This window comes from Hypomesus nipponensis, chromosome 18 (assembly GCF_054491055.1).
Source record: "Hypomesus nipponensis isolate SF chromosome 18, ASM5449105v1, whole genome shotgun sequence".
NCBI classification, from domain to species: Eukaryota; Metazoa; Chordata; class Actinopteri; order Osmeriformes; family Osmeridae; genus Hypomesus; species Hypomesus nipponensis.
In genome coordinates this window covers 5,652,819-5,917,500 of record NC_140378.1, presented here as the reverse complement: position 1 = coordinate 5,917,500, position 264,682 = coordinate 5,652,819, and the positions used below count along the sequence as shown (strand labels likewise).

General features: G+C 46.1%; 19 protein-coding genes and 2 long non-coding RNA genes across 40 annotated transcripts in view; 14 read left to right on the top strand and 7 right to left on the bottom strand.

The window, feature by feature from the left end:
• The window catches only part of cacnb3b (calcium channel, voltage-dependent, beta 3b), a 12,748-nt gene extending 8,995 nt beyond the window's left edge, over nt 1-3,753 (top strand). Inside the window, exon 15 of the mRNA XM_084681368.1 lies at nt 534-3,753. The gene's annotated coding sequence lies outside the window, so the exon portion shown is untranslated. The remainder of the gene's footprint in view (nt 1-533) is intronic.
• Nucleotides 3,754-8,529: 4,776 nt separating this feature from the next.
• rnd1b (Rho family GTPase 1b) lies at nt 8,530-16,630 on the top strand. The gene is made up of 5 exons (XM_084679134.1): nt 8,530-8,736; nt 9,187-9,274; nt 15,701-15,810; nt 16,061-16,195; nt 16,385-16,630. The coding sequence occupies exons 1-5, from the start codon at nt 8,617-8,619 to the stop codon at nt 16,628-16,630; spliced, it is 699 nt and encodes a 232-aa protein (XP_084535260.1). The 5' UTR covers nt 8,530-8,616.
• Nucleotides 16,631-32,990: 16,360 nt separating this feature from the next.
• On the bottom strand, nt 32,991-38,863 carry dtx3 (deltex E3 ubiquitin ligase 3). 6 transcript variants are annotated; one of them, XM_084679420.1, is made up of 8 exons: nt 38,228-38,863; nt 37,837-37,897; nt 37,605-37,715; nt 37,431-37,474; nt 37,214-37,254; nt 35,605-36,410; nt 35,156-35,373; nt 32,991-34,912 (listed from the first exon to the last, which is right to left on the bottom strand). In XM_084679420.1, exons 5-8 carry the CDS (start codon nt 37,224-37,226, stop codon nt 34,837-34,839), a joined length of 1,113 nt encoding a protein of 370 aa, XP_084535546.1. In that variant the 5' UTR covers nt 37,227-37,254; nt 37,431-37,474; nt 37,605-37,715; nt 37,837-37,897; nt 38,228-38,863; the 3' UTR covers nt 32,991-34,836. The 6 variants fall into 6 exon arrangements, with proteins under 6 accessions (XP_084535546.1, XP_084535544.1, XP_084535542.1 ...); XM_084679418.1 differs by having other exon boundaries at nt 37,605-37,897; XM_084679416.1 differs by having other exon boundaries at nt 37,431-37,715.
• Nucleotides 38,010-45,220, top strand: LOC146251705 (nascent polypeptide-associated complex subunit alpha). 4 transcript variants are annotated; one of them, XM_084679412.1, is made up of 9 exons: nt 38,010-38,111; nt 39,538-39,609; nt 42,373-43,029; nt 44,004-44,089; nt 44,188-44,265; nt 44,355-44,501; nt 44,637-44,765; nt 44,899-45,021; nt 45,116-45,220. In XM_084679412.1, the coding sequence occupies exons 2-9, from the start codon at nt 39,540-39,542 to the stop codon at nt 45,128-45,130; spliced, it is 1,305 nt and encodes a 434-aa protein (XP_084535538.1). In that variant the 5' UTR covers nt 38,010-38,111; nt 39,538-39,539; the 3' UTR covers nt 45,131-45,220. The 4 variants fall into 4 exon arrangements, with proteins under 4 accessions (XP_084535538.1, XP_084535539.1, XP_084535537.1 ...); XM_084679411.1 differs by lacking the exon at nt 38,010-38,111 and adding an exon at nt 38,389-38,530; XM_084679413.1 differs by lacking the exon at nt 42,373-43,029 and having other exon boundaries at nt 38,095-38,111.
• A 3,763-nt stretch (nt 45,221-48,983) lies between these two features.
• LOC146251704 (adhesion G-protein coupled receptor G7-like) lies at nt 48,984-59,592 on the top strand. The gene is made up of 23 exons (XM_084681359.1): nt 48,984-49,077; nt 49,290-49,399; nt 51,487-51,633; nt 51,818-51,900; nt 52,001-52,134; nt 52,241-52,351; nt 52,548-52,726; nt 53,298-53,450; nt 53,941-54,148; nt 54,352-54,456; nt 54,671-54,780; nt 54,899-55,045; nt 55,223-55,305; nt 55,448-55,581; nt 55,688-55,798; nt 55,992-56,170; nt 56,467-56,619; nt 56,710-56,822; nt 56,929-57,260; nt 57,368-57,449; nt 57,929-58,087; nt 58,221-58,380; nt 59,265-59,592. Exons 1-23 carry the CDS (start codon nt 48,984-48,986, stop codon nt 59,415-59,417), a joined length of 3,240 nt encoding a protein of 1,079 aa, XP_084537485.1. The 3' UTR covers nt 59,418-59,592.
• A 12,479-nt stretch (nt 59,593-72,071) lies between these two features.
• On the top strand, nt 72,072-115,576 carry l1cama (L1 cell adhesion molecule, paralog a). Its single transcript, XM_084679133.1, is given in 29 exon segments — nt 72,072-72,213; nt 93,195-93,622; nt 95,166-95,180; nt 97,242-97,344; nt 99,689-99,885; nt 101,096-101,221; nt 101,449-101,619; nt 102,478-102,592; nt 102,692-102,876; nt 103,107-103,238; nt 103,430-103,573; nt 103,942-104,053; nt 105,293-105,453; nt 105,666-105,825; nt 106,147-106,271; nt 106,400-106,471; nt 106,474-106,506; nt 106,673-106,870; nt 107,040-107,110; nt 107,331-107,556; nt 107,973-108,088; nt 108,703-108,919; nt 109,450-109,572; nt 109,994-110,170; nt 110,443-110,556; nt 110,714-110,863; nt 111,587-111,718; nt 111,963-112,035; nt 112,568-115,576. Coding segments are annotated over 28 exon segments (3,861 nt in total). The 5' UTR covers nt 72,072-72,213; nt 93,195-93,486; the 3' UTR covers nt 112,845-115,576.
• A 369-nt stretch (nt 115,577-115,945) lies between these two features.
• ribc1 (RIB43A domain with coiled-coils 1) lies at nt 115,946-120,285 on the bottom strand. Its single transcript, XM_084680204.1, has 8 exons — nt 120,116-120,285; nt 119,046-119,264; nt 118,744-118,955; nt 118,452-118,566; nt 117,921-118,039; nt 116,891-117,127; nt 116,479-116,645; nt 115,946-116,195 (listed from the first exon to the last, which is right to left on the bottom strand). The coding sequence occupies exons 2-8, from the start codon at nt 119,242-119,244 to the stop codon at nt 116,114-116,116; spliced, it is 1,131 nt and encodes a 376-aa protein (XP_084536330.1). The 5' UTR covers nt 119,245-119,264; nt 120,116-120,285; the 3' UTR covers nt 115,946-116,113.
• A 166-nt stretch (nt 120,286-120,451) lies between these two features.
• On the top strand, nt 120,452-131,290 carry LOC146251701 (structural maintenance of chromosomes protein 1A-like). The gene is given in 27 exon segments (XM_084680203.1): nt 120,452-120,817; nt 121,297-121,485; nt 121,618-121,730; nt 121,941-122,030; nt 122,032-122,145; nt 122,337-122,575; nt 122,705-122,963; nt 123,311-123,451; nt 123,568-123,650; nt 123,790-123,889; nt 124,157-124,264; nt 124,362-124,547; nt 124,709-124,888; nt 125,661-125,807; nt 126,183-126,320; nt 126,436-126,552; nt 126,669-126,775; nt 126,883-127,024; nt 128,100-128,245; nt 128,363-128,516; nt 128,608-128,715; nt 128,829-128,985; nt 129,303-129,457; nt 129,617-129,768; nt 129,939-130,008; nt 130,110-130,220; nt 130,366-131,290. Coding segments are annotated over 27 exon segments (3,696 nt in total). The 5' UTR covers nt 120,452-120,708; the 3' UTR covers nt 130,447-131,290.
• Nucleotides 131,291-132,346: 1,056 nt separating this feature from the next.
• On the top strand, nt 132,347-159,914 carry LOC146251700 (adenylate cyclase type 6-like). The gene is made up of 24 exons (XM_084679916.1): nt 132,347-132,542; nt 134,770-134,924; nt 135,158-136,076; nt 148,507-148,656; nt 149,360-149,481; nt 150,530-150,641; nt 150,822-150,949; nt 151,154-151,312; nt 151,774-151,915; nt 152,204-152,332; nt 152,880-152,905; nt 153,062-153,209; nt 153,530-153,627; nt 153,758-153,845; nt 153,974-154,090; nt 154,326-154,484; nt 154,920-155,095; nt 155,242-155,274; nt 155,389-155,418; nt 155,513-155,645; nt 156,228-156,491; nt 156,648-156,852; nt 157,164-157,288; nt 157,836-159,914. Exons 3-24 carry the CDS (start codon nt 135,162-135,164, stop codon nt 157,962-157,964), a joined length of 3,588 nt encoding a protein of 1,195 aa, XP_084536042.1. The 5' UTR covers nt 132,347-132,542; nt 134,770-134,924; nt 135,158-135,161; the 3' UTR covers nt 157,965-159,914.
• A 2,022-nt stretch (nt 159,915-161,936) lies between these two features.
• Nucleotides 161,937-170,366, top strand: galnt6 (UDP-N-acetyl-alpha-D-galactosamine:polypeptide N-acetylgalactosaminyltransferase 6 (GalNAc-T6)). Its single transcript, XM_084680140.1, has 11 exons — nt 161,937-161,969; nt 163,631-164,114; nt 164,491-164,663; nt 166,792-166,941; nt 167,196-167,430; nt 167,567-167,684; nt 168,045-168,245; nt 168,786-168,917; nt 169,038-169,142; nt 169,321-169,479; nt 169,577-170,366. Exons 2-11 carry the CDS (start codon nt 163,633-163,635, stop codon nt 169,688-169,690), a joined length of 1,869 nt encoding a protein of 622 aa, XP_084536266.1. The 5' UTR covers nt 161,937-161,969; nt 163,631-163,632; the 3' UTR covers nt 169,691-170,366.
• A 678-nt stretch (nt 170,367-171,044) lies between these two features.
• On the top strand, nt 171,045-177,350 carry LOC146251698 (glucose-6-phosphate 1-dehydrogenase-like). Of its 3 annotated transcripts, none has more exons than XM_084679907.1 (13): nt 171,045-171,194; nt 171,983-172,020; nt 172,176-172,284; nt 172,912-173,129; nt 173,319-173,477; nt 173,576-173,701; nt 173,790-173,883; nt 174,183-174,369; nt 174,592-174,824; nt 175,331-175,407; nt 175,659-175,751; nt 175,999-176,064; nt 177,003-177,350. In XM_084679907.1, the coding sequence occupies exons 1-13, from the start codon at nt 171,078-171,080 to the stop codon at nt 177,019-177,021; spliced, it is 1,536 nt and encodes a 511-aa protein (XP_084536033.1). In that variant the 5' UTR covers nt 171,045-171,077; the 3' UTR covers nt 177,022-177,350. The 3 variants fall into 3 exon arrangements, with proteins under 3 accessions (XP_084536033.1, XP_084536035.1, XP_084536032.1); XM_084679909.1 differs by lacking the exon at nt 177,003-177,350 and adding an exon at nt 176,489-176,996; XM_084679906.1 differs by lacking the exon at nt 177,003-177,350 and having other exon boundaries at nt 175,999-176,324.
• A 9-nt stretch (nt 177,351-177,359) lies between these two features.
• LOC146251697 (ceramide kinase) lies at nt 177,360-183,593 on the bottom strand. The gene is made up of 13 exons (XM_084679910.1): nt 183,293-183,593; nt 182,361-182,456; nt 182,060-182,197; nt 181,765-181,893; nt 181,519-181,582; nt 181,148-181,293; nt 180,953-181,027; nt 180,625-180,777; nt 180,239-180,344; nt 179,323-179,420; nt 178,888-179,084; nt 178,200-178,519; nt 177,360-177,931 (listed from the first exon to the last, which is right to left on the bottom strand). The coding sequence occupies exons 1-13, from the start codon at nt 183,417-183,419 to the stop codon at nt 177,817-177,819; spliced, it is 1,764 nt and encodes a 587-aa protein (XP_084536036.1). The 5' UTR covers nt 183,420-183,593; the 3' UTR covers nt 177,360-177,816.
• Nucleotides 183,594-184,100: 507 nt separating this feature from the next.
• Nucleotides 184,101-186,582, top strand: naa10 (N-alpha-acetyltransferase 10, NatA catalytic subuni). Of its 2 annotated transcripts, none has more exons than XM_084680035.1 (8): nt 184,101-184,281; nt 184,496-184,594; nt 184,858-184,916; nt 185,006-185,051; nt 185,128-185,243; nt 185,489-185,533; nt 185,747-185,831; nt 186,036-186,582. In XM_084680035.1, the coding sequence occupies exons 1-8, from the start codon at nt 184,261-184,263 to the stop codon at nt 186,210-186,212; spliced, it is 648 nt and encodes a 215-aa protein (XP_084536161.1). In that variant the 5' UTR covers nt 184,101-184,260; the 3' UTR covers nt 186,213-186,582. The 2 variants fall into 2 exon arrangements, with proteins under 2 accessions (XP_084536161.1, XP_084536159.1); XM_084680033.1 differs by having other exon boundaries at nt 184,102-184,281; nt 185,747-185,833; nt 186,029-186,582.
• Nucleotides 186,583-188,733: 2,151 nt separating this feature from the next.
• LOC146251694 (SLIT-ROBO Rho GTPase-activating protein 3-like) lies at nt 188,734-196,832 on the top strand. Of its 4 annotated transcripts, none has more exons than XM_084679361.1 (21): nt 188,734-188,896; nt 189,152-189,229; nt 189,447-189,618; nt 189,773-189,935; nt 190,288-190,350; nt 190,472-190,597; nt 190,709-190,837; nt 191,144-191,365; nt 191,505-191,606; nt 191,705-191,908; nt 192,135-192,219; nt 192,471-192,498; nt 192,633-192,729; nt 193,043-193,103; nt 193,207-193,284; nt 193,383-193,511; nt 194,667-194,772; nt 195,101-195,328; nt 195,410-195,640; nt 195,861-195,909; nt 196,093-196,832. In XM_084679361.1, the coding sequence occupies exons 1-21, from the start codon at nt 188,749-188,751 to the stop codon at nt 196,240-196,242; spliced, it is 2,649 nt and encodes an 882-aa protein (XP_084535487.1). In that variant the 5' UTR covers nt 188,734-188,748; the 3' UTR covers nt 196,243-196,832. The 4 variants fall into 4 exon arrangements, with proteins under 4 accessions (XP_084535487.1, XP_084535486.1, XP_084535484.1 ...); XM_084679360.1 differs by having other exon boundaries at nt 188,887-189,024; nt 192,474-192,498; XM_084679358.1 differs by having other exon boundaries at nt 188,887-189,024.
• LOC146251695 (uncharacterized) lies at nt 189,245-190,074 on the bottom strand. Its single transcript, XR_014732013.1, has 2 exons — nt 189,739-190,074; nt 189,245-189,603 (listed from the first exon to the last, which is right to left on the bottom strand). It is a non-coding gene; the product is annotated as an uncharacterized LOC146251695 (long non-coding RNA).
• Nucleotides 196,833-200,768: 3,936 nt separating the features above from the next.
• Nucleotides 200,769-202,410, bottom strand: LOC146251693 (uncharacterized). The gene is made up of 5 exons (XR_014732012.1): nt 202,396-202,410; nt 201,970-202,290; nt 201,748-201,841; nt 201,517-201,604; nt 200,769-201,339 (listed from the first exon to the last, which is right to left on the bottom strand). It is a non-coding gene; the product is annotated as an uncharacterized LOC146251693 (long non-coding RNA).
• A 340-nt stretch (nt 202,411-202,750) lies between these two features.
• ssr4 (signal sequence receptor, delta) lies at nt 202,751-205,336 on the top strand. Its single transcript, XM_084679362.1, has 6 exons — nt 202,751-202,916; nt 203,376-203,494; nt 203,805-203,879; nt 203,974-204,063; nt 204,174-204,239; nt 204,515-205,336. Exons 1-6 carry the CDS (start codon nt 202,865-202,867, stop codon nt 204,617-204,619), a joined length of 507 nt encoding a protein of 168 aa, XP_084535488.1. The 5' UTR covers nt 202,751-202,864; the 3' UTR covers nt 204,620-205,336.
• A 4,307-nt stretch (nt 205,337-209,643) lies between these two features.
• Nucleotides 209,644-224,441, bottom strand: avpr2aa (arginine vasopressin receptor 2a, duplicate a). Of its 3 annotated transcripts, XM_084679829.1 has the most exons (8): nt 224,284-224,441; nt 223,507-223,563; nt 218,756-218,852; nt 216,999-217,384; nt 216,017-216,262; nt 215,645-215,791; nt 214,381-214,963; nt 209,644-213,360 (listed from the first exon to the last, which is right to left on the bottom strand). In XM_084679829.1, the coding sequence occupies exons 3-8, from the start codon at nt 218,805-218,807 to the stop codon at nt 213,164-213,166; spliced, it is 1,611 nt and encodes a 536-aa protein (XP_084535955.1). In that variant the 5' UTR covers nt 218,808-218,852; nt 223,507-223,563; nt 224,284-224,441; the 3' UTR covers nt 209,644-213,163. The 3 variants fall into 3 exon arrangements, with proteins under 3 accessions (XP_084535955.1, XP_084535957.1, XP_084535956.1); XM_084679831.1 differs by lacking the exon at nt 218,756-218,852 and having other exon boundaries at nt 216,999-217,505; XM_084679830.1 differs by lacking the exon at nt 218,756-218,852.
• A 13,616-nt stretch (nt 224,442-238,057) lies between these two features.
• Nucleotides 238,058-242,990, bottom strand: idh3g (isocitrate dehydrogenase (NAD(+)) 3 non-catalytic subunit gamma). The gene is made up of 13 exons (XM_084680165.1): nt 242,871-242,990; nt 242,388-242,435; nt 241,731-241,745; nt 241,522-241,619; nt 241,246-241,361; nt 241,080-241,140; nt 240,843-240,975; nt 240,529-240,662; nt 240,288-240,390; nt 240,043-240,189; nt 239,751-239,845; nt 239,470-239,530; nt 238,058-239,120 (listed from the first exon to the last, which is right to left on the bottom strand). Exons 1-13 carry the CDS (start codon nt 242,949-242,951, stop codon nt 239,019-239,021), a joined length of 1,194 nt encoding a protein of 397 aa, XP_084536291.1. The 5' UTR covers nt 242,952-242,990; the 3' UTR covers nt 238,058-239,018.
• Nucleotides 242,991-244,650: 1,660 nt separating this feature from the next.
• On the top strand, nt 244,651-249,132 carry fam3a (FAM3 metabolism regulating signaling molecule A). Its single transcript, XM_084680164.1, has 10 exons — nt 244,651-244,950; nt 245,156-245,211; nt 245,331-245,438; nt 245,538-245,561; nt 246,149-246,272; nt 246,583-246,641; nt 246,742-246,792; nt 246,927-247,011; nt 247,717-247,843; nt 248,202-249,132. Exons 2-10 carry the CDS (start codon nt 245,199-245,201, stop codon nt 248,298-248,300), a joined length of 690 nt encoding a protein of 229 aa, XP_084536290.1. The 5' UTR covers nt 244,651-244,950; nt 245,156-245,198; the 3' UTR covers nt 248,301-249,132.
• Nucleotides 249,133-249,671: 539 nt separating this feature from the next.
• Nucleotides 249,672-264,682, top strand: part of wnk3 (WNK lysine deficient protein kinase 3) — a 39,273-nt gene continuing 24,262 nt past the window's right edge. For all 4 annotated transcript variants that reach the window (XM_084679296.1, XM_084679298.1, XM_084679297.1 and 1 more), the window contains exons 1-2: nt 249,672-250,197; nt 256,239-257,437. In XM_084679296.1, coding sequence (XP_084535422.1) covers nt 256,712-257,437 — 726 coding nt within the window. In that variant the 5' untranslated portion in view covers nt 249,672-250,197; nt 256,239-256,711. The remainder of the gene's footprint in view (nt 250,198-256,238; nt 257,438-264,682) is intronic.

Genomic DNA, 264,682 nt, shown 5'->3' with positions numbered 1-264,682 from the left:
GTTTGCTCTTTTTTCTTTTCTTTCCCAAGTAGCTCATACTTACTTTTACACCAAACAAATAAAATAAAGGTTCTAAAAATATCTGACTGGACTCGAATTGTCGAGTATAGGCCTATTGGGTTTGAATTGTTCTGTACTTATAGGAAAGAGCAAGGAGAATGTGATTACGCTGCAGAATCCCTTTCAAAAATGATCAGTCTTTGTGTGTTTATCCAATGTTATCCAAGGTATTGAACCATAAGGTTCTGTGAGCAAAATTGTAAGTTAACAAACAGTGATAGGCAGTAGTGCGTTATGGGTAGCTAATTCTGCAAACACTGCACCTGGATTAGGATTGCTCGTGGACAACCGCCAAATTACAACCTATAGGTAGCAGAGGAGAGGTCTGGCTTTGAAATGCCCACAAGGCATTGTAAATGGAAAGTTGCATCTCTTGACAATCAAACCCTAATCCCTGTCCTCCCCCTTTCTCTCACCACTTTCCTTGGTGTTACCTTAAAACATGTCCCCCACCCCCTCCCTTCTCCCTGCAGGATCAGCGCCCTTGCTATTGGCCGGGGGTCAGTGCACAGGGGACCATGGGTCAACAGGGGTCACCAGAGGTCACTAGGCCCTCATCTCAGTGGGCCTTGCCACCATCTCCACACAGGCCACACCCTGTCTGTTCCCCAGGAGGCCGAGGGGCGAAGGGTGGGAGAGAGGGAGAGAATACCCACAGCCTGGGAGAGAGAAAGACGGGAGGTGGGGGGAACAGAATGCGGTTGAGTTGGAGGACGAAGACGGCTGAAAAGAACAAAGATCCACCATCACCAGTAAAGAGATCCCAGCCCGTCTTACCCTGCCAGCGGTCCCTCTGCTCCCGCTCCACACCACGTCTCAGGGCTGCTTCCTGCTGCAGCGCGCCTTCTGGTTAGAACTAGTGACCACCAGCCTGCCCCCTCTTACCACCATCATCCCCCACTTCCTCTGTCAGTAACAAGACCCCCTGCCCCCTAACTCTGACCAATACTGTTGCACCATTCCATGTGTGTCCGTTAAGGGCTGGCCTCCCCTGACCACAGATGGACTGTTCCAGCACTACGGTGAGACCCGCCCCACCCTGCCAGAAACCCAGTGTTTCACAAAGCTCTGACTGTAGCGCGGCAGCCTTTGCCACCCAAACGACGACAACAAAACACTCTCAAATCAGAACACGAATGTGTAGCTTCCTGCCCATCATTTCCTGATCCCCAAATTGAAAGCGGAAAGAAAATAACACACGTCCTTAAGTATTGGTACCAAGTCTTCCTTCACCGCAATTCTCTGTGAGATCAGATCCTACAAGCAACCAAACGTTTGCTGAATGGTCCACTGGGAGGTAGCAGAGTGGTCAGCACTATTTATATGGGTGTCCAGACCCCAGAAGAACACTATGATCTTCTCATCTTCTACAGCTTGTTATTTTTATTGCTTGCTCAATGTTTTGGGGACTTTGTTTTTGTCCCTAAACATTTTTGTTTGTTTGTATTTTAGCACAGTTATCTACCAAGTTCGATTTGATCCATCTTCTGAAGACTCAAAAACGCATGAAAGCACAAACTTTCTTTGTTAGTTATTGTAATCATGTCCTTGAATGTATCAGCAAGCACTCCAAATGCCACAGGCAGGATGGCAGTGTAGTGACAGCACAACCCTTAACAGCACAAAGTTGAAATGCACCAAACGGAGTGGCTAGAAACACAGGAAGTGTCTGTTTTGGTTCCTGGTTTTCACTGGAGATACGGCTAACTTGCACATCTCGCACATGCAATTAAAAAACTCCAAATGTTGACCCAAGCAATTATCTTCCTTACAGATACTTTAATGATGGTTTGTTAGCCCTGATTATCTGACAATGTGAGAGAGACTCGGTGGTGTGTGAACTGAATAGACAGGGTCGAAAAGCATGCTCCACACACAAGCACACAGACTCCAAAATCAAAATCCACATAATCGAGAATGTATTTGTTGCATGCCTTACATTACTAAACAGCCTCCTGTCTCTGGTCATGAATACATTCCATGATATAACTGTCAAACCCTTACTTCCACTATTGTTCTGTCGAACAAAGGTCCAACAAAGTCAGGTGACCATACACCCACAGACACACACATACACAAACACATACACGCATACTCCAACTCACACAAGCACAAATAGACACACACAAACTGTGTTTTAACTGACAATCTTAAAGACAGCTACATAGTTTTATTTTTGCATCACTTGTTTAATGACTGAAACAGCGCTCTTGGAATAAGTGATTCAATACTGCACTCTTTAAAAATGAGCTTTTCGCGGACACAGTTCTTGTTGGTGGGGAGAGGGACATCTAGTGGTGATATATGTGCATTACATACCTGCCTGTTAGATCTTTTCTTATTAGAACCTGTTTTATCATGCATACAATAAATGGAACTGATAGAAGTAGGAGTACAATAATATAAGTAAATAGACCATATGAGCTTCCATCTTCAATGTAGATCAGCCTTATATGTTGGTCATTTGTAGACAGTGTTATGCAAACATTAGAAAAATGGACTTCCAATTGCTGGAAATTATTCTGCCTGTTTTAAATATTCTTGATATGTCAAAGACCACTGCTTGACATTGAGTGAGCCCCCCTCCCCTGCCACACACACACACACACACACACACACACACACACACACACACACACACTAGTGACTGTCAACAATGCAAATCATTCTCTGGTGTAATTCCACACTGCGTGAAACTATACATGAATTCAACCATTATGTCACAGTTAATCATTCAAAGTATGTGTGCATGACATCTTTTCTCTGCCATTAGAAAGGCTTTCCACACCATATTTCAGTTCATATCCGAAAAGTTTTTATTTTATTATTTTTTTATATTGTGTAATAATCCTGTGTATTATTATGATTTATTTGTATATACTGTATATGTAATGCTCTACTCTTCCTTAGTAGTATCAAGCTGCATAAAATCAACAAACACTGGCAGAAGGTCTGAAAGACGTTCTACCAGATAGGAAGTGTTGAAGCCTCAGACCGCATGTGTTCCCTTACAAATGTGTATTTTCTCTCTCTCTTCTTAATATGCAGCACTTATGAGTTGGGACTATTTTACTTACTGCATACATGGACAATCCTTAGCGGTTCCGAGTGCCTGTGCAAGGCTTAAGAAGTCTGTGTAACAGTACCACAGGATGTGACACATCGAAGCTGCAACTCCTCCATCCAGTCAACAGCAGCCCCCTCGTGCAGAACACTCTTTCTCACAGGTCATTCCTACAACTAAAACTACAAGATCAAATCAGGATCAAATCTTTAGAAAATTCCAAAGCACACTTCTATTTCAAACAGCTATCGTTTTGTTTTGATTATTTATTTATTTTTCTGACGTAACCTAAATTCTGTATGCAATACAAAGTTGAGCATTGGCTAACAGTAGCTGAGACTATCAACAACCCACTTCTGTCAAGGACTGGGTCAAATTGCACTACTATGATTTCTATGTTTGCTTTACAATGCAATAAATGCACTTAATCTAATGCTGTGCCCACCTCCAATGCAGAACAGGGTGTTCAGTATGATTATGATGTCCACGTGTCCCATGGCTCTAGAATAATGTGCAAACAGCCAACCCTACTGTACCAAGAGTGTGTGGCCAGAATCAGTCTGTTCTCTGTAGCACACAATGGAAAATAAAAAGGTGAATCAATAAACAAAGCATTTTAGCTGTGTTTATATCTGTCTGGCTTTTTGTTACGCCTGAAAAGGTTTGTTATGTCTCAGTACAGGGCGAGCCCTGTATTCAGCCCACTAAATGACCCACACCTTGTGTACCGAACACTGCGTCCTCTATGTTCAGCTATGAGAGAATGTGCTTGAGGGATGATTCTGTGCTGTTGCAGCATGCCCCCACCAGAGGGCAGAGATGACACAGTTAGGACTTGGCTGAGGATTTTGTCCCATTATTTATACACAATTGTGTATTACACTGTGAGAAGGATAGAGATATTTTAATGGATCCTCCTTCTATTCCTATCTATTTTTTTCTTGTATTTCTTTCTCTCCCTTTTTTGTCTCCCTTCTCCTTTTGGGATGAACTCAAACTAACCTTGAGATCAAAACACCACTAACGGACGAACTGCTGATTGATCTGAAGCAGTTGCACTGGTGACAAGGAATGGAGCCAATCGCAAACACACACCTGAATGTAGCAATGAAAGTGAGGGGAGAAACAGAAGGGAAGACCAAACCCTCCGCGAACGCAGACAGAAATGTAAACATATGTAACCGCGTGGCTGTAACAAAGTATGAACCTAAATGATTTAGTATTCAGATCCCAAATAAATAAATAAACATAAAAAATCCCTGAAAGAGATCGTCATAATAGTTAGCATCTCTATTTAATTCCCACAACGTAATCCCTCATGTTCATCAGCCCTGAGATAACACTGCCAACCACTCTCCACAGCTGGGCCGCAGTGCTGGCTGGTGTGTGCCAGAGCCAGGACCCACCATCCCTGGCATGGGCGCCACACACCAGGCTGGTCTGGGCCAGCTGGCCTCCCCTGGCCTCTTCACTGACCTCCCTGACACAGACCTCATCAGTAAACACACCTCCATAGAGGATGGAATCCCATTGAGTTTAATACAAAGAATGCAACGCCCCTAGATGCATACGTTTTTGCAGTGGAAATACTTTTGACTGAGCTGTTTAGCCACCACTCAGCCCTAGGCAACTGCCTAGTCTTTCAATAGTGACACTTTGGGCAGCAAAAAAAGAGACTGGAGGTACAGGATGTACTGTACTGAGGGCAAAAGATGTTCTTGAACTGTACAAGAGGGAGCAACTGAGGAACTGAAACTACGCTCTTGCTTTTTTGTCTGTTGTCGATAATTATTCCAAATGAACATCACTGTTTCCATATGCCGCACTCGCTCACACAGTTTCTGCTCCATTTCCTCTCAGTAGCTGATTTCTACTTTTTCTATGTGTCCATTTCCTCATGATGATGGACCATCTGTCATGTAGTTGAGGATAGAACTCCGGCTTTCTCTGACAGCCGACATCACTCGTTCGCTTTATGGCTCTTGCTCTCTCTCATGCTCTGTCTATCTCTCTCTCTCTCTCTCTCTCTCTCTCTCTGTCTCTGTCTCTCTCTCTCTCTCTCTCTGAAAAACACACATGCTCCTACTGCGACGAAAAATGTCCTAAATAGATTTAGATGACCTAACATAGGTTCTTTGCACAAACTGTAAATAGATTCAGTGTGAACACACACAGACACACATACAGGCATTATGCATCACAGATACTGTACATGCACAACACCATCTGGTTCTGCCTTCATTCTGCTTCTGAAATGATCAGATGTACAGTATGCAAGCTTTTGCACTTTATGCTACGTCCTAACAGCTGTGACCCCCATTCTGTACTAAGACATGATGGCACAACTTTTGATTTATTTTACGGTTGCAATGAAACACAGTGCTACTAGTGTTTTGCCATTACTCAAAGACTCCCTTTGTACAGATGCTGATTTCAGTTTACAAATATTGCAGTAACGTTCTGGGGTGAGTCAGGGTTGACACGTGTTACTGCTCCTTCCTGACGGTGTCTCACACACACACGCACACACACATATACACATTACATACACACACACACACACATACACCATATTGGGAGGTGTCACTTTAGTGCTTATGATTATTTACAACCACCTGTCCCTCTACCCTGTAGTCTGCATCAGGAAGAGCCTCGCACGTCCTGTTCAATATCTAATTTACCCAAGGTGAGAGGAAGTTCAGCCTGTATCCTGTCTATATGATCTCTACTTTAATCTTGCCTATTGATTTAATATTTTTAGGGGTCATTGTACTGTATCACAGCACACCTTGTATTAGGAAACAATCTCAACCTTAGATGAATCATATGAACAAGCATTTACCTAATAATAGCATATTAGAATGTTGTGACGCTCATTTTTTTAAATACTAATCCTTCAAAGTGTGATGTGTGTCCATAGGAATGTTGCTGTGCACTAGGTGACTTGCAGACTGGCCTCAAAGCTTTACCTTTGCTAAGCTTTGTGGTAGGCACCGATGACAGTTGATGTGAATAAATAAATCCGTTTTCAATAAAAATTCAATAACAAAATTGGTTAGTAGAAGATACCAAAGTGATCCACATATCCATAGCAGGGACATGACCGTTTGATGCCAGTTTGCTACCTCTGACCTTGATTACTTGCAGCATTTTAGTCAACTATTCTATTATTCTCTATTGTTCTCTAATGTACAGTTGATTATATATAGTCCCACATGTAGGAGCAGAGTCTGGGCCCCAGGTAGATTCTCATAGAGACACCTTGAAAAGGACACTGAAGAGTCTGTAGTATCAACAGACCAGTTGGGTGACGCTGACACAGACTTCAGGTAAGGAAGATTACTTTTGTAAATTGTAGATGTACTCTCTACAATACTATAATTGTCTAGGTACTCTACAATACAGTACTGACTTTTAAAAAGGAAACTACTATGACACGTAGAGATCATCTTCATTGAACATTATCCAAGAGTGTATTAGTGTAGCTGTTGTTAAACCAGGGAATTTAGTCATAAACACATCAACAAAGTGTGGTGTGCCATGATTCAGGAGGGAGGACATTACTGGACAGAATTAGTTGAAGAGGACGCAGCAAGAAATACGCAGTATTTCACTAGGCAAAGATTATTGATATTTCTTGTAGGTGTTTGCCATTCCGTGGGGGTGCTTAAGCACGAGCGAGCACCTCCCACCTACGACACACACACGCATACACACGCACAGACATGCACACACACACACACCCTCCAAGCGCCGCCTCTGCTTTGTCAATATGGGGTGTTGTTTGTTGGAAAGAAAATCTATTTAATTCATTTTCAATTCAGTAAAAACAAAGTCAATTATTTGAAAGGGTCTTGAAATGATGAAACTTTGGATATCCACATATACGATATACAGAGTTATAGATATGCTGACGCTATACAAACCCATACTGTATGTATATTCCCACATGTGATTCTCTCCCAGTAGGGGTGTGTCTTTCCTTCATATTTGCTGATAGAACAAAGTGGGATTGAGGGAAGATGCATTGGGTTGTGAACTGTTGACAAATGTCAGTATGAAGGATGAATTCCACTGCCTGGCAAAATTGCTTTGACCCAAAGGCCAATAACCCACTGTGAGCAATGACTCAGCAGGAGTAAGAGAATTAGCTGGGAGGTAGCTAGGCACTAGATGATCCAGCTAATTTACTTAGCCTTTTAATTTCCCATTGTGTTGTCTTTGGAGAGGTGATTTCCATACAGTGCTAACCTTGGAGGTGTGAAAGGCAGCACGTCTGATTGGAGATGTCCCCTGACCTGATCCTCCAGGCAGACGGTAGACTTGGAGGTGTCCCCTCCCCTGACCTGATCCTCCAGGCAGACGGTGGACACCCGCAGAGGGCTCTAGACTCCTGGGGGATCAAACCACTTCCAGGAATCATAGTCATGTGCAATACCCCTGGATGACAACATTACACGGACTGGGGAAAGGTGCTCAACCTAGTCTTTGGAAGGCCTTTACAAAGTAGGTTTGTTGAGGGATACCCAATTCATTTTAACCGTGTTGTTATTTGTTCTCGCTTTTCGTGTAATTAGATCTGACCCGTAAAGTTAATCATGCTTGTGTGCTAATACAGTAGATCACGAGCGCAAATAGCACACCAGGGGAAAGTGATCAGATTACGATCAAATAAGGCAGGCTTTCCCTAATACTGTAGATAGGTCCTATGCAGAATTAAATGAGATATTTTTTAATTCAATTCACGTGTGAAAATCCATTGGCTGCTAAATTTGAATGATAAAAGAAAACGTTTCTCTATTAATGCTCTTTACTTCATCCAGTAGTTCAGTTGAACGAACATCCATACAGCGGTGGTGATGTCAGTTCCTCGTCCCTGGCATTATTGATCTTGAGGAGTTAAGTCAATCTAATGATTTAATTTGTAGCAAGCAAAGCAACAAGCTGAAAGGGGTCGACTAGTAGAAAGACCTACTCGGTCAACTGGAAAACTGACATAGGCTTGGCTACTAAGGTAGAATGATAATTACACGTAAACAGGGTGCAAGTTACTGAGACAATATCAGCACACACGTTTGGCAAAAAACATTGATTTCGCTCAAAAGTTTTATCTATGGAAACTGGGATTTTTTTCAATAAAAACCAGATGATTAAAGTAGCACAACAAACCAAGTCGTGTGTCTAATAACGCATTATTGTGTATTTGCACAGGTAAACGTCAACCGTGTGTCGCTTCTCTGGATGTAATCGAAGAGAGAATAGGCCTTTTTCAGACCACTGAAAAATCCGAGTTAGTGAAGGAAACCTCGCGCGCCTATTGGCTACTGAGGCCGTGTATAAATCGCCGCAGTGGTAAATTCAATCATATCAACTGCGGACATCCTTCGTGGCTTACAAGACGGAGCGGCACACCGAACCTAGGAAATTTACTTGTGTTTCTCAACGTTTTTACGCTTTCTTTTAAGCCTTTCTTTTTGCCTTTTGGTATTACAATGAAGGAAAGAAGAAATACACAACCGTCGGTGGTTAGATGTAAATTGGTTCTCGTAGGAGATGTTCAATGCGGAAAAACGGCAATGTTGCAAGTCCTGGCAAAAGACTGTTATCCAGAGGTATGTGTACTGACCCTTATGTATCTGTAATATTATACAAATTTACTTGTTAATGAGAATGACAGATTTTCAGCAAAGTTAGAAATGGGCTTATTCTATCCATCTGTCTCCGCCTTAGACTGGCTGCATGATGCGCATTTCCTAGAATTCCGTTTTTATTGGAATCTCTATTGTAATTTTTAACGTCTTGTCACTGAATATAAACTGTTCGGGTAGCCTTAAAGCATTTATGAAGAATTTATAAAACATGTATATATTTTCGCCTTCATTTGGATTCTATAAAAGGCAATCTAATGATCACGTTTCACAATCGTTGAATTATTTTATGTAAATTAGATCTTGCTGTAATTAGTAAGATATCATAAATTCCATTACACCGGCGGGGCAATGTTGACGGTGTCTGATTGACACCTCACTACTAATGACACAATGTTGCTAATTGCTCCTCAGACCTACGTGCCGACGGTGTTTGAGAACTACACAGCCTGTCTGGAGCTTGAGGAGCACCGCGTGGAGCTCAGCCTGTGGGACACGTCAGGTAAATGATGATGATTTCCTCTGGCTATGGCCCCCCTGCACCACTGGAGCCTCACGTTCACTTTGATGTCAGAAGAGCAACATGGGGGCCGCTGTGACATATTGTGTCTGGAGGCTGTGGGTTCCTCTGTCTTTGATGTTGTGTTTGAATCTCAGTATGGATTCTGTTGTGTCCGAATGCGTTGAAATTACTGGGTTCACGATTGTCTGAAACATTCCAGTGGTTTACTTGTGTTTCATAAAGACCCTTTTGGAGTCCTAGATTAAATCTAAAATGGCTTGTGATTAGTTGAGGCCTTTTTACATGTAATTTACTACAATTTGCACCATTTCTGCATAATCTAATGACGATAAGCAGTTTCGGGTCCCCGTCATTACAGCTTTTATGGTGATATTAGATTAAAATCATTGAATATGCCTGTAGGATGGTTGTGTTTTGCAGAGCCCTTTTCAGATCTAAACTGTATGATGTGGCAGGTGGAGCTTAAAAGAGTTGGAAGCTTTTCATTCAGTAAACACTCATTTTATGATGAGCACAGTGGTAGAAACAACTTTGGAGCACGTCAGTTCTCGTTCTTGTTGACTCGTGTGGAGGACTTGTGTGTAATTGTGGGATGTGTGCGTGTGCTCCACAGACTATACCTCTCACCATCGTCTGTGCATGTTATTCTAACCCAGAGTGCAGGTGGTCACGGTGTCAGGGCAAATATCTCCCTAAGGCTGTCTTAATGAGAGCTTACTGACCTGGATACATGGAAGCTGGATCTGCCCTTGTGGTGTACAGAAGCACCTGGTCCAACCCCGTCACGACCCTCCACTGTGGATGTGTGTCAGACCCACGAGGTCAGGCTGGCCCCACGTGCACCCGTGTGGCTCCGCCTGCATGCTGCGAAGCCCCTTATGCAACAGATCCACTCGTGTGTGCGGTGGGGTAGGGCTGTCTCTACGGCCGTCCTCGTTTCACTTCAATCAGGAGCTGAATGGTGACACGAATGTATGAGACACAGACTGGTTATAGCTGTAAATCCGGTCTTTTGAAATCCCTGACCCCTGTCCTTTGATCGGATTGGTTTGGCACGGTAAGGTGCCTGTCGACATGCACAGGAAGCTTGCAGAAGGGGGGAAAGTTGGTGGGGGTTTATCTGGCGCAGAGCAGAGAATCAGGGGGGTGTCTTTGGGATCTGCGGTTGACTCTACATGTTGTTAGGCTCTGCCACTCCACATCCAGAGAGGTATGGGCCAGGCTGTCTTCTCTCCCTCCCTCTCTCTTGCTCTTTATATGTAGTTGTTTTGTCTGCCTGTTTCTTGCCTCCCCCCCCCCTCTTTCCAATCATTCCCACCACATTTATCTCTTTCACTCTTTCTTTCCTGCTTTATCTACCCCCCCCATGTGCTATGTTTTCAGGCGTTCTTCCCAACCTCTGTCATAGTGTGTTGACTGTAGTGACCATATGGAAACTATCACATATATTACTATCTGAAACATGTATTGTTTGAATACATGAGTTGAATACTTATTTGAAAGAGGCCCACCTAAACCTAACACACAGCAGCCTCCACAGACAGACAGACAGACAGACAGACAGACAGACAGACAGACAGACAGACATAGAGACAGACAGACACCCCCCCCTCCCCTCCCCCCCACACTGTAATCTGCTCTAATTGCATGAGCCGGGGCCCCCGTGATGCGCCATTGAACAGTCTTCCTCATTACAGTCTCCTCTCCACTGATTGGACTGACCTCATCATCAGGTTTTGTACCAGCTCTCACTGAGACCCAGCTAGGATTTACAGCCCCAAAATCAATCCAGCGGTCTTAATCAGGTCAGCCAATCGGATGGACGTCGGGGTTTGGTTGGCAGGGCCCTCCCCCCCGGGTTAGGAAAAAAGCCCTCTCCTTCATCCTGCACTTAACACCATCCCAGGACAGTAGCTCATGTGCAGTGAATTATTAACCTTGTTAGAGTGTAATTTATACCCCTTTAAAACAGAGTTGCTGATACAAGCTTTGTTTCCGGACACAATGATTAGTTGTGTAATATGTAAATGAAATGGATCCGATATGAGTCGCCGCAATATGCAAAATGGCTGATGAAGCAATATATCGGGGTTGTAAAACGTATTGGCGTAGTTAAGACATGGAATTATGCTCCCATTTCACAAAGGCGGTTATTGTCTTTGAGGGTAACCGTTTTTAACAAGAGTTTATAGTTCTTTCTCAGACATGGTGGGAAAATAGTTTACAAATGATCCACATGAATCACTTTCACTGTGTGGAGAAGTACAGAACAAAAAAGATAAACTAATTAATTTTGATGTTGTTTGTTGTGCTGTCTAGGGGTATCCTATCCATCATGCATACATACCAGAACAGCCCCCATCAGGGCCGGCAGTGTGTGGAACTAGTCTCATCTGAATAAACAACATTACCAAACCTTCTCAGCTGGTCCTGTTACCCTTTCAGCCACCTTTGACCTGACCAGCATCTTGGACACGTTTAGATAAGACAAGCAGAACACTATGTCATTAAGAGCTATCTGAGATCTACTGTATGAGGCAATTTGTTGATCAGTGTGAGACACTGTCTCTAATGATGTGCCTCCTGACTGAAGTGAGGGTAGTTCAGCTATGGTTGTCAGGAACAAAGCCTTTCTGTCTCCCATCTGAGGGTGCAGAGCTCTCCATGTCTGGAATGTTTGGATGGCCTATCCGCTTCATCGTTGGCAACGGCACACAATCCATGAAGGTATCTTTGACCAAGTGTGTGTTCTGTGTTGTGTGTGTGTCTGTGGGAGTCATCTCGTCAGTCTTTCATAAATCTAACTGACCTCAAGACTGTCTTCCCTAGAAATTCCCTCTGCATATCGAAGGTTGCATCATTGATGATGCATATTTCATCAATTGCCCTCTCACCTCAAGAGAGCATTAAAAACCCTCCCCCACTTGATGGCAGCAATAACACAAGGCCTGTCCCCTCGTCACTCCTGAACCTCCACCCACGCCACCACCACCACTCCAGACACACACACACACACACACACACACACAGTCATCACTGGCCCATTTTCCCCTTCCACCACCACTCTCAATCCTTCCTCCAGGCATTGTATCATTGAGATTGTGATGGAGGAGAAAAGGACGCTCTGGGAAAACTCTCCTGAAAAGTGGAGCCATTGGAATTAGGTGTTACGTTTTCTCTTCTCTACCCACCCCCCCCCCCCCCCACACACACACACACGCAAAATTCCTCGTTTCATGCCTCAGAAAACTCTCCATGCGTTGTTGCCAGGCAGAAGGAGGGAGCAGTCTGCTGAAGAGAGAGAACATGTCGATGAAGTGCAGACAAGAGCAAGGGACTAGTCTGGTTATCTCTGTTTCGGTCTGTAGGGCACAGCGGCTTGGAACTGTAATACTGTAGTAGGCTCGTATTGTAAAAGTGTAATGGTGTGTCTTTGCACTATACAGTGGCTATTGGCTAGGAATTGTAATCGTGTAATCATGTAATCATGTAATCGTGTAATAGTGTAAAAGTGTGTCTCTGTCTGTAGGGTAAGCAGTTGATAACAGTGGGATGGTATGGTTTGTCTTCAGCATGGATGCTGTCAAACCTGTCTGTAGCGTACTGCTCCTCTGTGATGTTAGACGTTTGAGGTGGGGTGGTGGGGAGGGGGGCGTAGTGATGGCACCGGGGGTCTCACTGTGATCTGTCTCTGTGGGGGAAGGCTGAGAGAGAGGGGTAGGGCACACCCCTTCTTCCTACGCCCCCCTGGGACTCCTATGCTCCCCAGCAACTGGAGACAGACAGGAGGAACGTCTGTTTCCAGAATTAGAAACGGGCGCCCGGGAGAGGGTTGTTACCGCCACCGCGGCGCATGCAGCCGCCGGATCTCCACTCCTCCAAGGCCTTTCACAGTCAGGGTTGGAATACCTCCCCTCAACCCTTTCTGCTCATGCCTTGATCTCCGGCCCAGACCTACTCCTTCTGACTGCTCTCTTCTTTCTTCTGGTGTAATTTACCCTGGGGGTGTCAAACAGTGTCTGGCTGTCTGTCTTCCTTTTTAAAACCTAATATAGAAGAACCGGAATGTTCCATTTGGAGCAACCTTTGACAAAAAGTCAAAGATGTATCCCAGCTCCACCCAGCCCAACTCTCTCTCTCTCCCGTCCCCCTACCCCCACCACTTTCACCCCTCCCCCACCCCACCCCACCCCCACCCTCCTGCCTGCTCTCTGGGACTCATTACTTCCTCCCACCTTCATTCTCCTAGGTGGGGGGTGACAAATTGGTCACTTTAATTGAAATGGCTCCTCGGCCAGCCTGTCCATCGATCGCTGTGTTTAGATCAGTGGCTGTTTAATGCAGGCTCACGCTCGGACACTGGGCCCTGTGAAGTCACACTGCCACCTCTGCGTGGGAGTGCCAAGATGCAGAGAATTCTCTTCAGACAGGCGGACAGACAGACAGACTGACAGACATAAAGGCAGACAGACCGACAGACCGACAGACAGACATAAAGGCAGACAGACCGACAGACAGAAAGACAGACAGACAGGCAGACAGACAGGCAGACAGGCAGACAGACATCTCAAAGTAGACAAAGACTCGTGACCCCTCCCTACCTCCCACCAAAGTCTTTCAGCTGCATTCATTGTTCTGACGTCTAAATGGCACATCCTTTACCACCAGGTCGAGCGTTGCTCTTAGGGCCCTTTTGAGCAGAATCTCCGTATTTAAGCTTTTTGTAGCTAGACGATTGTATTCGGTTGGGCCGCTCTACAAATGATGATGTACTGCAATTAGCCTACCTGGGTCAAATGTATTCTTAGGGCATGTATACTGATGTACTATATATTGTGCAGGTAACCTGTGCAGAAAGCCAATTAGGACATCAAACAATCCAGCCTTAATAATAGAGGTACTTTATCAAAGGAGTACATCCAGATGTTGGAAGCAACAGGCTGCTCATATTGTCACCAGGAGCTGCAGTGTTGACATTTCTTTGGTCGTCAAACCCCATCGAATCCTGGCGCAGCTTGTCATCATTCTACGCACGCCTCTTGGCAGCTGGCAAACTCAATTTTACCCTTTGATAATGTGGAGAATCATTAACTATTCATGACCGAAAGGGATCCATGCTTGCTCCAACACGGCATTGTTTCTGCGTCCTTTGCTTGGGCTCGGGTGGTACAGCTTTCTTGTTGTCTGTCACGCTTTACATTGTGAATCCATTAGCTGGGTTGTGTGAGATTTAATGAGATATTAGGTTGTCTGTTGGTGGAAGTATGACTGTGGAGCCTGGTGAGGAATCTGAAACGGTGCGCTAAACCTTCTGGGCCTCCTCTGCTCCCTTTGATGGAATGTGATGTGGGACGCACGGCCAACAATCGTGTGTGTGTGAGTGAGCAAGCGGGCAAGAAAAAAAATAATTTCCAAAGTGCATGTGTACATGTTCTGTGTGTGTGTGTGTGTGACAGTGTAGAAGAGTGTATTTGTAAATGCTAGCTCTGTGGACCCAGACTGTGTGTGTGTGTGCTTGCGTGTGTGTGTGTGTGGCCGAGGGAGCATCCACCCTGTGGCACAGCGTAGGTGGGCAGAGCTGCGTCGTGTCAGATGATTGATTGGCAGTCGGGATGGGCCTTTATGGAGGGGTGGGAGGATCGGCTGATGCAGATGGTGGTTTCCAAGGCTGTTGCTGTGGTAACGGAGGGACTGGAGGTATTGCTCAGCGCACGCAGGCGGAGGACTTTGGGGGGGGGGGGGGGTCTTACTTAAGGATTCTGAGAGCATGAGTGGGAGCGTCTGCCTCCCTGTCCGCCCCCCCCGCACCCCCTTCCACTTGCGTAATCCACTGCTCAAAAAGATCAATGAAGATTTAGGGCTCGATTGTCATCTTCTTCCCATCTGTAAACATCAATAGAGATAGGGAGAGGCGAGGGCGAGGGCCTGTTTCAGGGACAGTAAAGTCAGACTGAAGAGGACAAGTGATGCTCATTACTGATCATTCCCTCTCCTCTCCTTTGCCTGCTTGTCTGTCTCTGTCTTCCTCCACTGAGCCCGGCGACACATTGTTTCCTTTCCCAGGAGGACAACACCTTAGCATGCAACCTTCAGCCTTCATTATGATATGATGCCATTTCAAAGTGCTTTAAGACATGTGACAAAAAAACTTTCTTTTAAATGGCGGTCAAATTAAAAGAAAAAGAAGTTCCTTGAAATGTGTTTTTGTACCACTCTGTCTGCAAATGTCCAATGCAGTCTTTCAAAACAAAGCAATGATCTGATGCAATGAGGGAAATCAATTGAACACGCACCAGATACGAGTGTTCACTTTCCTGCAATTATACGTTGTGGCATAATCATATTGGCAGAGGCTGGCATTGGGTTTGTGTTAAATGTTCTCTTTCTCTCCTCCCCCTCCCCCAGGTTCACCGTACTACGACAACGTCAGACCCCTGTGCTACAGCGACTCAGATGCTGTCCTGCTCTGTTTCGACATCAGTCGCCCAGACATCGTCGACAGCGGCCTGAAGAAGGTAATGCTGTCTGTTCCAACTTGTGAGGAGTTCATCACTCCTTCCCCTCTCTGCAGACCTCAACCCAGTTCAGGGTTGTAGGCTATCACTACTGTAGACTCCATGTTTGTAGTTTTCTCTGTATCTTTAAGATGAAATCAGTCCACTGCAACCCATCCTTTATTAGTATCAATTAGCATACAAGCTATTAAAGTCAGTCCATAAAGACCGAATGATCAACAATATCTCTGAATGAATCCTATCTCTGCAGTGGAAGGCTGAGATTCTGGACTTCTGCCCCAGCACACGCATCCTCCTCATTGGCTGTAAGACCGACCTGCGCACGGACGTGTGCACACTCATGGAGCTGTCCAATCAGAAACAGACGCCCATCAGCCATGAGCAGGTAGGCGAAGCTAAAACACCCCTTTGTGACAGCCGTGGCTGATTCCGAGGTGACACGTTTAAACAAGTGTATTTGGCTGAACATCGTTGAGGTAGAATTTGGGATGCGGGCGATCAAGATGAGAACCCAAAACCAACACTGCTGAAGATGTGTGCTCACTGCTTGTCCCTCCCCTCCACCCCACCCCAGGGCTCAGCCATGGCCAAGCAGCTGGGAGCTGAGGCCTACCTGGAGTGTTCGGCCTTCACCTCCGAGAAGAGCATCCACAGCGTGTTCCGCACTGCCGCCCTGGCGTGCATCAACAAGCTGCAGCCGCTGGCCAAGCCCAGCCCCACCCGCCGCCTGTCCAAGAGACTCCTCCACCTGCCCAGCCGCTCCGAGCTGCTGTCCTCCACCTTCAAGAAGGAGAAGGCAAAGAGCTGCTCCGTCATGTGAGTGGAGGCCCCCCCCCGCCCCCCCCTGTCGGGACAGAGGCTTCCTTCACTCTCCTCCCGGTTCCCCTCCGTTCCCCCCCTCGCTCGATGCCTCTTTGGTTTCGGGGGAAGGGGCCCGGGGTGGGGGGTGGTGGTGTGGTGCGGGGAGCATAAAATGGCTTATATCAGTGAAGGATTCCCCCTGCTGAATCCTTCTCCACGCCCCCCGCCCCGCCCGCCCCCTCACTCCCACCCCACGACCAAACAAAAACCCCAGTGTCCACTCCCCCCTGGACTGTTCAGCAAGTCATTGTCCATGACTTTTTATCATGACTGTATCTCATGCTTTTTCCAACAAAATAATAATAATCCAATAATCCATGGTTTGACCATCAGCTAACATTATTTTGATCACCTGTAAACAGTATGCTGCTGTTGTGGGGTGACACTGACCAGACCTTCTATATTAGGCACATGTTGATTTGTCCAAATTGGAAAGTGTGCAATGTTAAATCTTGTGATGTAACTGCCTCTTAAGACAACTCAATGCCTATTTTTGTAAAGCAAAAAAAAAACGAAAAGCGAAAAAAAAACTTGCATGCAATGATCAAACACAACTGTTCTTTTTCCCCTCTTTGCTCGAGAGGAGCTGAGTGGCCGGTGCCTCCTGCTCAGGCTCGTTCACAGGCAGAGAGAGAGAGGGGAGAGAGAGAGAGAGAGAGAGAGAGAGAGAGAGAGAGAGAGAGAGAGAGAGAGAGAGAGAGAGCTGTGGGGAGAAGAGTGTGTCTGACCCCTGCCAACATGGAAAGCTGTTACACGTTCCCAGTGTCTCTGCAGCCATGACTGCTGGATGGAGGGATAAGTGGCGATGGCGTGGGCTGCTGTGTTACACTCTGTGTTACACTCCAGTCATCACTGTCTAGACAGTGTGAACCTGTCTGCAGTGGGCTTCTAGGTAGTGTAGTTCTACAGAGCCCTGCTCCTGTAGACTCTCAGTTGACATGAGATCCAGACTCTCTACAGACAGATTAGAGCTTTGTGATGAGCTTAAAAATAGTTTTTTTTTAAGGATACAAACAAGTAAATGCGCCGAGCGGAGCTTATGGGGGGAGTAGGGAACGTACCGATCCCTCCCTTTTTATCAGGCTGTCCTCAGATGTTTACAGATGTGTGCTTTGAATGACGTACCATAGCTTCCTGGGGTGAGGTATGGGACGTGTCTGATTCTTCTTTTTTTTTGAGACGCCATTTCTTCAAGGGCCTCCCTGCAACATAGAAAATAGCCTAACTGTCTGGTGGGGGGGACACCGGGATATCCGGGATTTAAATTGAAGTCAGATCTAATGTTGTAGCATCATGTTGTTGGGCCCCAGACAACAACAAGGTTCTGATGGTATGCAGTTGAATATGCCATTCATATCATGTTCCCCAAGAGTTCATTCAGATTTTTGAAAATATGCCTGTTGATTTATTTGGTTTTCAACAATCTAATGTAGCACTCCCATCTCTTTCTTCTCTTCCAAAATGTTTTTCTTGTTAATCTGTTTAAACTCCAATGAGCAGCACTTAAACTATGTTTAAACAACAAGGGGGACTGTCCAATGTATGGCAAAAAAACGTAAATATTTGGCTTCATGGTTATGTGTGTGCGCGTAGCATCAATCTATGCTTTTAACCATAAAGCAATAAGGATTTAAGCGCTTGTGACGCAAAGTTAATTGTGTGGCAATAAAGATACAGCTTTGTGATCAGTCGTCATCACGCTAATGTTCCATCTGTGGCCAACAAACTGAAACCATTACTGCTGGAAAAAATGTACAAAAAAATGTAACTACAGAAAGAGCAGCCCCACCAATGCCCCCCTGCCCTGCCCCTGCCCCCACCCCTACCCAATCAGCCATTTACAAGCAGTGACACTGTTGAGCTGTCCTACAGTATACCATTTTAAACACAGATAAAGGTGGGTTGAGGATAGCTGTTTTGAAAAAGTTACGCTACTCTGTATCGATACAGGTATATGTTACATTTTGCTAACCCTTTCATTAGGAGGGTGGCTAAAGAAGGGAGGTTAATCCACACTTGTCCAGGACAAAAACCTTCAGCATACAGGTGGCAGTGTTTGCATCGGTCCAGCTTTTCAACATGTGACAGAACTGGTAATGCACATGGAGGCCTTCAAATACCTAACAATCGACTTGTGCAAAGGGCTAAGGGGGGTGAAAGTAAATGTAGAACACAAAATCCTAAACGGCACAGGCTGGCCCTGTCCAAAGAAAGCTATTTTTCCATTCTTCGTTTTTTTTCTCAATTGTGATTTTTAATATTCATAAAGCTTGAAGCAAATTGTTGTGTTGTTGTCTTTAGTAGTTTCCCCAAGATGGTTATCAGAATCTGCGGAGGCCACCCCTGGAAGTCAGTCAGGAGGACTCGAGGTGGTGATTTGCACAAAAGGCTCTCCTCTCTTGGTCACACACTGAATTCCTCAGCATTGCCTAGCAACAACAGTTCAGCATAGGAACCCCAGAGCTTGCTCTCTGGTTGGCAGCAGAGTGAGACAGGGAGGGGTTACAGGGGGACAGAACCACATCCATATCATTGATCCAGATTTGCTTCTATCCCCACATTTCTTTTGGTCTTTCGTTTCAGAGGTTATGCGGGGTTCAAGGCTTCCTGGATGAGACTTAGGTTGAATATATGAGGTATATATATATATATATATATATATATATATATATATATATATATATGTGTGTGTAAATATATATGTATACACAATATATATTGAATCTAGGATGGGGATAGGAGCAGTTCTCAGATCTTATCAGTAAATATGCAGCCATTGTGTGGTAATCGTCAGTGTGTGGTACATTGGTGCAGTCAAACTCCTAGCATGTCTTATTAAAGTTGTATGATTGTAAATACGGTTTCTCGTTTTATAACCTTAGGAAGACATCTTGAATATGTCGCGGGAAAATGTTGGTTCCAGCATCAGGACAAAAATATGTTGTTGATGTGAATATTTGTTTGATAGCTGTTGCTATTTTTTTGCTTCTTTTTTGTTTGTTTGACTTGTAAATTTGTTTGAAATCTATTTTGAAACATTGGACTTTCTCTCTTGTTCTTTTGCGGTGATAATAAAGCTTGCCTCGTCTGGCACCCATGAATGACATTGCAATGTTATTTATCAAAGGACCCTTGGAAGCAGAGTCCGAACCTTGATGCTCCAAATCTAAGAACCTGTCTGCTTCTCGGTTGTTTTCAGGTTTTAAAATGCAACCAACCAACCAAAACACATGCTTTCATCTGTCAACACCTCTCCATCTTCTACCCTGTTCAGCTCACAGATCAAAGAGAAAACACATGACACGCATCGTGAGTCAGTTGCATCACTCTGACAGGATGCTTATTTCAACCGACCGTTTTGTGTGTAAATGGATGATCCATAGCCTTGAGGACGAGGGTATGAATGGAACTATTGGATTGACCCAGTCAGAACATCACAGAGAATCCTCCCAGTAGGCCTCAGTCACTGTAGTTCATTGACAGTGACACCTGTCTAGTCCAGTGAGACGACTTCATGGGCTGCCTTCAGTTCTACAGTCCTGCAGCGGCCGTGTGCATACAGATTAGCTCTCATTAGCGAGGAGACACAGTGGTCCAAGCGGACAGTTCAGCACTGCCCCGTCTCGTTAAATTCAAGCCAGCCGGAAGGTCGCTGCCCAAGACCAGGCAATGAGGTCAGGGTACGAGCCGAGACGGGGGGGGGGGTACATTTCAGACATGCTGTGTTGTGGGAGGGCTGTTCAGAGAGCACTCTGGACTGAGCCGGCGCTTGTAGAGACGGTGTGAGAAGAACGTCCGGGAAGAACGCAAGGCGTCTCCCCCCAAGGGAGCCAACGCTCCCCTGCCAGCAGGCCCCCAGACCTGGCTCACCTTCACCTCAGCTGGCTGTTTGAAATCTTGCGTCTTCGTTGTCATCTCGAGGACATTTGCCACTGCCCCTCACATCTGCTTCCCCAGCCCCCCCCCACCTCCCCACTCCCAACACACATGCACACACACACACACACACACACACTGCACATCTGGGGAAGAGTGAGTGCAGGCAGATGCTGCTGGTGCCTAAGATAGGCCTGAAGCCAGGAGACATGTAGCCTGGGTGACGACCCACCAACAAACACTTGTGCCCGCATGTAGCCTCCTGCCTTAAGCCCAGAACTCCGCTAATTACTCCCACAGACAGGAGCTCAGGGTCACATCTGTACGGCAAAGCCGCCTTAATGACGCAGGAACAACAGCGCTTTAATCTGGCAGCCATTTTTTCCAGTCAGGGAAAACTGGATCAGGGACAACTTGTTTGTTGTTGACGAAAGAACGAGGTGCATTCTCTCTTCGCACCATCTGTGGAACTGTGTATTTCCACTCAGCGACTTCTGTTTAAATCCCACTCCCCGCACGAGAGAAAAAGGGAGGGAAAGAGTCTGCATTCTGTCAGTTTAATCTCCTAAACAAGCCCAAATAGTCCGAAAATCCCCCTGTTGGATTCAGAAAGCTATAGTTTACAAACTGAGCATATCCTGCAGAATTCACTTTTACTAAAACACAACCCCAAACTGGAGCATAGACTTTCAAAGCAAAAACTGATTTCACAAAATCAGCTGCCTTGACAAAAAATACAACGTGACATCTAATTACAAGGTTTTTCAATCAATCATTACACAATTACCCAGGAAATACAGTTTACCCATAACCCTTTATTATGTGTTTGTGCCATTTTCTGACACTTTATTTACAGTATAATCCATGAAAAGTACACATTACACACTGAGCTTTCTGTCTTAAAATTATTCAACAATTTGTTTTGAACAGAAAGAAAGTTACTTAAGAGCATGAATGTTTACCTTTTTTCATTTTGTCCTTGTATCAATTACATGAGTTTCACTATTGTTGAGGGCTGATATTTCTTGCTTAACACAGCTTTTTTATTCCTGGTTCTAGCCAAACTTCAAACCTGAACTTCAATTCATATACTAAGAATACAAAGAACGTCAACAAGGAAAAACAAACAATGTCAAAAAGTCGCACTCAGTCAGAAGAGGTTCACAGTTATGGGAGTGATTTGTATCAGTGGAGACTAAATATTTGAATTCAGTTTGACATTGTGTTTAGCATTTCATGAATTTGTGAAAGCAATGTGAAAATGACTCACTATTTTGCAAAAAAAGATGACTGTTGTGCTTGTCAGGTTCAGATGGAGATCAAGTGGTCAGTGTCCATTTCACTCATCTCAGCAATTTAGAAAAAATGTATACTAGTGTGAGGTGACTGTGCTCACAAATGCAGACGTCAACAAATTAGCATGAGCATCTTTCATAGGCTCTCTCCCCAGGAAGTCACTTCTGCCACACTGGATGGATCCTGTGTCACCTGATGTGGAATCTGCCGACGTCAACAAGCCCAGCGCGAGGCGTCCACTCACACTCAACACCGGGGTATGCAAATAGAGTCCGTACGCCGCCCGTCTGAGTAAATTAGGCCAACATCTGGATGGGCACAGGGAGTTCAATTGCTTACTCGGCCATGGCTTATACCTCGAGGGTGCAGTGAAAGGAGAGGGGGGGGGGGGGTTTGTGTGGGGGTTGAAGGCAGGGTTTGGGTGGGGATTTGAGTTGGGGGTGGGGGTTTGGGTGGGAGTTTGGGTGGGGGTTGGGGTGAGGGGTTGTTGTGTGGGGGTGGGGTTGGGGCGGGGGGATGGTACCCTGGCATCAATGTGGCATCGTGCCACAATCCAGCGAGCTCTCAGAACAGAGCTCTCTGTTTGGTGTGATGTCCTTTTGTGGCCTAAGTCCTTTGTTTGCAAACTCAAGTGTTATTGCGCCAGTCCGTCAACAGCATGACACGCTTACAATATTTTAAAAAACACACCATTTTACGTAACTTTCTGACAAATCATAAATGATCTGACAGTAATTAATTTGAAAGTAAATAATAATAATAAAGACTTTATTTATACAGGCTAGCACATTTCATACAAGAATTGCAGGTGCAGCATTACATAAAATATATTATATTTTCTGAAACCTAACTGAGCGACTTCCAAGATGTTATTGTCTTCAAGAAAATAATTAAATTGGACTAATACTATATTTCCCAATATAAAAAAAAAAAAATAGAATATTTGATATTGGTCTGTAATTAGCAAGTATAATGTTATCCAATTTAAGAGGGGCTTTGCAACAGTTGTGTTGAAGGCATCTGGGAAGACGCCAGTTCTAAGGGATGTGTTTATAATCTCTAGCACCGAACCTGAGACACCATCAATTTTGCTTAAAGAATGTTGTGGGTATAGGATCAATATCTAAGGTTGTAGAATGGCATGCATATAGATTCGTTTAAGAAGCAAGTGAGTTCAATTGTCAGTTGAGGCAGTGATGAGAGAAGAAAAGCGAAAGGCTCTCCCGCTGTTGGATGGGGTATTTGGACAATGGGAGTTCAAAGGGGAATAGCAGAAACACCAAACAGCCTTCTGTTGTGCTGTGTGATGTCAAGTCTCTGTTCTGGGTTTTAAGATAATCCAAGGCCAGACACAGAAGAACACAGTGACAGAGTACCGACCAGATGAGAAGAAAACACGGGTGTGTGTTTGACTGATAAACACACGTTTGTTGGGATCACCCATCGTAAACGAAAAAGATTCATTTAGCAGACGCTTTCATCCAAAGCGTCACACAGGGTGGATTCGAATCCGGATTCTCTTGGTCTGCAGTCGAACGCCCCACCACTGAGCCACGCCCCACCATTTAGCCACGCCCACTAATGTGTTCATACAGTCACGTCTGTACAGAAGGAGTCAGGGTGCTCTCTGATTACTGATGAGCTGTCTGGTACTGGGTGTGCTCTCTCTCTCTCTCTATCTCTGTGTCTCTCTCTCACACACACACACACACCACACATGGAAGAGCACACAAACACACACTACACTGCCTCTGCCGCAGTGCAGGGCCAAGCCAGCGCATCCAAACCCATCAATTTCCAATTCAGTCACTTTCGTTTATAAAAGGATACTATGAAGGGGTTTAGCAGAGCATGATGGCGGAAGTTCGGCCATGCCCTGCCCCTTCTACAGTCTCAATCTCCTCCTGAAAATATTGCATTTTATTTTCCCTTTCTTTTGTTGTCTATTGCTTTTCTTCTTTTGCAAGGTTTGAGTGCAGGATCGTAAAGGTAAACCAATGTTTTGCCCGAAGTGCTGGCTAGCCTTGCTTTTTCATTGTCGCCAAGATCACTGTAGGTTTCTCCAGCAGACTTCTGTTGTGAGAGTGACAGTGTGCTTTGGTGGTCTTGTTCGTTGGCAGCATGGATATTTTGCTCTGCAGAGGGACTAATACCACCACCCATCCTCTTCAACTGACCCCTAACACCTCCCTACCTCACCCAGAACAGCACCCCTGCCCTGCTCCCACCCAGCCCTGAGGGTCCCTCTAACCCCCAAGACCCACTCCAACCCGCCCTACCCCACAGAGCACCGCCAACGAGTCAGATGAGAATGACCCCCCCCCCCCCCCATGCTGGTTTGTGTTCACTGAAATAACTCAAACTCCTCACCGCCATGCTGACGTGTCATTTAGGATGGGTGAGAAACGTGCTCCGTTCTCTGTGTGGGCGAGCGAGTCAAGCACAAGGCCACCTGGGTGAAGAACGGACCGGCATTTATTTGGATCTTCTGTGTTTGGCACGAAGACTCTTTACCCATTGTCGGAGGAGAGGCAAATTCCCTTCTCGCCGAAAACAACTGCGTCTGCAGTGGGCAATGAGAATCCTCGTCGCCCCATCCCAACACACAGATCTATGTACACAGACACACACACACACACAGACTTGAGCACACATTGCAGTTCCTACATGGAGACACTAATAGAACACACACGCTCTCAGTCGCTCTGCCGTGATCACCAGGCAACAGCACAAAGGCTGAGGCGTGCTCTGGTCTGTGTGTGTGTGCGTGTGTGTGTGCGTGTGTGCGTGTGTGTGTGACGTGACAGTGTCTGCACACCGTGCACTCGCCCCCTGGATCGGGCTGCCTTCGACGTCGTGCACGTGTGTGTATCCGTACAGTCGTTAGGTGTGGTTGGTGTGCTCATTCCCTCTGTGTGCTTTTGGTCTGAGAGTGCATGCTTGCATGATGTGCCTGTGTGCATTTGTGTGTGTGTATGTGTGTGTGTGTGTGTGTGCCTGTGTGTATTTGTGTGTGTGTGTATGTGTGTGTGTGTGTGCAAGCCAACAACATGAGGGGGCTCCAGGACAGAGCCCACAGCCAGGCCATGCTCCCTGCTCAATAAGCGGCAGCAGAAGCACTCACACAGAAAAGCCCAGCAGAGCCCTGTTTTGTCCTTCACGTTCATAAGTGCTGATTAAAATGCTGGATGAGGTCAGCTGAGCGCTCACCAGCGCTGATTGCTCCGAGTCGTCTCGCGCTCCCCTCCTTTTAGTGAATTGTCGTGCGCAGACCGTCGCAGACTGTTGCGTACTGTTTTGATGGCACTCACTGAAGCCTTGTCAGAATCTGATATTACTGTTTGTTGACATCCTTTTTGTTTGATCTACCATTGATACCTACAAACTGATTTCTGAGTGTTGCTTTTTTGAACGACAGGCTAAGTAAACCACGGCAAAAAAAGTAACAATAACCTCATAGGGAAAGCTAGAGCGTTGCTGTTACCTGTGGAAATTAGAGGTCCATTAGTGATCAATTGTGTCTGTTCTTGCTGCGTGAATGTTGTGCGTAAATGTGTGCGCACGTTAGTGAGTTTCTGTGCCAGTTGGAGAGGGTGTGTGTCTTGTGTGCGTATCCGAGTGTCCAGGTGTACTGTCAGTTTGAGTCGTGTGTCTGCGCACAATGAGATGCATCCCCTCCCTCAACCCCCCCCCCCCCTCCTAACCAGACTGAGCCAAGAGGAGAAGAGAAGCTGGGGGAAGAGAGGAAGAGAGGAGGATGGGTGGAGGAGATGAGGCTAAGAGGAGAGGAGGGGTGGTGGGGTGGAAGGGAGGAGGGGTGGTAGGGTGGGGGGGAGGGTAGGAGGGGGGAGGGTAGGAGGGGGGGGGGGGTAGGGTGGGGAGGGGGAGAGGGGGGGGATAGGGTGGGGGGGAGGAGAGGGGGGTAGGGTGGGGGGAGGAGAGGTAGGGCAACAAAGGGAGATACGGGTCACTGCTTTCCGCCTATCTTTGTCCTCATCACCACTGCTATAGGGAACCATGGCTACACACTGGAGCATGTGTCTTTTGTGGAGTGGGGGAGTATGAGATGTGTGTTTAGCCCCCCCCCCCCCCCCCCTTCTGCCTCCACCAGCCCCCACTCACACACGGTCAGACCTGCACACGGTCACCACAAAGTGAGCACCGCTCACAAGGCAAGTGCTTTGGACTCGCTAGGGTCAGGGGGGCTGGGGGATTAGAGTTAGGGCTGGGTCAGTGTCTCTGTGAATCACACACGCACACAAACACAGAAGCATCCCCTGCCTCTGTCTGGACAGGGCCAGATCGTACTGAGGTTGCAGGGAAAATGCAAAACATTCCGGTGCACAGCACATTCCAGTGGATCCCAGCTGTGTTGCTATGGTGGTGGAGTGGTCACTACGGTTGTCACGGTGATGCTCAGGAGGAGGGAGGGTGTGTGTGTGTGTGTAGGGGCGGGGGCTGGGGCTGGGGCTGGGGGGCAGGTTTGGCGGCTGAGCTGCTGCAGGAGACCCCGCGCAGGGCTGAGTTAGAGGCTAAGCCTAAGTGACAAGGGAGCTGTGAAGGAACAGCACTCTGGAACACCACACTGGATGGATGTTCTTGAATGTTCTCAAAGGGGGAACTGAAGTATTGCGTGAACTGAGGGTTATGTAAGAGAACTGCGGGGATTGGCTGCGGTCTTGGGGTCTACATCTTGCTTCTCACAGGATGTGGGAGGGATGTAGCACTGTGGAGATGTTTCCATCAAACATGTCTGGCTAGCTCAGTGTTCTTCATCAAAAGAGGCTCGAATTGTGGCTGGCGGAATTTCTGTAATGGTTTATTAGTGGCCACTGCCTTGATAGTGGTCTCAGGTTTTTTTTTGTGAGGAGTTTGTTGTCATGACAACATCAGGTATGAGTTTCTGTGATAATTCCGTGTCCTTGCCTTTCCTCTCAGGAAGAAGGAGGTAAATAAACCAGGGAGAACCAGACACCCATGTGAAAAAATACACAGTTTCTAGAATGGACGCATGGTTTAAGTTTTCTTTTTCAGTTCTAACGGTAAATGTGTTTGAGACATCATTCTAATGAAAACATCCCTGAACTTGGCCTGTTCCTTGATGTCCGATCTTTGTCATGGCCAGGTAGGTGACACAGCCTCACAGGCCAAGAAGCCTGAGGTCGTCAACAGCACAAGTAGAGAGGAGTCGATGACCACAACGTTCTGGAGTGTTCCTTACCCCCGTTTGTTGCTCTCCTTCTCTTGCAGGGAGCGAAAGTTCCACAGTTTCTCCCTCTGTTCTTCCTCCTCCTCTTGCTCCCGTCTTCCTCATGAGGGCTGAAGACTCCTGGCCCGTTGGTGCCACAATGGTCGTCATAAATAAGAGCACCTCGTCTAGCTTCGCATCGCCACACAACACAAAAGGAGCAGGCCGTGAGATAAAAGAGAACTTTTTAATCAGTGCCCAGGTCCAGGTACTGGAATGCTACCCCATGTGTCCATGCAACACAATGGCTCTGAAGGAATCCCTGGGTAAGATAGTCTCATCTATGTCTACCCACCCTCCCTCTCTCTCTCTCTCTCTCTCTCTCTCTCTCTCTCTCTCTCTCTCTCTCTCTCTCTCTCTCTCTCTCTCTCTCTCTCTCTCTCTCTCTCTCTCTCTCTCTCTCTCTCTCTCTCTCTCTCTCTCTCTCTCTCTCTCTGGCCTGGTCTTTGATTCACAACTCCTTGGGGTGTGAGCAAGGCTTTGGTGAACAGGGTTTTCGCTGTGCTTTCAAGTCAATTGAAAGATAGCCTACACTGGTGTTTTGTAGATTCATGGAAATACTGTGTATCTGTTAATGTACTGAAATGTTACCTTCTGATAATTACTACTTACTAATGTTGTTTGAAGATCTGTTCAAAGGTTTGAACAGTACAGACAATTAGGATGCCTTAATCAGAAGACAACACTGCAACCATTTCATGTAGAAACTCAAACACACGCTAGTGAGAACAATGTGGACACATGTGGCTGATTTGTCTGGTCACTGAATCTCAAGTGTTAACACAACGTCACCCTCTCTGGACCACTCCTTACCAGGTCCTGGGAAGGCTTGGGTGTAGTGTGCTCTCACTGAGAGCTCAACCCAAATATGACCCTTTTGCATTGAAAACACAGGAGAGGAATGTGTGAGCTGAGGAAAGGACTTGGAGGGGTTGTGGTGCTCCGTGGAATCTGAAATCAGGTGTTGCATTTTCCCTGTGGTGTAAATTATTGAAAAAAATCTGTTTCCATGACAACAGAAGTTGATTAGTGATGTGACGTGATGCTGAGCTGCTGTCAAAGGCAAAGGGTAGACAGACAGACAGACAGACGGACAGACGGCAACCACATTTAAATGTTTTCTGCTACTGTTCAACAGCTAACCATTTCTTCCTTCCTTTCTTTCTGCATGCTCGTCTCGTCACTTCGCAAGAAAATTATCTCTGACATGATCCCTGTGTCATTGTACCATCTCCAATGATTAGGGTTATCCACATTCATCTATTGACAAAAAGCCAATCGATGTAGTGTATACAGTGGTAAAAACAACAACAAATCATGAACACAAGCCTGTTTCAGTGTAGTACTCCTGTGCACTGTTCAATGTTTTGGTTCTAAACCAGTCATCTGTGGTCATCTCTCCTGTCTCACATTTTTCATACTTCTTCATAGCCCTCACAGGTTTTCGGACTGGGCCTACCAATGGTCCACTGCCCATTGGTCTTCCACATTAGGGTGAGGGAACACTAACGACAGCACATTTGCCCCCTGTTGTCTGTGATGTAAGACTGGTTCGGAGAGGTAATTACCGGCCACCATTTTAATCTCCCTCGCACCGAGGAGGGATGACATCGCCTCTATTCTTCTCAAGGCGGTGACGCTGGCTGCCGTTAAGGAGGAACAGCTTGAGCGGAGCTTCCAATCTGTGTTGCAGCCAAAGCCCAATGGCTGCCAGCCTCGCTCCTGTGCCCCAGTGCTGAAGTAAGTCGGTAAATCTGTCACCATTGCTAAGAAAAGCAGAGGGGTCTGTTCTGCTAAATCAAGCGGACAAAAAGCCATGTAGCGGAGGCTATGAATCAGAGAACAGAATGTGATAAACCCTAGACACACGCACACACAAACACACACATACACAAACACACACACACAGACACACACACGCACACAAACAAGAACACGCCTACATGCACATAAGGTTGTTGTTGTGCCCATGTATGCAGGAGCACAGACCCAGTAAACGACACGCACAAACACACAAGAACACACCTTCACAGCTCTAAGGCAAGCAGCCTTGGGCTCAGAGAATGAGCTCGTCAATGCTGTGGGCTCACATTCACAATGAAAGTGTGTGGAGCAGGGAGCGAGGGAAACAGAGAGGCAGGAACTGACTGCACCGCATCTTGTTAACCTCTACCACCGACTACAGTAGGATGATTCCAAAGTGATTCAGTGATCGTATCACGGAATCAATAGTCATTGTAGTGTATGATGGTTAGAGTGGATGTGATGTTAGTGTGTACAGTGTTTCTATGGTTACTAGTGTGCGTGTGAGTGTACCTGCACAAAAGGACTCTGCAATGAAATGTGTTCAAGTCTACATACAATCATATTTGGTTCACGTTATTCTTGATCAACAAGAACAGCAAAGATCAAAGCCTGATAGAGGTGTTGACACCGGTGTTCCTGTGTCTACCATTGTTGCCATTTGCCGAACACCATCAATGCACTGTGGTCAGTCTGGTCTCAAGGTCATGGGAGAGGAGGAGAAGGAAGAGAGTGTGCATGTTTATCATGACCAGATGGTTATCAGGTGTGTGATTACAGTGGCTACTAGCTAAAGGTATCAGGTGTGTGATACTAAAGCCAATTCAAGGATCTGACTAGGTCCATCTCGGTCTAGAACTGGCTCCATTCTTTGAAAAGTTCTCAGTTGTCAAGACAATGTGTACAGTGCTAACGTGTTGCAGGGCAGAAACATTGACGTGCTCAAAATCCACCCATAGCACTGCGATGCATGATCTTTTATACATAGTTCTACTGTGTATTTGCTTTATTTGAACTAGTCCTGCCCCTCGTCCCCAGAAACACATGAAGAGAGAGGAGGAGCTCGCCTGGGGAGGGAGGACAACAGAGGTGAACAGATTGCAGCTGCACACACACGCACACACACACACACACACACATACATACACACACGCACACACATATGCGTAAACATACACGCATACACACACTAAACACATACACAAAAAACATATTTTGTGGCTACTCAGCTTATAATTTGATTCCTCAAAGTGCTACATAAGCCGTCACATGTAATTTATAAAATAGAGGGATTTGGGTGGCACTCTTGTAGATGTTGGTTGCATGAACTGGAGTATTGTCGTTGGTAATGCATTTCAGCCTGTCAAATATTATCTTTTATTTTAGGCATAATGACGGGTTTTTTCAATGTTGTGAAAGTTCATTTGATGTATCCCTGTTTACAGTGTTTCTATGGTTACTAGTGTGTGTGTGTGTGAGTGTGTGTGTGTGTGTGTGTGTGTGTGTGTGTGTGTGTACATGGAACAAATGTACTCTACGCTGAAATGCTTTCGAAGGCTAAAGTAGAACCAATCATATTCGGTCTATGTTAAGGCCAGGGAAGTCAGGCGGGGATGGCAGGATGGGGGGGGTGGGGGCAGGAATGGATGCTTATATATTGTAGAACAGATAGAGGAAGGGAGGGAGTGGGAGGGTGGGAGGGAGGGTGGGAGGGAGGGAGGGAGGGAGGGAGGGAGGGAGGGAGGGAGGGAGGGAGGGAGGGAGGGAGGGAGGGAGGGAGGGAGGGAGGGAGGGAGGAAGGGAGGGAGGGAGGGAGGGAGGGAGGGAGGGAGGGAGGGAGGGAGGGAGGGAGGGAGGGAGGGAGGGAGGGAGGGAGGGAGGGAGGGAGGGAGGGAGGGAGGGAGGGAGGGAGGGAGGGAGGGAGGGAGGGAGGGGGACCAGATGGACTTGGCCCCAGCGCTCTGAGAACAGCAGATGCCACAGAAATGCCCTCAGTCCCTGAGTGCCAGGACACTAAAGAGGCCAACTCTGCCCTGTCCCACACATACACACACACACACACACACACACTAACACCCTCTCACTCATCAATTATCATGGGATGAGCCCACCTGATCCCTTATGAACTTCATATAATTACTGCCAAAGAACATCAATGGAGGATCGTGCCCGTATTCATCTGGGGTGGGTAGTTGGGTCGTCCACTGGTTGGGGTCAGTGGACGTAGCAGAGGGCCACAGCTGAGCACATGGCCGCCATGACAAGTGAACTGGGAAAAACCCAGGATGAATACGAGGGGTGGTGTTCATACTTATTATTACTCAGACAAACCTCTTTGGAATGCAAATGAGAGGCTGCTTGGTCGGTGAAGCTAAACATTTGATGTTTAGCACATTGTTACCATGCTAGACACCAATTACTTGTTGGACAGACATATTGGATCACAGACCAGAATATGGGGAACTTGAAACTGATTCTGTCCACATCCCTGTATAATAAACATAAACAGGTAAATGGTGTGACATCTCACAGTTAGTATCCAGATGAGGATATCAAGTTTCAAGTTTCTTCACCATTACAAGTGTGGTTACATTGGAATTCATGCTCATGCTCGTCTCGATAGCTTCCAACGTCCGAGTCCTGTCATGGTTTAAAATGTTCATGTCCACAAAACAAAATCCAATTTCTAAGAAGCCAGTGTGAAACATGGTGTGCATTCTGTGTCCGACAGAACGAGTCGTCTGAGAGTGAAACGGTTAAAAGGTGTCTATGTCTGCGCCAGACACACAGATGCAGATGCCACTGTTGCCAAAGCTGCCCTGAGCCCCATAGAAACACATGAGTCATCCTCTGGAGCAGATGCTGTGCTGCCTGTCCTGACTTTGGGCTGTGAAACCTCGAAGACGTTGTGTGGAGAGCAGAGCTGAGTCTTCAGTCCTCTCCTCCTCTCCTTGCTTTGGTCTGCTCGTTGTTCAGTAGTGATCAATGAGGGAGCCTTTGATAGCCAAAGTGAAATTAGAAGATGCAATGACAGGGAATGTATGAAAGGAGCTGTCGTTTATGATGACTCACGTTGCTCTGGAGAGGTTGCATGACTCAGATCTTCCGTGGAGGGTTCACTGATTTGATGTGAATATTCTGTTGTTGTAAGATGACAATACCGTCATAGCTGTGACATTCAGAGGCTCATGACTGACAAAGCATGTTGCATTTGTGTTTTCTGATGACAATGCAGCACATCCATTGCTAGGGCTATATTCATAACTCCTTCTAAAGGGCTTAGATGCTCAACGTGGCAGCCAGTTGTAGATTTTGGGGTCACTAGGGCAACCAAGAATGAGTAAAGAACAGATATTCAGACTATTGTAAAACAGCATGTGTTTTAAATAGGACTAGAAACATTCAAGGCACTTCTTTACCAGAGGAGAGCATTGCCCTCTATGGGTGAAGAGGAGAAATTACAATGACAAACCAGATCATGCCATGTTTTCTTGACAAATGTATTCAATAGAGTATTGATTGGCAGCTATTTCTTTGTAGAATTAATTTTTGTGATAAATTCTTCTTCAAAGTGCTTCAGGGTCAGACAATTATTTTAGATAAATCTCCTGAACTCTGTAAAGATAAGCAGGATAACTAAAATTAAGATTGCTCAGTGTGCAGGTTAGGCAACTACTCAATATCTTAGTGGATTATTGTGAACAACTGGATTAATTTTATGGTTAACGATGCATTACAAACTAAAAACAAAAACTAAACCTACCATCCATAATTGGTACCAAAATCTGAACTGGGTTGTAAGATTAGGTTGTAACTCTCTCTCTATTTAACTATCTGTTTTGGAGGGGCTCTCGAAATCATATTTGTTGGAGATTGGAGGCAAAAACAGATTTAAAAAATGTGGCCAGTATTTTTCATTCCTTCTTTGTAAACATGGGCTGGGGTTATTTTGTCAGGAATAGTCTGGAAGGCTGGGCTGCACACAGCCCGGCCCTAATGTCTATGCACAGATACAGATTCAAATTCAGGTGTGTATAAAAAAAGTAAATGTAATGTCCTCTTCCAGAAAACTGTACCAACACCACGAACAACAAGGAACAGAACATAACCTTTTATTCAAGTATTAAAATGTAAAGCACATTATTCTGAATATCAACAGACTCATAAAATACCAATCAACGCAATTAGAAAAGCAAAACTTGAACTTTTCAATTTGCAATGTGCAATCCCTTCATTCTGGCCCCATCTAACATGTACTGCATAGATTTTTTGACAATCCTTTCCCAAAGATATTGTCCTAAGTTGGTCCCCTTAACAGCAAAATATTTATATAGATGTTGACAGAAAAAAGTATAATTAATACAATACTTGGGCCTAATGCATATCTTCTGAAGTGGTGTTTGAAAATGATCAAGCATGTGCATATGAAAAATCTACCCTTTGAAATGATGTGCACAGCATGAATTTTGAGAGGCTTTGCTTTTGAACCACCAGAACAACAAAAACAAATATTGTGTGTACACTGTATTCTCATACATTGTAGTATTTATATCACTCAAAGCAAATGAGCATACAAACACAATGCAACCCCAAAAAACACTTAACTTCCTATTAGAGCTGCTTAGTTCTAAACATGGACATGCTCAATGTTGTTGAATAGAAGGAAGGCACAAGAAAGACAAATTGATTTCAAACAAAACCATGTCCCTATGAGGGACTGGAATCTGAACATGGTTATCATTCCTTAGATACAACTTGAACTTACATGACTTATTTAGCTTTCCAAAGAGCACAAAGATATTTTTAATTCCTAATGTAACAAGCCTCAGAGTGTAACAGGGACAAGGGGCATAGATTGATAGCTGTTGTGCCTTTAATTTGGTATGAGTGGCTATGTGCCTTTGTAGTCTGACATCATCATATAAATCTGCTAAGTAGAACAGAGTACATTGTTGCCTGACTGAAGTGGCATCTTGGGGGGGATCGTAAGGTGAATGCCAAAGAACTTGGCTGAGGACATTCCTGTGACATCAGCTCCAGCACTGCAGCAGAGACGTGGATAAACATTCCTCCTGTTTCAGGTGAAAGGGGGGGGGCGGAAGATGAGGAAGACGAAGAGGGAGGGATGAAGACGAGCTCCAAGCAACTGACATCAGCTTGTAGCTACCGAGCTAACGCAAAAGCTCTTGGCAGCAAACACCTGCATTTGCTAGGAGCACTCTTCCGTTTCGGGGAAGAAGGACAAATCGACCAGCCTCCTTGACTGAACAACTTGACAAAGTGCTTGTGAGTGCTTTCGATTGCAATACCTGTACAGAATGATTTCTTTAGAAGATTCTAGTGAAGCAGTGCTATTCTGCCACCTATCTTTACCACAGCCCAGATAACATATCAATAACATAATTAAATAGAAAAAATACTTATTCTATAAACATTACTGGAGCGGGAAGAAAAAAAAACTATATGTGCTTGCAACATGGGAATGAAGAGTTTCCTTTGCAAGGAAATCAACAGTACCAAACTAATTATTATGTCAACTTCAGCAAACAAACGTGTTAATTCAAAACAATATTTAAGTACCTACAACTTAAGTACACAACGATCCCGTTTGAAAGAGTGCATTTTTAAACTGTACTATTGCCAGAAAATATTCAGGGTTGTTAACACGAGAATGCCCTGCACACGTATTTGTCTTTTTCTCTCACACAAAGCGCTGGGTTTAGCAGAACTCAAAGAAATGCCAATGAACACAGGAACAATCAGTCAAGGTGACACTAAGACTCCACGGCAGGACATCCTTGAGGCTGCTGAGAGAACTCCTCAGCTGGCCCCCTGGGTCTGGTGGGCAATCACACTGGCTGGAACCTGCAGCTTAGTCGTGACCAGCAGCAGGAAAAGGCAGAGGTTCCTAGAATGTCCCAGAATGCCTCGTTTCCTTGCTGTCAGTCCACTGTTATACCTTTCTCCCGCAGCTCCTCTGTCACTCTCACAAGGTAAGTAGGATCCGGGTAGCCAAAGCTGTCAAGGGGAAGAAACATGGTCAGTGAAGAATATAAGGACAAGGATACTGACATTAGTCAAGGACAGCAGAATATCATCTGCCCTTGACAAAAGCTAAAATTGTACCTCTCATTGCATAGTGAAATATCACTTTTCAAATCAATCCTTTATAACATTAAAACCTTTTTTGCCACGGGGAACATTCTCTGCCCTTTTCAAACCACAGTAAATTAGAACTGGCCCACAGCCAGAGTCTCCTACCAGCGTGCCCCCCCCCATATCGAGGTCTTGTGGTGGATGTCGTTCCAGGTAATGACGTTATGCATGCCCGTTGTCATGGAGGTACCAATGGTGAAGATAAGGCGCTGTTCAAAGGCCCGGCGCAGCAGGCCCAGGACGCGGTTCCCCTCGGGGCTGTCTGGGAGATAGGCCACGCGGTCCGTTCCCGGGTACCGCACCCCTGGGTTAGGATGCTCCGGCTACCGGGCAGAATGACACCAGAACATCCCTTTCATTAGGTTAGAGACATGAGCGGAGCCTTGAGGTCCAGAACACAAATCACCACCGGGCATCATAACTCATCCCTTGACTATTCACGAGTTATCTACAGTATCTACAGTGCCAGTCCAAAGTTTGGACACTATATTGTACGTGTGTGAATGTTGTGTTTGGATGGCTTGACTAATGTCGCGTGTCCACTGCGTGCTCACCGCCTGCAGACCAGGGGGGAAGCTGTAGATGACGCAGATGCAGCCGTATCCCTCGTGGCCGGGCAGCTCCAGACCCGGGTCTCTCTCCACCATCATGCTGCCGTTGGCCGGCTGGTTCCCGATGAGCTGCCCGTACACCAAGCGGCACACGGGGCAGGCTCTCTTCACCTTGAAGGCCTGGTCCAAGCACGAGCGACAGAAGGCGTGGCCGCACCTCTCCAGGGTGGTCTTTTCCACCATGTCGCCCATGCAGATGGAGCAGCACGAGGCGTCCTCGGCCTCGCCGGGCGAGCCCATGCCCGCCTCCGTTTCCTTCCTCGGCGGGCCTTCGTGGGGCAGGGAGAGGACCACGCAGGCCTCGTCCTCGGCCGGCTTCTTGTACCTCTGCTGCTGCCTCTGGGAGCGGCGGGGCTGCGGAGGAGGGGGTGGCAGCAGGCTCCCCTCCCCGTCAGCTTCCAGAACTCCCACGCAGGGGAGCAGGGAGCGCTTCCTCTTAGGACCGCCATCCTGTTTGCTCATCTCTTTCCGGGCACAGCGGCACAAGTCTATGAAGGCTTTGCGGGTCTCGTTGGATATGGGTCCCTCTAGGAGCCCGGCCCTCCTGAAGCCCTCCACTGGCTGCAGCCGCACAGCGCAGCAGCCCCCCCGCTCCCCCCGCCTGACGATGCCAGCGCTCATCCCTTGCTTGTCCTGGAAGTCAATGAGCCAGGGTCGACCGGCGGCAGCCAGGTAGTCCCAGACCGCCTGCGACACCAGCACCTCGTCACTGCCCTGGCCCGCACGCACACTCATCTCATCAGATGAAACTGCAAGACAGAGAATATTCTGTTTTGTTACACCCCCCCAGGCCTTGGTCAACAGTTGTCTGTAGTTGTACTTCATCACAAAAACACATTATCTGGCAGAATATAATGCACAACATAAATCTAGGGTCTACGAATAACCTAAGTTGAATACTGCATCATTTTGGAGATCATTTTTCTATTTGAACCCATGAAAGTCTCAATTCTGTTTCAATAAACTAAATTATGAAATATATCAAACTTTCTCACTAGCCTTCTTTGCCACTTCTGTCTGATTTAATAGGGATATCTCTTTCGTGTCACATCTTCAAAACTTCCTAATGTGACTAAATTCTTGATAATCTCTAAAACATAACATGTTATTATGCTACAATGTTATATTATTGTGTATTATGAGCACATTATGTCCTCCTGAAAAAAAGCTTTTGCTGGTGTGTATTCTATAGCCTACTCTGAATGAAAAGAAAGTTGTCCCAATAAATCGACTGAACGATGCAGTGTGAGACCTGTCTGATAAATATGATACAGTTGAAACGTTAAATAACGTTGATTGTTTGAATATTTAACGAGTGTTTTCCTTTCTCTTAAGCGCGAATGTATAAGTTGTAATGGTCGCAAAACGTGTCTAAACCTGCATTGCATGGACGCATCAGCTGTTCTAAAATGCAGACTGTAAACAAAGGAAACTGCGCCTCAATTCCTCGATCAAACACGTTTCACTGTGAAAAAATAAAAAATAAAAAACGTCTATTGACACTCATGTGAAACAAAGAAATGTATTTGCATGAACTCATTAATTAGCCTACCTTGTGATCCCATAAATTCCCTTAATCGATCAATTATCGTCCTGTTGAAGAGAGAAAAATAATTTAAAAAAAGGAAGTATGATACTGTAGTGATAGGACAGTTCCGCATATAGGATTCGCATAAAGCTACCAGCTAGCATATCAGATTATTTTAGCTCCATAGAAGTGCGGAATTTCCATTTTCGGATAACGGTATGCGGAGTGGAATGGGTCTCACCTATTGCCGTTGCTCGCTGGGTGAGGTTATAGAAAGCTAGCCAGCTAGATTAGAGGATGAAACACAACGACGAGTATCTTCCATCGAATTATATCTTACTCACAGACAGTAGTGTATGTATTAATGAGAAGGCGGATGTAATCAAGATGTATATGATACATATTCGTTGCAGACCTCCATTTCGATTTTGTTTTCATTTTAGCAGTGCCGAATCCATTGAATCCTTGCTGCTGCGCCTAGCCTACTTTTCACTTGCTCGCGAGTAGCGACGAGTTTGCCCACGTCCTTCGACACACAGAAAACACCCGTCCCGTACACTTGTCTTCCTCGTGCAACAGTAGCTCAATTTCTAATATTAATGGCTGTTGTATAGCATACTTGGCTAAGAGACTAATGCTGTACTTGCCTGCACTTTAATGTCACGTCTCCTTGCCTCTTCCTTTGAGTCCATGTCCAACAGCTGATAACTGAGACAAATGTAAGCAGGAAGTTCGTCACTAGAACTGAACTGTGGTTCTGAATCACATTGTTGAATAATGAAAAAAAAAAAAACACATTGTTGAGCAATTTAAAAAACTCAAGCACCCACGAATGTTTTCGTTCTTGAAATGATAGTGTTAGTAGATTGTTAGTCTGATTGACAGGCAGGACAACCCTAACCCATTAATGCTTGCGAATCAGGTACGTGTTTTGATTCAGCATATTACAATTAACAATGTGAGCTATGTTAAATGTTGGCGTATGAAATGTCAATCGCTTGTCTTCACTGTATGATATTTTGCGTCAAATTCCCTCACCTTCAGCCGCTCGTGTCATAGTCACTGTATACAGTTAACATTTTGGTGATACGTGTACGTAGGCCACCTCGGCTCCGACAGAGAAAAAAAACTATTAAGGTTTTCATATGAGAACCGTTATATATATTTTTCTCACATAGACGTTGATTGTCCTTTCCGAAATCCCGTGTCCACTGAGTTTGTTTACAACTACAACGCGGTAAATTAAGGGTTAATGAATTAATAATCCGGAAGCCTGTCGTTTTAAGGCATTCTGGTAAGTGTAGTTAATTGCCAACCATCTTGGATCTGAATCCCTGCACAGTAAGTTTTTCCAGTGCCAATCTAACGACATCTAACACCAAATAGTTAGTTGTATTTCTTTGTTATTACATATGTATCTCTTTACTTTTATATCACAAAGATGGATTGAAAATGTTTGGATTTAATGCATTACACACTTGATGGCCAAGTAGCCTAACGTAGCTAGCTAGCCTAACACGGTTCATTACAAGCGGCAGTGCTGCACCACCACTGCACTGGTGGAAGCTACGTTCCAATAGCAATAATAACGGCAATGCTTCGACAGCTAGGTAGCTTGCTAGCACGTTTATCGTTAGCTTGTCGGCTAACTATGTTGCAATACCATCTTTGCTAACCTTTGAAAAAGAGGCATACCTAGCCTAACTAGCTACCCCCACCCTCCTCAAAGTTTCTCATTTCCCGCTTGCTAGCACGAGTATAAACAACACATGAGTAGCTACTAGCTAGCTAGTTATAGTAGCATGCAGTCCAGAAGCTAGACAAGTGTACTTTCAAGTTGAGGTAGGTGTGGATGTCACAACTAAGAAGTTAAGTTCCGGTCCTTACATATGCCAGCATGGGCAAATATACGGTCAGGCCTACATGTTATGTATTGTAAATATGTCATTTATAGTGCATAGACAGCATCTGGCATTAGCCACAGGTCGAAGTGTGTAACTAGCATGTAAAGAGCAATAAGCTAGAAAGTTGGTGCCAGTGGACTTTCTTTGTGCAGCATACTGTAATTTAAAATACAATTTAGCTTGACTCAACTTGCTGTTGTGCTTCACAACATCATCATACTGAACCTGGTTCAGTGCCTCTACAAATCAATAAGGACACTAGACTCTGACTTTCTACCAAGAGCCCAAACATGATAGCTCTATGCACTTAGTCACTAGATCAGAGCTTTACAGCCCGTTATTCAAAATAAGTTCCCAAACTGCTATAGCCATGTATCTCCCTCCTACATTTGGTTTAGCAAATAAAAACCATTGTGTTACTGAAGCTTTTCATTTTGTCCACAGCCATGCCAGGAGAATCCACAGAGACCGTTTCCATTATGGAACAGGACCTGCAACAGCCTCAGGCAGAGACAGGTTTGTAATACTCATCTTAAACGTGCTAAATTGAAGGCATTTAAGGCCTTGGAACTCATTCATAACAAGGCTGTAATGACACAGACAGGTTTGATCATTTGTTATTCAAACAATAATCCTGGTGGTGCGCTTGTGCTTTCTACAGAAAGTCACAATTAAAACATTCTCAAGATATCTTCCAAAAATGTGGGTTGTACTGAAAGTTTTAAGCCTAAACCTTCCTAGACAATCTGACAGTACTAGTAGTATGTATTTTGTGTTTCATTTTGTAATAAATTGGTCAAATTTGTCTTGGGTGGATATTAATAGTTTTTTTGTTTACAAATATGTTTCAACAAATATGTTTGGAAAATAAGTAAACATCAAGTGAAGTCATTTTACTGCTGTTATTATTTACTTCTGCTGTCATCAATCTGACCCTGTCGTTGGAGCTCATTTGCTACCGTCAGTCTTTTGCTTTTAAGTTTGTAACCTAGGCACTGTTTGTCACAAGTTAGACAGACACAGTTGTGGATGTGAATGTTTCTGTGACGACTCTCCCTACTCCTCCTTGTACCTTCTTCTGGACTGTTCTGACCACAGCCATATCACCATTTGAGATCAAGAAATAACCTCTTCAAAGCCCTGCTGAGGATGGCGTAGCTTGCCAAGATCAAGGCTAGGGTCTGATGGTTTTTTCGATTGCCACTGCAACAAGGATGGGAGTGGAAGATTGTAATGCCTATGGCAGGTATGCTGACTCTGCACAGTCATCTGCTTTCCACTGACCAAGCTGCAACTGAACCCCCCAAAAAGTTATCAAGAAATGTGTTAGTGTTTCCTAAACACAGTACATTTCAAGCTGAAGGACATAGTCTCACCAAGTCAAAATATATCAGAGTTGCCGTTGATACACCTGGGGTTGATTTTGAAGATCACACCGTTCAAGCTGCATTTGGAGCAAGGCATTGCAATGGATTTGACCGGGGGAGATGCACTGGAGTGTGCTGTAATCATGGCTTTACCGCAACACCATGTGGTGAAAGACCAGGATGAAGTTCCAGACAGAGGTGGACACTAACCACCAATATTTTCAAGTTATTTGTCACCCAGAATCACTCTGGGCTGTGTTTCCCGATAACGATGGATCGTAGCTTTCTATGAACAAAATGACGAAATCATTGTTATTTCTTGCGTGCGTTTTTCCGAACATGCTCTTAAGGAGTAGGCTAATCATTTCAAGTGCCACTTTAGCTAACATGGCTTTGGGAAACAGCCGGTAAAACTAAGATCCATTGTACAATGGATTCTACGATCAATTTAGGCTTCTGACGCTTTCGGGAAACGCAGACATTTGGATTTTAGATGTACATTTTTATGGTTGCCTCACAGGGACTTGTGAATTATGACCTGACTCTGGGTTGAAAAGCTTGTGTTTTTATTGAGATCAACATACAAAAGTGCAAATACTAAGTAGATGTTGGAGCAGATCATCAGAGCCTAGAAATGCACTGCACACAAGCCTACATGACTACAGTGTATCAAACCATTACAGTCAGGTCTGGTGTTGTGACTCTCTTTCAAGCAACTTAATTAACTTCTTTGTTCAACGAAGAGAACTGTGTTTTCATTAGTGAATCATGTTTGGAAAATGGAGACACTAGTCACTGTTTTGCAGAGATGGTGTGTGCTTGTCCGTTTGCCAGTAGCAGAATTCACTTTCATTGGAGTGTGTTGGTGACTCAAGTATTTCAGTGCCTTTGTGGGGGAACAATCTGTGTTATTTGGTGAGCTGTTTGCCAAGTAACATGTATATTGAGTCACACTACAGCAAGTTTGTAGTGTAGTCTCAGTCTGGTTTGCAAATGGTAAACATGCAAACAAATGTATCAGTTAGCTGTAAGGTTTATGTTCAATTCTAGTGTTTTGCAAGAAAGGGAAAAACAATAGTATGTATATTTGACCTCCACGGCCTATGAACAAATCCGAAGTGAAATTCTTTAGGCTCTTTAACCCCCCCCCCCCCTCCACACACACACAGAAGAACCACTAGTTCCCCTTTTTGTCCTAGAACTAATGACACTAAAAGTGGAACCCAGCAAGTGTACGTACCTCTATACTCCTCACAAATACCTGTCTTTACCAAGTGCCCTTCTCCATTCGCTTTATCCTCAGCATCGCCCTCTTCCTTCCCTTGCTCCACCCCTCCCTGCTTGCCCCTAGCCTTCCTCCCTGTGGGTTCCACTCCTGCTGGTGGAGACGGGGATAGCCAGCAACCCAAGGTAATCCGAGACGCCAAGGAAACCGATGGTGCTTTCAGAGACGGACCGCTGGTTGCCACTAACATACTACAGCCTACTAAACCCACGTCTGCTGTAGGCATGGCTGCTGCCCTTCCAGCCCCGTCTGAATCTAACGCTGCTGCACCTGCTCTAGCCAGACCCCCGCCTCCCTCTCTGTCTGAGAGGGGACCAAACATCAGCTGCGTTGCGCCACATGTCCACAAGCCACCTGCCATTCCTCTTCTCTCCTCTCTACCCACTGCCTTGTTATCTCCCCCCCAACTGGATGTCAGTGCTGCGCCGCCCACAAAGGACATGCCATCCAAAGCTTTCCTCTCTTCCCCAGCATCAGCTGTAGTCACCCCCGCCCTAGGCATCGCCACCAAGGCAGAGACCCCTTCTCCGGAGGATTCGCCATCCGAAGCGGCGTCTCCGGCCGAGGCGTCGCACAAAGAGGCTCCTAAAGCGGCGGTGCTCAAAGCTTCCCCGTTTGCGTTCACAGTGACCTGCCAGCCTGCTGCCCCTGCACCCATGTCGTTTTGGACGGCTCTCCCCCCTAGCGTCCCCAAGAGAGCTGCCATCGATCAAGTACAGGAGCAGGAGGCACACATGGCCGTCGCCGCACCTGCGGAGGCCTCTGCTGAAAAAGCTCAACTGTCCTATGGGTCTGGGGCTACCAAGGAGTGGGTAGACACGTGTCCCAAAGGGCGGGCTGGGGAGGAAGAAGGTTTAACCGCTGCTGCCTTTGTCGCTGCGCCATTACCAGCTTCTGCCACTACCTCTGTGCCCGCTGCCATTGAAAAGCCACTCCATTTTGAAACGCCAACAAGCTTTGTCCATCGGTCTTCTGCACCTTCTCCATGCGATGCAGAGGAGACCTCGGGGGCCACCTCTGCCCCTGCTGGTTTCGTCGCTCCGAAAGCGGTTCCCCCAGCAGCTGCCCTCGTTCAGTCCCCTGAAGAGTTTGACGATCTTCCCCCACTGATTTCACCAAAGGAGTACTTACTCCTAGACCCCTCATCTCCACCAACCAAGTCCCCTCCAGTACCCCCTCCGTCCCTTGTCTCTGCACCTTCTGTAAACCCCATCTTCATCACTGGTCCCCCACCAGACCTCCAAGACCCCACCACAGCCCAGCCTGTGGTCAAGAACAACAAGGGTATTTCTCTTCATATTGTGCCTGTCTTGCATGGCAACGGAAGTGGCATTAACAACTTAACATCGTCACCTATAGGAAAATCCTTGGCAACTGTCATAAAATGTAGATGCATATTAATTGAGATATGTGTTGGGTGAATCGTTGTGTGTTGAGACACTAACAATTAGCTAATTTGCCTGAACCGTGATACAAAACTATTGAAGTTAGCTTGAATGAAGAACATTCCATTTTATTGCACGCATCCTTGATATTAAATGTATAAGTATTTTATATTGTTTGATACATGATGTTGAATATAAAAAGAATAACACTGTAAACATGCCAAAGCATGCATCCTCCAGGTTAGCTAACACTTGTGTGAGAGCATTATACTTGTTGATGGTTTTACAGTATAAAACATTTATCTTCCCTCCTTTTCCTTAGGTGTGGCATTTGAAATCTCATAAATGTGTATTAAACTATTACTAAACTATTTACATTTTAATGTTAACAATTACAGATGGTTTCCACTTTTGATTAGTAACTTGGATGAGAGAATATTTACTGCACTCTGAGAAAATGATTACCAATTAAGTGCTAAATCACTTTTGGGTGTACAGGGTTTCCTGCAGAAAATGTGTTAGTTAAGGTGGTAGGGTGGTGTTTACTGTCAGACCGGGGGGGATAGACTAATGCGGGGAACGGGGGACGAAGACGTAGTTAAGGCAGCAGGCGTGTGTTGCTTAACCGAAAACTGCTGCGAGAAAACCCTGGGTTTAGGCCGTTTTTCGTTATCTAGTTCTGAAAGTTATCGACATGGTTATTCATGGTAATTGGTAAAGCTTCATATCACACATGTCACAATTTTACATGTTTGTTTCTCTCAAGGCTAAATAATCGGAGCTTTTAAGAAACCAGTTTGTTATACCAGTAAATATGACTGTTGAATCTGGTTGCGATGCAGTTCTAATTGAACATTTTGGGGTTACATGTAGGGTCTGCAACAGATTCAGACAGTGACGAGTCTGTCCCAGAGTTGGAGGAGCAGGATTCAGCCCAGGCACAAACACATCAAGCTCAGGTAAGACGACACACCTTTCGGTGAGCCTTTCAAGGCTGAGACTTGAGACTTTTGTACTCGGAATATAAGTAACTTCTACATTCTCCTTCTTTCCCCAGCTTGCTGCCGCTGCTGAGATCGACGAGGAGCCAGTCAGCAAAGCAAAACAGAGCAGAAGTGAAAAGAAAGCAAGAAAGGCCAGTTACTTCCTGTGGCATTTCTAGTTCAGTTTGAAGGAATCTACCCAAGTTCCCCTTTGACAAGTTTATTTTCAATCCTTCACCAGGCTATGTCCAAGCTGGGTCTGCGTCAGGTAGCAGGAGTGACGAGGGTCACCATCAGGAAGTCTAAGAACATCCTGTTTGTCATCCCTAAGCCAGACGTCTACAAGAGCCCAGCATCTGACACGTACATTGTATTTGGTGAAGCCAAGGTATATAGTTGCTATTGCTGTGATGACTCCTCGTCATCGTTTTAATCAAATCCGTGTTCATTCAAGGTGTGTTGTGTTCATTGTAAAAGGAGGTCGACCTACAATTGTCTAAAGGTCCATTCTTCTTCAACCCAGATTGAGGACCTTTCACAACAAGCTCAGTTAGCAGCTGCAGAGAAGTTTAAGGTCCAGGGAGAGGCAGTGTCCAGTATCCAGGAGAACACACAAACACCAACAGTGCAGGAGGAGAGTGAAGAAGAGGAGGTGAGTGTCAACACGTTCAGTTCCCTGTGTTGTTGTCCTACTCATGTACATGGCATAATATTTTTATTTTTTTTACAAAAAAGCCATAGTTACTTGATTGTTTCCTAAATGTGCTGCATTCTGTGGCCTGTAGGTGGATGAGACTGGCGTGGAGGTCAAGGACATTGAACTGGTGATGTCACAAGCCAATGTGTCCCGAGTGAAGGCGATCCGCGCATTAAAGAACAACAACAATGACATTGTCAATGCCATCATGGTACAGAGCCACGTTTATTCTGCCTGTAGTTTAATACATTCTGCCATGTTTTACTGCCAGTGCAGCTGACACTGACACTTTATTATTGTTGCAGGAGTTGACCATGTAGACACCAAAGAGCTTGGAGGAAGCATCAGAACGACGTTCAACATTATTAGCCTAAATTATTTGAAGGAAATAAAGTGGTGCATTACATAAATGGTTTCTAATTACTTTGTATATTTAGGATTAACGCTAAAAGTAATAAATGTGTTTTCCTTGTTTATCTGTAACTCTTGTAAGGTTGTGCAAGAAATGACAGTGTGCTGTGCATGCACAAACACACCTGTCTATAAGGTCTAATCCATAGAAAACACCTGTCTATAAAGTCTAATCCATAGAAAACACCTGTCTATACAGTCTAATCCATAGACAACACATGTCTATAAAGTCTAATCCATAGAAAACACCTGTCTATACATTCTAATCCATAGAAAACGCCTGTCTATACAGTCTAATCCATAGAAAACACCTGTCTATACAGTCTAATCCATAGAAAACACCTGTCTATACAGTCTAATCCATAGACAACACATGTCTATAAAGTCTAATCCATAGAAAACACCTGTCTATACATTCTAATCCATAGAAAACACCTGTCTATACAGTCTAATCCATAGAAAACACCTGTCTATACAGTCTGATCCATAGAAAACACCTGTCTATACAGTCTGATCCATAGAAAAAGGACCTGTTGAGAGTACTGCTGGTACAATTGTCAAACATATCTGGCATTAGAATATAGAGAATTTAGTGCTTTCTTCTAGACTGTTTTGACCACAGCCATATCACCATTTGAGATCAAGAAATACCCTGCCCTTGACCTTACATGTAAAAAGCGGGAACTAAAAATCAGGTTACATTTGTCATATAATGCCTATAAAAAAAAAGTGTTCTAGAAACAGTAACTGATACCCACACTTGGAAAAAGTTTGTTTGTTAAAGCAAATGTGTTGAAAGTGAATTGGCCAGAATGGGAAATTGAGAGAATGGTCCACAAAAGGCAAGGCCCTAGTTATTGTGTGGAATGGATATAAGGTTACTATAAATAAATTCTGGTCATGCATTAGACATTTCCTGTCTACTCTATCAAATATTGAAAATAAATGCTGCAGAAGTGAGTGAACATACACAAGTCATAAGTAACTTAACACAATAACTCCTAACAATGTAAGGTGATGTGGGTTAGCTGCTCTTCCCAGCAGCACCTAACTTTGTATTCGATTTTTTTATCTGGAACTTGTAAAGTTAACGTATACTGTCACCAAGAACTGAGCCCATGTTCGGCGTGTTTCCATGATGCTGTCTGATCCATCACTCTGAGAGGCTTCAAGTAGTTGAACACAATGTTCCAGATTCAGAGGTGCTGTGGTTTAGCTGGTTGAAAGCACCTGTCTTGTAAACAAGAGATCCTAGGTTCAGCTCCCAGCAGCACCTCTTTGTGTTTAATGTATACTGCAGGGGTTTAATATTGGCCAAACAACCAAAACTAAGTCCCCTGTGTTTGAAGGAAGATGGGAAACTGAACACGGTATTAACATATACAAAATAATACCATATAATAATGGAATTACAGTAATTTGACTCAGGGTTAATAAATGACTGGTGTTCTAAACATGACCTGGTATCAGGGGCAATTCCAGGATCAGACCTTTATGCCTCAATTAGAATGTGACATGGATACAGTGCCTTGCAAAAGTGTAAACCCCCTTTACTAATAAATTACTAATTTCACTGGATAACATTGTATACATTTATTTGTTATTCAAAATATTAAATAAATTAAAAAAACAAAGAAAGTCCCTTTCCCTTTAATATACTTCTTTTTTGTAAGGGCGGCCGTCCACAAAGTAGGCTTTTGTCTGGCTCTGAAACGTGGCGAATTCTAACTGAAAACTGCCCAAACTCACCAAACATTACAAAATGAAGTTTCTGTTACTGGAGATGCGAATTTGTAGGTGGAAGCACGGTACAGCGATGCTAACATTGCACATGTTCAGGGCCGGCGCGAGTACCTTCGCCGCCCTTGGAAGGATGTTTCAACAGCAGCCCCCCCCCCCCCCCCCCCCCCCCCCCCCCCCACCCCACACACACACACACACCCCAGAAGCGCAAATCGGAGAGACGCCCCTCCTCCACTCTGTCTCGGCGCCCTCTGCTGGTGGTGCGCGACGGTTAATAAATGGACGCCCTTCGGTATTTGGCGCCCCCCTCTTCATAGCGCCCGAGGCCGTCTCTGCACATGTTTGTGTGTATTTCAAACAGATAGCCTATTGCAGCGATTGCACTGTGCTCATTTCCGACTTTGGATAAACTCTGTTAATCCAACATAATGGATGTGCTCATGTCGTTGTCATATGTTAATGTGTCAAATGTCGCATGTATAGGCCCTAGATTGTCACCACTCCTTATGAATATTCTATTCTTGCATCCCTTACCAACTAGATGGCGCGATTACTTTAAGTAACGTGTGATCGAGCTTGACCACAAAATATTTGACCGACACTTATGTATTACACTGATTACCAGTTCCTGGTTTAAGTTAAACATGAACTGGCAGTTCATGTTTTGGTGTTTTAGTTTTACCTCAAGAGTAGAAGTGCTACTATAAACTTCAGGACTCCTTCACCTTAGGACTGAAGGCTGTTTGGAAGGTTGTTTTGAGATGAGGGACATGCGGTTTTCATTCATTTTCATCATAGGTAAGTCTATGTTATAGCCTACTTCACACAGATTGAACTAAAGAGCATGGCACTATTTTTGGTTTTGCTAAAGGCATGGGATTTTTAATGACATTAAAGGATTTAAACATTTCTCAGAAATTGTTGAAATACGTGAGAAATAGGCTACAAGGTGTTGCGTGAGAAATGGCTGAAATGCACGAGTCTCACGGCAAATGCGTGAAACTCATTTGTTGGTGGGGGGGTTGTGGTCCATGAAATTGTTGACATGACAATGTCCATGATGACATTGTTGACCACGTTTCTGATGGCTCATGGTCATTTATCTTGCCTTCTTTTTACAGTGTTTTTTCAACACAGCGTCCCTGTCAGATTTCTGTCAATTGTAGGCCTACATAATGAAACCACTGTGGACACTGTGGCTACTAACAATATGACTACTGATTATGTAACCACACCTGGTTTTCTAAATTCTACTAATCCTGTAACCAGCACTGACAGTGTGACTACTGACTATCTAACCACACCTAATCTTGTGACTCATGAACACCTAATTCATCCTACAGCTGAGGATATAACTACTAACAATATGACTACTAACAGTACTGATAATGTAACCACACATCATCCTACAAATACTTCACCAGATACAACCACACCGTTTGGTGACCCTCTAATTACCCCACCCACCACCTCCATCCCTACAAGTAGGCCTACTTTCATTCCCAGCTCAGCCCAGATCAATGCTACATCCACATCCAACACTGCCCCCACCAACAGCACTCTCTCCCCCACTGCCCCCACCAACAGCACTCTCTCCACCACTGCCCCCACCAACAGCACTCTTTCCCCCACTGCCCCCACCAACAGCACTCTTTCCACCACTGCCCCCACCAACAGCACTCTCTCCCCCACTGCCCCCACCAACAGCACTCTTTCCACCACTGCCCCCACCAACAGCACTCTTTCCACCACTGCCATCCACACAACCCAGTCAAACCACCCTCCTCTGAGCTGTGCCAATGGAGGTTTGCTACAGAATGGATTCTGTGTCTGTCCCATTGAATGGACTGGAAGAAACTGCTCTATAGGTGGGTCTAAACAGCCACGGCTGTCATGGCACCTTCGCCTGGCTCTGCTGTTCTAAACATGTTCTTAATTATCTTGTTATCACAGGTATGTTCTGTTCTGAATTTGATATAAACCGATGTACCACATTTAAATCTCTCAGAAAATTTCTGCATGGAAGAAACCATTCAAGGGTTTAATTTCCCAAGAACTACCATCGGTTGGTTTGGTTATTCTAAGCAGAAGTGTGGACCTAATACATCTAGTGGTAAGCTAAAAGATTTGTTTGTTTTCCTGGTACAGCAGTGTCCCATTTTTGTCTACAGCGTATTGCAGCCCTGATTGTGTGGACTCTCTTGGCACTGTGGCAGCTGGCTTGGGATGGGATACCATCAATGGAGATATTTTAAATTAACATCAATATCGTCTACATGACATTCTTGATAATAAATTCACTGTTTCCTGTTTTATCACCAACAGTGAATGTGCCAAGAGCTTCAGCAAGGTGTACCGGTCAATATGGGACTCAAAAGTTTGATACCCCAAATGTCTTACAGTGTGACATAACTTTCAGCAACATTCAAGGAAATGTAAGTACAATTTAAATTTAAATGTATTCATTTAGCAGACGCTTTTATCGAAAGCGATTACCAAGAGAGAGCTTTTACAAAATTGCATAGGTCAAACACTGAGATATCCCCTACATTGCGGGTAGCCAAACATGAAGCATACATTGTGAAAAAACTAAAACAAGTGCCAAAGGGAAGAACCATTAGAACATGCAGTTAAACAAGTTACAGTTAAACAACATGAACCCTAAAAAAGCGAGTATAGAGTCTTTAAGTAAGAGTCATTGTGATCCTAGAGGAAACTAACATCAGGTCCAGCAAATCATTCCTAGGTGCTGTTGTATTCCCGGAACAAGTGTGTCTTGAGCCTTTTCTTGAAGGTGGGGAGACAGTCAATGTCTCTGATGGAGGTGGGGAGTTGATTCCACCACTGGGGGACCAGACAGCAGAAGAGCTTGTGTTGGGACCGGACGGTCTTAAGCGGAGGACCACCAGACGGTTGTCAGAAGAAAACTGTAGGTGGCGGGTGGGGGTGTAGGGCAGGAGGAGAGACTTAGATGTAGTCGGGTGCAGTCCTGTTCACCGCTCGGAAGGTCAGTACCAGGGTCTTGAATCTGATACGGGCCGTGATGAGTAGCCAGTAAAGGGAGATGAGGAGGGGGGTGACATGGGGTCTGGGTAGGTTAAAGACCAGTCGGGCCGCTGCGTTCTGAATCCTCCGGAAAGGGTGGGTTGCACATGCTGGGAGACCGGCGAGCAGCGAGTTGCAGTAGTCCAACTTGGAGAGGACAAGCGCTTGGACTTGCAGCTGGGTGGGGTGCTCAGACAGGTATCTCCTGATCTTCTGGATGTTGTAGAGGGTGAACCTACACGACCGGGAGACTGCAGCAATGTGGGCCGTGAGGGAGAGCTCGTCATCCATGGTCACCCCAAGGTTCCTGGCAGAGGATGAGGGGGTCACTGTCGTGGATCCCAGGGTGATTGAGAGATCGTGGGAGATGGAGGGTTTGGCCGGGATGATGAGAAGTTCTGTTTTGGCGAGGTTCAGCTAGAGGTGGTGCTTGGTCATCCAGGCGGAGATGTCTGTGAGGCAGGCCTCAATCCTAGCTGAGATCCCCGTATCAGTCGGGGGGAACGACAGGTACAGCTGTGTGTCGTCAGCGTAGCAGTGGTAGGAGAAGCCGTGGGAGGTGATGATCGGTCCAAGTGAGGTGGTGTACAGGGAGAAGAGGAGGGGTCCAAGGACGGAGCCCTGTGTAGTGGATACCTGGCGGGGTCCTGACACTTTGCCTGCCCAGGAGATTTGGTAGGATCTTCCGGACAGGTAGGATGAGATCCACTAAAGTGCAGTGCCGGTGATGCCCATCTCAGAGAGTTTGGCGAGCAGGATCTGATGGTTAACCGTATCAAATACTGCAGAAATGTCCAGCAGAATGATGACGGATGACCTTGAAGCCGCTCTGGCAGACTGGAGGGCAGTGGTGACTGACAGGAGGGCAGTTTCTGTGGAGTTGCCGGTCTTGAAGCCCAATTGGTTGGGGTCAAGCAGGTTGTTCTGAGAGAGGAAGTTTGACAATTGGTTAGATACAGCAAGTTCAATTGTTTTTTAAAAGAAAGGTAGCAGTAATACTGGTCTGTAGTTCTGGAGGACAGCTGGGTTAAGGGAGGGATGAAGTCTGCCTTGTTCACAGCAGACTGGCAGATCCAGAGCCCTATAGAAAGAGAGAGGGCAGGTGGAGAAGATCTGGATAGGTAGCTAATGTTAGAAGTGGACCGTATATACTTTGTGACATATCTACGTCTACGAGTGTTGTAACGAACGGGAATGCTGAAGAAACACATGCTAGCTAAGAATATGTTCTCGGTGGATTCGAATACAAATTGAGTGATACTTACAATTAGGAGACAGTCATGATGTACACTCAGTAGGACACTATTCGCTCTGATCCAAATACAGATGTCAGAGGCTATTTAAGCAGAAACCTACAACAACCCTAATTATGTAAATACAACGATTCCCAATAGAAACCCTCTTTTTAACCTAAAGGGACAATCTAAGTGCTTGTACAGTATATAACTACATGCATTATTTGTTTTGATCCCCTTAGCTATCCAGCAACACATCTGATTTGCTGGAGTTAGCGAGCAGTACTCAGATTCTGACGTCAAATCCTGAGACTCTAACAGCTGATAATGTTACCAAGGCGATTGACATCACCAACACCCTCCTTGAAAGGTCTTCAAATATCTCGGAGGTGCAGTGTTTTAAAACCTCAACACACCGTTAATTCTAACAATGAGGTTATAGATATTGTTAAATTTATGTATTGTAATTGTAACAAATAGTGTATAACAGAGAAAGAGACATACTGTGTGAAAAAAAGAAATATTCTACTATTCTATTATTAAGCTAACTGTGGTTGTCTGGTACTATTGCAGGCAGTTGCCGTGGCAGCATTGACCACTGTTAGTCAGCTGCTGGAGGCCTCTGTACCGGACAGTGTGGCAGAGACGTTTTTAAAGTCAGTTTTAAAGTAAAAATATATTTTTTTTAAGTCACAATGCAGTTTTTAAAGTCTTGTGAGGTGATTTTGTATCTCTACCTCTCTGATTTCCCCACAGCCTAAGTAGAAGTTTAGAGAATATCTCACAGGGGTCACACAACACATATCTAGTGGCCCAGCCCAACCTCGCTGTCCAGTCTGTCGTACTAACCAGTAACGACATAGTCGGCGTCCAGTTCTCTGCACAAACAGGTTGATGGGAGAAAGCATTGTTCATCCACGTTTGTAGATAGATTTGCAGTGAACACTTTTTAGATTCTAATTAAATGATTAACACAATTATTCTCCCCTTCTCCAGGATTATCTGGTAGTTTTGCTGCTGATAGAATTAGACTGAATACCAATGAGTCTGAACTGTCTGACGATGGAGAGGTCTCTGATGTCCAGATATACATTAGATTATCACCAGGTGAGTTAACAGTGAACCTAATGCCAAACAGTAGATTTACTATCAACCCCCTTTAAGTTTCCTTGAGCTTATCACACACATCCTATGAGACATAGTAAACAAAATCTACGACAATACACAATCAAGAAGATAGAAATACATCTCTAATTTCTCCCTCCTTTTCTTTTTCTCCACAAACTGTGACTCGTCCCCTCAGGAGTGCAGCGTCCAAGTTCTGGCGTCTCTGTTGGATTTGTGCTCTACCAGAACGACAGGTTCTTCAGGTCAAGGGATTTCAGAGCCCTCTTCCCCGGTCGTAGCAGGATCATCTCCGGAAATGTGAAAGGAGCTGGAAGGATGGATGTTGACCATGTGGAAATGGTCTTCAGACCAGTTGTAAGATCCCTTGCATACCTGTGGTTTAGATTAGCTGTGTTTGATACAGCAGAGTCATGGCACTTGTTTATAATTCATGGAGGCTGGATGAAACGGCACTGCTGTGTAAATACAAAACATTCCCCAAATGACAACGGGATAAGTTACCTATTAACTCCTCTTAACAGTGGAACAAGGAAGTTCAAGTATACCAACTGTCCAACAGCATTCAGTCTATTTGTGTCACGGCCCCAGCCTAGCCCCCCTATTGTTTTTGGTTTTGTCCTGTCCTAGTGTTTCCCTGTCATTGTCTTCACCTGTCTGGTTCTCGTTAGTGTCATTGTCTTCACCTGTGTCGTTTGGTTCTGTGTATTTTGGTTTCTGTTTTGTGTCCAGTCTTTGTCTTGTCATACTGCTACTACCCCTGGGTGCGTGTACCCTGTCTGTTTCCCGTTTCAAGTATTAAACCCTTTGTTTTCGACCATGCCTGCTGACTCCACTGCATTTGGGTCCAACCCCACCTCACGTCGTGACAATTTGTGTTTGGTTCCCCGGCTACAGTGATGACAAAGCAACTTGTTTCTTTTCTCAGAATGTCCCCTACACAACCCTTTATGACTTTGCATGCGTGTCCTGGGACTACACCGAAAGTGAATGGAGCACAGAAGGGTGCTACAACTTCAACATTTCCCCTGAGGCCCTGCATTGTTTTTGCAATCATACCACCAACTTTGCTGCTCTAATGGCAAGTGTCCTCTCTCAACTCTGTTTTTACTGCCCTCAGCTGGGAACTTCAGTTTACCACATGCTTGGGGTGTAACGATAGACTCAGCTCACAATTCAATACATATCACGATACTGGGTGTACAATACGTATCACAATATTTTTTACAACATTAAACTGTTGTAAACTGAAATTCACTTAACAGATTAATTTCCCAAACAGTAAACATTTTCAATAATTCTTTGTTGTACATACAATTTAGTTAACTCCGTTCAAGCGATTTCTGTGAATGCATGCATGACACAGGTGCAGAGTAGGTCGCGTCCTGGTAGCTCAACCAAAGGATCAAATGGACGTCGTATTGTAAAAATATTGCCTATGATACATATTGTAAAAGTGTTGTATATTGTTCCACGATATATTGTTACACCCCTACCACATACAAATATAACAACCCTATTATCTATAAGTACTTTGAAATGTCAGTTGTTTTGTTTTTTTTCTCCTCTAGCTTTACACGGTCCCTACCTCCATCCCCACAAGTACTAACATTCCCAGCTCCTCCATCAGCGCTACATCCACATCCAACACTGCCCCCACCGACAGCACTCTTTCCAACAGCACTCTTTCCCCCACTGCCCCCACCAACAGCACTCTTTCCACCACTGCCATCCACACAACCCAGTCAAACCACCCTCCTCTGAGCTGTGCCAATGGAGGTTTGCTACAGAATGGATTCTGTGTCTGTCCCATTGAATGGACTGGAAGAAACTGCTCTATAGGTGGGTCTAAACAGCCACGGCTGTCATGGCACCTTCGCCTGGCTCTGCTGTTCTAAACATGTTCTTAATAATCTTGTTATCACAGGTATGTTCTGTTCTGAATTTGATATAAACCGATGTACCACATTTAAATCTCTCAGAAAATTTCTGCATGGAAGAAACCATTCAAGGGTTTAATTTCCCAAGAACTACCATTGGTTGGTTTGGTTATTCTGAGCAGAAGTGTGGACCTAATACATCTAGTGGTAAGCTAAAGGATTTGTTTGTTTTCCTGGTACAGCAGTGTCCCATTTTTGTCTACAGCATATTGCAGCCCTGAGTGTGTGGACTCTCTTGGCACTGTGGCAGCTGATGGCTTGGGATGGAATACCATCACTGGAGATCTTTTAAATTAATATCAATATCTCTACATGACATTCTTGATAATAAATTCACTGTTTCCTGTTTTATCACCAACAGTGAATGTGCCGAGAGCTTCAGCAAGGTGTACCGGTCAATATGGGACTCCAAAGTTTGATACCCCAAATGTCTTACAGTGTGACATAACTTTCAGCAACGTTCAAGGAAATGTAAGTACAATTTAAATACAATGATTCCTAATAGAAACCCTGTTTTTGAACCTAATGGGACAATCTAAGTGCTTGTACAGTAAATAACTACATGCATTATTTGTTTTGATCCCCTTAGCTATCCAGCAACACATCTGATTTGCTGCAGTTAGCGAGCAGCACTCAGATTCTGACGTCAAATCCAGAGACTCTAACAGCTGATAATGTTACCAAGGCGATTGACATCACCAACACCCTCCTTGAAAGGTCTTCAAATATCTCGGAGGTGCAGTGTTTTGAAACCTCAACACACCGTTAATTCTAACAATGAGGTTATAGATATTGTTTTATTTATATATTGTAATTGTAACAAATAGTGTATAACAGAGAAAGAGACATACTTTGCGAAAAAAAATATTCAACTTTTCTATTATTAACTGTGGTGTTCTGGTACCTTTTGCAGGCAGTTGCCGTGGCAGCATTGACCACTGTTAGTCAGTTGCTGGAGGCCTCTGTACCGGACAGTGTGGCAGAGGCGTCTTTAAAGTCAGTTTAATATGTAAACTGTAAATATTAATAAGTAAATATATATATTTTTTAAGTCACAATACAGTTTTTAAAGTCAAAATACAGTTTTTAAAGTCTTGTGAGGTGATTTTGTCTCTCTACCTCTCTGATTGCCCCACAGCCTAACTAGAAGTTTAGAGAATATCTCACAGGAGTCAGATAACACATATCTAGTGGTCCAGCCCAACCTCGCTGTCCAGTCTGTTGTACCAACCAGTAACAACATAGTCGGCGTCCAGTTCTCTGCACAAACAGGTTGATGGGAGAAAGCATTGTTCATCCAAGTTTGTAGGTACATTTGCAGTGAACACTTTTTAGATTCTTATTTAATGATCAGCACAATCATTTCCCCCTTCTCCAGGGTTATATGGTAGTTTTGCTGCTGATAGAATTAGACTGAATACCAATGCGTCTAAACTGTCTGACGATGGAGAGGCCACTGATGTGCAGATATTCATTAGATTATCACCAGGTGAGTTGACAGTGAACCTAATGCCAAACAGTAGATTTACTATCAACCCCCTTTAAGTTTCCTTGTGCTTATCACACACATCCTATGAGAAGGAAACAAAATCGATGTCAATACACAATCAAGAAGATAGAAATACAACTCTAATATCTCCCTCCTTTTCTTTTACTCTACAAACTGGGCCTCGTCCCCTCAGGAGTGCAGCGTCGAAGTTCTGGCATCTCTGTTGGATTTGTGCTCTACCAGAACGACAGGTTCTTCAGGTCAAGGGATTTCAGAGCCCTCTTGGGCAGTCATAGGAGTGTCATCTCTGGAAATGTGAAAGGAGCTGGAAGGATGGGTGTTGACCATGTGGAAATGGTCTTCAAACCAGTTGTAAGATCCCTTGCATACCTGTGGTTTAGATTAGCTGTGCTTGATACAGCCGAGTCATGGCACTTGTTTATAATTCATGGAGGCTGGATGAAACGACACTGCTGTGTAAATTCAAAACTTTCCCCAAATGACAACGGGATAAGTTACCCATGAACTCTTTTCAACAGTGGAACTAGGAAGTTCAAGTATACCAACTGTACAACAGCATTCATCCATTTCACCCACAAATCTAAATGTCTATTTGTGTTTGGTTCTCCGGATACGGTAATTACAAAGCGACTTGTTTGTTTTGTCAGAAGGTCCCCAACACAACACTTTACAACTTTGCATGCGTGTTCTGGAACTACACCAAAAGTGAATGGAGCACGGAAGGGTGCTACAAAGTCAACGTTTCCTCTGAGGCCCTGCATTGTTTTTGCAATCATACCACCAACTTTGCTGTGCTAATGGCAAGTGTCCTCTCTCAACTCTGTCTTTACTGCCCTCAGCTGGGAACTTCGGTTTACCACATAAAAATCAAACATCCCTATTACCTCTAGTCCTACAGGGTGGATTATGTCTACGCTGAAGCCCTGGACTGGATCACCTATCTGGGGTGTTCCATGTCTGTTTTGGGCTTGGTTATCGCAATCATTTTTCACGTCATTACCAGGTGAGATCTTTGCTGTACCAAGATCTGGCAACCCTCACAAAAGCAACCTACGTAGAGACCGCAAATTGGTACGTTTACTTTTTTTTTTTATTGGTCCGTTCCTCAGGAAATCCGGTAACAGCAGCCCAGCACTCCTGATGGTGAGCCTCTGTGTCAGCCTCCTCATCTTCACCCTCCTCTTCCTGCTGGGGATCAACAACACCGACCCACAGTCCCACGAACCTGGAGACAAGGACGCCAACGTCATGCCTTCCTCTGACACGCACGTCGACCCAGACCACGGACCCTGCACTGCCGTGGCAGTCTTGCTGCAGTTCTTCTTGACGGCCACCTTTGTCTGGAACTCTCTCTATGCCTCTCACATGTTCCTACTGCTCTGGAACCCTCTGCGGAGACCCCCATCCTACCTTCCGACTGTCACTGTGGTCACTGGATGGGGTGCGTAGGTAGCAGCGTAAAGTAACAAAGTAGAAAGTAATATTTGTCAATGTAGCAATGCAGGGTTGCTGCAGCTACTTGTGCATCTACACTGTCTTCTCTCCCAGGAGTTCCTGCTCTTCTCGTTTCCATCACGTTGGGAGTCACCTACAGAGTGGACGATCCATTAAACTACCGACAGGAAGAATTGTAAATCGAAACTTTTGTTGTTGTTGTTTCATTATTACTTAATACACTAAACTACCAACATTTATTACACAATCTGTTATAGCTTTTACTGTATCTTTTACTTCTAACCTTAGACTACACTACCAGGACAAAGAAAGCATACTCTGGAAGCAAATCAGTGACTGAATGTTTTGGGTTCGAATTGTGTGGAATCTGAATTTCTGAACCTTTATTTTTGGATTTTTACATAATTTTTTTTTTTTTACATTGAAATAAATGTACATTTCAATCTGAAGAAGTGAATTCAAAACCAACAAATTTGGTGGTATTTAAGTGTGTATATTATCCAATTCCTTTTAAAATTCAAAACATGATGTCACTGATTTGCTTCCATAGCATAACCTAGTATATCTTATACTACAGTAGAAAACACAGAGGTACATTTTTACCACAGTACATTACATCAACCACAAACTAACTACTTCCTTTTGACCCTCCAGTTGCTGGCTTGCTGCTGTAAACCGAGAGGGACAGTTTGACTTTGCAAAGCCAATGTTTTGGGGGTTCCTCATCCCGGTGGCTCTAATGCTGATCTTTAACACAGCTATCCTATGCTATTTTAGCTACACAACATGCAAGACAAACCCCAATTTAACCAGGTACCGATGATGTAGCTAACTGCAATCATACGTAAACAAATCCTAATAGTCAAAGGGCTTGTAATAACGTTTTTATTGCTTCTATGTTGTGAGTGCTCTACCATCTGCTTTAAGCTTTTTATTTTCTCCACAGCACCAGAGGGTCCTCCAACAAAAAACATTTTCTGAGTAGTTTCTCATTGGCAGTGGTGTTGGGTCTGTCCTGGATAATAGGCTACCTGATGCTCGTCATACCAAACAAGAACGTGCACTTCATCCTGAACATCGTCTTCTGCCTGTGTACCACAACACAGGTAACTACCTGTGTTGTGTTACCTGTGTTCTCATTGAGTCAGACCGGGAGTACTGTTCTCATTGAGTCAGACCGGCAGTAGTGTTCAGCAGTAGTGTTCTCATTGAGTCAGACCGGCAGTAGTGTTCTCATTGAGTCAGACCGGCAGTAGTGTTCTCATTGAGTCAGACCGGCAGTAGTGTTCTCATTGAGTCAGACCGGCAGTAGTGTTCTCATTGAGTCAGACCGGCATGAGTGTTCTCATTGAGTCAGACCGGCAGTAGTGTTCAGCAGTAGTGTTCTCATTGAGTCAGACAGGCAGTACTGTTCTCATTGAGTCAGACCAGCAGTACTGTTCTCATTGAGTCAGACCAGCAGTAGTGTTCTCATTGAGTCAGACCAGCAGTAGTGTTCTCATTGAGTCAGACCGGCAGTACTGTTCTCATTGAGTCAGACCAGCAGTAGTGTTCTCATTGAGTCAGACCGGCAGTACTGTTCTCATTGAGTCAGACCGGCAGTAGTGTTCTCATTGAGTCAGACCAGCAGTAGTGTTCTCATTGAGTCAGACCGGCAGTACTGTTCTCATTGAGTCAGACCAGCAGTAGTGTTCTCATTGAGTCAGACCGGCAGTACATTGGGGACAAGCTTGTTAAATGTGTGATGAAAACACAATTTCCAGGATGCCTATGTACAGTATGCACACGCTTGTTAGCGCCTGTTTCCGCCCCCACAGACAATTGTGAGATAAGTGACATGGGAAACACTAACCACGTTGTGGCAACTCCCTAACAATCCTGTCTGAACAAACAATAGAACAGTTACAGCTCATAAAATGAAGACCTATACATAACATAGACCTTTAAATAATTCAGAACCATTTGCCATCTCTATTTTTGTCTTTCACAGGGACTGCAGATCTTCATACTATTTGTAGCAAGAAAGTCCATCTTCAGGCAAAAGATGTTGGATCTTCCAATCGGCCGCCATGTCAAAAGTTTCACTCTATGGAAACACAAAGACCAAAATACCATTGATTCATACAAAGAACTGGATACATAAAGCTCTAGCCAGTCAAAACTGTCTGTTTCAGCAGAGACAGTATTAGACCGCCAATGATAAGAAATACCGCTATACTTTCCAGTGAACTATGAGTTCACGAAATCATTCTCTCTTTCCTCCATCACAACTGTTCCCCTGTTCTGCACCCAGACATGTACTTTCTGGTGCCATTTGTTCACTCACTCACATACTACGCGTATGTGACTCACATACTACGCGTATGTGACTCACATACTACGCGTATGTGACTCACATACTACGCGTATGTGACTCACATACTACGCGTATGTGACTCACATCCTACGCGTATGTGACTCACATCCTACGCGTATGTGACTCACATCCTACGCGTATGTGACTCACATCCTACGCGTATGTGACTCACATCCTACGCGTATGTGACTCACATCCTACGCGTATGTGACTCACATACTACGTGTATGTGAGTAAATAATATTAATAAGCAAGCAAATAATTGCCTGTGCAGTATTGCTATCTGTTTTGTTAGGGTATATGTTTCAAACCAATTGTATCAATGTTTTATTTTTTTTGATAGGGAACAAACTGGAACTGTTGCCTAAATCAGGAGTTAATGTGCAATGCACATAACGACAGTTGCAGACTCTAAACTTCAATGCATTGATTGAGCAATGACGACGCACATCTGAATACCCATTCATTATTATCCGTCTGCTGTGACTGACACCTGTGTTTATTCCTGTATCATTCCATACTTTCCCAGCGCTACCCAGTAGTACGCCATACATTCCTCTCATTCTGTCACCTCCTCCAACCCCCACCAACCTGTTTTTGTTTCCTGTTGTCTAACTGAAAGCTGATATGGAATTAATAAGGATCTGTGTCTTATTAAAAGGTTTTTATTTACGACGCGGTGTGAAAGGGAATCGTTCTTTTAGATTCAAATTGGCGGGCGTTTCTTGCATTTCTGTTTTATTTACTTATACTCTAGGCCAGGGGTGGGCAATTCATGAGAAACATGAAATGTGTTGGAAGGCCCCACCAACGATAACTTAAAATTAATTCTGCTCACTATTAATTTTCTCCCATTGTAAAAAGCAGTAATTCGCTGCTACTGGTTATCAGAACAGAAGAATAAGGATATTCTGTCAACAAATATGAAATTGTGGTGTATGTCAAATAGGAAAATACTACAAGTAACAATCAGTAAAAACGAAAACAATCATTACAGTATATTTAACTAGGCTAGTTAATCTTCACAAATGCTGAAAAGGTGTTTTGCAGTATGTTACAGATATGCAATTGATCTTCACTTTATACAAAAAGCAATACATGTTTTTTCAGTTCATTTTACTTGTTCAGTGAGAGAAATCCAGTCTGGCTTGGAATTGAACCAGCGCATTGAAGTCTGGTTGAATGTCTGAGGTAGATATGCAAAGGACTAGCCTGGTCCTAACCAGACTCTCGTACATTCAATTTGTACAGAGAGTCTGGCCTCACTCCATTCAAAAGTGTTAACTTCCTTGTAGGCAGGTACTCTGTTGAAGTTTCAAACTATTGGATCTGCCTAGAGCCACTCTGATCTGCCATAACCAATAGCTAGCGTTCGCCTTAGCCAATTCCTTCACCAATACTGTAACAGAGCTAGCTGCCATAGCTGGAAAATCAAATTGTTCCCGAACCCCGTGGGGAGGAGGGCCACAACATCATGGCCACAAACAAAACTCAGCTAAACTTGTTCTTGCTCTGGCATTAGCTTATGGATATTCGGCAGCGTTGCCACAACAGACCGAATGGCTTCGCTCGCATCTTTCTCCGCCGACTTACGGAACTACAATACAAACTAGCGCAAAACATAAACGTCATTGTTCTCAGCCACTCCCTCTGTTCGCTGATTGGCCGGTAGAAAATTCACCGGAGACATCTGACTTACGTACCTCATGGCCAGACCTAGTACAGAAGCAAAATAAAAATTTAGCGGAAGTACGTAGGAGGGCAGAGCCAGGCTAGCGAAGGACAGCTGAGAGGTAGCAAACCATCAGCGGCCCTCGCCCACTCAGTCAAGTTCTTGTTTTTGCCTGCGTGTTTAGTCCTGTAGTGCCTATTCAAATTGTAATCCTTCAACACAGCGACCTGTTCTCTACACAGTAAGCACACAGCTTTGCCTTTGACTCCAGTAAACAGATACTTAAAAGTCCATATCTTGTTTAAAACTCACATAACAAAATAGATTTTTTAGTAACAGAAGTTCTCCTATGAATTTACGTAACCCATCATTTTGGTGACACTTCCTCTCTCTATCTCTCAAGACAGTCTCATCCACATAAAATCTTTTCTATGTTAATACATCTGGTATGGCTGCCTCTTTTGCTGCCACATCTGCTTTAGCATTCCCCAGAAAAAAGAAATCAATGTTATCAGTGTGAACTCCACATTTACAGATGATAACCTTTTCAGGAATGTGGACTAGTAGAGCAAACACAAGTTCTTCAGAATTCTTATCTTTCCAGGTGAGCATTGCCTTATTTATCCATTGTTGAGCAAACACACATTTGATATTCAACTCCTACATTAGTCATGCCTAGAAATTGCAATCTGTTTCTTTGTTTCCTTATTTAAACAAAATCAACGTTAGTCTCATTACTTTCACTCCCCCAAAAAACGTGTATTTCTTTAAAAAGTTTTTAGACCTATATCATTTTAAATTCTCTATTTTACCAAATCACACCTCTTTTTGTCAAAGCTATAATAAAAACTATTGTCATTATCTCAAACCAGAATTTAATCTGTATGCTTCTCAAATGAAATAAAGACCAAATAGTGTTCTTAATGTAGTAATTAACCAAACATGTTTCCCAAATATATTTTCTATAAAGGCTAGATAGGTAGAACTTCATTACTTGCTTTGGCTGCAGTCCAAAACAAGCTAATTAGCTCCACAATTTATCAGACTTATTGATTCTTCCCAAATTATTTCAGAACAAAGGTTATAATAACCCTCTTTAAGCGCTAATACCATTGATAATACAACCTCATCACAGCCTAACTTTTTATCCCCAAACATTATGCCAGGCTCTGATAAAACTCAGACAAAACTTAAAACCAAATTCCAATCAAAAACCCAAATAAATGTAAATTTTAGTTCATTTCTGTTTCTTATAAAAACTCTTAAACCCTCAGTAAGTAGAGCATGAGACTCTTAATCTCAGGGTTGTGGGTTCGAGCCCCACGTTGGGCGAGCTTCCATTATGCAGTCCGATCCATCACATCCCTGCTTGAAAGCACCTGTCTCGTAAACAGGTGATCTCAGGTTCAACTCCCAGCAGCGCTTGAAAAAAATCTTGATCTGGAATTTGCAGTGAATAGATGTAAACGAACACCATCACAATGGTCGCCAACGACAATACCTCTGGATCCATCACGGTCTGCCGTAAATGAGAGCATTCAAGAAGTTTAATCGAATGTGATAGTATAATTTATGCTGTGGCTTAGCTGGTTGAACACATTTATCACTTTCAGTTTCACCAAAACAAGTCAGTGAAAGCAACACCAGGACTCTGTCACAGAGAGACGTGTCATCAGGTTTGGGCCAATAGGTGGCAGTAAAACATTGATTTAGGTGACTAGCTACTGTTGGCTGAATGCCAAGCTAATATGAACTAGTATACATTTTTATGTATGCATGCATGCATGTCAATGTACATATTCTAATTGGTTATTTTTAACCAACAGCTGTGCTGTCATTGAGATGGCAGATGTTCAAGATAAATACCAAGGCTTGGTGACTGTACACTGTTGCTGTTTGTCAATGGAGTGAACAGGAAGCTTGACAGATTGTGAACAGAGATATTCTCTGACTGAGCATGAGGCACTTGCCTTGGCGTTGGCGTGCGATAGGAAGCATTGGAAGGGATTTCAAACGGTCACTGACCGTCCTCTGAAGTGCTCAGAGAACAATTCATGCTCAAAGCCTTGTGTACGCATTCAAAGGTTGGTTGAGGGAAGTGGGCGAGGTTTCAGTTATGGATGAGAGACTCAGAGAAGAGACATTCAAGCTGGTTCTTTTTGCAAATGTCCAATATGGTATATGACGAGCCAGGGCTCTGGCATTGGCTCCATAAAGGGCACTTAGGGGTGAGGTACTAAAGTGCATTTGAGGAGTGTGGTGGCCAGGAATGGACAAGGCAGCTGAGTGATGGCTCCGGTTGTTGGATGATCAGGATGTCAGCTGGTGGCCAGGATGCATCTGAGCCAATCAATCCTACAGTGGTCGCTTTCCAAACAGACATTTAAAACAGACAATCAATTGCCGGTTGTTACAGCAGGAATTATGAGTATGATGTCCTCTCTAACAGCGGAGAAGGTGATTGTCTGGAGACCACATGGTCTGCCATTGACCTCCAGATCAGACTGTGAACCACAGTTCCACAATGCATGTCCATTCAGTTTCGGAACCTACTGTTGGGAGAGCTTGATCCAACACTACAGGACAAGCCTGGACAAGTAAGTGATAGTCTATATATCAAGCAACAATGGGCAGGAGCCTGGCAGATGATTGGGAAAGTTACTAGATTGAGCCGTACACCACAGAACACCCTGGAGATACCGGATAGGGAGCTGAAAGGAAAATCTGAGCTCTTAGCAGGCAAACGTCAGGGTGCCAAGATGTCTGGAGAGAGGTGGGACACCAGGTTCTCCTCAGACAGGAAAAGGCTGAGAAGTTCACAACCGCATTCAGCAAAGTACCTCACACAGGGAGGAGCGAGAAGGAAGACAGGGTTGCTGTTAGACAGTGAGAGTGAGCTACAGGCACTCAAGTACTCAAGAAACACAACATTTGAGAAGCGATATGACACACCAGCTTCAAAGGAAGTTGGCGCCACACAGCTGAAAGTGGCCAAGGGTCGTTCCACTCTGGGACACGAGGCGGGGGCAGCCACTCCAGAGACACTCTGAGTCGAAAGTCAAGTCAACACAGCCGCAAAGACAAGTCACGTCATGAACCCCCTGTAAGAACCGACATTTTGAATTACAGCCAATCGTGTTTCATGTTCTCTTTTTCATTTTTTCATTGGAAAAAAATGACAAACGCATCATCGTTCAGAATTACATGCAATATGGCCAAAGTATTTGCTGTCTTCTGTGTAGGACTTCTGTGTGTAATCAAAGCTGACGAAGTTGAACATTATTTAACGTAACTTGGCTATGTGGAAAGCAACTGATCCCACAGTGTATAACATCTTACTCAGTGGTGGACTCAAATAGGGAACAGTCACATTCAGACCACCGTAAGGGCACTGCATCCAATTTTCTGTACTGAAAGGGCACTCATTAAGACGTGTTATCATTGTCTTGCTCTGCAGGGCACATCCTCATCATTTATTGCATGAAGGGGCATCCAAGATGGCACTCAAGCATTATTTCCCCAAGTAAAAGCAGCCAACAGGGCACTTGCTCTAGTTCTTGCCACTCCAGAGGGCACTTAAGCGATGCCTTTTCCAACCCCGTGCCCCTCCCCTCTGAATCCACCAGTGGTTCTGTCAGATTGTTACCAGGTTTTGAGTGTTTCTCATTCAAATATATTGAATGAGAAACTCCCTCCCTCCCTCCCTCCCTCCCTCCCTCCCTCCCTCCCTCCCTCCCTCCCTCCCTCCCTCCCTCCCTCCCTCCCTCCCTCCCTCCCTGTCTCTTCCCCTAACCTGCTCTTGCGTGCCAAATTTGTTGCACCAAAGAACCTGCCACAACAGAGGATTTATCTGCCCCTACTTTGCTGGCCCATACACACACACACATAAACACACATACACATACACACACATACAAACACACAAAAACTCACACAATACGCTGCCCTCCTTCCTCAAGACAGACCGTGTGCAATTCGATGTGTGCTCACGCGTGATAAATGAAATTACCGTGCCTTCATGCAAGGATTCAAGGCCCCAACTGTAAACCCCACGGTTTTAGATTAGCCAGCGAGCATGTTTTGGCCCCCTCCTGGGCCAGCAGCAGATGCAATTTAGCACCAGGGTATTGGCCACACATGATTTACACACACAGTCAAGAAGATATTTGCTCATGGTGTGTCGGTAGTGGATTTAGATTTAGTTACCCAATTAAAGTAAAAAAAATAATTAGCAGTCCACCGAGAGACTTCCAACTGGCAGGGCTTGAGTGAGAATACGTTCCTTGCTGTGCTCTACGGCTACTAGGCAATGTTTGCTTATTTTGTAACAATTATGCTGAAACACATTGCACATGCATATTTATTTATTCATTATTGAGCAATGGCGACATGTGTATGGATTTTTGTTGAATTTAGCTGCATTGTGTTAGTTCTGCCAGCAGGCGGCGATCTGTGGATTGAAGCATTGCCAGAAATGACAATCAGTAGCCTATGCATCCTATCAAGAGATTGATTCTCCATTTCAGTGTGGAGGGGGGGTAAGTGTAAGTGAAAAACTCGCCCGGGGCGTCAAATGTGCTAGGACCTCCACTGCCTGGCATGTATTCAATTTCATGTTGCAGGCATGTTTCATGGTTGACCAGTGGATGTGTGTGTGCATCTTGTCAGTTGTGGCTCGCGTCTGAACATTTCATTGCTCTTTGAGACATTGTAACAGTAGTTTTGCACAGACCAAAAAACACAGTTCTGAAAACTCAACCGCTTCAAGAGAAGGTTTTATTGCTACCAATGACTTTGAATGGAGGATAGCAGAGAGAATGGGGGAAGGGAATGGGAGACTGTGGAGCAGTTCATTAATAAGAAGTACTTTGGGTGTGTGTGAGCCAAAATGTCGTCAGCCTAAAACAGGCAGACTGCTGCTCTGGGTATAAATCACAGTATTATTGCCCTCTCAGATGGAGAAATGATATAAGCTTACTTCTCTACCCTTCCCCATATGAGAGAGGGATGTAGAGTGAGTTCATTAGTATAATCGGTTTAATGTCCCTAATTGGGTGAATGGAGATATTTTGTTCTGGGGGGATTGATGACAGCGATTAACCATTTCCAAGGCAGAGTGCGGCAAGCACTTGCGCCATTCATTCTTTGTGAACTGTTTGAGAATCTGATCCAATGGCACGGGGGGGGGGGGAAAGAGAGCTTTGGAATTTGTTACTGTTTTTATCAGTAAGGAATTGGTTTGAACAGCTATATCTGATATTTGACATTGTAATCGTCTTTAGTGAAGAAACTACAGTACTACTATGGGGTTGTCACATTTCCCACCAAATGATTGAAAACGGGTGTGTTTGAGAAGTCGTAATGGGAGTTTCGGACCCTGACACAGTAAACCAATCTCAGAACAATACTGCAGGACAGAGCTTTGAATTCTACCAGTCATGTATGACGGCTCAAGAAGTGGATCTTGTCATTCTCCTCACCCCCCTCCAAACTTCAAGGACGACTGGTTTTCCCCTCATTTATTTCCAGTGTCCTCACGTCTCTGACGTCTCACATACACAACACTTAACAGAGGCTGATGGAAAGAGGCCCTCGGCGACGAGCGGCCCGCGCCGCACACGGTGTTATGTGTTTGTCAGAGGATGTCTGGCTTGTCATCACCCTGAGATCAGGGAGCTATTTCTGCCCTGCCTGTGAGGAGCGTGTCTGAGGAGGAGAGGAACCCAACATCCACAGCTGGTGAAGCCTACCCCAGACGAACAACCTCAACCACTGTGGAGATGCTGCTTCTGGGGGAGAGGGGGGGGGGGGGATAAGTGTTTTATGGTGTTTCTTCTATGTGCTCACAGGTTGAGGGTTTTTGTCAGTGATCTGATATGAGGAGGACGGCGTGTGAATGGAATTGGTGGGATCGTCCTCAGGGAGATAAATGTTCTTCTGGGCCACTACTGGGCTCAGCTGGTCAATAAGCCCAGGTAAGAGACGGCCCCATAAGTTATACACGCACACGACCTCTCTCTCTCTCTCTCTCTCTCTCTCTCTCTCTCTCTCTCTCTCTCTCTCTCTCTCTCTCTCTCTCTCTCTCTCTCTCTCTCTCTCTCTCGCACACTCCCCATAGAGAGAGGCATCACAATGCAAATGCAGAGTGACAGTCTGTCTACTCGAAAGGTTAGACTGGGTTTACCTACGAACAAGCCCTCTATCTTTCATCCCCAGGCCTCCCTCACCTCCCCACAGGGACATAAACCCATCCCCTACACCCCCATCCTTGCCTGGCCCAGCAGTGGGCATAGTGTGGGCATAGTGTGGGCATAGTGGGCATCTGGGACCTCACAGTGATACATAGGTATACAGCTCTGGATCCAGGCAGGAAGAAAGGATTATAGATCGTTACTTGTTTCCTTCTTTAGGCCGGATGTTTAATGTTGCACTGATTTGGTCGTGTTGCTAACAGACTTCCGATATCGTCCTGGATGTCTGGACCCTCTAGGTTTTAAGCCTGGGAAGGAGTTAGCAACCATGTGGCTATCCTCTAAGGGCAGCCAGGCAAAGTCATTTGCAGAAGTCGACAAATGCTGATGCAAAACCCCTTCCTTTTTGCATGTCAACCATTTGCAACCATCGGCACCCCTGATATCTTATAACTCCTTTCAGTAACGTCACTTTTGTCAATCCCTCTCCTCCCTCCAAGCCTCTCTTTTTTCAGAACGGAATGTCAGGCAGCGATTGAGATTGAGCTCAGATATGTGCTCGCCTGTAACCCCGGCTGATCGGATGCCTCGGCGAGGGTCTGGTCATGTCTGTCAGATGGACGTGCGCCCGCCACAGCACTCGGACCATGAGGTTGAAACTCAATCAGAGTCATTTCCCATCAATTAGCGAGTGATTAACGCCAGGTCAGAGTCGGCTGGGCGACCTTACAGACCATAATGAGTTTAACTGGATCAATGGACCAATGAGGCGCAGCAGCAAAAAGCTGCCCTGCTCAGACCAGACCAGACCTGCTTCAGCTGGAGAGATAATATTCAGACCAAGCTCTCGGAGACACCAGCCTGACTGGGGAAGGCCGCTCCCCTCCCCATCTCTTTGTCTTCCTCTCTTTTTTTCTCTTTTTCTTTGCCTTTTTCTTTAGCTCCTCTCTCTCAGTCTCTGTCTCTCTTTCTCTCACTCTCTTTTTCTCAGTCTCTTTCTCTCGCTTTCTCTCTCTGTCTGTCTCTGTTTCTCTCTGTCTGTCTTTCTTTCTGCGCCCAACTATTGATCTTTCCGTCTCCGTGTCTCTATCAGCCAATATGGGATAAAAGAGATGAAATGGGGCAGAAGTGATCTTAGCTGTCGTTCTGTTTTTTTATCTTTATTTACCGGAAGATGTCTTGTTTTTCACAATCTGTGGTGAACACACGCAAGCACACAAACTCTTCCTTTCTGTATAAGGTTCTCTATGGTACAGAGCTTCCAGAATAGTCCTCTCCCTTTCAGTCTACCAGTCCATCCAGCTCATTATTCCTTCTCTCCTCTTCCTGTCTTTCTGAGCCACCAGTCTGCTTCCTATGTACTCGTTTGTCTTAGTTGCTTTTTAGACTAATGGTGTTGTCTCTCTCTCTCTGTCTCTCTCTCTCTCTCTCTCTCTCTCTCTCACTCTCTCTCTCTCTCTCTCTCTCTCTCTCTCTCTCTCTCTCTCTCTCTCTCTCTCTCTCTCTCTCTCTCTCTCTCTCTCTCTCTCTCTGTCACACACACACTCTCCTCTCTCTGCTGTCTCTCTCCTTCATATATTCTGCTGACAGCATCCTCTTTTTCTTGCATCCCCAGTGTTCAAGTTGTTCACTCCTACCCTCTCCCTTTCTCAATCCCTCCATACCCCCCTCGCTCTCATATATCATCTACCCCTCCACTTGCCAGTAACTCACTTACAGTAAACTCAGAAGGAGAGAGTAGGTGAGGTAAGAGAACAGGAGAAGAGAACAAAAGACGTCATACACACTTGCTCTGTCGAAAGAGGGATGGTCAAAGATGGATAGGCGAATTGAGCAACAGAGAATGGATTAAAAACAAGTACGGATAAAATAATTTCAACCGTGCCCCTATTTAATGTGTTTCACCCCATCCTTATTGAGCAAATGACTAGGCGCGGAAATGGTGTGTGATTGGACAATCCAGTTTGAGTGGTAGTTGAAGAGTATGTTCCCTGTGTATCAGTGGAAGGAAGCAGAGAGAGAGAGAGATAGAGAGACATCCGAGGGACACATTAACACTATTGATCCCTCTAAACAGTGCCTCGTACAAGCTTCGCACACATTCTTTGGTCCACTCTGTCCCCTTAAGCTGCTAAATATTGCATGTTAGATTTGACTGAGGTTTAACAGCAAGGTCTTAATAAGGAGCTAAGTTGTGTCTTAGGTTCAGCCCTTCCTCTGGCTGCTGTTGCACTTCCAATCAGCTGTGGACTTCAGCTTACCAAACTCTAACCTCACTCTAACGTTATTCTTGTCCGTCGTAGCACGTCCAGGACTATGTAGAACCTTACGTTTCCTGGTTCTGCTGTGAACTTGACGTGTTAGAACCTTTCTCTCAGCCTCCCAGTCTGCTCCCAGAGTCACATGGCTGGCGTCCAGATGTTTCACCTGGCCCTTTGTGTGCGTGTCTGTCATCAATCATCCGTCCTGCTTGGCTCCGCTGGCCTCGTCCAGTCTTTGTCTGGAGTGTTCTGGTGGCAGTGTTGGCAGAGGGGCACGCTGCCACCCTCACATTGAGCTGTGCTGAGCTGTGCTGTGCTGGGGTGGCACAGCCAACAACTGGCCAGTTGATTTATTTATTTATTTCGAGACGAGATTTAACCTTTATTTCACCAGGTGAGCCGATTGAGAACATATTCTCATTTGGGGTGACCTGGCCAAAATAAAGCACAAATGTGCAAGACAGCATATACTTACACAAAAATACAAGGCACAAAATACAAAATGAGGTAGGGATTGAATAAAATAAAAACAGGACATAATCTATATACAGATAAGGCAAAAATTATGCCAAGATTACAGATGTGCGAGAAAGACACGCTAAAATTGTAAAATGCAGTACAGGGCATTATACTGTAAAGTAAAAGGAGCAGTGCAGATTAAAAATGCAAGTCTGCCATGGCATTACAGAAATAAGTAGGCACGGCTATGTGCAGGGACAAATGTGGGCATAATGGAGGAGAACTAACACGTACTATGAAAGGCCAGTGGCTCTGACAGACGTTGTTTTTAAGCATGAAGAGGAATAAGGCTCTCCAATTTCAGGGGTTTTGTCATTTGTTCCAGTCATTGGCAGCTGAGAACTGGAAGCATGGCGGCCACAGGAGGTGAGGGCTTTTGGGGTGGCCAGAGAGAGATGTACCTGCTTGAGTGCAGGATAAGTGTTGGTAAAGCGGAAGTGACCAGGGAGCATAGATACAGAGGTGCTTTGCCTAACAATCCAGTTCAATGAGACAGGACTGGATTGCTCAATCCCACGGCAGGTTTTGAGGAATGTGGGTCGATGTGGGTACATTTATGCTGTTGTATTTTATTCCTTCACTTTTTTGCAACTTTCTTTATTTCATGCTCTTGCACATATTTTAACGGGTTCTGATCGGATAGGGTTGATTTGAATGTCCAGTTTGGTGGTGTTGTCATCAAACTCTTTCTCCAGGACTAAAGAGAGAGCAGTGTGTTCAGTGGCAGCTCATGGCGTCAGCCCTCCAGACGGTCTGCGAGCAGCGCTCCAGGTGTCCGTCATGGTGCCGCTATCACCATCACTATCGCCCCGCCATCTCTGTTATCATGTCACAGACACACAGCCAGCCTCCTACTCAAGATGATGCCACATTTCCTTATTATCAGTGTTTTTCTGCATTTTCCTGTTCCTGACACCCCCCCCCCCCACCACCACCACCACCACCACCCCTCCCCCCACCCCCCGCCCCAGCACACATGAAAGACGTCAGGGATCATTTTCACATGCGCCATGTTACGTAACGTGTGTGAACGCCAGCGATTCTTATGATTACACACCAGTTATTAATGGAAGCCCCATAGATACCGTGTCCTAGTGACAGTCTCCATTGAATATGTGAGATCATGTGGGCTCGTTAATCCATATAGATCATTACCACTATCATAAAGACTCATTCACATTACCTGTACAAGCTATGAGCTTCAACACTCAGTGATTTGGGGACAGGTTAAGACAGCTATGGCTATAAACTATATGTGCTAATGAGTGTGTTGTACTGGCACTGTACGGCAGCATATAGGAAGAAGCTAAACTGAGCTATGCTAACTGCTCTGTCTGGCTGCTGCAACTGCTGGAACCTGGCCCTGCTAATCCCAGCCAGCTAGAGAGAGAAAGAGAGAGAGACAGAGAGACAGAGGTTGTATACTGCATGAAGAAGAGAAGGGAGGGATGGATGGAGGGGAGGGGGGGTGCACCGGGGGAATGAAGAGAGAGGAAGGAGGGGGCAAGACAATAAAGGAATGGTCAGATTCCTCAGAGAGAGAGAGAGACAGAGAGAGAGACAGAGAGAGAGAGAGAGAGAGAGAGAGAGAGAGAGAGAGAGAGAGAGAGAGAGAGAGAGGGAGGGAGGGAGGGAACAGGATGGGGAGCGGCAAAGGCAGAGAAAAAGGGTGATGTCACCTCCAGCAGCCAGCCAATCAGAGCCTGGCAAGGAGGGGTTGGAGGGAGGGAATGGGAGGGGGAGAAAGAGCGCGGCCGTGAAGAGGGTGTGTTTTTCTATCACTGCAGCATCAGCAGAGAGGAGAGGGCACAATCAATTTGATAGAGAGGAGGAAGAAAAGGGAGGAAGAACTGAAGATAAGAGGAAAGAAAGGTGGACGCGGGGAGTCGCCCAGAGGAAAAGAATAATCCCAGAGGCCATCTTTAAAAACCTGTGGAGAGGTGAGGAAGAAAGAATGAGGGATGACAGAGTTTGTCGTTAACAAGAAAGCTTGCTAATAAGGAGCATTAATTGTGTGTGTGCGTGTGTGCATGTGTGTGTGTGGGTTGGGGGGCAGAGATGTTGGGGATTGTGGAGGACTGTGGCAACACACCTTTGGTCACATCTGCAGCTTAACTCAAGCAGCACAAGATGGTAGCCTGTAAAAGTAGGCTCCATGGATGTATGCATTTACTGTTCATGTCATGCTTGTTTGTGTTTTCTGGCATGTGTGTGTAGTTTATGAGTGGTTTTGAAAATGAACTTAATTGTCCAAGCAGTGTAACTTAGTCCTGGTCCGTTGACATTATTTTTAAAATAGAAAATGGAGCAACTCACTCTTTTTGGTTAATTTGGTCTTCTGGCCTTTCTATGCTGTTTTACTGATATACATGTTGAGCTCTTTAGCTCTAATTAGACCAAATACATCCAAAAGTCAGGATGACTTGGTTTAGTTGTTAGTGTATTTGTGAAATTCTCTTTTTTCACGTCTGTGTTCACTCTGCTGAGAGCACAGTCTTGGCAAGGCATGCAACAGGGTCTTGCTTGGTATTAATATTGAATGTAATCTCTACTTTTTAAGGATTCTTGGCAAGACATAACATTTAATTGGTTTGTCTTTTCTCGTTTTTTTGTTTTGTGGTGGTCAATTTTTATAATTGTTTTCCTTGTTAGTTAGATTTTATTGATCTTTATTGATCTGGTTTTATTAAATTAATAGCTCTCTATAATGAGAAAACATGTTTTTAATGCTAATATGTTTTCTCTGGTTGATTTGTGAATAGCGCCAATTTCAACATTTCCTCGCACACGTACTGAATGGTTATTTTGACCTCTTTCCCTCTTTCTTGCTACATTAATACATTTACATTTTTTTCTTTCTCTTTCAACGTCCTTTCCTCCCCCACCGCGGAGCTCAGTGCTATAATGTTGTTAACTCTGGCTGTTGATTGCATTGTGTGGTATCAAGTGTTATGGGGGTTAGGTTGAGTCTACGGCAAAGAGAGAGAGAGCTGCTTCTGTTCTGTTCTCTCCTGGACTGTCTGGTTTAGCCTGGTCGAACCTGGCAATAACCTGGTCTAACCTGGCATAACCTGGTCGAACCTGGCAATAACCTGGTCTAACCTGGCATAACCTGGTCGAACTTGGCAATAACCTGGTCTGACTTCGCTTGGCTCGACTCAACTTGATCTGGTCTGGTCTAATCCAGCCTGGTACAGTTAGTTTCTGTTCTGCCTGGTCTGGTTTGGGCTAACCAGGTCTGGTCCAATCTGGTCTGGTCCAGTGTGGTCTTGTGTGTGGTCCAGTTGTGCTGCAGGCTCTGAGGGAGACAGGGACAGATCTGGGACAGGTCTCTGCAGACAACCTCCAGCTTCCTCTGGTCCGCAGGGACCCAAGGAGAGAGGTATCAAGAGACAGGGAGAGAGGGAGGGGAAGAGAGAGGTATCAACAGGAGACAGGAGGGAGAGAGGGGGAAGGAGACAGGGAGAGAGGGGGAGGGAGAGAAAGAAAAGACAGCCATAGAAGATGGAAAATATGGGTGGGGCGGCGATCCACACCGACCGCGTAGTCGCAGATGGAGGTGGGGGGCACACCTGGCCTGGTGCCAGCACAGTATCCACCACCTCCCACCACACATCTGGCTCCCTGTATGGAGCAAATCAATTACTTCGGGAACTGAAACATTGTCATAGATAGAATTGTCAGTGCAGTTGACAAACGCCCTGCATGTCCGCTGGTGTTGTTTGTGTGTGTGTGTGTGTGTGTGTGTCGACAGCCAGTGGTGGGAGAGAATACCCTCCTCTCCTCCTCTCTGTGGTCCAGTAGCCTGCAGCCTGTCCCAGCAGAGCCGGGCCACAGACACGCCTGACAATGACTGGTTACCATCTGTACGACATCCATAAACATACTGCACTTCACACACACCACGCACACACACACACTCAATAGATCAAGATCAATCTTCCTTCCTGTCACTGGAGTGTGTGCAAGCATTAGTGTGTAAAGGCATGCGTGCGCGTGCTCCTGCGTGTGAGCGAGCGGGGGGGGGGAGCAGGATCCTCATGAGACTGCTGCAACATTATCATGCTGTTTAATGCAACAGCAAAGTGGACTGCTGTTTGCTGCCGAGAACCGGAGCTTGCTTCGGGGAGACCGAGGACGTGTTACAGAAGCTGGTCCCAGAGTTGTTCTTGGGGAAATTGCAGGAGGAAAATGATTACCTTGGCTATGGCACAAAATGTAATCTCCCTGTGCCCCTCCCCCTCTCTCTCTCTCTCTCTCTCTCTCTCTCTCTCTCTCTCTCTCTCTCTCTCTCTCTCTCTCTCTCTCTCTCTCTCTCTCTCTCTCTCTCTCTCTCTCTCTCTCTCTCTCTCTGATGCTTCCAGTTTAATTGAGCTGCTCTAACAGAAGGATGGATGGCCCAGGTGATTTATAAGAGGGATGGGGGATAAAGAGAATTAGAAAGTGAGAGTGAGAAGGAGAGAGAAGAGAGAGGAGGAGAGAGAAGGGGGTTAGGAGAGAGCGAGTACTGTACAAGACAGAGAGTCATTTCTATGGCAAAGCCCCCAGATGTACAGTTCTATATGTGCTGCTCGATGGATTGTGTGTGACTGTAGACTCTATCTAGAGAGAGGGAGAGGAACAGAAGGGGGAGAGGGCAAGGTCACAGGGAGGATGGGCTGTGAAGATCGCAGCCGGGAAAAAAAGGAAAAAAGAGAATCAGGATAAGGAGAGGAGAGGAAGAAGAAGAGTATGAGTTTGTTACATGATATGTAATCACACATATTCCAATTAATAATTGTGTTCAACCAATCAAAGAGTCATACGCTTACAATTCATAGGCAATGTTTTTGCACAATGACTGTATTTTGTACGAGATTATTGTGGCTTGGCTTTGGCTCCTTTCCTTCCATCTAGTTGCGTTCTGTGTGAACAAGAAGTGTGTGTGTGTTTTGTCAAAGAAGCCCTACCTGCTCTCAATCTGACAGTTAGTACCAACTCCAGGGAACAACAGAGTTACACCAGACACTCTCTACCACCTGTTATGGCCTTAGGCCCTCAGTGCCAGTCAAAGCTAGTCTTCAAAAACACACACACACATATACTTCACTGTACTAACACACACATTCTTTTAGGATAATAAACACAGGTCTACAGATACCCTCAGTGTCTTGTTTTCAAGCCTTATCTCCAGATCAAAGCTTTCCACCTATGGGTCACTTGGGGAAAACTTCCTTTAAAGGTAGAGGAGCAAGTTTAGAATTGACATAAAGAGCAGGATCTTCAATAGAAATGTTCATGAAGGCTGTTTTTCAATGTTTTGAGCTTTTCCTGCACTCGCTTCATTCCTCCTTTAGCACAGGCGTCGCCCTTCCCCGGGTGAAAACTAACATTGGGAAGCATACAGGTCATCAACGTGTCTAAGCACTCTGCAGAATGTGTGTGTGTGTGTGTGTGTGAGAGGGAGAGAGAGAGAGAGAGAGAGAGAGAGAGAGAGAGAGAGAGAGAGAGAGTGTGTCTCTGTATGTGAGTGAATATAAATGTGTGTGTCCTTCTCGTGTTGCAGCAGCCATCATATGATTTAGATTCTGCAGATGGGGCCAGCGGAGGTGTAAAGTGGGCGGGGTGGGGGTGGGGGGCACGCTGACATGTGTCGGGGTGGGGTGGAGAATACGTTAGAGTGATTTAGGGACAGAAGGGGTCAGATGGATCGACAAGCCAGCCAGGAAGACATGATTAGAGGCACACAGAGGGAGAGGGATAAAAGGGGAGGAGGAGGAGGAGGAGGAGGAGGAGGAGGAGGAGGAAGAGGAGGAGGAGGAGGAGGAGGAGGAGGAAGAGGAGGAGGAAGAGGAGGAGGAAGAGGAGGAGGAGGAGGAGGAGGAGGAGGAGGAGGAGGAGGAGGAGGAGGAGGAGGGGGAGGAGGAGGAGGAGGAGGAAGAGGAGGAGGAGGAGGAGGAGGAAAATGGAGGAGGAGGAGGAGGATGAGGGGAAAGGGTGTGTCAAATGGGGCTCTGACTGACATGATGTACATGGAGAGGGACAGAAACATCAATATAAACGGATTTAAAGAACAAATGAAGAAGAACAGAATGGAGAGGACGAGGTGTGATAGGCCAGGTTGTAAAGGCAGTTGGGTGTTTTTTGGGATTGTGATCAAAGAGAAAGCAGGGGTTTCAATCAGGAGTATGATGGAGGGAGACAATATAGATGGTATGTATTGTATGTTTAGAGCCTTCTTTCTGCTTTGAAGTCACCAGACATCGCTAACAGAAAATGATCCCTCCCCTCAGATCTGGAGCACACTTCAAAACTCCTCTCATCATTTCTTCTCACTTTCTCTCTGTCCTGGTCTTTCTCAGCCTCCATCTCTTCATCTTTCCACCGCCTCCGTGTACCTGAAAAATTGGGTTTCAGTCGTCGCATTCTGTTCCTGCAGCAAACCAAAACAAACCTCCAGACTCCTAATCAGAATAATGGATGCTTGAATTTTTTTATAGGACTTCCCAGAAACCTCCCTTTTGAGACAACAACCAATCAAGAGAAGTCATTTATATAATTGACCCTGGTGATGGAGGAGCGGGGGTACAAATAATGATTCAATTAATTTGATATGCTTGAATTTTCTTATTAGAGTGAATTTCATTAGGGAGCCTTGGGAGGCTATGAGATTGTCTCAAAAAAGTGATGAAAGTGCAACCTCGTAAAACGTATGATTCTTAATCTATATCATTGCATTATCTGAGCATGGAGTCCATTCATTTGACTTGTTGGACCCTGCAGCTGCGGTCACACAAAGAACCAGTTGGAAATATGCAGAAAAAAAGCTTTTGGTGTGAAACGTAATAAAAGGGGAAATGACCATTCATTAGTATATTTTCGCTTTGTGAACAAAACGGTTTCAGTGGGACTCGATGAAAGGAGGCGTGGACCACTGGAGCCAGGGATAAGTCAGAAGACAGGCCTGTGTAGATGAGAGGATAACGACGGAGTGGAGTGAAACGGAGAGAGACTCTGTGTCCGCCTTTCAGAGACACTGACCACTTCCCCCCTCTCGCCCTGTCACCCCTGCCACAATTATATCTGTCTACGAGTTACAAAGAATTCCCCCTCTTCCCATCCTCCTCGGGTCAAGCCTTATGAAAGACGCTTTATTGACCAAATCAATGACCAAAAATATCTCTCAATCACTCCTCTGTGTGGTACAGTTCACAAAGACCTCACAAATTTGTGTGTGTGTGGCGTGTTTGTGTGTTGACTGTCAAGAAAGTGACTGTCTTCTGTAGGCAGTCTACGTGTGTGCGTCACTGTCAAGTGACGGTGAAAAGAAGTCATGACTGTTTTACAATTAGTGATGTTGACTAATTCTTGGCATTTACAGCTATCCCTACTGAAATTCTCCATCCAGGTTTACTGTGTACACATTAGCATGGGATGTCTGACAGTGACTTCGCCATGCAAACATCAAGTATGTCTTCACTGTCATGGTGATTCGTCTCTACGGGGTAAGAAATGTGTGAAGTGAGGTCAAATGTCAAGTGTGTCTTCCAGTTTTTTTTTTCTTGCAAAAAGAGAAAGAGAAACAGCGGAAAAAAAGGAGAGAATGTCTTTAAAAATCATGCAGCCCCTTCGCCTCACGTTATTCATAGAAATATAGAATGACATATCATATGATTGCTTTTCTGAATAGCGGACACCAATTATTTCGCACTCCACACCATCTAGTAGTCCTCTGTCTCTCTAGCTCTCCCAGCGAACCAGCCTCTGCGGTAGAAGTGACTGGAAAGTGAACGAGAGGACAATTTATCTTATTCTGTCGCTGCGCGTCAAATTGATATTGGCATTTCCATGGGTGCAGTTATGTTCCAGCTTCCTCCTTGTTCTGCCACGTCAGATTAGAGGCAGTAGAGGCAGATAAGAGGTAGTAGAAACGCCGCTGCTTCCTGAGTCTTTGCTAGAATACAAACCTAGCTGTCAACGTTTCATCTCTCTATCGTGTGACAGTGTTTTTTTTTCTCCCTCCCACCAGTCGTCATAAACGCTGTGTCAACCATGATATATTCATTAGTGTTGGATTACTGCGCGTGTGGGAGGGGATCTATTCTGTAGTGGATGTAATCCCCATACACTGGCCTAATTTAATCTCACCTACTGTGCCATTCCCATTTTTCACACACGCACGCACTCACACAAAGAATCTCAGCATCATCACTACCATCGCAGGGGGGTAGCGAGGCTTAGGGAAAGGCACAGTAGGAATTTCCCAAATCCAGATGCTGCAGTTTTTAGCAGCTTCTCACATTTAGCCTATACTGGCCTATAACTGTTCATACATACTACACTATTAGGTAATCAGTCTCACTTGGATGCATACAAGTTTTCTGCAAAATATTTGTCATGTCTGACTATTGTGGGTTGAGTGTAGGAGGTTCAAATGATATACTATACTAAACTATACTTTACCATACCATAGGACAGTGTACTTCTCTAGACACAACTACAGCCTACATGTGTGGATAATACCATCCTACAGTCTTCCTCTATGTTACATACTCCTCCTCTTTGGAAAAGCCACAATATATTTATCTGAGAAGGACTTTGAACCTGATGTACTGTAGCCGGGAAAATGCATGACATTTATATAATGCACTTCAGCATGCTGTGTTGTCTGCCTCTCTCTCTCTCTCTCTCTCTGTCTCTCTCTCTCTCTCTCTCTCTCTCTCTCTCTCTCTCTCTCTCTCTCTCTCTCTCTCTCTCTCTGTCTCTCTCTGTCTCTATGTCTCTCTGTCGCTCTCTGTCTCTGTCCTCATCATACTGTAAATACCAAAGGTAAGGAGGTCGCCCACCTTACGTAGACACACACTGCACAACCACCCACCTGAGCTTGGATCATCATTTTCATCTTCATCATTGTGTTTTGCGTTCAGCTCCTTCACTTGTATGTTAGTTGATTGTTGAACAGTATTTGTGGGTGGCCCCCTAGAATTCCAATGTGTGTGGGTATGTGTGTGTAGTTGGAGCAAGTGCAATAGGGTGTGTGTGTAAGGGGGTTGTTGTAGAAATAATGAGGCGATGTATCCACCTATAAAACTGTCTGTTTGCATCAGTCCTGATCTCTTGAGCAGGCAAACTCAGCAGAACGGAAAGAGGGAAGGAAAACTGGACCCTCCTGTGTGTGTGTATGTGTGTGTGTGTGTGCCATGTGTGCGTGTGTGTTTGTGTGTGTATGTGTGTGTGTGTGTGTGTGCGTGTTTGTGTGTGTGTGTGTGTGTGTGTGTGCATGCCTGGGCACGTGTGGAGATGTTTATTTGTGTATGTCTTTGTCTGTATAAGTGCACACTTGTAGTGAGGGTCAAAGAGTGGACGGGGAGGAGAAGGAGAGAGGAGAGAAGCTCCCAGAGGAGAGAGGACACATGGTGGGAGAGGAGAGGGGAGGACGGAGGGAGGGAGGGAGGGAGGGAGGGAGGGAGGGAGGGAGGGAGGGAGGGAGGGAGGGAGGGAGGGAGGGAGGGAGGGAGGGAGGGAGGGAGGGAGGGAGGGAGGGAGGGAGGGAGGGAGGGAGGGAGGGAGGGAGGGAGGGAGGGAGGGAGGGACACTGGAGTGCAGCTGGGGGAGGAGGGCATGGTAGGAGGAAGAAGGGTAAAAAAAAAAGAGGGAAATCTAGAGCTAGAATGTATGTAAGTGAGGGGGGGAGACTGGCCTGAATGAAAGGAGACTAGACAGACGGTCATGACATCACTAACACGCTTAATGAGGTAATTATACTGTTAGGCCCCCCCCCACTTCCCCACTCCCCTCAGGCTAATGGGTGGGGTTGGGTGCCATGGCTGAGAGGGGTGTGTGTGTGTGTGAGTGTGTGTGTGTGTGTGTGTGTGTGTGTGTGTGTGTGTGTGTGTGTGTGTGTGTGTGTGTTTGTGTGTGGGTGCGCGTGCGTGCGTGTGTCATTCAACTATAGAATGGGGGTCTATTATGACTAACCTTTTAGCGATGACTGCATTATTAGGAACTGAGGCTGCTCTTGGAAAAAGACAGAGAGATAGAGATGATAGAAGTGTCTGAGAGTGTGTGAGAGAGAGAACATGGGGGATCCCTGGAGCTACTGAAATGTCACAGCACACAGACAAACCCCGCATGCACACCTGCCATATAACACACATACACACACACACACACACACTGTTGTACATCCTCCAACAGTATACTGCTTACTTTGTAACTGTAATGATACAACAGGGACATCTTGTCTTCCAGCAGACAGATACTGTATCTTTAACAAGGCACTGCACTGCAGGCAATCAAGTGTTCTGATGTTGAATACTCATAGCTAAATTATCTGGTGTTACTCTATACCTGATATCAGTCTTTCCTCTCTCTCTCTCTCTCTCTCTCTCTCTCTCTCTCTCTCTCTCTCTCTCTCTCTCTCTCTCTCTCTCTGTTTATCTCCCACTCTCTCACTAAACAACTGTAACCAGACTAGGTCTTTCTGTTAATTCCATGGCTCGGGTTCGTCCCAGTGGCTTTGACCCGGGCTTGGGAAGTGCTCTTAGCACTGTGTTATTAGCTTGTCGCTAATGCTATTACCTATATAGGTTCCGTGGATCACTTGGCATGCGCCAGCTGTTGCCTAGCAGTGCAGTGCCGTAGGTTGCTGACCTGCTCTTTGTGTGGTCAATGCATGACTAGCAGGATCAGCATGGTTCGAGGCAATTATGACATGATGATCAGGTTATAAACCATCATGCCACGGGCTTATGACATCGTAAACACGCACGCACACTCTCTCACCCCTCGTCACCCATGGCTGTGTGTTTGAATGAGATGCTCTCTGTGACCGGGTGAATGCTTGCATGTGTGTGCACTGCTGGATGGCCTCCCATGCGTGTGTGTGCAGAGTGTGTGTGTCTGTGGTGTGTGTGTGGTGAGTGCCAGACCTTGTCAGCCCAGTTCTCTGTCTCAGGCTCATCAACTGGTCCACCAGCCTCGGGGAAAGGTCAGAGATTCCTCTAAACCCCCCCCCCCCCCCCCCCCCATCCAACTCAATCTCGCTCGCTCTTCTCTCGCTCTCTCTCCTTCTGTTCCCCTCTCGGCCTCCTTTCCTCCATCTGCTCCCTCTGCCTTCAGTCTCTTCCCTTGTTTCCCCGAGCCTCTCTCCTGCAGCTCCTCCTCAGCCTCTCCTGTCGTGAGAAAAGCCAAGCAGAAGAGAGGAGGAGGAGGAGGAGGAGGAGGAGGAGGAGGAGGAGGAGGAGGAGGGGGAGGGGGGGGGGAGGGGGGGAGGAGGAGGAGGAGGAGGAGGAGGAGGAGGAGGAGGGGGGGGGGAGGGGGAGGAGGGGGGGCAGTAGTGGAAAGCGGTGAATGGACTCCATACTCTGAAGAGTATGGAGGAAGAGAAAGAGGAAGAAGGGATCAGGAAGAGAGAAGGGGCGGGGATGTGAGGGGCAGACCGGACCAGACACACGGTGAAAACGATGGAGGCAGTCGATATTATAGAGAGCAATACACGGGGCGCTTAATCGCCGCATCCCACTTGGGATGGTTGCAGAAAGGACTCAATGCCCACTGTGTCTGACTGACATTCGAAGACAGAGAGACAGACGGGCTGACAGACAGACAGGGAGGCAGATAGGCGTAGAGGCTGGAAGATTGGTAGCGACGTATGAAGGAAGACAGACAGGCCGACAGAAAGACTACACACACACACACACACACACATGACAGAAACGTCTCCACTCTGTCTCAGCTTGGTCACCCTTCCATTAGGATCCGTATTGAAATGAAAGGCGGACTAGTTGTGCCAAATGTCACGTCCTTGATCTCGCCACAACAGCGAAAGGCGTTCTCTGTAGCTAAATGTCGCCTGCGAAGCGGGATGTGCCCGGACCAAGGCGGTCAGGCCGGGCTGCGAGCTGTAGATAACGTGGGCGCTTTGATGGAGGACCGCCCCCTCCCTGGGGGGGGATGACGGCGTGCCACGCCTCAAATGGACTGGAGCCACGCCACCCCTACAGCCAGCGATCACATGTGGTTCCCCGTTCGGAGCGGTGATAATGACAGCAGATGAGATCAGAGTAGTGAGTACTGAGCATGGTACTCAGGCATCTGCCCGCAGGTCCAGATTCTGCCACAGGCACTTTTTTAACTGGAGGAAGTGTTTTTTACTGACTAGAGCGTCTTGAAACGACGTAATGAGGTTTGATGGACACTGATACCTCACCTGACTGTGTGATTATTATAAAAATGTAATCAAATGGATTGTGGTGGAATATATATATGTATATATATATATATATATATATATATATATATATATATATATATATCTGAGGAAAATCCATATGCTGCACTTCACGATAGAAAGGTGATGGAGGGTGAAGGGAGAGGGGAGGGGCTATACCATAGGGGCGGACATGAGGAGCAAGAGGCTTTGCAGTAGGGGGTTGAAAAAGAGAGAGAGCGGGAGTGATAAAGAGAGAGTGAGAGGTAGGTGGGAAACAGCAGAGACGTTCAGACGGACACGGAACGAGAGAGAAGCCCTTCCTCTTCAGAGAGAACGGAGAGGATGAAAAAAAGAGAGAGATGGGAACTAAGAGGAGAGGTGAAGGTACACAATGCAGGTAGACAGAGAGGGAGAGAAGGAAAGAGAGAGAGAGACGGAGACAGAGAGAGAGAAAGAGAGAGAGAAAGAGAGAGAGAGAGATACAAGACAGGGTGGGGGATGGGAGAAAGATGGAAGGATGGATGGAAGGAGGGGGGAGGGGAGCAATATTGCTGCAAGCTGCTAGGCTGGAGTCAGGGGTTGTCATGGTGATTGTCGGGTGAGGACAGGAAGGGGAGGGTGTTATTGACACCTAGAGCGGGTACACAGTGCAGTAATCCACATGCACACACACATGCACACACATGCACACACACACACCACACAAAATAAACAAAATGACTCATACATTGTGATAGGGATCTTACACCCTCTGAGTAAACCAACACACACATACACACACATTATCTGTGTGTTGCTTATGAATGAGCTAACCAGCAGCTTTTGGGCTCTGTTAGTTTCACATGCAAAGTCTGGTGTCTTTCCGGATTTTTCTATCCTCAGCTCAACTCTATTTGAATGTCAGGCAAATCCTTTTAAACTGACATAAGCTGTCAGACAATTACTCCAACCATATGATCTAACGCCAGCCTAGTGCCCCATTTATGTGTGCGTGTGTCTGTGTGTCTGTGTGTGTGTGTGTCTGTGTGTGTGTGTGTGTGTGTCTGTGTGTGTGTGTGTGTGTCTGTGTGTGTGTGTGTCTCACACAATGTAAGTGGCAGAGAGGCAAACCCCACGCAGAGTGGTTTTAGTTTCACATGAGGGCAGAAGATAGACGTTAACCCCCTCCACAAACATCACGCCCTCCCCTGTGACACTAAACACCAACAGCCAGACTGGCAGCGCAGAGGTCCACTTCTCCTCACCTCTTTTCATCCTCCTCCCCCCCCCCCGCCCATCCCTCCTTCCCTGCCTGCCGTCTCTCTGATACAATCAGGAGCCGCGCTAGCGGAGGATAAGTGCTGTTTCTGCAACTTTGGGCCCAAACTTAATGGGGCCAGAGAGAAGGAGTGTCTGACCTGGTTAATCACTATTTGACGATGATGGGGGAAGGAGAATGAGTTTCCAGAAAAGTGGATGATGAAAAAAAGCTTCTATTCCTCGTGGGTCTCTGAGCTTACGAGCCTGTCTGGTCCTGGCACGTCTCCCATCCAGAAGGGATTGGATTTGTGGTCATTTGTGTCTTTTCCGTACTTGTTAAACTGGTCTGATTGTGAAATTGAGTTGTAGAGAGTGAAATAGGGTAATGTCTGATTTGTGCTTTTTTACGTCGTTATATCATTGTCAGGGTGAGCATGTCTGTGCATGCCCAACCCACAGGGTGAACACACACACACCCACACACACACACACATTTTCTCACAGTCGTTTAACCACCAGGGCTTCCAATGCAAATTCAGTAGGAAAGCTCATGTCTGACCTTGTCCTGCCAACCACTAATTATCATGAGTTGAGGATGGAGAGAGGGAGGGAGACCGGAAGGGAGGGAGAGAGGCAGGGATAGAGAGAGGGAGAGAGAGAGAGGGAGAAAGAGGGAAATTGACAGGGAATACTGGGTCTAACCTAGGGAGACTTTGCCAATGTTTGGACTTGCGCTCTGGCACCAAGCTGAAGGAGAAGATTGTGTTTGAAAAGGAAACTCCTTGAAATATTGGATGAATATAAGGAGGGTGGGAGTGAGACCAAAACACATCAATCCTGTCGATAAATATTCCTGGACAGCACAAAGGCACACTGGCTTGTACAGCAAGTGTGATTTTTTCATGCTGTGACACTGACAGCAGGATTCATCTCTCTTTCTCTCCTTCTCTCTATCTCTCTCTCCTTCTGTGTGAGTGATCGGCTCATTTCTCCCGCCCTGCAACCCGCCGGGTTGTGTGCGCGTGTGCGCGGTGTGCACGTGAGCGACCTGTGGTTATGACTTGGAGGTCATTGGTCACGCTCCGACGGGCACTGTTTGTCACACCGCCTCCCCCTCGCCTCCAGCCCCTCCCCCCAGGGCGTGGCGTGCCGGCGGTCCCTCCGGAGGCCCACAAGGCCTTGCGTGTCACACGAGCCAGTGGCAGCTGAGAGCTGGGGGGCGTCACAGGCCACTTATCACCTGACCCCTGGGGACCCATCCCTCACTGCCTGCCACTGCCTGTCTGACGGACGGCCTCTATGCACACATGCCCCTCACTCACAGCACCCATACATACACCTCTCTCTCGCCGGCACTTATACATATGCCCCTCACTCACAGCACCTACACACACCACACATTGTACGCAAACACATACCACACAAACACAGCAGCTGTGCATTAACAGTACCGGACACACACATTCCACCTATACACACACCTCTTACACACCTTTTGACCTACACCTACACACAGACACAAACATCTCCATCCTCCTTCACAGCTCTCCTCCCCCCTCCACTTCCCTGCACCATAATACTTCCTCTCTTACTCCCAGTTGAACACTACCTGAGTACCTGATACTGCATACGTTAACTAAACAGAACCTGCTGAGGGTTTAGCGCTCCTGTAATTGTGCTGACTGATTTGCTGCGCTGCTCTGGGCCTGTGTTCGGACCCAGTGTGCCTTTTTTGTTTGTTTGTTTGTTTGTTTGTTTGTTTTTGTGCATCCCTGATTCGGTTGTTGTCAACAGCAGAACTGTGTTTGTGTGGTCCTGCATCCCTGGTGTGTGTCTACTGTTACTCCCACAGTACAGGACTCCCTTGTCATCTTGATGGTGTGTGTGTATATGTGCGTGTGTGTGTGTGTTTATGTGAATGTGTTCTGTAGGATAGGGTACTGATGTCAGCTGTTTTCCCCTCTCTCTGTACAGTAGACCTCTCTTCCTCTCTCCATCTCCTCTTCTCTCTCACTGGTGTAATTTCTCTTGAATCTCACACTGACGGTTGTACATATGAAGACACGCTCAGCTGAAAAACGCACACACACACACACATCCACACAGCACACACACCAACAGGATACACACAGCACACATACTTTACACCTGGATTCACACACCCACACACACACACACACACACATTGCAAGCCATAAATTCATCTTTCGAAACAGGAGTGAAGGTCACACACCGTCTGAAAGAAACAAACCAGAATAGGAGTCTGTTCATCGTCCGGAGGAGGAGGAGGAGGAGGAGAGCGAGAGATAACAAGAACAGAGAACAACAGGCCTGGAAAGGGAGGGAGGAAAGAGGGATGGGCTGAGGGGGGAGAGAGGGAGAAGGTCACTCATAATGGGTTTTCCGCTTAATTTCATAATGTCGTGATTGTTCCTATTTGCTGAGGCTAATGTTGCCACGGCCGACTCTTTGGTAGTGTTCACATGTCATTGCCCTGACACGATCTGTGTGTGTGTATGTGTGTGTTGTACTTATCATTAACCACAGCTGTACAAGGCATGTCTCATTGTAATCATACTAAACTGGAGCTGTGGCTACTGTGACATTAACAGCACCCATTCAATGTAAGATGTTTACAATGTTATGTGTGTGTGTGCGCGTGTTGCATCATCTCCAAGGCACCTCGGGTGTGTCTGCAATTAGTAAGATCCTGCCACAGGCTTCTTGTCCTCATGTTGAAGCTGCTGCTGAAACTAACGAGACCCAGAGGCAAGGAAGTGTCTGTGTGTGTGTCTGTGTGTGTGTGTGTGTGTGTGTGTGTGTCTGTGTGTCTGTGTGTGTGTGTGTGTCTGTGTTTGTGTGTGTCTGTGTGTGTGTGTGTGTGTGTCTGTGTGTGTGTGTGTGTGTGTGTGTCTGTGTCTGTGTGTGTGTGTGTGTTGGAAATGACTGTGTACTTCATTCTGGCTCCTCGTCGTCTCATATGTTCCACACAGTGTTTGCGCCACACACACAGTGTTTAGTCCAAAAAATTTAAAAAACACACATACAAACACATTGTATCCGATTTCCCGGACTAGGACAGGGTAACTGACAGTGGAGCCTATATAACCAATGATCTTATCAATAGTGCTGGAGTGAGCAGCTAGCTACACACACACACACACTCCTGGCACTGACAACGATTGGAGGCTTGTCTCCATCACCAGGAACACTCCATTAGCTGACTGAGGATTAGCTGACCTGCTGACAGTGTGGCAGATCTACTGACAGACAGGGTCATGAAGGGAACATGATACACACATCACACACGACCCTGTTGTCCTGTTACACCCTATTGGTTGTCATGGGTTTGGGAATCAATACAAATCTACTTTTCTTCTTCTTCTTCTTTTTTGTCATTTTGTATCTCTCTAGCCAACCCTCCACCTCTACATCTCTCTCTCTCTCTTGCTCTCTCTCTCGCTCTCTCTCTCGCTGTGTTCCTTCGCTGCCCCCTCCTCCAACCCCTCCTTCCTCCACCTCTCCTTTAAGGCCCTCTGTTGTCTTAATGAGTCCACCCCTCCTCCAGCCCTCCTCCCTCGCTTTCATTATTCACCACTTCTTTCATTCCTCCCCCTCTGTTGTGGCTTCTGGGGGGAGAGAAAGCATCAATAAATAAATCAAGCTGCCGGCCGCTTCCTGTGCAGTATAAACTATAGGCGCGCGGGGGGGGAGCGGGTGGAGGGGAGGTGGTGAAGGGAAGGAGGGTGGGGGGGACGGGGGGGTCCTGTGGTGAGATTGGAGAATGGCATGACATGTTTGTCTTCACCATTTGACTCCCAGTATGACGGCTCAAAGGAAGAATATAACGAGCGTCCATGACAGTTGGTCTGTGGAGCGTGTGTATGGGTGTGTTGTGCCTACGTGTGTGTGTGTGTGTGTGTGTGCGTGTGCGTGAGCCGGACTAGATGCGTGCATGTGCGTGAACATGTGTATTAATAACTGAATTAGTATGTGCTGGTGGGGGTAGGGTTGGGGGGGGGGGGCTGTGTGGAGACCATGTTGTCATGGCAACAGAGATGTGGAGAGTGGGCGTTAGCCCCCACCGACAGCCTTTATATTCTCTAGCTTTTTGTTGCTCCAATGTTAACCCTTAACCCCTGACAGGAGAGGAGGGGGGCAGCGAGGGGCTTCTGAAGAGGAGGAGGGAAAACGACAGCGAGCCAGCATTCTCCACCCCAATCTGGACACGTGACACAGGATGCAGCATATGTATTTCTTTGATAAGGCCGATGCCAATTACAAGTGTGTAATTACGCGTGCGCAGCTTATGTGACTCCTCATGTCGAGTTCTTACTTCACTTGTTGCAGTGAAGCTGGATGTGAGAGTCTGCTCGCCTGTGTTCCTAATCCTCGTTTGACCCGACTGGCTCCCCTGTGCAACAGCCTCGTGTCAATGTCATTACAGGACGCCCAGACAAACAGAGGGGTTATTGGTTTCCCCCTGCTCAACAGAAAGCCCTCCTTCCAATAATGTTGGGAGATATTGAATTCATCGGCCATATTGCCTCTTATCTAAGGCAGAGTGGGAGAGTTTATTAAATTGGAGAGGGAGAGAAAATAAATCTGTTGAGTGCAGGCAATGAAAATGGAATGAGAGTGATGGGGGAGATGATTGAGGGTGGGCCTTTAGACGAGCATCATGTACCAAGGAGTTGAAAGAGAGAGATGGGTACAAAGTGACAAGAAAATAGGCACTCGTCAGGTGCTAATAGTGCAAAACCATATTCACATTCATGCATAAACTTACAATGGGCTCTTGTCAACGTTGGTTTTTGGGGGGGAGAACAGCACGTAAAACAAAACGTGTCTACAATCCCTGTCCAACGGCTAGTTCCTTCCAGAAAGAAGTTGGTGGTGTTATTCTACCAGGTGTTTTTTCCTGTTCTGACAGAGTGAATCTGAGACCAGGCTCACTGCAATGGGCTCATGCATTAAGGATGACTGTCATAGAGCGACACAGAGGGAGGGAGGGAGGGAGGGAGGGAGGGAGGGAGGGAGGGAGGGAGGGAGGGAGGGAGGGAGGGAGGGAGGGAGGGAGGGAGGGAGGGAGGGAGGGAGGGAGGGAGGGAGGGAGGGAGGGAGGGAGGGAGGGAGGGAGGGAGGGAGGGAGGGAGGGAGGGAGGGAGGGAGGGAGGGTAGAGGAGAGCCAGACGGACAGACACAGACAGGTATAGGAGGGGTGATCAGTCTGGGCCCAGACCACATGTATGGTGAAGGGGTCCATGAATTATGAATTTGGGTGAATTTAGGGCAAACTGTCCTGGCAGGATGTAGAGGATGGTAAATAATGAACCTGACGGGGGGTCTCTGAATGACTCTGACACACATGTGGTGGTCAGGGGGACCCACACCCTTTGCCTCTTTACTTTTCCGCTGACCCCTGTGATCCCTCGCTTCTGTCTTCATCTCATGAGTGATTCCCTCGAAGAGTCCTGCTCTCCCGTCTCTCTCTCTCTCTCTCTCTCTCTCTCTCTCTCTCTCTCTCTCTCTCTCTCTCTCTCTCTCTCTCTCTCTCTCTCTCTCTCTCTCTCTCTCTTCGTTACCTCCTCCGGTTCCCGTCCTAAGCTCTGTCTCTTTCGCTCCCCTGATTTTCCAGACAGACAGACCCTAAGGGGGGGCTTGTATTCATTTATTCCCCCCCTCCTCTCCCCCTACATCTCCCCTCTCCCCCTACACATCTTCACAGCTGGAGGTGGTTAATATTTAAAGAGAGGCCAGGATGGGGCACACAGACATGCACACACACACACACACAGTGATACACACACACACACACACACACAGTGATACGCACCCATGTGGACACGGGATATGCACACACGCACATCCTTGTAGACATAAGTTGCACACACACACACACACACACACACACACATACTGTACAAACACGTAAACACAGGGACACACAAACAAACAGAATTCCTGAATAGGACTTATTTGATCAAAGGTAGCCGGGCTCTCTTCACCGAGTACCTGAGGCTGCTATCGTCTTTCATCTGCAAAAAAAACACATGAATAGCCTCTCAAAATAATCCCTGTTCCAGACATTCTCTTCTCACTCAGGCTGTAGGGTGTTGGCCCAGTTGAATCTGTGTTATTGACTGTCGGACGCAACATGAGGTCTCAAATGGGTGTTGTACTGCAGGAACCCCCCCCACAACCACACCCCCACACATCCACACATCTACACCCCCCGCCTCCCATCCCCCACCATGATAAGAGGCTGTGTTTGACATGCCTGTCTGCTGTCAGAGAGCCCATTGAAGAGGCCCCACCAGCACCCACAGAGCGTGCTTAATGCTAATCACTACCTTCACCAGGCAGAAGGGCCCACATCTCCGCCTAACAACCTGCACCCCACCGGCCGCCCGATTCCACAACAACGCTAACGACAAACCATCCCTCACGCGTCGCTCATGCACAGATGTTGCCGCCTTTCCTGGACGGGTTTTGCGCTCGTCGGACGCAAAACACCTCAATGCGCGAGATATGAATTATTTATCGCGGCCGTGTCGCCAGCGATTGATTTTGTCAATTTGCCCGGTTTAATACGCAGCTCACTCGCATGAGGCTGCTGCATGCTACGCTAGGAGCCGCACCTGTGTCCGGCACATCTACAACCACTGGAGGTGCACGCTTGAGCTCTCCTTTCTGCTTCGTTGGTTTCATCATACCGAAGAGGGCCGAATCAAGTGCACCCCAAGTAGCTCACCCCCCAACCGCATTTAAACCCAGGCTTGTGGGTCAGCAAACCCTACATTAGCACCTTAGCCACAGCCTCAGCACCACAATCAGGACCTCAGTTGGGGATTGATTGACTTCAAAAGAGACCTCTGTGTCTTTTCAAACAGCCCTCCCAGGGTACCAGGGAGCGTCTGGCCGGCTCCAGCCGTTGTCGCGGGTGACCTCTGACTCCTGGGCAGTGAGGCAGGTAACAGGGCTGAGATTGGATCTGCAGCAGCTGCGCGGTGTCCGTCTGAGCTGGGGTAGTCAGGCATCTGCCGCCATGTCAGTGTCACTCGTCCCTGAGAGTCACCGGTCAGCCAGGCGCACGGCCCCCCTCGTTGACAGCAGACGGTTAGCCTGGACGCGATGCCGCAGTGTGTGTGTGTGTGTGTGTGTATGAGAAAGTGGGGTGTCTTTGGTTTCTTTTTTGGGGCAGTGCTCCGTTTGGGTGTTGTGTGTGTGCATCTGTGGAACCGTTGTGAGAGGCGTGTTTTGGTGGGACGCTCAGAAAGCGAAGGCTTGATTGTTGCAAGGCAGCCTGACACGCCAGCCTCCATACCCCCCTCAACGCCTCCCTTCTAACCCCCCCACTACCCCCGCCCAGCCCTCAACCCATTATAGTGTTCCCCTTTGCTGCCCCTACTTCAGCTTGAACAGAATATTCAGTGCCAGAGTCTGTCTTCTGACCGGGACTCACTGGAGCATGCCCCTTTATCTGTCTGATCTGCCCAGTTAGACTGGGTCTGTCGGTTTGTCTTTCTGTCTCTCTGCCTACCTACCTACCTACCTACCTGCCTGCCTGTCTGTCTCTCTCTATCTGTGTTTAGGATCTCATTAGCTGTGCGCTTTGGCTAGCTCTGACTCACGCTAATGCTAGATCGCTAAGACCCTGGCTAGCAGAGTCCTTCTTCCTCTAATGGCATTTGTTAAAGGGCAGCTCAGCCTGGCCCAGTGTGTAATTGGCCCACTCCACCCCCCTCCCTGTGAGAACCCCTGTGTTCAGCCTGTTCTGTCCCTCAGCCTGAGAGAGAGGGAGGCAGAGAAAGGGAGAGAGAGAGATGGAGGGAGGGAGGGAGGGAGGGAGGGAGGGAGGGAGGGAGGGAGGGAGGGAGGGAGGGAGGGAGGGAGGGAGGGAGGGAGGGAGGGAGGGAGGGAGGGAGGGAGGGAGGGAGGGAGGGAGGGAGGGAGGGAGAGGGAGAGAGAGAGAGAGAGAGAGAGAGAGAGAGAGAGAGAGAGAGAGAGAGAGAGAGAGATGAGGAGGAGCAGATGAACGAGGGAGGAAGGACATGGCAGTAAGAAGTGACACCCATTGATTGGGGAGATCTGGTACCGCCTGTGTGTGTATGTGAATGGTGGGGGATTACCATCACAGCTGTCACCCCTCCCCCCCCCCCCCGCAACTCCTCCTCAACCACAAACCCTCATCTCGTCTCGTCTGCCCCCGACTGGCAGTGGCCAATGTCACACTGCCAAGGGAAGCCACAGTCTAATGATTCAGTTAATCCTGATACAGTTAGTTTAACACTCTGAACATGAATGTGTTGCCTTGTTGGGATTGATTCACTCTCTCTCACACATACACACACTACTTTCCAATTCTGTTTCATTTTCTTGGTTGTGTTAGCTCAATGTTAGGTTTCCCCAAAGAATACTTCCCTGTTCTCCTCTCTCCTTTTAAAATATACGTCAATACCATAACACTTTGACTGACAATGAGACTTCCAGACCAATTAAACAAGTGGCCATTAGCCAGGAGATGAAAGAGAATGAACGATCATCGCCGTTCTCCTCTCTCCCCACCCCTCTCGTTCCCTCTCCCTTTCCCCCTCTTTCGCTCTTTCTTTCTCTCGCGTCTAACATCTATCTTTTCTCCTTCCTCTCCTCCCCTCACTGCAACCTTCCCCCCTCTCCCCAAGGTCACCCATCACTTTTGCTGCAGGCACTGCCAGACTACAGGGGCGCGCTGAGCCAAAACTCTTCAAACCTGGCAACCGTGCTTATCACAACCGCCCTGATACAGAAGCCAACTGAATCCCCCCCCCCCCCCCCCCCCATCCTTTATCTTTCTCGCTTTTGTTTGTGGGTGTTATGAAGCCTTTTGTAACAGCTCATTGTGTGTCATATTGAGCATCGTAAACAATCAGCAGGCTCCCAGCGTGGTGCAGCAGAGAGGCAGGCTGGACCGTGTGGCTAGCGTGGGCCACCAGGTTTGCAGATGGAGAGACCGCGAACCCTCCTGGCGGGACCTGCTTTCCGGCTCAACATGACTGATAGCATCTTTAACGCATACTTATCACCCAGAATATCGCCCAGGAACACTAGAATGGTTCGATACCCCCCCCCCCCACCCTCAGCACTCAATTGAATTACCAACGCCTTCCTATTTGTTTTGGCAGCTGTGTTTTGATGTGATTTGATGTGCCATTTGTCTGGGTTTTTATCCCCCTTTATGAGTGCTTGGACCATGAGTTAGGCACCTTGGTGTGCACTCCACTTCCACTGGCTCGCTTACTGGCTCTGCCATATGAGACACAGGTCTTGTGTGTGTGTGTGTGTGTGTGTCTCTCTGTCTGGCTCTCCTTCTGGTTCTATCTGGCCCTGACCGCATGGGGCTGGGTCATTTTTCTCTCATTCTGACACATGGCTCTCTGCCCCTCCCTTTCTCTTCCTCCTTCCTCCCCTATGCCCTCCCCGTCTCCCCCTCCCCCTTCTTTTATCTAGGAAGCCAGCAGGAGGGTGTGGACCTGAGCAATCAAGGGAGGGAAGAAGAAACCAAACGGAAGAAAACGACCACTGGCATAATCGGGAGGGAGGCAGGACCAGTAGAGGAGTGAGAGAGAGAGAGAGAGAGAGAGAGAGAGAGAGAGAGAGAGAGAGAGAGAGAGAGAGAGAGAGAGAGAGAGAGAGAGAGAAAGCTGCACGCTTAGCACGAGTGTGTGCAAGGTCTCCCCTCCGCGCGTGTGTGTGTGTTACGGCTGTGTGAGCAGGTGCTACTTGGATGGGACAGTGAGCAATGCCTCACACGCAGCGACAGCAGGTTGGCAGCAGGGGGAGGAGCGCCGCTCTCCACCTCCCACTCCTCCCTCTTCTCCTCCTCCTATCCTTCGCTCCCCGGCTCTGCCAAGCAGCCATACACATCCCCTCTGACTGTGAGTACACCTTTGCTATTCCTCCCCGCACATGTACAGCCACACCTTCTGGGCAAACAGAAACGTGCTTTAAAGGTCACAGTGTGTCCATGGTTATCATCAAGTCGTTTCTCGGCCAGACACGAATGTGCATCATTCCAAAATTCTCCGGTTCTTAAAATCGAATCATTCACGAGAGTAGAAGTCTCTCGTGAATGATTTTCTTAGTCCTAGACACTCTAAAAACATCCAGTTACAGGACCTCAGTCACAAGTGTACTGTGTTAAGAGGGCGGAGACTGTAACCGTGTTGTGTGGGTGGAGAAATCCCAGTCGTCTCTGTGGCTGAATGCGCAGTGTGTCTAATTACTTTGTCATTGATCACCTCGGCCCATTGATCGGCTAGCCAATCGACCCGCTTTTTCTCGGCCCCAACCAGATTGCAATTGGAGGGATGGTTTGATCGGGCAATTGAGTTATGTGAAATCATATTTTGAAAAGGAAAGGAGAGGGCCTGAATAATTCCATTCACTCCTCCAACAACCTCTACTCCGTGCAATATCTGGCCTGTCTAGAAACAGCTGAGTTTGTGACTCTGTCGGAAAAATGGATTTTCCCGACCACCCCCATCCCTCACAGCTCCTAGATAGTGCTGAGAGACATCTGTGTTTGTGCTGCAGCTGTTGTTGTGTTTGTAGTATTGTTTCCATGATTGTTTCAAAGACTTTCAGGGACCCGCAAGCACACACACACACACACACACACTATGAACTACCTCGCCTGTGGGTGCACACACACACAGTAGAATGTAAGTTTGATTTTAAACAATGTCAAGTGTCAAGTAACCCCGCCCTGTGGGGAATAAGGTGACAGGGAGGGAGGAGGATGGAGGGAGATGGGGGTTCAAACAGACGGACGGAAGGGGGGGTTAGGGTCATACATGTAAAGGTCAAGGTGTCTCTTGCCTTTCAATTACTGACCCTCTGTAATGTCAATGAGAGTCACAGAGACCGTCAGGAGATCGATACAAATCCACATCTGGACTCATCGAGGGGGAGGGGAGGTTTGGGGGGGGGGGTAGGGGGTTCAGATCAGTTGAGTATTTAAGGGGACATTAGGCTGTCTTTATAGCCCATGAAGGATAATGGTTGCCCGATCGCTCGATCAGAGTCATTAGATGTGGGGTACTATGTTGGCGTGTGTGCTGAGATTATGTAGTGTGTACAGCATACTGTATACTGTAGGCGTGTGTGGGAGAGAGCTGAGTGTTTGTGGTGTTTTGTTTCATACAGGGCATGTTTGTGTACATCCACGAGTCGATAAGTCAAATCTTTTCTCTCACCCATATTCTCTCTCTCTCTCTCTCTCTCTGTCACTATGTCTGTCTCTCTCTCTGTCTCTCTCTCTCTCTCTCTCTCTCTCTCTCTCTCTCTGTGTCTCTATCTCTTTGTCTCTGTCTCTTTCTCTACGTCTCTCTGCTGTTTACTCTGCCAGCCTGTGTTTACTCTAACTAACAGACTCTCTCTCTCTGTGTGTCTTTGGCTGCCTCTCTGGACTAACAACAGACCACATGAGTGAACGTAAGTGCTTCCAACTTTATTGATGCCTGTCTGTTGTGTGGGTCTGTCGCCTCTGCCTGCTCTCCATTGTAAACGCTCACATTATGCTAAAAGATTAGCACCAACCCCTCTCAGAAATAAACACACACACTGCACCACAAAAAGACATTCTGCATTGCACCGGAGCTTAATAAATATAGCATTAGCGTTTGAATAGAAGAGAATGTTTTGTCTGGTTCGCTCAGAGTATTACCTAGAGGGATTAGAAGGAAGTTAGCAGTGCACTCATTTTTGGAAAAACCAATTGTGATGTCAGATCAAAGTCTGGGGAGGAAGTGAAGATGTGTGGAGGAGCCCCTCGTCCAATAAACAGAGCGACGCCCGCAGCCACATCCTAACTTCATCTGAGAGAACTGTGCTATAATCTGTCATCGCTGTGGATTCTGTCTGTCGTTTAAACATCTCCCTCTCTCTCTCTCTCTCTCTCTCTCTCTCTCTCTCTCTCTCTCTCTTTTCTTCTATTACTGTCTGTTTCTCGCTCACTTTCTCTCGTGCTGCTCTGTATTATCGTCTCTCTCTCTGTTTGTCTCTGTCTCTTTCGCTTTCTCACAGCTAGACACTCTCACCTTCCTCTTCCATCCCTCCTCTCCTGTCTGCTCCGCTCTCCATCTCACCATCCGTCACAACCCTTTTTTGTTCTACCGCTCCCTCCATGTAATCCCTGCTCTCCTTTACCAACTTACCTACATAATGTCAATTTACCTTTGAGGCAAAAATTGGTCTCTTTCCTTCAAATTAAAATTAAAAACTACAAGTGCCAGCAGCGACCTCCCTTCTAATACAATGGAACTCACTTGGGATATGTAGTCCACTGCTAATAGGGAAAAAAAAGATGACATAAATTCCTGGCCCAAATGCTAGAAACAGGCACATAAAAAGCAGACACGGGTCATAAAGTATGGAGAAACATAAAAGGGCGGCAGGATCTATACCTTGTCCCCTAAACAGCTAACCTTGTTGGTTTTTATAGTCGTGTCTGATATGAATAGTTGGTTTATGGAAGTTGAGTACGACAGAAAGAGAGAGCAAATGAGAGAGAGAAGGACAGTGGGGTGGTCTCTTTTCTCCTTCAGACCCCCCACCCCTCACCCCTCACCCCCCTACACACACACAGGGTCCCCTCTCTCCCTCCAGCAGTAGATCTCCCACGAACGTTGCACAGTGACTACTTAACATTATACAGTATCAATTTGCTCTCATCTCAACCCATTTTCTCTCTCGGATCCCCTAGTGTACTCTCTCGCTCTCTCTCCTTCTCTCTCTCTGTGTCTCTGTCTTTCTCTCTTTGTCTATCTCTCTATCTCTCTCTCTGTCTATCTCTCGCGCGCATCTCCTGCCCCTTCTGCTCTCACCCTGTTCTTCCACTTCCTTCATTTCATTTAATTCTCATGGGAGTCTTGCTAAGTGATGGGTATAGGTACTTTAGACATCAACCACCGAAATGAATGGTGTGCCTCAGTTTGACCCGTGTGACAGAGTAGCATAGGCACTGAAATACAAATGTTCCCAGTTACTGGCAAAGAACAAAGACATCCAATCAGTGAAGGGGAGAAAGTCATCTCCTATAACTAGATACGGCTGTTTTGGATTTATGTCCTGTGTGCCTGTTCACACACAAACACACACACCAGTTTTCCATGAAAGATATTCCTCCAGACTGATTTCTAAAGATGAATCGTACTGGCATGGCGTTGCTGGGTGACAATCAGTGAGCGTTATTGTGCATGTGTGTGTCAGACAGTGTGACTCATTCCTATGGAGCCATTAGAGATGCTGCAGTAGGCTGGTCATGTGACTGGAGCAGGTCAGGGACAGGGCTGTATTGCTGCTGACTATTAATCACATCCGACGACACCATGGCTGTGTGAGGCACTGTTTTGATGGTGTGTATTTGTGTGTGTGTCTGTGTGTCTGTGTGTACTTGTGTGTGTGTGTGTACCTGTGTACCTGTGTTTTGACCTCTCTCTCTCTCTCTCTCTCTCTCTCTCTCTCTCTCTCTCTCTCTCTACATCCCCTCTCCAGATAAGAAACCTCCAGTGATCACCGTCCAACCAGAATCCATCACAGTGTTTGGGGCTGAGGACATCGGCCTGACCTGCGAAGCCACCGGGAATCCTACACCCACGTCAGTTAGCCTTCCCTCTAACAACACAACTAACTGCTGCTAGCATAGCCTAGTCAGTTAGCATCTAAAAACACAACTAACTGCTGCTAGCATAGCCTAGTCACTTAGTGTTACGGTGTGTCAAACTCAGTGGAGAAGGATACAAGGTTAAAGGCCAGACCAAGTTCTTTGTTGTTTATTAATAAAAAATTATGCAATCAACAATGAATACAATATCTCAGTCTAGTACAGTGAATCAGTCGATGATGCCAATGCAGCTTCACAGAAACATAGTCTCAGCATTGATCAAACGAAGGTCTTTGTTGAGAAAGTCTTGACAGAAATTACAGAGTGTTCTGCCCAGTCCAAATTCTGTGTCCGTGTCCCCGGGAGACAGGTCTTGTAGCCCCACAGAGGAAGATCTTTGATAGGTGATTGGTCAGAAGACCATGGGGTGGGAATGTGGTAATCCAATTAAATGTCCAGGGTGTTCGTGGTGGCACATGGTGGGCAGTCCAAGGATCTGATGATGTTCAGAGAGGGAGGGGGGGCGGAGAAGACCCAAAGGTCTGATGTTGTTCAGGGAGGGGGGCAGAATCAAGGGGGGCGGGGGTTTCTCCAAGGTAGGGAGTGGGTCATCCCAAGGTCCTGAAGATGTATGGGGTGATGGGGACAGGGTGTCCAGGGCTGGTGATGTACCACCGTGGTAGGGCAGGGTCTTCAAGGGAAAAGGGGCATCCTAGAGAAGGGGGGGTATGGTGTCCAAGAGAATTGGGGCATTAGAACAGGGGTGGTATATCCCAAGGTGGTCAGACCGGCCGGTCTGACTCGTCCTGCAGGTGAAAAGAGTTACATCCTCCACGGCCCAAGCATCCCCTTATCTCTCAAGTTGACACTTTACTCCCATGAGCTGAGAGGCCGCATTGTGCTCACAGCAGTCCCGGGCATCACCAGTTAGCTTCCCAAGTCAGTGTGCTGACCTTCAACATTCCTACACACACCCCAGACGTACATTTCAGCATGACCTCACGACACAGACCCAGAATCATCCTGTTGCATAGACCCATCGTTAAATTGATTAAGGCATTTGATCACATGAAGATATATTTATTCACATTAAGATAGGTGTTTAATCACATTAAGATATATGTTTAGTATTAAGTATTACACATCTCATATAATTGAGGTATTGATTGTTGTAGCAGCATTGGACTAGATCATAGATAATTCCTTCACAAATCATTCCCTCTAACAACACAACGCTGCTGCTAGCATAGCCTAGTCTGTGCAGTCTGCACTGTAGCATGAAAATTGTAATCCCACAACAGCATTTTCCACTGAATGTATTAACTCTGACCAGTCAGAATCGGAGATCCCTGCTCACTGGCAAGGTTCATGGACATCCCTTTAAATGACTACAATACTTATGGACTATCTTGTCTTTCATTTATGTAGGCTGACAGAACCCACATTTAATGGTTTATCTAAGCCATTTGCTGTATGTCATCAGAGTGTGGAATGCTAGTTTGTTGAAGGCCATCTTCAGTGGCCCGTCAGAAGCCTGTGGGGTGTTTACAGCAGAGTAGCACGTATCTCAGGCAGACAGATAGAGAGATGAAATGTCTCTCGGCCCTTGAACCCAAGTCTGGCTGGAGACAGAGACAGTATACAGAGCACATCTTTTGACAGTCAAAAGACTTACTTAAGGAAGTGATAAACATCATTAGGCCCTCCATCCACATTTTCATTCTGTGTGGTCTGCTAGTCATCAAGTGGTAAAAGACGTTATTGGCAGAGCCCAAGATTAATATTGTAATTATAAAAGATGAGTCACAGATGAGACGAGACCCCGCTGGCTCATTTCATCTCTCTATCTGTCTGTTGGTCTGTCTCTCTCTTTTACTGTCTCTCCCTCCCTCTCTCTCTCTCTCTCTCTCTCCCTCTCTCTCTCTCTCTCTCTCTCTCTCTCTCTCTCTCTCTCTCTCTCTCTCTCTCTCTCTCTCTCTCTCTCTCTCTCTCTCTCTTCCCTCTCTTTTAATCTCTCTCTCCCTTTTAATCTCTCTCTCTCTTCTCTCTCTCTCTCTCTCTCTCTCTCTCTCTCTCTCTCTCTCTCTCTCTCTCTCTCTCCTTCCCTCTCTTTTAATCTCTCTCTCCCTTTTAATCTCTCTCTCTCTCTCTTTCTCTCTCTCTCTCTCTCTCTCTCTCTCTCTCTCTCTCTCTCTCTCTCTCTCTCTCTCTCTCTCTCTCTCTCTATCTCTCTCTCTCTGTGGTTCTCCATCTGTTTGTCAGTGTGTGTGTATCTCTTTCTCTCTTTCACATGTATCTCCCTCCCTCCCTTCTTTCCCATCCCCTCCTTCCATCACAGTTTCAGATGGACTAAAGACGGGGAGGAGTTTTTTGCGTCCGACAACCCAGGCCTCTTAGTCTCAAAGGGCTCCGGAACGTTCTCCTCTGCCGGTGGGGGGATTGGCCCCATGAAGCAGTACCAGGGCAAATACACCTGCTATGCCTCCAACGAGCTGGGCACTGCTGTCTCTAAAGAGGTCTCGCTGATGACCGACCGTAAGTCACAGGGTGTTGGATATTATGTCGCTTTTTGGTTTTGGTGATGTCATTTTTGCTGACCAAACCGCTTGTGCGTCACTTTTTTTGCAGTCTGTCATCAGTCACCTGTCATTAAGTCACCTAGAGGCAATAAATTAATGTCTTGCTGATTTGTTAGGCACGCGCTGTCCATACACCACTCTTGCCGACTCACAGTGTAAAGGTGCTGGTGTCACCCTTAAATTTAACTATAATATTCCTTTAAGAGTGGCTTGTACAGTTTTACAGTGGATTTTGTCTGTGGATTACCCAGCAGAACTCTCCAGTCACATTCCCTTTTAGGAGGGGAATCATATCAGTGAAGCTGTTGGCTGTTTTATGGGCTATAACACTGTAGCTCTGTTTATGGTGGCATGGCCAGAGTTACTATAAAAGTGTGTGTTTGCTTTCCAGAGCTGTTGTGTGTCCGCAGACATGACCAGGTGCAGAGCGTGCCTAGCCTCCTCTGAAATTCAATTAACACCTCGGCCCTGCACATATGAACTTGTTAATCAAAGTTGGGTGTGTGTACGCAGCCAGTCAGCGAACTAGACTGTCAAACAGACACACGTTCCCAAGTCAGGCAACTGCTTATCTACCTGCATCTTTCTCTCACTTGCTCTCGCTCTCTCTCTCTCTCTCTCTCTCTCTCTCTCTCTCTCTCTCTCTCTCTCTCTCTCTCTCTGTCTCTCTCTCTCTCTCTCTCTCTCTCTCTCTCTCTCTCTCTCTCTCTCTCTCTCTCTCTCTCTCTCTCTCCCTCCCTCTCTTTTAATCTATCTGTCTCTCTCCATCGACCTCTTTCTCAGTTTCCCTGACAACCGTTTCCCCAGAAACGCGTGTTGAGTCAGTGTCACGCGCACCTCTCAGTAGCGGACAAACAACAGGCTTCTCCCATGGTGGTTAAGAACAAGGGGAGGCGGGAAAGAGTAAACACATGAGTCACAAAGCGCATGCTGCACTCTGCAACACGATGCCCCTTTGAAGATCTCTCATGAAATTCTTAAACTTCCTGAAACGGAAACCCTATAAATAAAAATGTCCCCGTCTCCCATTTCTTGTGCAATGCGGCAGTCGGGTTGAGAGCGTAGACTGCCGTGGGTTGTTGGCCCTCTCTGAAACTGTGTGTGTGTGTGTGTGTCTGTACACGTGTTTCTCTGTATTTAAAAGTGTGTGTGTGTTTCCGTCCTAGACGCCCCCTCCCTGCAGAAGGAGCAGAAAGTGAGCAGGAAGAAGGTGGAGGAGGGTGAGAGCACGGTGCTGAAGTGCAACCCTCCAACCAGCACCCTGGAGCCCGTCATACACTGGATGGACAAACGTGAGTCTCCATGTCCAGCTCCCCACACACGCTGGCTCATCTGGTGGATAGCTCAGTTAGACTGACAGCATGCCTCGCTCAAATGCTGAGCAGAACTATATGGACAATGGTCGTACACGGTTTGTTGTTTACCTCAGGCCTCTCTCTGGGAATAATAGTTGTTCCGATCCTCTCTTTCTCTCCCTCTCTCTGTACCTCTCTCTCCCCTTCTGTCCCGCCCTCCTCAGGGCTACGTCACCTCCAGCTGAGTGAGCGCGTGACGGTGGGGAAGGATGGGAACCTCTACTTCTCCCATGTGACCTCAGAGGACAGCAGGGAGGACTACACCTGCAACGTCCAGTACCTGGCGGCTCGCACCATCCTGCCCAAGGAGCCAATCACACTCACCGTCCTCACCTGTGAGTGCGCCGTCAGGTCGCCGCGAAACACACACGCAGCCATCGGCGTAGCAACGCCCTTTTCCTCTTGGCTCCGCCTGAGTCTTAACGCACTGGCTTGTTGCTATCGTAACACAGTATGACAGCCCAACCTATTTGGTCGCTATGGTAACAAGGTATGATGTCCGCCCGCCCCAACACCATCTTCGTCTGTAGAAAACAGGACATCCCTCCATCCATCACCATAGCAACCATGAGAGCCCCTCCCCTCCCGCACAGTGTCGTCACTGTGGGAACACAATCATTTCCATGGTAATCATACACATTGGAGCCAACATAAAACAGCTTGTCATACAGTCTTTACACACAGTGTGTGTGTGTGTGTGTGTGTGTGTGAGCACAACGTACAAGTGTGGGTGTGATAGACTGTGTGTGCCAGGTGTTTGTGTGATGGACCACCAGTGAGTGTGTGAAGGTGTTGGAGCTGACTCTGGCCTTGACCAAGGTCTAGTGATCCCCATCAACGCTGTCATGGTCACAGCAGCTTGGTAATGAGGCCGCACACACACTGAGACATGCCTAGCAACCTATGTGCCTCTGAGCATGGGTCAGACAGTGTGTGTGTGTGTGACTGAGTGTGTGTCCTGGTGTTTGCGTGTGTGTATGTCACAGTATATCTGTGTCACAGACTGTGTGTATGTGATAGTAAAAGGATACGGGTCTGATCTTGGCGTGTGTGTGTGTAGGGACGGCTGTGTCGGCACACCTTTGTCATCCGGACAACCTTGTAAATATACATACATATGTATGAACATCTCTCTGTATCTCTCTCTCTGTATCTCTCTCTCTCTCTCTATCTCTCTCTCCGCCCGTCTCCAGCTAACTCAGTGGTGCGGAACCGAAGACCCCAGATGATGAGACCGACGGACACACACAGCACTTACCACGCCCTCCGGGGCCAAACCCTGGAGCTGGAGTGCATCGTCCAGGGCCTGTGAGTGTGCACGCGCGCCTTCAAGTGTTCGATTTGTGTGTGTGTGTTCTCTTTCTTGCTCTCTCTCTCAACATCTCTCTCTCTCTCTCTCTTTCTCAGCCCCACTCCGTCTGTTCAGTGGGTGAGGAAGGATGGTCAGCTGTCGGAGTCTCGGACCACCAGGGACATGTTTGACAGGCGTCTGCGCTTCACTGACATAGCAGAGAGTGATGGCGGAGAGTACCAGTGTATAGCCAACAACACGCAGGGCAAAATCACACACACCTACACCGTCTCCGTGGAAGGTACTTCACACACACACCACACACACACTTCGGGGGGCACGCTCTGTGTTCCCTGAAGCTGCAGTGTTTAGCGGCACGGTGCTTTGCATTGTTGCCTCGCTTCAGGACATGCTTGGCTTCAATTCCTGCTTGGGGCCGGTGCTCAGGTGGGCTGTCTTCCGGGCCTTTCTGTGTGGAGTTTGCATGTTGTGCTGTGGCCTGTCTAAAGCAGGGGTTGTGTTATGTTGCAGCGGCTCCATACTGGACCAGGGAGCCCGTGAGTCAGCTGTATGCCCCCGGAGAGACAGTCAAGCTGGACTGTCAGGCGGACGCGATCCCTTCTCCAGTCCTCTCCTGGAGCATCAACGGCATACCCTTCTCAAGTCAGCTCCTAACACTGGACACACATGCACACAATTGAACAAAAAGACACAGATTACGATTGATCTTAACTTGCCCTTTGTGTGTCTGTGTCTGTGTGTGTGACTGTGTGTGTGTGTGTGTGTGTGTGTGTGTGTGTGTGTGTGTGTGTGTGTGTGTGTGTGTGTGACTGTGTGTGTGTGTGTGTTGTCAGGCACAGACCCAGACCCCAGGCGCAGTGTGCGTGATGGAGCTCTGATCTTGAAGGATGTCACCTTCAGTGACACGGCTGTGTATCAGTGTCGGGCTCACAACAAACATGGAACCATCCTCACCAACACCAACGTCTATGTCATTGGTAAGTAGCCATGTCCTTCTGTGTTTGTTCGTGTTTGTGTGTGTGTGTGTGTGTGTGTGTGTGTGTGTTTTTTGCATGTAGGTTTTCTTTTTTGTTGGTGTTTAAGGTTTCGAAGTGTGTCTGTGTGTTCAAATGAGACTTTTTGTAATCCAATAGATTAGATTACAAATTAGAAAAATGATCAACTAATTTCTAGTCAGTAGCTGACTACTTGGAAGTTGCTTTGGATAAAAACGTCTGCTAAATGCATAAATGTACATTTCAAAGTAATCTGTCCCAACCCTGTGTGTTTATCCATGTGTGTGTTTGAGGTTGTGTTTGGTGTATGCATGTGTGTGTGTGTTCATAACAGTGTATGTTTTTTGCAGAGCTGCCCCCCCGGATCCTTACAGGGGACGGGGTCTCCTACAGGGTGATCCAGGGGCAGAGGGCAGAGCTGGACTGTCACACCTTCGGCTCTCCCAGACCCAAAGTCTCATGGTGAGACCGCTCTACTGTGCTTCACTGTACTGTACTGTGCTTCACTCTACTCTACTGTGCTTTACTCTACTCTACTGTGCTTCACTGTACTGTACTGTGCTTCAGTCTACTCTACTGTGCTTCACTGTACTGTACTGTGCTTCAGTCTACTCTACTGTGCTTCACTGTACTGTACTGTGCTTCACTCTACTCTACTGTGCTTTACTCTACTCTACTGTGCTTCAGTCTACTCTACTGTGCTTTACTCTACTCTACTGTGCTTTACTGTACTGTACTGTGCTTCACTCTACTCTACTGTGCTTTACTCTACTCTACTGTGCTTCACTGTACTGTACTGTACTTCACTCTACTGTGCTTTACTGTACTGTACTGTGCTTCAGTCTACTCTACTGTGCTTTACTGTACTGTACTGTGCTTCAGTCTACTCTACTGTGCTTTACTCTACTCTACTGTGCTTTACTGTACTGTACTGTGCTTCAGTCTACACTACTGTGCTTCACTGTACTGTACTGTGCTTCAGTCTACTCTACTGTGCTTTACTGTACTGTACTGTGCTTCAGTCTACTCTACTGTGCTTCACTGTACTGTACTGTGCTTCAGTCTACTCTACTGTGCTTCACTGTACTGTACTGTGCTTCACTCTACTCTACTGTGCTTTACTCTACTCTACTGTGCTTCACTGTACTGTACTGTGCTTCACTGTACTGTACTGTGCTTCAGTCTACTCTACTGTGCTTCACTGTACTGTACTGTGCTTCACTCTACTCTACTGTGCTTTACTGTACTGTACTGTGCTTCAGTCTACTCTACTGTGCTTTACTCTACTCTACTGTGCTTTACTGTACTGTACTGTGCTTCACTCTACTCTACTGTGCTTTACTCTACTCTACTGTGCTTCACTGTACTGTACTGTACTTCACTCTACTGTGCTTTACTGTACTGTACTGTGCTTCAGTCTACTCTACTGTGCTTTACTGTACTGTACTGTGCTTCAGTCTACTCTACTGTGCTTTACTCTACTCTACTGTGCTTTACTGTACTGTACTGTGCTTCAGTCTACACTACTGTGCTTCACTGTACTGTACTGTGCTTCAGTCTACTCTACTGTGCTTTACTGTACTGTACTGTGCTTCACTCTACTCTACTGTGCTTTACTGTACTAAACGCCACTGTGCTTTCCTGCACATGAGTGCATGGTGTCTTGGCTGGTGTTTGAGGTGTGTGTGTTCTTCTGCTCAGGGAGAGCGACAGCGCCCCCACTCTGCTGGCTGACCCCAGGATTAACCTGCTGACCAACGGAACGCTCCAGATCAACAACGTCTCCCACAGCGACGCCACCCTGTACACCTGCTCTGTTGCCAACAGCAACCAGTCCATCAACGCTGAGCTGGACGTGTTGAGTAAGAGAGCCATGTCACATGACCAACACACGCACTCACACAGCAAACACACGGCACACACAAATGCATGGCCAGTGCACAGCAACACACATACCTACGTGCAGAATAGGCTACAAACATTATTTATTGTTATTTTAAATGTTATTTTATTTACGTTTAAGAATCTAATATCGCTTCTTCTCTCTCTCTTTCGTTCCCTCTCTCAACCCCAGACCAGACTGTGATCCTGGCCCGGCCGTTGGCTCTCAAGGTGAAGCCTGGAGACACAGCCACCTTCACCTGCCTGGCCCAGGTGGACCCCAAACTTGACCCCCCTCAAATCCAATGGAGGAGGAGCGGACAGAAGATCTTCCAATCATACGCTGAAGACAAGTATGACTAGATGCACTATAACCATGTACATGTCTGGAATTGTTGGGACTGGTTTAGGCCCTGGGTGGTTGAGATTGGTAGAAGGCCTCTATGAAGCCCTGCAGATAAAAAAGTGGATGTTTGGAATTCCAATCCAACTATTATCAACACATTTGGAAAGAAAATTGTATTTTGAAGGCTGCTGTTGGTCTCTTTAACAATGGAATGCATGTGGGGCACTTCTCTCACTGTTTGACGGTATGGGTGGGATGAGGTGGTCGATGAGCATGACGGGTGCTATGTTGATGAGAAGGACGAGGATGACAATTCTGCATCCAACAGGTACACATTCGAGGGCACTGACCTCATGGTGGCCAACGTCCAGCCGGGCGATGAGGGGGTGTACACCTGTGAGGTCCACACCCAGCTGGACATGGCCGAGGCCAGCGGCTCCATCACCATCGTCGGTGCGTACATGTGCTCTCTGGGAACAGGGTTGAAGACCTCTGGTCCATAGGGTTTGCTATGCTTGTGTATTGCTGTATGAAGCATGTCATGTGCAGTAGAAGTCACGCTGAGGTCTTGACCCCTCCAGACCGTCCGGACCCCCCTACCCAGCTCCAGCTCCAGGCTTCTGACCCCAAGGACCGCAACGTGATCCTACGCTGGACCCAGGAGATCAACACAACAGCCCTGTGCTGGGTACAGATAACTCTCACACACACACACACACACGTGCTTGTGACAATAGACAGGTCCAATACGATACGACTCCCTCTTCGCCCCCCCCTCTTCTGTTTCGAATCATTCACTCCCTCTTCTCTCGCTCCCTCTTGTCCTCATGTCCTCTCTCCCTGCCTCTGTTCAGACTATGTAGTGGAGTTCCAGCAGCAAGGCTCCGAGCCACACGGCTGGGAGGAGCTAAAGATTGTGGGCGGGACCAAGGAGAGCGCCGACCTCACCCTGCAGCCCTACATGTCCTACCGCTTCCGGGTCACAGCCATCAACGCCATCGGGACGTCGGACCACAGCGCTCCCTCGGAACTCCACAGCACCCCGGCGGAAGGTCAGATCAGCACCTCAGCAGGCAGCTTGAAGACAAACACCTTGAGGACCTTTGTTAATACTGTCTTCAATAATGCTTATGCACTATAGATAGAAGACATGCTACTTCTAAGAAAGCCCTGGTAGGTGTGTGTGTATGTTTTATAATTCCCCTTGTCTTCGTTCCTCAGCTCCAGACAACAACCCTGAGGATGTGAGGAGCGAGTCCACTGACCCAGATTCCCTGATCATCATGTGGAAGGTACTTAGACTTCAAGAAAATACTATTGTACTTGAATGTCCATGGAGAGAGGCAGTTTGGTATACGGTTGAGACCTCACATCACAATGCCACTCATATTTCTTTGTAGTTTGAAGACTGAATTGCCTCAGCAACAAAAACATCGCCAAAATGAATTCTCTGAACATGCCCGGTGTTGCCCTCCAGACTTGTTTGCTCACTTCTCCCTTATATCACTCCAGGAAATGGATGGGCGGAGCTTCAATGGGCCTGACTTCCAGTACAAGGTGATGTGGAGGAAGGTTGTGGGCAGTGGGCCAAACTGGCACGTCAACTACACCACGGCTCCACCCTTCATCGTCAGCGACGTGGGCAACTTCACTGACTTTGAGATCAAAGTGCAGGCCATCAACCAGGAAGGGGAGGGGCCTGAGGCCGACCCTGTCATTGGCCACTCGGGGGAGGATGGTAAGCTCTTGTGTCCTGTTTGAATTGTCATTTTTGTATCGCATGATAATGCATTGTCGCTGTGTTAAAAAAAGTCTTCCGTGACAAGCCCTGGCCATGAATAATTGTTATGCTAATTGTCTGTCTTTCTCTTTCTTACATGTTTTTCACTCATTCATCCCTGCTCTCCTCTCCATCACCTTTCTGTTTTTTGTTCTGTTTCTCCATCTCGCTCTCCTCTCTCCATCTTTTCCCCTTCTCTCTCCTCGCTCTCTTCCCTCTGTCTATACTCCTTGTTCTCCCTCTCTCTCTCTCTCTCTCTCTCTCTCTCTCTCTCTCTCTCTCTCTCTCTCTCTCTCTCTCTCTCTCTCTCTCCCTCTCTCTCTCTCTCTCTCTCTCTCTCTATCTCTCTCTCTCTCTCTCTCTCTCGTTCTCAGTTCCTCTGGAGGCTCCAATGAACGTGGGTGTGGCGATACTCAACAGCACAGCCATCCGTGTGACGTGGGCGGCGGTGAACCGGGACACCGTGAGGGGACAGCTTCTGGGATACAAGGTACTGGCATCCAGTCAGCTGTGTACAACACCCGCCTACACGTTCACACGACACACAGCGACACCTCACACTGCCAGCCTCCATTGTTCCTCTCAGGAATTCCATGCAGCCTTTGAACGGTTTCAAGGAAACAGGCTCAAGTGTAGTCATCATCTAAAGAAGCATACACTCAAAAAACTGAAAATATTTCTGAATAGAATTGAGGTTGAATGACTTCTATTGAGGCTGGAAAATACCCACAACTGTCTATTTTAGACACCAAATATAAGACATGCGACAATAAAATACATACAAAACTGCCAAAACCAGACATCCTTAAACCTTTAATTTACATGTATTCATTTGGCAGATGCTTAATCTAAATCGAGGTACTGACAGGTAATTAAGGTCTAGAAATGAAGAACATTACAGTTGTTTGCGCCAAGGAACAGTGTATTTCACAAGACAGTGCAACATCATCTCAAATACAGCATTGTGTTATTTAACACATGCAGTCTGTGTTGCAAGACATGACATCTTGAATACATCAATAAAAAAAAACACGCACAAACACGGTCAACTTTGCAGATACCACAAGGACCCGCGCGCCTTAACCGTTTGATTGCTGCTCCTAGATCCACTGTACCAGGTACGGCTCTCGGGCCCACCACCGAGGCAGGAGGGCAAAGGAGGCCGACCCCACCGTGGTGCGGACCGTTGGCGCCAACGAGGAGAAACTGGTGATCGGGGACCTCTTGCCCTTCTCCCACTATGCCCTGACCGCTACCGTGTTCAACAGCAAGGGCGAAGGCCCACCGTCCGAGACCCTGTCCTTCAAGACCGATGAGGGAGGTGAGCAAGGGATGAATGGGTAGAGGAGGCAGCGGAGGCGGGGGATGGGAGGCTGGGAGTCTGGAGAGAAAGGTGATGGGAGGGTAGAGTCGAGGTCAGAGGGGAGAGAGAAAACAGGGACTGAGAGAGAGGGGGGGGGAAGAGATGACGAGACGGAATTCAAAGACAACTTCACAAAAGGAAATGCAGAAGGAAAGGATGTTGGGGGTGGTGGGAATATAACTGACAAGATAAATTGGACAGCTGTACCAACACAGTGCTGATATTGTGTAAACATGATGATTAAATGATGAGGACGACAGTTCTCTGTGGGCTTACATGGGTCTAACATTTACATTTAGTCATTTAGCAGACGCTCTTATCCAGAGCGACTTATGGGGACATTCTCCCCAAGGCAAGTAGGGTGAAGTGCCTTGCCCAAGGACACAGCGTCATTTTGCATGGCCGGGGAATCGAACCGGCAACCTTCTAATTAATAACCCGATTCAGTCTTGCGTGGTGTGGACTCACAACGTTTGTGTCATTGGTAGCTCCCAGCCCCCCCATGTCACTCATCCTGGACAGTCCGGGGGAGACCGTCATGACCCTACAGTGGACCCCCCCCGCCCACCCCAACGGAATCCTCCTGGGCTACCTTCTCCAATACCAACAGAGTGAGCCACTGTCTTCTCCCCATTATTGACTGTACCTAACGTCTATCTAGAGCTGTCACCAACACATACACACAGGTAGCTCATAACCCATAAACACAGTATCCTCTATTGGAACCCGGAAGGTTTCTAAATTCCCCAGACACAGTTTTTTAACAATTGACACATTGTTTTGTCTGGTGATGGCATGTCATCTTTCATATGTCGACATAGCTGAAGCACATCGACATTAGAAGGTTTTCGACCCCATTAGGATCCTCCATCACTGAGGTGTCAAAGTCCTCATCCTAATGTCAGTCAGATCCTTGTCATGTTTATTGAACGTTGTCTTGTGGTTTTTGTGGCCCGCAGTCATGGAAGGGTTGTGTCTTAGATGTTGGTGCTGTGTTCCTAAAACGTTGTTTTGTGGTCTTGTGGTCCTCAGTAGTGGAGAGTGACGACAGCCCCATGCAGGTGGTGACCATAGACGACCACACGGCTACATCCCTGACCCTGAAGGACCTGGACCGCCACAGCAGTTATCGCTTCTACCTGAGGGGGCGCACCTCCGCCGGGGACGGGAAGCCCATTATCAGGGAGGGCGCCACCACCCTGGACGGAGGTAGAACTGCAACCGCTGGAGGATTTGTTTGTTTGCTGTCATTCACAATATTCTGAAATACCAAATGTGTTATTAACAACATTCTGAAATGTTCATCACATTTCATAGTTGGTGTCGCTGGGTCTGGGTGTAATCTGCAGCATTTACTCTTTACTTTATCTGGGATGACATTACGTTTTTCAATATGTTGGGGGATTGTTATGTAATCCCATTTGGATCCAAAAGTCTATGACTTCCTAATAGCTTTCCATGATAACCTTTAAACACTGCAGCTCCTCCAGCCAACATCAGCCTGTCAGTAGGAGACCAGTCAGTCAACCTCAGCTGGGCATCCAGGGAGAGACACAGGAGCGTCTCCTTCCAAATCTACTACCTCAGCAAGAACGGTAAATACAAAAGACAAAAGAGGATATCAAATGCCTAAATTCAACCAACCACTTTACATTTCGGCATGCGTCAACAAAAAACAGAGTGTCTCTAGGGAAGAAGCAGGTCAACACGGAACCTGTTAAAGGAAGGTATGAAATTGGTTTTTTTCTGCAGCCGGTGGTAGATGGAAGAAGTCAGAGAAGGTGAACTCGTCCCAGTCCTTCTACCAGCTGCAGGGTCTGATCCCAGGGTCTCAGTATCGTCTGAAGTTTACATTTGGCAACAACACCTTCTGGGAGACTGAGATCCAGACTGAGAGTGCAGGTAGCAACCTCATTTACAAACGGTGCATGACACAAACACGCAGCCAAACACCCATCGGTATGGATGGATCTCACACTGACACAGCCACAAAATACAATGTCTCGGATGTTCATGTGCACACACACACCGACGCAACCAGAACACACACAGTAAGTCATACACAATTACCAAACTGGAAACAACTGTCACCTGACATAGTGGGCAATCTTCTGTAGCGCTACACACCTCCACACAGACTGACATACAACAGCACTTCTTCTGTGGGCTTCACACACACGCACACAGACACACAGACAGACACTCGCACATTGTCAGCCTACTCAGTCTCTTAGCACTTGGCTGACCCGTCTGGGTGAAGTGCTTTGAAAGTCCTAGATGAAAAGCCAACCGTATGAAATGATCCATTAGCTGTGTTTGTTTGGGGCATTGTACAATATTCTGCCGGTCCCAAGCCCCACGTCCACCACGCCTGGCAGTGTGTCCACTGAGCCAACATGAGCCTCTCTCCCCCTTCCTTAATCCTTTTTCTTCCTTTCATCCTGTCTTTCATCCCCCCCCTTCTCTTTCACCCCCCCACCCTCTTTCTCCATCCCTCTCGCCTCTCTTCTTTTCTTTCTTATTGTCTTGTCTTGCTGCCTTCCTCTCTCCCACTGGCTCTCGCTCTCACTTCCTCTCTCATATATTTGACACTCTCTCTCTCTCTCTCTCTCTCTCTGTGTGTAGGAGTGACAGATCTTCATACAGGCTTTGCCACTCAAGGCTGGTTCATCGGGCTTGTGAGCGCCATTGTTCTGCTCCTGCTGATCCTGCTGATACTCTGCTTCATCAAGAGGAGCAAAGGGGGGAAATACTCAGGTAATCCACACGGCAAGACACACGGATCATCTCCGTCAATGATGCTAGCTTTTGATGCTGACCGTTTTCCCCCAAGTCCGTGTTTCACTATTGAACTGTTGGACAGTGGCTTAAAATGGAGACAAGAGGAGGTTGGACTGATTAGCAACAAGATAATGGAATTCAATTATCCTCACCCCCTCTACTTCTCTTTCTCCTTCTTCACCTCTCGCTCACACTCTCCCTCTCCTTCTTCATCCACCAGTCAAAGATAAAGAGGAGGGTCAAGTTGACTCCGAGGCCCGCCCAATGAAGGATGAGACGTTTGGAGAGTACAGGTCAGTCCTCAAGTCCTTTTTTTAACCAAGTAGTTTCCCATTCGCAACATTCACATCCATTAACATGCTGCCTGTTTGTCGACCCTACAGAGGCTAGATCTCTCTAACCCCCCTCGAAATGAAAATGTATGTTTCCCCAGCTCCTTTGTGTTTTTTACTCTGTTCTTTGTTTAACCCCCCGCCCCTCCTCCTCCGAACGCTTTCCTCTGCTTTGCAGATCTCTAGAAAGGTATGCTGGAAACCTGCCTTATTCTGCATGACCCCCGCATCAGTCTAACCAACATTGAGATGTGTTTAGTCATGTCCTTGCTGTCCTCTTTTAAGGCTGCTCCTCTCCCTTCTTGCCCCTATCCTCCTTGTTGTTGTCTTGCTATCTCACTCTGTTGCTGATTATTGCTGTAAATTGCACAAGAGGTAGTAATGGTGTCTCTACCCCCAACCACCTTCTTTCTCTCTCTGTTTCTGCCCGCCCTCTCCTTCCTTCCCTCATCTCTGTCTCTTTCTGCCCCCCCCCCCCCTCCTCCTTCCCCAGCGACAACGAGGAGAAGCGGACGGCCAGTCAGCCGTCCCTGTGCGAGGACAGCAAGCTGTGCACCAGCGAGGACAACCTGGGCGAGTACAACGGCAGCAGCGCCATCACTGAGGTCAACCTGGACGAGTCCCTGGTCAGCCAGTACAGCCGGGGAGCCCCCAGCGAGGGCCCCGAGGCCAGCCTGGTGCCAGACAGCTCCCCCCTCCACCCCACCACCCTCACCCCCACCGCAACCGCCAGCAATGGTCACCCCAATTCAGCGGCCGTCTTAGATTAAACGTGTTCACATGGGGATCGGAAGACAGCAATCCATGTCAACAGTTAAGATAGGTGCCCATAACACACACACTCACATACACACACACCTCTCTTCATGATTGATTTTTCAAATCAATAGGTTGACAGAGCAATCTGTGGATCGGCTGATGACAGGATTAGTACAATGACAATTCAGAGACGTCAGGTGCTCAGTCTTGCTATCTGATAGACCGGAGTGTTAGATGACCAAAGGGAGTGTGAGAAGTAGATGACCTGACTGAAGCAAAACATACACACACACACACACCGCCAACCTAATGATGTCCTCAGTCTCTTCTCTATGTAGTTTACGACTTACCTAACAGACAGCCATCTCTCCTCTTCTTTCTCTCTCTCTCTGTTTCTCTCTCACTTTCACTAAGAACGGATTATGGTATATGGTACAAGAGTTTGAGAGACAGAGATGCAGACCCAAAGAGGAATTTAACAAAATAATTGAAGGTCATTGTTAAATGTCTTGTAGGTAGAGATTTGAAGAGGAATTTCAGGTATAGTTTTGGATGCAGAGGTGCATACACACAGAGAAAGGGAGGGGTTGAGTGTATTGAAATGGACAGCACAAGCTAATGTGGATGGCAAACGACAAGTCTTAAATATTTATTATTATCTGGTTTTTGTTTGAGGCCATTTTGGTGTGTAAAGCCATTACAAATGTCTGTTGTCAATTGCCATGGTCATTTTTATGATTAATTTATTTTTCTACTGACTTTTTAATTTTATATTGAACATGGCTTTGGTTGGATATCACATTTGATTTGTTGTTCTGTAAATGCACTGTTTTCTAAATCATTTGATGACATGATGTTGTTTATATAATTTGTTTTCTCCACTTTTCTTGTATCAACACACTTTATTTTACTCCAGCCAAGTTTGCTTTACACTATAACAACAGGTAATTGGATGCTTACAAAAAAATTGTCAGTGAAAACGCTAAATAGCAAAGCGGTGTATATAGCTAGCTGCATAACATCTATCTATTTAGCCATATTACAGTATTATAGAATATGTACATGCTCCTTCTGGGTTCCTGTGCCTGCTGGGTGAACATAGAGCACCCGATATGTCATGACTCTGTCGCCTTCTCACCGTAAGTGTAACATCATGATTGGTATGATATTGTAACTTTTTTGTGTACTTTTGTGCAGCTTTCTGTATCTGTCTGTGTCTCTTTCTACCGTGTATTAAAGTATGTCGACGAATGAACAATCCTTCCCATAGCCGTTTATGTCATAGCATAACATGACGTTATAACATGTATCATGGGGCAGTATTTAAATAGCTATAGCCTATTATCAGCTAGGGAGGGTGAGTGCACACACTCACTTGTTATCAATGCCCTCATCAATGCAAGCTAACTCTGATGATAGGCAAACTTGTATATATGGGTTGCTTTTGACATCTTACATATAGAATGTATACGTTCTAGAGCTGGGTAGAAATAGTTACATGCCAAAAACCTATTTATTAGAATCTGACAAGGTATGGAGGCGTTGGAGCCTTGCAGAGGTATTGGTTTTGAATATGATAGATGTGGAGAGCACACTTTTTAAATGTCACTCTGAATGTAAATATAACCCAAAAGACTGTTTGATAAAGCCCAATGAATTTGTTTGATAAAGATATGCCATTTGAACTATGTTATGTCAATCTAAAATGTTGCGAGTAGTTCTTCTTTCTTTTTCGAAATGAAGGTATGAATTCAGTCTTTCTTTATGTACCACAAACAGCAGTTCAGAAGAAAACAAAAAAAACTCCCCTCTTTGTAAGTGGTAAATGTTAGCGAGCACTCCTAGATGAAAACAACTGTAGAAAAAGCATACCACATTGATACCTCCAGTCATTTAGGATAGAATTTGGTTCATGTCAAACCATCACCGTCTAGTAAAAGGCGTGGCAGTCCAGTGAGTATCTGTTGCCACTTTCTCTGCTGGTGTGAGATGCAGGGAGGCACAGGGATAGTTTGTTCACACTCTGCATGGAGCACATGCAACAGTGCTGGCTCTGCATACCCTACTAAATCACCAACTGGAGTTCACCGCTAGCCAAACTTCATTTCAGGGGCCTCCTATATCCTGTGTATAGATGATCAACTGTCGTTAAACATTCAACTAAATATCAATTGACAAAGTTGGTAATTGGTTTGAAGGTTGACTGTCTGTATGGCTGCTGTAGGGGTCCCTCAAATAAAGAGTTGGCTCTTTCGGCAGGGGGATGGTTCTAGGGTTGTTTTGGCTTCCTTGTAGATCTGTGAGAGGTCTAAATGATTTCCCTGTTGCCAGTTGTACAGACACACTCAGGATAATAATTTAAAAAAAGAAATAGTTTTAGAAATCTATTTTCATACAGGAATAATAAATGATTATGCGAAAAATGCCAATATTCTATCCTGACTTATCTGCTGCTAAACAACTGTGTTTGTCAGAGTCGAGGCAAATGTTAGCTTTGAACGGAGCATGAGCGAAAAAGCCAACACACAGATACTCACTGTACTGCCACTCTGTCCAGCTTTGCTTTTTGGGGAATTCAGGGGATTGCTGGGGGAGGGGGGGGGTCGCTAGCATATATTTCCTCTGTGAACTCACGTTCCTTTTTTTATAGTTACAACATAAAACAAAACAAAAAAAGTGAATAATTGCATCTTATAGAAGAGCAACAACAACGGCTTTTAAAAGGGACCCGAACATGACGTCACAGTGGTGACGTCTGGGGGGGGGGGAGGGTAGCGAGGGAGGGAGGGTGGGTGGGAAGGAGGGAAGGGTTTGTATGTTTCACTGTATGGTGAGGAGCGGTACCTCTGCGTGGTGTGTGTGGGGGCAGGTGGAGGGGGGTGGGGGGGGGGTGCACCATTAGCACGTTATGGACTGGAGGGGTCGGGGTCTGTAGGGTTGTGTACTGTATATGGGCCAATAATATTGTATCTGCATTATGAAATCAGCCACTGTAACTGAATATGTGACGACAATAAAACAAACTGACAACACGCTGCCTTTCTGTCATCCCTGTATCCCAGGTGTGTGCTTATCAATTCTAAAAAGAAACTACAACGATAAAACCACCAAGTTCCCAGAGTTCCACTGTATTTGAGGCCCATAGCTCTCGATAAGTCACCTGTTGACTAAATCGTTGAAAACAGCATGGTAAAACTAGACTTTATTCTACATGCTTGTTTAGTGTTGCTGGAACATGCTGGAGTGTGTTCTCTGTAAGTTCAGTTCTGGATGAGGGAGGTCAACGAGAACTGCTGTTGAACTGGGTGAAGTAGTGGACTGTAGGCTTGTTGGTGTACACTTGATTCTTCAAGTACTCCTGGCTGGAGAAGACAGAGAGAACAGTCAACAAACATCCGGGACAAAAATATCTATTTTATCCAGGTATTATTCAAGAGATATACTTTCACATAGACTTTTTTTCCCAGTGTAATGTGAGGTACTCATTTGAAGTGTACGTGTTGGTGCGGCATGTGTGTGTTTTGTATACTGTACTTATGGGAGTGCGGTGTGTGTGTACAAGCATCTGTGAGTGTGTGTGTGTGTGTGTGTGTGTGTGTGTGTGTGTGTGTGTGAGTGTGTGTGTGTGTCTGGGCCCTCGCTCACTGTTGGCGCTGCTCTCTGGCCAGCTGCTCGTTGTATTGGCCCATCTGCATCCTTTTCTCTTTCTGCAGCTCCGCCCTTTTCTGCTCCTCCTCCTCCTCCCCTCTGGTGCGCAGCATGCGCTTGAAGTCCCAGGCCACATCCCTCTGCTTCTCAACCTCTCTCTGCCTCTGAGGAGAACACCAAACAGGAGGAACACATGATGTTCTTGAGCAGGGAGAGAGTGATTTGACACATGATATACAATTGGACAAGATACTACGGATATACCTTCATTATATATTTTAAACCCTTTATGTTAATGAAATTATTTGAAATTATAATAACAAATACTAACGCCTCATTTCTATACACAAATAGACTGTTTTGGGCTGATTCTAAAGCCAAGACTATGCAGGTCTGCTATGTGCACTACCTCTTTCTCAGCCCGTTGTTCCTCTCTCTGCCTGTAGATGGCGCTCAGCTGCACGCCGCTCATTCCCCTCCAGCGGTCCGTCAGTATGCGGGGCCCGCCCCGGCCGCCGGCCTCCCTCTGCGCAGCCTCTGGGCACTCGGTTAGGATGTCGGAGGTCATCATGTGACACACCTCCGAAAGCTCCTCCCCCTCCTTCCTCATACGCTCCTTCCGCTTGAGCTCCGCCCTCTCCGCAGCCTGCAGCAGGCAGGTCGACGTTAGTTTCGAACGCCAATCCTCATGTCGGGGCCCCGAAGGTAGACGCAAGTGAAATACTCTAACATCTTGTGGAATCCTTTATATACTTCTCTGCATTGAGGACTACATGAGTGGGGCTTTGGGAATGATTACACTGGCTCATCTCCACGAGGCAAGCTCAATCAATGAAGAAGGGCTAGCGTTATTTGACAGCATTATTCAAGGCTGTCAGTTTGAAAGAGATAATGAAATTGGGGGTTCTAACCTATTATTTGTGATTATTGCTTTGCCTCTTCCTCTGGGCACGTTGGGGTCAACCACGGGGTCGACAGACCCACAGACCACCTGGGACCGTTACTAAAAGGGGCTTTGTGGATAAGGGGGTGCTGGATGGACGGAGCCTCGAAGTGCAGTGTAGCATTGTGTGAGCTAATGCATGTGAGGGCCAATTAGCGGGGCTGCATAATTGACGTGAGAAATGGCATGAACCACAAGCGCTTCTAACGAGGCGTCCCCGCGGATGAGCCATCCAGCGGAGTCAGTCAGGCAGACGAGAAGAGGGTTTTCAAGAGGAGGTCCGGCCCACGCAGACTTCAAAGCCACTTCAGGTTGCCTAGCGCTGAAAACATGGTCGTCGTTTCCCCCCGAGCGAAAAGCGCACGCATCGTTTACCGCCTTCAATTAGTTTAGTTAAATCCCCCCCCCCCCCCAAAAGAAAACATCCCGCCACCCAGCTACACGCGCATACCCGTGTCTATGTCTTTCTTCTTCTTCTGTGTGTGTGTGTGTTCACCTGAGCCTGATTGTAGTTGTTGAGAGCGATGCGGGTGGCCCTTTTACACTCTTCCTCCAGAGCATCTAAGTGAACAGACCTCAAGTCCTGGTGTACCAGTGCCTGGCTTACCAGCAGCTCTATAACTCACACACACACACACACACACACACACACACACTGAACGTCATTGCACAAGCCTGCAATGCACACTTCCCTGCACACCTCCACACTATCCAAACAAACACTTAACATCACAAGCACTTCCAGTCTTTTACTATTCATGCCCAACCCACACATAACACTTCCCCAAGCAGTCCCACACACAGTGCTCCTACAAACATGAGCATCCATCACAGCCACCTGGGAATAGGGAGTGTGTGTGTGTGTGTATGCATGTATGTGTGGGTGTGTGCAGGGGGAGTGTATGATTACTTGTGCACGAGAGCATGAAGCTTGAGTATGATTTACAAAGGTAGCGCCGGAGTCAGTGGTACCTGTGTGTGTGCGTGTGTGTGTGTGTGTGCGCGCGCTCTGTGAGTGTGGTTAAACCTTTGTGTTGTTTTTCCTGCAGTCTTCTCTCTCTCTCCTCCCTCTGTGCTCGAAGGGCTCTCTCTGTCTGCTCCATCTGAGATCTTCTCCTCTCATCTTCTCCAATGTCTTCTCCCTGAGCAAAACACACAATGTGCAAGCTTCAAACACCTCGCTAAAAGCTTCTGTGCAATGAGAATCCCAACATGTCCTAGCGGTATTACAAGAGATTATGTGAACATAAATTGTATACCATTGTTCTGGTCGATATAAGTAGCATTCAACTGACACGGAATATGTCATGATCCAGTACCTGGAATACTTTCATACTAGCGGGACCTAATTCAGACTCAGACAACTCGAGTGCCCCCTGCTGGTCAAATGTAAGATCTGCATCGAGGGAGTCTTCTGCACGTTGATGGATTTGATGATACTGGATCAGGTTCTTGTTCAACTCTGCTCTCATTTCCTCCTCTTGCCGTTGCTGGTGCATCAGTACTTTATCCTGTGTCACTCTCAGCAAGTCTGACAAAAAATAGACTTCAGTTCAGTCAACAAGTTATTTCCTGTCGACAAACAGGCTAGATGCCCGTGACCTGTGCCAACAATGCTTACCGAAGGCCATCTCTCGTTGCCTGGCCATCTCATCCCTCGCTTTTCTCTCAGTGACCTGTTGCTCCAGAGTTGGAAGATCCAGCCCCATGACTCGATTTCTGGTGTTGAAGATTCGAGCCTGGCGAGCAGCTTCTGCTACTCGTCGGCGGTTCACTGCCAAGTCAGCAGAGTTGTCCACCGGCAGGTCGACTTTATACATGTTCCCCGTTTAGGATTTGTCTGGATGAGATCAAATTGCACTGTTAACCCCGGCCGAACAACGGACCCGCGGCCTACACAGGATCACAACCTTCTGAGTTAGTCAAACTGACCCGCATATAAGAAGTCTCAAGTAGGCCCTACGTGTCAAGTTTCTATATACTGTAACATGCATGTGTTACTGTAACATGCAGTACAAATGACAAATGCATGTATTATTATATTACCTGTACATATTATATTACACAGACATAGTATTATACCATGTCAGTAGAGTACTCTACAGGTGGGTGTGACATTCCAAAAGTGATTCTTTAAGACACTTGAGGGGCTGACTGCAAAAGACAACAATCTGACCCACGTTTGAAACTAAAAGTGATGTCCGATACTGTACACAGTAAAAAGGAAACAATATACATAAATGCATCAACAAAATAATAACATTAAACTGAAAAATGTAAATAAGCATATAGCCTTGGCCTTTTTCACAAATGTGTTTATTGAATAAACTATATGTGCAATGTGTAGGCTGTATATTATAAGGTAGGTGTTGTCTAGCTTGTTCTTACTGAAATAAGGGAGTCATAAAAACAATTCTAACATCGTCAGATTGTCCTGCTAGAGCTTAGGTAAGGTTAGGGCTATAGATAGGCTATGTGCTATGTGCTATGCGGTAGGACACTGACAAGGACAGGTAAGACAAATATGGACTCCCATCATGCTGTACATAGCCTACTGTACTTGAGACAAATTAGTCATCATAAAAAACGATTAATTTCCTCGACTGGGAGAGCAGAGGTTGATTTGTTGATTGCAATTAGATTTATTTGAATTCAATATCATAATGTAATGTGAAAATCACTGTAGCTTACCACAAAACAGGAGCAAATACATCGGTCAAGATATCGTTCCCGCAACTATGCACTGTCCTCCTGTCCTTGTTTAGGTGTTTAAAGTAACCATGGCAACATCAGTTAATGCAACAAAGTATCATGGGGCAAACCATAGTTTTATTGGATTATCGTCTGACCATCAAATACATTTAGTTATAATTACATTTAAATACATATTTAGGGAGAAATAAACAAACATGCCAAGTGAAACAAAAGTTTTTCACAGGTTACATTTGGATACGTTATACAGTTGCTGAGATCTCGCGAGGAAATGTTGAGTTACGCGCGCTCAGGGGGTGTGCAGCAGGACTGTAAAATGGCGCATTGTTGTTGCAGACGTACATTTTAAAAGCTTTTTTGCGAGCTTATGTAGTCAGCTAACGACTTAGCTGTTTTATCAGTTTATACTGTAATGTAGAATTACTGTATTTCATATTGAACGGAGCGATTTAGTCAATTTGCGTGCATGCTACTTGGAGTAAGCTCGTAAATCTATCTACTAGCATTAACGGGCTAACAACACAACGCCGATTTGGTCTGTTTTCGCAGAAGAAATCTTATCGTCTGCAATCATGGGTTATTTGAAATTGATCGAGATTGAGAATTTTAAATCCTACAAAGGAAGGCAGATTATAGGCCCCTTTCACAAATTCACTGCGATTATTGGACCCAATGGATCTGGTGAGTACTACGGCTAGCCAGTTTTGTAAGGGTTAACTTGCTATGCTAACGTATTACCATGCATTAGCATGCTACTTAGCTAGTCTGTCAGATGAAGTAAAATTACTTGTCACGGGTGAAAGTTAAAGTATTTCAGTGTTCTTCGGAATGCTAGAGACAGGGTAAATTATTGTTAGGCTACCCTGTTGTATTCACAAAGATAATATACAATACGTTACAGTACAGTAGATAATGCAATTCATTTAGTGTGTTCTTTAAATGTGCAAACTCGAGTTAAGGAACCTGGACACTTTAATTTTCTTTGGGATCAAAGTGGGTTGAATATGTTGCTTTAGCTAGCTGTTAATGTTGACATGAACGAGCGCCCAGTTATTCACTAGAGTCAACAACCACGGACCCCTAAAATGTCACTGATATACTGAATCAGTGGTACCCTGGTAATGTATATTGAATCGTATTTACATCTAATTTATTCCCAGGCAAGTCGAACCTTATGGATGCCATCAGTTTTGTTCTGGCTGAGAAGACCAGTAACCTGCGTGTGAAAACCCTAAAAGACCTGATCCACGGGGCGCCTGTGGGGAAGCCTGCTGCCAACAGAGCCTTCGTTAGCATGGTGTATCGCGAGGACAACGGAGAGGAGCGCACCTTCACCAGAGTAATCATCGGTAATACAATGACAGCTCCCCAACATACACATCATAAGCTTATTGACAACTCTTTCAAGATCAGTTAGGCTGTGCTAGTTTCGCCATAACTGTACTGATAATAGTTTGCACCTTTTCTGTGTTACTTCTCAGGGTCCTCTTCAGAGTACCGGATCAACAGCAAGGTGGTGGGGCTAGCAGAGTACAGTGAGGAGCTGGAGAAACTGGGCATCCTAATTAAAGCCAGGAACTTCCTGGTGTTCCAAGTGAGACATCTAAACTGAGTCATGCATACAGTCTTAAAAGTTGACATGAAACTGTTTGCTTGAAACAAAGAATCAAACTTGTGAAACTGCAAAAGGATTGAAGTGAACCACAGTAACCTAAGTTCCCATAAACAACTTGTCCTCGTAGTTTATTTAATCCACTGTGCAAGTTAGCCTATTGGTGATCTCTTTTATTTTTTTACCCACTAGGGAGCCGTGGAGTCCATCGCCATGAAGAACCCCAAGGAGCGTACGGCTTTGTTTGAGGAGATCTCTCGGTCAGGTGAACTGGCTCAGGAGTCACGACCGTAGGAAGAAGGAGATGGTGAAGGCAGAGGAGGACACTCAGTTCAACTACCACCGCAAGAAGAACATTGCCGCTGAGCGCAAAGAGGCCAAACAGGAGAAGGAGGAGGTGCAACTTTTTTTGATTTGTTATTCCTGTCTTGTCTTGAACTGAAATACAGACCCCTCACTCTGTTTTCCACTGTGCCACTCTTCTGACCCAAGAAAATGCCCATTGATGACCTGCCCCACCCCAAACACACACTCAATGATGTCAATACACAAAGTTCTCTCTTGCATAACCTTGCTGTTGTCTGTCAGGCTGAACGCTACCAGAGGCTGAAGGACGAGGTGGTGCGCGCCCACGTCCAGATGCAGCTCTTCAAGCTCTACCACAACGAGGCAGAGATCGAGAAGCTGAACCGCGAGCTGTCCCACCGCAACCGGGATATAGACAAGGACCGCAAGAAGATGGACCATGTGGAGGAGGAGCTGAAGGAGAAGAAGAAGGAGCTGGGGAGGATGATGAGGGACCAGCAGACGGTGGAGAAGGAGATCAAGTGGGTGATGATGGCGGTGAAGCGGTGGTAGATGATGGGCGCGGCCGTAGCTTTGGCCTGCGCCTCCATTCGAAATGAAGTCACGTTATCTCATCCTAAACTTGTACCCCTCCCATCCTGCCTCCCCAGGGAGAAGGACTCAGAGCTAAACCAGAAGAGGCCTCAGTACATCAAGGCCAAGGAGAACACCTCCCACAAGATCAAGAAGCTCGAGGCGGCACGCAAGTCCCTGCAGAACGCCCAGAAGATGTACAAGAAGCGCAAGGCGGACATGGAGGAGCTGGACAAGGAGATGGGGGCGGTGGAGATGACCAAGCAGGAGTTTGAGGAGCGCATGGAGGAGGAGGCCCAGAGCCAGGGCCAGGATCTTACCCTGGAGGAAAACCAGGTAGGTTCATCAAAACATGAACCCTCTGCGTAGGGTTATGTGAATGGCCCGTACGTGTTCTCAGTGAATGAGACGGCATGTTTCTGTAGAGTTTTTAAGGGGATAATCTGTGGAATTTTGCTAAATGCCGCTTTCTTTCAAGTTAATAAGAAATAATTAAACGAAAAGATTAAACAAACATTTCCCCAACGTTGCACTTTTAAACTGCCACATAAATACAGAAGCCAAAAATGTTTATATATTTAAGACCGTATTCAGGTAGCAAGTTATTTTCCACCTTACTGTACATCCAACAAATGCACCTGCCTGCCATACGTTACCCCCTGTGTGTGTGCGCCTCTGCCCAGGTGAAGCAGTACCACCGTCTGAAGGAGGAGGCCAGCAAGAGAGCTGCCACCCTGGCCCAGGAGCTGGAGAAGTTCAACCGCGACCAGAAGGCCGACCAGGACCGTCTGGACCTGGAGGAGAGGAAGAAGGTTGAGACTGAGGTAAAGATCATGCATGATGAGGAGGAAGATGGTGATGTCAGAGATACTCCTAGAATGCATCTACTGTGCCAAGTGTGAAACAGGAAACGATGCATCATGATGTTGTGTAACTGCAGGCCAAGATCAAGCAAAAGATCCGTGAGATTGAGGAGAATCAGAAGCGTATTGAGAAGTTGGAGGACTACATCTCTACCAGCAAGTATGGACCTTTTTTAGTTTTTTAATGTATTTTTAAGTTTGTCATTTACTGCTTTTACCAAGTGTTATAATTTACCACACGCAAAGGTCAAGATCACATGACTCACTTGCTCAACTTATTTTATGATGTGATTGGTCAGGCAGTCTTTGGATGAGCAGAAGCGCATGGAGGAGGAGCTGACTGAGGAAGTAGAGATGGCCAAGAGAAGGATCGACGAGATCAACACGGAGCTCAACCAGGTAACAGCGCGTGGACCTACAGCAGTAAAAAGAAAGCTGACTACTGTTATTTGTGACAGCCCTGACCTTTCTTAAATGAAAGATGTAGATTTTAAAAAATGTCATAAAATTACTACTACAAATAAAGTGCTGAGAACACAACATAGTGGTGTTTATATTGTTTAGTAGGAGAACTTCACCTCTAGTACCCAACAAATACTTTGAGGACAGGAAGTATGTTTATGCTTCTGTAATAACACAAAATGCCTTTTTCTTGGTGCCTCCTAGGTTATGGAGCAACTCGGAGACGCCAGAATCGACAGGCAGGAGAACAGCCGGCAGCAGCGCAAGGCTGAGATCATGGAGAGCATCAAGCGACTTTACCCCGGATCTGTGGTAAGACTGGAGACCAGGACGTCTTTCACTCGCCAAATGGTGCGTCTAAATGTGGCACCTTGCTCAACTCGTCCTCCTCCCCCTCCCTCCATCGTAGTACGGCCGCCTGATCGACCTGTGCCAGCCCACCCAGAAGAAGTACCAGATAGCCGTCACCAAGGTGTTGGGGAAGAACATGGACGCCATCATCGTGGACTCTGAGAAGACGGGGCGAGACTGTATCCAGTACATCAAGGAGCAGAGAGGAGAGCCTGAGACCTTCCTGCCCCTGGACTACCTGGAGGTCTGTGGGACCGTCTCTGGAGGCGAAGGCCAGCAAATGTCTTTCGGCGGAAGAAATATATATGGAGTGTCTGAAAAATCCATCAATCCCCAGTGAGGAATAGAAAGTTGGTTTGAAGGAGTAAAAAGTGAGTGAAATCAGGACATCCATGTGTGTTGTAGGTGAAGCCCACAGACGAGAAGCTAAGAGAGCTGCGTGGGGCCAAGCTGGTCATCGACGTGATCCGCTACGAGCCGCCGCACATCAAGAAGGCCCTGCAGTACGCCTGCGGCAACGCGCTGGTGTGTGACAACGTGGAGGACGCGCGGCGCATCGCCTTCGGAGGACCCTACAGACACAAGGTGACGATGCGGCCGCAAGGCCACTGATGTGGGACAGGAGCCAACTGCTTTTTCTCAGCAGTTGTAGTTCCATATATGGTGTGCTTGTACTCTCATGATGGTTGTTGGGGCTGGCAGGCTAAGCTAGCTTGTTGCAATATGGCTAGGATTACCAGACATGGAAGATTCTCCAATAACCATCCGGTCTGGCATTTGGAGACACTTTGGTTTCCCCTGTGAATTATGAGGGAAAGACACTGGTGGATAGGAGATATATATATATATGTATATGTGTATGTATTTTTCTTTTTTTTCTTTTCTTTTTATGATAAATCTGCAACACGAGAGTGACATCAGTGGGAATACGTCAAACTTGTCAACTCATTTATGCTGACATCACCCTAAGTGTCAATAGGTGGAACAAGGAGTAATACACTCACTGCAAACTATCCCCACAGCATTTAGGCAGCCATTCCCAACTGATTTAAAGGCACAATAAATCACTGTGGCAATTGGTACATTTATAGTATTTATATAAAATTCGACATAACCTTTAAGAAATCAAGGACATTTCTTTGCCATTTCTTTTTTTTGGCTGCATTGAAAACGTACCGAACCATGTCAAAGCGTAAATTACATTAACCGTTTCTAACTTCATAATGTGAGGAAAATACCCTTAGAGATCAAAGACCATACCTTTTAATAGACCAAAGCTTTTAGTTTCTCCCATCTTTTTAACTTCCCTCCATCCCCCTCTCTCTCTCTCTCTCTCTCTCTCTCTCTCTCTCTCTAGACGGTAGCTCTGGACGGCACTCTCTTCCAGAAGTCTGGTGTGATCTCTGGTGGAGCCAGCGACCTGAAGGCCAAGGCCAGGCGCTGGGATGAGAAGGCTGTGGACAAGCTCAAGGACAAGAAGGAGAAACTCACTGAGGAGCTCAAGGTAAACACATGACATCACAATGATGCTGTCCGTTGTAAATACTGACCAAAATACATAGTTCACACAGGCAACATGTGTAATAGACTGGCAAAACAGACTGAACAAAAGTATACATTCAACCATTTCAAAGATGTTATTAATACGGTAAAAGGTATGTTTAATGGTTTCTTGCCTTTGGTTAATATCTAGAATATTTTATTTAATATCATGAAACATGGGACCAACATTTGTTGTGTACATAATTAAGGTGCTACCTCATTAAAATGGTGCAAAGCGCTACAAAATGTGTTGTATCAGTTACTTCTGGTTCACTGTTCTTGAACCTGTTGAGTACTACATTTCCCACAATGCATCACTCTTTCCTCTCGATTACAGGAGCAAATGAAGGCCAAGAGGAAGGAGGCGGAGCTGCGTCAGGTGCAGTCCCAGGCCCACGGCCTCCAGATGAGGCTCAAGTACTCCCAGAGTGACCTGGAGCAGACCAAGACACGCCACCTTTCCCTCAACATGCAGGTACGAGGAGGAGGGCACATGCAACCCCATGGCCAGTCAACATGTGACAGGCTAGTTGACCGTGCATTTTAAGATTTTTGAATAACAAACCCTTATTTTCTTCGACCACCTGTAGGAGAAGTCCAAGCTGGAGAGCGAGCTGGCAAACTTTGGGCCCAGGATCAACGACATCAAAAGGATTATTCAATCCCGCGAAAAGGAAATCACTGACCTCAGAGACCGCATGAACCTGGTGAGGAACGCCCCCAAAATGTTCTGTTTTACCATCGGAAAGCAAGTAGTTCAAGTACACTGTGAGTCATTGGCTTAGGAACTAACTGGACATGTGTTTTGCGGTGACTTTGCCAGGTGGAGGACGAGGTGTTTATCGAGTTCTGCAAGGAGATCGGGGTGAGGAACATTCGTGAGTTTGAGGAGGAGAAGGTCAAGAGGCAGAATGAGATCGCCAAGAAGCGGTAAGAATGCACCCAGATGCACTCTGGACTTTGAAGTCTCTTTTCTTCTTCTTTCGTCCATTGTTTCCTCCCCGACCCTAACCCTATGTTGTTGGGCCGTGTGGCAGCCTGGAGTTTGAGACCCAGAAGACTCGTCTGGGCATCCAGCTGGACTATGAGAAGAACCAGCTGAAGGAGGACCAGGAGAAGGTCATGATGTGGGAGCAGACCGTCAAGAAAGACGAGAGCGAGATCGAGAGGCTGAAGAAGGTGAAAGAGGAGGACGTCGACCAGACCAAAACCTTTTGATAGGGATTCACTGAAAAATGCAATAGAAGTAGGGCTGCAACAACGAATCGATTTAAGCTGCAACAACGAATAGATTAAAATCGATTATTAAAAGCATTAGCAACGAATTTCATTATCGATTAGTTGTGCCGTGCGATTATTATGTCACTCAATATGTTGCGGAGATGTTTGAGCATAAAAAAAAGTTTAGTTGAGCGCGGAGCGGTGGTAGAGGAGTAACGTTGTTCTGAAACACATGGCGGAGAAATCAGTACGACCCAAGTCCTCCAAGGTGTGGGAGCATTTCACACTAAATACATCGAAACAGTGTGTTAATTGACCGAGGTGAAGTTATATTCATATTTGTCTCACATTCGGAAGATGCTACTTTGCAGCATTGCGTTAGGGACCGGGTGAAAATAACCCATACCATTTTGAAAAATAGTATCTTAACAATGTCTGGTATACTTCCACAGCCTTTACCTTTTCTATGAAGTTTCAAATGAAATGATAGAATATCACTAATCTTTGAAAATAGCTTAATCTTAACAAATCTTAACTTTTTTCAAAATGGTGTCAAAACATTTCTGAAATATACACCAGATTATTCTCAAACTCAAATTGCTCATCTTGGAAAAGGGCATTAAATTCATGCTAATATTAATAACTTTTTCAAAATGTGTGTGCCTGTTTGTGCACATTCTGAAGATTTTTTGCACTGTGAATTTCAACTGTCAGCTGTGTTTTTGAATAATGGGTTGGAAATTAATGCTTTTAAAAATGTTTTTATACGATTCATCGATGAATCGAAAAAAGAATCGTCAGATTAATCGATTATTAAAATAATCGTTAGTTGCAGCCCTAGATAGAAATCAAAATCACAAGCTTGTTGAATCACTGTTTAGAATGTAGGATGTGATGATGACTGGGCTTGCAACAGACTCTGCCTCGATCACTCCAATCTATCTCCCAAGCGCATTGTGTTGCCTTCTGGTGTGAAATGCGCTATACAATAACAATTTGATTTGATCTCTCCCCCGTCTGTGTCTCCTTCCAGGAGGAGCACAGGCACATGAAGATCATCGATGAGACCATGGCCCAGCTCCAGGACCTGAAGAACCAGCACCTCACCAAGAAATCAGAGGTCAACGACAAGAACCACGAGATGGAGGAGATCCGCAAGAAGCTGGGTGGTGCCAACAAGTGAGCACTGAGCCCACACACACGCTCCCTGTCAGCGATAATACCATTTTGAATGGAAAGTGAATGGCTGGGCCCCACTTGGATGGACAAACTAACTTGTGTGTGTGTGTGTTCCAGGGAGCTGACCCAGCTCCAGAAAGAGGTGACGGCCATCGAGACCAAACTGGAGCAGAAGCGCAGCGACCGCCACAACCTCCTGCAGGCCTGCAAGATGCAGGACATCAGGCTGCCACTCCGCTCTGGCACCATGGACGACATCAGCCAGGGAGAGGTATTACACACACACACACATACAGGCGTGTGCGGGCACCTCTTCTCACACACACCTGGTCCCTCACTGTCGTTGTTGTCCCTGCGTGTAGGGGACTCAGGCTGAGGAGTCGAGCAGCAGTCAGAGGACGTCCAGCACCGTGCTGGCCAAGGAGGCCCTCATAGAGATTGACTACAGCATCCTGTCTGAAGACCTCAAGGTAGGTACACACTGACCCTCCTCAGGTTGTTCAGAGAGCCCGACGGGGGTTGAGGTCCCTAGGACTCTAGCCATTCATGTCATTTCCTGTGTGCGCGTGTTCCCCCCCCCCAGGACGCCCTGTCGGAGGACGAGATCAAAGGGGAGATGAACCAGCTGCAACAGCGCCTTAACGAGCAGCAGAGCATCCTGCAGAGGATCAGCGCGCCTAACATGAAGGCCATGGAGAAGCTGGAGAGTGTCAGGGACAAGTTCCAGGAGACCAGCGATGGTGAGGGGAGGAGGGAGGGGGACGGGATGGAAGAGAGTGGTGTGCTCGGGAGAAGATGGTGGGCGATGTGGTTGAGCATAGGGGGGTAGGGCTGTGCTATTAGTGACACCCACAGCCACCGTTTACCTCGAGGCTTCCCCAAGACCTGACTCAGTTCAGTCACTTAAGCACAGAGGGAAGAGATTTCAAGAAAAGGAGACAGGGGAAATCCAAGAAGTCGTGTATTCACTTTGGTCCACGGTTCAGTCACTAAATCGACAACATAGGTAGACGTTGAGCATGGATCTCACTGCTCCCCTCTCTTGTGTGTGCCGCAGAGTTCGAGGCGGCCCGTAAGAGAGCTAAGAAGGCCAAGCAGGCGTTTGAGCAGATCAAGAAAGAGCGATTTGACCGATTCAATGCCTGCTTCGAGTCGGTGGCCACCAATATTGACGAGATCTACAAGGCCCTGTCACGTAACAGCAGTGCTCAGGTACACTCACACACACACACACACACACTACTTCATACCCAGTGAATCTAAAATGTCAATGACAGCCATGATGGGGTCTTAAAAGGCTGACAATAAACATCACAGCGTGGTGAAATTGAATCTTTTTTAGATGTTAAACTGGTGTGTGTCCCTTCCCAGGCTTTCCTTGGGCCTGAAAACCCAGAAGAACCCTACCTGGATGGTATTAACTACAACTGTGTTGCCCCTGGCAAAAGGTTCAGGCCCATGGACAACCTGTCTGGAGGGGAGAAGACAGTGGCAGCCCTGGCACTGCTTTTCGCTATCCACAGGTGAGGGAGGGGGGGGAAATAAAGAAAGGCCCTTAAATAAGCCCGGACCATAATATATATTCACAAACTAGATTACAAAAGGCTAAAGGTAAAGAGGATGGAAAGATGGAATGGGGTTAAGGATGATAGAAGTGGAATACTCCATTAAAGCTCTGTCATTGTTTCCAAAGCTACAAGCCTGCTCCCTTCTTTGTGCTGGATGAGATCGATGCTGCCTTGGACAACACCAACATTGGCAAGGTGTGCACACCGTATTAACATGTGATTTGTGCCATGTGCAAAGACATATCCCAGTGGAATGACTACATATTGGAACTGTGATGAATCATTTTGGTGTGTAGGTGGCCAACTACATCAAAGACCAGTCAGTGATGAACTTCCAGGCCATTGTCATCTCTCTGAAGGAGGAGTTTTATACAAAGGCAGACTCACTCATTGGAGTCTACCCAGAGGTTGGTGTCCTCCTGATTATAGAAAGACAAGAATATAGACACATGCATACATACATACACACACACACTACAGTTTTCACAGACTGATGTTGGAAAGGTAAGACTTTTGAATGAGGGCATAACTCTTTTTTCCCCTCTTTCTCAGCAAGGAGACTGCGTCATCAGTAAAGTGCTCACCTTTGACCTTTCTCAGTACCCAGACGCCAACCCCAACCCCAACGAGTAGGGTGCATGCTCACAACCCGCAACATTGGCATTTCCTTTGGAACCTTTCCATATAACTGCTGTCTGTGAATTCCTATATTTTTTGTTTTGTTAGTGTATCACAGAATCATGTATTCATTAGCTCAAATGTCATCATATTTTATAATTATCTGTGTTTTTTTATGTTAGAATAGATTTAGGACTTTTTTTCTAGATGGGATGGGAGAGGGTTGGGATGATACAAGCTCAACTATTGCTTTTTTGTAGGTGACAATATGAATAAATGTGCATTTATACAATTAAATTGTTGTGAATTTTGAATATAATGATTCCTTCAGGATATCCCAGTTTGTATCATGGTTACTTGTTTTTGGAAACAAACATTGTTTTGTAATGTATCATGCTTCTCAATTGCTTAACAGAACCTGCTTTTTGTTTCATATGAAACTTAGAATTTTATGGTTTCGCACCAACTGTTGTTTTAATCTTTTCCCTTTTCAATCTCAATGTATTTTGTGTTGAAGGTCAATGCATTTTTACCCTTGGAGATTTTTCACACCAGCAATGTTAACTGCATCCAAGCTCTTTGTCTGACAGGTTACAAACTGTGGAAACATTACTGTGTGATGTCACCTTTTTGATGTAGGTCAGTGTATGAGATCACAGATTACTGACCACATAATGATCGGCCACATAACCTTTTACAAGAGACATGTCTGAGTGATGTTAAGGGTACCGATTAGGTCCTCTACATTTGTCACAAGATGGCCTTTGTCCCCAGTGAACTAAAGTTACAGCTGTCCTCTATTTGACATGTCTACTCCACTGTATTGATTTCTTTCATTTAATAAAGCATTTTAACTGTTTGTTTTTGAATGACCACCTTCAATATGTCACACTTTTATAAATAAGAATTTGACTAATTTGTTAATAGTAGGTTTTCTGTTTGTATCCTCATTCCATAAAGAGCAGAGCACACTTGCTGGGATATTTTTAGAGATCATCTCAATTTTCACGTCAACCTTTCCCAAGTCTGGGATGGTTATGCATGTGTGTAAACCAGGTGCTTTCTGAACTGTAGGGTCTACCTCTATTCATGAATCACTTCAAAATCATGGAATGGTCTGAAAATATATATCAATAAGGGGCCAACATGTAGCTATCTCCCCTTGACATAAGAACACATGCATAGGAATCCTGAAGACTAGTGCTGCATGTGTGAAGAGACGGGTTAGTGTAAACCTTTTAGGGTTTCATTGGAAATAAAGTCAAGTACACAGAAATAAAAGATACTTTACTGGAATAAACTACAAATACGAACAAACATTAGGCAGTAGGTGGCGCTAAATTACCCAATACCCCACAATAGAGCAATTTTGGAGAAGTTATTGAATCCACATGATCTTAGTAGCCTTTAAGAACGGCCCTGTACTGAGCCATTATTGTCCTATTACTCGCGATTTCCAGCAGGCGCTCAGACAGACCTTACCTCCAAAGCTGATGAGTGGGGTAACTGAATCTGCAGCAGAAATCTTTGACATTCATATCAAATAAAGCTAGTCTAAGCTGTACTGTGGCGGTTAAACTAAATGGAACAAATGGACTTATGAGCTTATAGGCCTACACATTATTGCGTTCATCTTGGGATATCGTCCAAGAATATGATTGGCAGGCCTATTGCAAGTCTATTTCCAGATATATTAACATTTTTAGGGTCCCATGTTAACACTAACTCTTAAGAGGGAGAATTCTTTGGACTACTCATGCCCTTTTGTTCTGCTCTAAAGCAGTTTGAGCAAAAGTGTCGAACACTAATACACGCACACACTCACTCACACCCACACCCAAGCTAACGCTAGGGGGACTCCTGAGTTCACGAGCGGGAATGCAGCCCCATGTCTGAGTAGTGCCGTTGAGGGCTCGACAGTCAGAGAGGACAGAGAATGCAGCTTTGGGTTTGGGTGAGCCACCGTTGTATGACAAACTTATCCATAATCTTCGGTGTCCTCCTAAAACGTCTGAACATTTGCAACCAAAAACAAGTGTCGTATCAAGAAGGTGATAAAGTGGCCGCGACTTCACTGCGGTGTTGGAATAGCCTACAAGGGTGTCAGTGTGGTAAGTAGCAGAGCAGAGCCGTAGCTTACTGTTCTTCAAGCGCAGGCTATATTGTAACATTGTAACATTGTATCATGTTATTGGAATCTACAAAACAGTTTGGAAATCAAGCATTGTAACATGTCGACAGCTCCGAGCTAACAGTCTACCAGTTAAGGAGGTGGCCTGACAGTGTTGTGGTGGTCTCAGAGTGAACGGGCAGCGTAAGGTGGGCTATAGGCTATGGATGTACACTGCTTCAAATGCCATGAGACAGGCGACCATGTTGCTAGTGGTAACAAGGCGACATGAGTTGACTCACCAGACATTTGATATGCTACTACAATAAATAGCCAATATTGAATTTCCAATTCCACTGACTCGAATGTGTGGTCTAGAACTAGAGGATGTCATTAGAGGCATCAGTGGTTAAATGAAATAATTAAAACCTAGAGACTGGCTTGAATATAGTTGCAGTGGAAAGTCTACACAGCCTATGACATTGTAAATTTAAGTAACCCAGTTGAACGTGCAATTGAATGCTTCCTTCTGTTTCATGGATAAGTTGGTTTCTTTCAATCAAACAATTAAGACCTGAATAACCAGAACCATCAGTTAATATCGGTCTAATGTCTCTTTAAAAGGGAGTACCACAAATGACACTACAGTGGCATGTTGTAGCCAGTTGACATACACAGGGCGTCCTGTTATGTAACGATTTATATGCAACCAAATAGGCCCACATGAATTGTGTGATAGCATAGCCTACAATACTACCCAAAAACAGTAAAACGGACAAATGACAACAAGCATACGCAAACCGCTTGAATGTCATTCATACTGCGAAAAATCCGTCATCTACGGCTGTGCTGCTTTGCTCTAACCTTTAATGTTGCCCATTGCGAATCCGAAAATAAACCATGCAAGATTAGAATATTATCTTGAACGACGCTAAAACATGCATGCACTGTTTGTATTACATAACACCCGCATGCCGCTGTCTCAACCGGGTCGTAAATGCATCAGAGGAGAGTGCATGCAAGTAAGTAGCATGAACTCATTGAACGTACATCGGATGCTTCTCAGTCATTTGAACAATATTTAGTCTAATTATTGCTTTAATCGGCTATGTTCTTGGCCAAAGATATCCGACGTTGGTTGACATCGGAGAACTGTCTCTGGTTTGTCCTTGCCAGCTTTGACTCGTATCTCGATAAGGCACAAGAGACCATGCAAGGTTAGACACATTTTGAGGAGCGCATGATCACCCTATTGAGAAACAGAATGCTCGAGTACATCAGCTGACCACATTATAATCAATTTAGAATGTCATGTATTGACCACACTCTATTCAAAATAACATGTTTGTCTTTAATCAGGCCAGATGTGTTCTTTTAAGGCAACTGTGTGTGTGTGTGTGTGTGTGTGTGTGTGTGTGTGTGTGTGTGTGTGTGTGTGTGTGTATCTGCACCTAGACAGTTTTCCATTAGATAATGTTATGAAGTTTAGAGGTTAGCAGTGTCCTTGACTTGTGCCGCCCCAAGCCAGCCAAAGAGACTCATCAATGCTAATGGGAGAAGCATGGACAGTTCAATCTAGGCTGGAGAGCTCTTGAACTCTGATGGTGCCCACTCAGTGGGCCTTTGTTACCCAATAGAATAAGCCCACCCCCTCTATGCCCACTCAGGGCTGATGGAACCTAATGGCCCTAACATGATGGCTGTAATATGAGTTACCCACAATCCACAAAGCCTGATGAAGTTCTCCATTTAACGTCCAGTTGAAGCAAGCAATGTAGAAGTATTTAGAGCAGAACTGTTTAGAATCTTGGTAATCATGCAAATCTTTCGCAATGAAGCGTGACACCAGGGCCGGGCATTAGCGACAATGGCAACAAATAACAGCAAAGATTTGACTTCTCACTTTGTATTTTATTGCATGGAAAGGCCATTTCGTTGGTGAGGCGGGTGTGATGGTTGGTGGAGACTGTCGAGGATCATTTGGCAAACAAATAATTTGTTGACAGCATTACTTATCTCTTTGACACACATTGAATTGTAGCATTTTCTTACTGACTGTCCTTCTGTGGTAGATTCGATGATAATTTGGTGCACCATAGCCTCACTTTAAGAGTTGTGTTCCAACGCTTTCATCACAGATAAAAACAGTTGTTTTTCACTCTCAGGACCTGGGTAGCAAGTGTTGTGTTCTAAAACAACAACTCTAAGAGCGGTGTTTCTCTCCACAGAGGCGAACATCTTGGACTGACACACCTCTCGTGCTGTGCTGCTGGTCCGTCTGACTCTGTTGTGTTTGTGTGTGTGTGTGTGTGCTCGGTGGGATAAATGAGTGGCTTGGCTGAGGAGCGCAGCAGTGTTGGAACACACAGTCCAGCCCAATCAGGTAAGACCACCCTCGGCCCTCCCTCCGTTATGAATGTTCTCACTGAAAAAAGAAAACACAGAGGGTCGCATGCATAAAGGCTGAAAATGAGTAGAACCGAGGTGTTGTGTGTTATGTTCTCTCAATTGTGTCTGAAACGGAAATCATCTGTCAGGAGATCTGTCGTTTCTGCTCCACCCACTCCCACTGTATGTCGTTCCCTGTTCTAACTGCGTCTCTCTCTGGCGTGCCAGTGGGATGTCGTGGGCCAGAGGGTTCTTCGTAGCCAGAGTGGACGAGAGAAAGACGGCGTGGGGCGAGCGCAATGGCAACAAGTCCAAGAGGACGGACAGCTCGTCCCTGTGCAACCCGCGCTACATGAGCTGCCTGCGGGACTCGGAGGACCTGGAGCCTCCCCCTCCGGCCCCCCAGCACTACCACTGCGGAGCCGGGGCCAGCGGGGGCAACTTTGGCACGCGCTGCGTCTGGCAGGAGGACCACTACGGGAAGCAGGTGGGGGGAGCGGGCGACCTGGGCCTGAAGTCTGTGGCCCTGGGCTTCGAGGATGGGGAGCTGAAGGGGAGGAAAGGCCCGGGGGAGGTGGGGGAGGACGGCGGGGAGGACGGCACGGGCGGCTGCAAGGCGGTGACGGCGGCCGACTTCTGGACCAGGCTGGTGCGGGTGTTCCAGTCCAAGAAGTTCCAGTCGACCAAACTGGAGCGTCTGTACCAACGCTACTTCTTCCGACTCAACCAGAGCTCCCTGACCATGCTGATGGGAGTGCTGGTCATCGTGTGCGGGATCATGCTGGCCTTCCACTGCGTCCACGGCCACCCGGACGTAGCCTACGCCTCGGTGCTCTCCGTGGCCATAGGCACCTTCCTGGCCATGATGGTGGTGTGCAACCGCAACGGCTTCCACCAGGACTACATGTGGATCGTCAGCTACCTGGTGATCGGGGTGCTGATGGTGGTGCAGGTGTTCGGGGTGCTGATGGTGGCCCCTCGCAGCGCCTCGGAGGGGATCTGGTGGTCCGTGTTCTTCATCTACATCATCTACACGCTGCTGCCGGTGAGGATGAGGGCGGCCGTGCTGAGCGGCGCCGCGCTGTCCACCATCCACCTGGTCACCGCCTGGCAGCTCAACCAGGACGACAAGTTCATCCTCAAACAGGTGAGAGGCGTTCAACCGCCACGGCCAACTAGGAGTCCCCGAGGGTGCCGAGCGAGGCCTCTGGATCGTTCACTTTGTGAACCCCGCCCATTTGGTTCCGTCTTTGCCTCGACGGGTCCTGACGGCTGTTGCTTCCGCTTTCCGTTGCCGCGTCGACGGCTTTTCCCCCCCCTCCGCCCGGGAGAGACGCTTAGTTTCACGCTCTCTCACGATCACACAGCCAATCACTTTACTCCACACGGGTGGAAATCCCCAGCATACCTTTTTATAACTTGTTTACGTTATTTGCCCTTGAGCATGAAATCTGACTGGATCAAAGTCCAGGCTAAATGGGGCGTGGGCTTCAGCAGAGGCATTTAGGGTGCAGACTTGTGCACGAGAAAGTGACAGACTCATGCCACCTTTTGTCGTTGTCCACCCCCCTCCTCGCTGTGCCCCGTATTATAGTTTGACAATTGGGCAACGTTCCCGATTACTATTCATGACCTACAGTAAAACGTCCTAGTTTTCTTCATTGATATAGGACAAACTGTGTACAGACTTTCTGGTGTCAAAGGTGATGTACTAAAAGTAGACGGTACAGTAAATCTTTGGCAGCCTTAAAATGAGATTTTTAATGAGGCTATGTTTTCCGCTTTAGGGCAACTATTGGCAACTCTTTTGGGATTTGCAGAAGGTCAGCTAGGTTGAATGAGCCTCTTTAGCTGTATAATATAGGAATATCATGACAATATAATACTGTATCTTCCAAGCCTCAATTCCCTAAAACAAGGAGGGCATTGTTCCAGAGGGAGGGGTGGGATATTGTGTGTTGTGTAATGGACTTGACTGAGAACAAAATAACCATTGCTTAAACTTGGAAGAAAATAGTGAATTTAAGTTTAAGCAGACTTGTAATTTCCATAATTCAAGGACAGAACTTACAGAGTGGCACACATAACTTGCTAGAGTTTATTGGTTTATCAATAGTTTTATTCCAGTTTATTGCATCCTCTTTTTTTGTCCTTAAGATGAATAGAAGGCTTATTGTATCCATTATATTCTTAAATTAAAAAGTTAGTGTTGGTATTTTCTTTGGTTTAAATGGACGGTTGGCACAAGCACATTCACTTTTTAAACTGTATGACACACATCGGCAAACAATTCAAAGTTCCTTGAGCTTGGTGAAGTAATAACCGTCAATGTAGGCCCTCACCATGTGTTCCAGCCTAATGTACCCCAACTCCACCTCAATATCCAACACCAGCCTTAGAGTGAGTGGCCTGTATGGACATCAAATACCGGTCTGTGCTTTGACAGTCCCCCCCAGACTGTCTGTCTGTGGGTCCCTGTGCGTGTCTCCCTGCCTCAACCTCAGCACTGCCTGGTAATAAAGGGCCCCTTGACGCTCTGCCTGCCCCAGCACCAGTACTGCTGCTGTCATCCATGGGAACACGTTCCTCACTTCTGATGGGACGGACACAGCGTTTCATTGGTTGATACTTTTAAAATAAAAGCAATGATTGACCACCTCTTGACAAACCTTCTTTCGGTGGAACTGTCGACGGCAGGGTTCATCTTCGATGATTGGGCGACTTCAGTGATCTCAGAATTCACCTGGGTTTGGGAGAACAGGCATTTGCCTCTCCTTACCACAAGTGGATCCTTTGACTGTAGGTCTTCTGAGTTCCTAGTTGTTGTTTTTCCCCTTATTTTGATATTCCCCCTGGAGAAGGACATGTGGGACATCATGAGGGCAGAGAGGCGAGGCTGATGATCAGGCAAACAAAAGGCATCTTTGTGAGGGGCTTCCATGATGAGGGAGAGTGAGACACGGGTTGGGGGGGTGCTGGTGACAAGGGATGTCCGCCACGAATGGTGAATTAAGTGGTTTACGCATGCAACAGAAAAAGAGAAAAGCAGCCAGTCTCCTCTCTCTCTCTCTCTCTCTCTCTCTCTCTCTCTCTCTCTCTCTCTCTCTCTCTCTCTCGTGCTTTTTTTTCAGTCTCTCTCTTTCTATTCTATGTCTCTTGCGCTCTCTCCCCAACTGTGAGTCACGATTCCCATCGTACAAAGGCCCCCTTAGACAGAATGCCCTTTCATATCTTGCCGGGCTCCAAGATTGAGCTCACGGACCTCGTGGTGGTCATTTCCATCACATCTCTCCCTCCACTTAGACAGCCAGCAGTTAGATGAAGATAACCAGCAGCTCTCCGCAGAACGGCGCTGACGTCCGTTCCCTTGAAGTGTTCAGAATTGACCTCGCCTCCCTCGGGTCACCCTCCAAGTCTTAGCCAGTGTTGGGGGGCTTTGAGATGGGAGGAGGGGGACGAAGGGAAAGGCCTTGAATGAAACGGCGTCGCTGTCTGCCGACTGTCGCCCGCCCAGCGTTTTCGAAGCATGCAGATCGAAAACAGAGCGATGCCTTCTTGCATGTGTTCGACACTGAGATGAGTCACGCTGTTGTTGAGGGTCTTCACTTTGGCTCCGTGTGACGACCACTGGGAGCAGGCCTCCTGTGTAGGTGACATCACACACGGAGCCTTTTTCCCCCCCACTTTAATTTCAGAAATTCCCGTAATCAAGTCTGAGCCCAGGATGTTTGTTTTTGAGTTTTTATCATCGCAATTCCCCATTGTTGGATCCTCATAGGACTGAATGTGCAGTCTAGTGTACTATAGGAAGTGTTTACATTATGTACAAGTAAGAGGCCCTTATATATCCTACGTCAGGTCGACTGACCTGTCTTCAGTCTAGTGTACTATAGGAAGTGTTTACATTATGTACAAGTAAGAGGCCCTTATATATCCTGCGTCAGGTCGACTGACCTGTCTTCAGTCTAGTGTACTATAGGAAGTGTTTACATTATGTACAAGTAAGAGGCCCTTATATATCCTGCGTCAGGTCGACTGACCTGTCTTCAGTCTAGTGTACTATAGGAAGTGTTTACATTATGTATATATCCTGCGTCAGGTCGACTGACCTGTCTTCAGTCGAGTGCTACTGCTGGTAGTGGGGGCAGTAACCGGAGGAACAGGAGTCCTGACACACCAGGAAAGCACATCTAGTCCAGGCCTTTTGTGTCTGCACAGAACTGACTGCTAGTGGAAAAACCAGTTCCTGAGGCAAATAGTTGTGGAGTCAGCCCATGCAGGGTCAATGGAAATGTACTGATCCTTGCCTTGGTGCTGAAAAAGATACCAATCAATGAATTGTCGTAGGCAAGGCAAGAGGCGTACATAATGCATTTAGGGCAGAACATTTGCCTTACGTAAGAAAATAGCTTGACAACCATCACACAATACACCTGAACCTGAGACCAATTACCTGTGGTTTTTTGCCTGGAACATTTGAGCTCTGTGTCATTTGTCAAAGTAGTTTGGGAACTTCTTTTCCTGGATTCACTGATTGAATTGAGCAGTGATTTAGATGATCCAGTGAACAATATGGCAGTGTTCTGTAGTGGCTGGTCCTGTACACCGACCTTCCTTCTCTCTCTCTCTCTCTCTCTCTCTCTCTCTCTCTCTCTCTCTCTCTCTCTCTCTCTCTCTCTCTCTCTCTCTCTCTCTCTCTCTCTCTCTCTCTCTCTCTCTCTCTCTCTCTCTCTCTCTCTCTCTCTCTCTCTCTCTCTCTCTCTCTCTCTCTCTCTCTCTCTCTCTCTCTCTCTCTCTCTCTCTCTCTCTCTCTCTCTCTCTCTCTCTCTCTCTCTCTCTCTCTCTCTCTCTCTCTCTCTCTCTCTCTCTCTCTCTCTCTCTCTCTCTCTCTCTCTCTCTCTCTCTCTCTCTCTCTCTCTCTCTCTCTCTCTGTCTCTGTCTCTCTGTCTCTCTGTCTCTCTGTAAATGTATCTCTTTCCAACTAAAACTCTCTGTCTCCTTTCTTTTTCCTCTCATTGTTTTGTCTCCCTTTCTATCTTTCTATCTATCTCCCCTTCTCTCACCTCTCGTTCTCTCACTCTCTCTCTCTCTGTCTCTCTCACCCTGTCTCTCTCACTCATTCTCTTTGTCTCTCACTCACTTTCTCTGTCTCTCTCACTCATTCTCTCTGTCTCTCACTCTCACTTTCTCTCTCTGTCTCTCTCACTCTCTCTCACTCATTCTCTCTGTCTCTCACTCTCACTCACTTTCTCTGTGTCTCTGTGTCTCTCACTCTCACTCACACACATACACCCACACATGCAGGGATGAGGTCTGCCCTCCCTGTTTGTCCACCAGCACAGTCCAGCTCCCTTGGTTGGACTATCGGGGGGGGGGGGGGGGGGAGGAATGGGAGAAACTCTTCATCTGATTTGATGGCCGCAAACAATACACCGTCTCAGATACACTGTCTCAGATAATGGAAAGGCAGGATCCTTGCTCTGAGAGAGCGCTTGTGACTCATCCACTCATTGTGTTACAGCCTGGAGCTGTGATACAAGACAGGATAACTTACACCGTGGTGGGTGGGAGCTATCGGGATTAGCGATGAGGAAAATATTGCACTTAAAATAACACAAGCGATAACAGTCAGAACAGCACTGGCACTAAGAATAGTTATGTGAGTGTGGGGACAACTTCTGGGCTTCTAATAACAGATATTGCATGGCTTAGTGAGGCCTGGGCCCACAACAAAAGTAAATACAGGGATTTGTGTCTGAATAGCTTTGGAAAACAGCCAAATGTTATATATTAGGAAGCCATTAGCAGTGCTAAGTGTTGATCTGCATGGCACGCAGGCCCCGAGGCCTTTAAAAGCAGTTTGTTTTCTGAAACTCCTGCTGTGCGCAATATGCTGTCATTGGCTCATGCTGTGGAGCTAAATATCCGTTTGCTAAACTGTCATCTATGATGTCAGTCATGGCTGTCGTCTCGTCATTCAATTAGGCTGCCATCAGTACTTGCCAGATAGCACTTTTGTGTGAATACAAAATATATATACACAGACATAAATGTGAGCTCACAATATGGTCGATTATCTTAGGGGTTTGAAATGGACTTTCTTGATCAATACATTTGCTGTGAATGTTGTATTGCAAATGGACCACACAACCGCAAACTTAAAATCCATTTGGAGTTTTTCATTTTGTTTACGTGGAACACTCCTCCTTCCATCTCCTGGAGCAGGTCGTGTTGACATCAGGGTTGCCACTGGCAGTCTGACCTTGTACAATTGTTGGCCCACCAGCCTGTGCTTGCCTGGTGTCTTTTATATGCTGGAACAAAGATGTGTTAGTCCGAGGCTTCACTCTTCCAAACAATTGATATTGAAAGTATAACTGAATTAGGTCATATTTCCAGCCGTAGCTCAGATGACACTCCTCTCCGGTGCTCAACTGTCTTCTCTGCCGCTGTCGACACACTGATTCATCATGAGCCTCTGATGGAACTGTGGCCGCACAAAAACACATTTCAGGTGTCAATAACACTGAGAGGATCCTGGCTGTTTGACCTGTTTCCCCAAAAAAGGTTTCCGGGTGCTTCCGGCTCTTATTTGATCAAATCTTACATTTCAGTCATTTAATGACCCAAATTTGACGACGTTGTTGACCCTATATAAACAGGAGGTCAACCTGCCAAGTACCAGCCATTATTGGGACCTCGCATTGCCTGACCGTCGCAACATTGTGTCCTACTTTGTTCCCGGTGAACATCTTGTTCTTCACCCTTGAAACAGCGTGAAGAGCTTGACGTTGCCGTGACCACGAGCTACCTCGTGTCACCCCCCAGCGTGTTCCTCCTTGTTCCTCTCCAACAGCTTGCTCATGTGCTTCACTTCACCGCCTGCTTTCAAAGCCGCACCGATCCGTCCAGATGTTGAAACTAGAACCTGTTCCTCTGGTGCCTCTATCGATCTGTATACATAGTGGTTAAAGTCAATATTTAGCATAGTTTGGCTCGTGGATATAAGGAAAGTGGACCAAAGGCCTATGGTGTTTGGAGCTTTGTAGTGGACGGAGATTGGGCGGGGATGCAGACTGCTTGTGTGTCTGTGAACCGTGAAAATACAAGCTTGTTGTTTTCCCCCTCTCTCCCTCCCTGTCTCCACACTCCACCCCCACTCCCTCCAGCCCTCTTGCTCTCTCTCAAAATACAAAACAAAAAGACCTTATCGTTTGGATCATATGCATACATTATTCACTGAGCATGCCAACTTGATGTTTGTGTATATCAAGTTTTGGCCAGAGAGACTAGAGGATTCTGGGAAAGGGAAACTCTGAGTATATGTGCGTTTCGGCAATATTTTTTCGATCCATTGCTGACGTTGTAGTAGACTTTTGTGTCCATCAATGTTTCACTACTTTACCAAAGGCCAGACAGGCACAGATAGAAATGGTATAATTGAATTTACTGACAATTGTTTGAAACAGAGCAGTGTGTGATTCACAGTTCACTTCACTTCACACACACACAAAGAATATTGGTCAGAAAAGCCTACAGACAATTTAATTACGTTTGTCCTGGTAATGATGAGATCTGCTGTTCTCTAGCAGTACTGTAATTGCACCTTCACTCTTGATGTGAGGGTGTGAGTGGGCAGGGGTCAATAAGGACACTGTTGTTTGTGTGTGTGTGTGTGTGTTTGTGTGTGTGTGTGTGTGTCTAGATAGATACAACAGGCTCAGGATCTGAGGGGCCAAGACAGCTGACAGGCACGTCCACATGCACACACGAGCACATGTGCACACACACACACACACACAAGCTCTGGTTCTCTCAGGTACACAGGTACACTCTTGCACTTTTTGAGGGTCATGTTGTTTAATTGTAACTTGTTTAACTACATGCTCTTATGGTTCTTCCCTTTGGCACATTTTTCACAATGTATGCTTCATGTTTTGGCTACTCGCAGTGTTTGGGGCTGTCTCGTTGTTATGATCAGTGACCTATGCACTTTTGTAAAGTTCTCTCTTGGAAGTGGCTTCGGATAAAAGCGTCGGCTAAATGAATACATGTAAATGTAAATGGTTCTCGCGTCGAGAAGAGCCAGCTGAGGTGGCTCGGGCATCTGATCAGGATGCCTCCTGGACGCCTCCCTGGTGAGGTGTTCTGGGCACGTTCCACTGGGAAGAGGCCTCGGGGAAGACCCAGGACACGCTGAAGGGACTATGTCTCTCGGCTGGCCTGGGAACGCCTCGGGGTCCCCCAGGAAGAGCTGGTGGAAGTGGCCGGGGAGAGGGAAGTCTGGGCCTCCCTGCTTAGGTTGCTGCCCCCGCGACCCGAACCCCGGATAAGCGGCAGATGACAATGATGATGAAGTTGTAAATGGTTCTGTGCTTCTTGTCCCATCTCATTTGGACATGTTTTGGTCCATGGTTTCATTCTCCCTAAAGGATTGCAATTCTAGACAAATACACCAAGCCACGCCAGATTTGAAATGGACCAACGATAGACTGTGATTGAATGTAGACACAATCTCTTTCCTGCCTTCTCTGTCAATTAAACCGGCAGTGTTCCGTAATTCAGCTGTGGAAAAGTCGGATCGGCCTTCCTTCCAGAATACGTTGTGGTCTGGATTCTTGAAGGCACCAGACCTGAACAGGAGGACGGTGGCGTCTCCCTCCTGGGATTGGGGCTTGGGGGCAGGGGTAGTGCCACTGTGGGGGGTCAAACTCCAGGATGGAGGATATTGCTGGAGCTGGGGGGCACGGAGGTTCACTGTAATCTTGGGATTTCAGAGAAATGTGTAGATCGTATTAAACGAGAGGCCAAGGAATGTTCTGAAGAAGGACGGTTTACTGTTTGTTTTATTTAGTGAGTCCTGAGTAGCTCGGGGATATGCGTCGTGTTTGGAAAACATTTACATTGCACGTGTTCGTTTCCACTGGGTTCCTCGCGACAGATGTGTGGCCCATGTCCAGACGTATTGAGCTGGGTGGAATTCACTTCAGCGCTTCACCAAGATTACTCTATGGTCTCACAGGTCGCCTGAGACCAATTTTGGTTTGGCCAGAACCTTGACACAAACAGAGCAACATGGCCAGATGGCGCAAGGCCCAAGCTGGGAATGAAGGGGCCGAGCTCCCTCTTCTGCTGACTGCTCTTGTGTCCCTCTTTCCGACTCAAACTCTCTGGCTCTCCTTTCTTTTCCCTCTCATTCTTTGTCTCCCCGTCCATCTTTCTCTCTCTCCACATTTCACATTTGTTTCCCTGTCATCCGTCAGGACGGTTGTTTATTAGGCAGCCCTCCTTAGCACAAGTTCAAAGGTTTTTTTGGTGGTCAGAAATGCCACCATAGCCTCTTGCTCTGACATAAATTAGAGTCCATGGCATTCGTTTCTGGGAGACATTTTAAAAGTTCCAGATGCCTCTCAAAGGTCATCTGTTGGAGTCAAGCCTCCATGTCAACAACCCCATCCCCAGGGTGAGTGTGTGTGTGTGTGTGTGTGTGTGTGTATGTATATGTGTGTGTGTGTGTGTGTGGTGGGTCCTAACCTGCAGTACACACACCAGACTCTATGGTCCTGTTTGTTATTTATGTGTGTACACTATGTATACTGTTACACTTTCTTCTCAACCCAAGCCCCCTGTCTAGCAAAGTTTATTGGAATGTCGGGCCAACCATGCCCTGTCATCTATTGAATCATTGTCCACTTAATCATTAGTCGGTTGAAGTAAGTTCTTAAACAATGCCAGATCTATTGTTTTCTGAAATAGGTGCATCTCACTTTATTTGCACAGCAATTGACTTTCCAGGTCACAGCCAGCGTTTCTGTTTGAGCTAGCTTGTGATATCTCGTTTGAGCGGTGCTAGCTTGTGATATCCCGTTTGGGCCATATCTTGAAATCAGATTCCGCCGGCCCAAACTGGCCCCTGTGTCGACTAGATTTTTCGGGTGGGTACGTTCTCAAGCACCGGCTCACGTTTGATGACAGACTTGTTGCTTTTTTTTTTTGGTCAGAGACAGCGGCGTTTGTCAGGGTAATGGTTGTCAGGGTAATGGTTGTCAGGGTAATGGTTGTTCGGGTAATGGTTGTTCGGGGCGCGGCTGGAAGAGCACAAGCAGGTCATTTCCTCATTGTGTTAGTGCTTTATTAAATCAGCAGTGTTTGATCCATAGGCTGGATCAAGCAGTACAGTAGGAGTGTTTGAAGCCGTCCCTACATTGAGGCCTTCTCCCTGGGCTTCTGTCTGGACCCAGACTGGGTGTGTGAGACTTCTGAAGTCAGACTGCACTCAGCCATCTGTGCACACCTGCCAAGCCAAACACTTCACTATCCACTTGTCTGTTTTCACGCCTGGCTTTCCTGTATTTCTCTGTCTCTCATGGTTCTGTCGCTAATTTCTGCTCGATAGTCCACCCCGAGGACAGACACACCTTATAAGTCAATGTTTAGACTCTTCTCAAGTCAGTCCGCCAAAGAAGTTCAGCTTGAGTCAATGTTACAGCACACCGAGACATGCTTTTTGGAGACCTCTCTCTCTCCTCTCTCTCTCCTTTCCTTTCTTCCTCTCTCTCTCTCTCTCTCTCTCTCTCTCTCTCTCTCTCTCTCTCTCTCTCTCTCTCTCTCTCTCTCTCTCTCTCTCTCTCTCTCTCTCTCTCTCTCTCTCTCTCTCTCTCTCTCTCTCTCTCTCTCTCTCTCTGTGTCTCTCTCTGTGTCTCTCTCTCTCTCTCTGTGTGTCTCTCTCTCTCTCTCTCTCTCTCTCTCTCTCTCTGTGTGTCTCTCTCTCTCTCTCTCTCTCTCTCTCTCTCTTTCTCTCTCTCTCTCTCTCTCTGTGTCTCTCTCTCTCTCTCTCTCTCTCTCTCTCTCTCTCTCTCTCTGTGTCTCTCTCTCTCTGTGTCTCTCTCTCTCTCTGTGTGTCTCTCTGTCTATGTGCCTCTGTCTCTCTCTTTCTGGAGTGTGTTGTTTTACTGGGCAGGGGGCTGGGTCAGGTCTGAGGCTTAGGAGGATGGAGAGAGATACCAAGCTTTATGATCAAAGATCCGTCAATCTAAAGAAAAACATGCATAGCCTTTATGGCATAGCTAACTCAGTCAGCTGACTAGGGTCGAATCATTTGTTACGGCACACATGCAGTTTATTTATAACCTGTCCACATTTCAATTATTCAACTAAATTCCATAAACATTTGTGGGAGCCTGCAAGTCCTCCTGTGAGTGAGTGAGTGAGTGAGTGAGTGTGTGTCTGTATGTGTGGTGTAAGTGCCAAAATCAATGGTAATAAACATCATTACTGCAACTCGGGAGTGTTTGAAATCCAAGATTGACACAACAACGACATCAGCAGCAGATCTCCGGGCCGGAGGGAGAGGGGGCCGCGACGGCACACCCGGGCGATCACAGGAGCGGGAACAGGTGGCCGGGCACTCCCACACCACTTAACAAAGTTATCCGATTCGGTCAACTTCGCCATGCACCATCTGTTCGGGATTAATGCGGTCAAGTTCAGTACCACAGCCGTCAAGACCGCCACCTCAGTCCCGAAACTGGGAATTGGAATCTAGCAGCTGCATTACGCAACAGGAAGAACTGGGGGTGCCGAACCACATGGCCCCATCAATGGTTTATTTATGACTATTGGTTCTCAGCTAATTGAGTGAAGCTGCGGCTAAGAACTCTGTGTCGCGGTTGGTTGACAGTCCGTCGGTTAATCCGAGTCGAGGGCGGATGATGTTTATGCTTGGGAAGAGGATGTTTCTGTACAGTGACCTAGAAATGACGTTATTGTGACAACTCTAGCGGGGGCCCAGCCAGAGCAGAGACTTGTTGGGATCAGAAACTGTCGTCACACATCATAAACTTCTCCTTCCCGAAACCTGGGATATATATTTTTTTTTAAAGAGGCCTCAGCGAAACTATTTCAAAACAAACGATCATCTGACATTTTCTTGCCTCTGTTTTCCGTAATCCTCTTGTGGTTAAACACATCTGTAAGCGGTTTGTTTACTGTTCCTCCCTCCACACACCCACCCCTGCCCACCCCTAACCCCAAATGGTCACCCGACCCCTGTGATCTGCACCTGTCATCACGTTAGATGAACAATGTTAGCCCTGCGCCAGGTGATCAGGGTTTTGTTGTCCGGCACGGAGGTTGTCAGGTCGTCTCCTGTCCTGTTGTGGCAACAGCAGCCTGGTCCCGTCCTGTGTACGGTGTAAACCTCCGCCACACCCTCCGGAGGAGACAGCCACGGCTCCACCCCGGGCCCAGGGGCTCTCTGTGGGGGGGGGGGGTCACATACTTCCCACTGCTACGTGTCAGCTATGCTCCCCCCCCACCCCCCCCCCCCCTCCCTCTGTGGTGCGTTTTAATCTTCCAGTCGAGCTTCATTAGCGACAGGACAGAGTGGCAGGAGTGGAACCTGCGAGTGTTGGAAAGCGTGCGGTGTACGTGCGTGCCGAGCGGATCGCTCTGGAACACGCGCGCACACTGGTTTGGCAGCATACCAGCCAAGGAGTCCCAGAATGCTGGTGCTGATGTCGTGATTAGAAGGGCCGTCCTCCGGCTCCGCCTCGTCGTCGCAGGGCGTGTCGCGGGGAGACGCCGCGACACACTGGCCGTGCTCGCCGCGCCTCCTTTTTCTCATTAGGGCTGATCTCATGGTAAATAGGAAACAGTTTGGCACCGGGGTCAGAGGTCAAGCTGTTCCCAGGCTGTGGTGTGTTCACGCGCTCTTGTTGGGGGCGTGGTGGGGGCAGGGGGGGTTCCGAGAAAGATTTGTTGCACGAGCACGCGCAGAAAAGGAATGCGTGTGTGTGTGTGTGTGTGCGCGAGGGTTGGTTGTGTGAGTGCCGACAGAGAGAAAATGTGTGTGTGTGTGTGTTTGTTTGTGTTTGTGAGGGATAGAGAGAGTAGGGGAAACCCAGCACTCTATTAGGTTCTGTGAATAGTGCTGGCTGAGGACTGGTGAGAAGAAAATCACTAACAGACTCTGGCCTGCAAACACACGCATCACACACCACACGCATCACACACCACACGCACATCACACGCACACACAGAGGAATGTTTTTGAGGGCAGCGACCCCGCTAAGCCAACTCTAGGCCCTGACTCCACTCAGATCCCTCTCTTGTGTTGCAGCACTGTTGCGATTCACTTCTGGTGAAATAAGTGTGTTTACCAAAGGAGAAAATGGGAGGATTCTTCCAGAAGAATCCCCACCGTGGACTCTCCTCCTGTCCCTCCATCTCTTTAGATCACTTGTTATTTCTGATGCATTATGGGGATGACATTCTGCTCCGACGGTTGACCCCTTTAATCATATAAGTGAAGCGTTGTAGGCGCAGGACCTGAGACGGGGGGGGGGGGTCAGGAATGTGCCCACCATGCTGTGCTCATCATCTCTCAGTCAGATCACTTCTGATCGCTTCTTCAATCATTTTCAGAATCCAAATCTAAAGATTAAGCTGCGGAGGAACTCCCATGACAACATAGCCTTTATGAATTTGGTTGTGCTCCTCGCCCAGGTCAAACTGACACAAGCTGTCTCTTGTGTGTTTGTGTGTGTGTGTGTGTGTGTGTATGTGTATCGTCCCAGATCAGTGCCAACGTGCTGATCTTCCTGTGCACCAACATGATTGGGGTGTGCACCCACTACCCTGCGGAGGTGTCCCAGAGACAGGCCTTCCAGGAGACCAGGGGTTACATCCAGGCCAGGCTGCACCTGCAGAGGGAGAACCAGCAGCAGGTGCTCACTCACACGCATGTGCTGCATGTGCTGCAATGCATGAAAACACATACGTAGACTATCTAGGGACCAACACAAGAGCCAGTGATTCAGTGTTTGGCAAATGTGTTTTTTGAGGTCAGCAGCATGTTTTGGAGTATATCGAGTTCATCTCTATATTTTAGCAATGTGCTCCCACGCACATGCCAACGAAAGTGGTGACTCATTGAGGATCCCAGCTTTAGAAAACAGATGAAAGTGAATGAACTGAGTGCTCCCCCCCCCCTCTATGTTATTTGTCTCGCTCTCGCTTCCCCCCTCTCTCTCTTTCTCCTTCTCTCGCTCTCCCTTCCCTCTCTCTCTCTCTCTCTCTCTCTCTCTCTCTCTCTCTCTCTCTCTCTCTCTCTCTCTCTCTCTCTCTCTCTCTCTCTCTCTCTCTCTCTCTCTCTCTCTCTCTCTCTCTCTCTCTCTCTCTCTCTCTCTCTCTCTCTCTCTCTCTCTCTCTCTCTCTCTCTCTCTCTCTCTCTCTCTCTCTCTCTCTCTCTCTCTCTCTCTCTCTCTCTCTCTCTCTCTCTCTCTCTCTCTCTCTCTCTCTCTCTCTCTCTCTCTCTCTCTCTCTCTCTCTCTCTCTCTCTCTCTCTCTCTCTCTCTCTCTCTCTCTCTCTCTGTCTCTCTGTCTCTCTGTCTCTCTGTCTCTGTCTCTGTCTCTCTCTCACCGTCTCAGGAGCGCCTGCTGCTATCTGTGCTGCCAAGGCACGTTGCCATGGAGATGAAGGCAGATATCAATGCCAAGAAGGAGAATATGATGTTCCACAAGATCTACATTCAGAAACACGATAATGTCAGGTAGGATGCAGCTATGGTGACAGTCGGAGGCTGGGATGGGAGTCGTTTCATAATACGGAACCAAGATATTATTGCTATTGGCCAAGATTAGTCCCCAGAGTCCTGCTGGACATGGCTAACTATTAGTCTCATTTTATACAGAATCATCCCCTTTTTTAAGTCTGAAAAGTTGCACTGGAGGTCAGTCATGCTCCTGAAATGAAGAGTCACATAAATACCCCCCCATCCCCCGAACACCTTCCCTGGTTCCTCCCCTGAGAAAGAGGCCATCCATAAGAACATCCGAGTGGGGCCGTTCGATTCAGATTAAGACAGAGGAAGCGGCTCTCCGTCAATGGCTCTCCAGGGATGACATTCAACTGAGGTCAGATGAGGACAAAAGACAGACGAGGAACACGTACCTGGTTACTGACCCGGTTAGCCGCTCCCCCCCCCCCGCCCAATGCTCTATTCATCCAATCAAAGATCAGCGGAGAGAGCCCGGCTCTCCTCTCCCGTCGGTGACGAGGATGAGCATAACGGGGCCAACAGTGCCACCTGTTGCCCCCCTGGAGGAAGCTCCTGTTGTTTTCCCTGTTTGGATACAAGTCCAGCCGCACGGGCAGAGCAGAGGGCCGCACGGACAGGGGAGAGAGAGAGCGGGGCGAGTGATGGAGGGGTGGAGGGACAGCGGGGGAAGTGCTGATTCACGTTGGGGAGGGCTGGAGGAGGTGACCTAGATTGGCCCAGATCAGACGCCAAAGACGAACCAGAGCTGAACAAATGAACACCCCCACACCCCTCCCACACCCTCCACCCCACACACACCCACACACACACACACCCACACACACACACACACACACCCCTATACACACTCTTTCATAACAGTTGCCCGGAAGGCGCTAGACCATGCTAACTATGCTCATTGATCTCACTGTCTCTGCCTGTTTGTCTGTCTCGCCCTGTCTCTCTGTTTTGGTTTCGGCCACTCCCTCCCCCTCTCCTTCATCCATCCCGTCCCCTCTCTGTCCATCCCTCCCTCCCTCTCTTCCTCTTCCTCTCCCAGTATACTGTTTGCAGACATTGAGGGTTTCACCAGCTTGGCGTCCCAGTGCACAGCGCAGGAGTTGGTGATGACCCTGAATGAGCTCTTTGCACGCTTCGACAAACTGGCCTCGGTGAGCCCAGCCCCAGTTCCGGCCCTTCCATAACTAGATTATTTCATCCAGCTACAAATTCAATACAGATAGGCCTAACCGTATCTAATTGGGTTTCCGCGTGTGTATGTGTCCTTATGTGCGTGCGCACTTTTTTTTTTTCTTCTCTTGTGTGTGTGTGTACGTGTGTGTCCCCTGTAGGAGAACCACTGTCTGCGTATCAAAATCCTGGGGGACTGCTACTACTGTGTGTCTGGCCTCCCTGAGCCGCGGGCCGATCACGCTCACTGCTGTGTGGAGATGGGAGTGGACATGATAGAGGCCATCTCGTGAGTGGCTCTCTCTCTCACACACACACACACACACACACCCCTACACTTAAATTACCCAAACATAAACACATGCCCTCCAAGTCACCCACATGCGCACCTCACGCACACGCGATGATGCCGCACAAAAAGCGCAGCAGCATGTGTGTTTCCCTGCCGTGTAGTGAGGGAGCTGTGTGTGTGTGTGTGTGTGTGTGTCCACAGGCTGGTGAGGGAGGTCACGGGCGTCAATGTCAACATGCGTGTGGGCATCCACAGCGGGCGTGTCCACTGCGGCGTGCTCGGGCTGCGCAAGTGGCAGTTTGACGTGTGGTCCAACGACGTGACGCTGGCCAATCAGATGGAGGCGGGGGGCGCGGCGGGGTGAGAGAGCACACCGCCAACCCCTCCCCCTTGCTTGTAGCATGACTAGCTCCCACTGCATTTACATTCACATTTACATGTATTCATTTAGCAGACGCTTTTATCCAAAGCGACTTCCAAGAGAGAGCTTTACAAAGTGCATAGGTCACTGATAATAACAACAAGATAGCCTCAAAGCATTGCGGGTAGCCAAAACAAGAAGCACACATTGTGAACAACCAAAAAATAAGTGCCAAAGGGAAGAACCATAAGCGCATGTAGTTAAGCAAGTTACAATTAAACAACATGAATCGCTAAGTGCAAGTGTACCTGTAGAAAAGCAAGCAACAGTAAAATTGGTTGGAACTGTACACCTCGTTTGTAGCTTTGTGGATTCCTGGTACTGTAGCCCCATTCTGTAGACGCACGTGTCTGATGTGTCAGTTTGACGTGTGTGTGTGTGTGTGTGTGTGTGTGTGTAGGCGTATCCACATCACCAAGGCCACCCTGCAGTATCTGAACGGTGACTATGAGGTGGAGCCTGGTTCTGGTGGAGAGAGGAATGCCTACTTGAAGGACAACAACATCGAGACCTTTCTGGTGCTGGGCTGCAGCCAGAAGAGGGTCAGTTACGCACACACACACACACACGGTTGGGGATTCCACAGTATGTGAAAACTAGTTAAAACGTGTTTTTTTTTTTTTACTAAAGGAAGCAGAACAAACTTAAGTCAACTTAACCAAAGAATAATCTTGTCCCAGACCCGCAAATTTGACTCATAGACACTAAAGTTGACAGTTCCAGTATGTGCCACGTCCATATCTTCAGGAAGCCAGCTCAGTGCAATGCAAAGGCATTACCATGGGAAGAACACTTCTGTACATCTGTGTGTGTGCGTGTGTGCCCTTCAGAAAGAGGAGAAGGCCGTGATGGCCAAGATGCAGCGGGCGCGCGCCCCCTCCACCGAGGGCCTGATGCCTCGCTGGGTGCCTGACAGATCCTTCTCCAGGACCACAGACTCCAAAGCCTTCAGGAAGATGGTGAGACAGGCCTCCTCCGGGAGCAAAGCAGCTCTCCTCTTCCAGCTCACAGCCTCCTCTCCAAATCCAACTGCTGTTAGATTTTTCTGTTTTATTTGTTTTTGAAACTAATGGAAATGGAAGCGATTCACCGATGACGTGAAGGTTTTGGTTTGCGGTCTGAACTGTCGTAGGTTTGACATGTGCTTGTGATAGGATCATAAAGCCTTTGAAGCTAACAGAAGCCAGTGGGGAAATGTGTCAAACGTTAATACTGATCTTATTGACTGTGTACTCGGGTGACCAGGTTTCAGCCCTGTCCAGTCCTTTGGTCTGTCCTCTACTTCCCCTCCTCCTCCCCTAATTCTCTGGGGGCTTGTGCCAGGAAGAGGGCTGGGGTGTCATCTGACACCTCAAAGCTTTAATTAAAACATCAACGTCTGGCTGGCTGGCTTTAAACAGTGCAGATGTCCAAGTCTGTGTTTTTCACTTTCAGCAGCGTTCAAACTGGTTCCCTAATATTCTCTCTCTCTTTCTCTTTCTCTCACTCTATCTCTCTCATTCCCAGGGCATCGATGAAACGTCCAAAGACAAGTGAGCCCCTATTCCTTTTTTTGGGCCAATGAAAGTTGTTATTGTTTGTGTGTGAGAGGTGGGAGAGTCTGAGCGGTGTGCCTGCCACTGTATTAGTCCCACCCGCATCCCCCAGTCATTCTACCTGACACAAATGAACCCCCCCTCCCCTCGTAGCCGCTGTGCCCAGGAGGCTCTGAACCCGGAGGATGAGGTGGATGAGTTCCTGGGTCGAGCCATCGACGCCCGCAGCATCGACCAGCTCCGCAAAGCCTACGTCAAGAAGTTCCTGCTCACCTTCCAGACGGCCGAGTTGGAGAAAAAGGTTGTCTCGCCCTTCAGAAAACAATCACTTGCCAGGCCATCCCTGGAAATAAGAATTTGTTCTGAATGATTTTGCCAGGCTGAATAACGATAGGTTTGATAAAAAATAAAAATCACCGCAAATGCTCACCGAACCGTTGATGCCGCTCTCTAGACGAGGAACAGCCGGTAGGAGGGGACTCGGAGCCTTCGAACCACACAGCGGGGAGCGTCCTTCTTGTTGTTGATCCCCCCCCTGTTGGCTAGCATGCTACCATGCTAACGCTAACCATGCTAACGCTAACCATGCTAACGCTAACCGTCCTGCCTTGTGTCCCCCAGTATTCGAAAAAGGTGGACGATCGCTTCGGAGGCTACGTGGCCTGCACCCTGCTGGTGTTCTGTTTCATCTCCTTCATCCAGATCATCATCTTCCCACAGTGAGTTCTCTCCCTCTTCCCTGAGCCTGTGACAGCAGCGCTATCGCTAACCATTAAGTGTACGTACGGTTTCCCACGTCAACGTGCCGGCCGTACGTGACCTCCGACCTCCGTGTGTCTCCCCTGGCAGCACGCCCCTGATGCTGGGCCTCTTCATCAGCATCTTCATCATCCTCGCCAACATCCTCTTCATCTGCGCCATCTACTCCTGCATCAAGGTGAGTGTGGGGCCACGCGCAGGGTTAGGGAGCGGGACGTTGACAGGAGCACGTTTGGGTAACGTTTGATCCGGCTTGTTCCCCGTCTCTCTGGCGCCCCCTGCCTGTCTGCCTGCCTGCTGTCTCAGCTCTTCCCAGAGGCCCTGCAGACGGTGAGCAGGCGGATTGTTCAGTCGCGCACCAACAGCACTCTGGTGGGCGTGCTCACCATCCTCCTCCTCTTCATCGCCGCCTTCGTCAACATGGTGAGAGGCTCGTGCCACCCCCCCCCCCCCCCCCCTCGTCTGCTCTCTTTGTTGTAGTTCTGGTCAGGCGGTCCATATAAACACACAAGACTTTGGGATTCAGTTCTCACAGTAGTGATTCCAATTCAACCTGGGTTATTTATAACCCTTAAAATGATTATCAAAGTGATCAATCAATCAAGTGAATAACTCGCTAGACGTTGTTCCCGCCACCACACCCACTCCACCCTGACAGTTTACCTGTGACCGGGAGGGCCTGGTGGAGTGTGTGGCCCGTGAGCACAACACCTCCCAGAGCTCCGTGACCCTGTGTATGCTGCACAACCTCTCTCAGGCAGCCGACGACGGACTGACCCTCTGCAACAGCCGGGACACACCCTGCCACTTTCCTGAGGTGCGTGTGTCTGTGTGTGCGTCTGTGGCCACTGTGCTCATTGAGTATTTTGGTAGTGTATGGGTAAACGTACGTTACCTTGATCATTGCCTTGTGAACGTGTTACAGAACGTGTAGGCGACTTTGTCAACTCGACACTGTTGTCCTCCTTCCTCGCCCCTGTCCTGTCTATTCATCTCTCCACTGCCCCCTCCCTTTCCTCCCCTCCTCCCTACCTCCATCCATCCATCCATCTCTCCCTCTCTCCCCTCCTCCCCTCCTCCCTCCCTCCCTCCCTCCCTCCCTCCCTCCCTCTCTCCCCTCCTCTCTCCCCTCCTCCCCTCCCCTCCTCCCTCCCTCCCTCCCTCTCTCCCCTCCTCCCTCCCCTCCTCCCTCCCTCCCCTCCTCCCTCTCTCCCCTCCTCCTCCCTATCTCCCTCCCCTCCTCCCTCTGCAGTACTTCAGCTACAGTGTGCTGCTGACCCTGCTGGCGTGCTCCGTGTTCCTCCACATCAGCAGCACGGGGAAGCTGGCCCTCATGCTGTCCCTCCAGCTGGTCTTCCTGCTGCTGGTGGAGTGGCCCCAGGTGGCCCTGTTGGACAATTCCGACCTCCTGGTGACGGCCAACTCCCTGTGAGCCTCCATCCTTCAGCTCCTCGGCTCCTCCGAGTCTTGGCTTTCTGTCAGATTTGATTTTGACCTTGGTCAGCAAATTGTTCATTCTAGTATTCGAGCAGTTTTGCACCCATATTAAATGTGTTTTTCTGTTTTTCCTTCAGGTCTATAACGCCTTCAAACGAGACTCTACAGTGGTGCGTTTGATAATCTTGCCTTTTAAGTAGCTCATTCCTTTGTACAATTATCATTTTTTTTACGGTTTTTATTTCCACTGTGTGTATATAATGAGTCTTTTTTTTCCTAATCAGGTTTATTGGTTTCAATGAAACTGAGGAATGGTAATTTGTTCTCCTTGTTTTTTGTCTTATCTTACCAGCCTGATTACCTGTGTTTTGTTTTGTAATAAACGATGTGTCCCTGTTACTTCCACAGTCAAGAGAGTGTGACCAAGGTGTCGCTCAAGGTCATGACCCCGATCATCCTGACCGTGTTCGTACTGGCTCTGTACCTGCATGCCCAGCAGGTGGAGTCCACCGCTCGCCTTGACTTCCTGTGGAAGCTGCAGGTATGACAGGACAGAGCATTCTAGAACGCTAGGCTAACATGGACTGTTAGCTTAGCGTGTCCATACAACATGTTTTCACCTCTACGCCGCAGCCAGTTAGGATCATTAGGAACTTTTCCACCTTTCAAAGCTTCCCTCGCTTACTGATGTTGAGATGAAGTTACAGTTTTGCTGCAAGGTGTTTTAAAATACAGACTGCACCTCGGCACTAACCCTTGTAACACTGTTGGCACTATTTGTTGATCGTTTTGGATAAAAGCACCTGATAGATTAATGTAAATATAACTATGCTATGCTTCATACAGTACTGTGCTAAGGTTTTAGGCGCAGAAATAAGGAAAGTAAAGCAAACATGAAATGAAAAGACAAAACAAAAAAGGCACTCACCAAGGCACTTTTATACTGCCGCACAAATACAGACGCCCGCATCCTTTTTTTTTTTTTTTAAGTCAAGATTCACGTAAAACACATCGGGGGGGGTTGGGGGCTAAGACGTTTGCAGTGTCCTGTACGTGGAGGCGCTGCGATGTGGCCACGCCCTCCCTCAGCCTAAGTGAGGACTCCTCTGTGTGTTCCCTTCAGGCCACCGAGGAGAAGGAGGAGATGGAGGAGCTGCAGGCCTACAACCGGCGCCTCCTCCACAACATCCTGCCCAAGGACGTGGCCGCCCACTTCCTGGCGCGCGAGCGGCGCAACGACGAGCTGTACTACCAGTCGTGCGAGTGCGTGGCCGTCATGTTCGCCTCCATCAGCAACTTCTCCGAGTTCTACGTGGAGCTGGAGGGCAACAACGAGGGGGTGGAGTGTCTCCGGCTGCTCAACGAGATCATCGCCGACTTTGACGAGGTGAGGCGGGGTCGGAGGGGAGGTGTGTGTGGGGGGGCGGGGGGGAGGTGTGTGTGGGGGGGCGGGGGGGAGGTGTGGGGGGGGGGGGGGGGCGGAGGTCGGGGGAGGGCTTGGATTGTGATCCAAACCCTCTGGTCGGTTGGTTTTCCCTCGCAGATCATCAGTGAGGATAAGTTCCGTCAGCTGGAGAAGATCAAGACCATCGGCTCCACCTACATGGCCGCCTCGGGCCTCAACGACTCCACCTACGACCGCGAGGGCCGCTCCCACATCCTGGCCCTGGCTGACTACGCCATGCGCCTCAGGGAGCAGATGAAGTACATCAACGAGCATTCCTTCAACAACTTCCAGATGAAGATAGGTGAGGGCTTACTCGTTTTGTATTTGTCACCCTCCCGCGCAACATTTAATATTTTCGTTTTTGGATTTCCTTTTTTTTAATTTTTTTTTTTACTTTACTGTGTATGAAACAAAGCCTGTGGTGCCTGAGTTCAGATTGTTGTAAACTGCTGGTTAGAATTTTTTCACAAGCTACAGAGGTTTTCACGACAATTCAGTTCAAAGTTTTTTTGGTGGCCATGTGTCCCGTGGGGACAAGACTGATTGATTGAGACTGAGAGATTAGGCCCGAGTTTCAGGTAGTTCATGTGACCCTGTCATGTCGTCCCCAAGGTCTGAACATGGGACCTGTAGTAGCTGGGGTCATTGGTGCCAGGAAACCTCAGTATGACATCTGGGGGAACACGGTCAACGTGGCCAGCCGTATGGACAGCACTGGTGTCCCAGACTGCATCCAGGTAAACCATCCACAGTAACCTTACTGGGTTAGACCATCTAGTTGGTTTGGTCCATAATCCACTGTACCTGCATTGTTAATAGTGCCACCTGGTGTACGCAAATGCTACTGTCGCTGTACAAACCAATGTCAAGTTGTCCGTTTAGTAAGCACAAACAGAGGCTACATTTTATTTATTTTTATTCTCATTAAAGCATCTACAATGACAGGCTCTTTCACTCGGGATGAACCATCTTGTCGCACAATATCGAGGGCTTTCAGAAGGGAGTTATACACAAACCTGATTTCCGCATTTTCTGATCTGCTTAGGACCCAAAGCATAAGATGATAATACAAAAACAGACCTCCACCAGACTCCACCAGCTGTATAAAAACACACCATTACAGTTACGAATCATACAATAACGGTAGCGTCACACATTTTCCCCACATTGCTGAATGACATGCGGTGTATCGATGGTCTTGAACGTCCTAAGAAGGAGGCGACCAGCCGCTCCTGACAGGACATGTGGGGCGTGGTGTCTCTGAGTGTCCAGCTTCTCTCCTAGGTGACCACAGACCTGTACCATGTGCTGTTCAACCGGGGCTACCAGCTGGAATGCCGAGGCGTGGTCAAGGTGAAGGGGAAGGGAGAGATGACCACCTACTTCCTCACCAGCGGGCCCCAGGGGAGTTAAGCTCCAGCTGCACTCACACAAAGGGGACACCAGAACAAAGAACCCAGCGAGCGAGTGGTCCAACTCACAGAAGACGAGCCCGACCACAGGACCACACTGGGGAGCGGACGGTGTCCAGGAAGGACCCGGGTGGTTGGGCGTGCTGGGGCGCTCCTGTGTTCAAATGTGCGCGGACACACACACACACACACACAACTCAACACATGTCGGAAAAGTGTTCTCATTTCAAGGCTTTTCCCTACCAAGCTGCTTCGTGTATGATTTGAAGAAGACCTATTGCCTTAGAAGGAGATTACTGAGCTTAACAGAAGGCTATGTTTGTGCAAAAGTACAAGTACCACACGGTTACTTTATTTTTTATTTTAATGGCAAAGTTTGTTTGCCGTTTTGGTTATTTTCGGGACAACCTTCTGACGAGACTCTATACGCGTATAAATATGCAAGGATGACAAGAAGGATGAAATGACCAAAGAACAAAAGGTTTGATATGAGGGGACAGTTTTCTGGAATTTTCTCTGCTGGTCTACCTTTCACTTTGGACAAGGCCATGTTACTGTCGTTTAGTCTAACACTTCTTTTGTTTTGGGACTTGATATACTGATGGAGGAGAACAAGCACACACACACACACATGTAGAGCAGCCTTGGATCGTATTTCTGGATTCTTATCAGGGCCTCCAGTCTGCAGCGATGTCCTAGATCACAGTATGAACATAACGCTTCTGTGTCTTCTCTTTTCAATGCATCAAATACTGGAGATGTTTGTTTAGTTTTTGGTACACGCCAGAAGGAAAATGTTGTGATGGACGAATGGTTCCGTTCTGTATCACGGTACTGGAAATTTTAACTGTTATGAGAAGTTTTTGTAATTATGTGTGTGTGTGTGTGTAAACGCCTGTGCGTGTGTGAGGGTATGTGTGTGTGTGTGTGTGTGTGTGTGTGAGAGTGTGAGTGTGTGAAATGGAATGCTGTTCTTGATCTTTAAAGGGGAATAACTTTTCACTGTGAGGTTTTTATGAAACTTAAAATAATACTGACAAAATGCTTTCTTGCCAAACTGGTTATCTACAAGGCATGTGTTTTTCTTCTTATATGTTGGAGTTGTGTGTTCATTCCTCCTTTTCATGTTTTCAGATTGTTTTATTACCTTTTCCCCCATGCTTTCTATTTGGATGTGATTAGGATTGTTTTTGTTTCATTCCATCCTGAATGACCGTCACATTTTCTTTTAGTTTTTTTAGGGGTCAGACAGATGAATGCTGTCTGGACAATACATACCTGTACAGTTAACAACGTTACACTGGGAGACCTAAATATACCCTATACAACAGGTCCTTCAGCCTACTCTGCTCCATGGAATTTAGTGTTTGATGGTATCCAACAGTATTGGCACACAGTCTCTTTACTCCCCAAGGAGCATTAAGAAACATTTATTTCATTCATGCATAAAAAAAATGTGTCTGACTACTGCAACTGACAAGTGACTCATGTTTCAAAGTAACATCACAACACAAAAGAGATATAAGACGATACAAAAACCACTGAGAATGTTGAAAATGTGGTTTAGAGACAAGCCGAAATGATGCACTGTGTAAAACCTTTTTACCTTTTATTTTACCAGGCAAGTCAATTAAGAACACATTCTTATTTACATTAACTATTTAAAAAAGGAGAGAGAAGTCAATAGACTCTGAGCTTGTGGAGGTGTCGAGGTTGTTTCTTTGATGCTGGACTGAGAGAGGGACGCTGTCATAGTCTCTCTCACCATGGTGGACGCCTGAACCTCTCATTGAATAAACATGTTGTGATCACAGTTTTTTTTCTTCTCAAACATGTTTATTTTTTTTATTCATTTGTATTGTCTTGAAGCTGGAAGGCTCACAATATTTTTTTTTGCATTCCAGAAAAATTTCCCTTGAATAAGAGATCAATAAATGGATGTTTTGTATTATTTATGTATTTTCCATTATTGTTTGTTGTTTTTCCTCAACCCCTATTATTGAATTGTTTTGAGGTTCAGGCGAGACAAATCAAGCCAGGTCAGTGTTATCTCACACCTTCATCCAACTGACCAGCTGACCAGCTGACCATGCTCACTCTGAACAGCTGACCACGCTCACTCCGACCAGCTGACCAGCTGACCACGCTCACTCTGAACAGCTGACCAGCTGACCATGCTCACTCTGAACAGCTGACCATGCTCACTCTGACCAGCTGACCATGCTCACTCTGACCAGCTGACCACGCTCACTCCGACCAGCTGACCATGCTCACTCTGACCAGCTGACCACGCTCACTCCGACCAGCTGACCACGCTCACTCCGACCAGCTGACCATGCTCACTCCGACCACGCTCACTCTGACCAGCTGACCAGCTGACCACGCTCACTCTGACCAGCTGACCAGCTGACCATGCTCACTCTGACCAGCTGACCACGCTCACTCCGACCAGCTGACCACGCTCACTCCGACCAGCTGACCAGCTGACCACGCTCACTCTGACCAGCTGACCACGCTCACTCCGACCAGCTGACCAGCTGACCACGCTCACTCCGACCAGCTGACCATGCTCACTCCGACCACGCTCACTCTGACCAGCTGACCAGCTGACCACGCTCACTCTGACCAGCTGACCAGCTGACCATGCTCACTCCGACCAGTTATTTGAAATTGGATTAGAAGGTTAGATACTGTGCATGAATTATGAACTGAGATGTTACTTAGAATTGTGTCAACACTCCACATATTCTAGAATCAAATCAGGTGATCAGATCACTTAACTCTGTACACACACACACACATACACACAAAAATACCTTCACAACATACACTCCTAACCTCCATCGGCTTCAATGACCCCATAGACAGACAGGCTTGCTCTTCCTTTAGCATAAACACAGACTTCAAGGCCAGTAGTGGATAAAACCACCTTAATGCTGTTATTCCAAACACTGGCTCTCTCCCTCTCTCTCCTGCTAACCCTCACATCCACTCTCCCTCCTTCCTCTTCTGGCTATTTACATTTCAATTGAAATGTCAGAGCCTGCTTTTGGATCTTTGCTGGGTTATTGTTGTGTCGACAGTTTAATTTCACTTATGTACACATATTTAAAGCAAATATTATGGTTTAGTAAGTCATCATAGATGAAATAATAAAATCTTTGGTTTTTTATTTTATTTAAAAAAAGTAAATATTTTATAAATATTGTAATATATTCTTTATTTTATATTGTGAAGAACCACTGGAGGGCAGTGGACGACCACATTTCATGGGACGGATGGCACAGATAGATTTCAATTTATTGTCACCATGGGTAGTGGGTCATTTTTCTGTACTTAACATATCTTTTTTAATGGAATTACAAATTTTCCTTGCAGATTTTATGTCAATCAACAGCCTGCAATCAAAATTTCTCCATATGAAGTAACCGGAGAGAGCGGATAGCTTCTCTTTTAACGCACACTTCTCAGTTTCTGAATAAATCAGGCTCTTGTTTCAAGGCAGCGACAACGGAGATTGTATTTAATTGCGTTAACATTAATAATGTATTTTTGTTGAGGTAATGGCCATGTTAACTTACCGCACTCTATGCTGATCATTAATTAAGATGTATTATGTATTTGTCATACAGATTTAAACAAAGTATTTGGGATTAGCTCAGTCATTTCAATAGGGTAGATTACAGGATATGTTTAAACAGTTACATAACATTTTCCAAATAAACCAGGTGAGGTATGAAAAGGCAAGGTAGACATGGACTACTGCCCGTGGAGGGTAAACTATTCTCTTTAGGACCCAGCAGACTCCAGTTAATCATTTCAGCGGATGGCACCTGTTGCGTTCAAAGGAAAGCCGGGATGCGACGGTCATTCTATTTTATTCAGAGTTAACTTAATATTTCAAGAATATTAACGTCCACTCCTTGTGCATATTGAAACAACAAAATTAACGACATCGCAAGTTACTCAGCGGACAGAAAACTCCGTACATTTGTTTACGGAACAGGTAAGTCAGGCACAGTCATGATGAAACCCTATCGATTTTGAATGGACTATTCGTCAACATATAATTTAACTGATTGTAAGTAATGTAGGCTAACATTCTATTATTATTATTTATTATTATTATATTGATGGTACTTATTCTTACGGGCTACGATTGACTGTTGCGAGTTTGTTTGCGAAAACAGGGCTAAATCAAATGTTACAAGACAATTTATTTCACACCATTTGAGAACTTAATATTAAACTTGTGGGGTATAAATTGTGAAAATTGTACTCATGTAGCTACAGTAAAAGCATGTCGCTAATACTTCCTGATGTTTAAGTCAAACAATTTCCTGTTTCTCTATGGCATAATCTGATAACAACGGATAGATCTAAGCCTCGGTAAAAATGAACCTGTCGGTTTTATCTGAGGCTTCTTTTATTAAAATATTTGAGAATTGTTATGAGAATTAAGAATGTACCTGAGAGAAGAATGAGAAACTCGGATATAATTTAGTAACTTTCTAATCAGATAAGAATGATTTCGGGTTTGGTCAACAGTCATTGAGCAGTTTGTGGGTGGCCTTCACCCATCTCATCTCACTACCTTCCCGGTATGTAGTATGTAGACATTGTCAGCCATTACTAAAACACAAATTATATGACATTCCTAATTTTAATAGGTGAAGTATTTGTGTACTTTCATGCAGTCTAGCAATTTATTTATTTATTTACTACCTTTTTTTATTAGAGGCGGTCAGACGTTTGTCTAATTTTACACACTTTTTAACTTGACACACCTTTCTTGCACCCCTTTCTGTCCCTGTGCATTCCTCTCTCACACTTTCTCTCGCTCTCTCACTCTCTCTCTCTGTTGCATCCCATCCTTATGCATTGTTTCTCTACCAAAGAAGACAAACTGGTTGTTACTGTTGAGTGGAGATGTCACCCGAGTCTGGAGAATGTGCTTCGTTTCAAATGGCTGCCGAATAGGATCACACAAGTGTGTCTTGAATCAATTATGAAGTAGGAAGACTTGAGGAGACTAGAATACTATTTTGAATAAATGATGACCAAGTAAGAGTGAATCTCTAAGCAGTTATCACCTGAGTTTGTCCTTATGGTGAAGAAAATGCCCTTTCAAAAACCAGGAAGTAAAGATAATAATTGGTTGGTTAAGCAGGAATTGTTCGGTCTTCTGTGCCTTATTTACTTGAAACAAAGTGTGTGTTTGGGGAGAGAGATTAGGAAAGAGAGAGAAAGTGAGGTGGTGTGTAAGGTGTTAATATAAGGTCATGTGTCATTCATGAGTTGGTGTGGGAACAGGAGCGACAGGGACCAGAGCAGAGCCACCTGTTGCCACGTGCACCTTCCAGGAGGGAGGTGCAGGTGGAGCCAGGTGTTTAAGGACGGCCGTGCTTTGTTTGTTCATGCTTTCCTTTGTGTGTGTGTGTGTGTGTGTGTGGTGTATGGCTATTCTAGTGGGGCTGTTCTCTGTGGACAAAGAGTGGGAGGAGCAAGCAGGGTAGATGACTGGCTGCTATGATACCTGCTTTAAACACCCGGACTGTACAGTGGGACACGTTTTGTTACACATCCATCTGCCAAACTCTCTGATTGTGGCAGTGAGTTCTTATCCATTTGTTCTCCAACAGGGTTGAGTCGGCTGAACATTCTCAGCCATGCGTCTGTTCCTGCGACGGCGCATGTCCCCCCTGAAGTTGGTCCTCATGGGGGGCACCGTGTTCATGGTGGTCCTGGTGGTCCTCCAGAGGGACGTGAGTTCGGGGCCCCCCCAGGACCCCTGGTTCCAGGAGCTGGTCCAGAAGAAGGAGAGGGTGCTGGTCATGGTCCGCGGGGCCGTCAACAACCTGGGCTTCCAGATCGGTGCCCCCCAGGCCCCGTCTGAAGAGGCCCAGCCCACCGAGGACCACCACTGCCCCTCGGGCTTCTACACCCAGGCAGAGCTGCGTGCGGCTCTGGAGAGACCCCCACAGGACCCCCAGAGCCAGGGGGAAGGGGGCAGGGCTTTTCAGCAGGACACGATGACACCAGAGGAGGACAAGGAGAAGGAGGACGGCATGACCAGGAACTGCTTCAACCAGTTTGCCAGTGACCGCATCTCTCTTCACCGAGGCCTCGGGGACGACACCAGGCCACCAGAGTAAGAAAGGCTGTTGTTGTGATAGTTGATGGAAGGTGTTAGTTTACCTCAAGTGACAACAATTGCTAATGCCAATTTGATATCTACTATCGACACTTTGAACCATTGATAAGTTATCTGTTCAAGTGACACAAGCTTTGAAGCAGTACTTCAGTCAGCAGGTGGGTCCACACATGTATGCTAAAGGCTGTTCTTAACTCTACCTTCCGTCTCAGAAAGCAAACAGCGTGCCAGAGCTACACAAACAGCAGCTACGACAGCAGCGTTGCTTATTGAATTTGACTTGGGGTTGGGAGAGCAGTATTTCTTATTGACTTTCTGATGATTGACCGATTTCCCTTCGCACGTCTAATTAAAGTGTTTGAACCGTTGCCAGGTGCGTGGAGCGGAAATACCGCCGCTGCCCTCCCCTGCCCACCACCAGCGTGGTGATCGTGTTCCACAACGAGGCCTGGTCCACGCTGCTGCGGACTGTGTACAGCGTCCTCCACACTTCCCCCGCCTCCCTGCTCACCGAGATCATCATGGTGGACGATGCCAGCACCGCAGGTAAAAAGACTGGACACGCACCGGGCACAGTGTCACCCGCTCTCCTCTAATGCACCGGGCACAGTGTCACCTGCTCTCCTCTAATGCACCGGGCACAGTGTCACCCGCTCTCCTCTAACGCACCGGGCACAGTGTCACCCGCTCTCCTCTAACGCACCGGGCACAGTGTCACCCGCTCTCCTCTAACGCACCGGGCACAGTGTCACCCGCTCTCCTCTAACGCACCGGGCACAGTGTCACCCGCTCTCCTCTAACGCACCGGGCACAGTGTCACCCGCTCTCCTCTAACGCACCGGGCACAGTTGCTCCTGCTCTCGTCTAATGCAGCTGTCCAATGTGTGGCGCTCCTATGCACTTGATGTGCAGTAGATTGGTGTGCCTAAGGTGTGTTTGCATAGATTCCGCAAACGTGCCACGAAGTAGACGTGGAACATTCTGGGTGTGGTCGGGAGGAGGAGCCGGACATTATAGCACGGTTACTACTCCTCCCAACCGGCCTCTTTATCAGTGACTTCTTTTTGCACGGCGTCATTTCATTCCAAAACCACGATTTGAATTTGAATCAATCAAGTATATTTATTAATGGAGAAAAATTCCATTGTCTTAAATGTTCCATTTGCTTGCGACACATGAAAGGTTGTCACTTATGTCTACTATATCTGTACTGTACTCTACCTTGGATCAGAAGAGGATTCTTTCATTCGACAACGTTCGTAATTAACCAGAGCAAAGCTCTGGACGGGTCGCTGATAGTAGACCCTGATTATTTTAGACCATGCCGCTTAAATATCCCAATGCAGTGCTGGGTAGAAGTGACTGGTATCCAAAGACCATGGCACTGCACCTCGGCACAGTTGATCATCTGTACGTCGGCCACTTCCATCTCAGCCTTGTGAGTTCCGGTTGTCTCAGTCGCTGCATAGTTACATATTGTCACACCACCCCACATTTCCTGATTTCCTGATTATTTGCATGTCCAAGAGGACAATACTTGTAATTTTGCGAGCGTTTGTCAACAGTGTCACACTGTTGACATCAATGGTGTTTGACAACACCTTAGCTTCTACCACAGAGACTTTGCACTTCCTTGTTTGTGTCCACTGTTCACACTGTACACAGTGTTTCTGTGAAGACTGGCTCAAGAGGGGACAGGTTTTTATAAAGATCAAACAATCTTGTGTAGTTCAAAGCTCTAATGCTGCGCCAAATTGAAATGTATGTAACATTCTGTCATTAAAGGTCAGATTGCAAAAGAAAGGATGTAGAACTATGTTTCTGTTTCAGTAATCTGCACTAGAAAAGCTCTTCAAAGTAAATATATGTTGGTTTTGGTTTGTTGCATGAAATGAATATTTCACTCCTACGCGCTACAGAGTGGTGTGGGTCTTTGTTTTCCATGCAGTTTGCAGTTGTTTTGTAGAAATATCTGAAACAAAGTCCCACCTTTCCAGCGTTCTGGGAAATGTTTGCATAACATCCATCCTAATGATTCCATATCAGTTTAGAGAAAACGCTAAGAAAGCACAGTGGATTTTTACAGGCCTACATGAATCTGTCATCACACGAGCCGTAAGACGTCATGGACCAACAACCCATGCAGTTCGTGTTCTTTAGACTTTATTTAGCACAATGTTTCTGTTTTGACCTCAATTGTTTGATTCTTGATTGTTGAGGTGTCAGTGGGTTTGGAACAGACATGCTCAGCCTGTGCAGTCTTCCTCGGCCCTTTCAGTCTCACCTCAGATGTAGGCGGAACTGTAAGCGGAAGTTATGTTTTAAATTGGCCAACAAAAGGATGTACGGTAACTATCTTTTGATCTTAGAACCTCTTGTGGCCTGGTAGTTTCAGTCTGTTTTTGACTGTAAACTTTGAATGATTAGTGGCTCATAGTTAAAGGGAGAAAACCTTTTCACACCGGGGTAGCATGAGGGCAACAGAGGAACTGTCACTTGTCTGCCTAGAAGAGTCAGTTTACGTACATGAACTAAGCATATTAAATAAATGTCCGGACCCTTCTGGGTAACAGTCAGTGTAGCAGCGCTGTTCTTTGACCCTCTACCAATGCTGACCAGTCTCTTCTCTCTAACAGCGTGTGTGTGTGTGTGTTTGTCCTCCTCCCTCATCCAGAGCACCTCAAGACCCAGCTGGATGAGTACGTGCGTCCGCTGAAGATCGTCCGCGTGATGCGCCAGGCGGAGAGGAAGGGCCTGATCACGGCGAGGCTGCTGGGGGCCAGCGTGGCTACAGGGGAGGTGCTCACCTTCCTGGACGCCCACTGTGAGTAGAGGCCCCACAGGCTCGTCCCTGTCAAATACCACACCTGGTTAGACCGGTAACACGGGGCTCGGCCAAGAAAAGCGTTCAGGAATTTGTAACTCCTGCTGGTACAACCTGCTCACCAGGTCGGCCTGTCGACGTGTTCCATTTTGCTGTCGAGAAGGCCCATCTTGTACGACCTGTATATTCCCTTGAGATGCCTACTCTACTGACATGCTGATGTGCTGAACATCGTAACACCCCACCTCCCCCAGGTGAGTGTTTCCACGGCTGGCTGGAGCCCCTGCTGGCGAGGATCGTGGAGGAGCCCACCGCCGTGGTGAGCCCCGAGATCACCACCATCGACCTCAACAACTTCCAGTTCAACAAGCCCCAGCCCACCGGCCGCGCCCGCAACCGCGGCAACTTCGACTGGAGCCTGACGTTCGGCTGGGAGGCCATCCCGGAGCACGAGAGACAGAGGCGCAAGGACGAGACGTACCCCGTCAAGTAAGAACCACGCGGGGGACACCTTCCTACTGAAGAGATCGGCCAAATATGTGGGAGGTGGTGGTGTTGATGTTGTTTGAGCAGGGCGGGGCCACACGGGACTGTTGTGACGATTCATCCATGTTTGTTTTGTCAGAACTCCAACCTTTGCCGGCGGTCTGTTCTCCATCTCCAAGAAATACTTTGAGCACATCGGTACCTATGATGACAAGATGGAGATCTGGGGTGGGGAGAATGTGGAGATGTCCTTCAGGGTAAGTGTCATGTCTTTTTTTGTGCATTGCGTGAACCATTTTAAACCACTTGCTCAAATGAATAGGTTATTCCTGTAGGTAAGATGCTTTTACAAAGTTCTTGTGACGTACAAGTCAACGGTTCATTGTTGTTACCACCCAAACAAATGAACACCGCCATATAGAAATGACCTGATGTCTTTGGGAGGGGGTAAGGGATAAACTGTTACTTGAGTCAGACCACCAAACTACTGTCGAACAATGCACTTCTGATCCTTGATCTTCTGCTCTACTTTCTACATGCACCATTTAGATAAATGATATATGCTGTACATATAAATGATAGTGACCGATTCCACCAATGTGTGTGGTGATGGGCAGGTGTGGCAGTGCGGAGGGCAGCTGGAGATCATCCCCTGCTCTGTGGTGGGCCACGTGTTCAGGACCAAGAGCCCCCACACCTTCCCCAAGGGCACAGAAGTCATCACACGCAACCAGGTGCGCCTGGCCGAGGTCTGGATGGACGACTACAAGCAGATATTTTATCGCCGCAACAAGAATGCGGCCAACATGGCCAGCGAGGTGAGAGATGGAGGGGGGTGGGGTGGTGGGTGATGGAGGGGGGGGGGGTGAGATGGAGGGGGGGGTGAGAGATGGGGGGGGGGGGGGTGAGAGATGGGGGGGGGGGGGGTTGAGAGATGGGGTGGGGGGGGGGGGTGAGAGATGGGGGGGGGGGGGTGAGAGATGGAGGGGGGGGTGAGTGATGGAGGGGGGGGGTGAGTGATGGAGGGGGGGGGTGAGAGATGGAGGGGGGGGTGAGTGATGGAGGGGGGGGTGAGTGATGGAGGGGGGGGGTGAGAGATAGAGGGGGGGGTGAGAGATGGAGGGGGGGTGAGAGAGATGGGAGGGGGGGTGAGAGATGGAGGGGGGGGGGGAGATGGAGGGAGGGGTGAGAGATGGGGGGGGGGGTGAGAGATGGAGGGGGGGGGAGGGAGATAAGAGATAGAGAGGGCAGGAGGGGGAGGGGGGGGGGGACCTCGAGACCTCATTAGCCGTTCAGACTGGATGGAGGAGTGGAGGAAGACACCAGGTCCTTACTCTCTTCCTCTCTCTATCCCACAGAACAGGTACGGGGACATCTCTGAACGTGTCAACCTACGGGAGAGGCTGCAGTGCAAGAACTTCACATGGTACATGAATACCATCTACCCAGAGGCCTTTGTTCCAGACCTTTCCCCCACCAAGTTTGGAGCAGTAAGTCACCTGGTTACACTTTCCTCTGTGGGACTAATTATGACAATGACGTGTGTGTGTGTGCGTTCCCCTGTGTTGGTATCGTACAATGTTTTTACCTGTGTGCGTGTGTTCCCACAGATTAGGAACTCAGGCGATCAGAGATGTCTGGATGTGGGCGAAAACAACAACAATGGCGGGAACCCGGTCATCATGTACACGTGTCACAACATGGGTGGCAACCAGGTACGGTAACGCCAACCCCACTCACACACACTTAACATCATAACATCCTGAAAGGTGATGGCTGGCTACCTTCGGAAATAAACCGGTCGCTCATCAGACAGGTTGAGGGTTAAGAGAATGTGTGTTCATTGAGCAAAGAGCAATACCAATCTGTCCTTCCTCCCTCCTTTTCCCTCAGTACTTTGAGTACACTTCCCATCTGGAGCTGCGCCACAACATTGGGAAGCAGCTCTGCCTCCACGCCATGCCACATCCCCAGCCGCTGAAGATAGAGGCGTGCCAGCTGAACCGCCTGGGCACAGTCGTGGCTCCGCCCCAAGAGTGGGTGATCACAGAGGTACAACACCCCAAAACCAAAACACACACACACACCCACACAATGGGATAACCAGAGTTTCTTTGTTATTCTGATATGTTTTCTGTCTCCTTTTTAGGAACAGCTCCTCAAGAACCCCTCCAGTGGGCAGTGTTTGAACCTGAAAGGAGGCCAACTAATCATGGACACCTGTGTCGCTGCTGACCTCAACCAGCACTGGACCTTCAGTTGACCCTACCTTTAGACCCATGGCTGAATGTCTCTCTCCTCCTTCTCTCTCCCCTCCCCCTCCCCCACCGCCCACCTCACCAGAGCTGGCCAAACAGGAAGCCCCACCCTGCATAGTACGCAGGACAGGGGCTTGGTACAACCTGGCCTCAATGGACTCTGGCCTCGGCGGACTCTGGAACACGGAAGTGTTGCTATGTACTAAAAAGGCAAAGGACCTATCGACAGGAGAAGCTCTGGTTTCTTATTATACATATATGAATGTAAAATCTCAGGAGTGGCATTTGAATGTGACGGGACGCTTCTCTAGCCAAAAAGCGTGAACATTGGAGAGGGCAGTGGCCACTACAGGGCAAGGGGGGTGTTCTAGATAAATCTAGGGTTCCTCAGACACATGTTGGTGCTAGTCTAGTACAGAGAGACCCTTTTGATGAAGAATATTCACTGACATACTATATGAGTCTATTGAATTGGGCTCAGTCTGTCTGTGAAACCGGACGTCGGACCTCAAGCAAAAACCATTTTACACTCCAGCTTTTGTGTTAATTTATATTGTCAGTGAATAAATGCTGACAAATTTGTAATTTGTTGCTGTGATGGTACAAATATCCGTCATGTCTTGCCAAAAGGAAATGTCAAGAAAATTAAAATGCCGTTGTCATTTGGCAGTTTTATTTTAATAGACTTATATTTTCTGAAATATATTCCACATATGAAATGTTAATGTCTATGTCTGTAATGTCTACAAACAACCAAGTAGCCAGCAAATTAGGTCTGGTGTTTTCCTTCATGAGGACTGCTCTTTTTTTGCATATTCAAAACATACAAATTGCTTGGGAAGTTTGCAGAGCCCAGAGCGGGCTGTTACTCAACGTAACAGCCCGACCATGTTTCAATATCAACTCAAGTTGAAAGTCTAACAACTATAGCTGTGAGGTGGATTAACGATTGTTAACTTTTAAAGTATTTCAGATCATGAGGTCCTTGACTAACATCTAGACTCCTTGCATTCAGAATAAACATTTGAAGAAGTCTTGTTAATGTTTGGCAACAGAATTGCAACAGAATTTGCGCAAAAATAATTAAATGTAAGTGGTTGGCGACTTGAAAGCACTTCCTTTTAAAGTGACACAAAATTATTTGTGGATTTTCTCGAGAACGGAGCAAACATTCGGTGACAAATGTTTTCAAAACCATAGGAATGTGAACTTTCCAACTTCTGTAGCTGTCATTCAGTGTGTGGAGTGACTGCATATTATTATCAACAACAGATGGCAGCAAATACCTGCCTAACATTTCTGCAATGCAATGATGACATTTCCTATTTCAACATAACCCTCTAATCTGGTAACGGTGAACATAACAAAACGGTGAGAGAGACTACAGAGACAATGAGTTCTGAGCCACTCACTCGCTCGGAGGTGTTTGGACAGCTGAGGAAGGAGTTGTATGGAGATGACCAGTCCCACGGAACTGAGACGCACATCTTCATTATCTTAGGAGCCTCAGTAAGTGACCTCTACAAGCGTCATTCAATCTAATATTGTGTTTGGTCAATGCCTTCCTGGAATTCAGTTCAAGGTTTTCTGCCGGATATTTAGATTGACAGTGCAACTGCTTCACAGTTTTCTAACTGTATGGGAACTCAAAAATGGTTGCGAATCATCGGGATTGACATGCAAACATTGGGTTAAATCAGAGCATAAATGAGCTTGGGGACTGTAGAGGTTAACTATAGTTGACCCAAACCACAGCTATTCAATAGATAAGCATTGTGTAGAGAAGCGTGTGCCTGACTGATAGAGGGGAGAGGAAGCATTGTTGACAGAAATGTGCTGCATCTGCTCATTCTTTTATCAAGTGCTGACAGAAAGCGATAACTTTAGTAGCCTGCTCAAATACATCCACCTGTATTTAACTGGTCTTGGTTTATCACACATTGCTATGCAACTCAGAATGAGTTTGTCTCCTTGTTTATTTTTCCTTACACCCCCATATAGAGTTTCTTGGTCTTGCTACCGTGTTGAGTTGACAAGAATCCCTTGAACTTCTTTAAAGCTGCAATGTCGTACAGACATTTTGTTTCATAAGTGTTGCTCGGGGGGCATGACATGCCTGTTACTGCTGCTTTATATCTATATCAGTGACAGTCAGTATTGTCAATCAGTATACTCTTCCACACTTATCATCTTGTGTGCTGTACCCGTCAACATGCACATTTGACCCCTGGTTGGACTTTTGAGACTGACTTGTGTTGTTTTCTTTTTATTTATTTATTGGTCCTCTGATTAACCAGGGTGATCTTGCCAAGAAGAAGATATATCCCACATTATGGTGAGTTCTATGACTCAACTCTCCTATCCTAAATTACTGAAACTCAATATTCAACAAGCTTCAGAACACCTTACATTATGTTATCATTTGGGTGATCCCAGCAGGGGTTGGGGTTAGAGAGATCAGACATGTCGTGTGTGTGTGTTGTTCTGTAGGTGGCTGTTCAGAGACGGACTGCTCCCCAAAGAGACCTACTTTGTGGGCTTTGCCCGCTCCCACCTGACAGTGGAGGACATCAAGACTGCATGTCTGCCACACATGAAGGTCAGAACAGAGCTCCTTTCTTTATTTCTCTCTCACTCTCATGTTTAGCATTACTAAGGATCTCACCTTGTCTGCCCTCGCAACTTTGTTAAGGGTTGTTGCAGAAGCAAAACAGCATTGCTTCTAGAGTAATTACCCCACCCGGTTGGACGTGGTGTGGTGGGGGATTGGGAAGAATGGCTGTAAATGTCTCTCTCTCACACACACATATAGGGTGAAGACTATTTGGTTAGTCTGTGCTACCCCCAATAGCATCATGTGTGTTTGTTTGTCACCACTCACCAAACATATACTGAACCTATAATCTAAAATCAACATAATAATATCTCTCTCTATACACGTCTCTGTCTCTGTCTCTGTCTCTGTCTCTGTCTCTGTCTCTCTCTCTCTCTCTCTCTCTCTCTCTCTCTCTCTCTCTCTCTCTCTCTCTCTCTCTCTCTCTCTCTGTCTCTCTCTGTCTCTGTCTCTCTCTCTCTCTCTCTCTGTCTCTCTCTGTCTCTGTCTCTCTCTCTCTCTCTCTCTCTCTGTCTATGTCTCTCTCTCTCTCTGTTTCTCTCTCTGTCTCTCTCTCTCTGTCTCTCTCTCTATCTCTCTCTCTCTGTCTCTCTGTCATTCTCTCTGGCTCAGTTGGCTGATGGGGAGAGCGAGGCTCTGTCAGCGTTCTTCAGCAGGAACTCCTACCTGTCAGGCAGGTATGACGACGGGGGCTCCTTCTCCCGTCTCGACGCCCACTTGGCCTCCCTGTCTGGGGGGCATGATGCCCACCGCCTCTTCTACCTGGCGCTGCCCCCCAGCGTCTACCATCATGTCAGCAAGAACATCCAGGCCCACTGCATGAGCCACAAGTCAGAGTCCAACACACACACACACAGGCTCACACATTCAGAGTCTCACATCACAAGCACACACACGTTTATATACCTGTACATACCCAGGGATATAATCACTCATACGCGCACTCATATACTTCCCAATGGGCGTCCTCTGAGCAGCCTGGTGTAACAAACCGTCATTTGTGTCCGTCCGTGTGGTAGAGGCTGGAGTAGGGTGATAGTGGAGAAGCCATTCGGACGGGACCTTCAGAGCTCCCAGGAGCTTTCTGTCCATCTCTCCTCCCTCTTCACAGAGGATCAGATCTACCGGATAGACCACTACTTGGGCAAGGAGATGGTGCAGAACCTGATGGTTCTCAGGTACTAAGCCTGACGTCCATGAAGGTGTTAATAGATGTTTCTATCCGCCCTGTCTCTATGTGGAATGAACCAGTCATCCGCCCTCCTTTGCCGGCCAGGTTTGGGAACAGAATCTTTGGGCCGATCTGGAACAGGAACAGTGTAGCCTGTGTGGTGCTCACCTTCAAGGAGCCCTTTGGCACTCAGGGCAGGGGAGGTTACTTTGACGACTTTGGTATAATCCGGTGAGGGCGCGTTATTGGGCAAGTTGATGTAGAAGCGGGTCACCGTTTCTGTCTACTGTTTCAGTAACGGTCTCTGCTCCTTGTTTAGTGATGTCATGCAGAACCATCTCCTCCAGATTCTCTCCCTGGTTGCCATGGAGAAGCCAGTCTCCACTAGCTCCGATGACGTGAGAGACGAGAAGGTTAGCTTGCCAACAACAACAATAACAACAATGAAAACAACAACTGGTCATGGAAACCCATAGTGGCACTTGACCTGTACATAATTACTCTGTACTACTACTGTACTACACACAACTGTGCCTTGTGCATATGACTGCAGCTAAACCCATAATTTATAAGTTTTAGTATTTAATTTGAGTACACTATACCCTGGAGTAACTACTACTATACAATACTGTTCAACACTAAATGTATACTATAGTATTCTTACATCTGACTAAGTGTTTCTATCCTGTTCCTCCTGTGTGTGTGTGTCTAGGTGAAGGTACTGAAGTGCATTGCCCCAGTGAGTCTGTCAGATGTGGTGCTGGGTCAGTATGTCGGGGACCCGGGGGGGGTGGGAGAGGCCAGGCAGGGCTACCTGGACGACCCCACGGTGCCCCAGGGCTCCTGCACGCCCACCTTCGCCACCGCCGTGCTTTACGTCCAGAACGAGAGATGGGACGGTAAAGGCGGCCATCTTTGACTACTTCCCAGACGTATTTATCCAAGATACCTTTTCGTCGATTCTATTTACATACCTAGGTTATCACCGAGGGAATGGACCCAGCTCTCCTCATCCCTCTCCCCCTCCCTCTCTCTCTTCCCTTTGTCATCCGCTCGCCCTATCGCTTTGCTTTCACATGAAAGCAAGGTTTTTGAGAAATCCTTCCCTCCTCTCTCCTCAGGTGTCCCTTTCATCCTGCGCTGCGGCAAGGCTCTGAACGAGCGCAAGGCGGAGGTGCGCCTCCAGTTCACCGACGTGCCGGGGGACATCTTCGCCGAGCACTGCCAGAGGAACGAGCTGGTGGTGCGGGTGCAGCCGGACGAGGCCATCTACCTGAAGATGATGACCAAGAAGCCCGGAGCATACTGCCCCGAGGAGACCGAGCTGGACCTCACCTACAGGAGCAGATACAAGGTCTCACACACACACACACACACACACACACACACACACACGCACACACGCACACACACGCACACACACGCACGCACACCCTCTGAGACTTACACACACACTCAGATTCACGCTGACACATAGTCAGACACATTGTACATTTACATTTAGTCATTTCTTATCCAGAGCGACTTACAGTAAGTACAGGGACATTCCCCCGAGGCAAGTAGGGTGAAGTGCCTTGCCCAAGGATACAACGTCATTTGGCACAGCGGGGAATCGATCCGCCACATACACACTCATAAACACGTTCTTGAGGCATCTCATGTCACAGTGTGTTGTGCATCGGGATGCATACAGAATGGCTGTGAGAACCAAATCCAGAAATGATCTGTAGTTCCCAGTGATGCAGACTCCCTGAGGTGATTCACGGGGCGACGATGAAACGACACGATGTCCTGTTATTTCATCCCCTTCGTCGCCGCCTCAGACACGAGGTGATGGATCTGTGTGCGTTCCCTCTGCAGGATGTGAAGCTCCCTGACGCGTACGAGCGGCTCATCCTGGACGTCTTCTGTGGGAGTCAGATGCACTTCGTCAGGAGGTGGGTCTTACCAGGCCCCTAAAGCCTGCGCTGGACTGTCTCTCCACCACATGGAAGTGTTGAATAGGAATATGATGAGAAGGTGTATGTCAACAAATGTATTTTCTAGTCATTTGACTAGCAGGAGCTTAGAAGATAGGTCAGTGTTCCAGTGATGTGACCAGTTCAGGCTGCCGTGTGTGGTGTTACAATGACAACACTCCTTTAGCCATGTTTTTTTGTCTTATGTCCCCCCCCCCCCCCCCCCCCAGTGATGAGCTGATGGAGGCCTGGAGGATCTTCACTCCCCTCCTCCACCACATCGAGGAAGAGAAGACTCCCCCCATTCCTTACACCTACGGAAGGTAACACTGCCTTTTCAACGATCACAATGTGAAATAACGGTCTGTTACTGGATGCGAGTGCACATAAAACTGAACGGCTCGTAGCTAATTATGGTCCATCGGTGTAGTAGTCTGGCAGAAACTGTTTCCGTTTCAGTATTATTATTATCGTGTATAAATATGTTCTATTTTTAAGACCAACCGAGACTGAGTTGACTCACTTAAACACCTAGTTGTGGTCTGCTCTCTGATCCTGTGTGTCTGTCAGTCGGGGGCCGTGTGAGGCAGACCAGCTGGTGAGGAAGGCGGGGTTCCGCTACGAGGGAACATACAAGTGGGTGAAGACCCACACCTCATGACACGCACACACATGAAAGTTCATTTGGAAAAAAATAGTGTTCTTTGGATTGGAAATATTTATTTATTTATATACTATCATGAATGATTTTCTGCATTTTCATCATTACATTCCAGTCTCTCAGTTTTCCTCGTTATAATCAATGTATAATCATAATGATTATAACTTACATATTAGTTTACACTGTGATTGCCGCATGATGCAAATTATGATTGGGCTAATTGATTATTTGAAAAATAAAAATATGAAATACCTAATTCATTGATATGGTTTTGGTCTCCCTTTCAGTTTACTCCAATTTAAGGCAACATAATTTCTCCTATTATTTATACTCTGCCTAAGAGAGAATATTTAAATATCATTAATCATTTAATTGTTTTTTCTTTCACTCTTTCAATAGTTCTGTATTTCTGTATTGTGTAATCAAGCTACTGTCACTGTACCTGACTAGTCTTGGGAGTGAGTATGCAGGGGTAACTGCTAGGCTTGCTGCAGGGGTTCTGTGAGTTGTCTTAAAACAAGGAGGTAGTGGATTAGCACAGAAGGGTAAGTTTCCTCTTTCGCTTATCAGTTCTTCTAAATGAAACTAACCCTCCTACACCCTGACTCCCACTGTCTGCTGGGAGTACGTTCCTATCCTTCAGTGTAATGTCTCTCTCTGTCTCTCTCTCTGTCTGTCTCTCTCTCTCTGTCTCTCTCTCTCTCTGTCTCTCTCTCTGTCTCTCTCTCTCTCTCCCTCTGTCTCTCTCTGTTTCTCTCTGTCTCTCTCTCTCTCTTTCTGTCTTTCTGTCTCTCTCTGTGTGTGTCTCTCTCTCTCTCTGTCTCTCTCTCTCTGGCCAAGGAGGCTATTCACACAGGCTGTCATCAGCTGCTGACTGATGCTACTTCCTGTTTCTTGTGTCTGTCCCTCCCAGGTACACAGCCTTACTGTAGGCTTCCCCATTACTCATTATGCACACACACACACACACACACAGATGCACGTACACACATGCACGTACACACATGCACAAAGCTGGTTTTAGAGGCCCAGAGGAAAGAGAAGATGTGATGAAGCGCCATCATGCCGGCTGAGTCATCAAACTGCTCTGAAACATGGATGTGCTCTGTCCTGGGTCTTTTTTGCTGTTGCCAGAAAACCATTTAAAAACTGCCTCTGTTAAAAATATCGTAATTTACGTTCCATATGGGAATAACATGTTAATGCAACAGCAATTGGACTGGTTTGTGATATTTGAAAAACAATAAAATGTTAGTCAACATTGCACGTGATGTGTCCATTTATTATTTTAGTCTTTACATGATTAGCATTGTCATAACTGCAGATGGGCAGCTCAAATGAACATTGATAAAACACATTGCTAACAATACCACATTCATACAGTGTCAAGTCATGAGTCCTTTTAGCTTGAAACTGAAAACAACTGTATTCATATGAGGTCATTTACGAGGTGCTGTCAATCAAAGAAACTCCCTGACTATACTGTAACAAAATGCAGACATCCTCTTTAGACATTTTGAAATATGAGGAAAACCTTTGGTCAAGAGAGACTGCAGTGACCTGAAAACCAAAGGCACCGTGGCTTATTGTTTTGAAACGTAGAATCCAGTTTTTCTCAGCCTCCACAACCCTTTCACCATCGTTCCTGCCCTGGCTGGACCTGACCGCTGAGATCACGCGACTATGTCGCGGCGTGCAGAAGTCGTGTCAGGCACACTGCTTCCGTGTCAGTTGTGCAGGACACCTCGTCTCTTGCAGGTCTTGTTTCCCTCCCAGCTCCTCTGGACGGCTGCCGTGTCCTCCATCCCCCGGGCGTACAGACGCACCAGCTGACCGTGCACCCTGAGCACGGGGGGAGAGGGGGAGGGGGGGGGGGAGGGGAGAGAGAAGGAGAGAGAAGGAGAGAGAAGGAGAGAGGGAACGATAACCTTCTGTAAAGCCACGGAGATGTTTACTATAGTATCAAGTCGTTAACAATGTGCTACATCAAAGTCCAGTACAGTAGAGCACAGTATACTTTAGTATAATATAATATAGTTCAGTACATTATGACGTACTTTTGTATAGTTTCGTAAAGAAGGTAGTATAGTTTAATCTAGTGGGTGGTTACCTGGACAGGAGTTCTGTGTATGGCAGGATCTCTCCATCACAGTTCCACACAGAGACGGAGGGAGCCCGGCCACAGCACAGCCCGCACAGAAACTTCTTCTTTCTTCTCTTGTTGTTGCTGATCCCTCGCTCCTCCCCTCGCTCCGCCCCTCGCTCTGCCAGGTGCTGCTGAGACCCACTGCTGCTCCGGGTCTCCCCGTCGTGGACGCACTGCCTCTCCAACCCTCCGTCGCTCTCGCTGTCCTCCTCCTCCTCCTCGCCGGGCGGGAGGGAGAAGCGGACGGCCCTCACGCGGTGGACCTCCACAAAGGGCAGGTCGAACTGGACACACGAGGGCTCGGTCAGACAAACCCATCGAGGCCTATTGACTGACCTGACGTGACCGTGACATATCTTCCAAGACGCCTTTACGACACTCTTTTCTAGGGCACTATTTCGAAATGGGATTTGTGGTTGTATTAGTAGAGATTTTACAGTCATACAGTCAACTGGTGGTTAACACCGGCCAAAGGTCACTTCTGACTCTCAAAGCCTACAGCAGGTGACAATGCTGATTCATAGGCTTAATTGACTCATCCCTTTTGGAGAACCTCATTCTTTTTTTCCAGGAAGTAGCTAAAAGGGACGAGTCATCTCTTAGCTTGATGCGTGTTTTCATGTGTAGTGCTGTGCTGGACGTGGCTCCACACCTGATCCTGGCTGGTGGTGTGCCTGTGCAGGAAGGTGAGAAAGCTCAGAGGGTGTGTGTCCCTGACAATGATGAGGTCTCCAGTCCCATCAGCCAAGTGGGCTGAGGGTGACAGACCCAGGGGGCTCCTGGGACAGGAGCTGGACATGCAGGTGAGGGACACACACCTGAACCTGCCCTCCACGCTCACCCACTCTCCTGACAAGAGAGAGAGATAGAGAGACAGAGAGAGAGAGAGAGAGAGAGAGAGAGAGAGAGAGAGAGAGAGAGAGAGAGAGAGAGAGAGAGAGGAAGAGGGAAAGGAAGGTTTATTTTCAGTTTGTGTGTGTGTATGCGTGAGTGAGTGAGTGAGTGAGTGAGTGAGTGAGTGAGTGAGTGAGTGAGTGAGTGAGTGAGTGAGAGAGAGAGAGAGAGGGAGAGAGAGAGAGGCCCATACCCTCAGCATCATTGCTGAACTGGCTGAAGTGGGAACTGTACAGTGAGTCTGGAGGATGAGGGAACAGCCTCTCTGTGCTTTCTGAACACACCCGGCATCTGAACACACACACACAGAGACATACATTAGGTTGCTACACTACCACAACTCTGTGGTGTAAAGGTTTCCCTATAACACATTGATTTATTCACACAGCACATGACACCTTCTCATTACCATCCTAACCATCTCTCTCTCTCTCTCTCTCTCTCTCTCTCTCTCTCTCTCTCTCTCTCTCTCAGACACACAGTGTCCAGGAGGTGTGAGCTCTCCTTTCTTCCGGATCGGGTTGCCAGCGTCACCAAGGACGCTGTCCTCCTTAAGGTAAACCCAACACCTGTGTCTCAGTTGCAGACAGCACTAGGGGGAGAATTGAGACCTTGTCACGTGGCACGTAACAGGAGCACTTTCTCCCAATGGGGATTTCTTGAGGTACATGTGAAAACTAATTTCGTAAGGGACTTTTTCTCTCCAGACTTCACAGAAATCCATTCTTGTTTTAATGTCTGCTGGCTTTTAACGAGTCATTGAATCTAGCTTGGGTTGCCAAGTTTGGTCTCAAGGCACAACAGTGACCTGTTATATGTGTGTTTAGCGACAGACACGAGGCTTAGTTGAAATAACTCGTGATCTGCTTAGTGATCCCCTCTCTCTTGGAGATGATAACACATGTCCCATTGTGTTGTTGGAGATGTTAACTAACATGTTGGTTATGTTTTCAGGTATACATTTCTTCCCTTCCGTGAGGGACTTCTGGATAAAAAATATGGATAAAAAACATATCTGCATTTAGTATGTTCTTAGTTGTGCTATGTGTGTTACACAGTGAGTTGTAACACGGTTCTGCTTCCTCTGAGGAAGTGTAATGAGGGTTTACCCTGACATGCAGCGGGTGTTGTCCCTGGGGCTGGAAAGCTGTGGCTCTGCGGGTAGATATTTAACTATGCCTGGATAGCTCTTGTTGCCCAGATAGACCATGGTACCTGAGGGGAGAATGGATGGGGGTTAGCAAGTTAGCATCAAGCGCTAACATCTGGTGAGAGCCACAAACATGTACAGGATGGAATGAGGAAGTTTTAGGGTGTGTGTGTCATTTGCGAATTACACATGAGCCAGCATTTGTATGAGCGATGAATTTCATAGCACTCAAAATAGTGACGTGTAACAGTGACACAGAAAGAAGAAAAAAAAAGTGTTTTGTTTTATCAAAGTACAACTGCAGCAGAGACAATTCAGTGGAACGACCCAGGCTGTTTGCCATACCGGCGTAGTCATATCTGAGAGGGCCCATCCAGCGGTGCCTCTCGCTCTCTGCCAGCACGTCTCCGTAGAAGCCGTAGCCCAGCAGAGACACGGAGTAGCGCACCAGAGCAGGCGGGTGATGTACCGAGCACACATCCAGAGGCTGAGAGTCGCCTGCAGGGTCGGGGCGGTGGGAATGTGGGGGAAAGGTTAAGACTACTCAACGCCGACACGACGACACTGTGTCCCTGTCAAACCATGGATACCATCACTCGCTCAAAACTGGTTCTTGTTCTGCCACGGTCATGTTAAATGTAAACTGTCGTAGTGGAAAAATGGGATGCCTCACCGATGACGATGTGCAAAGCCGAGGTCACGGGATCGTTCACGCCCACTGTTGCAAAACATACACAGTCTGTGGAGCCTGTGGACAGACACATCAGACGCCACATCTGTCAATCAAACCATAGACGTGACATCTTCAATGCTCTCATTTTGAATAACAAATGCACTGGCTGTCCATTGTCAGCGCAAAGCTGCACACCTGCAGGAATTACGCCAATATGAAGGCTGCATGGCTCTAAAGCTACTGTGGTGTCGCACTCAGAAAGACCCGCCTCCTGTTGCGTACGACCAATCACACCATGCAGCAGTTCGCTGAACATTCCATCTCCGCCGACACACACCACACTAAGGAAAGAGACGCAAAGCAATTCTGTCAAAACATTAATATTGTTGTTATGCATGTTGTTCGCGAGCATTGCAGTGGACTATATGAGAGAACACCCACATTGGTTACACATAGTACAAACATAAGCTTGTTATTATATCCTCATCATTACTGTAAAAAACACAACAAAATGTCCATTATACAACCTCCCATACTGGGTTACCACTTCACCACTTTTTCCTTACCCATCAAATCCGGTCAGGTCTTTCTTTAAAATATGATCTCTCGCCTGATTGGCTCGTTCAGTCACTAAACAAAACACATTCCAGGGAGTACAAATCAATTGTACAATATCAGCTCATGAACACTTTTGGCATGCAATGAAATAGCCATGGTAACACACACACACACACACACACAAAAACCAGAAGTGGAGAAAAAGGTCAAATAAATCCAGTTTGCGAAACAGCTGTTGGATCTGTGTGTCGTACCTACTACATGAGAGCTGATTCCGGCCAGTTCAAACAGGGGGGCCACCAAAGAGTGGTAAATCTGCCGTGCTCTCTTTTTCCCCCCAAATGGATTGATGAACACCAACAGCCTGTGTGGCCGAGAGGGACCTACAGTAGGGTAACGATGGACAGCGTGCCAGAAAGAAAGACAGAAAGAAAGACAGAAAGAACATTTTAAAGAAAAAGAGAACAATTAGAAAAATGTATGTTTGTGCGGCGTTGTGAAGGTTGAGATATTTGGACTTCCAAAGAGCCCAGGACCGTCGTATCTCACTGTGAGTTTTGAGGGCACTTCTCAGATTGGTCATCCACTGGTCTCTCAGGTCTCGGCTGGGGCAACTGAACTGGGTCCTGCCCAGTCTCCATAGCAACCCAGACGACCCACCTCCTCTGCTGCGCTTAATGTAGAACACTGGAACACAGCAGGAGACAGGCAAGCCACTTGATTTTAAATTGCAGCATTGCGACAGATTTAGATGCATAAAAACAATAGCACCGGATATGTAGGATTCTCCTATTTCAGGTTGCAGCTAACCTTGAAGTAGGGATATCTTGTAGCCTCTCCTCTGACCTACCTGTGAAGTCTCTGTCTGCTTCTTCAACAGACTTCTGGGGCAAGATCTCCACTCGCCCCTCCTCAGCTCCAATGACCTCAGACACAGGCACTGAAACTTTAATCGCAATTGACACAGGTTAGCTGTGTATGCGTGTGTACGCGCAGGTTTGTGTGAGGGTGCATAAACTGAGCCTGGCTTCTGAGCAGTTACTATTTGCATTTCAGAAAGATAAGGGTGATTTCAGTTAGATAGTCTAATGTATTTTATGAATTTGAGGCAGTCTTTGTCTATCTTAGACAACCAGTTTACAATGGTTGCTACGCGTGTGTGGGGAGTGTGTGTTATTGTTCAATTGTTTGTCCTTGTTAATGTGTGTGTGTGTGTGTAAAACACATTCTTTGTTTTAAGTGACGCTCGCTATCTGTGAGTTGGTTTTCGTGTTAGTGCAGTATAACTTGTTCTGTTCCTTCTGTTCTTTACCGGACAACCTCTCTGTAATGTCTTACCATTGTTTATATATTATTCACATCATTTAAGCCATAACACACCATTTGTCTCTGATAACACAAAATGTCATGCCTAATTTACAAATGGAAACCTTAAGCACATGTTGTGGGTTTTGTGTGTTTTGTATGCTCCAAGACAGGTTAAGGGACTTTTCCAGTGGAGCATTGCACACATTAATTCATGCCAGCTCAAGAAGTTTATTTAAACATGGGGCGATGTGTATTCTAGTAGGGAACTGTTTCTACGTTTTGGTAACTTAATTCTTGTAGTAAATTAGTTTGTCATGCACTTGTAATCAAAAATACTTCTAAATGCTTTCTGTAAATGTAACAACACATTAATTGTTGTACTAAACAGTACTAAACATACTGCTGCAGTTTACAGTAGCCTACATATGTATTCAACCTGAATGGACCAGTAAGTGATGAATGTAATGCACTTACTCGTTAGCTTATCTCGGTTGTTCTTATCAAGCTCAGTCCAATTGAAGTGCCAGCCTGTCAGGACAGCCCGGTATCTTTTTTTGCCGATCCATAGACTTGACTCTAACCTCACACTATCTATGTCCATGTTATTTAGATACAAACGTTTGTAAACCAGAATGACCTCACTACTACAAAAAAGATCATTTGATCTGACAGCATTCTATTAGTCCTTCATAGGCTCAAAATCAGTTGCATCACGATGACCTGCCTCAAATTCAATTATTTCACAGTTTGTCACTGTTGGGTTGCCTACAGTCTGAAGAAAACATGATCTTCAGTGTTAAAAATATCTTGTATTGCGCTCTGATAAGATATAATCGATATGTTAGCGTCCTCCCAGGAATGCAGTTCCTTAATATTTATAAATATGTAAGAACGCGTCTACTGGATGTTAGCCATACAGTCAAAGAGTATACTCTTTGGTACAATGCGTCAGTACCACAGGTGTTGCTCTAAAAAATATTATTTTCCTCAAACCCCTCCCCGCCTCACACCTGTCTGACTACGGCACAAGCTGCCCCCTGATTGGATAATCGCACGACGTTGGCCAAATGGCAACAATTACTGTATAGCTTGGTTTAACCTTGACATGTTGTTTAGAAAATGTACTTAGTCTTCATTTTTATCTTTAAAACTATTTTTATTTTTACCAACTCGTTTTACACTGGCTTATTAAAGTTACCATTAATTGATATACTGTTTAATAAACAAAACAATGCAACGTATGTAGCCCAGTCGCCCAATCACATCTAACCATGGGCGGAAGTACGTCACAGGACTTTCCGGCTAGCAAGAGCATGCTTCTTCTTTTTTAAGCTAGTTAGCCAGATAGCCTTACATTTATAGAGAAAATCTGTCAACTTTATGAATTATTAAGGTCATTGCAACTTTTTTTTCCTGGCTAGACGTTGTATATCAATACAAAAATGAATATTCGTAACGCGAGGGTAAGTAAGCTGCCGTATGGACCATTCAAATTGCTAGCTAGTTATGAGCCTGGTTCTGTTATTATACTAGGCAAATGAATGCTAGAGATAGCTAGCATGATAGAAAATAGCTCATTAATATTTTCAGTTAGTTTATATTGCAGACAGTTATTATTATCATATGCTTTCTACTCTAGTTAGCATAGGCTAACTTTGTTCTCTTTATCGTTTTAAGCCGGAGGACCTTATGAACATGCAACATTGCAATCTGCTATGTCTCCCTGAAAATTATCAGATGAAATATTACTTCTATCATGGGCTGTCCTGGCCACAGGTAAACATTTTTAACCTTCAGTCTGACCCTTACAGTTCCGACGGATGCTATTCTCGGTGCCCATATTTTCCGACACGTATTTCAAGACAACTCTAAACAATACTAGATAATTGATTCATCTCACATAACGCAGGTGGAGGCAATGAAAGATGCTATTGCAAACATCTGTTCAGTCGGGTATTACATCTGAACGATCATATGGAGTTGTAGTATTTAGATCACATGGGTGTTATTGGTATCTAATCCAGGTGTCAATGTTTCAGCTGTCATATATAGCAGAGGATGAAAACGGAAAGATAGTGGGATATGTCCTGGCCAAGATGTGAGTATGTCAAACTGCATTGGTGCAACTTGTTCCAGTACACCATTTTGTAAATGTCTGTCCCTCATCTCTTGTGACGTGGTTTCCAGGGAGGAGGACCCAGACGATGTCCCCCACGGACACATCACATCCCTGGTAAGTCCACACTCCAAACGACGCTGTACTATTTACACCCAATAGAACCAGACCCACACATTCTGGTCTCTGTTAGGCGGTGAAGCGCTCCCACAGGCGCCTGGGTCTGGCCCAGAAGCTGATGGACCAAGCCAGCCGGGCCATGATCGAAAACTTCAACGCCAAATACGTCTCCCTCCACGTGAGAAAAAGGTAACTCAGACTGGGGTTGTGTGTCGTGTTGTTTCCATTCATGGTCACATGTTCAACAACCCCAGCTTAACCTGTAGCCATGATGGGGTTTGGAGTAGTAAAGAAGTGACTTTATTGAATGAATATGAAATGTGCTATTAAACAAACTGCTGTTTTGAATTGTCTTTCTGAGAACCAACACCTTATGTAGAGTAATGTCAATTTAATTTGACAATTAGATCTATCATTCTCTCCCCATCTCCCAGTAACCGAGCAGCCTTACACCTGTACTCCAACACACTGAAGTTCCAGTAAGTCCTATTCATTCTCTCCCCTATGATTCATGTCCCAAGGGCCTGTGTGGTGCAAATTTGCAATAGCTGTGACCATGCTATGTTTGTGGACCAACAGACAGAGTGAGCTATAGCTATACCTACAGCTGCTTGTCTTAGCAAATAAATAAATAATAAAAGGCTGCACTTGAGCCCTTTGTCAGGGATTTGAATAGCTGTCCATCTCTACAGGATAAGCGAGGTCGAGCCCAAGTACTATGCAGACGGGGAGGATGCCTACGCCATGAAGAGAGACCTTGCCCACATGGCTGATGAGGTGACTATTAACTCCTCCTTACCATGGCTTACCCCGGATGATGATGATGATGATGATGATGATGATGATGAGCAAGTGATCTGCAATAAGCCAGTGATCTGCACACCTCCCCCACACCAAATAAGAAGGACATTCCCTTCTCCCCAATGTGTGTTAAGTGAATGCTAACAGCGTGTCTGTTGTTGCCGTCTATGGGTCCCACAGTTGAGAAAGCCAGGGGTGCGCGTGTCTGGGCAGGACGCCTCCTCAGCCCAGTTGGCGTCCGGTGACCAGGAGAGAGACGGAGAGCGTGACAGTGGAGGAGAGGGCAAAGAGCTGAGTGAGGTCAGCGAGGCCACGGAGAGCACGGACGTCAAAGATTCATCCTCTGACTCGCAATGACTCATCTTAACCTTTGACCCCAGGGTACCTTTTTTAGGATACACTTTTCTTTTACAGACACAAATAAGGATTTGGCATCTTTGTAATAATCAGAGCCATTTTCACATAGCAATATGCAATATCTTTTTCAAAAACTGTTTTTTTCTGACGAGTAACCAAGTACGGAAACTAGAGTGGGGCCTAATTCTATGTTTGGGAGATAAAAAGAAATGTTAAATTTGAAACTGATTATAAAGTATTTATTGGATGTGATGGTATCATCACTTCAGCAACAACCTCAACTCATTTTAAAAACAAGTTGGCTATTTGATTGCCTGGATCAATATTTTCAGTTAAGTATTCTATCAAAATAAAAGTTTCGATGAATGACCTTGGTAGAGATTCTTGTTCAAGGTAATGGTGTGATTTCTTTATATGATACTTAAGGCAGCTGGACTTGTATGATTCATATTTTCACATATTTTATGCTTTTCACTCCAGTTGATCAAATGATGACATGAAGCAGCTACAATTAAGATTGTTACTGATCTCTGAACTTGGTGTCCGCTTTAGATATAAATAAGTAAGGAAGTTGACACATTTAGAAGGCTGCTTTTAATGGTGGTCAGAAAAGAAAGTGAAAGATTAGAGTGGAATGGGTACCCGTTTTCATCTCTTATTGCAAATATCAGAGACGGTGCTTCTGTTTCCTCCAGACATCAAGCCACAATGCTATTTTCACACCCTCCTTGTCATTTCAACACCTTTGCGGGTGTTAAATGGCAAAATTGAATCAAATGAAACTGCACAAGAATATGCACAAGAACAAATGAATAGGTTTGCTTTCTGGTAAACATTGAAAACAGGTGAATTTTTGTGACTATAGTAATACAAAGCCGCCTCATGCTGGGATCAGTTGTTGAAGTGTTTGTGGTTACATGACTGCACCTGGAATGTTACACAGATACATGCAAATGATCTCACTTAACTAAACTGTTACTCCCAAGTAAGTTTAGGTCCAGACAGCATTTATCATCTGAAACATAATGAACTCACTGTTCAATGGAGGGGTGGTTAAAAGGGGGGTGTGGTTTAATTGAGCCTTTTTCACTCACCACTCTTGCATAAGCTGACACTGATGTCTCAGCGTGTGTGTGTCAGAGTGAGGGAGTACGCAGCAGAGCAGTTTGATTGTGTATGATGTAGGAGGAGGATAGAGAGTTCCACCCAAGTTTCTTTGCTAATGAAAGGGAGAGGAAGAAGAGTGGTTATTATAGCGTGATCTGCGTCAAGTCTGTTTGGACAAGAAGAGGATAAAGAAGAATCCTTGCAAGTAGGAGTCTGTTCTCTGAAACTGATGTGTGTGCATGTTGTTTATGTCTACACTGGTCCTATGTTAGAGTTGATTTTATTCAAGAATTTGCTCTGTTTTTTAAACTACATTTTGAATACTCTGTGTATTAATTCAGTAGACTTGTTTAAGTTAAGGTAAACTTGATATGGTCAACACAATTATTGTACTTGTGCACTTTGGTGGTAAATATTTACGGCTTAGGATGTACTAAAGAGAACAGCATCCAAATAACAATAATTTAGAATTGAATTTGCAAAGTGCTTTTCTAAGTACTCAAAGACGCTTTGCAAAGTATATATAAATAATGATGACAAAATCCAGTGCTTGTGTGATTCACTGGTGATCACAGAGAAAAGGAATGGTGGAGACAGATGGGCATGGGTGACAGAGTGGAAAGATTAGCTGGTCTTTTCACCAAAAATCTTTTTGTAACACATTCCCAAAGAAACACAATAGACCTGTGTAATTAGATTTAAAAAAAGGACAATTACTAAACATTTCATAAAACGGTTTCAGTTTGAGAACAGTCCAAATAGAAAGATGTGCATTGACAGAATGCTGAGGGAAGTATTATTCTTAAAGAAATGAGGAAGTTAGTGTAGAGAGAAAGTGTGTGTGTGTGTGTATGAGGGAGAGAGAGAGAGAGAGAGATAGAGAGAGAGAGAGAGAAAATCATGTGACATGTAGTTAGTGGAGACCTCTGACACCTAATTGGCTCTGCTGGGTGCACCCAGGAAACACCCTGTGGTATAAGGTTTGGGGTTAGGTTAGGGTAGGCCTACACAACGGACATCCCCCAGTACAATAACTGTAGTACACATCACGAACTCTTCTTTTCTCATCTCAAACCTGGTTTATAGGTTTACAGGTTCAACCCTAACAGTAGGAAAAAGTGTAAATATTCCATAGATTTATTTGATAATATTTGAAATATCCAACCCAAGCCTCGGTTAGCTTCTAGGAGAATAGGTTAAATACAAATTGATATTTGTAAAGGGGGGGGGGGGGGGGGGGGGGGGTTAGACCAGTAATTTCCTATCGAATACATCAAAATCGCCGTACCCTTTTACTTTCAGTTGTAATACTAGGTGCAACCACCTGTACGCTTTCAACACAAACACTCTGGGTGTTGTTTGCCTGACTGGGGGCACTATTTTTAGGTGAGCCGAAAATGCGGCTGCTATTTTTGCAGAGCATGCACTGATGCACCACGAGCCGAGCGCCACATGTCATCCCAAGCTGTCTTCTGTTGTCTCTCCGGAGAGAGGACTGAGAGGCGGTGAGAAGCGGCTGGTTGAGGGAGATGTGTTAACAGTAAGGGAACGGAATTTAAGGACGCTATTTGCATTCTGTAAGTGACATAGAAGGATTGGATCGTAGCTCGGATTTTAGTGAAAGTGTGGAACAGTGGATAGCTTGTGTCGGATAGTCTGGCTTGGAAGCGCTCACTTCTGAATAACTTGGACTTTCACCCCTAAGGCAGGTCATTAGGCAGCACCCACAGAACCAATTGTACCGTAAACACGGATTGTGAGAGGAACCCTGCTACGAATTTTACTGGTTGAGCTCGTGTAAACAGCATGATAATAATTCACTTATTTACCAGATTGTAACCTTGTTGGACTAACAATGACGTCCTACGCAAGACCTCGAAAAGTTGTGGACTATGACACACAAATCAAAGGTAACACAAATGTAATCTGTTTAGCAACTGAAGTAGCTTAGCTTTAACATGGCACAGAACACTGTATATAGGCTATAGGCTATTACTTTAAAGTAGCATGCATGCCAGACTACTTTCATATTTAGCATTTTCAATCGACAGTTGATACATCTGTCTTTTTTATTTTACTTCTGCTATCTCTCTCACTCTTTCTTCCCTTCCTTTCCCGTCGTTCCAGAGGTGCGTTGCCAGCTGGTGGATCAGCTAAAGGTTCTAGATTTGCAGCTGGAGCAGAAGACCCAGCAGCTGCAGGACCTGGGCGAGTACTGGAGACGACGTGGGGAGATCGAGGGCGAGTACGCTCGCTCTCTGGACAAACTGGCCGAGAAGTTCACCTCCAAGATCAAGAGGTGAGACAGAAAAAGAAACAGGTGTTTAAAGCTGCCTAAAATATGTTTAGTTAAAGTGCATGTTTAATGTATTGTAACGGTAGCCATTTTTGAAGTTCTCGTCTTTGTCATCCTACTTACTCTCTCGATCCCTTTCCTCCTGACTGGGTTCCAGGAAGGAGCCGAACGGTCAGTCGGTGGCCCAGTGTTGGCTGGTTCTGTTGAGTCAAACCCGCCAGGAGAGCAGGGAGCACAGTGGTCTGAGCGAGAGCTGCAGTAACCTGCTTACCCAGCCTCTCACACACTGCCTGGAGTACACACAGCGCCTGGCAAAGAGGGTACTACCACTACTGCTGTTACTGTTATTGTCACTGTCGCCAGCTCAGTCCTCTGTAATTGTAGTTTTGCAAATGCAGTGTAATTTTGGTTCTACCCTCTGTCTGGGTCTAGGACTCCAAAAGCTGTTTTCTCGACTTTTCCCTGGAATCGGACTGACTGATTTTGTCTCTGACGGTCTTGTACTGACTATTCGAGTTCTCTGACTGCCTTTGATGCTAACTGTAACCAACGGTGACTGATCTCTGTTCTGTCTGACTTAAACTTTGGTTTTGTTGCTATGCCCATGTCACTGGAGTCCATCCAGTTCTCCATCTCACGCCAGACTGTTTTGTCTCTACCGTGTGTTTTCAGAGTAAGGAGATATGTACTCAGTTACAAGATGGACTGTTGAAGGTCACCGCAGAGCTGCAGACCGTAAGTTCAGCATTTTGACGCGTGTAACAGGGGGGAACCTACACTGGCGATTATGGATATGTGGACGAAATGTGGAAATGAAGTCAGGTGTTGACGGTTGCTTGTGTGTGTTTACCCGCAGGCTTGGAGGACGTATTACCAGTACCACTCTGAGTTTTTGTCTGCAGAGGGGAAGCTGAAGGAGGCTGAGAAATTGGAGAAGCAGAAACAAAGCACTGCCAAGAAAGTCGAGAGACTCATCGAGAAAGTAAAAACTCTTTCACACATCCCACTCACATCTCCTTGTTTGGACTGAAAGAATGCCTTTCCTCACCCAAAAAACATGTATGAAGATAATAAAAACAATCCTGTTACATAGAGACAAGAAAAGGTCAAAGAGATCCACCTGAAGTGCACCAAGGCACGAAACGATTATCTTCTGAACCTGGCTGCGGCCAACACCTCCATGAACAAGTACTACCACCATGACATCTCCTCTCTCATTGAAGTGAGTGTCTTCAGAGCTTCTAGTCTCTGGGGTTTCTCAAACCTACAGTAATTTCCCAATGACCCCTTAGGGATCAATAAAGTACCTACTTTGACGACTACTTTTAGTAATACTACTACTACTGGTAGCAGCTTGTCTGTCTTGGTGTTATATCCTGGATGGCCTTTGACTTCATGAAACGTTTGCTTGAGTGAAACCGTTTTGACCATACATTAGAACTCAATGTATAATTGATTAGGGTCTTCGGCTGTGAAACAACTTGAATGAAGGTCACCCCCTCAGCCTGAGCCTGTCTGCCCTCCTCAGTCTGCAGATGCAGGGTACCACCTTTCCCTGTCTCGCGTGCTGCGCTCCTACCTGTCCATCCGGTCTCAGACCCAGGAGAGTCTGACCGGAGGCCTGAAGCAGCTCCACACGGCCGTGTCCGGACTGGACCAGAACCAGGACCGAGACTGCCTGCTTCAGACCTACAACAATGCTTTCTGTCTGTCCCAGTGCTTCCAGTATCAGCCCCATGATGGAGACCAGGTGTGTGTCTGTGTGCGTGTGAGTGCGTGTGGCCGCGTGGGGGCGCATGGCATGATTTGTGCTCGCTTTCCATGCGCGGTAAGTCTTGCCTGTGCGTGTTTCTCCTTGAAACTTCACCCACTGTTTGTGTCCTGCTCAGGTGTGCGAGGTGAGTGCAGAGTGTGGGGTTAGGTGTGAGCTGGAGACCAGGTTCCAACAACTGCAATCCAGGCTGGCCGCCGTCAACCAGGAAACCGAAGAGGTATCCAATGCACACAGCCGCTCCAACTCCCACATTGATTCAATGGATCGTGGACCAATTCCATTCTTCTCTCCAAACTTCCTTCCTTGCCCCCCTAGGCTGGAAAAAGCGTATTGGGCGCCCACAGCATCCTTCTGGAGATAATCTGTGATGATGACCTAGAATCCAGTGCTGGTGGCAGCTGCTGCAGTACCAGTGGTGGCCAGCAGGCCTATGATAGCAGCAGTGAGAACCTGGCTGCCAAGCCCAGTGTGTCCAGGCGTCGAGCCAACCTGCAGGAGACAGAGATCCTCTACCTGGCTGTGAGTCACAGGGCTTTCCTTCCTCTCTGATCTCAGAACAGGCCACATCTATCCAGTCATGTTACAGATGACCTCAAAGAGCATTCAGTGAAATGCATTTGAAAAAGATACCAAGTCGCTCTCCTGCACTTGAATGAATTTTCAAGAAAAATAGCTAAGATGACAACGACTTGACTTAATGTCAGTGATTATCATGATGGTTGGACATTTTTGGTCTCTCTCTCAGAAAGTGAAAGACTATCTGATTGGAAGCTCTTTGGTATCCAAGCTCCAGGCCAAACATGATCTTCTCAAAGTGGCAATTGAAAAAGGTACTTGCTATTTCTGGTATTCTGACATAACAAACGGACACTGAGCATTAACAGCTGTTTCAGAAACAGATTCTATTTTGAAATGGCCGTGAGCAAAGCAGAGACACATTTTGAGTGTCATTCTTTAACACCGCAAGTTTCCATTATATGCATACTGCATAACACTTTGAGTGTTAACTACACTTGATATTGGACTCTATTACATTTATTGTAAATGTCTTAGTCATTCATTGTGCTCTTTCTTCTCCTAGCAGAGGCAACCAATGGCCACAAACCCAGGTAGGCTGTCAGTTTCCTCATATGTGGTTCCCCCATTGTTTTCTGGGAGTTCATAATAACATACAAAATACACACAATGCTAGGTGGATATCTATGGGTTGTGTCTGACTAGATGTTGGTTACTCACTCTTCAGAGAAAACGGCAAGAAGTCTTTACGTGTGAGGAAGAATCACCCCGGCATCAAGTTTGATCAGAAACTGTTCACTGGTGACATGCTGTCCTTCATAGAGGTAAAAACATGTGTCAGTTGTGTGTATGTATGTGTGTGGACTATGTTTGCTATTTGTCCTCTCGTTATTTTCGGGGGGCCTTAGAATGATGTCACAGTTTTTTTTCAACAACACATTTACATTTTAGTCATTTAGCAGACGCTCTTATCCATAGCAACTTACAGTAACTACAGGGACATTCCCCCAAGGCAAGTAAGGTGAAGTGCCTTGCCCAAGGACACAACTTCATTTTGCACTGCCGGTAATTGAACCGGCAACCTTCTGATTAATAACCCAATTCCCTAACCGCTCATCTATCTGACAACACTTCCAGGCCTCAGGACAGCAGATCCCAGTTGTGGTGTTGAGTTGCATTCGTTTCATCAACCTCAACGGTAAGCCATGGAAATCATGACTTGATTGTCTGTATGAGTCACATGTGAACTAGAGGACCTTTCCACCTTTGACTGTGTGTGTGTGTGTGTGTCCGTCCATCAGGTCTTCACCACGAGGGTATATTCAGAGTGCCGGGTTCCCAGGTGGAGGTCAACAACCTGAGAGACGCCTTCGAGAGAGGTTAGCCTGTCTGCTGATTTGTCTCTCAGTGGAGCTAGGTCTCCCATGCTGCTGCTGGTTAATAATGGTGGGCAGTGTGCTCTGGGCTGCTCCTGCAGGAGAGGACCCCCTGGAGGACAGGGTTTGTGACATAGACTCTGTGGCGGGTGTGCTGAAGCTCTACTTCCGAGGCCTGGAGAAGCCTCTCTTCCCTCAAGACAGCATGAGCCAACTCCTGGAGTGCACCCGTGAGCTGTTTTATCTTTGATACATTATCGTGTGCACGTAAGGAGAGGGTATGTATGTATGTGTGTGCTCTTGTTGGCCATGTGGGGATTAAATGTCCTCACAAGGATGGAAAACTTGACCTTGTATGGCCCCTTTCCTGGGTCCCATAACTTTAACTTCTTTTTTTCAGGTTTTAGGGTTACAATTAGCCTGGCTGCCAGCCCAACTTATCCCCGCCCTCAAAAACATTTGGTCGGGAAGTTGGGTCTGGAGGGGCTCGATTGCGGAAAAACGATATCTGAACAGGAGCTGTTCGGACCAATTAAGTTGTCAGGGCGGGCTTTATACAATGATGGACAGATGATCAACAGTAACGTAATCCACAACGTCACCAAAGAGCGCTTGGGTTGAATTTGTTTTCAACAAACAACATATGACGTTGCTCTGATTGGTTGTAGGTCTATCCAATTGAGCGAAGAGGCATTTGTTTCACGAGCTCGGTTGACACACGCCCCGTAGTCACAGCCCAACGGAGAGTTTTCAGACTCATATTCTGACTAGAATTATGAGCATGACAACGTCAGGCTAGGTTACAATTAGTGTACAGGTTAGAATTAAAGGCCGGGTAGACATTTTGCAAACCTAGCAATTTTGGCTTGAGTTCAAAAGGATTCCGACTAAAACTCCCACTTCCTCCCTTCAAAGCCACCCCCCAAAACACATGAATGTGTTGTTTGTCTACTGCCTGCAGGTAGACAGGGAAGTAGCCCGTCCAGTCATTGCATTCAGTCCAAATGCTGTCCAATCATTTCATTTGGTCCAAACAAAATGATTGGTTGTGTTTATTAGTCCTGCGATGACGAGATATTGGATTTATTACATTTTACTGTCAAATATTTATATTTATTGCTTGCTATCAGGATGTGAAGTTGAGTTCATCAAATTTGTCAAAATGTGCTCTTTAACAACATAACCAATCCTGCCTTTAGGTTAGGATTAGGGGTTAGTGATTTTGGATGGGAGTGAACGGACAGGCCCCACTAGGATAGAAACACGAATGATGTGGGTAACATACAATATGTGCGTATTGTGACATCATGAGAGGGTTGTTTTTTCCCTTCTGTTTGCACATGCAGCTGTCTGCTAACATGTTTGGCCTGTTGCTCTTCCTCCAGAGATGGATAACGAGGCCGAGAGAGTGGCCAAGCTCAAAGTGGTCGTCTCCTCCTACCTTCCACCTGTCCTTGTGGTCATGCGATACCTCTTTGCGTTCCTCCATCAGTGAGTGCCGCGTGATGAACACTTCCTGTTGACTTTCAAAAGCATTTCACAAAATCACTGCCGTTTTCAGCATGCACAACAACAACAAAAAACCTCGGCGAGTTGTACATCTCATGCTTGAGGGGAGCACCAAAGCCACCGGTAAAAAGCAGAAGTGGAAGAAATGGTTGACTGCTCTGGGCTATTTTGATGAGAAGGCTGTTTTGTAAACTGTCTGAACTGTGCCCATCTTTCAATTTCAACATCCTCCCTATCTTTGACTAGTTTATCTGATCTCTTCCTCTACTCATGTCTGTCTCCTCTGTCTCCTCTGTCCCCCTGTCTGCAGTGTGTCTCAGTACAGTGATGAAAACATGATGCAGCCATACAACCTGGCTGTGTGCTTTGGCCCCAGCCTGGTGCGAGGGACGCAGGATGATGATGCCGTCACTCTGCAGCCTCAGATCAATGCTCTGGTCAAGGACATCATCGTGCAGCATGAGAGCATCTATCCCAGCCAAGCTGAACTCCAGGGACCAGTGTATGAGAAATGCATGACACTGGAGCCAGATGACTGGTGAGCGACAACACATAAACACTAACAAACACGTGCACTCTCGTACACGGACACATGGATCCCATGTATTTTGTTGGGCAGCGATCCTATCATAGAAGATGGAGATGGGGAGTCAGAAGTGGAGACAGGGCCCCTCCACCCCACTACGTCTGCTGAAGTGCCCCAAGCGAAGGCAGAGCGACATCGGAGCAACTCCAGACCAGCCCCCACAGGGGGCGCTGTTGCTCCAAATGTCAAGTTTGCCCTCCAGCTCCCCGTGGGGCCTCACGTCAGGCCGTCACGCTCCCTCTCACCAGGGTTTTTCCGGAAAGAGTAGGTACCATCTACCTATCTTCTCACTCTCCACAGCCATATTGAGATGAGACAGAGTAGGGTAGACTGGGCCAACCTGGTTATGTTTCCACTGTGGCACTGTACAGGACGTACAATGTGAATAGAAATGAAGAGATTTCAATGAAGCTGTATGATTGTTTTATCGTTGCTGTTTCTGTGCACAATAAATATATATTTAACATTCTCTCTTTTTTTTCAGATGCCAAAGCAAGTCCTCTGCTGAGGACGTTCAAGTTCAAGTTGACAAGGTTTGGCATGGTTCTGATTCATCTCCAAATGAATGTTTTAATGACTGTCTACAGTCCTTATGATTGTCCTCATCAAACTCAGTCAGTGAACATAATAAGAGGTTGTCTAAACAGAGGGTGGTCCAGGGAACAGAGGCTTCTCTGTCTCATTCTTAATCATTCTGCCTTCATATCTCCTCCCAGGAGGTCTGTCTCCAGATGAACTCGGTCTTCAAGGAGCTTCTCAATCGACAAACACCCCAGGACCTACCCCCCATCATCCCCTCCCCCTCTTCTCAGCCTCCCCAGAAGAAAGGAGGTGGAGCAGGGAGGAAAGGCAAGGGGCTGTTTTGATCAGCAGTCACCTGGCCTGAGAGACGGTTGGGGGGGTGGGGAAGGGTCGAGGCGACCCTCTGAGGGAGGGCATTAGAGCTCGAGGTGGGCGATGACACATTATGACAGCGGCCATTGAAGGGCTGGTTACAGATGGCTAAGTTCAATGAAGTACAGTCGGATCACAGACAATATGTCTGACCGAACACACACACTGTGAGGCATTCGATTGGACAAGGCTTGATTTCCATTGGGAAGCCTTTGTTTGACTGTTTAATTTATGGCCAGTGGTGTGTTGTTGGTTATATTGTATTTATTTAGTTTACTTGAATTACTTAATGTGCACTGCTGTATTCCTTCTTATTAATCACTGGTGTATTTGATGTAACAGTCTTGCCTGTGTCTGGATCCTTGTTCTGTGCAGCTGAATGAACTGTACTTAAATGTATTTCTGATGCCTTTTGGCATATCAAGGAGACCGATATGTTGCGTCATTAACATTGAATTATAACTGTGTACTATCTTGTGCATACATTTGCATTACTCTCACTGTGAAAACATTTGTCTGTTATATAAAATATCTAAATGTTACTAAATTGATTGTCAACACACTTGCTTTGTGCTTAATTTAGGCTACTCAACAAGGCACTATTATGATACAACTTCAAAAACCATTAAAAGTAGTTACAGAAACATGGTCAACTGATAATTTGTTATGGTTATATGCTCAATTTAATACAGTGTATCAGTAACATTCAAACACTGATGAGTATATCAAATAGTTCACAAATCTTCTTGGCAGTAAACTCCAGCATCTAAATACAAAATATAAATCATTCAGCCTTGAACCACTTTACTGTAGCCAATCTTTAAGTACAGTGAAACACTTGAAATACTGTTGCTAACTGAATACAGTTTATTTTAATTAGATCCTGTGTAGTGTTTGACAATATGATTGAGAAGTCAAGTCAAGGAGTCTTGTCAATGTCAGGTCCTGTGCGATCTTTGGTGGGTTTTTATATGACCGTTATATGACTGTGCATAGGGAAAGGTTTTCCCACAGTGAGAGCAGAGGAAGGGTCTCTCTCCTGTGTGGATTCTCATGTGTTTCTGGAGTGTGGCAGGGCGCAGGAAACTGTCTCCACACTCTGTACATGTGAAGGGTTTGACCCCTGTGTGAATCATCTGGTGCCTTCTCAAATCTCGTCCTGATAGAAACCTCCTCCCACACTCAGTGCACTGATGAGGACGTTCCTCTGTGTGACGTCGCTGGTGCTCTCTCAAGTTTCCTGATCTACTGAAACTCTTACCACACTCGCCACAAGTATAGGGTCTGGTCCCACTGTGAACCCTTAGGTGTGCTTGAAGTCGATCATTGTGAAAGAAAGCTGCACCACACTCTTGGCAACAGTAACGTCTCTCTCCAGTGTGGGTTTTCATGTGCACACCGAGGTGGCACTTGTGAACGTAGCCTTTCTCACAGATTCGGCAGAAATGTTTATGTTTTGTTTTGTGGTTTTTGTTCTTATCGGTTCCTGAGGTCCTCCCATTTGTATTATGTTTAGATTTGTCTACGTATCCAGGGCATTTAGTAGATTCTCCACTTGGTATCTTTGAAGATTTGTATGTCAAAGTACGGCAAACTCGTGTCCCCCTTAGCTGCTCACACTCACTCAAAATTAACACATCAGAATCAGTTGTGTTAATATTTTGTGACTCAGTAGAACTTTGCTTTATAAAATTATTTAAAAAGTCATCAAAGCATTCCGCAGGTTCACTTTTCAGTTCAGTAATATTGTCTTTGTCCTCCCGATCATGACGATGTTTCACTTTCCTCTTGAGATGCACAGTTTGGTCATCATCAAGTCTCTCTGGACTCAATTCGCTTCCGGTTTTTACACAACCGGGAAAACATTTAGATAACGTACAACTGTTTGAAATGTGATGGTGGGATGACAGACACATCTCTTTGTCTTCGGGCTCTGTCTTAATTTGTTTGCAATTGGGCATTTGTGGTTGCTTACTTTGCAATCCAGGATGCCAACTAGAACAACAATAAATATTTAGCTGATGCTGGTAGCCTACCATTTAAAACACAGAGGTTGATTTAATCACGGACTATCTGGTTACTTTTAATATGCGAATTTTAATTTAAGGTATAAGCTCTTTCGGTACAAATCACAGGACTCAACAAAAATATTAATTGGCAAAAACGTGGTTTGAAACTGAATAGTTATACTTGCAAGATCTCCGGTTTGCTAGCTCGGGTTGACGCTGGTCTCTGAGACTACCGCGGCCAATACGTGTCAAATCAACGCTTTGCAAAACACAAATGCAACAGTCACAGCACAACGGAAGTGACCCACACTTCGGTAGGATTTCTCCGGTAGAAGCCGATCGTTTTTAATAATATAATTAATTTTTTAAATATCATTATTACTGTAGCTCTAAAACGTAACTCCTTCGTCATGCGTGTAGTAACTCACGGATTTGGAGGCGCGTTCTCGCTAAATCTGTTGGATTTAGGGCTGTCCCACTATCAAATCGTCAAGTGCGCGAGGGCTCTCGCAGACATTTGAGCCCTTTATGCAACCCTTTTCGTAAATCCAAATTTTTGCAGACTTTGCGTAAGGGAACTACTCACAATTCACAGGGTTGTGGCGTGGAACACAGGGTTACCAGGAAAGCCCGAAGCGAGCCTCATAAGACAAGAAAAAGAAGAAGACCCAATCCCAATGTCCCCCCTAAACTCTGAACCTTCACAGATTTACTCAACTTCACCTGAGAAGGGATTGAGTGCACGAGGCTGCAAGTGCACAACATGTTATAAATAGGAATGGGATAGCAGTTCGCGGCATTATTACGTTATCTTGACAACGCTGAAACATGTTACACACTATTGTTGGTTTAGGACTTTTTATTTTACGTTTATTACTTTCTCCGCGGCCAAGGCACCTAAGGACCCGACTGCCTGATGAATACATCTTGCAGGCTCTTGCCTCACAGAATGGACAAGAGGTAATTGTCATTAATTATGATCTTTGTCAATAAAAATGTTTTTTTATTAAAACGGCATCATTAAGCAAAAACTCATAGTTGAATAAGTAGGTGTGCAATAAGGTGATTACATTTGTCTGATTCCATGTGTTCTATATACCATCTTAAATCTTTGTTGTGTTTCTTTGTAAATGTAGGCAAACCAGCTCACCCAATATGCCAGGCTGAACACCCATGTGCCAGTCCTCAGGCTGTACATGGATGTGGAGCGAGACATGAAGAGTGATTTCAGGATGTCGAGGCAGGCTTTCAACGGTCTGCTAAATATTTTGCAACAGCAGAGGGATCTTGGCTGGGGACATAATTTAGAGGTACTTATTTTTGTTTATTGGCTGGCCCATGGGGCATCTTATCGGTCAACGGCACGGGCTTTTGATGTGCCAAAGTCAACCATTTTTAGAGTTGTGCACAGAATTGCCAAGGAGATTCGCAGATGCAAGTCTAAGGTCATCTTGTTCCCCAGTCCAAACACCTTGGAAGAGGTAGGCCGAGGATTTGGACGGCTGGCACGGCATAAGGCCTTCAATAAGGCTGTGGGGGCCATAGATGTCTGTCACATACGTATTAAACCACCTGAACATAACCAGTTGGATTATTTGAACTACAAACGGTTTCACTCCATTCAACTTCAAGGCATCTGTGACTCATCTGGGAGATTTCTGGACATTTGTGTTGGTTATGGAGGTTCAGTACATGACACACAGATTTTAAGAAACTGCCCTGTTTATGTCCATTCCCTGTATCCCCCACCTGGGTATTTTCTATTGGGAGATGGAGGCTACCCTTGTCTTGAGCTTCCAATTCCAATTATAACCCCTTTTAGACACCCATTACAAGGGAGGATGCAGGAACCCTTTAATGGAAATCATGGCAGGGCCTGGTCCATAATTGAAAGGACATTTGCAGTCATGAAGGCACGGTGGCGGGCCACCTTATGCAAGGCAGTGGAGGTTAGGCCCGAATTCTGTTCAGAAGTTTCCCTGGCCTGTGCGTTCCTACACAATGTGTGCCTTACACATGGAGATGTCTTGGAAGAACCTGACCTCCAGCCTGAAGAACCTGACCTCCAGCCTGAAGGAGCCCCTGCTCCACTTGAAGAACTTGACTTCCAGGAGAGGAGTGGGGCCTACATGAGGGATGTGCTGTGTGCCTACATGTCCACACCCTCAAGCCCCTTTTAAGGGTTCATGATCATGCCAGAAGATGGATATGTTAGTTTGGGCTGAGTCAAATCCCCTTCAATTTACATTCAATACCAGCTAAAACAACCCGGATTTTCCCCATAAATCATTTCTGTGCTACTTGTTAAACATTTGGACTTTGTGGAGATTAAAGCGACAAATAACCACATGACTGCCTTCTGTGATTCTTGTTTGTTATGGATCCAAAGGTTTTGATACTCAAGAATGACATCACAACACACGTTTGTTTTGCACCACAAAACCCTTTCACGCTTCATTCTGGAAATCTCAATTCAAAGAACTATGAGGTGAATGTAAAGCAACTCATGTTTAATGTCATGTAGCTTTAAACCATAATCAGATTTAAGAAACAAATCTATAAAACAACATCATTTTAAATCAGGAATTCATAAAATCGTAACTGACCAATCCATAGGGTTGATAATGCATACAATATTCCAACAAATAAATGAAACGGTTACTGCTTTTCCACCAACTTCCCTAAGATGCAAATAAGTTTGTCTATTTGGTCCTGCTTTTTATTTTCCCTCTCTTCTTCCCTTTCATCCAGCTCTCTCTGCCTCTTTTCCTGCCTTTCTGTGTACTCCTTTAAGTACTCTATAACCTCATTTTTTCTTTTTCGGGATTTGAGCCTCCTGGAACCCTCAGGCAGGGTAGTGGATGGCCCTGGAGCAGAGGTACTGGCCACCTCATCAGGCTCCTCTTCAACATCTGAGTCAACAGCTGTTTTGATGATATTCAGAGGCCTGATAGAGTCCCTCTGCCCCAAAGCCTTGTGCATTGCCTTGAAGAAAGGCCAGCTTGCAGCTGTTACCTCCTCACCCTCCGTCCCTGATCCGGTCATTTGTTGTATCAGATCCTGTGTAAAAGGTGCAAAAATAATACATATTACATATTTTTACAAATCTTTCTGATAATAGGAAAGTAGCCAGATAATTCATGACGATTCAACATAGTGTAAACTAAACCCACAGAGAAATAGCCTACATGTGATACAGTGGGCCAGTCATCAAATAATAGATAAAAAGGATTTCACCCTATACTTTTTCTTTAAGTTTTCCCATTTCTTAGCTGCTTGGACATTTGTCAGACTGTCATCCAGTCCCATCTCTTTTATGACCACACTGTTGAGCACAAAGCAAAGTTGGGGGCCCGTTAATTGTATTGTCAGAGCACGACATTTACATGACACACACCCACATAGTTTCTAGCTACATAATCACAAACTAACATTTCTAAAGTGTAGGCCTCCTTGCTGAATACTTACTCAAATCCATAAGTAGATGCTTTTCTGTGGCCAGTAAACTGAGCATCGTGCTCCATCCGCAGATTAATGAATTGCAGGGTTTGTTGATTGCTCCCTGTTTATGAACAGATAGTCATGTTGGATCAAATCTCATGAATGCATATTTGAAATTTATCATCATAGGACAAATTATCCACAGTTCTGGCTATATGAACCATCAGTGAGCTTTGTGTTTAAACTTACATGTAAACTTTTTTTTCCTAACCATGGTAAATGCAGGGTTAATTGCTCCTTCCATGCTTGTTTGTTTACCGTTCTTCTTTCTTCGAGGCGGGTTTGTTTCCGGGCTTCCCTTGGTAACCCAACGTGTGTTTCAAGTCACAGCGCTGTGGGCAGTTCCCTTATCAAAATGCAGACTTACGAAAGGGGTGCATAATGGGTTCAAAATGTCTGCGAGAGAGCCCTCACTCACTTAACAATTTGACATTGGGACAGGCGGACCATCCTAAACCCTGCAGACTTAGCGAGAACGCGCATCAATGTCCGCGACTCCGGTATGGAAAGCTGTATGTGTCAAAAAAAATTGTCTATATTTAGCGTTTGCGTTAAATGAATGGTGTACGGCTGTACAGTGAACATTTGAGAAAATCTTCAAAAAATGTAATTTACCACGTGAAAATGAAGTGTCACCTCATAACATATACAAGCGATAATTCATTCCCTGTTGTTAAATGTTTTATTGTTGAATTTGAAGTGGCCTATATCTATGGAGGACCAATCCTATAGCGTTATATCTTCATTGAGACTACCAAAAACACTAAAAGACAAAATCTGTATTGAACGCTATGATAACAATCCAAGTTCCACTGTTTCCATGTAAACTCTGATATTTGTATAAATCGTGTTTGGTATTGTTTGTTGGTTTGTATTTCAATCGAAATAAATAAATAAATAAATAAATAAAAGATGACGACGTGTTGCTTCTTTCCCATAATGCATTGCGCCGATTCAGTACACGTCATTACAACGCACCGGTCTCAGCGCTGAGGTGGACTTCTCTCTCTTAGGTAGACGTGTGTCAGAGGAGCTGAAAAACAAAATACTTAATTCTAAGCTGTGAGAAACACCTTGCAAACTCATGATGATCAGATTAGCTGCCTTTCTTGCTCTTCTTGTCTGCGCTTGTTCTGGTAAGTAAATAAATGATCGGATCCGGGATTGCCAGCTTGATACTTTCGTGTAAATTAGCGTTAACTGAACTAGCTCATCCCCTAGGCAAGCTAACTAACCACAAGCTGGGCCTGCTTGCCTGCAAATCAACAATATCGAATTCATTGAAATAGAGAAAGCTACTTTAAATCTTGTTATAAGCGTCCTTTATTTTATTAGCTAACTACCTTGCTAGTTAGCTCTGTAGCTGACTGATTAGCTGTTAATTACTTGCTAGCTATCTACTTAACTAGGTTTGTTAAGTAGATAGCTAGCAAGTAGAAATATAGCCATAACTATCTTTCTTGACCAGCCAGGTAGGTATAATGTTAATGAATTTGCCCTGATGTATTGACTGTTTCTATTACATCAATACTAGCTATCTTGCTGAAGTTATCGTATGCAGGAACAAAATATTAATAGCCGGTAATGCGTTATAGCTGAAAGCTGCACAGACCCTGTGATCACTCCCTCGGCCTACACAACCTCGGATGCCGTCATCTCCTCCGAGTCCGTCTTCATCGTTGAGCTCAGTTTGGCTTGTGCCAACGGAGCGCAGGTAGTCACACCTGATCATGCACTCTAAAGGATCATTTATTATAATTAACACTATTATCCAATGCCTTAAAATACTTAAGTCAATGTTCAAAGGTTTTTGGGATAGCTATAAAGTAGCCATTGCCAGTTTTGTTTTAGCCTTGTCAACCATTCCACTGTAATATATATAGATGTAGCTACAGGGTGATGTACTGGGTAATGTCTCTGCAGGCCTGCACAGGGCCAAAGTCCAGACATCATAGATAAGACCAATGTAGGTTTTTGCCTCCAAGTAATGTAATATGAGTGCTAATGCACACACCTTTTGACAGAGTGTGGCGCTGTATGCTGATGTCCAAGGAAGACAGTTCCCTGTGACCAGGGGCCAAGATGTTGGAAAGTACCAGGTAGGACAACAACAATGTGTTGCCTGTTTTATGTTTATTTTTTGCAGTCTGTTAACATAACATTGTGTCCTCCATCTTTCTTTTACATCCTCAGGTGTCTTGGAGTCTTCCCCACAAACAAGCTAGTTCCGGAACATACCAGGTCAAATTCTTCGATGAGGAGTCTTACAGCTCCCTGCGGAAGGTAGGTTTATGCTCTCACACGAGGCCATGTGACTAAGCAGATCCTGTTTATCGCTGTTATGTTATTGTGAATCAAAAGCCTTTCACTGATCTTTCATGTGTGTGTCTCAGGCCCAGAGGAACAATGAAGATGTAGCATCCATCCAGCCTCTCTTCTCTGTCAATGTGGATCACAGGGTGAGTCTGAAGCAAAAAGATGAACACTGATCACCACTTGAAAATGTAGCAGAGAAGTTCACTTTTAGTTCTTTGTTGTTGCCTGTGCATTGCGATGCCTCTTATTGAAGCCGCCATGTTAGCAAAGAGTATTTATCATTGTGTTTTATTGTTATTTATGGTTATTTTATTTATATTCGAAATTGAGCAGAGCAGCACTTTATTGAACCCCAATGGGAGGAGTTTATTTTAATGAGTATGGTTGTTATTGTGTGTGTGTGTGTGTGTGTGTGTAGGGTGCATGGAATGGCCCCTGGGTGTCCACTGAAGTGCTGGCGGCCCTCATCGGCATCCTCTTCTACTACCTTGCCTTCAGTACCAAGAGCACCATCCAGGCATAGAGGAATCTGAAGCCACCTTTTGTTTTGTTTGACACTTTTGTATCTTCATGCAGAGTGACTGAGGGACACTGAATTCACATGCACACACACTCATCTATGTGATTTAAGATTGACTGTGTGTTATTTGTGTGAAATTCCAGACAATTCCAATGTTTTGTTTTTTTAATTGTGGAATTTTTTTTAAGTAACATTCTGAGGGAACCATTGTAAACAAACTCAAAATGATAAAATGTACACTGTACATAGACACAATGTACGCAGACTGTTTGATTTGTGTGAAATGACGGAACAATCTGTTTTGCATAAAAAGTTGTGGGAAATTCTCACATCCGGAAGAACATGTTGTAAACCAACTGAAAGAAGACAAACAAACAAACTTGAGTGCAAATGTATTTGAATAACCAAGGCCTGAAAGCCAAGAATTTTTGGTACTCATCCTGACCTAGACAGATACATGTAGATATGGCTTTGAGGCCTTCAAGAGCAGTGTTTGCCTATCAGCGTTCATGCACACTCCTTTTCTGTAGCGTGGTCTTTTCATTAACAGTGTAGATTAATAACACCTTCAGGAGAGTAGTACAATTCTTAAGCCTTCCCGGACTCCTTAAGGCCAGAAAAGGTTTGTACAGATTTGATGCATCTGCTTGCGAACAAGGCCCAACATTGTGTGATTGGAGATTTATTCGGTCAAATGAATAAACGGTTTGTTACTCCCCATGTTTGGCCTTGTCATGGTGCATGTGATTGTCAGTCACAGACAGACTGGCTCCGCATTAAATTGTATTTGTTCAGTTCAAGGCAAGTTCAACAATTGACTCCATTGAGAACTACTGCTCAAATGTAATTTTCTGGGCAATTTCATCACTTCAATGAGCCATGTAATGACATGGACTATAAATTACAAGCCCATACTTGCCCTTATTTGATACTGACATCCTTTATAACTATAGTTAAAAACGGTATTTGTGCTGTGAGGACTTTGTAAATAATAAGTTACCTTTCCTCAATCAAAACGTTATAATTAGAATGAAAATAAGATCCACTTGGCCATCATAACCTAAGAAGTCCCAACTATATATATATTTTTTTTTACAAAATGTGTCCCTCATAAAGCATATTCATTGTACAACCCTGTCAGTCTTTTTCTGAATTGCAGTTTGCAGAACATACATCTGGTATATTTTGATCTTCAGTTTTAGAGAACCAGGTTATCTGTAGGGAGATGGGATGTTAGGAATGTTAGTCAGACCCGGTTCACATCCATTTTAATAAACTCATATCTTTTAACAGCACATCCCTTAATTGGTTAACATGGCATTATGAAGTAAACAAACTCATAAAACAAACTGCCCCAGTAAACCTGATCACTCGCTGGACTTAAAAGAGGCACCAGCACACCGGATGGAAATGGAGGTTATTTTTGTCTTCTGGGGAAAGCTCAGGGGGGCAGAAATAACTGTTTGACTGGCATACCTAGATAGCAGAGGAGAGCATGCTCTACATTTCAAGTGGTCTGAGCAGGCTGATGAAAGTTTGCTATAGTTTAAGGTTAAGTACATTTGCTTCTGGTTTACTTTGCTTTTGCTAACTTGAATTCCACATTGAATGTAAGGGGGTGGACACACTGCAAACACTGCCCTCTTCAGCACTCCCAGTTGGACACTGAGTGGCAGCACTGAGACGACTGATGATGTTCTCCACATCATCTCTCGCATTATAACAGACATACTGGACTGTATGTCAAGGCTATTGTATGTAGTCCACTGTATAGTTCAAATATCAGGCTGCATGCTTACATAGTTATCACAAGACGGATTACATATTGCCGTCAATGTATCACAACCTAACTTACACATCTGCTGCTGTGTTTTTTTACTGTGGCTGAAGCATGCCATTCTTTTTCAGCACTTTCTGTTACGTTGCCATAATCAGGATTATCTACGGATTTGATGTCAAAGTCTCCTTCAGCTACTGTCCAGAAAAAACCATCACACTCTTCGTTTACAAAACTGCTTGCCATGACACTATCTGTTCTAAGTGTGGGTAACATGATATAGTCAACTACATTACACAATGTAGGTGACAACCTCACAGGTGAGGTTTCTTACTTTCCTTGCACCCAACAGTTGAATAGTTAGGCTCTCTATAGTCAACCCCTTTCATGTCACGTTAATGGTTATGGCTATCTCTGTAATAGTGACAATGTTGTGAATTCCAAAACAATGCAAAAATGTGTGTATGTGTGCGAGAGAGCAGAGTTTGGACCGTCCCTCTGACAGCCCAGGGTGGTTTGGGACAGACAGTGAAAGGATGGAGGGAAGAAAAAATGTAACGTATATATACACTCAGACACAGACACTGACTCATTTTGAATATTTCATGTGCTGTGACTTCACCCAGTCTGGTATCTGGGCCCCCCCGGACTAACAGCAGCTATATTTGTCTCCAGCGGTGTCCCACCAACTGGGGCAGTACCATCACACAACAGATTACACTTCTTGGGTTTTCAAGGTTTTTGCTGGATCTATGAATTTCTGTTCACACTGTTTTGAAGATGACATTCCATGTTATTTGCATCGTGACAACATTGAGTAATCAATTGAATACCTGGGAGGAAACACCCTGACGTATATTGTTACCATTGAGGCTTACACCTGCACATTTCTTGGAAAAGCATGGCAGGAAATACAGCGATAGCACTGTTTGTATATGATCGACTGAGCTTGGTGAACCGAAGGCAGTGAGTGCAGCTGAAGGTGGGTGGGGGGGTGTGGGGGGATTGGCTATGTGCTGCGAGGCAGAGAAAGCAGCAGTGACAGAGGTGTAAACCATGGTCCCGGGAGGTCAGACACCACTGGGCTTAGCCGGACTCAGCAGAGTGGAAAGAGGCGTCTCGCAAATGATTCTCACATGAAGTAACGTCCGTGTGAGGCTACTGGAGGCTTTGTGTTTTGAGCCCATTTGGTGCACTTTTTGGGGCTCCAAACCCAACAGTGGACGCCGTCTGCTGTACTGTAACAGCAGTCAGGAAGACATTTCTCTCGCCCAGATCATTCACCCGTGATTTCCTTTGCTCACACTGTAACAACAGTGATGGTCCAAGTCGCACCACTGAATCGTAACATTGTGGAGAATGTTTATCTCTCCATCCCCAACACCCTAACCCTCTTTTGGATTGTGTTTGAGCTGTATAAACAAACAGCAAGTTCTACTTTTCCTCCAAACACATTTATCCATCTTCTGTTTTCTTGTTGGCTGTTTTCAGTCCCCTCTAATCCTCTTTGCTACTGGAGTCAATTGCCTGACAAGAATGAACCTTATATGGCAGCAGTTTCTTGTTTCTTCTCAAACCCATCTATCTCCTCTCGCCTACTGCATCAATGTAGAATTTCTCTCTGCCTCACACCCTTGTGTCAGGTGTTATGACACAAACGTGTTTGTGTTTGCACACCCTTCAAGACCAGGCACATACTGTATTTCAGGAAAGAAAATGCGTTTCGTGTGGACCACTGTTGCTTGTAAAAATGGGAAAGAACTTTTGAAAGAGCACTCATAAAAATATATATTCCAGGTGTCTATCCACATGAAAGTTTTTACCATGTTACCAGGTTCTTGTAAAGGCCTGAATGGATCAGCTTTGCAAACACTTACTCATGGTCATGGCAACAAATAAAGGATGTACTAATAAACTGGAACCATGATCCAACTGGACATTTTCTTTTATATATAAAAGCTTGGGAATTTTTGACTCATGACGTGAAATGTATTTGGAATCAAATGAAGCTGCAAACAGTGGCAGTTATAACAAGGCTACCTAAAGTTATAACAAGGCTACCTATAGTTGTGAAAAGGCTACCTATAGTTATAACAAGGCTACCTATAGTTATAAATGTAGACCTTGCAAATGTCTTTGATGGGAGGACTTTTCCTGGAATGAAACAAACACACACAAATTGGATCTGTAGCTGTTCTTCTACTCCAATACAAACTCTAAATATCCGTCTCTTAAAAAATTAAGAAAGAGAGAGAAGAGCAGTTAATTAAATAAGACTTATTATTCTTATTGGGGTGCGGCTGAGGAAAAAAACGGATTTTACTGTTAGTTTTTTCTCCAATACTGTATCATTGAGCTGTAGTGTACTCAATGCTATCCGGTAATGTGCTAAGGCGAGGAGATCTGTAAGCCAACACCTCAAAGGTCAGGGATTAGCTCTGCCCGCCCCCCAGTGCCTCGGAATGAGCTTAGTATCCGTGAGAGTCATTTCCTCAGGTCTGTGCCTTAGTTCAGCAACCACAGTCAGATAGTCAGATAGATATTAGTACTGGCCAACGGAGGTGTCTGGACTCTTCAGAAGGCCGCCAAGCATGGTCCGCACCTGACCCTAATTGATTTTAATGGAGAAGTTCACCTGTTTTGCGGCCCCGTCTCTGAAGTCTCACAGCAGGTCATTTATTTGGTTAATATCCCTGTCACAAGGTCAGTCCTGGCAGGCCGCCGCTGCAGCCCCTCCCCCCATAGAGTAATGAAGAAGTGACCTTGAGTGAAGACGTCAGCACAGGTTCAGCCCAGATGCCATCAATGTCAGCCCTCTGGACTCCAACCTAACCCTGACTTACAAAATGAGCCACTGGCCTGTCCACCAACCGCCATCGATCCTGTTCTACTTCATTACTGGAGACTGGAACAGCGATCGGTTTGAAATAATAAGTAATGCCTGTTTATGTCGTCCCCCACACAGACAAGGAAGTAGACAGGAAAAATGCTTCACAATCATGCTTTATCTATTATTTAGTGGTTCATGTGAGCTACTAATGGATGTAAAGTGAAGGCCGTACTAGGATGGGAATATATTCAGCTCATAACTCAGTGCTGAACAATGGATCATAGCTTTGTGTGGAGAAGGCCCTGGTGACCTCTCACTTCCTGGTACTCATCTGACAATGGAAAAATGCATCAACACTATACTGCATGGTTGGAACATATGTATTCCATGAATGATATTTTAGGAAAAAACAAAACTAAAAAAATTCAGATTCTAGTTTATAAGAAGCAGCATCCACCAAACACATCAAGTTAATGGTAAATCCAAACACTGAAATAATGTTAAAGAGTTAAGACCTAACCTTCACTGTACAACATTAATCTTTAGACACCTATTCTTTGTTATTTCAGCATTTCTGGTTAAAATACTGAAAGTATGATTGCTATGTATTCACCTTGTCAAATGTCTACTCTTTACAATAGTATGTAAGTACTATATGTATACAATATACCATATAGTACTGTGCAAAGGCATCACATTTTTTAATACTAATATTGTCTTAAATATTCATTTATTTTTCTTCTGTATTTGTGTGGCAGTATAAAAGTGCAATGTTGAGGTTGTGTTTAGTCTTTTTACTTCATTATTCCTTAAACCATTTTTGCTTTACTTTGAAAACGTTTTTATCTGTGCCTAGGAATTTTGCACAGTACTGCACAGTACTGTGTGTATATATATATATATAGTTTTATATATATATATATATAGTTTTATATATATATATATATATAAAACTATATATATATGTCTAAAATGTGACATTTTATATATATAAAATCAAATGTTATACATATTTGGTACCAAGTACAATAATGATCCAACAAAACTATGTAACAGATTATTATCATTGTCATACAGTTAAGGGAGCTTTTTCTGAATTTCTCAAGTACAAGAATGAAAATATAGATTCAGTTTATCAGAACACAAGGCAGTAACATGATATAGAAAATGTTCCAACTACTAGTCATTATACATATACATATAATAATACATGTAATAAATATAACCCACATAACAAAGATGGCTTCCCTGCTCCGCTGGTGCTGTACTGCAGGTCTGACACACTGTCAGCTGGTTAGATTAAGTCAGAGTCATTTTAATGTATAGAAAGACTCCCCATCTGGAGATAATGCATAATTAATCTCCGTACTCTAAGTCACAACAGAGGCACTTAATTTGACAGGGACTTGAATCTGAAACGTATTTTATGTTTTGTTCTATAATAAAGAAAAAAAATGATCTTTTCAACCAAAGGTTCATAATATAACTCACATGACTAAATACCACAAGCTCTGGTGTGGATCCTCTGCTACCTGCATTGATAAGACCTGAAAGTAGTTATTATCATGTAACTGTGAACAGTACATAGAGATAGCATAACATCTTTGGTGAGTAACGATTTCACAAGAAATGTCTGAATAATTGCAATTTATGATACATATTACAATCAACATCACTTTATATAATTTTCTTTAATAATGGTCATGTTGTGTCTCATGTTCATCTTTTTAATAAATATATTTTACAATGTTCATTGACTTATGGAATGCATGGATTTTCTGTTACAAATGTCCTGGCTGTCTGGATTCCTGGTTACAACACTTAGTTCAGAACTCTGTCTGCTCTCAGACTTGTTTCTTGTGTGAAGTTAGAAAGTGACACTGTGAAGCCATGAGACTGTAGTTGTTGGTTAAATACATACATAGATATCTTCCTCTCCCCTGATGTTGCTCCAGTTGAGCGTGTGAACATGTCTCGTGTCCCACCTGTGAACCATGAATTACCGTATGATTCCATGAGGGACTGGAGTGGTTTGCGATGCATGTGTTTGAAATGCAACACGGTCTTTATATGCCAGCTTATTGTTTACAACCTCGACACAGTTGAATGTGTTGTAACGTGTGTCGTCCCCCCCCCCTCTCTCTCTCTCTCTCTCTCTCTCTGCAGCTCTGCCCTGAACATCCTCGCGTGTCTGTTTCTCCACAGTGTTCAGATTCAGCTCTCAGTCTGGTGCACTGCATCACTTGAGATTGTTTCTCCTTTTCCTGTGCTCTTCACAAGTTGCCATTGTTCTTGGAAACTGGATTCCTCTCCTGGGTATATATGAATTCCACCTCAGGCATTCATTTATAAGCCACTTGCTTTGATTTGACTAAGAATTCCCTCTGAATATTAGCTTTAGCTCCCAGTGACTCCCACTCCCAGAGACTCTCACAGCTGTAACATCCATGTCATCCTCATGTCTGTTCTCAGTCCAAGCCCAGCTCTGTGCCCCCACCCCTCTCCCTCTCTCTCTCTCTCTCTCTCTCTCTCTCTCTCTCTCTCTCTCTCTCTCTCTCTCTCTCTCTCTCTCTCTCTCTCAGTCTCTCTCTCTCTCTCTCTCTCTCTCAGTCTCTCTCTCTCTCTCTCTCTCTCTCTCTCTCTCTCTCTCTCTCTCTCTCTCTCTCTCTCTCTCTCTCTCGCCTCTCCCTGAGCCCATGGCTTTGTTGTCTCAGAGTACTGCCTGCTTGCCACTCTGCTCTATGCATTAGGCATGCAGTCAGCCAGTCCATTACGGCCCCGTCCGTTCCGATCCCATGAGGTAAACAGATTTACAGCTCAAGAGAGAGTACAGAAGCTCCAGTTCTTCTTTTTGGAGAGAGGGGGGGGTGGTCAGTATGTTAGGCGCAGAGTGTTAGTCAGTATCTCAGTCCACTGGGCATTTCAACAGGAGTGCTGGGTCTGATCCGTGCGTCGATGCCTGCTAGGTGCTTCATTGTGTGGTGCTGACACCCAGGCTCCCGCCTTCCCACGGGAGAAAGGCCTTGGAGACAGGTGATGCTGGATACGGGAGCCCCAGACAACGATGACACAGCTGTCCCCTTGTCGTCGAGAGCTTCCTGGCAAGAGTCTGTCGAGGCTGTTCTCCAGGGGCAGCAGTGGCGCAGTGTGCGTACGTGTCATCCACAAGCTGTCCTCGTGTGCGTACGTGTCATCCACAAGCTGTCCTCGTGTGCGTACGTGTCATCCACAAGCTGTCCTCGTGTGCGTACGTGTCATCCACAAGCTGTCCTTGTGTGCGTACGAGTCATCCACAAGCTGTCCTCGTGTGCGTACGAGTAATCCACAAGCTGTCCTCATGTGTGTACGTGTCATCCACAAGCTGTCCTTGTGTGCGTACGTGTCATCCACAAGCTGTCCTCGTGTGTGTGCGTGTCATCCACAAGCTGTCCTTGTGTGCGTACGAGTCATCCACAAGCTGTCCTCGTGTGTGTACGTGTCATCCACAAGCTGTCCTCATGTGTGTGCGTGTCATCCACAAGCTGTCCTTGTGTGCGTACGTGTCATCCACAAGCTGTCCTCGTGTGTGTATGTGTCATCCACAAGCTGTCCTCGTGTGCGTACGAGTCATCCACAAGCTGTCCTCGTGTGCGTACGAGTCATCCACAAGCTGTCCTCATGTGTATACGTGTCATCCACAAGTTGTCCTCGTGTGTGTACGTGTCATCCACAAGCTGTCCTCATGTGTGTACGTGTCATCAACAAGCTGTCCTCGTGTGTGTACGTATCCTCCACAAGCTGTCCTCGTGTGTGTACGTGTCATCCACAAGCTGTCCTCGTGTGTGCACGTGTCATCCACAAGCTGTCCTCGTGTGCGTACGTGTCCTCCACAAGCTGTCCTCGTGTGTGCGTTTCTCTGAGCATGTGCGTGTGTGTCAAATGTCAATCCCTTGGGGATCTGTCAGTACAGGCTGTCCTTGGTGGAGGTGTGTGTGGTGGTGGAGTCGTCGGGGAGGGAGCCCCTTCGCGGGGGCCTCGGCCTGCAGCGCAGCAGGGCTTGGAGCTCCAGAGACACACTGCTGGAGAAGGCTGTGTAGATCCAGGGATTGGTGCAGGAGTTCAGACTGGCCAACAGCATCAGGATGGTGAAGGCTATGCCTGCAGGTAGAGGACACACCAGCATACACACACACACACACACAGACACACACACGGTCATAAGTCAGCCAGTGGGAGACGGTACCAGAACAAACACAGCAGCAGTAGTCCTGGTGAATTACTGGGAAGAGTGATGGTGGCGTGAGTGTGAAGGGCAGATAGATGGAGGAGCGTAGGTCATGGATATCCCCTCCTTTTTACTAACCATGAGAAAAATGAATGCCTGTAATTCGGCACGGAACAAAGCAGTTTACGACACTCCAGGTTTATTTACCTCTGGAATGATTACAGAGGTCATCAATTTCCCTTCTCTTCCTTCCTCTACTTATTTTTCTTTTTGGCGCATTCTTGTTTTCTAAATTAGATTTTTATGAAATGAATAGGACGCTGCCTGTGCTATTGCCAATTTCGGATTGCAAAGGGAGCTCCAATTGGGAACAGACTATAACAGCTGATAATAATTAGATATATTGTCTGTGCTTGTGTGTGGCGCGTTTGTTTGAACTGTGTGTGTGTATGGCAACAGTGTGTGAGCTGCTGGCAAAGGTTATTGTTGATGAAATATCCACATCTGGTGAGGACACTAAGCAGCAGGAGACAAACAGGTTATTTACTGGCATCGAAGAATTCAGAGTTTCAGATAAAAGGACTGTAGGACGTCCCTTCTGTCTTCAATGGCCTGACTTACTAATCTGCTCTGCTTTTATTACAAGCTGCCAGCAACTCTCTGGCATCAACAGATGGTGTCTTTCCAAATATAGATACCAAAAAGGGAAAACTGTATCCATTCATGGAACAGAAGTGAAATGTTTAGGAAACAACAAGATGGCTGAGTAATTGCTTTCACCTCTCAACAATTCTTCATTGTGTCCATGACTTTGTTATTGTAACTGTTAGTCACGTATTGTGTATGGAGTGACCGGTGGACAGCTGGACTAACAGTGAAGCTTAAATCTTGTCAGTTAAGCTGTCAGATGGCTTGCGCCAGTCATGCACAAATGGGAGGGGTGTGTTTGGAACCTTGGTCCGGGGGGTTGGGGTCCCAGGCGGCCCACAGCTGGACGATGAAGAACGGCGACCAGCAGACGGTGTAGACCAGCACGATGACCAGCGTCATCCTCACCGTCTTGGACATGGCCTTGGAGATGCCGGGCGGCGGGGGCGCCAGGGGCGGCGGGTACTCCAGGGAGGCGTGCGTCACGGAGCCCCGAGGCAGCTCGTAGGAGCTGAAGGACTGGCAGTAGCAGCCAGTGCTCGGCCCGTGTGAGCAGTCACAAGGCAGGGCAGAGGCACCTTCCTGCCTGCCGTCTCCTGGCCCAGGGCTGGCGTGCAGGTTCTCCGGGGGGCAAAAGGGCTGCTGTTGTGCCGCGTGGTCGACGCCACTGTGGCAGCCGGAGGGGTTGCTGTTCATCGTTTTCAACAGCAGGCCCCCTCTGCCCTCCCTGCCCCCTCCGCAGCCCCCCCTCCCCCTTTCCCGCGCTCGCTCCTCCTTCTTCTTGACACTGTGGAAACGGAAGAAGACGGCGTTCTTCTTGAGCTCCGCCGACACAACTCTCTCCGATTTCAGGTAGATGTTGTTGTGGATCTCCCGGAAGATCCTTATCTGGAAAGGGAGGAGGTCGCCATCAATCAATCATTGCAGATCGAATCAAAACCACCTGCATGTCAGGACAATACACCCAACCAGGACATGTTTTGTAATCGGTTCGTCTTAGTCAAAGATGTTGCTTGTTGAATTTGTGAAGGACAAGACCCAGATTCTAGCGCTGAAGAACCACATGACTCCAGATGGAAACTGGGTCTTCGCTGAATCTTTCGTAAGCAGTCTAAGGAGGTCAAACATGGAACAACGGTGAAAATCACGTGACGAATAAAAAAGGTGCTAAAACCCTATGGGACTGGCCACATTTCTGGCAGGGTCCTCAAGAAGGGCAGATTTCCTGACCAGCAGGCCCAGCAGTAGCCCAGCAGTAGCCAGCGATGCTGTTTTAATTAGGGGAAATAGCTGGACCCTGGAAATATCTTTCCTTAAATAGAGCAGCTCTGGCCGAAGAGAGGCGGCTCAGAATGTCTATCCTCCACGGGATGCTGCACGGCCCCAGCCGCACGATAGCAAAGTCCCCTGCAGCTTATTGAACAATGCCAAATACCGCTCCTTCAGAACAAACCGCATTGTATTCACGCCCCTCATGTCCAAGTCGAAGCCTGTGGCTCGTTGTGTACATCACTAGATCTGCAGTCCAACTTCCCTTGTGCCTGAGGCTGAGAATGCAGACGGTCTTACCTGGCAGATGGTGATGATCAAGGCAGGCAGCAGGAACACTGCTACAGTCATCCAGGTGACGTAGGCCTTGAGCCCCCATGGTTCTGCAAAGTGACCCCAGCACTCAAACTCTCCCGGAGACACCTCCGACCTGGAGAAGATGAACACCTGACAGACAGGAGACGCGCAGGGGGTCAGGACCATTTTTTTCCCTTCACATTTTCCATCCACCAACTATCCTGACGACACAGCAGACTCGACACCTAACCCCCTTAATGATGTCACAGTTTGAACACAGCCCAGCGTGGAGCCTATTGAGCTTGTTCCAAGGATCAGAGACCATGAATGCCCCACCAAGCTCATTTCCTGCGCCAGCCTGGCATCTGTGCCCACCTGTGGTATGCTGAGGACCAGGGCCAGACCCCAGGCCACCATAACGGGGGTGTTCCAGCGGGAAACTGCCCCCCCGCGGTAGGCCTGCAGTGGGCAGCAGATGGCATGGTGTCTGTCCACCGTCATGGCTACAATCATGTACGATGAGGCGAACATGCCCACGATCTGAAGGTACTTGACGGATCGACAGAGTATGTCAGGCCCTTGGAACCTTTCTGTGATATCCCACACCAGCTGGGGAAGAACCTGAAGGACGGACATGGGAGAGGGTTAGCGAGGAGACAGAAGAGGGCAAGGCTAGGTGGACCACAGAGAAATTGAACAAGCAACAAATGCTCTGATTTCCAACGTTGCCAATTATTATTTTCTCACTAAGATGGCACACAGGTGTCTGTGCTGCTAATATCAAAGATGGTCAACAAAGGTTACCGGGGAGATCCTGCTCCAATAGTATCTGTTAAAGCAGGAAAGGTTGTCAGCATGACATGAATTGTCAAGCAGGTAAAGCCGTTCTTCTCAGCATGTTCAAAAACTTGCTACTGGAGCTCATGTTTCAGCAGCCATACGTCGTACACAACCAATCAAGCGTCCTAAATATTTAATGCTGACAACCTTTCCTGCTCCATCCATGACACTGCTTATCAGCATTAACAGGTACTATTGGAGCGGGAGCTCACCGGTAACCTTTGTTGACCTTCTTTGATATTAGCAGCACATACACCTGTGTGTATTGCTTTGGTATTTGACCCACAGTGTCTAACCCTTGCTTTTGTGCTTGATTATAAAGCCCTATAGGTCTTGTAAAGCCTCAAGTTTGGAATAGTTGACTCATACCTACTATCACCGTTGCCCTTGGCAAACAAGTAACAATGGACAGAATGGTTAATTTTGATCTGCCATCTTTGTCTCCAAGACAGTATTGTTAATTTCATGAGTCAGTGTTGTTGATGTAAACGCAGTGCCTAGCAACTGAAATGCTCACCTGGAACAGCGCCACCACCAGGTCGGCCACACAAAGGTTGACCATGAACAGGTGCATGGGAGCATTCTGCTTCTTCCTCCTTAACAACACCCACAGCACAAAGCCATTCCCCAGGGTGGTTAAGGCCAGCACCAGCCCCAGCACCCCGATCTCAGCCCGGGCCAAGCCCAGGTCACGCACCCTGGGCTGAGGCATGGTGTGAGGAGGGGTGGCCGAGGCATTTTCAGGGATGATCCAGAAGTAAGACCCCCCACCATGGGAGCTGTTGAAGGAGGCAAAGTCCGCCGAGTAAAGGGAAGAGGAAGTGACGTTAGTCCTTCCTGTCGTCACCAGAGAGGAGTGGGCTGTTCCATCCCAACCCGTTTCTCCAGAGATGGTTTCCATGCCTGCAGAGAGACAGAATCCTCCTAAGATAATAAAGTCTCACATGTTTGTGTTTGGCAGGAAGACTGCATCAGGAGGTCCTGGCGGAAGCAGTGTGTCTCGTCCATGGAGTCTGAAGCCCAGCTGTTCGGTCGCAACAAAACAAACATGTTCCTCAGATCATAAACAAACTAGAGCTGTTAGTGTTGATAATTCCATTTTTATTAAATGATCTTTGATTGCCCTTCAATTTGTTAGACAGGTTGACTTAGGGCCCACATTTTCTGCTCCCAACCATCTTTGTCTTTACTGTTCAGTATTTTTACCAGTTCTTCTGTCAACCCTAACTTTTCCAAAGTCAACACTTGGCTGAGCATCCTATGTATTTTGCTTGGCTAAGCAGCCACATAAGCATCTAAGCTCCACTGGGACAGAGAACGAGGAGAAATTAGAAGGGCACCTTTTGGCAAAATTTGCAGAAATCATCCTAGACATCACTATGAACATTTTTAGGGGAGGTATTTTTAGATTTATGCCTCTGCTAGACTTTTCCATTTAAAAATAATACGTACATGGATAATCAGTTCATGTTTTGAAAGGCAGATTGAACAAACATGAAATATATGCTTTATGTAATCTAGCCCAATTTTCATCACGTGGTTCAGTAAAGAGTGTGACAGCGCCGCTTCTCTCCTTCTTCTTTGACGCAAGTCCTGACCAGTTTGTTATTGTTCTCATACTTTTCCAAAGTTGATTTGACAGCTTTCCTTTTTATCCCACCACTCTTACTCCTTCACCTTCGCTCTCATAATCTCTTTCTCATCCCTCACTTACCCCCATACATTCCTCATCCCCCCCTCGTTCTCTGCCTCACTCACTTCCTTGTATGTGTGTGCATTCTTTCCTGTTCTGCCCTGATCCCAATAAAATCATGTTTATTTGGCTCCCGTTATAAATAAATAGCACAAAAGTCAATAGAATGGATATGAATGAAACTGACAATTTGAGAAACAGAGTCGTGGGAGTTGGAGGAGCCCCCTTGGCCAAATAAACAGGCCGAGGAGGGCGGGAGAGATGGAGGGAGAAGAAGAAAGGAAGAGGGGGTTGAGAGAGAAGGAGGAGTGTTGAGGGAAGGGTGAGGGCAGCTGAGGAAAACCACCCGGAAACTTCTTCACAGAAACACAGGGGAGGTGTTGAAGGATGGGTGATAAGACAGACATGGGACAAGCATCCAGAGTCAAACGGAGGACGGTGTGCTGCTACATTAGTGTGGTGAAGGACTCCTGATTGAGAAAGTCAATATCAGGCAATAACTGCGTGTCTGCATATCATATCAGAGAACAGTTGTTAAATGTGCACGTGATATCTTCCTCAAACAGGGGAAACAGACGCACCTGATTTGGTGTGACTAACACAACCTAGAACAGTCTCCCTTGTTCTCGGCATGTTGTGGTCAGTTTGCTGGACTAGTTCTTATAGCGTGTTTTGTGCCTGGTAAGTAAGGAGAAAAAGCAGAACGTAGCTTATGTCCAAGATCACGTTTTATTCTGAAGTGTTGCATGCTGGCTTTGCCAGTGGAATGTGTGAGATGAATGCATGACAACCCAGCTGTATCTACCCACTGCTCAGCGGGCAGGTATAGAAGCAGAGAGAAAGAGGGAAACAGAGCAGAACTGTCTCTTTCCAAGAAGACAGCCCTGCCCTGTGTGAATCCATAGGGAACACCAGATGTTGGGAAACCAAAACATTGCCCTAGATGGTGAGAAATCCAAACGGTTAGAGTATCATCTTAGGACATGTGGGTTTGAGACACTTTTCCTAACTTTAATTCGGCCTAGGGTTTGGGGGTAAACTCCTGGATATCGTCTGTATTTACCGACGTTCCCCTCATTTTTAAATTATGGCTTTGAGCTCTTTTTAATCAGAGAATCTCTTGGCATCCCTTTGTGTGGACTCGAGGTCCCTTGTGCCCAGTTATATCTAATCATTATCATTAGAGGCTTCTTTGTGCTCCTACGGGCCTCTAGGGCCTCCTCCTCTGTAGTTGTTGTGTGTCCTTGTGACCACACTGTAACGTATCTAACCTCATCAGACTTGCGTCTTCACAAGTCACTCAGACAACTGCGATAGAAGGGATGACTTAGAACACCTTGTACACCGGATGACCCCCAGGCCCTGACCTCTCAGATGCTCCAGACTGGAGTGGCTGGACAAAATCTCTGCTTGATGGGTCTCATACCTCATTGTGTAACTTAGTGTTGCATTGCTTGTCATATGTTGATACTGGTCAATATATGGTCTGATTGGTTGTTCTAGTTGGGTGTGAAGGGAATTATGAAGCATTGTTCTCTAGATTCTTAATCTCCTGAAGGCTTGTCAGCTCTGGTTTCTCCTACTCCTTCTCCTTCCTCACCTCTTAGTCTTTCTCTGCCGGATTTACAATAATCATGGCAGAGTAGGTGTGATGTAAAACCTTCATGTTGTAACATGCTTGTAATTGATTTAATTCATTTACATTGATATAAAATATCTATTTCATTGACCATTCTTGCTCTGATTTAACCCATATACTAAAATAACTGCAAATGAGCATATTAATATGAATACACTGTTCAGTTTACCTTTATTCCTTTAAACCTAGTGGAATAGTGTTGGTTGTTTGGACAATATAAAAAAAAACACATCCTCACACCGTGCAAACACCAACACCTGCTACATTAACAGCACAAACACCAACACTGGGGTTTCAATCAGTTCTTGAGCAATGACTTAAAGATCGACCTCCACAGCAGGCCCCTTGACAACAACACTCTCAGCGGTGGTGTGCTTGATCACCCTGGAAATTTATGACTTAGCGCGTCATGGTGGTAATGGGTTTAGAGGTGGTGAGATAAATATAACCTTTATTAGTCTATTAGTGTATCCACAGTTCTGACCACCCTCCAGGTCCTGAGGGCACACTGCCAATTGCTAGGAGCACAGGATCCGTCAAGATGCAGTGGCCTTTAGCAGTTACTTATAAAGTCTTGAGCTTAAATTGGCAACTATTCCAGAAGTTTCCTAAACTTCGACGTGATCACCGCAACAAACACTATCTCTCAAGTGACTCTCAAGATGACTGCCATTTCCTCAAAAGCTCATACCAGGAATTACAAAATGCTCCCTTGTTCCCTCAGCTCTAGAGGACATATTGGAATTATCCCCCAAACCTGTTCCAGGGTTGTTTTGCATATGGGTCCAAAATCCCAAATTGATGATCTTTTAATGAGTCTTGTGGTCTGACTTGAGAAAACCCAGCCAAAAGTTTGCAAACCTTGGCAAGGTATTGTAAGTGTAAAGAGTGCAGACGGAGTTCTGTTTTGTTACAGAGTTAAACAATATTGTGGGGCTTTGTGGATCATGGTGCAGCTCTTTAAATCTGACCTCTGATGAATGGAGCCTCACCAGGAGTTAGACGTGTCAATGAAGTTAATCCAATTTGGCCACACTGCCAAAACATAAGCACTCCCGTTCACCACACAGTATATGTACCGTACAAATTATCCTGTCATACTCTGTGAAATGAGAAGTACACATTCCCTGTAGTGAGTAACTGAAGTAGGTGGGTACTCTTTACCTCTGAGCCTTTCAGTCAGATTAATGAACGACTGAATTCCTCACTCACTTCAAATCAGCAACCATTCATTTTCCCTCCCTCCCTCCCTCCCTCCCTCCCTCCCTCCCTCCCTCCCTCCCTCCCTCCCTCCCTCCTCCCTCTTTCTCTCTCTCTCTCTCTCTCTCTCTCTCTCTCTCTCTCTCTCTCTCTCTCTCTCTCTCTCTCTCTGTCTCTCTCTCTCTCCCTCCCTCCCTCCCTCCCTCCCTCCCTCCCTCCCTCCCTCCCTCCCTCCCTCCCTCCTCTTTTTGCTTGCCTCGCTCCGTTCTCGCTGTAGGACACGGTTACGTGCCCCGTGTCTTCGGGATCACAACAGGTCTCAGAGAGTCAGTTAACATGATGGGAAGAACTTGACATCGGCCCATTTCATCTCTCACTACCATCTCCCCTTTCTTCTCTTCATGCTTGGGAGTATCCGTCCCCTACACTCCACTGTTGCCAAATGTGCTGTGAGACCTGGCTCCGAGTGCCGTCTGTGCCAGCGTGGATGAGACAAGTGGGGGAGAAGCTGGCAGAGTGGGACTAATCAGCGGCCTGATATTAGACTGAGCCGTAGCAGCAGACCAGCAGGTGATGGAGGGAAACTAGGGCTTCTAGGAAAACAGACTAAATGAATGGAGCAACTGTCATGGATTAGCCAGAGCGCACACATGTCTGTGTCTCTATTATAAACCTTGTTTGACCAGGCCTGACTCTTTGCCTGACTAATGGGGCGCTCCCCACTCCTCACAGCATCCTCCACTCCCTCGCTCTCTCTTTCTCTCCCTTTGCCTCGCCTTCCCCTCACTCTATCTCTCTCTCTCTCCGTATCTCATTAATAGGGATTAAAGCATACATTCAACTCAGGAAACTGTTGTTGCTAAACACACCAACCAAGCTGCTAATGATTCATTTTCATGTGAGTTACTTGGCTCATTAAACCAAATCTGGCTTGAGTAGAGAGACAAGGGGGATCACAGTGCAATCCAATCAGCCCAACTGAAAATAAATGCATGACTCAAGCATTAGATCATGCCATGTTGTATTGTGAACCGAGACATGGAGCAGCTGTGTGCAGCGTTTTGTGAAAAGATTTTATTTACATTCCAATCCATACCATCTAATTCAACCGTGGGTAATTCAACCATCCAGTGCCAAAGACTTTGGCACTATCATTCCCCTATAGCCTCAGCATTGTGAAGAAGACAGGGATGAGGTCGCTATCAGTGATGGTCTGTCACCTCCATTACCACACAAACGTATTACTGTAAACTGACTCACGTATTGTGAAAGTGCCGAACGATTCATATTTAAATACAAATGATTATTCGATCCATATCCATTGCCAATGCATAAAAGTAATTGTCTCAACTCTTTAAAAGTCAAATCTGTACACGTGAACGCATTGATCGACCTGCCCGGCTGACTTTCAGCCCGTGTCACGCGCAGTATTGCAGGTAAACACTTTGTTCTTTCTTGCCAAAACATCCCATTAAATGTTAATCGCGGCAACCACACCTCATTGCGCACAGTGAAACAGTCATTACTCACTCGCCCGCATTTCAATGACACTCGTGTGTGCGGCCACTTGAGTATGTAGTGAGGGAACATGCCTTGAGCCATTGTCGATGCAGGCTGGCACCACGCACGCACGCGGTCACCTCGCCTATTTCCACAATAGACAGGCTGGAGGGTCCAAGTCCTTAGTCTAACTGATAAAGCGTCTACCCAAACCGTTCGCTGTTTTTCTTCAAAAACGGTATATCATTAACCCATACACTGACTTCCCGTACGTTCTGAAAACTGTATCAGAAAACACAAGCCAGTTGTTTTGACGTCACAGAAAAAAAGAATACACAGAAGAATGCCGTATCCTCTTTGAGTGGTATCCTGACCAAAGTGACCTTACTGGCCAGAACGGAACTCTGCCCAACACTCAGCCATGCTGTCTCTCATTCCTGTTTGCAACTGATATGGTCAAATCCACACACACACTTTTCTGGTAAAGATTAATTCCGGTCTACAGACTCAGAAGAAACAAAGTAGAAGCATGATGATAATTTAGTTGATGGAAACTAACATGCACAATCACTGAAGCAATTTCAACAGAATGTGTTTTTCTTCTGAAATAGGATGCATTCCAAAATCACAAAAATATATAAACCTGGAAAGCTAAAATGTAGAACTTTCAGTCAAAATGTCAGGTATTGTTATCATAATTATATCACAAATAGATATTCCACAACTTTGATTGAGAAAAACGTATTATATAAACGGATGCCATCAGAATGTCTTTGTATGTATTGTGCTTGTGTAAATGGAATACAACAGCCAGTGTGTACCAATCACAATTTATCATCACTGCTCAGATCATCAGTACAATGTTAATAAACACACAAAATTTTGGGCAATGACACACACAGATCCACAAATACGCGTAGTAACACACACATACACACACACACACACACACACACACACAAACAGCAACACACACTCCTTGTCTTGTCTTACCTTTTTGTCAGTGCATTGTCAGCCCCCCCTCACGCGTATCCTCTCCTCTCGGTTTCTCTACGGCGCGGAGGGAGACAAGTCATTACCCTCCATTCAGCACAAAACCACTTCTGCAGCGGATTCCTGCTCCCACCATGACCATTATCCTGGACCTTCCCTCCGGAAACCTTACACACTCTAACCTTGAACGTGTCAGTAAACTAGGACTCTGTCCTGTGTGTTGATTTGGATGTAAACTCCTATATACGCCTCCCCAGAATCACCACGCATCTCTGAGCATTCATCTGCTGCACGTGATCCCTCAGCGCACAACAAGAAAGTCAGTTTACCTTCTCTGTGGCATTATGCAAAGTCATTATGAAAATGTGGTGTGACACTGAGTGTCAACTAACACCTGGTAAATGTTTATTAAAATCCACAATTATACTCTAAAAACAAGCAATGACGTACACAATATGTAAATGTAGATCCAATAGAAGTGTCTAGAATGGAAATAGAACTTGGGTGAGAAATTTGGAATGAAACGACTGGTTTATGACCCGCTCTTACTTGATTGAGATCTGATCTTCACTGCTGGGACACAACATGTGTCAGAAAGAAATCACATCCTTGTTTCCACTGATTGCTTGGCATACATCTCTTCATTGCGTGTGCATAAGTTTGTGCCAAAAAAATCAACGTGTTGTCTTATTCAGATGGGAGATTTAAAACATGCCTCTCTCTATCTCTGTGGCGCAGTGCATTAGGTCTGAGAATCTGAAGTTGTAAGTTCTCTACCTGTGCTTGCCCTCTGTGGTTGGCGGTATGTCCGTGCGGTCTGGTACTTCACAAGTGTGTGTCAGGATAATCCATTAGTTGTCCATGTGTTTCCAGCAGGCTGCCTCTCTCTGTGTGTGTGTCCTCTCTCTCTCCTCTGGCTCAGTGTGCCTCTACACACCGACAGAAGTGAATTTGAGCTCTGTCCGCACATGCCGTCCCTTCCTTCCCCCTCTCCCTCTCTCTCCGCCCTCTCCCTGTCTCCCCTCCCCCTTTTCCCTCCTCCTCCTGGGTCAACTAGCCTGTCCTCTAGGATGGGGGGAGGAGCTTGCATGGAGAGGGGAGTGGGGGCCGAGCAGTGTTATTACACATGTGGTATATCTGAACAACAAGAAGGAGAAAATCACCTTATTCAACATCACCCCCTCCCTGTCTCCACATTTCTGCATGGTGCTCATCTCGGCTGAGTGCTCAATTTGAACGTTCACCTGTTGTTGACAAACATGACAACCTTGGGGGTGCGGGGGTTGGGGGCTTACTGTGTTGATTTGATCCAGTCACCCACCAACCTAGGAATATCTGTTGGCTGACTCAGCTCGGTCAACAGCAGTGTATGCCCTTGGCGGACACACCTTCTGTGACAGGATAGGTGACAGACTGGAAGACCTGTGTGTGGGTGTGTGTTTGCATGGACACTAATACTTTGACACATCTCTACCCAAAGGTAAAGAGTGTGTTATGCGTGGGGGATGTGGGGCTGGGTGCAGGTGGTGGAGAGTGTGGACGTATTTTCTGTCTGGTCCAAACTGGGAATTGGACCAGAGTCAACAAGGCCCAAACATGTCCCATGATGTCATCAAACCTGGCCAGTTGAGTCCAATACTAGACGTGCCAGGTTCACGTCACATGTCGCACTCAATCAAACTACACAGTCATACCCCAGTGATGTGATTATCCTGGATCCTGTGGGTCTGTGAGCGCATTGTGTCACTTAGCTTGCTGAGCAGAAGACATGCACAGCCTTTTTCTCGACAAAAAATGCACCTGCAGCGGGACCTGAGGAGACAAAGAGCAGACGCAGAAGAATGAAAACAAGGCAGCCCTCGGGGGAGACAGAAGAAAGAGTTCAGCGTCTAATCAACCGCACTGGTAAAGGTGTGAGTGTCATTTGGCTGAATGCGTGTATTATGGAGGAACGAAAACAATAACATGAGCACAGAGATATCTTGCCGGACTTGTTTTATAAAGATCATCACAACTCCACCTAGTACGATGTGACAGCAACTCCATTCCAGCGGTCTAAGACGGCTAACCACAGAAGCAGCAACGTGAAGCTCTATAAACATATCTGTGCTCTCTTTAAAATCTTCGTCCTTTCTTCTTCTTCAAAAGGGACATTCTCCCACACGTTGGGGCTTATTTCCAACTTGTAGTTTTGAAGCCAGAAATTAAATGGCAGCTGTTTTCCTTTGGGAGAAAGACAATTTTGCGAGAACCTGTCAACACTTCTACTCAGGGACCTCCTTGTCCTAATGGGGGTGTTGAAAGTTAGGCACGTCTTGCGTCATGGCTGAACATATGAATCGTGTGGTCAATCACTGACCTTACTCTGTCCAGGGGAGGAAGGTCATATGTTGAACCAGGCCCAGGACTCACTCGAGTCTGTTTTTCCATCCAAAAACTTTGCGCTTTGCTTGCCTCGCCAGAATCTGTTGAAGTCCACAAACATGGCTGACTTTGATTCCCCCTTCTCCTCCTAGAGGAGATTCGAATTGCTTATGCTACACAAGACAGTTTCTCTGCTTTCTGCCCAGAATCGAGGCCGAAAAAATTTCTTAAGAGCTGTTCGTCATCCAGTCGGACGAGGCTGAAGTAGGTCACAGGCTTTGAGAAGGGAGATGTATAGAGGACAGGACAACACCTGGTCAGAGAGAGCTGGCAGAACACTCTGGAACATCTGAAGAAGCCATTAGCTGTCATCTGCCCAATAAATACCAAAGACGGATGAGGAAACTCCAGCTCCGTGGAGCTGTTCTTTTGTACTTGGCCATATGAATGGTAAAGATATATGACTGCAGGATTGATCTGCAGATGAAATGGATGCTTTATCGATATGTGAAGATCTTTGATAACTGTCACATGTTCCTACCATCTAGTTTCTCTGCCCTGTAAGATTCATCAGGTCAGCGAACTGTCAGAGTAGTCACAGGGTTTGCCTATCCAGGACAGACAATACCATGCAATCCTTAAATGTGTCTTCATTCACTATAAAGTAGTGAATGAATCTCGTCCGCGAGATTCAACAGAAGTACGTGCAGAGCTATGTCCTTTCTTTATCACATCACAGCTTGTGGCCACAGTTTGATTGCAGAAGCCACTTTTCATGATAGACTACAGCTATTATCCTGGGTCCTTTATCATGTTAATCGGCCAGGATGGATAGCCTAGAGAAACACATCAGTCATTTCCGCTGCTGCGTGGATGGACACTTGTTGATAAATGATGATTCATTGTCCTCCAAAGATGAGTGTCAGACATCAGTACATTACTAGGAACCGAGTTACTAACAGTCAGCAAGGCTTGTTGTAGGAAGGTGACCTGATGGCTTGGCCTATGTGTGTGTGTGTGTGTGTGGCAAGAATGCATGTGCACCAACGTGTATTTACAGAGTTTGTCTGTGTGTGTGTGTGTGTGTGTGTGAGTGTGTGTGTGTGTGTGTGCATATTACATGGGGTCCTGAGAACTAGTCTTTTCTCAGAAAAGGCCAGGAGGGAACAGATGACGGTTTTGGCTCCCTTGACCAAATCCCCTCCTGATTTTTCAGCCTCTTCTGCATTTGCCCCTCTCCTCATTTTCACCTCTCTCTCTCTCTCTCTCTCTCTCTCTCTCTCTCTCTCTCTTTCTCTCTCTCTCTCTCTGTCCCTCATTCTCTCTTTTCATCATAAAGAGAAGATAAAAGGTAGGATCAAGGAAGGAAGAAGCAGGAGAGAAGAAACAGTTTGTGATGCCAGAAAATCAACAGAGAAACAGAAATATTTGTGTTTTCACGTTGAATGGGTTCTGATGAAAATTCTGTTGCACAGGCACACGTCCCTTGAACCATTAAGGCTGGATCAACTTCGAGCTAACTCTCCAAACCTGAACTCCTCTCTTTCCATGCTGCTTCTCTCTCACAGTAAACAAGATACATTGCAAGAGAGAGAGAGACCCAATGTAGAGAAGGAGAGAGAAAGAGAGTGTAATTCAAGCGTAAAAGATGGTTGGAAGACAGTGGAGCAGAAAATTATAAATGTCTGCATCCTGGAACCAAAGTTGGACTAACAGACAGCACGTGGACAGAAAGCATTTAGAGGGATTACTGGGAAGGATGAAGGGAGGAATACGATCTATCCATCAGTTTAGACAGGGAAAGACAAGTAGATAGAGCCAGGAAGAGTGTGTGTGTGAGAGAGAGAGAGAGAGAGAGAGAGAGAGAGAGAGAGAGAGAGAGAGAGAGAGAGAGAGACAGACAGACAGACAGACAGACAGACAGACAGACAGACAGACAGACAGACAGATAGACAGACAGACAGACAGACAGACAGACAGACAGACAGACAGACAGACAGAGAGAGGGCAAAGGGGGTACGTACACTGGTAAAGTGTTCCTGGAATCACACACAGACATACACACACATTGACACACAGCAATGTACACGGCTGAGATACGAGTGGCAGTGAGGGACTGGGTCTTGTACACGAGCCGTTGGGAAACTGTTTCCATGGGAGGGTTGGCTGTGGGAGACCTGTGTGCATCCAGCGACTCCATGTTCAATGCGTGATGCGAAGCATGATTCCATTAAGAGCGAGTGTTTGTTTAGAGAAGTGTTTGTGTGTGTGTGGGAGTGTGTGTGTGTGTGTGTGGTAAGGAAGAAAGCTCCGAAGCAGAACCCAGAATCTGTTCCCAGAAGCTCCTCGCTCACTCAAGGCCACAGCATCACTCACCAAATCCATCTTTGCTGTGTATGTTTGTGTGTGCGTGTGTGTGTGTGTGTGTGTGTATGTGTGTGTGTGTGTGTGCGCGTCAGACTGGAGAGTTCCAGTGTTGACGGTGGGCCCAGGCGCAGCAGGAGACAAAAGAAGGGAAAAGAGAAATGTGTGGAGAAGAACGCGGAATGGGTAGTTATCTCTTTGTTCAGCTCAAACTGCCAGAATCTCATCAAATACCCAAGAGATGGATAGAGCAGCTCAATGAAACACAAACAAGGAGAGGAGGATCAAGGGAAGGGGAAGGAAGAGAGAGTCAGAGTGGAAATGCATCGATCTCACTTTGCATGCGTAGATTGACACACAGACCAATGGGATGCAAAGCAATGCTGACAAGCCCACAAACGGACTATGACAAACACAGTCTTGGGAAGCGCTCCCTCCCTAGAACACACGGGCCATGACAAGTCCTTTATGAACCACAATCTGAGACTGAGGCACAGACAATCTAGTTAAACCTCCCATGGAGGCTTTGCATGGACTAAATAAATCACACAAACTAATCACTCTCACACATTGAATGCAAATGTTCAATAAGTGGGATTTGGGCCACACTTGTGGGGCATGTAGCAGCAGGAGATACAAGGTGTGTGTATATGTGGGTATATGTGTGTGTGTGTGTTATGTGTATTTGTGTGTGTGTGTGTGTGTATGTGTGTGTGTGTGTGTGTGTGTGTATGTGTGTGTGTGCGCGTGTCCCAACATGTTTACTGACCACGCACTCATCCTTTTCCAGGCTGCATGTATGTGAGTGCTGACGTCACTCCGTTCATCAGGATGATGATGATGATGATGATGTTTATTTATCTGCGGAGGTGGAAAAGGGGAGCGAAGGTTGAATGAGTGCAGTGTCGGTCGGGGGGCAGGAAGAGAGAGGGAGCGAGAGGGAGAACCAGGGAGCAAGGTGAATAGCGTTCTGTTTGGTGAGACGGAGACAGAGAGAGACTCTTGTGGTATGTTTACATGTCAGCGCGGTTCCAAGTCTGATTGATAATATCAGTGTGCGAGCGTGTTTGCGCGTGTGTGTGCATACGTGTGTGCCTGTTAGCAAGAGTGCGTGAAGGAGAGCGGGACAGTCAGTGCGTATGTGAGCGAGAGTAAGTATGTCCGAGCGCGCATGTTAACAGTATTTTCTGATATTTGTGTGTGAAAGCTGTGTGTTTGTCCATGTCAGCAAATGTGAGTTTGTACACAAAATCAATTCATTTCCCTTTGCAATTTCACCCCAAAAGTGCACTGACAGTCACCACATGTTAGGTTAGGCCAGCTCATAACTCAGTGAACATCCTCAGGAATCTCCGGCCTATGAAAACAAGCAGAGGTGTAGGAAAGGCATCGTATTTCAACTGTTGTGATATATCATGTTATGACCCCACAAAACAACACTCACCTACAGGCAGTGTAAATCTGAGGCACTATTTGCTGGCTGTTGTTCCAGGAAACCAAGATTGTAGTGAAGCTACAGTAACTGTCAAAGGTTAATTGGCAAACCTTAACAGAAAATGTAACATTACCACAGTGCGGGAATCCCATCAATTATTCTTTCCTTTTTTTTGCTGAAATAATTATATATTCACTGTATAACAGAGCATGCATAGGCACATATGAGAAAAAATAACAACACATATTTCATAATTATATCATAATTCTTACCTGTCATCATATTCACATCAAGTTTTACATGGCTATGTAGCACTGAACTACAACCATTCTTACGTCCAGTGCATACACAACTGGTAATATGTTTTGATATCAAGATGTTATCAGCGAACGTAGCCAAACGTAGCCAGTTCGGCCTGCTTTGAAGTGCGATCGCAAAACATTGGAACAATTGATGTCATTTCTCAGAGCGGCTTTGAGTGTTGTCTGAGTCTTAAGGCAGCAGAGGAACTGTTTCTCATTATTTAACTGCTGCATAGAGGCAGGAGAAGAGTCATTGGGATGGAGGGATGGAGGGAAAGGGGGAAGCCAATGGAAAGAGACTTAGAGGCCAGACAGGGCAGGAGGGGATGAATGGACAGTGGGATGTTTTTGTTTTTGGTGTTCGTAGTGGAAATTATTTTCATGGTTGTTTCGGATTTGAACTGAGGGAGACTAAACAAGAGTTGGAGAGTGGTGTGTGTTTGTGTGTGTGTGTGTGTGTGTGCGTGTGCGTGTGTGTGTGTGTGCGTGTGTGTGTGCGCGTGCGGGTGTGTGTGTGTGTGTGGAGAGAGACTGTGTGGGAGAGACAGAAGAGAGATTAGGTTCATCTCCTATTACACTCAATGAAACTTTTAAGTGTGTCAGTCAGTATAGTGCGTGAGGTGTCAAGTTGACGCCTTTCACGGCCGCCCTCCTCAGCAGTGTGTGTGAGTGTGTGTGTGTATCAGTGAGTGGGTGTGTACGAGTGTGTTACGATGTCCCTCCTCGTGCGTGAAACCTGCCTTTAATCAGCCTGTCACACACTCCACTGGACAACAGAGGACTGCTTCTTTGACCCAAGGTGCTAATGTCGTTAAGCTAACCCGGTAAGGCCCAGATGTCCTTTTGCTAGGTCTGAGGTGAGGCGTTTGTTGCACTTTAAATGTGCCTTTTAACAGCATAGCTACGCCTCTTTGACTAACCAGAGCTTGTCGGACCCTGCTTTCATGGATCCTTAAGACGGTAAGTCCGCCAGGCATTTATAAGTGTGTTTTACGATCGCTTTCCGATAATTCCTTTGGAAAGCCTAGCCTGGATATAATACCCAAGAATAGAAGATAAATTGGAGAGTACTCTCCTGGCTACAGAGAAACAATGATATCCTCTGGTGGTTGTGGGGTCAACCGGTCAGCCAATTGTACTGAGTGTCCGGAGAGACATCCCTTAGAGTTAGGGGGCAGGGCTCTGGGTCCCCTCGACTCCATTATTCAGCTGTGTCTGTGAGTGAGTGTGTGTGTGTGTGTGTGTGTGTGTGTGTGTGTCTGTGAGTGTGTCTGTGTGTGTGTGAGAGGGTCTGTCTATAAGAGAGGGAGACTGAGGAATGTGTGCGAGGGTGTTTATAAGTGTCCACACTCCTTACACTAACAGAAGTCTCTTTCATCTGTTCTACTTCCATGGCTTTACATCCTCAGATTGTTAATGACATATTAAATCTGTATTTTAGAAGCTGTCCTGCCCTCAGGTTCCTGTCTGTCTCTGAACATTAAGTTAGAACAGTCCAATTGAGTGAAAATCATTCCATGCACCCTAATGAAGCATACAAAATGCCACACAGTGCATCTCTTTGATAAAGAGCCAAATATTGTAGAAACAAATAGATGTGCCCGATAGCGAAGAAATATGAGTAGAAATATTTGCAAAACATAAGCAGACGTTGGAAGGACAAGCTGACAAGGCAGTGAACACAATAAGGCCGATTCTGCTTTGTGTACTTTTGGGTCCCTAGAAGCTTGTACAACAGGTCACATACAGTACTGTACTTTGCTGCATAAACCCTCCCGACATAGCAGAGGGTCAAGCTATGCATCAGAAAAGCAGTTCAGTGTTCCAATTCCATAGTCAACAACGTCAATCATAGTTGTTTCCTCACCCAGCACGCTGCCCATGACTCCAGACAGCAGACACTGGAAAGGACAGCTGCTTGGGCCTGCATGTGACATTGGGACACATGAACATTAGTTTTTCATGAGGTCCCCCCTATCTGGTATTAAACGAGTCTGAATAATGGAGATGGGTGGGTTAAATGAGCAGGACGGAGGGATAAAATTAGACGCCAGCCCATTGTATCTTTCAAGTCCTTGTCTTCTACATTGACTGGCTTGGCTCCTCCAGGGTTAGGCAGATTTCCATATTCTATTTCCATGGAAAAACAAGCGGACTGGTGAAATGTGAGCACACCTGTGTCGTATACGCCAGCCCCCGACTCTCAGACGTTCGTGTCTCATTCTGAGCTTCGCTTTCCTTGACGACCTCCTGAAACCACTGTGACATTGTGCATCGTGCCCCCTGACTCTGTTGTGTGTTGAACTGCTTTTTGGAAATAATAGATAGACTGGGGCATAACACAAGACTCGTGTTGTTTCCATGATTAAGGGTAATAGCTCAGTAACTGATTATTTTGAGGAGACAGGGCCCCTCAGGAGTAAAAGAAGAAAGGCCTTTTTGTTGGACCAGCTGAGGAGACCTAAAACTCACTCAGCACAAGGCATGATGGGACATGAGCAAAACCCCACCACTGCTCCTTGTACCAACTGTATCTGAGAGAAGACAAACGTGGACAAGTCTCACGCACAGACACTGTTGAAGACTTCGTTCCACCTACAAAAACGGTATCCTGGCTGGCCTTGAATCCAACATAGAGACTTGAGGAGGCTCATTGTACAGAAAGTCAGTAAGTCAGATAATGAGACAAAATTTCCCCTTCAGTTGTGCTCTGTTTCGGTACCGAATAGTTTTTGGGGTAGACAGCGGATGGTGGGCTGGAGTGATAGGAGAGGAAACCACGAATAAGACTGGAGGAAGCCCTTTGATGTGAGTTCAAGGAGGGGGGCCGAGACAAGTATGTGGACTCCAGGGGTGTCGAAAGACGGAGCGGGCCAGTAACGGTAAAAGAATGTGAGAAAAAATGTGAGCCATATTGGGAGCAATTGAGCCCCTGGAGCATCAGAAATAATGGACAGTTTATCACCTGAGATTGTAACGGCACACAGGACAAACAAGACTCCCGATGCAACTTGTTATCAGTGAGTGAAGTGTAAAAATGACACAAGACTTGGGAAACCACAGGTACTTACCTTGAAAAAACATTCAGGTCATTCCATTCCTAAACGATAAAGTAACGCCCTAAAATCAAGTGAGGATTTTGGTTAACTAGAATATCTTTCTCCTCATTATCAGATGTGGACATGTATGTATTCAGACGACGAGAGTGGCAACTCAGCATTTCTGCGCATCTGTTGAGCAAGACATGGCTTATGTAACACATCCTCTAATACCCCAACCCGAATGGAAGGACTTCAGTGGAAACCCCTCCCCTCCAAAAAAAGAAATGGAATGCTCACCACCTTCTCCTGACAGGATTTATGCTGAGATAGGATTGAGAGAGCTCTTGCACACACAGAGAGATAAAAGCTGTTTTGAGATTCAGCGTTGGTTCCCCAGAGTCCTCCCTATCTGTTCTGGTCTTGGTGCTCGGTCACTGTGGAGGTATGCAAGGGGGTGAAAGCCTGGGGCTGGGACTGAACTAAACACCACTCTTCCTGCATGAGGCCACTCTGCCCTGCCAGCCTAATGACCAGAATGGAACACATTACATAGGACTAAACACTGCAGTCCGGGTAGGGGTGGAAAACTTTGGAGTACAAAGTCTGGGTGAGGGTTAGGGTTAGTGTAGGCCTAAGGTAGGCGCAGCATATGTGTTTATAAATACAGGCAGCTATTGACAAACTCACTGTCATAAACATTGTGCACTGCTTTTCCTTTCAACATTGATACACAACAAGACCGTAGCTCTTTCATGATGTGCCGTTCAGGTTACACTCACAAGCGGCTTACCCGCTTTCCATCTTCTTACGGTTTTTTGCACATTGTAAATTAGAAAACTAATATTGTGTGTCATTTGTTACGCTGATAAAACTATGAAAACGATGGTGAACCTCAGCTACAGATGTAAAACAGTTGTCACAGTGGAGATGGGAAATGTCATCCAACCAGTTGGTTCTGGGGGATTAGCAGAAAAATCTCATTTAATCAAAACCGCTTTAGGGACGGTGCACCTGGGGAGACTGGGGAAGGAGGCAGACATGCAGGGAGAGAGCAATATACGGAGGTAAGGATAGATCAAATACAATAAGTTTCACAATCATGTGAAGCAGTGAGAAAAGTGAAACTGTGTTTCCAACAGCTATTGGAGAGAAACTGTAAAAGTTGAAATGTTGTAGGATGCATGGCTAGAAAACTCTTCCTATCTCCAAAACATCTGTCATCTCATTTTGGTGAGATTTAGTTGGATTACATGGGTCTTTTAGTGTGACATTTATTTACTAATAGTTAGTCTAGACAAGCCTCCTGGCTGGATCACGGTGAGCTCTTCCACTGTCTAAATGGAAAACATAGTAATTGTAGATAAGGAAAGAATTCTCTTTCATCAACTGGCAAATGTGACCCAGTCTGGTCATAACTTGGAGTCTGACTTCTGACACAACGCAGGGGAAGGTGTTGGTTAAAGAGAGGTGCAGAGCTGGCAAGGAGCCAGGGTTTAAGTTTGGAGAAGGGAGAGAGAGAGAGAGAGACAGAGAGAGAGACAGAGAGAGAGAGAGAGAGAGAGAGAGAGAGAGAGAGAGAGAGAGAGTGAGTGAGAGAGAGAGAGAGAGAGAGAGAGAGTGAGTGAGAGAGAGAGAGAGAGAGAGAGAGAGAGAGAGAGAGAGAGAGAGAGAGAGAGAGAGAGAGTGGTGGTGGGGTCGGTCTCTGATGACATCGGGGTAATGTTATGCAGGTTGACATGAGAGCAGCGTGCATGTCTTGAAATGCAGCCTTGGCAATGTTGCCCTGAGCCCCATCAGGAGAGCAGGACGTAAAGCACTTAGCAACAGAAAGAAGAGTGAGAATGATAGAGAGAGTGAGAGTGAGAGTAACAAAACAAACAAAAACATAAGTAGGGAAGGTAGGGCTGGGTTGGAAAGGCAAATGGACATCTCCAAACGGAATAAACAACCCATCAACATCCAATAAATAATGATGTTTCCTGCTCCCCTGACCCATGGTCCATAGTCTTGCCAGTAAGCTTGGCAGCCTGACCTTTTAGCTGATGAGAAGGTGCCTAACGTTGTGGCGCTCTGCTCTCCTATGAATCGAAGGAAAACAAGTCAACCAATTTGTCATAAAACCAAACAGAAATAGCACGCAGGCCAGCTCTCCAGCCAAGGCCCCCAGAGAGATACTTTCAGCCTGCTGTGAAGGAGGGGGGGGGGGGGGGGGGGGGGGGGTGACTGAGAGAGAGGCGAGGAGAGAGTGACACAGACGGACCGGGGGGACAGGGGTCTGTGTAACAACGCTCCCCAGTTGGCCTAATCATTCCCCCCTGCACTACAAATGATGGCCTCAGTCACAGAGCGGGACCCTCTGTAGCATATACACAGGTGGGATCCATTTAGACTGCCTCATGCAGGCTCGCTGAAAGCATGCCCATGTACACACACACACACTCCAGCTAGGCCATGGGCATAATAGGTCTGCACTCTGTGGGATCATGTAGTGGCCTTATATCTGAACCTAAAAGGCATGTGGTCCTGCTCCGTCTGTGCGTGTGTGGCACATAACCCCACTGAGCATCCATGTTGTGTTCAGACTGTGTGTGTGTGCTTGAGTTCAGAGCCAGGAACCCCCCCCCCCCCCCCTCCATGGAACCCTCCACTGAGCTCCAGCTGTAAAAGAATCGCTCTCTCTATGTGATAAGCCTCCGCGGTACCCTTTCTTGTATAGCCGCTACCGTCCTACTACTATTGATAGACAGTGTAAATAACTACATCCCCTCCCCATGCCAACAGCAACAGATAACAACCACTGGAAAGAAGTCAGCTGATCTTTGTTGCCACTGAGGTCTCCCTATATCCTCCAAAGCATCCTTAAACCCACCGTCCTTCTCCCCCCAACTCTTCAGGCATGCTATCATAGTCACAACTCTTTTCTGAATAGGCCTACCCCTGTTCCTGTCTAAAGGCCCCCAAAAAGACACGTAAATTATCTTTAAACGGAGACACCAGAGAACAAGTCTTGGAAGGAATAGCTGACCCCTGACGTAGCTTTATATACCGGCAGGGAAAATATCCCATTAACAGAGACCAGAGCGCTTGACTTAATCCAGCTGTGGTGGGTAGACTACAGGGCCTGATTTTAAGACATGCGGTGATTGATTACTATCACCTGGGGCGCAGCAGATGTGTCGGAGCAACGCAACAGAAACGTATGCCTCTAATTAGAAAAAAAGAAACTTAAGTGTAGAAGTTGAACTAGAACCATTGAAAAGGAAGAGAGAACAGTAGATGCATTCTTAGAAGAGAGCCAGGAGCAAGAGCGACCAGGCAATCTATAACTGTCGAATATCGTTCCATATCTCGCTGATCGTGTCAAATTTGAGGCACACTAGTCACACTATCGTGATAAATTACGGCAAAGATTAACCTCAATTTAAAGTGAGACGTTGGAGGAATGGAGAGGATATAGTTGCTGTGAAGGAGGGAGAACAAAGAGCTCTCACACTAGGTCAGAGGAGAGGGCATGTAGGACCGCCACTGTGTAGAACAGAAGAGGGGAATCGAGTTGTATAGCCTAGATAGAGTATTGCGTTCTATGCGGGTCCGGCGACAACCCCATCGCCAGGTGGGTGAAATCTAACCTCAGATCACACTACGGGGTTCCCTCCACATGACTCACACCCTGGCTCCACGAGCTGCACCCGCGGGGCAGGAGAGAGCGTGAGGTATGAGAACGCGGGACCGGGAGAAAAACCAGAAGAGCACGAAACGGTTGTTAGTGTCAGGGAACAGGGGTGCACTGACGTAAGGGTAACGAAAGTCAAAACAGGATTACGGTCAAGGAAATTGACCTGGAATAGGTTGCATTCACTTTGAGACATCAGTCTTCTAAAGACAGCGAGGATGGGCACGAGCCAAATTGCCGTCTCGGCGGGCCGAAAAACTGATGCAAGGCTGAGTAGAGGGAGTTGTAGTGACAGGGAGCCAAGATGCCAGAAGCCAAAATACACTCATGGGGTTCTTCTCTGCACACTTCACAGGCTATACATCACCCTGCAGTCTACTCCTCGTGCATTCGGATTTCACCCAAGCAACCCATTACCCAACAGCTTTGTTTATTCAAATGTGCTCAAGTTAAAAACCTGGGAACAGATAGGAGTGGTCAGCATTGGATAAAACTGCTGGGAATATTGAAAGAGGCGAGCAGGAAAGGTTAGAAATGAATCTCTGTGCAAGAGGTCACTGTACTGAAGCCCTGCATGACGTCTATATGGATCTGCTCCACTGCTGTTTAAGCACCTGGCAAAGTGGAACAAGCTGTGCTGGGGAAACTTCCATGTTCACACTGTCTTTCCCCCACAGTTTTGAATCCAATGCCAAGGTAAAATCAATCTCATTAGAGAGTCACTTTGATTATACTGCGTAATTCCACCTTGTCAAACAACCGTTAATAGGGTACATGTGTGGCTGCAGCGTGGAGTGTTTTGCTTCACTTTTCAGGGACACGCTTACAAACCAGTATAAATGGCCTCCAAGTTAATACTTGGAGCAGTGGTTGCCATCAAGTGAACCTTGCCACACTTCAAAATCTTAGTTTCTTGTTACATGAGTGAAATTAGGATAAATGAAGATGAGTGTGTCAAAATAATCGTTATTACATTTACATGACGCTCTTATCCAGAGTGACTTACAGTAAGTACAGGAACATCCTCCGAGGCAAGTAGGGTGAAGTGCCTTGCCCAAGGACACACCATCATTTTGCACGGCCGGGTATCGAACTGACAACCTGCAGATTCCTAGCCCGATTCCCTAACCGCTCAGCCACCTGACTGTTATCAACAATGTAGCATAGGAAATGTTTTGGTAGCCAAATAGCCCATCTCAACAAAGGATGACATATTTTGCACAACAGCACTACATGACCCTTCTTTGCTCATTTGAGTCATTTTGCATTCTAGGTGAATACAGCCTCTGATTAATTACCGATACACCAATGTATGTCTTCATACTTCATTGACCTAGAAAAATCCTTACGAATCCATGTGGAATAGATAATGTTCATTGATAATATATGCCCACAGCTTTAATAAAGTTGATTACATTTACAATAATAATTTAGAAGAGGTATGGACCAAAGACAAGATTATCTGGGTGTATCACAGTTTATACACAGGCTGCACATAAGAGTTAACATTATGACTATGACAAAGAGGTACACTAGATAAATGTTGTCAGTGCCTGGCGTTAACTTAAAATTGAAAATAACCGTTTCGACGTTAACGCCATGTGATCTGAAGAGGATGTGCAGATGTAACAGTAAATGAAGTACAACAAAACTTAAAAGGTAATGTAAAAGTAGGCCTTGAATTGCAAGTGAATCACAGGTAAACAAAATATAATAATAGTCATAAAATGATAAGACTGTTTACAAGGTTATCTTAGTTAGCAGCAAGATGCTGTTAGCAGCAAGCTGATAAGAATAGCTGATAGGGAACATGGAATGAGTAAGCAGTGTACAGGTCAGAACCTATGCAATAAAACCAAGATTTGATCTGAACAAAACACCCAGCTAAAAGTGATCCTTGTAATGTGCTACCATTATGTGTTACCTAAATGGTACCACAAAATGGGTCCTTGTTTCTTTATCACTGAAGTTTGTCAGAACAGATTTTATAGCATGACCCCAGAATGTGGGCATTCTCAGGAGACAAGAGGCTCCATGTCTGGGCCTAACCGTTTGAGAATAACCCAAGAGATAATTCACTTAAAGGCAGACATTGTAAAATTATTTTTAAATCATGAATGGTCAGACATTGAGAGCAACATGTGACAACTATTACACTGTGAAGTGACTTTTGTGACATGAACCGTTTTGAAGTTAACACCAATAAAGGAAGGGACTGTCACGTTACAGATACAGACATGCAGACCTGTTCTCTGGGCACACACAGTTGTTCCAAACACATACAAGGTTTGCCGTGTCCTCAGACACAGCATTGTGTAGCTGTGTGTGTTTGTTTAAAACTCTGTGGTGAGAGGTCCCTTGCTCTGGATGTTCCTCATGATGGACTGCACCACCTCAGAAGTGGTGCCCTGCCCTCCGATGTCCACCGTGTGCAACTGCAGGGACAAACAATAATAAGCATCATCACACCGACTGCACTAGTTAGAATGGCTGCATCACATGTCCTGTCAAAACCCAACTGAAAACAGAGAGATCCAAGAGAGAACATATGTCATATGCAGTCTGACATCAGATCTGTGTTTATTTTCAACCCCATAAGTAGAGAACTCTCTGGAAGCTGTCAAATGAAAGTCCACCAATAATGCCTGTCTTAGTGGCTGTGTCTGTTCTTGAGCTCTGCAGATAAAAACCATATTTTGCATTTACGACTTAAATACAGTGTCCTGAGTGTCAGTGGGGGGATGGACGGTGGCAAGTTAGCAGAGGAGGTCATGAGCTAGTTACCCTGGTTACATTCATGGTGGACAGCACCGCGTTCCGGATCATAGTTGCGTAGTCATACAGCCTGGAGAAACACAAAGAAATATGAAGTCAGGGGCCTCACCTGACCTACTTCAGTAAGCTGTCTTGCCGACTGATAAAAACAGCGATTAATTAGTTCAAAACGTGAACGAATTAACACGGCTTAAATTATTGGTCGTACAAAGAACAAAAAACGAAAGCAAAAGCATGCCGTCAATCTGAGGTATTGTGCAGGGAGGAGGTGTGATAAAATAAGAACTCACTTCAGGTGATCGAGCATCATGCAGCTAGCCAGCAGCATGGCCGTGGGGTTGGCAATGTTCCTGTTGGCAATACTCTTCCCAGTGTTCCTTGTGGCCTAACAGAGAGAGAAAAGACAAACAGACGCAACAGAGAGAGAGAGAGATCAACAGAGAAGAGCACATTTCACGAAAGTACATCCGGCTACATCAATACATCTTATGTGTTGTGAGAAAGTCTTTTGCGTCTCAAAGCATTTCATCTCCCTCTAAAGTGGAATTTGACACCGTGTTGTGAAACATCCATCTGACTCACTGTTTCGAAGACGGCGTAGTCTCGGCCGTAGTTGGCCCCGGGCACCAGCCCTGGCCCTCCCACCAGGCCGGCACACACATTGCTGACCACGTTCCCATACAGGTTGGGCATCACCATCACATCAAACTGCTCAGGCTTGGACACCAGCTAGACCATAGCGAGAGGAAACAGTGAATGAAGCAGAATGGCACAGGAGCCATTTTGGGGCCAACATCCCACTCTGGCTTGGAGGGGGTAGGACAAACCTGCATGGTGGTGTTGTCGACTATCATGCTGTCGAAGGCGATGTCTGGATAACCTGAGGCAACCTCCCTGCAGCACTGCAGGAACAAGCCGTCGCCCAGCTTCCTGTCAGTGTGGAGAACGGGGAGCGTTCAGGAGCACAAAAGTCTTTAACACGTCTGCTATTGCTGAGGCGCAGCAAGAGACAGCTCCTGAAGGAGCACAGTCTGGCTGTCTGCTTGTCTGGCTGCCTGCCTGACTCACATGATGTTGGCCTTATGGACGGCAGTGACCCTGCGCCGCCCTTTCTCCCTGGCCAGTTTGAAGGCGTACTCTGCGATCCTCAGGGAGTTATTCCTTGTGATGATCTTGAGACATTCCACCACTCCAGACACACTCTGCAGGAGGCGCACACACACAAGAGAGAGAGAGAGAGAGAGAGAGAGAGAGAGAGAGAGAGAGAGAGAGAGAGAGAGAGAGAGAGAGCAGAAGGTTAGCACATATGAAAGACTCTAAACCAAGAGAACAAGGTGCAGGCTGGACGACTGGAGATGGACGAGGACTAGATGTAGCCTAACCTCGTGCTCCAGACTACTGTACTCCCCCTCTGTGTTCTCCCTGATGATCATGATGTCGATGTTCTTGTGGCGAGTCTGGACTCCAGGCAGGGACTGACAGTGCATCACATTAGCATACAGGTCCAGGCTGGTGCTGTCGGAGCACACGCAAGCAGGGAGACAGTGTTTAGACCGTTCCCTGTATAAGTAGGTGAAGAGGCATGTCTACAGTCTCAGTTAATGTAACTCATAACTCACCGTAGGAGGTTGTTCCTTGATTTGTGAGCGGGCGGCATGGTGTGGTTGGTCTCAATATTACCTAAAAAGATCATTATAAATACATGGCAGAGAACCAAAAAACGATAAATAACTCATCAACTCCCTTGCTTGGAGGCTGCACTGTCAGAGGCATCTGTTCGCTAACCTTTGAGAGCCACACCATTGCGTCGAATGGCGGTGATGGCGTTGTCAATGTCATCCTCTGTGGTTAATGAGGAGTTGACGTTGACCACCTCAAAGTCCACTGGCACGCAACTGAACCTGTAGCCGCCACAGAACAAGCACGCTTAACGCTTAAGCCTGAACCTGAAAGCACTCAACGTAGCAACCGACACAAGACACATTAGAAACCTTTACAAACTTGATAATAGGCTTGTGTGACTCTTAAGAGACTTTGTAAACACTGTTAGGACTGGCTGACCTAAAGAGCTCCCGGACGTGGTTGAGCAGCTCTGGTCCAATGCCGTCTCCTGGGATCAGGGTCACTGTGTGTCTCCCACCATACTTAGCAGGTGGAGGCTGAAGCATAGACATGAGACATCAATATCAATACAATATATGTCTTTTTGGAGCATGGAGACATGTTAATTTTTTTTTAAGGGCTGAATGTATTGTAATCAGGCTACTTACAATATTATCTCTCTGCTTGTTGAAGATAGACACCAAGGAAAGTCAGAACAATATGGTCAGTCAGAAGGATAGCATAAACAGAAAGTCCAAAAACCATTAACAGAAGCTGGTAAAATCTCTCTTCCAAAAAGAGGACAGATGTGTTTTACCCCAGTTAAATATGTTGGCTCATGTTAAAAGGTGAACATTTGTTTTACAGAAAAAGTTGGCTAATAGAAGAAAGAACACAAACTAAGTTGGGCTATTACTCAGAAGGTTGCCGGTTCAATTCCAGGCCATGCCAACGTGACCTGTCCTTGGGCAAGGCACTTCACCCTACTTGCCTTGGGGGGAATGTCCCTGTACTTACTGTAAGTCGCTCTGGATAAGAGCGTCTGCTAAATGACTAAATGTAATGTAAAGTATCCATGTCTACACGACATTACAGAAAGGTTGAGGTTTTGGAGAGTGGAGTGTCACAAGTGTTTTTCTAACAAGTAACCTAACAGGTTGATAGTAAAGCTTGGGTGAGACATTTGCCAGTTTTATTACTATTCATTCATTAAACGGTATTGATAGCTTAAATTTTGGAAACGTATGCAACCCTAGAGCACACTGTCCAAATCCCCCTGGGTTGCTTGGTGTTTACGCTTTTTCTGCTTCATCACAGTCACTCACATAGCTTGATGACTTCTCCCTGTGACTGGTCAGTGTCGCTCCATAAATCTGAAAATGTTGAAAAAGGGATAACGATTTGTTCGGTGCTGTTAAACGTCTATAAATTAGCTACAACGTAACCAGCTGTCAAGATTACCATCGTTGATAGCGTTTGGCTTGATGCCATTAACTGTGGACTGTTAGTAGCAAAGCAGCACTAAAGAGAGCTGTTCCGTACCTACACAACTAGCTAGCGTTACTTACAACAGCAAAGCAAGGTAGCACTAGCAATGTAATACCTCCTGTACACTACAGTTAGCGAACTACCTACACGCTGTGGTTCAACCTTTAAAACAGCTAGAAAGCTGTCAGGCTAGGCCAGCTAGTGCTAGCTAGTAAAGTAAATGACCTTGTCTTTGATTTTTCCAAATCTGCATTATGTTTGTAAGACTCTACTGTCACTTCAATGTTGACAATCATGATAGTCTATACAAGCCGTCTTACTTTAGCTGAATTCGCCAATTGTCTGCCCCAGATTGGTTTTAAGAGTTTGGACATCGATAGCACTGCACTGGAAGCTGCCATCTTGGTTGAGATCAGCCAGGAATCAGGATGTGCACAGTGCACGCGTTCCTTGGTGATGCTCGTGACAGCCGACAGTTTCATTAGCCTAATTCTACAGAAAATATTGTGCCTTTGACTGAAACACGTTAAAATGACAAATAATGACTGCTTATGTATTTGTAAATAATTTGGTTTTCCCAGATTATCATTGGAGAATCAAACATTGGAGAACACTGACAGCAAATGATGTGCCACAACATCTCCAGTAAATTAGTTGGGGACTTCTCACCATCTGATTCACATCTGAAAAAACTTGAATTTGATGTCGACAAAGTTAATACTACATCTACGCTCTTACATTCTAAGCACTGGGTGCTCTGGCCGGCCTATGTTTAGCTCACGCTATTTATAAGGACCAGGGGCGAATCTAGGTTCCCACCTTTGGGGGGGCTAAACCCCTAGATAAAAAATAAAAAAAATCCTGTGACCCAGCAAAACTAAGGGGGTCTTCCCCCATTAGTTTTTTTTTTGGAAATGTCCTTTTAAATAGTGTCCTGTAGTGGGTTTTAGGAAGATAAATAAAAAAATGATATTTAAAATATGTCGGGGGCTAATGAAACTATGAACCAATCTATGAACTGTCTAAAACAATGGATATTCGTGCTAGCAGGAAACTGTCAAGGTTAAACTTTAAATAGTAGAGTAGAATAAACTGGTTTAAATAAGCCTAAATACAAAACTTCCTACCTAACCAGTATAGCAACCATGACAATTTTCTGCTTGCACACGTAGATAACTCAGGAATTTAAGGTCGGCATAGCGACGGACGCGTCCTTCCTTCGGAATGGCATTGTGACGTCACGTAGGACACCGTGGATAAATGTAAGTAAAAATAAATAAATGTAAGTATAAATAAATAAATGTGAACACATTAAAACGTAAATATATATATATATATATATACACACACAAATACATGTAACATTTATATATTTAGTGTCTCATTTAATTAGTAATTTATATATTTTGTCTGTCAATTAGGCATTACTTTATATAATTAGTCATTTATTTAAGCTTTGTGTTATAATATTTATTTATTTAGTTTTGGCCCTTATAATCCTCCATAACTATTTGGCACTAAGACACTATTTGGCCTTACAGCGCCACTGTCCATTGCACGACAGTCCTTCCTAACAGTTTTCATTTACATATAGGGATATATGTAATTTTTTTTACATTCAAAATTACTTTTCTTTTAGTAAAGCTAATGTAGCCAATACCGTACATACAATGAGTAAGGTTGCCTGCAAGGGTTAATATTGGCTTCTGTCGTTTGCATTGCATCTGCATCTTTATTGTAAGATAATTATGGTTAACAGTAGCCAATAACAATTTCGCAGTTGTTGGGTGAGATATCCCTATCTCAAATAGTCTAATACCGTTCAGTTGGTCCACAAAAGCTATTTCACAGGTTTATTTGATTATTAATTGATTAAGACTGTACATTGCTATTGATGCTTGTGATTGCATGGGACTGACATTATTTTACGAACTCTGGCAAGTGGAGACAGGAGATTATTTAATGTTATTAATATAACGGGCCTCTGCTCTGTTGTTAATGATAAAATGTAAAGGCTTATGATGTGACGTAATCACAGCCTGTACGTGCATAATAAATGTACGCCTACTGCGCAGACTCCATACACACGTGACGTCACTATAAATAGGCTGCTCAGCCGAGAAACTAGTCCGGAAGACGGCAAAGAACAGTGATAGAATAAACATCTGTCATGTGTAATCAAATGGAAGTTGTGTGATTCGCCTAGAGGATCGACTAGGTACCCAAATAGATAATATAAGCTTCCAATATTATTGGGAGTTTGGGCTTCATTGGTATCGCAAAAGAACGCGAATAAAGTAGCCTACCGATGAGGTTGTAAAACAATAGTAGCCTACAGGTTCTGGCGTGAGCTGCTTAATAAAGCGTGGAAACGGAAGAATCTTTGCTTCAGGAAAGCAGGTAAGCAAATTAGCTAGATTACAAATTCACCGTGTTAAATTGAAGCATATGCATTGTACATAGTGCCCGTTAGTCGATGATTGTTTGGTGTCTTGGATTTTCACTTTTTTGCCATGACGAAAACATGGAGCCATCTTGCATGCCACAATGTCTTGAGACTTGAGTTCGATACATTTTACGATCGTGTTTGTTTGTATCCTTTCAGGATTCTTCTTGTTTGACCTCTCAGTTCTTCAGAGACGCTTAAAATGAGATTGGCAGGTGGGTCTACACACCAAATACATAAATGCTCTCGTGTGTGTGAGATTGCGTGCATGTGCAGAAGAGAGTAAGTTAGTGCTATATTGGTAACTTATTTGAATGTTTTTCCCGTGTAACAGGGCCACTGCGAGCTGTCGCTGTACTTCTTTTGGTGGGACTCACTTGGGTTTTGGCCAGTTCCATTCTCGGAGGGGACAGTGGTACAGTGGTGCGACACCTCTTCACAGGTACCATAACACAGGCCCCTGGCTGATATGTATTGGCAATGGCTGATTATGTATGGCATGTCAGATGACAAGATTGTTGGTCTTATTTTCTTTTGACAGGGACCAACGAGGAGCCAACCACTGGTAAGTGGAGGAGGTTGTTCAAGTTCAAGTCTTTTATTTGTCAGGTACACAGAACAACGCAAGGTCAGACTGGGCACTGAAATTCTTAAGACAACGCAAGCACCTGGCATAACATAGCATATAAGTACACAGAACATAATTTACATCTATGCTGAGCTTAAATAAGTGAAACTTCCTAAATAGACAGATAGCAATAAATAATCGACTATACTAACCCTAATACTAAAACTTCCTAGATTACAGATAACAATAAATAATACACTATACTAACCCTAAATGCACATTAAACCATTTCAACCCTATAACCTATTCTAACCTAAGTGGAGTACAGTACAAAAGTGCAAAAATTGTAGATCAGTAACTATGTCAATAACCATACAGGAGCCTGGTGGTGAGGTACAGTGCGATGTTACTGATAGTGCAACCAGTAGCTGAAAGTGTTGTTGTTATTGACCAAGTCCCTCATTATCTACTATCTATTTCCCTTAAATGCCGCACCCACTATCTGTGACTCAGTATTAGATTCCTAGTTTTGGTGTTGGTCTGTGATAACGGAATTTAAATGTAATAGTTTCCTCTTCTCTCAGAGTCTCGACCACGCAAGTACAAGTGTGGCTTGTCAGCCCCATGCCCCCAAAAACACCTGGCCTTCCGCCTGGTCTCCGGAGCTGCTAATGTCATCGGACCCAAAATATGCCTGGAGGACAAAATGTGAGAACCAATATGAATTTATCTCCATTCCTCCACCACTCAATTTTACTTTCTCATTTCCCTCTTTCTCTCTCTGCCACCGTAACCAGGCATTAAACCTGCCTGAGGAGCTGAATGCAAGTATTTTGCCTTGCTCTCCTTAACTCCATGGGTGTTTGTCACTTTCTCCTCCCCTCAGTGTGCCCGCGTGTCCATGTATCTTCAGTTTGAGCTGTCCAGTGTTTTACCCTCCAGTCCCTAGGATACAATACTATTACTAGTTAACTGTTCTCTCAGTTCCTGTCTAACCTCTTGCACTTCTGTTCCTCAGGCTTGTGAGCAGTGTCAAAAACAACGTTGGCCGAGGACTAAACGTCGCTTTAGTAAATGGTACACATTCTTTCCAACAGCCTTAATCTTATCTTGTGTGTTTTTTATTTCATATCTTAATGATCAGTGCTTTTGTATTGACTAATCTATTTACCTACAGGAGTAACTGGAGAGCTCTTGGACTCAAAATCCTTTGACATGTGGGCAGGAGGTGACTTTGATGTATATTATGCAGCTATAAAAAAAATGATTATATATATATATATATGCGCACACGCATGGATAGACAGAACTAATACATAAAATATACTGAGTAAGTAAGCCTGTCTTATTTACCACTTACAGATGTGAACGACCTGTTGAAGTATCTCCGACCACTGCATGAGGGAACGCTTGTGTTTGTGGCCTCCTTTGATGATGCAGCTACAAAGTATGACCCCCCAACCCTCCAGAACACCCCCACACACGGAAGCTGTTTTGAAAATGTTGCAAAACAAAAACATTCTCCCCACAGTGATACATCTTCATAAAACACAATTTTCTATTACACATTTTTCAATTACATTTTCTAAACAGTGTATTTACATTACATGTATTCATTTAGCAGACACTTTTATCCAAACTTCCAAGAGAGAGCTTTACAAAAAGTGCATAGGCCAATGATCATTAACAATGGGACAACAACAAAAACATTGCGGGTAGCCAAAGCATGAGCATACATTGGGATAAGCAAATAAGTGCCAATGGGAAGAAACACAAGAGCATGTAGTTAAACAAATAACAAATTAAACAGCATGAACCTCAAAAGTGCAAGAGTGTATCTGTAGGAAAGCAAGCAACAATTATATAATTTCCAGTGAGTACAAGTAGTTAAATCAGTTACAACTAACCAACAAGTCCCCCTATAAGTGTCATTGTGTATATATTTGTATTCTATCACACAATGAAGCACTTGGATACACCATTCTACACATTAAAACACAATATCACTGTATGTATATACAAATATATATGTGTATGTATGTCATGGACAATTTAGGATTTTTTTTTATCCCTTTGCATATACTGAAATGTATTCACAAATGGGGAGCAAAAACATGGCCTGATTGTGCCCTGGTTCCTGGCTGTTCGATAGGTTGAACGATGAGGCGCGCCGGCTCTTTGAGGAGCTGGGCAGCACGGTGGTGAAGGAGCTGGCCTTCAGAGACAGCTGGGTGTTTGTGGGAGCCAAGGGCATCGAGAACAAGAGTCCGTTTGAGCAGGTAGAAAATTCCAACCGCCGCTCATGCTGCTTCTGCATAACAAGGTGTTGGACAGGCTCATCTACTTTGCCTCCATTTTCACTTTGGAGGGAAAGTCTGGTGGACTGTGTGACTTCTTTAGTTAAACATGTAAATAGGAAATGATAGGTGGTAGTTTCCTGGTTGGGAGAGGGCTTTCAGTGTTACTGTGGATTACCTGTAGTCTGCACAACAGGTTTATTGTATGTCATTGAGGTCTCGGATATGGCAGAATAAATAATGAAAACAGATTGCAGTTTGTACAAATGAAAATATGGTCATCTTGTTTGTGGTAGTTGAACCCTTTCTTTCTTTTCATTGCTCTCTTTCCTTCCTATAGCGTATGAAGAACAGTAAGAACAGCAACAAGTATGAAGGCTGGCCTGAATCTCTGGAGATGGATGGATGTATTCCCCTACGAGCTCCGTTGGAGAGCTAAGCCCTTTGTTGTACCAATATTAGGAACTGCACTGCACAGAAGAGGAGTTAGTCATATTGACAATTACAGTGGCACAACTGAAGCTGTGCCAGGTTTAAAAACAATTTGGAAGTCCCAGAGAATACTTCTTTTACATTATTTCAAACATGGGTCCAGTTATGTTTCGTCTACCATGGACTTCTGTAGACTTACTGTGAAAAATGCTGGAGCTGACTGCTAACAACTTCAAACTTGTGGATTAAATAGGTTTCTTGATAGTACTCACCGAACACACAAACCAGATGACAATGTAGAAAGGGAAATGTGTGACATAGGAGCCGTTATAGAGGAAGATATGTTCTAGGTACAGCCTCAAATGTGACAACTTGTGTGTGAGAGTTCCAAAGATGCCATTGTGAACAAATATTTATGGTTATAGGATATGTTTTTGATAAGACTGTCATTTTTCGGAGGACTGATGCTTCCAACAGTATATATACTGTATATAAGAGTTGAGGCAGGATCTTGTCTTGTGTAGTGCAGAGAAACCTATTAATATTATACCATTATACCCATTACATATTGTGTCATCAATTGATTTATAGATAAACTGCCATCAATGTTTACAGATGTTATGTGGAGTCTTGGAGACATTGTTTGTAACTACACGTGCACACACAAACTCAGTCAAATATATCTATCATATATTTATGCCGACATAAATAAGATAAAATATCATAAATGAATAATACTATTAATGCAATTGTCAATATCGGTCCCTGGCATTGTCTTGTTTGTAGTGTTTTTGTGTGCTTATTTTAAATTCTGATAAAATGTATCTTACTGTCTTAAAGATGTCCCCCAACTCTTATTTAGTTAAATTACCTCAGGTTCACAGGCTTTCTCGGCTCATAAAACAGCCTACTGGAAAAAGATGACTGTTCTTATACATCCGACAGGGGGCGACAACAGTTGGGGTTATTCGGTTCATTCATGGTTCACTCAAGATTATCCAATAGGCAGAGCCCTGTTTGTATTCATAAGAATGTTGCATTTTAGTTTGTGAAGCAATCGAAAATGACAATAATGCAAACCCTTGATTCTCCTTTGATAGGTTGGGAGTTAGGATTAGAATGGAAATTCCTGTAATTGTATTAAATACATTAGACAATGCATTTAAATAATATGTTAGGTTTTAAATATCACTATGTGTGCATTCAGAGTGCTGAGGTGTAAAAATTCACGATTACCAATTTGCGTAAGATCCCAATCCTTTATTTAATTTGGGATTAAACGAAATGTAAACCATTGCAAATTGCATGTTAGCCGCTGCCCTCTTGTGGTCAGATCTAAAAGCGATCTCGTGCGCATTTGGGATGAGCCCGTGGCAAGTGCCTCTCCACTGTCGTTAGAAACGAAGAGGCAAGCAAGCGCATACAGTTACACCTTGTATACAGATGGCCGTGTGACTCGCGTGTTGTATATAATGTACATAATTTCATTTTTAAATGTATCTGCATGTAAACATTTATACATTCAGTCGCCAAATCGACGAGTGGGTAAAGAAAATCTGTAAATCGAAAGAAAGGCAAGCATCATCTGAATGGAAGCACGTAGACCGCCAGCTCGAACATATCGAGACCAGACGACTCGAATGGGGATTTTTAAACCAGGACTTACCTACAGAACCAGTAGAAGCCCAAAAACGTCAAAGGAAGTATATAAATGCGAGTTATATTCATGCTTAATTGAATGTAATTATTTTATCTAAATAATTGCAGATAAATTCCAACGTGAAGGCCGTTGTAACGCTAAATCATTTGTATATAGAGAATAGCTAGTTGTATAGCTAGTCATTGCTAACCGGGCTAGCCGTTTGCCTAAATCACAACAGACAACAGCAATATGTTACATTTTGGTAAGTACTCTTCAACTTGATATATTGTTACAATTAACGCCTGTAATGTATTGATGATGGAATTCTTAACTTGACATCCGTGTGGAAATTAGAGGTTTGTTGTCAACAGAATTCATTATAAAAATAGTTGTAACGTATTATTCGGTAATTATTTTAAAGATTTAATCGGTATGAACAGATCATTTCCCAACTATCTATTATAATAGGTTACATTCTAAGGAATCCCGACAAGTGTGAATATGAATCTAGTGCTGTAGAAATTTAGCAAACCAATAGCTTGTCGTGAAATTAGATCTGTTGTGTCCACATAGTACTAGTGCACACTGAACTCGGTGTTTCCTTATTTTCACTGTCGCATGTCTGTCTCTTGGCTAAATAAATACTCACCCACCGTGATTGTCCTAAAGCTAACCGGCACATTATCATTTACCGCTTAGAAATAGGCGTTTCTGGAGTGCACCAACTAGCCAATGGAAACCGCCGTGCACAGGATGCATTGCTGTGTGAACTGCCAAAAAGATGGCAAAGATGGCATAGTAGATGGCATGGCAACGTGGTTCTGAAGTGATTAGGCCTACAGCAACCGTAAAACAAGAAAAATGCATTCTTTATTTCATCGTATTTCTTCGTGAGGATATTCACGAAAAAACATTCAAACATTCAAAATCTCCCCATTCAACAGTCATACCCGCTTATCAAAACCACGTTGGTCTTTGATTTTTGTCGGAGTATAGGCCTAAAGGTATAATGACATGCTTGAGTGCATTCTTAAATGTCTCCACAGATTGTCATGTTGACACTGGGCTAAATCGTCAGCAGACTGCCTGATGTCAAATCTGCTGACGAGTTCAAAGTAAAAACCATTGCAATTAGTGTGTTTTTATAAACCCCTGTTGCCAAATTGATATCTAATAAAAGGCTCTGTTCAGCTCTGTGCTATTATCATATGCAGCCGTAGAAGGGGCTGAGCTGGATGCGTGGCTTCTGGAGTTGTAAGCCACTTTAGTAACGTGTAATCCTGACTCATCATCGACAGGCGTCCACTGATTAAGGGACTCTTACCTGGATTAGGCAGTCTGTTTAGAGAGAGAGAGAGAGAGAGATTGAAAGAGAGAGACAAAGAGAGAGAGAGAGAGCGAGCACTGTTGAATGATAGAAAAGCAGAATAAAGTGGCGTTAGATAATAGTTTTCCCCTCTGTCTCTGTGTGAACAGTTTCTACTGTGTGTGTTACCTACACTCACTCTTTCACATGCTTGACCTGGATCGGACAGTACTTTTTGTGTTTCAGCCCTGGGCTTCCCTAATGGAACTGAAACAATTATGTTGTTTGATTCAAGTTGAAGTTTGTGTTTTTCCTCCTGAAACTCAACATCCAGTCTAGACCATTGAGTCAGAAGAAACAAAATGTGCCAAGTGTACAGTTTGAACTTTGATCTTGATTCTTTCACAGTATTTAATCTTTGAGGGATCAATGCTAACGTTAAAGAGTATTTAGCTTAAAGGAAATTAGGTGTGAAGTATACAGGTATGCTCAGGTTATGATTTGGGCTGTAGGGTGGAAAAACCATGGAACAGATAGGCTTACATAACACTTGAACCAAAGCCCTACTCCAACCTTGATGTCTTTGTACCAACATTAAGATATGTCAATTGGCTTACTATATAGTTTACAATTTACAATTTAGCACTGAGTGCAATTAAGGCACACTACAAATACAATGTATTGTTATTAATAGAATTCAGAGTTCCTTTCTTTTCTCTTTCTCAAGTCAAACAAATAGTCCAGCTTGGTACAGCATCATCAGTCAGGGTTCCCATGATTAATCAAGAGGGGGAAACAAGAAAAGCTTAACATGCATCCATCCTGCCAGCTTCACCTCTTTACTCATTTTTCCAATCAAGCAGTCAACACTAGACCTCCAGAAGTAATAATACGCTATTGGACTCTAACTTTTGGAGTGTCCCGGCCTGTAGTTGTTTTTGCTCAACCAGAAATATATTCACTGCTTTCATTTACACAAACACTGGCACATATTTTATCAGCGAAAATCCCCCCACAACCCCTTTGTGTCTGTGCCATCCCCCTCTCTTTATTTCCCTCTTGTTCTCTTTCACACACACATTTTCCCATCCCTTCCACCCCCCCCCCCTCTCTGGTCACAGTTTAGAACTTTCATGCCACCCTCCCCAATCCCTTCCTGCCTCCCTTTTTTATTCACACTTTTCATCAACATCATGTCCCCCCCTCTACCGCCAAAACGTCTCAGTCTGCCCACAGAGTGCAGTCTGCCTGCACACACACACACACACACACACACACACACACACACACACACACACACACACACACACACACACACACAGTCCCCTGGCTCCTCCTTTGTCTGCCTGACTAAATCTACAGAGGCCGCTCAGTCCCAGGGGATTAATGTGTGTATGCCCATGAAGTGAGGGATGGAGAAAAAAAAAAAAAGGAGAGAGGCAGAAAGAGGACGCGATGGAGCTGCGTGTTTGTTATGTTTGGAGTTTAGTATCTCTGTGTGTGTGAGAGACCAGAACACTGGGACTGGGATTGTCTGCGTCTGCAGTATAGAGAGCACAGAACACAGGGAGCAGTTGGTAAACTCCCGGTTTATTTCCACAAAGTTTTTGAGTCTGAAGTCTCACTGTCATGTTTAAAGCGAGATACGTTTGGGGAACCAGTAGTCTAGGCTGAAGGTGTATTTTTTTTTTTTTTGCAGTGCATTTCAAAAATGATTAGACAAGGTTCATAAAGCAGACTGCAGGTGTTGTGCTTGCTTGGGGGCCTGCAGCAGGGTGGAGGGCAGGCAGACTTCAGCATGTCTGGTGTTCTTCTCTATCACGTCTAGGCACATACAGTTCCAGAATCTCAAGGGTGACTGGAGACCTGGGATAAGACATGAGAGGATGCAATATGATTGGTGGATATCCACCACATTGCTGCTCACTGGACAGTTCAGTACAGTTGACCACCATGGTTTTCTCGCATCGGCAGTCATTTGTCCTTTTGTCAGGAAATTGTCTTGGACATCAATTCTTTTTTTTGTAAAGGGACAAACATTTTGTGCGTGCTTGTTTGTGCGTGTGTACAGGTGCCCATGCATGATTCTGTGAGCGTGTGTTTGAAATTGTTCCTGTGTGTGTGTGTTTGAGAGAGAGAATGTGGGTGTGTGTGTGTGTGTGAGAGAGATGTGACTGAATGTGTTTGATGTACTGTGATAACTCTGTCCGGTATGTGGCTTTCATGGGAACTCCTTGCCCTGGGGACAGTGCCACATAAGCTCTTGTTTAAAGGAGAACTTCCCCCTCTTTATCGCCTGTTGTTTTTCCCTCTTGACCCCTGACTTCCCATCCGCTGTTACCTTTCCCGCCTCTTAGTACAGTTTGTCCCCTCCGTGGCCCACTAGGTCATTTTAAGTTTCTGACTGAAGTTTGTTTATGATATTGATTGAGACTAATATCAAGTACCATTTGACTAGGATTCATTGATGTGATTCCTGTAAGTTTTTCCAGTCATAATTGGTAACATAGGATTGTTTCTGTTTAGCGTCTGTGTACATTACTGCTAGTCCAACTGAAAAGCAATCTGTCTTCAATAGTTACAGTCGTATTTCATATTGCTTTAAACTAGAATAGCCTCTACTTATTCTTGCTCCTGTGTTGTGAATGTAGCTCAACGGGAAGTCTCCTCTTCACATTCTCTTCTTCTTAAATAGTCCCACCCTATCAGAAGCACTCATGTTTCCCACCTTGAACCTATTGTCTCTCTAATTTGACTGACGGGTATTAGCATTGCAGCTTGGATTCCCTTCAGTTCAATTGAGAAAGGGCATGCTTGACTTAAAGGCTAATGATGGCGTTTTAAATGAGATAATGGGTACTGAGAGCTTCTGTCTCTACCTTGTCGTTCACAGTGGATTTTTTTTTGCAGTTGTTCATAGCAGGAGCCAATGCTATGACATCAACAATGTCATGATGACATTGCGCCCCCCTCACCAAGTCCATTATGACCACAGCACACTGATGAAATCCGTTCCCTCAACAAAGATAAAAAACATCCAGTTGCAGTCAGAATATTTAGTTGCTGTAGAAACGGAAGTCATAGATCCCCATCAAATTTACTGCTAAATAAGATTCATAGTCATATTTTTCAAGAAAACCAACAAGTATGATCTCATTTTTACATACAGTAAAATTCAAATATTCATGCCTTGCTCAAATTACTGTAAAATTACTATAAAATAGCTCTGTAACCCATAGGGGGCCTTTAATGCCCATACCTATGCAGTCAGTTAAAGCTGGAATGTGAGGAAGTGGAGGTGTCTTGAGAGGTCCAAGGGTATGTTATCAATTGCTAGCATGACATCATATCAATATTAGGTTATCATTCCTATATTAAAGAGGTATCTTATGGTATCCAAGCAGCATAATTGAGCAGCTTCTCTGTGTTGTGGCCCACTTGCACCTTAGACAACATGACCAAGTGGATCATATCAGTCAGCCAGCATCCTCTCCAGCTCCCGGGCTGTCAGTCAAGCCATTCAATAATCTGTGATTGAATAGAGCCAGCAGCCGGGGGCTCGGCATATATTGGCCGTCTGAGGGAAGACCTGACACTCAGGGACAGATGGAGGTGATACAGAGGCAAATATCATCACATCACCAGAGGGGAAGCACACACGCATGCACACACACACAGTGAGATTGACTTACAACGAAGCAGGGGTATATTGCTACCTCACCTTTAGGGAGGTGTATGTGTGTATCTGTTCAAGTGTTGCTCCCGTTGCACGTGTGTGTGTGTGTGTGTGTGTGTGTGTGTAGAAAATCTGTTTCACTAGCTGTTAACACCCTGTTTAGCTGAAAACAACATAATGGGGGCCAACTGAAATTCCCTCAGCTGGTCCAGTCTTAATAAAAGACGACCAGATCACGACCAGACGTTTACAAATTGATAGAGAATATCTCATCCTCATTATTGTGATGGTGTCTACAGGTAATAATGTCTGAAGAGTGCAGCACTCCCAGATCACCAGCGTTCTGTGTAGTTGTATTTCTCAACCCCCCCCACTCATCAATGAGTCATGATGAACGGTACTGGCCCATCCATTTATCATCAGAATCTAGCACTCCAAATGACAGCTCCTCATTGCCTAATGGACCCTTTGACCACCACAGCTGAAGATGCAAGACACTCAGAAACAAACTCCTCCCTCTTTCTATGATGGAACTCTTAGTTGAAACCTCGAAGGTTGCAAGTGCAGCACAGTATGCCCTATAACAAAGAGTAAGCTTGTGTTTGGGAATTTATGAGCCGATTTAATGGGAGCTTTGGTTCCAGTGTTTGAGGACCTTCTCTCAGGGCTCCCCATACATGGGCACCAGAGGTGCTGTCCGTGCCTGCCACCCAAGACCAATGAACACAAGCCAATTAATCCCCTTACAGTGGACATTTGCCCACAAACAATGGAAAAAGGCCAATTGGGGGATATTTCAGGATCTAATGAATGGAGGCTTCCCACTTAATCCCAGCCTTTCCCCGACCCACTTAGGGGTGGGTTCAAAACTTGAATCAGAATCCCTGGCAGATTGTTGCATATGGTCCAGAATCATACATTATTAGGATGGGATTCAGTCATTTACCATGGACCAAGCGATCTGCAGGAGTACCAATTCAGCTATTAAGTAGAACAGCATGAATACTTTTGATTAATTAGACACTTGGGAAATGTCTGTGAGCTCCATGAAAACCTGCTGGCGCAGTGGAGGTTGCTAATGTGCGAGCAGACTGCTGCTCTACGAACAAAAAATAGTTTAGAAACTCTTATTTATGTAAAGCATTTCCTTGATGTTCTCTCACTCCCACAGAGGTCGTGCTGTCCTCCGCCTCGACTTGTCTCTCCTGCAAACCAACTCCAGGAAATCCATTCTCCACAGTTTTAAAATGAACACGAAGGGGTTGCTATATGTTGACCTTGTTTCTCATGCACTCATTCACGTGTTGTCATTTCTTTGCAGGATTTACCTGAGGACCGTGAACACGTTGTGCTTTCAGGACAGGGCCTTGGGGAACTTTTCATACAAAACCTTGAAGGACCCTCCTCTGAGCTAGAGTGTTTCTGCCTGGGTCAGATGAGGGGAGGAGTTTCTCCCATCGGGGACTGAGTTCACCGGCCTGGCTGGCTGGGGAAGATGCACACAGACGATGGGGAGAAGGATGCTCAACACAGAGAACTAGTTCTGGCGAGAGAAAAGCTCTCGGCTTGTCATCGCATGCCCCAGTTAACCAAACAAGGTTAGGAGAGAGATCGGGAGAGAGTCCACTTTGGCGAAGGAGGGATCCCGATTCACCGGCAGCACTGGACGAGCGTGTCACATAGACAACAAGGGGTAGGAGGGTGACCACCGAAAGAGAGAGAGACGGGGACTGACAGAGAACCAGGGGTTAGGAGGAGGAGGGGGGGGCGGAGAAGCGGGAGCGGACATTCCCTATGGCGACTGACCCTGGCGAGCCCACGGGCACCGAGGACTCCTCGGAGAAGCCCGATGGACCGAGGGAGGAGGAGGCGGAGTCGGAGGGCCGGGCCGGACGGGAGAGGGAGAGGACGCGAAGCACCCCCTCCGACTTCCCCTCCTCTCAGACCCAGGAGAGGATTGCCGAGGGAGTGGGACCCAGGGCAGGAGGAGGAGGCGGGGGCGGGGGCGGGGGCGGAGGAGGAGGAGAGGGCACGGGCAGCGCCCGGGAGGAGGAGACGGCAGCACGACCGCTGTCCCTCTCCACGCCCTCGTCCCCGGCGGCCCACGGCCCGAGGCTGAGGCGAGAGAAGCGCTTCTTCCGGAAGAGCGTGGAGATCTGCGAGGAGGAGGACGAGGCGGAGGAGGCCGCGGCGGCCCCCCGCCTCGAGCTGTGCTCCACAGACTCGGTGTTTGCCGGCGGGGCCCAGCCGCAGGGCACCGCCTCCGCCTCCGCCGTCCTCGGACACGACGCCGGCTCCGCCCAGGAGCCCGGCAAGGAGGCGTCCATGTCCTCGCCGCCGCAGCGGGGGAAGGAGAGGGACCGGGAGCTGGAGGAGGAGGCCGAGATGAAGGCCGTGGCCACCTCGCCAGGGGGGCGCTTCCTCAAGTTTGACATTGAGCTGGGCAGGGGAGCCTTTAAGACCGTTTACAAAGGCCTGGACACGGAGACCTGGGTGGAGGTGGCCTGGTGTGAACTTCAGGTGAGGAGATCTGCTTGAGTCTAGGGATCAATAAAAATCCTCTTATAACTATATTACCCACTGTGACCTTCTGGAACCGGTTTAGGCCTAAATGTCACATCTCACAGATAAAAAAGGGAAGAGAGGGTTCCACATTACCCTTCAGTGAACATATTACTGTCTCCCTTAACCTCATTGGCAGATATATGTTTTGTCTCTATTGAATTCTCTCTCTCTCTCCCCTCCTTGGGAAAGATTCTGTCTGTTGTCTACCTGCTTTTCATGTTGAGGTTGCAGCCTGATGAAGGCTGGCAGAGTGAAAAGAAGAGCAGAAACACTTGTTGATGCATTCGGGCTGAACGCTGGAACACCGAACTAGAGGAGAAGCGAGAGGGCAGGGCTCATTTAGTTCCACTTCTAGAGGTTTCAGGCAGGCAATAACTGAGGCGTCCAGGGAAACGGTATGGTTCAATCGCTTGTGTCCTACTCGTTTTTGCTTCCACTTATTACCTTTGTTTACTGGAATGTAACAAATGCGGTCAGCTTATTTTTTTCTCCAGGAAAGGGTTGAATAATATTTGCACGACATACCGTGGGTGAAGTCAGCTGATGAGACTTAATAGTTTCAGTTTTGCTTGTGGCCGCCAGCCTTGTGGCAAGTGCCCAATTCGGGTGTCTGAAAATGGCTCTAGCAGTGAACCGCTTAGTCAGATACGGCACCGTCAATCATTTATCCTATCAGCCCATTAGTCGTGCTAAAACATTCATTGGTTGATCAGATAACGTACGTTTTGAAGGTCAGCTGGCAAAAGTAAAACCAACAACCATGAAAAAGACCCTAACCCTAACAATTGCCCATTCTTCACAGACTTTACGATGACGTGAGAATAAATCTAATGCTGTTGGCGTGACCAGACACCTACACAACCTTCTGAGTCCCACTGGATCTCACTAAACATAAAGAGGCTGCTCGACAATGGCAACCCACTATGCTTTAAGGAGGCTATCAAATACCAATGCGGAGGGAGAAGAAATAGCAGGGCCTGAACGTGTCCTTCTGTGACATACAGGCCGGGATTCATGAGACTGTAAAACGAATAGGCAACATTGTCCAACAAAGTCGGGCTCGATGTGTGGGAGACCATTACAATGAATGAGTCTGTCAGATTGAGAGTGAGAGAGAGAACGGCTTGCTGATTTCTTTGCTAGCATTGTGTGGAAAGGCTAGCCTGTCTAACATCGTGTGTAGATGTTTGGAGGCGAATGCCCACAACAGCCCAGGGTAATCCTTATGTTTGTCGGACTAATGACCAGCCTGCCCCCTCACCTTTCTCCATCTTACCACAGCTACTAAATCACACACACACACTCCTGGCCCTGCTTTATATCAGCAGCTAAGCCTGCAGCTTGAGCCAACACCCCCATGACAGGCAGCAGGGCGACCCAGCCAGCTATGGAAACCAGAGAGCTTTTACAAGATCGTTCCTCCTTCCTGCCAGGCAGTAAAAGCAACCTGTTCTCGTTCAACAGACCATGTCACAAGGATGTCAAATCACTCGCTCTGCCAGTTCCACCAGTGCCTCCCACAAAGTGTGGTAGGTTGGACGTGAAGGACAAGCATAGCCCTGCTCCGGTCCCTTAAACACTGACTCCACGTTTGTGGACATGGTTCCCATTGTCATTTAGCAGACGCTCTTATCCAGAGCAACAGCAAGTAGCTTGCCTCCCTGTACTTGCCCGAGGCAAGTAGGGTGAAGTGCTTGCCCAAGTACACAATGTCATTTGGCACCGCCGGGAATCGAACTGGCAACCTTCTGATTAACAGCCCGATTCCCTAACCCCTCAGCCATCTGACCCCCACACATGTAAGACATGGGCTCACTTCTACGTTATGACCAATATGATAAATAGGTCACAGAAATGTCTGAAGTGTTGGAAGCTCTTGCTGCGAGTGGATGCCAGGAACGAACACATGAATGTAATTCCAGGACATGCTTTGCAGGTTCTTGCCGCAGAGTGCTTGTAGGCTGGCCCTGCCTGCACTGGCCTATTAGACTGTTTATCATGCTACCGAAGGGGGAGGCAGAGAGACAGTGTGACACCAGGTGAGGGAGACCAAGCAAGGCAGTATGAGAGGGAGGGAGGGAAGGCAGGGGGTGAGGGGAGGAGAGAGAGAGAGGGGGGGAGGAGAGAGAGGGGGGGAGGAGAGAGAGGGGGGGAGGAGGGGGGAGGAGAGAGAGAGGAGGAGAGAGAGAGAGAGAGAGAGAGAGCAGAAGGGAGAGGAATGGGGAGGCTGAATGCGAGGGAGGGACAGAAACTGGGAGGGAGGGTGAGAGAGGCAGGGAGGGAGGGTGAGAGAGGCAGGGAGTCAGGTAGGGAGAGAGAGAGAGAGAGGGAGAGAGGAGCCAAACAGAGGATTACCATGGCATCGCTCCCAGAGTGGCTGTGCGGCCGATGCTAACTTAACACACACAAACACCACACACACACACACACACACATGCATACATAAACACATTCTCACACAACCCCAGTTGCATGCACACACATTGAGATTGATTTAATGGCTCTTCTACACAACCGTACAGTCAGTTATAATTCAGTTTAGCAAGTGGAAAATGGCTTCTGTGTCACATCAATGTAGCTGAACCAGATGTGACAGGGGTTGGGCATTATGACAGTGTTGGCATCGATGATAATGATGCTTTCCACAAAGGATAATGAATGTGATTTATAATTGCAGTCAGCATCAGTTGTTGTCAAGGTGGACGCAGGTGTGGCTGGAACAAATGTTTGGAATGTGCCTCTGTGCACAAATAGTTTTCCAGACTCTTACTTCAGCACAACATAAATAGAGCTGAGCCCAAATCTATCTCATGGTAGAAGAGCACACAGAGTTGGGCTATGTGGTGCGACAATAAACTCTCTTCGGGAGGGAGTCAGCAATAAACCAACAACAGGCAAATGATGAATAGTCATACTGTATCCCATATCACCAAGTATTCTGTTTTATGTAGGTGTTGTGGTCTTGAAAACCCACAACATAGGCACCTTTATTCTTTTGGTGCAGCCTTATGAATTCTTTTGGTGCAGCCTTATGAAATTTGGTGCTTTTCCAACATGGTAATAGGCCATCGTTTGCATCAGTTTGCATTTGCGAAACAAAGGGACTTTTTAAAGTCCCAAGTATTAAAATGAAGCACCTTCACCCGTCCACATACAAACACACACGCTCTCGCCTTGCCAGACGAGGAGACCCACACAGGTCCCCCAGAACTGGAACTAGTCCTTCTAATGGAGCCTGAAGGAGAGGGAAAGAAAAGCTCACAGTGTGGCCACCAGCCCTCTTTCCAGATTCTTCTACCGTGGTGAAAGGCCAAAGCCATATATCCCTCTCGCCTTTCTGCTGTAATGAACCGCGTTCATTACCCCGAGACATTCATTTGTGTGTGTTGTACGAGGAAGTGCAGAGTGTGTGCGTTTGTGCATCTGTATGTCACTGTACATCTTTTTCTCTCTCACACACACACACTCTCTCCCTCTCTCACCCCTTCTCTCTCCCCTTTGTCCGTGGGGGCGAGTATACACACAGTGATCCAGGGAGTTAATTACAGTGGGTGCCTGTCAGGCTGGAACAAAAACCCTGCACAGACAGCACAACTCAGGCGGCAGAATCCTGACTGGTTCAACCCTGTCCTTCCAGACTGGCCTTCGCAGGCCGGGGGGGGGGGGGGGGAGGGACGGACGGATGGACGGACGGACAGACTGGCAGCCAGGCTGAATGGAGATAATGGGTATTGTAGCAGAACTAACCTGCCCATGATGAAGACATCAGAAGTTCCAGTTTGGGCCGGTGGAATGGCATTTAGGGCCGCTTAACCGCAGCAGTGCAGGTTGCCAGGATACGACCCGATGGACGCAGTGATTTCATTGTTTCTTCCTAGAAGCCCAGAGAGGGAGGGAGGGAGGGCTCCCGGAGGGTCAGTGTTTACAAAGGCTGAGGCAGATGCTTATGAACACAGAGGTTTAGGAGCGCCTTATACACACACACACATCAGCACACTCTATACACATAAAGGGTTCTCTTTAACAGAGGTTTTTGGAGTGTGATATGGGTATCCATATCACTGTTTGTGTCCACAAGCAGCATTTCCACCCCCCAAAGACAGGAGGCGCTCAACAGAAGTGGGATTACGGGCTGACATTGACGTCATGATCCCGCCATTCACACAAGGCGTCCCAGGTCAGACACTGTAGCAGCCATAAACTGACCTAGCCTGGATTATGGGTTTGTCTGTTGCCCAGTGGGATCAGTCGGGGCTGATTCACATGGAACAGCAAGGGCAGCAAGAACAAAATGAGTGTGGGGGGGGGGGGGGGGGGGGGAAGCATCCACTATCGATTCGAGAGTCAAATTAGGGATAGTGGAACTGGACTAGATCCCCAGTGGAGAGGAGAATCAATGGGACCAGATAGAGCAGACACGACGGTCACCCCAGGCGAACCAGAGGCCACGTACGCCCTAGCACAGCCCTTTGATTCTGACTGTCCCTGTGAGGCACCGCTGATGAACAGTGGTCACATGGTCGCCGTAGCCCAATGGTGAGCCTTGCTGGAGTGACCGACCGGAGCCTCAAGGGAAGCATTTAGGTTCAGCCTCTTCACTCATGTGTCCTCGGATTTGGCACTGATGAATGAATTTAGGTCTTCGTTTATCTATGTATCTGTTTGTTTGAATGATGTATTTGAACGTCATGAATCATCCTTCACCAAGATTGTGATTAAGATGAAGCCTATAAGGATTATTAGACATATCTATAAACGTTGATCAAACTTCTCTTCCACTGTCCAGACCCAGACAGCCCAGACTGGATCGTTCAGGGGTTAATGGAGCATTGGAAACTATTGTCATTGCTCCTTTGCACCCAGGTGTTCGGAATCTCGGCCAGTCAGTAGACAGGAAGTGCGAGGAGTACGATAACTGTGGTATGATCACGATGCATATTGTTTATCACCTGGGGATCTCCTGGGTGTTTGATGAGATCTGACAGAAGGCTGGCTGGAAAGAGCACGACAATAAAAAAGAGTTGACTTTGTTTAATAAAACAAGCTGCTCGGATCATGTGACCTTTCCACGACAGAGTGGTCAGATGAGTAAGGCACATGGTTCACAACCATCCTTATATACAATGGATAGAAATATAGTATACACAGAACATCTCCTTACATGGCCAAGCATAGTCAGCAAATGGATACAGTAGAAAAGGCAAAAAGGTGATATCATAACTCATGGAAGTCCTGTTTATACATATTTTCTTATGTATATGAGTCTGGACATGTTCCATATCTAAATGCAGACTGTAAGAGGCCCACTTCATGACCTATTGACCTCAGTAAGAGACACAGGCCTGTTTGGTTACAGTAGGCAGAGCCCAGGCCTGTTTGGTTACAGTAGGCAGAGCCCAGGCCTGTTTGGTTACAGTAGGCAGAGCCCAGACCTATGTAGTTACAGTAGGCAGAGCCCAGGCCTGTGTAGTTACAGTAGGCAGAGCCCAGGCCTGTGTAGTTACAGTAGGCAGAGCCCAGACCTGTGTAGTTACAGTAGGCAGAGCCCAGGCCTGTGTAGTTACAGTAGGCAGAGCCCAGACCTGTGTAGTTACAGTAGGCAGAGCCCAGGCCTGTGTAGTTACAGTAGGCAGAGCCCAGGCCTGTGTAGTTACAGTAGGCAGAGCCCAGGCCTGTGTAGTTACAGTAGGCAGAGCCCAGGCCTGTGTAGTTACAGTAGGCAGAGCCCAGACCTGTGTAGTTACAGTAGGCAGAGCCCAGGCCTGTGTAGTTACAGTAGGCAGAGCCCAGACCTGTGTAGTTACAGTAGGCAGAGCCCAGACCTGTGTAGTTACAGTAGGCAGAGCCCAGGCCTGTGTGGTTACAGTAGGCAGAGCCCAGGCCTGTGTAGTTACAGTAGGCAGAGCCCAGACCTGTCAGAGATCCTAACTGGAGTCTGTGATGCTCATTGAACTTGGCCCAGTAGCCCGGGTGATAATCCGGGTGAGATCTGCCCTTTTCCAGCAGCCCATCTCGTTAGTCTGAGCTCCCATAGATTACTGTAATCTAATCCCAACGACCAACCGCCTCGTGGTCGTCCACAGCTAAAGCCCGCTCGCTCGCCTTTGCTTGCCACACTTCAGGCACGCACGCCACACCACGCCATCGGGAGGGGGGTCATGCAAGTGGGCCTACGGTCGCCACTGTCAACACAGTGTGTGTTCTTCCTCTCTCTCTCTCTCTCTTCTCTTTCTCTCCCTTCTCTCTGCCTTTTTCTCCCAGGGAGCAAAAAGTAAAAAGGCTCCAGGTGTTCCCGTCGGGCTAAGCCTGTCCCTCTCCTGGCCGAACCGTGCCGTCGTCAGACGGGTTGTGACACGGAGAGTCACGTGTGTGTGCTCCCTGGGCCTCGGCGTTCCGGAAGCGGGGCGTGTAGCGCGGCAGCACCACCCAGGTTACCTCGGCTTTCCGAGCCGAGCTGCTTAACCCGCGGGCCTCCTGAGGTGTGCGACCCCAAACAGGCTGGGGTCACGCAGGTCCAGGTGCTTAGTCTGCTTGCTGCAACCAGGAACAGGCCTGTCAACTGATCCAAGCGCCTGCGGAGGGAATTAAAGCATGTGCAAAGGGGAATGGTGTAGAAACAGAAATAGCGGTGTTACAACCCGAGCTACGTGGCGCAACTACATTCCCAGTCATTAACAGCTTTGAATCACTGGGGGGGGGGGGGGGGGGGGCATGAAAAATCCCTCACTCCCAGCAGAGAATGGCTGGTTTGTGTCGGAGGAGCGGAGGAGCTCCATGAGTCCTCCATGTGACTGAAATACGCATGGATCCTGGAGCGGGGCGAGAATGCCCCGACGGAGACCCACCGGTGGGCACAACAGACTTCATTCATAGCCTCAAGCCCTGCCCCCCACCCAACCCCTCTCCCACTCTCAGGTTTCTGCCTCTTTTGTTTCTGCGCGGCCCCCCGCTCCACCGCGCCGCCGCCTCACGTTTCTGGCCATTGTTTGGTTCTTTGCAGGGCGGCCTTGTCCTAGCGCTTAGCGCTGTGCTCCTACAAAGCCTAAGATGAAGGAGTCACGGGGACATTGTCGTCGTTGGGCATTTTTGTGGGACTAGGTGAATCGGAGACAGTGCTCGTCTCTCTTGCACATATCCAAGCCGCCGTCAGTATGAAAGGCTTTCCAGTCCTATTCAGCTGTGACTCAGGGGGATGGGGAA

What these genes read in the sequence shown, in the direction of transcription:
- rnd1b (XM_084679134.1), top strand. Translation starts at nt 8,617, where the DNA reads ATGAAGGAAAGAAGAAATACACAACCGTCGGTGGTTAGATGTAAATTG. An exon ending in CAAAAGACTGTTATCCAGAG is followed by an intron (nt 8,737 to 9,186) that starts GTATGTGTACTG and finishes ATTGCTCCTCAG; the next exon opens with ACCTACGTGCCGACGGTGTT. An exon ending in CAGCCTGTGGGACACGTCAG is followed by an intron (nt 9,275 to 15,700) that starts GTAAATGATGAT and finishes CCCCTCCCCCAG; the next exon opens with GTTCACCGTACTACGACAAC.
- dtx3 (XM_084679415.1), bottom strand. An exon ending in GGAATTTATGGGATCACAAG is followed by an intron (nt 36,411 to 37,213) that starts GTAGGCTAATTA and finishes TCTGTCTTGCAG; the next exon opens with TTTCATCTGATGAGATGAGT. An exon ending in ATATGGGGGGGGGCACGCTG is followed by an intron (nt 34,913 to 35,155) that starts GTAGGAGACTCT and finishes TCCCCTTGACAG; the next exon opens with CTTTGGCTACCCGGATCCTA.
- LOC146251705 (XM_084679410.1), top strand. Translation starts at nt 41,970, where the DNA reads ATGGCTGCTGCCCTTCCAGCCCCGTCTGAATCTAACGCTGCTGCACCT. An exon ending in CACAAACACATCAAGCTCAG is followed by an intron (nt 44,090 to 44,187) that starts GTAAGACGACAC and finishes TTCTTTCCCCAG; the next exon opens with CTTGCTGCCGCTGCTGAGAT. An exon ending in TTGTATTTGGTGAAGCCAAG is followed by an intron (nt 44,502 to 44,636) that starts GTATATAGTTGC and finishes TCTTCAACCCAG; the next exon opens with ATTGAGGACCTTTCACAACA.
- LOC146251704 (XM_084681359.1), top strand. Translation starts at nt 48,984, where the DNA reads ATGGAAGAAACCATTCAAGGGTTTAATTTCCCAAGAACTACCATCGGT. An exon ending in ATACATTAGATTATCACCAG is followed by an intron (nt 52,352 to 52,547) that starts GTGAGTTAACAG and finishes TCGTCCCCTCAG; the next exon opens with GAGTGCAGCGTCCAAGTTCT. An exon ending in GGTCTTCAAATATCTCGGAG is followed by an intron (nt 55,046 to 55,222) that starts GTGCAGTGTTTT and finishes TACCTTTTGCAG; the next exon opens with GCAGTTGCCGTGGCAGCATT.
- ribc1 (XM_084680204.1), bottom strand. Translation starts at nt 119,244, where the DNA reads ATGTATAAAGTCGACCTGCCGGTGGACAACTCTGCTGACTTGGCAGTG. An exon ending in GCAACGAGAGATGGCCTTCG is followed by an intron (nt 118,956 to 119,045) that starts GTAAGCATTGTT and finishes ATTTTTTGTCAG; the next exon opens with ACTTGCTGAGAGTGACACAG. An exon ending in GCAGGAAAAACAACACAAAG is followed by an intron (nt 118,040 to 118,451) that starts GTTTAACCACAC and finishes TGTGAGTTATAG; the next exon opens with AGCTGCTGGTAAGCCAGGCA.
- LOC146251700 (XM_084679916.1), top strand. Translation starts at nt 135,162, where the DNA reads ATGTCGTGGGCCAGAGGGTTCTTCGTAGCCAGAGTGGACGAGAGAAAG. An exon ending in TGGGCTGCAGCCAGAAGAGG is followed by an intron (nt 151,916 to 152,203) that starts GTCAGTTACGCA and finishes TGTGCCCTTCAG; the next exon opens with AAAGAGGAGAAGGCCGTGAT. An exon ending in CAGATCATCATCTTCCCACA is followed by an intron (nt 153,628 to 153,757) that starts GTGAGTTCTCTC and finishes CTCCCCTGGCAG; the next exon opens with CACGCCCCTGATGCTGGGCC.
- galnt6 (XM_084680140.1), top strand. Translation starts at nt 163,633, where the DNA reads ATGCGTCTGTTCCTGCGACGGCGCATGTCCCCCCTGAAGTTGGTCCTC. An exon ending in CACCTTCCTGGACGCCCACT is followed by an intron (nt 166,942 to 167,195) that starts GTGAGTAGAGGC and finishes CACCTCCCCCAG; the next exon opens with GTGAGTGTTTCCACGGCTGG. An exon ending in ATGTGGAGATGTCCTTCAGG is followed by an intron (nt 167,685 to 168,044) that starts GTAAGTGTCATG and finishes GGTGATGGGCAG; the next exon opens with GTGTGGCAGTGCGGAGGGCA.
- LOC146251698 (XM_084679909.1), top strand. Translation starts at nt 171,078, where the DNA reads ATGAGTTCTGAGCCACTCACTCGCTCGGAGGTGTTTGGACAGCTGAGG. An exon ending in CCAGAACGAGAGATGGGACG is followed by an intron (nt 174,370 to 174,591) that starts GTAAAGGCGGCC and finishes CTCTCTCCTCAG; the next exon opens with GTGTCCCTTTCATCCTGCGC. An exon ending in CAGATGCACTTCGTCAGGAG is followed by an intron (nt 175,408 to 175,658) that starts GTGGGTCTTACC and finishes CCCCCCCCCCAG; the next exon opens with TGATGAGCTGATGGAGGCCT.
- LOC146251697 (XM_084679910.1), bottom strand. Translation starts at nt 183,419, where the DNA reads ATGGACATAGATAGTGTGAGGTTAGAGTCAAGTCTATGGATCGGCAAA. An exon ending in ACACCACCAGCCAGGATCAG is followed by an intron (nt 178,520 to 178,887) that starts GTGTGGAGCCAC and finishes TCGTGTGTCCAG; the next exon opens with TTCGACCTGCCCTTTGTGGA. An exon ending in TACACAGAACTCCTGTCCAG is followed by an intron (nt 177,932 to 178,199) that starts GTAACCACCCAC and finishes CCCCGTGCTCAG; the next exon opens with GGTGCACGGTCAGCTGGTGC.
- naa10 (XM_084680033.1), top strand. Translation starts at nt 184,261, where the DNA reads ATGAATATTCGTAACGCGAGG. An exon ending in TGAATATTCGTAACGCGAGG is followed by an intron (nt 184,282 to 184,495) that starts GTAAGTAAGCTG and finishes TATCGTTTTAAG; the next exon opens with CCGGAGGACCTTATGAACAT. An exon ending in GCCCACATGGCTGATGAGGT is followed by an intron (nt 185,834 to 186,028) that starts GACTATTAACTC and finishes CCGTCTATGGGT; the next exon opens with CCCACAGTTGAGAAAGCCAG.
- LOC146251694 (XM_084679361.1), top strand. Translation starts at nt 188,749, where the DNA reads ATGCACCACGAGCCGAGCGCCACATGTCATCCCAAGCTGTCTTCTGTT. An exon ending in ACCAATGGCCACAAACCCAG is followed by an intron (nt 192,499 to 192,632) that starts GTAGGCTGTCAG and finishes CTCACTCTTCAG; the next exon opens with AGAAAACGGCAAGAAGTCTT. An exon ending in CCAGGGTTTTTCCGGAAAGA is followed by an intron (nt 195,641 to 195,860) that starts GTAGGTACCATC and finishes CTTTTTTTTCAG; the next exon opens with ATGCCAAAGCAAGTCCTCTG.
- ssr4 (XM_084679362.1), top strand. Translation starts at nt 202,865, where the DNA reads ATGATGATCAGATTAGCTGCCTTTCTTGCTCTTCTTGTCTGCGCTTGT. An exon ending in CTTGTGCCAACGGAGCGCAG is followed by an intron (nt 203,495 to 203,804) that starts GTAGTCACACCT and finishes ACCTTTTGACAG; the next exon opens with AGTGTGGCGCTGTATGCTGA. An exon ending in CTGTCAATGTGGATCACAGG is followed by an intron (nt 204,240 to 204,514) that starts GTGAGTCTGAAG and finishes GTGTGTGTGTAG; the next exon opens with GGTGCATGGAATGGCCCCTG.
- avpr2aa (XM_084679829.1), bottom strand. Translation starts at nt 218,807, where the DNA reads ATGCCGAGAACAAGGGAGACTGTTCTAGGTTGTGTTAGTCACACCAAA. An exon ending in TGATCATCACCATCTGCCAG is followed by an intron (nt 214,964 to 215,644) that starts GTAAGACCGTCT and finishes CTCCCTTTCCAG; the next exon opens with ATAAGGATCTTCCGGGAGAT. An exon ending in CCCCAACCCCCCGGACCAAG is followed by an intron (nt 213,361 to 214,380) that starts GTTCCAAACACA and finishes CTCTACCTGCAG; the next exon opens with GCATAGCCTTCACCATCCTG.
- idh3g (XM_084680165.1), bottom strand. Translation starts at nt 242,951, where the DNA reads ATGGCAGCTTCCAGTGCAGTGCTATCGATGTCCAAACTCTTAAAACCA. An exon ending in CACGTCCGGGAGCTCTTTAG is followed by an intron (nt 241,362 to 241,521) that starts GTCAGCCAGTCC and finishes TGGCGGCTACAG; the next exon opens with GTTCAGTTGCGTGCCAGTGG. An exon ending in TCGACAACACCACCATGCAG is followed by an intron (nt 240,190 to 240,287) that starts GTTTGTCCTACC and finishes GCTATGGTCTAG; the next exon opens with CTGGTGTCCAAGCCTGAGCA.
- fam3a (XM_084680164.1), top strand. An exon ending in GGTGCGACACCTCTTCACAG is followed by an intron (nt 245,439 to 245,537) that starts GTACCATAACAC and finishes TTCTTTTGACAG; the next exon opens with GGACCAACGAGGAGCCAACC. An exon ending in AAACGTCGCTTTAGTAAATG is followed by an intron (nt 246,642 to 246,741) that starts GTACACATTCTT and finishes ATTTACCTACAG; the next exon opens with GAGTAACTGGAGAGCTCTTG.